The following is a 257268-nucleotide window of genomic DNA, read 5'->3' on the forward strand; positions in this document are numbered from 1 at the left end:
CATAAAATATACTGATTTTGAAGTTGCAGAGTTTGTGTTTTTGTGAGGGAGTTTGCAAGCATGAGCGTTTTGATAAGGTTTATCATTGTAATTTTTTCTTTTTCTTTTTTGTTTTCTTTAGAGATAAAAAGGCAGCTATGCTTGTAAGAGTTACACACAAAGGAATAGAAAGTTGAGGAAAATTGAAAGAGCCATGATGATTTTGCTTTTGGTGTGGTTGGCAATGGGCCATAACATTAATATCGGATATACTATTAAATGCACAAATTTTGAATTGTGATCGTAGAATAAATAATATACTATTCATTTCATTTGAAATCGAGAGAATCTTATTCTTTATATTTAAGGGGTCAAATTAAACTGAAAAATGCTAGGAGTATTTACAAACCTTTACAAAGAGAAGCTTACAAACTGAAGTGGAGCTCATGTGGCATTTTATCATTTAAAAAATTTAGACACATAGGATTCCATGTAAGATTGATGTTTTATCAAATTAAAAAACCATTGATGTCCCAGCAATCCCGACTCAGACCCAGACCCCGACCATCGTCGACGTCTTGGTCGAGAAACCGTCGTCGCTTAACTCTTAGACGGCAGTTTTTGCGATTTTGGAAGGCCTTTGGGAAGACTCGGAAACACTATCTAGCAAGTGCTTGGGATTTTCCGTCATGAATCTTAACTTTTCTCACACTTTCTCAGCTTCCAAACAGGAAACAAGTGGGTTTCTCTAGTTTCCCGACCCAGATCCAGTCTCCACTGGCTCCCGACCCAGCTCTGTCGCAGCAAGGTTTCTGGTGAGAGGGGAGAGCGGCTAGCGAGGAGCTCCATTCCCAACGGTTTCTCGATCCAAACCCACGCACACCGGCGTCTGGCCGGATCTCTCAAACCCACGTCGGTGTGCATGAGTTTCTAATCCACGCCGGTATCTATCGCCGTGTCTGTCGGTGGTCGAAGAGATCCATGTTGCCGTGTCCGTCGGTGGTTGGAGAGTCTTCCCAAAGGCCTTTGTTGCCGTGTCCGTCGGTGGTGGTCAGAGAGACTTCAGGTGTCGAGTTTGAGAGATGCCATCTCTGTCGGGGGTTCAGGTTTGAGAGATGGGGACTTATTAGATTAGGTTTTAATTTGTAAATGCATTTTTTTTTAATTAATAAAATGTCACATAGATGCTATGTTAGTTTGTAAGCTTCTTTTTGTAAGACTTTGTAAGTACCCTAGCATTTCTCAATTAAACTAGCACTTAAACAGTTGGGGGCAAGCAAATTTAGGGTCAGTTTAGATGAGCCTAAAGTCCCACAGAAAAAAAGTAATTAAAGAAACAAAAACACGTACAGATCAGTGATGGGTGAAAAGGGTTCCTTCTTTAGCTTCAGTGCTCCATAACACTTAAAAATGATTTATTGATATTCTTCCAATTGATTTAAGTAAGTGCTCGATCATCAGCTCTCAACATTGAAATATAGCCAACTTGTAGTCGGCAAAGGTAGGGCCAGGATCTTTTACATTAATTTTGGTCTCAAAGGTTACTTTCTCAGCCACTTCATACAGCAACCTGCGATTCTGCTTCCCACTACTCAATTTCTCTCAATTTTTTTTTTGGTTCCAACTACCCTTTCAATAGTTCTCCTCTCTGTAACCGCCCAGCTACTTCACTATGTTCGAGAAATTCCCTTTAAAAAAAAATATTAAAACAACACACTCGTGTATATGTTATTTAATTTTTAGCATATATATATATATATATATATATATATATATATACACATGATCTTATGCATTTGTTTTTGGGCTAGGTTAAGCTCCCCATTGACAACCTCTACAGTAAGCTGAGAAGAACATAAATATAACTTATTCAGTGATTAGTCCTAAGAACTTTGGAAATTAGAATAATAACAGATGAGTAATGGATCAAACAAAAGGCAAAAATTAATGATTGTTTGCCATAGTTGATATGGACGATTAAGGAGCAACGACGACAAGGGGTGGACAGAAAATCATTAAACTAGTCGAAGAAATTAAGCCCTTTCAATATATAGTTTGCCTGCTGGTGAAAAATATTATATGTTAATGCCATAGCTAGAGCAGCTAACCTTCCTTGATGGTTAGAACCCGCGACATATATGCATGCACCGGAGCGGCTCGGCTGGTGGAGCATTTGAGAAAATCGAGACTGAGCAGAACCAATTGAAATAGTGTTTTTTTATGACCAGTACTGGACGAATACAATGGCTATAATGGTACCAACTGTCCTGCACCAAGTTACACTGTCCAATATCTGATCATAATAATAAGATAAATTGCATAGTCCAAGACGAGAATGCCAAAAAGTTGTTGATTTAATAAAGATAAGGCACAAAACTACAGATAGATAGGGAGAAATAGAATCACATGCAGTATATCGAGTAACAATATTACAATTATAAACAATTATTAAGTAGAGATTATAGGTTTGATCAGCCTATTCTCTTTTCCGGCAATTATTTTACTTATCAAAGAAAAAAGTCAGAACAAAAGTTGTTATTTCCAACACATGATATAAAAGCGGTGAAATAAAAATCTCTAAACCAAAGCCCCTAAAGCCAAAAGCTAATGTAGATAAAGAAATGAAGAAATCTAAATTTAGCTATATATGAAATTAATTATGTAGCCAAAAGTTAGAGTTTTACGTCCAAACACATGCAAGAAAATAATTTTTAGGTATAAAATGAAGAAATCTACATTTAGATTGAAAGTATATAAAGAAAAAAATGTTATAAATCACCGTATAGCCAATTAATCTGTGCGCATATATATATTTATACATATATGATTTCATCAAAAAAATTAAATATATATACATATATGGCAATCGGTTGGATTTGTTGGGAACACTTGGTCACAATATGATCGAAGGAAAGCCTTTTCCTACAACGTCGCTCCATAAGAGTATTGAATTGAAAACATCGATCAGTTTGTGAAGGCAACCAAAAAAGTAGTTGAGAGGGTCAATATCCTTCGTCTCAAAATGTTGTATTAGAAACTGTACAGGAAGAGCCTATATATAAAGGCCAATAAGATAGATAGTATTAGATACATACACCAATAACCAATGTACGTAGGACAATAGACGTACAATATATAACCTAACAATCAGAAAACGTTCCGAGTTAATGGCAACAATCAGGACCCCCAATAGTGCAAGTTTTGAGGTTGATTTGGGCAAGTTGAGGCAGAAATAAATTGTGTATTAATTGTTAACTAGCTAGTTCTCATAGCTACCTAGATCATGTACATTTTCATCTGGTATCCATATGCTATGCGTTCGTGCAGTTTGCAGTATGATTACGTGTCGGCTTCTGATTGGTTGCCGTGAAGAATTAGTTCTCTTTCTTTTGGGTTGGGTTGTTTCCTCCTTTTTGGTATGCGACCTTTGGAAACCTGCAAAATAGCAAGGAAACACCGGGAGTTGGCCGGCGATCCTCCTCTGATGCTTAAGTTAGGCCAGTAGTAGGAGAGACCAAAAATAGATAAGGAAAAATATCTTTTTGATACCTAATGACATGCATGCTATTTATTTATAGGTCCCTTGGAGTGGCTGAAGGGTATGGAGGCTCCGGATTTTAAAGGATTCCGATTGCTTCAATATGGCATGAACAGTACGTACTTAGGTACATGCATGTTAAATAGTAATCATCATGATGGGTAGGTATGAATGACATATGGTGGTTTGGTAAGTCGTGCAGCAACTCCGGATATCTAGAGATCTAGTTCATTTCACCGGACGTTGACTCGATTTGACGTTGTTATGCATTTGCTTTGTTAGGATCTACCAGCCCGACCGTTGTCTGAGCAATATGTCCAAGTAGACCATCCGACCGGGTGTAGGCCTTGGTGGATGTCCAAGCAGTTTGTATTCGAGCTAACTATTCATGTATGTCTGAGTCACGAGTTCTCTCAAGTCGGGTAATGATAATTCCCCAACACTATCCATGCATATCATGCAAGGGCAATTAAGTTACCTACTTAACCTCTAAACCATTTGAAAAACAAACCACTTTGTATACAATCATAGTGGATGGCCCTCAACGCCAAAATGGAAGTCATATCAAATATAATGCCCCATAAGGCCATAAAACAAATCAATTAATCATTAGATTATAAGGAGGTCAAATGTGTAAAAACTTCATAAATCTTCTCAATCTTTTTGTCGGGTCAAACCAACTTTGAAGAGCAACTTGTAAACATTAGAAAAAGAAATTGAAACAAATCTATGTTTCTTGATACGAGAATTAAAACCATATATATGCAGATCGATCTGGAGTATATTTTTACCCCCAAAACGCGTATGAATTAATCATAAGTTTATTTAATTAGTTATTGAAAAAATCAGAAATTCATGAAAAGAGAAAACATGGAATTCTTAATTAACATGTTTCCAAGATAATAATACAATAAAGAAATAAATCAATTTAATTCAATATGAGAGAGAGAGAACAACTCCCCGTTGAGTCCAGATATGACAGATCGACCTCACCACATATATAACATGGTATTTGACTTGGATACCATCTCTTCTTTTCCAAAAAGGAAGATTTTGTCCTTTAACACGCAACCTAATCATTTTCTTTATGCTCCTTTCCCCTGTCCCCCTTTGATTATTAGGGGAAAAAAAAAAAAAAAAAGGTTATTTTCTTACGCGTTGGTATTTATAAAGCAAATTAGGGGTCTACACGTGTGGAAAGAATCTGTGCGTTGTACATTTTTATTTTTTTTTATACATACAAGTGTCCGTTGTACATTATTATATGTAACGACATACAAGTCATCATTACTCTACTTTTTTTTGGGTATTGAATTCATTATTCTTCTTGTGCATGTCTTATAAATTAGAACAAATTAATATTGCGGTTTCAATATATAATATCAATTTCTTGCTCTCTTTGTAAATAAGAATATTTAAAGCAAAGATCAGAGATTTTTTTATTATTATTATTTTTTATTTATTTATTAAAGCAAGGGTATTGTTAGAACAGATTCTAGTATGGTAGTTGATGAACGAAAGAGGCTTCCTCCAATATCCTGTAAAAGAGAAAAACTTCGTCGGGGGAAATCCGACAATCCCACTCCGATGCTTTTGTCAGTATTATCTCAAGTGTATATTACTCTTAATCACAGTGAGCAATCTAAAAATATATCTGTCGAGTTGTGAGGTATTTATAAATGGAGTATCGAGAGCGGTCCGACTTTTCCATTGGACCACGTGTTCGATCCGGAGTGCTTGTCGACTACTCAGATCGTGGGATTGAGGTGTACTCTCTACGATCGTTGCCAAGTCGGTCTTTAACCGACTTGAGATCATGGAGTCGTGGTTCGAACTCCGCGATCATTGCGTAGTCAACCCTCAACCGGCTTTAGATCGTGGGGCACCTCCCTTTTATGCGGATCATGGGACTGAGGTATATTCTCCACGATTGTTGCCAAGTCGGTCTTTAACCGACTTGAGATCGTGGAGTCGTGGGACTTCCTTCATGGTCGTCATAAGGTCGGCTTTTAACCCTCCTTGATCTGTATGTAGTGACGGCAAATTACCGAATCTGTTGGATATGACAGTCTTGGCAAGTCTTAATGGGCCATGATCCTGGCCCATTGGACAGAATCAGACTTATTCCTTAACAGGTATACATTGGCAGAGTCCGGGAGGGTGGTCAGGGGGAATTGCTCATCCTAGCTAGCTCCAAAAAAAAAAAAATTATTTCATATAAATAAAAAGCCTTTGCCCCTCTAATTCAAAATAATGTCGAACTCTCTTTGTTCAAAAAATAATAATAATGTCTCTCCCACTTAAATTAATTATTTCCCGTTTATTTAGTTGCCTACTTTCCAAAGCATGCATACAAAAATTACTAAGGAAAACTACATTTACTTCCTTTAACTGCCTCATATTTGCAATGTCTTCTTAATGTTTCAAATTTTACCATGTCTTCTTTCCATATCCCCCCTCCAATATTCTATTGGGGTTATAATGTTTGATCTCCCTCTATTAGAATTTTCCGTTACATTCTAACAAAAAGGTCGTCAAGTGCCATTTTTTAACCTTGATTAACTATTATACCACCAAAAAAAGTACAAAAATACACCTATACATACCTTAATCTTAAAAATCCATAATTAAAATAAATAAAATAAAAAAGCTAATTACTTATGACCCACGGCCAGAGTTGTTAGGTAGTTCTTTTGTTTTTCTTTTTTGTTTTTCTTTTTTTTCTTTTTAGTTTTTTTTTTCTGAATTTTTCTCTTATTAAGGGTACCTTTGTCATTTTGGGTAGTTGAAATGATCATTACATACCCATGTCCTGTAGCATTCAAGGTTTATACTATCTACAATGCATCTCCTTCTAACATAACATATTGCAGCCTCAATTTTCGATTGAACACCGCTACCTTCAGTGATGCAGCATGGTGCAAAGGGTCACAAAATTCACATACACAAAACTCACAATTCTTCCCAAAACCCAAAACAAAATCAAGGATTTAAGGCAAAATAGAAGAAAACACAACCTTTGAGTGTTTCTTATTGAAAATTAAAGAAAATATAACATAAGCTACTACGTACCCAAATTGTCTTAAGTGAGTTTATATAGAGAAAAAAAAAAAATCAAAACCCTACTTGGAAAGCAAAATAAAATGAAACTGCCAAGTCGCATTGAACGGAACCTTGCGCTGAAACTCTACGGCCGAATGAGCTTCAATTGTCTATCTACCGAACGTCTCGAGTTGTTGTAAATTATAGCACTCAATCAAATGGGTATCAACCGTCCATCAACCGAGCTTGTAATACCTCACCAAAACACGTGGCAAAAAAGAAGAAAGAATAATTCATTAATAACCAAAACAATAACCCAAGGAAGTTTTAATATTGTAATAGCCCAAGCTTTGGGGTAAGGAAGCAAAACACAATCTCAATTCTCGTGATTTGTTCATATTTTAGAGTTTTATTTTGTGTTTATATATGTGTTGACCTTAGATGACATGGAAAAGGTTAAAATTAAGTTCTTTTGAGAAAAACCTAAGCTTTTTGTATGAAAGTTTGAGACATTGTTGGTTAGCTTTCGTTTTGAAGCTAGATCAATACATGAATGTACAAGATTGGCCTTACAAGACACCTTTGGGACATTTTAAGAGGGGAAAATGTGAAGGAAAGAAGAAATAAAGCTATAATGTTTAAGGCTTGTGTTAAAGTTGATATCTTTAAGGCCTAAATGGTGTTAGCTAGGGTGAGTAAGATGTTACCTTTGAGCTTTATACCACCCAAGAGCCGAGTAGGAAAGGAAAAATGAGAGTTTGTTAGGACAAAAACTTGAAACTCGCATTTTGTGTTGAAATCGTCTAAACGATGTCAAAACCATGCCATCTGAATGGTTTTAGGGCAGAATGTAATAATTAGCGTTTTAAATGTAGAATAAGGTTTGTAACTTGGAACCTTGACTGATATTAAAGTGTATTGCAAGCTAAAGAGGAAGGATCTTAGCAAGGAGCTTGTGTTTGGAGATTTGCACTCAAGGTAAGTAATCGCTTATGAGAATTTTTAAATGTTTAACTTATAATATATGAAAATACTATATTTATAAATATGCATTTTAAGCAAACACGAAACCTTTGATTTGCATGTCGTGAACCCTTCGATTTTTACAGCAATATTATTAATCAAATTGCATGATTTGTCGTCATGATTTACTTTGTGAAAATAATGTATATTGAAAATGGAATGTTAATTTGAAGGTATGACATGGCCTACATATTTAAGACATACAACTATTGTGAACTTTAAGGTTATAAACATAAACTTTAATTCTAATTGGGGAAACTTCACCCCTCCCCCCGCAGGAACGACTTTTACCGTTTTTGCAATAATCCTTAAAAGTTCAAAAACTCTCAATTTAGTGTATTGCAATGTCACCCCTCTGGTTAGGATTTGTGGTTAAATAAGAAGGAGCATAGGTAAAATGTTCCTTATACCCCTGTATTTACATATTATTTAACTTTTAAATAATTAAAAATTCTAAAAAAAAAAAATGGAACCCGTGGCTTGACCGTGGATCAACTCGGCAACAAAATCTTATTTTCTTTTTCTCTAAACATGGGTATTTTGGCTTTCTCAAGTAGGATTTAACAAAAAATCATAACAAATAGATGACATTACTAATTTTTTAAAGTTGGACACATTATATTGAGATTTTTTGAATTTTGAAGGTGATTGTAAAGGCGATGAAAGTTCAGGAGGGTTAAGTGAAGTTTTTCTATTCTAATTCAACGATCTGAATTTAGTATTATATTCTAACCTTCACATTGGCAAATGTTGCTCTATGCATGAATTTTTAAAATGATTTTATTAATAAACTAGTAAATATAAGCATTAAAAAACAAATGCTTCACACATGTTGGATTATCTTCATTATAACCTCTCTATGACAGCAAGTTATTATATTTTTTATGAATCAATTGCAACTTAGATGTTAATATATCTTATGAAATTTCATAAAATTATCTTCATTTAATTACTAGTACACCTTAAGATGCTGCTACTATTAGGTCATTTCGATGTTCTTTATTTTTAAATGGCATAATAAAATTCAATCTTAATTAATATTGATCACGAAAATAAATGTACAGATTATTGTAATATATTATCTCCATAAATGACCTATATGCCATATATACGCATAGGTTAGAAGACACCTTATAATTTTATTCTTCAGAAGTTCTTGAAAAACGCTTGAGCAAAGATGGCTAAAAGTAAGCTAGCCTAAATTCTCTATATTATTTCCACTGTGTTTTATTGTTTTAGCATAATAATATTGTCCATATTGTACGAGTGACATTATTTATGCTTACAATTATGGCATACGATAATTTCTAGTACTTCTACAATTAGGTCCTTGAGCAAAAAATATTTTCAACAAGCCTTCAGCAAGAAAAATATTTCCAGAAGATGTCAAAATTATTTACAAAAAAGGACCGAGAAGTGATTCCTAAAAGATACCAAAAACAAAATAATAAAACATACCTCTGAACTTTGGTTGTTCGAATAACTTGAACAAAAACACACAGTCACAACTCACTTTTAGAGATGATTGTTTTAGCCTATGCTTCTTGATTAGTTTTCATATAGGTTTGGCCAAGCATCCCTTCTTAATATTATCAGTTTCTTTATTGCATTCATTGCATCAAATAAAATAGTTTCAATCACCCACTATTGGAATCCAAAAGACAATGAATTATTTTTTTTTACCTATCACCAACAATATAATAGTTATTTCAAGACTATTTAATTCCACATTTTTTTATTTTCTATATATATATATTCTTAATAAAATAGTCATTCAGTGTACTAAACATAACCTTAGTCATATGCTTTATGCAAGACAGCATATTAGTTGATGAGAAATGATAAAGATGAAGAATAAAAGGTGAATGAATTTGAGAAAATTGCTTTTTCCTTTTTCTATATCTAATCATATTAGTTGTTTGACAACATGATCAGGAAGCATTAGTAGTTACAATTAGTTGAGCATGATATTAAAGGACAAATTAATGAGTTTATACAAAGGTGAAGGAAAATTTCACCATATGATCAAGGTGCCAACTTCTAATCCTTCGATTCAAGTCTTTAGGGAAGCTCCATTCAAAGATCAACCACAAGTGGTGTACACAGCCGCATCACAAAACAAAAGCATGAGTTGATTCAAGTCTAAAGGGGCCCATGGCCCACACCAGCCCCTCTCTAGCTCCGTCACCGGATACTTATTTGGTTTTAGAGTCCTATTTAGAGTAGCATTAATTCTCTTTGTAACCGATCAATATTACTCTTATATTAAAAGGACAAACTATCAATAATAATACATGAGTTTGGTATATATAGTGCAGTTTACTGTCTTTAGGAGGAGGTCACGGCTTTTTCAAAGTAGTCATCGGAGGTCACAGCTCCCTCGAACGAGCCCATCTATTATTTTCATATGTTTTGTTACGGCCAGTAGGTTCACAACACACTCCAATCGGAATCACCATCTATGCTAATAATAGATGTAAGAAAACAAATTAACTGATTCAAGAACCATAGTCAAGACTCAAGCTTAGGAGTTAATTAGTATGGACTTTTCGCTTTGAATACTCTAAAAATGTCCATGTGAGTCCACTGCCATTATTTTTTTTTATTAAATCAGCTAGCCCTGGAATAAATATTAATTGTGTCGTGTTCAAAGCTTTCCGCACGCACGCACGCACGCAAACATATAAAAGATATTATCCTATATCATAATGATTAGATGTAAACCTTCTTATTCCGTCCTTTGCTCGCATGAGTGGATATCATGGTAGTGGACTTCTCTCTCTCTCTCTCTCCAAGTGGCATGGTGGTGTATATGTCCAAAAATTCTAAATGGAGTCCCTAGCTTCCTTAAAGAGCTTAGAGAGTCAAAATAATATAATAAACCCACCCTAGCTAGTACTGATCAACCTTATGCATTAATTTTTTAATCATCAAGTTTAAAAAACAAAAGAAAAAAGAATTAATTGCAATATAATATCAGATTATGCCCCACCATTAATTACTGATCTCGATCACCTCCGCCACCTTCTCCTCTCCACCACTCTCTTCGCCTCATAGTACATAGTGAAAACTACTTAATTGATTTTTCTATTTTTGATCTAATCAAGAAGTGCTAATTAATTAGTAATTTAAAGATCGTACTTGGCCAAAGACAGTGCCTTTCAATTCAATTCTTTAGAAAAAAGGGTGACTAGCTAGCTAGGTCGCTCCATTGGTTTTCATTTATAATATTAATCCATGTTTCCTATGTTCAATAGGGGTTCAATTAGTGGCTACAAAAATGATTATACTTTATGTTATGCCTCGTGTGCCCGGCCATTATATTATTTAACTAAATCAGAAGCTCCCTACCTCACAATTTTTTTAACAGTTAGTGATTTCATTTTATATCATGATCGAGTTAGGCTGCGGTTAATTAACATATATAATACCTCGGAAAAAAAGGGTACGGTTCATCATGTTATTCCTTATCGTTCTAATGTTTATGATGATGACCTTTATAGTGAAGGGATTTGTGTATATCCCAATGGTGGGTGCATCGTGCATGTGTAGCAATCTTATGCCATTGATAGGCTGCTATTAACATGTCCAAAAATAAATAAATTAAATTTCGCTCCTTGAAAGTTTCTAGTAAATATTTTTTAATTAATTTCACCATTTTTTTAATGGGTATAAGTTAGGTCCCAAGAAAAGAAAAGAGAGAGTCCAATTCAAAGACCTCCAACTCATGAGACATGGTTTTCAACCAATTCTTTTGTTTATTTATGAATAAACTCTAACCAATTCTACTTAGCTAATTCCCTTGGAAATTCATTGTTGATTTTACCATTTAAGTAAATTAACTTTTGAGGAGATATATATATATATTATGCATCGTGAATAGCAACCCGGCCTACATCGAAGCAGTAAACTTAGAAGTGGAAGCCATTTAATTGTGCTTAAAAAAAGAAAAATCATGGTCAATAATATTTGTCTGCCACCTTATAGTTGGTTCTAAGAGTACCTCTCTCGAGAATTTGCTTCGAAAAAAAATTTCCAAATAATTGACGCCTTTTGCAATTTGTACATGCTATTTAACATCATGGAACTGATCATACTTAGAAGTTGTATTACACAAAACTTAACTGTCCCTTCTTTCTTTCTTTTTTTTCTCCTTAACTATGAGATGGATTTTTCTTGTGCGTGAGTGTCAAGGAGGGCGCTTATTGAGAGATTCTCTCAATTTTACTTAAAATAGAGATAAGTCATTTTATAGTTAAGATTTTATTTTGTTGCATTTAACGGTGTACATGATGTCACGTCATTTATAAAATATCTATCACGTGGCATCATGTATACCGTTAAATGCAATAAAATAAAATTATAATCATGAAATGGCTCTAACATACTATTTGGGCTCCTCCCTAAATGCAAACTTTGTAATGATGTAGTTTAAATATAGGCTCGATCTGATTGCTAGCCAGCCGCGTAAAATTCCCTACTCTCTAACATCTTCAAAGTAAATTAAAATCGTGAACAATATCTTCTGGCACCTTCATGTTAAGAGAGGTCGATTGGCTCAACTATGCTACAAGTAACATCCAATTTAAGAGGAAACTTCATAGAAACTAGGGGAAAAAAAAAATCTCTTTTGTTTTTTGGCCTTAGTTGTCTTATTAACTAAACATCGAAGTAGTGGGAGGTGGGGGGGGGGGAGATTTCCGAAAACTAAAATAAAAGATACAGATGTGATGAATGGTTGATTAAACCCAAATACTTGATATCTTCTTTGACTGAGGCAATTAATAGAAGATTCTACCAAATCTCGCCGACCAATCTAGCTGCTAGACTCGCAAGATTTTATTATGAACAAGTCAAGATTACCTTGGATTAGGGCATGTTTTCGACAGATATTTATTTAGCTAGATAATCGTTGGCATATCTAATAAACTGGATCGAGTGGAAGAGAGACGATCTTAGAGGCATGCATGATGCGTGTGTTCCCATATCGATAGTATATCATTGATCAACTCTTTTTTCTGCAGTACGTTTCACTGGTAGTCATCAAAAGATGTATCTTTTTTACAAAGCCCTGCCTAGACAGTAGACTGATTTGTTTTCGAATAATGATAGTTGTACATCACTCCTACAACAAATGTAGGACACTCCTTCACATGGGATGGGCCTCACACTGTGAGGTCCATCCCATGTGAAGAGGTGTTGTACATTTGTTATACACTTGGTGTAGTGGAATCACTTTCCTTTGTTTTCTCTTTTCTTTTTGTTTCATTGGATACAGTCATACAGAAGAATTAAATCTGAGATTTGACCCAATCGGGCCCCTACACTACATACCACAGTGACAACCTGTTATTGTCAACAGGGCGGACATGCATCCACACCAACAAGCAAATATTCAAACAAACCCAACCCGATGGGATAAAGATTCACGTCTGAATCTTAATAATTTAAGCAAATAATGCAAAAGATATTATATGAGATTCATCTACTTAAATAGGTGGCAAAAGATATTATATGAGATTCATCTATCTAAATAGGTGGCTGGATAGTTAGGAATGTACACGTGGATATCATTGCGGTCATTTGCGATATTCTCATCCGCATTTGCAAAATGTAAATTTCACTTTTAGATATCTGTATTCACATCATTTATTTTACAATCCCACATCCACACAATTATGAAGTGCGGTTATTATCTGTTATTCGCAAATAAGTAATGGGCATATTTTAAACGCTTTTAAAAATAATTTTAACATATTTTTAGTCTTTTTGTGCTTGTTTTGAAAATATAATGCAACACCAAAAATATGTAGAATCGAGAAAAAAATGGGATCGATGATGGATATGACCTCAAAATATTAATGGTAGTCAATGCTCGCAAGAAACACCCTTATATTTTTTTATCCATGATTCAATGAGTATAACAATCAAGTCAGAAAACACACACACACACACACACACACACACACACACACACACACACACACACACACACACACACACACACACACACACACACACACACACACACACACACATATATATATATATATATACTCGTATCCTAAAACTGTTAAGTTCATCTATAAAATAAAGACAAAAATTTTATTTGTTCACACACACACACACACACACACACACACACACACACACACACACACACACACACACACACACACACACACACACACACACACACACACACACACACACACACACACACACACACACACACACACACACACACACACACACACACACACACATATATATATATATACTCGTATCCTAAAACTGTTAAGTTCATCTATAAAATAAAGACAAAAATTTTATTTGTTTCTGTCTATATCTTAAATTCATAAAATAAAGCCCCCATCACAGCTATGCACCTAGCTACTCGATCGCCTAGCGGGCAGGTTAGGTTTATACAAGGGCCGCCCAACCCCAGACAGAATGCAGGCTAGTGTCAGCCTGATGATGAAACGCATTAATTAGTAACTTTACTCAATAAAAATGACAGCCTTTCTTATACTTATTCGTCAACTGGGTTCTATAAAGTTGATTTGCATATATAGGAGCTGAGTGCATGGTGACCTCTTAGAGCAATGAGCACAGTTTCCATTTGACATTCAGATTGAATTAATGGCAACGTTTTCAAATCCTTGAGTCAAAATCATCGATTAACTACTTTGAACTGTGTATTTCATGTATTTCCATATTGCCTACGTACGAACATATATATATGGGAGCACTTCCCATGCAGTCTTTTTCATAGTCTAATTTTCTACTTTGCATGACCTAATTCTCTATTAAGCCCACTCAATGGCTTGTTATGTTATCTGAAACATTTTATTGACCTTTACAACGGTTAAATCCATTTTTATTGATGAGACAATTACATCATTTACATGTCAACATATAAAGACTTTTTTTTTCTTTTTTTTTTTTTAAATGAGTGAGTTTGGTGATCAATCGATCAATTTTTATTTTCTTTTTTCTTTTTTCTATGGAATTAGGAGGGAGTACTTGGGGGAAACTCTAAGCGAATAAGGTGGACATGTCCGAGTGAAAAATTGAATAACGAAAACAATACTTGGTCAGGAGGAAAAAAAAAATGAATAAAGAAGACATTTGAAAAAGTGAACAAATATCTCTTTTTTCTTTTTTTTAAGGGGGTCGGCAATCCGTTTAGAATCAAGACTAATCTTTTAAAAGTAGGGAACCATCAACCAAACCAATATAGAACTAGGAAATATATATTAAAGTAATTAAAAGATAGAATAGGAGAAGCAAAAGCAATAAGAACAGATAGAGATTTGAGATGGTTTGGTCTTAGAGATCTAGTTCCACCATTACTAATGCCCACTACGACTACATTTAGTTTATATTGAATTGTACATAATTAATGTGTTACAAAATGGTCTATTTTTAAGGTAGAATGGGTGTGAGGTGTGCTAAGGTAAGAAAAATTCTAAAGATTATGATTTGTTAGAGACATATTTGGTATAGTCGGCAAGTCTGCTGGACATGTCATTTGAGTATCTTTACTGGACACCGGTGACTGGTCCCTTTTTTTTTGGGTGGCGGGGGCAAGTAGTAGCTTTTCTTTCTTCTTCTTCTTTTTTTTTTTTTTTTTTTTTTTTTTTTTTTTTTTTTTTTAATCTGAGTTGACTCGGTAGGTTGGCTTGTTGAGACTCAACTATATATGTTGACACACTTTTAAGTCGGCAAGTTGACTCACTATTAACTAGTGGGTTGACTCATCAAAGTTAACTAGCTAAGAGAATGACTTAGCCAATCGGTTTATTCGACTGTCAACATGAAGCAAACAGCAATTGATGGCAGCAAGTGGTAGTGGCAAAAGTGACAATGACGGTACCACCTTTGGTGATGTCACTAGTGACAACAGTGACAATGGAAATAACAACGAAGACAGTGGTCAATGATAACGGTGACGGTAGTAAGGATGGTGTTAACTAGGAGAATGATTCAGCCGGTCGGTTTATTCGACCGTCAACATGAAGCAAACAGCAAATGATGGTGGCATGTGGTAGTGGCAAAAGTGACAATAACAGTACCGCTAACGGTGATGTCACCAGTGACAATGGAAATAACAACGAAGACAGTGGTCGATGATAGCAGTAAGGGTAATAAGGATGGTAAGATGGCCAAAAATGATGACCAGAGGCAATCAGAGATGGTGGGCGGCTAGGCCAACGAAGGGCTGATGAACTGAGCCGACAATGGGTGGCTAAGTTGGGCCAATATGGGCCATTGATCATATTGGGCAATCCAAGAATCTGATGAGTGCGTGTGTAGTGCATGAGACGTATGGCACATGCAAAATGTATGATGACAGGTGCATGCAGGCACGTGAGGCTCAGGACTGTCTGAGAAACCTAGTTCTTCACCCTACAAGTCTGGTAATAGATAGTTCCGATAGCACTGGGGCTTAAAAGTGCCTCCAATTCATTAATAATAATTCGGAAACTCAGGAAGAACCCGATCTAACTAAGACAATATTCATTGCCTTCTATGCCTGTTTTTGGAATTAATTAACTTGGCAAAAAGGCTAGTCACAATGGCGTGTGATAGAAGGCATGAACGGCATGTGAAACACGTGGAAAGTTAAGATAAATATTCTAGAAGCGTATGAGGGTGCATGTAGTATCAAAATAGCTTTTCTCGGGGCACAATGTAGATCGAGGCTTGTAGAACATGTACGTATCGTTTCGGTACCAAAACATGAGCAAGACGTACGATTTGTGAGAAAAATTGTGCAACAACTACTTCCAAACACCCTAGTGGACAATGCAACAGAAAAATAGCACTGATACCATGTTAAAATGTTATCTAAAACAAAAGACAATAGGAAAAGCAGAAGCAATGAGAGAGATATTTGAGGTAGTTCGGTATTAGAAGTCTACGTCGACCTTGATTGCAAAGGGGCGCCCAATAAGGCCGGCTACATTTTGTTTATATTCTATAAGATAAAATGGGCGGGTAAGGTGTGCGAATTAAGAAAAGTAATTAAGGAAAATCGGAAAAAAAAAAAAAAAAAAAAAAAAAAAAAAAAAAAGGTTTGCTATTGGTAGAAAATTCTTAAGATTCTAACAGTCGAAACCCCTAAAAGAGTGGAACAAATAGACCTTTGACTAACATAAGAAAGCCTTGGTCGCAACAAAGAGTCAATTTTTTTCATTAGGTGCTTAGACAATCTCGGTTGCATGGTGTAGTTGGAGCACTCAAAATTTGAAGTGGTTAATCAAGAGGGGTGCTGCTCCCTGTGGTGATGTAAGGGTCACGTATGTCACTGAAATGACAGATCGACCATAACCCCGTACGGCAATTCCGTTTATGGATAAAATGGAAAGTGCTCCTCCCGGAAGCCCATGGAATGAATTGATAAACTGTGGATCGGACGATGACGATTGAGGCAAACAACAAAAATCTTCAACAGGGCTCACCACCAGCCATTTCCCTTGGATATGGCCAAGTGGAAGGAGCACTTCCCCGGCCATGAGCAATGGCGATCGATCTCTTTTGTGGCTTCATCATGGGTTTTGAGCACTAGTATTTTTATCTATCCATTTGGGTATTGCATGTTAAATTAAAATGGTCTCAATTTCTCAACGGGCCTTGTCACGACACTCTGACTCTAGCTACTTCTGCACCACTCAACAAAGGTCAACCACGGATCCGCAAAGTGCTCTCCCATGCTCGCCATGGTTCTTCAAAGTTCCATAATGGCCGCAACTTGTCGACAAAAGCTTTTTGCATTTGGCTTACACACCGTCAACATCGATCGAGCTGGCCGAGTTTTCGATTCACAGTAGCTACTGGCTACGTACGTCAATTTACGTTTGGACGTTCAGCCAAAAGACTCAAATGCAAGCGGAAAAAAAACTTCAAAAGAAAAAAGAGGCTACTTATCCTTTAAAGCTCTCGATCAAAGAATTTTAGGACCTTGATGAAAGCCGACAAAACATCTTATTTGAATGTGAGAAATGGACGGAAAGTTTTTGAGAGGTGATATGATCATTTCCCACCCCAAAACACAACTCTTGATCACCTTGCACATGTGGTAAGGCGGTCTCGGTCTCCTAGCTAGCTTTAGTGTTTTTTTTTTCTAAAAATTTAAAAAAAAAAAAAAAAAAAAAAATGTAAAAGTAAAAGTTGCCACTTGGACAAAGATGATTGATCATGAGTTGTGTTTTGGAGTGGCAATGTATTATATCTCTTTCAATCAAGAGTAATTTTCAAGTAGATTTGGATAACAAGTAATTTGAGCAAGCAGATAAGGCCTTTATTAGTGGTTTTCTAGCTGGAAACCATGGGTGTTCTCATATTTGGATTTGCTACGGGGGAGCTTTATCCATGCCGAAAGTAGTGTTGAACCCGTGATTATCTCCAAAAGAATCATGTTTGCTAGTGTTGAACCTAGAGTTGAAAGTTTGATCTAGATTCTTTTCAAACTGAAAAATAATCTCCCTTAAGTACGTGTGAAATCAACAACCAAGATTATCAGCAAGTGCAGCCTTTCTTTTTCAAAGGGAAACCGGGTTTTGCTCGGATTCAAGCTTTAGAATTGTTGGATTGTTCTATCCAACTGTTATTGTCAATCAACTTTAGTTTTGGGCTTGGGCTTGGGCTTGGGCTTCAAAGTTGGAACATAAAATAGTTGCAGTAGACTAAGGTGCGTAAGCCCTAAATATGCATATTTGTGATTACTGGAGATTTCAGTAAACTCATCAACGAGCAAATTTTAAAGATCTAAACTCAGACGACAATATTTGAATTGTCTATACAGTAATCGGGAGAGAAAAACAATAAGTAATCTTATACCGCACAAAGATGCTCCTTACAACTCCCTCAGAGCACAGCAGAGCAGAAATTTCTATCTTTTAGTTCACACCTAAACAACCTCATGACAGTCACGTGATAACTGAACCTCTAAGCATTTTGTCAGTATGCTAATTTGAACACAAGAAGTAATTATGGTACAAAATTGCCCAAATCAGAGTTAGTACTGGTAGCCTTGCTGTGCACTGATGTTGTGGTAGGTCCCTTGCGGTACACTAATGTTGGGGTACGATCCTTGCTGACCAATCAATTGGTAGGGGCTTTGCTGATAGGAGCCTTGATAGCTTTGCTGAGCATTCACGTTCTGGTACGAGCCTTGCTGAGCATTTACGTTCTGGTACGAGTTTTGCTGAGAAGAAGCCGGGAAGGATGGAAGGATACTCTGTGATGCACTAAAATGCTCGGAAGAACCCCGGATGTCGACCACGCATTCAGAGCCACCAGATTGAGAGTCTTGGAGCTTCATTCTTGCTCCCCCAACCTGAACAGAAAATAAATTTCTCATACACAAGTTCTGAGTTTGATATTGTACTGCCTTAATCAAGTTGAAAATGCAGATGCATGACTAGTAGATGATTCAAAAATTTTAAGAGTAATGCTATATACCACATTTTTATCCCACAGTGCTGACGTAGCAGCCCCAACCAACCCTTTGATTATTTATTTTTTTAACAAAGGTTGATTCAAGGGTTAATTAAAACTGTCACGCCAGCATTGTGAGATAATTGCGATAAAAATGTAGTTTCTAGTGTTACTCAAATTTTAAAATATAAGGCAAATGTGGGCATTCCCCAAAGGGTAAAATATTCGGTTTTCATTTCTACAGCTATTGAAATTACGGACTGACACATTTAAATGAAATGGAGCTAACATTATCGTTATTAAACGAAACACAAGACATATTGAAACAACAAGATCTTCAAGGACCATCTAAATTTAGTTTTTACTTTTGTTTGAAGTGCAATCCACAAAAGTAATTCCCAATCAAAGTTGTAGCCGTTCTACCAAATTTCTTCTCTTCTAGTAGGCCATAAGGTTGCAGTAACATACCTCACCAACATTGGAAATGTTCCTCCCTCCTGAACCAATAACAGAACTAACTGCATTGTTTGGAATCTTAACATCCAAAGCACTATTGACATTGGGGTATCTGGAACAAAAAAATAACCACCATCTCAATCACGGTAATTAATTGTGAAGTTTACAAGAATAAGGATTTGAATGGCACACTACCCAGTAGCAGCTGCCGTAACTGGATAGCTCTGGGGTTCATATTCATGTCCATCAACCTTCAAGAGCATCAACTTGAATTTAGTTATCATGGCAGGGAAATTAACACAGTAGTACCTTAATCTGTAATCAAATAAGAAGGGGAAATTTGCTCGAGTTGGAAACACGCAGTGGAACACAACAAATCAAATGTTGGTCCAACACAACAACTATTGCAACCATGTGCCTCAGAAAAGCTCTAACATTAGAAATCAATTAGATGTTTTCTAGAATGTCTATGAATCAATAAGATCATTAATGTTGATTTATTATAGGCCCAAGGATGCCATATCAATAATGCACCCAAGGGTGACAATCAAACTGAATGAACCATTATACCTGGTAAACCGGAAACTTTAAACATGGGACTGGCACCAACTTATATGAGCTTCCACAAACCCATTTAACTATTATCAATCAGGGGACATTTGGCACACATTAAAACATGCTCAACAATAGACGGGGTCAGAAGTGGTAGAAGTGGGAGCGGTGGCGGGGTCGGTAGGATGGCCCAGTGGCAAGAGCAAAAAGTTGTTACAACAGAATGCCAAAAGGAAGTGACCAACCTTTTGGAAGTAAGGAATTGCCTACGAGTGTTCTAAGTACAATACGACAATTTGATGAAGTATAAATTATACTCCATATCTAACCATTATGCCCCTACTTATTTTTTTTGATAAGTCATTATGCCCCTACTTATTTATAGGAGGATGCCTCCAGAGTAGGAGTATTATCCACAAATATTATATATAGATCAGAGTATCTTTATGTTATGATATTTATCTAAGTTACTATATTTTAATATTATGAGCTATTATTAAAATAGCTTATAATTTAATTTAAGAATATAAACACATCTTCATCGTACTTTTTATTACCTAATGCGTGTAAAAAAAACTATCACGCATCCTTCAATAAAAAGACATTAAAGGTTAAGACCCTTAATTTTATTTTAATCCATAAAAAATAAAAAAATTTAAAATCTTTGTTCTCATAGGTGTAGTTTATAACGAAAAGAAGTATTAAAAAAAAAAAAAAAGAATAGCAAGAAGAAAATATAAAAAATAAGACCCTTAATTTTATTTTAATCCATATAAATTAAAACATGTTAAAATCTTTTCTCCCATATGAGTAGTTTAAAATAAAAAATAAATAAAAAAAGAAGAAGAAAACCTGTATATTATGATTCCAAAACATTAATAAAAAAAAAAATTAGCAGGAGTCTCTAATATTATTTAACGCAATCAAATAAATCCTCACATCATGTTCAACGCTTAATATCTCTTTGGTGTTTCGAAAGTATTTATATTATTTTTATGTACAACAATCAAATAAATTTTTATCTTGTTTTGCTTTCAAAAGCATAAAAACACTTTCAAAAAATTACTCAAAATGGAGTAAATCACATAAATGAAAAAAAATAAATAAATAAGTCTTTATCTTAGTTTAATCCATATACATTAAAACATGTTTAAATCTTTGTTCCCATAGGTATTCATGGTTTAAAATGAAACATATAAAAAATTTTAAAAAAATAAAATAAAATAAAATAAAAGCAAGAATACATGGTTTAATCTAATTATCAAAGCATTAATACAAAATTATTAGGAATTTCTTAGTATGATACCTATTATATTTCAATACAAATAAAGTGCAAATAATTATGAACATTAGAAAAAAAAAATATATACAAAGAAAAGAAAACATTTTATTTTTATGAAAATTTATTCTCATAGGTATACATGGTTTATATGGATTCTAATTATAAAAATGGTGGTGGAAAGAGCAGGACGTTGAAGCTGGATAGCCCTAGTTTCTGGAAGGTTCTTCTCGGGGTCCTCAGGTTAGAGCTCCTCAGATCAGACTTGGACCGGGTTGCTTCGTCTGTGGCCCAGCTCTTTAGGCTAGGACAGAATCCCAAACGCTCCTCAGGTGTTAAATGTACTCGGGTTGGGTTTAAACCCATTTGGAAGAATAAGAGAGGGTCAATTTCGATGGGACGTGGCTTCACTTCCGCAGGTGTGGAGTCCGGGTTCGGATATGGGTTCGGATTCAATTTCAGGTATTTGTTCAAATATGGTTTCGGATCCGGGTTCAGTTCCTGGCTCCGATTCTACTCATTTTCCTCTTCTGGTCTCTCCTATGGCTTCCTCAGAGGCTGGTTGGAAGCAATTTTATGATAATCTGTCGGTGATTATTCCCCAGGTTCATGACCCTGTGGATTTAGGGCGTGGGTCGGAGACTTCTGCCTTGGGTCCTCAAGTTTCCCTTGCGATGGGCTCGCCAGAAGGGAGGATTCTTCCTTCCTCATCCTTGGAAGAACCCACGTCCAAGCCTCTGAATCAGCACAAGCGTAAAGGGAGGAAGCCGAAGTCAGTGGTGGGTCAAGGAAAGCTCGAAGATGTGGGTTTTCTCAGGCGAGGGTTTCTAGAGTCGAGCTCGTCCTCTCTTCCACAGGTAGATCGTGGTTTCTCAGGCGGGGGTTGTTCTAGTCGAGCTCGCCCTCTCAATTATGCGGGTGGTCTCTAGGCAATCTCTCCTTGGGAGTTGACTTTGGTTTGCTCTTCGATTTTCGGGGATAAGGGGGATAAAACTGCGGCTTTCCTCTCCTCTGCCCCTGATGAGGATCATAGGTAGTGGGATAAGATTGAGGATTGTGAGCTTTAGGGGCTGTTCCTTGTCGGGTCGGTGGTGACGCTATTGCTTCTTGTATACTCTGTGTGTACTAGAGGCGCATTACACTGTTTTTTAATAAATTGCAATTACTTATCAAAAAAAAAAAATTATAAAAATGCATAGAACACAAAGATACAAAAAAGCAACAAAGTTTTTGATTAAATAGAAACCTCATATTGAATCAACGCCAAATTCAACCTCCACAAAACAAAACAAAAAAGAAAAAAAAAAGGGGGGAGAAAGGAAAGGAAAGGAAAGAAAGCAATGTTCTTAAAAAAAACAAAACAAAATAAAATTATGTACTTCAACACTCTGTTATTCTCTTAAATGTCGCTGCTAGATGCTCCTAATTTCACAATTCAAGATCTTTCAAACTCCAAAGAGGGGTAGAAATAACCAATCTAAAAGACTAATATGACTTTTGAGCTTACTTGTACAATTTCTTTCATTATTTAGTTATACGTTGAGGCATTACTAATATGTCTAATTCTTTTAGAATTAATGCATGCAATACCTATATGATCAATTATTGGTAGTTAATGCAATATGTTCTTAATTTTAAATTGTCTCCCTATAGTTTTGGAAAGTAGTAAATTCTGAAATCATAATATTGTTCATTAAAATTTTGAACTTAATGAAATCCTATATAAGGATTTTTGAAGTAAAATTTTGGAAGAAAAAAAAAATCTCACCACATAAAATTAATGCATGCAACACCTATTTGGTTGAATATAGGATATGTAATATGCTTTTAATTTTAATTTTTTAAAAAAAATCTCACCACTTAATGCGGTTATAATGACACTTAATGCTATAATGCAAAAAAGTCATTATTTTGAAATCATGACAAAACCGGTTCAACTTTTAAAATTCACCGGTTTTTTACTTAAAACATTGGTTCAGTGTTAAAAAATTATAGGTTCACGCCACATGTCACAATTCTAGGCCAACTCTAAGTTGGAACTCGGCTTTTATATATATAATTTTTAAAAAAAAAAAATCTCACCACTTAATGCGGCTATAATGACACTTAATGCTATAATGCGAAAAAAAAAATCCTTATTTTGGTCTCATGAATTCACACCCATGATCTTTTCATTAAAGTACAATAAATTTATTACAATCATGACAAAACCAGTTCAGCCTTTAAAATTCACTGATTTTTTTACTTGAAAGACTGGTTCGGTGTTTAAAAATTATATGTTCACGCCACGTATCATAATTCCAGGCCAACTCTAAGTTGGAACTCGGCTTTTATGTATATATATGATATGATATGATATATGGTGACCAACACTAGCCTTTCTTTAAAATGAATATAAAAAGCAAATGAATTTAAAAATAACGACATTCACAGAGTAGAAGATAAAAAGGTACCTTTAGGGGATCATATCTACCAGAGCTACCAGCTCCCATTGGGCCAGATGGTGGGAACCCACCACCAGGCATGCTTCCTACAGAACCAAATCCCCGGGCAGGGCCAACAGGAGCACTTTCTGCTCCAGCATTTGCGTCCCGCAGAGTTCTCACTCTGAGCCTTGAGGCAATCTCTGCCAATGCATCTTTAGCAACACCAAAGTTTCCAGACACCTGAATTACCCAAAGCACACGGATAAGTGCGGATAATTGCATGACTCAAAAATTACAACAATCAGAAAACAGTAGCAACAATGGCATATTACAAAGAACATATTAAAAAATGCATGTTCTAACCCCATCACCTGCACAAGCTCTTCATCATCGGCTGCACACTTAGGCTTGTCATCTTTGGAGTAAACACGAATGTCTGCCTGGGTTCTCCTCCTCATCTCATTAATAACATGACCTCCTTGACCAAGAATGCAACCAACCTTACTTGACGGGACAAGAAGCCTAGTAATGATATTACCTTTTTCAGCGTGTTCACTAACTTTATTCTGAAGCTGAAGAATTGCTTCAATGGTTTCTGATCTTGGATTCCAGAGAGCCTGAAACAATGTAAGTACAATAATCCACCACTAGTATATTGGCAGCAATAAAACCTCATTGACACCCAATAGTCGATATACAACAGGATGTCCATATGAGTAATGCTTATGAACCATATGAAGAGGTGTAAGAGAGAGAGAGAGAGAGAGAGAGAGAGAGAGAGAGAGATAGAGAGATTGTTGACGTGCAACAGAAAAGGCAGACCTCAAAAGCAGACACCCGAATCACACGTTCATCCGACTCAGCTGATGCATCCTGAACGTGTATACTGGCTCCTGTCTCCTGCTGTAATTGTTTTACATTAGAACCTCCCTTGCCAATCACCCCACCAATTTTCCCAGCTGAGCACAAAATTTTCATAGAGAACTCAGCTGAAGCTTCAGCACCAGGTCCAGGAGGAACATCATTGAAACCCCCTGGTACAAATCTGGAATGCTGATTTCCATACCCCTCCATCCATGGCGTAGGCGGCATACCATGGGAACTAGGATTCCGATGGGACCAAATTGGATTTCCAGGTGGAAGCATACTAGGCATGGGAGCTCCAGGAGGATGAAATCCTTGGCCTCCAAAAGGCATAGCAAAATTCAGAGGAGATTTGTCCTTGCGTGGATTCTGATGCAACAGCGTTGATACTTCGTAAAGTGCTCTCTTTGCCACATCTGGTTTTCCAGATATCTGCAATATACCTTCCAAAATTACAAATTGTAGGGAGTTCCAAGAAAAATCAGAATTGTCCAAAACAAATTTCCAAATATGAGCATGTTCAGAAAGAAAAAAAATAAAAAGAAAAAATGGAGGCAAGAATAACACAAATTAAACATAGCTTTTCAAGACATGAACAAGGAAAAGCACAAAAATTAGTTAGTAGTATGAGATTAGCAAAGACAGCTGATAATTCTTATAACAGCGTCTATGCATCAAGAAGACAATTTTGTGGCAACAAACTTCACTTCACAATGTTTGGATATGTGCACATATCAATCATTTCAGAAGCACCAGCAATGACTTACAGAGACAAAATCATATAGTGAACCAATAAAGGGAAAACTTATTAGATAGATGCCAAGAAGATTCTATACTTCTCAAACCTTCATTTTTCAGGGCAATCCTCTATACATTATTGCCACTGAACCCAATCAGGCTTGACCAGAACTTACATAATGCTCAGAATTATTAATTGAAAACCTGCTTCGAAGTCACACTATGAAGTCATTAACATTTTATGCAAGTAATTCTGGGTCCCAAAAAAAATCCATGCCATATTTACCACATCGAACACTCAAAAAATCAGAATGGACAAAATCACACAAACTGAGGAGAACCAACCTCAATGTCACCACACCACATATTCAGTCACTGGAGATAAAACGTTCAAAAATCAACAACCCAATCAAGTAACATAGCCAACTCAGACTCCACTAAAACCTTCAAATCTTAGCTTGCAGGATGAAACAGCCTGAAACCATGATTCAACAGCCATTAAATGGATTGAGAAAAATTACCCACTTAAGACCCCAAGACTAAGACTTTGAGCCTCACCTAGTCAAGGAGGCCAAAGAAATCTAGTTAAGAAGTCATTTTGGCCGTGTTAAGCCCATATCTTTAGCCCTTAGAAGTTAGATTTAGTCTTTTGCAGTCTTGTTATGTAGGGCTAAGATTTGTTTAGTATGGGGATTTGGATTTGTCTTTAGTAGGGATTTTCAATACTGGAAAAGAATTTAGATTATCTTTCTCTTGATTGATGCATAATGGATAAAGATTTACAACATGAGCTTGTCTATTGTACAGTATTGTAACTCCTCTTCCTCTCTATTCTTCTGCATCTTCTTTCTTTATTTTCTGCACCTTGTCGAAATGTAACTACAAGCAGTTATAGGAATCCACTCCTTTACACTGTAAAAACCATATTATACGGAGCCCAATACTTTTCCTATCAAAGTCAAATCCTAGAGACAAAGGCCAAAACTACAAAAACCAGACTCTATTACTGGTCTTGTCGCTGTTGAGAGCACCGTTGACATACACGATTACTATTTGACTGGCTTTATGTCATCCCAAATCAAACTACAAACCTTAAATCCCCCGGTTATCCCAGCCTTTCCTCACCAAATTAACGCCTCAAACCCACTACCAAAAGCCTTATTCACTGCTGTCCAGAATTTCCAGCACCTTATTCCCATAGTTCTTGCATAATAACTTAATAAGACCTATGAAAGATTGCACAAGACTCACAATCATAATCCACCACCTTTCTCACAAGATACACCACTTAGGCTCGATAATACAAACCCACATGTCATGAAGGGATACTGCGTTAGTTTGACAGGTAAAAGATTATTTCTAGGTTAAGCATTCAGTTCAACCAATAGAAGAGAGATCAAACTAACAAAATAATGGCAAAACCAAAATTTGGGAATTACATGGCCCACCGCTCCCTCTTAACCCAAATAATAAGGAAAATGCAAGGTTGCACCACATGCACAAACACACATAGATAAAGACTAAAAGATGTTTCAAGATTTAAAAGCTATTTCAGAAAATAATGCAGTCAATCTATCATTTTACTAGATGCCAAAACCTAGAAGCAAATTCACCTATTAAGGAGGGGAGGGGTGATTAGTTCACAAAAAACAGCATATAATGAAATCGTGTAATACTTAATAAAGAAATTGTGAATGATTTAAAAGTTCTGAAAAGAATGGGTGATGTATTCTGACGCCACCAGAAATATCCTATACATTCTACTCATTGATGATATAAGATAGCATGGGACAACAATAGGAAACAGAAAAACTAGATTGAATTTTAGAGAGAGAGAGAGATGATCAACATAAAGGCACTGATACTTCCACCAATTCATATTTCTAAAGTTTGCCACTTCACTTGTTCACTGTCAATGAACAGCAGTAGTGAGAAGAAGTCAGTCCACCCACCTCTTTTTCTGCACGCCTGGCCTCATCCTTTGCATCTGCCACCATTTCATAGGCATGCTTGAATTTTCCAGGTGCATACACAGTTGATCATACATCTTTTAAACTCAAACTCAGCCCAAAAAACACAATGCTTCGGAAAATATATATATATATATAACACAGCACATCACTCAGCTCAATATGGATCATGGTGTCTTGCATCTTTGAAGACGCTAACAAACTTTCCAGTCAGCTACTCATGATAAGCATGGGAATAAACAAGAACGAGCATCAAGAAGAGGACCTGCATTCCACTATACTGATTCACAGGATGGAACTCAAGTTACACATCCATCGTAGTTCGAAATTGATAGAAAGCAAAACACTGTCAAAAGCCAACGGTCTCCATGAAATTCAAATCATGTTAACCTTATCCACTTAAGCATTGAGTGAACTTCCTACATGAAAGGACCATATCAAACTCAACTAATCATTTTTGTCTTAGATATTGGTATCATTCAATCCACAGCCTTTCCACTTTCAGCTCTCACATTCATCATACAATAATCCTATTTAGTCCACTTGTATCGATATTTTACAATAGGCTAAAATACATTTTGGTCCTTTTAAGTTTAGTTTTGGGTCAATTCAGTCCTTGAAGTTTCAGTTTGTTGTCAGTTTAGTCTTTCCATCCAAAACTGTCAAGCTTGCTCTCGATGAATATCACATAACATGTACATGAGCATAAAATGACATAACTTTAGGGAAATTTTCCATGAGAAAAAATAAAATCAAATTAAAATTAAAAAAGGCCATGTCGCATTTGTTTGGCAATATTAGCAACTCAAAAAACAAATGTTTACTTTTTATTTGTTGTTTTTATTAGGAAGAAAAAAAAAATGTAACTCTATCTCTCTGCCCCCACCATCTCCGCCACTCCACCACGAGAGCCAAATCCACCACTATTGTGAGGTCACCACTATCTACCCTTCTCTCTTTCTCCTCCCACTACTCACCTCCATTCTCTCTAGACCATCTACACCACTCCACCACTATCACAAGACCTCCACCACCTACCTTTCTCTCTTCTTCCTACTCCCCCCACCAATTCAACTTCAAGTCTCCACCAACCAACCCAACTATCTCCTCGCAAATTTAAATTTTTAAGAATTGAATCATTGTTCTTTCACATCTCTAAATGCATGTACTTGTTACAACGGATATTGAAAATTTGAAAATGAAGCCCTTGCAAAATGGAGAATTCCTAAAAACCCTATTGATCCTCAAAGTAGGTGGTCGTGGTGGAGTTAGGGCTCTTGCGGATATGGACAAATTCATTAACAGCTCGCGGTTTTTCCTGAAAGTTCTATTCATTTCATTCTTTCTCACGGGATTTTATTTTTTTACTAAAATGATGTCATATAAGCTCACATGCATGTCACTTGACATTGAACAAGTTGCTGCTGCATTTGGATGGAAGGGCTACATTGACATCAAATCAAAACTTCAAGGACCAAATTGACAGTAAACCTTTAACTTAAGAGGGACAAAAATGTACTTTAGTCTTAAAAGTAAAATTGGCAAAATCCTAAAAACATGCTAGCGAGATATTTTCCTGAGTTATTAAAGTCGCCAGACATCTAGGGAAGTGACCATTACATGGACAAACAAAGGTTAGAACACATCTTTGCAGGAATACTCCCATGTTTTGTCTCAATGATCAAAACATAAACTTAAAACTAAAAGTAAATATATTTCACTTAGCACTGTGGGTTCCAGATACAGAAGAAAATTTCTTAAACCAGGATTCCTTTGACCTATCAGCAATTTTTCCTAGCAGCAAAGTTCACACTATGATTACTACACAAAGGAACGTCACTGCTCTGCCAATAGCCAGCTCAGTCCATCTTGAAAAGTAATGATATCTTATACTGCTTTACAGAACCAAAAATAGACATACCTATGGACATCTTTGTACTCAAAACAGAAGACTTCAACCAAGTCTCATAATACAGCTTGGTAAGGATAAGTTCCAAATCAAACCTGATCATTATCCTTCTTATTCCAGACCCAGAACCGAATCAATACAATTTCCAATCACATGAAAAGGTTAGTGCATACATACACGTGTCTGTGTATTACCTACGAGACAAAAGAAACATGGGAAGTCCCAAGGAGTCATTTTTTTTTTGATAAATAATGTCATATCATTGAAAAAGCGCAGAAAGGCACAACTCCAATACATAGGAAGCATACAAGAGTTCCCCTAAAATGAGGAAACAAAAGAGCATAAATTTAAAAACTCTGCAAAAGTAACACGACTCGGGCGATGATGAGCCGATATCCATAAAAATAAAGTGTTAAGCACATTTCGACACAACTCCAACACCGATGTTTCGACATCTTCAAATTGCCGAGCATTCCTCTCACACCAATGACCCAACATTACACATAAAGGAACCTGCCTCCTAATCATCTTAACTTGACCACATCCCAACGAATTGCCGCAGCTAGTCAACAAATCCAGCACCTGTACGGCATAACCCACTCCACCACAAACAAAATAATAAAGTAGCTCCATAGATCTTGTGCAATATCACAATGAAGTAAAAGGTGGTCAATGAATTCCCCACTCTTCTTGCACATTTAGCACCACTCAACCACCACTATATTTCACCTACGCAGATTATTGTGCGTCAAAAATTTTCCTAAGGTTGTTGTCCACACAAAAAACGACACCCTCGACAAAGCCCTAACACACAATACTTTTCCAAGGAAATGAAGAACCTTCCTGGCTAGCTAAGACTTTATAGAATGACTTCACTTCAAAGTGTCCCCTCTTGGAAATGCTCCAAACTAACCTGTCCTCCGCTCCATGTCGAATCGGATAATAAGACAACCGCGCATAAAAAGAAAGGACCATCTCCACCTCCCAATCTTGTACTAGGCGTGTAAAGACAACATTCCATTGTACAACTCCATCTTGAACATACAAATTATCTACCACCCATGCATCTATATATCGAGCAATGCTGAACAAAGCTGGATAACATAGCTTCAACGGACTATCTTCATACCAAGGAGTCATATTTGCACACCAGATGCAAAGAACTCATGCTTCTAAAGCTAGAAAAAAGCTAGAACAAACACGTAAATGGTTCTTGTCATTCCTAATAAACATTAAGGGGCACCCCGAGAGTCACATCTATATCTTTAGCTTTTGGAGAACATACGGCAAGGGCAAGAAGGAAACAAACTCATGTCTCAACTGAAACTGGGAAAAAAAAAAAAAAAAAAAAGAGAGAGGAGTGAAACCTAGGCATATATTAGCATCAAGTCAATCCCCATTGACAACCAATCATGCCAAGAGCTTGCTAAGCCTGATATGTAACTTGCATACCCACACCCTATAACTCATAGTCCAATAATACAATGCAGAGAAAATGACTATTGAGGGTACATTATGGAAGTTTGAAACCCTAAGCAAGGCTCCAGTAGGTTCATCTGACTCCCAATATCAAAAGGTCGTTTCTAATTAGGTAACCATTTCCTAAATGATGAGAGAATCAGCATGCACATAACGCCACATTTCTCCCACAGCTGCTGATAAGTGGTATTACCGTGCAACAATGATAAATAATATGGAATCGAAAAAAGAGAGAGAGAGAGAGAGAGAGAGAGAGAGAGCAAGAGAAAATCAAGACACAGATTTACGTAATTCGGCAATGTGCCTACATCCATAAGAGTGCGGCTATTTCAATAATGATTTAGGATTACAACATAACAAATTTATAACAAAACCCTACTGTACGAACAGATATGGAAAACCCCAAAATGCATTCTACCCTATTGTCTCGATGCTCCGCCAACTGGCCACTATACTAATACTCTCGTATTACTTTATATGCCTGAGAGAATATGAGCCACTTGTTCCAACAATAAGAGTCTACAACATATATAAGGCATAAAAACTTGGCGCATCAACTTGACATCACATTCATGTATCAAGACTAAAGGTAAAGGTTTTCATTCTCTTTCCCACCAAATTCATTCCATATGTCTCATTTTCGTTCATCATTAGTATTAACTCAAGTAATAAAGGTCATTAAATGCAGCATATACAGTGCTACAATGCCTGCTGTATTAAGACAAGCACCTCAAATGCAAAACTTATAACAGAAAACAAGATCTGACCATCAAGCCAAACCACCCCATCAAGTTAAAAAATTTAAAAATTTAAAAAAAAAAAGGGAGGGAAAAAGCATTTTTACTTGTTGACCCAACTAAGCCTGAATTAAGGCCATTACCCAGTATTGATCCCACCAAAGTGGAGTCCTTGGAGAGAAGATCTGGATCCAATTGTATCCTTCAACTGAGTCTTTATTCGAATCCATTTAAAAATAAAAAATAAAAAAAGAAAGAAAAGCATGCTTACTATGTCAACTTCTTGTCCAGAAGATTCATTTCACATGCTAAAAGGAGCAAAATATAGAAACCTTACCTGCACCAATTCATCAGTGCCCATAGCACATGCAGGAAGATGATCTGCAGGAAGAACACGAATATTTGCACCTGTCTCGCTCCGCAATCTTTGAATAACATCTCCACCTTTGCCAAGAAGACATCCTACCATGTAATTTGGAACTAAAAGCCGTGCAGTGACAACATTGTTATCATTATCATCATCAAATGTCATGCCACCAAAGAGATCTTCCTCAATAATCCTGTCATGAACTTTTGAGAGAGCATCCTGGGCAGCACAGTAAGGCTCCATGGGCTCCATTTCATTCTCCCCAGCTGAATCTTCATCATCATTTTGTTTCCTTGAAATTTTGTTAGGAGAACTATAGATAATAATTACTCTCTCATCTGAGCCAGGAACAGAGTCGGCAACCGTAATCTTCGCCTGTGTCTCTTCTCTCAGGGCTTTGACTATGCTGCCACCTTTTCCAATGACACCGCCAATTTTTCTAGAAGGGCAGAGTATACGATAGACGGTATCAACAGCTTGAGAATCCCCTGAAAACTGTTCACGGCTTAAATTATTCCATCTTCCTTTCTTATTGCCTCCTTTCTTCTTAAATTGGAAGCTGGGGCGTTTCTTGAAAAAATTCTGCGTGTTCCCATCCATCCGGCTGAGAGAATTGATACTAAAATACAATCGATTTGAACAAGATCAAACCTAAAAAACCACCAAAAAGTTATCATGGTTGTTAGGCAATAATAACCCAAAAAAAAAAAAAAAAAAAAGGCATCGAATACCATTTTTATCTAGTACAACGAGTACCACTCCAATCTCCATAACGACCATACTAACCACTAAACAGAATGATCCAAGTAACAAGAAGCCAGTTTTAATTTAGTTTTATTTAAATTTAAGATTCAAGGATACTTCTGTAATTTTAAGATTTCTGGACATGGGATACATTTGATCCACTAGGTCTTATTTTTAGTTTTGTTAGGTTATGATGCTTTTATTTGCGGGTTTCATTAACCATTTTGTTTGGGAATCACATCAAGTCTAAATCCTACCAATGTTAGGTATTAATCGACTATTTAATATGGACATAATATGTTCTATTCGATGGAGAAATATATTTTGCTAAATTTCAAACCTATACCCTTTCTCCCATGTATTACCACCCAAAAACTCGAACATCAAAACGCTGTTCTCATATTATTGTTCAGATCGCCAGAACAGCCTCCAAATTTGGCCCTTTCTCACCATCCTTCAGCAACAAATCCTTACCCTTTTGAATTCCAAATTCCCTAGACTTTACCTACCTCTTTTCCACCACACATCCTAACCCTAACCATCACAAAAGTCCAAAACGCACTGCTGCCACAAAATCATCATTGCTACTGCACTAGGGGCGCTGTTGTGTAGAATATGGTGCTTTCATACCTTTTGTGGTGTCTATGAAGGGGAAGGAACAACATAAGTTTTGAAAATCGTGAAAGGACTTTAGAGTAGATTAAGCCTTTATTTTTCAGTACCCAAAAGCTACTTTTGTTTCTCCTTTAGTAATTAGTTATCATGATTTCCTGTTTCTTTTTGTTCCTACTACCTAGGTGGTTTATCTTATATACTTATTGTGTACATGGAGGAGCCTTACACTTCTAATGATATCTCGATTATTTCACAAAAAAAAACTTCCACAAAACAAAAAAATGATGAAACAAAAGGTAGGAAGAGAAAAGAATTGCAATTTTAGAAACTGAAGTCCACACAAATAGCCAACTTCCAAGAAGTCTATTTTCAGTTCTTAAATAACCACATAAATAAAGTCACAAATCAAGATTTCCGGTGGAAGGTTTCTAACTTGCTAGGTTCTCTTTGTATAAGTTTCTATCGACTTTTTCTTTACTAAAAGCAAGACAATATCTCTCTCATGACCTTCATAATTTTTGTAGTTTGTTTTTATGCTTTGAAGCAGTTTCTAGTCTGAAGATTGATCTAACTAAATCAGAGTTAGTCCCGGTTGGCAATGTTATGAACGTTGAAGGTTTGGCTAGCATTTTGGGCTGCAGGGTGTCTTTCTTTCCATGAATTATCTAGGTCTACCCTTGGGAGCTATGTTTAAAGCCAAGTCTATTTGAGATGACATCATTGAGAAGGTAGAGCTTCGTTTGGCTGGATAGAAGAGATTGTACTTTTTTTTATATAAGTGGATGGAAGAGGATGTACTTATCTAAGGATGGGAGAGTTACCTTGATTAAAAGCACTTTAACTAATCTACCTACCTATTTCATGTCCCTTCTCCCCCTTCTTTTTGGTGTAGCCAATTGCCTAGAGAAGTTGCAGCATGATTTTTTGGGGAGTGGTATGGGTGAAGAGCTCAAATTTCACTTGGTCAACTGGACTAAAGCATGCCACTCTGATAGCGGAAGGAGGGTCAGGGGTTAAGAATTTCCTTACCTTCAACCAGGTTCTTATGGGGAAGTGGTTGTGGTGCTATACTCATGAGAGAAAAGATTTATGCAGGGTGGTTGTGGATTCAAAATATGGCAATGCTTGGGGTGGGTGGTGTTCTAGTGTGGTTCATGGGCTGCCTGGGATGGAGCTCCGAAAGAATATTAGAAGAGGTTGAGGTGAGCTTACTATAAGGTTCTTGTTCCCATGATATCACTCCTTTCCCTGGAGGAGTATTTGGCAGAATAAAGATCCCTTGAGAGGACTATGAGAGCACCTTAGTGGAATTAAATGATTTATTCTTTAAGACTCTCTTTCTTTAGGTTGCTGCCTCAGATTTGTATTTTTTTCAATTTTCATGATTTTTTAGCTCTCCTCTCCACTACTTGCTAAGTTTCTCTATTGTATACTTTCTATGTACTTGGGCTGCACCTTTGTGCTTTTTAATGACTTTACGATTACTTATTAAAAAATAATAATAATAACTTTACCACAAATGTACAAGAAACACTAATGTGCAACAGAAGTTGGAAAATTCATCAATTGTAAACCAAAATAGACAAAGTTACATGGTTGCAGAAAAGAGAACTGTGTACGAATAAAAGTACCTTCTTCAATTTAGGCTACAAATTCTACCAATCCCGAATCATAGTTAGACACTCCACCACAGTTCATTGAATTGTTTCGTGAATACTTCAAGCCCGTCTCCTAGGGTTTTGTTTAGTCTCTGAACGGAATCCTATTCAAACACAACCGAAAAAACATAACAATTCAACAGAAAATCACACAAGCATTGGCCCCTACTTTATCATTCTTAATGACATGCACCATCATACAGCTGGAACTTCCCAATTCAAAGGCAAAATCAAGCCCTAGAAATCACAGCGCTTCTAATACATACTAAGTAAGCAATGCTTGTAGTTTATTGGTACTGATTACTTGTTACCAACCTCGTTTAAATACGACTTATACCTTTTCTCAGAAGAAAAAATTCATATACGCACAGTCGCATTCAAGGATTAAAATGCAAATTGAAGAATGCGTATAGAAGCTCGATTGAGCTCAATTTTTTAAGTTTTTTTGGAGAAAATTTCGGGAAAACTTTCGAAAAAATCAATTTATATAATGCGAACAATTAGGTCTAGGTTTTCGGAGAAAAATTCAATTTCTGCCACAAGAAAGTTACACATAGAAGAAACAAATCAGTAAAAACCATAAATTAGGGTTTCGGTGAGCGTTGTAGAGAGCGAGAGAAGTGTACTCACCAGAGAGAGAGAGAGACGTATTTGAATATACTGAGAGAAGATTGCGAGAGAGGAAACAGCAAGAGAGTTGAAATCAGTGCCGCTAGCCGGGTCCAGTGGCATAGAGAGAGAGAGAGAGAGAGAGAGAAATGGTTGCTTATAGGGCTGAATTTTGATGTTCTTTGTGGAAAAGGAAATGGGCTTGACCCGTTTAGATGGTTTTCTGAAAGCGTTATGGATCATAAGAGGCCTCTGTTGTAATGGGCCTAATAGGCCTCTGATGTAGTTCAAAGAAACTTTTCTCTACGAGTGCAACTTCTGTCCGGTCAGGGCAACAAATAAGGGCATTATGCCCACCAATAAGAAGTTGACACATCACTTTAGAACAAAAAATACAAGTGTTGGCAAAATACTAGATCCAATCCCTTCCTTTCATTCTTTTAGCATGAAAAAAAAATAACAAGACAAAAAAATCTACTAGCCATCGCCCACCCCAAACACCGCCGCCACCGCTGTTTCCGCCGCTCCTCCATCGCCGGCTCCACCTCTCCACCACCGGTAAGTTCAACCTCTCTCTCTCTCTCTCTCTCTCATGGCATGGGTCTCTCTCTCATGGAGTTTTGGAAGTAGTCACTGGAAATTGTCGCTGACAACCCCCGACTCCAAGAGAACTGGGGCATTTTGGTTGTTTTTCGCTCCACCACCGCTCTATTTGGACCCTTTGCTTCCACTGTCCTCAAACTCAACACACCAAATGTCTTCTTTTCTCTTTTCTTTTTTCGGACCCTTTTTGAGTTCCAAAACTCGCCGGTCGGAAATGATCTAGAGGTGGCTGACTAGATCTGGAAATTTTCGGTGGTTTTACAGTGGTTGTTGTGAATTTTTCCGGCGAATTTTGAGTTTTGAAATTATTTTCCCACACTTTTTTGAGTAACCAAACATAAGAAATAAAACACTAAAGCTAGAGGATGTTGTCGGAGAGAGAGAGGTTGAACTTACTAGTGAAGGAGTGGCGAAAATGGTGGTGGTTCCCAGTGTTGGGCAGTGGCGGCAGCGTGGTGACGGTGGCTGAGAATTTTTTGTTGTTTTTTTTTTTAAAAAAAAAGACTAAAAGAGTAAAAAAAGGGATTCATCCAGTGTTTTGCTTAAATTTACTTTTTTTGTTTGATACTGATGTGTGAATCTCTCATTGGATGGTAAAAACCTATTGATTTTTGCCAATGCCTGATTGCAGTTATCTCTTTTCTCTATTCTTTCTCTATTTTTTTAAAAAACAATTATGACTCAAACATAATTTCAATATGTCTCTACTTTTTTTTTCTCAATATCCGTAATTTTGAAAAAGTTTAAAAAAATACAAAACAAAAAATCACACACTCAAACATCTCCTAATTTCCAAAAAATAAAAGGAATAGAAAATGGTTCAAATGGTAAATTTTTTGGTGTGGTAGAAGAAATAAGGGACCAATTTCGATTTACAACTTTTCCTATCACGTATTAAAGTATTAATTAAATGATTAAATTTATCTTTTCCTATCAACTTAAGCATTTAAGACCAATGGTGATTTAACATTATATCAGAGCAAAAGCCCTAAGTTTGAATTATGTCCCTTTCATTTACCTCTCATTTCAATTAAATATTCCACGTGATGTGTCTCTCCTATTAAATGAGAGTTTGAACCCACAAAGTATATTAAAGTATTAATTAACTGATTAAATTTACATATTTCTATCATCTTAAACTATTAGGACAAATAGTGATTTAACACCACGATACTAAAAAAAAAAAAAGGTTCATGTTTTCTGCTTGAATGATATAATGTAAATCTCCAACTAATGTTCTAGGTAGTCTTAGTAAACCTAATGCCACGTGCCACTCCTCCATTTTTGTCCGCCTCTGCACTACTTCCCGATGCTTTCCATCGCAGCATGTGTCCCTCGGACCCCCGCGCTACCCCCGCCTATGTGGGCTATATTTGCTGCCACCCCTTTTGGTCTCAAGCTGTAGTTTCTCAACTCTCTCCTTTAAGTGTGAAAATGCGGTTGTAGTTAGTGGTTATTGGCTAAAACACTAACCGCAACTGCCTAGCGGTTATCAAAAATCTGCAAACCGCCTAGACTGGCAATCAGTTTTATGTCTTCTTCTTTTTTGACCTTTTTGCTGTTGGTGTCCAATGCCGATCGCCGATCATACAACAAATATTCAGATCGTCAACCACAAAGATTCAAGTCTAAGACCTAAAATAACAAATCAAGGTACAAATATTCAAATCTAAGAAGCAATAAAAGAAAACATGTTATAGGAGCCCAGATCTCACAGAAGACGGTGTTGATGGGGTTCATGGCAACCTCGTTCGTGGTCACTGGCTGCATCGCCAAACGCTACATATTGGACCATTAGTGAAGGCGACATAGGATGGCTTCGTTTTGTCACCCTGGTCATTGGCAATGATCTCGTCAACGATACGATCGTGTTGCACAGAGAGAGATGAGAGCAGGTTGAGAGAGCAAGAGTCAAGAGAGAGGGGAGGGTGTGCGGTGTCGTCCAAACAAGAGAGAGGGGATGATGAGAGCAAACTAATGCCTTTTTTCTTTTCTTTTTGTTTTAAAACCCTATACATCCAAACGATTAACACCAAAATGACATTGTTATATATATATATGTATATATATATAAATAAAGGCGGTTAGCGTACTAATAGCCTTTGTAAAAACCATTAGCCACCTCCGTAGGGCTGTTTGCAGTTAGCGATTTTTACGGTTATGCGGTTAGCGGTTATATATGGTTAGTGATTTTAACGGATTTGTAATTATACGGTTAGCGATTATAAGAGGACGATTATTTCACCCTTACTCTCCTTCACAGCCTTTCCATAGACGGTGCCCACTTTTTGTATATGGAAACTGTCAAACACAAATTTGATGTCCCCTAAACGTAAATCTCAAGCTAGGCACCTTCCTCGTCGGACATCTAGTTGAGCTCCTCTTTAGTGGCTTCGATCCAATTGTCCTCAATCTTATCTTCTCTGCTATGGTTTGCAATAAGAACCTTTCCAAGACGTCCATCTTTTGGATTATTTAAAAATGCAGCTGGTTCGGGAGGCCTCCTCCTTGGCCTGTGTGCTAATTAAGAAGATATTGGGTCAAGTCATATATTTCGCCCATTCCAAGATTTGTTTTTATTTGTCAAAGTATTGTTCTGAATATATTATGGTCTTTGTTAGGTCCCTTACCCCTGCTTTTGTATTTGTTCTTTTATTAACGCAATTTGCTGAACAAAAAAAAAAGGGCAATGTAAATGACATTCATTATTGCTACCCACTTCAACTTTATTGCTCATTTACTACTGTAGAAATCCAAACATCTCAGAAATGGATTACAGGGAGGTTCACATTAAACAAAGAAAATTGATGCTTTATTTGTTTAGACGTAAAATAGTTTTTAAAAAATAATTTTAAATTTTTTTGATTTTTGGTGAGAGCAAAAATGATTTTTGTTTGACAAAAAATACTTTGTAAATTTTGAAAAATAATTTACGCTTTTTAAAACCATAAATCATTTTTTTCAGATGGCAGAAACATTCGACCATCTTTTAAATGATACAGTCGACCTTCACGTTCAAGCAGTAGACCACAACCCTAATCTGGCCGGTGCCGAAATCTGACAACATCCAATCACTGTTGCTGGATTCCAGCGACTGAAATCTGGTCACCTTCACCGGAATCCGATCAACCTAGATTCTAACAGCAAGATCCGGCCAGTTGGCCAGATCCTACTAGCCGAGACCCGACCGTTCTGGCCAGATTCCAGCACAAATGACAAGATTATGGGCACTTTGGCCGAAATTCGGCCAACTCAGATTCCGACGAAACTGTCTGAATTCTAGCCTTTATCCCGAATTCTAGCAATAGTAGCCGAAATCCTGTTGGGCAGTGACGGAATCTTGTCACCGGCAATTTTTATATTATTTTACATTAATATTTATATGTTGTAAATAAAAATTGGTTTTTATAAGTAATAAGTTAATATAATCGAATGAAAATATAAAAAATATTTGTGATTTTTCGTACGCACCAAACACTAAAAAACGGTTTCAACGAAAAATATTTTCTTAAAAAAAAATGACTTTCTTAAAATTATTTTAGGTTAAAACAAACTAACATAAATTCTTTTGCATAGTTTTGAAGTTCATTAATAAAAAAGAGTTTGACGATAACGAGGGTAGTTGAAATTATTGTGGAATTAATGTTTTCATTGAAGGCAAGTCAAACTCCATTTAATATATGGTCTAAAAATATGAAATTTGAACAGATTAATTACTTTTTTTTTTACAGTAACAATTTAATTTCTTTCATTTGAGCTTCTCTTTTCTTGTTCTTTTCTCAATGGAACAACTTCTCATTAAAAATAGATGACTATTACAGTCTAAAGACCAAAAAGTCTCTAAAAGCAGCAGAAGAAATAAATGAAGGCAATTCCTCAACCTAAACATGAGATAAACATTTTGAGGAAGCCTTTCTAGCTAGAATATGGCCCACTTCATTAGCTTCCCTACAACAATGGCTCCAATTACAAACTAAAAAACAAGAAGCTTTCTTTTTAATAGCATCTACAAAGTGTCCAATTCTATCAAGAGAGAAATCTGAATTGAAAAATGTTAGATTTACAACACCAATACAACAATTGTACAACAATCCCTCACATGAGAGTGGGTCTCAGTATGTGAGACTCACTCTCATGTGAGGGATTGTTGTACAATTGTTGTATTGGTGTTGTACAAGAATCAAATCCCATCTGAATTACATAAACATTTGATGACTTGCAAAGAGTCACCCTCACATTCAATGTTCACAAAACCCATTTCACAGCAAAAATCCACAGCAAGTAAAGCAGCCATTGATTCTGCACATAAAGGGTCCACACTAACCTTAGCGGCCCTGCATTTAGCACCAAGAACAGAGCCTTCCTCGTCTCTAATCACACAACCCAAGCCAACTCAGCCAGATTTTGAATTCAAAGATGCATCCCAATTAACTTTCACAAAGCCAACACTTGAAATTTTTCAAAATTTACAAATATTTGTCTCTTCGGCATTTGGAGTTGTTAACAAAGACTCCTTTAAATTATACATTTCCTACTTATTTGAACATGGAAGATGTTGGTTCAAGCTCCATAGTTACTAGCTAGCTAGGCTCAATCACTTCATAAATCAATCATGGACAACTCTAAGCTCGATTAACACCTGTGACTGATGTAATATCATTACTTCAACAAGGAAAAAAGAAAAGGCCTTACATTAAAAAAAAAAAAACAAGAAAAAAGAAAGAGTAATTACTTACCATATTATTCTTCTTATATGGGAAGTAATTGAGATTATCTTTTTAAATGTAAGACCTTTTTCTTTTTCTTTTTTCTGTCTAATCTAAGGACATTCTTTTATTCATTATAAAGCACATGCATTGGATTGGTATTTAATGCGACAAGAATTACAGTTTAGCACCAGTAATGAGATTAATTAAGCTTTTCTGAGTTAGATGAGCTCCATTTTAAGTGCATCTCCTAATAAAAAATGAGTTTCTAATTTCTCATAATTATTTTACCGTAGAAATAGTAGAGTACCAAGCATTTTCCATCAGGACTCAGGACAACACTCACATTAATAAATCCCGCACGAAAAAGAGGAAAAACGTGTAGTCGTCGCCAAATTTAACGCCCAGAACCGACAGCCCATGTACGAACAAAAAGTCTTTCTATGCATGCGCAGACGGTCCAAGTTTGTAGTGAGGCCTAGTGGGTGTGGGACACCTTTTCCAACACTACTTTCGCCAAAACCGTGTACTACGTACGTTTTAAAGAAGGAAAAAGAAAAACCAAGTCCGACGCAACAGGCAAGGCATAGGCATATCACTGTTTGAGATTTGGTCACAATCAATATCGTAAAAGCTCAGGAAAGATTTATCAAAGATTTTTTCTGCTTTTTCTTTTCTCCCTCTGTTAATTTACCACCTTCTATATTTGCAAGTTGCAACCACATTTGTACACCTCGTCACAAAGGGTAAAGAAGGAAAGACAACCAAAAAACAAAAAAAAAAGTACAGTCAAAAAAAGTAAAACCACAAGAAAAAAAAAAAAAGCAAGGGTCATGATCTCTTCTATGAAATTGACAAGAGCCGATCTGAGCCGTCAAAACTGGACTTGACTTTTTTTAAAAGTTTTGTTTACTTGCGCTTCACTCTAAAGCCGGATGATTAAAATTTAAAGCCCCAGCTCCATCTTACACGCGCCGCGGAACTCAGCCGAGCCACCACCGACATAAGCCTCGACCCTTCTCTTCTTCACGGGAACCACGTGACAGGCACGTGACACCGGCTCCATTCCCAGTGTTAGCTCCAGAGCTACCTCGCTGTCCTGACCCTGATGCTCATCGGGCTTACGCACGGACTCCGGCTCGGCCCGGAACAAGACTGAAGCCTCAGCCGTCTCCACGGAGATCATGCTCTCGGTCTCTTTGCTCTCGCCCTCCACATTAGGCGCAAGCTCCGACTGGTGGCTCAGGGACGACTCGTGGCTTGTCGATCGGTTCATCTCGTCCGTACAGCACCCATCCTCGTACCTGGGCTTCACGTCCCGAGCCGCGCCGTGTCCGGCTTTGCTGGCTCTCGGCTTGATCACGGAACGCTTGAATCGGCACCGAGTTCTGATCCGGTGGGGCTCGTTGGACGCGGCCGAGTTCTCGTCCTTGGACACGTGGCGAATGTCGTAGGCCTTCAGGGGCGGCCCATGGTCGTTCGCCGCGGCTTCCGACGTTATCGGCGTGATCGGTGCGCCCTTTAGCACGGCTTCCACGGCGGATTGGCAGAGCTGCCAGCTGCCGGACCACAACAACCCGACCGACCCATAAATCGGGTTCACTATCCTTCCACATGCCTCGTATAGCAAAGACCTAAAAATCGCTGTACCCACCAAAAAAAAAACGTTAATCACCATTTTCAGAAGATAAATCCTGTTTGGTTCATGCAAAAAAAAAAAAAACCTCCCCCCCCCATCCCCCAAAAAGTTCTTGACCACCTGAACTTAATGCTCACGTTAAATCTGAACCATTTTGATCAAGTTTTAATTTTATTTTTTTTTCAAATCGTATTAAAAAAAGGGTATGGAAGGCTAACCAGGGCGGAGGTGTTCAGGGCCGGCGTTGATGAGATTCATGAGGCCAGCGCGGCCGTAGAACTTGGCAAGGAAAACAGTAGCGTTGGCTTGGGACTCGGAGCTCTTGATCCACTGCAAACAAGGCCTGATACTGCAATTCTCACTGCACCCTTTGCGCAGCACTCGGCATCCATTACAGCTCATACGCATTTTCACTACAAACTGAACGAAGCAAAACACCGAAACAGAGAAGAAGAAGAGAGAGAGAGAAGGCTTGGGATTGTATGGTTTTTGTAGGTTGGAGGAGGAGAATAAGAAAGGTTGTGTGGGGTATTTAAGTGAAGAGGTTGTGGGGTTCGCCCAAGGAAGGTTTTCAAGTACTGGGGTACGCAGTTGTTTTTACTTTCCTACAACACTGGTTTCCACGTTCAAGGGGGATTGGGCATTGCACCCCCTTTTAAGCATTTAAAAAACCAAAAAACCAAAACATGGAAATCCTAGCATCACTCTCACGCACAGCGCGTTTGCCCAACCCCCAATCAACGTTTACGTAACAGTGTTCCCATTGGGGCGTAACCGCGTGTGGGGGTAAAGGTAAACAACAAAACTTTATGCGAACCACTCTTGGCATTCTTGGTCCCAAAATTAACCTTGTTCGGATTCATATATTACGGCCTCTGTGTACGATAGAGGAAGCAAAGGTGTGAGGGCAAGACGGTAGTTATGGTCTGAAGGAGACGAGCCCCATGGGGCAGGTGAGTCGGACAGTGGGAAGATGTGGTGGAGGATGGCATGCAAGTAGGTACAAAAATTAATAAAGGAAAACAGCGGCGCGTGGCGGACACGTAGAGGAGTCAGGGTGCGGTCGAATCGCCACATATCGTGGGAGCCTACCCCACCTGGAGCTCCCGGTTTTTCTAAGATTTTACAAAAACAAAATAAAAAACAATAATCGAAACTTGGAAAAGGGCTCCTGGTTTTCGGGAAGTCGTATTTAGGTCTAAAACTGCTTAGGGAAAAACCGGTGACCGGTTTCCGGTTTTGCTTCGGGACTATGGGCGCACTAGAAGACCCATTAGCCAACGGTTTTGCTCTCTCTCTCTCTGTCTCTCCAATTTCATGCTTATCTTATAAGACAGGATGTCAAACTAAGATTAGCTTATGTGGGGTTAATAAACATGACCCACGTGAAAACAATTTTTCAAATGGGAATTTTTCCTTTTTTTAAAAGAGAACATTTTACGGCGACTGGCTACTCAATCATTAATCGTGGCCTGGGAAATGTATATTTGTTTTTTTTTGTTCGTTGGACAGTATTTGCTTTTCTTTATTGTTTTAATTGTTTTTTTTTTTTCCTGTATTTGTTCTTTCTCAGTCGATTCTGCTCTACCGTCTCATTTATATATTAGACAAATATATATATATATATATATATTACATTAATCAATTTTATTTCTCATATTTACCAAACGAGTGAATTTTGACAAATACAAACATAGCTTGATGGCGAAAGATGTATCGTGTATATTACGTCTAAATTTGCAATATGATCATACCAATAAATTATTAGAGTATGTTTGCTGCATAATAAATATACACACTTTATATAACAAAGTTGATGTGAAAAGAAATAAATAAATGAAAAAAAGAAAATTTACATCAGCTTTGTTGTACAAAGTATGTACATTTGTGATATGAACCAATTAATACAAAACACAGAAATTAATAAATTGGCTGTTTTGAGTGAGCCAGAAACTTCCAAAACACAGTAAACTGTATTTACTTAACAAAATTCAACATAATATTATTCCATAGTTTGTTTCTTTAAATATACAATTAGGATAGCAAACTCACGTAGAAGTGTAACTCTGTTCTAGATAGAGTTTCACTACTTATATCACATTCCTTTAGCTAGATAATCCTACTGCTATTCAAAGAGAATTTTAAATGAAAACAACTTCTACTACTCGTCTTCTCTCACTATAAGAGATAAGACTCTTATTCAACTATTACTCCTATGAGATATATCTGCAATTTAGATATATCTCTTACTTAGATATAAATGTAATCCTTACAAATTATGATTACATCATTCCCTCCTACTAACCTTTTTCTTGTCCTCAAGAAACAATTACGAAAACTAAAGTACTGAAAATAAAAACTAATTAACACTTCAAAAAATATAACTTAATAAAAAAAATTAAAAGTAGGGCACGCATGTGCTTCACCTTTTAACCCATTGACTAATTGGGCCCTTTCATAAAAGTCGAACTCGTTTTGTTTGTACCCCTTTTTTTTTTCTTCGTTTGAGCCAAACAAAAACGCCTATACTTGTTTCTTTCGCATCTCTGTAACAGGTATCCAAAGCAGCAGGGCTGATGACGGTGCTTGGTGCGGTGAGTTATGGATCGGCGGTTGCAATGGCCGATGTGAGGTGATGGCAGTCAGACTGAACTGCGACGACGACTAGGAGCAATTTTGGTGGTGCGGTTTGATAACAGCGGAAGAACGGTGGTGGAGATTCCGATCTAGCATTGCTAGCATCGTTGAGGAGAGACGACGTTGCTGGAACCAATGATGTTTCGATCTACGGCTGCTCAACGGTGGTTTGGTGCGACGCCGGCATGGATGAATTTTTGTTGCTTCAACAACTCTTTTCTTCCTCTTGACAATGACAACCTGTGAGATAGGTGTTATGAGCAATGATTGGCTTGCTGGAGCAGGGCTTGGTGTATAAAAACTTTCAATGTTTCTCATATGCTCCTCCATTTTTTTGTTGGATTTTTCCTTCCACACGATAAATTCTGACTGCATCTTTTCTATCTTTGCTCGTTCATATTTATTCCATCAAAATTTGAAAGAATTTTCTCCTTCGTATTCGTGATTTCTTCCACGTGAATTTTCACCATTTGATGTTTTGGCAAGCATCTCGTAGATTTCTGTCATGCGATCTTGCATAGTTTGTCGACTCTTACGGAATTCCTCATGGTTATTCGATAAGCTCTTTATTGATTGTTCCATGTTTTACAGTCTTTGATCCATCTCTTCTTGTTGTCTCTCTTTTGTTACTGAATGTGTTGCTGGACGGGTTGTAATGAAAAATCCCGAATTGCCCAAAAACAAATTAGCCAAAAAAAATCCAAAATCAAAGTAAATATTCAAAATTTTAATATAATAGCATAACAAATACATAATAATATAAACTAATAGCAAAATAAATTAAGCATAATTAATAGGGTATAAGAAAAATGAGTACCTCACCTTTCAGGAAATCAATGTTATCTCGAGGGATTTATTGAAAACAAGCCAAATACAATCAGGTGTTAGTTGAATGTTGCAAAATAATAAAAACAAAATATAAAATGAAATAAGAAATGAAATAAAACAATAAAAGGGGAGTTGTCTAATTTTTTTTTAAAAAAAAAAAAATTGAAAGAGTTGCATTTTAATTAGTACCGCAGTTGAAAAAGGCACACCTAGTTTTCACTTTGCCAAATAAATTCCGGAACAGGATCCTCTCCATTTACTTATAAAGGAGGGGCATAGTTGTCTTTTTACATTTGTATGGAGTGTAAAAAGACAACTATGCCCCTACTTTATAAGTAAATGAAGAAAAATGGAGGGGATCCAAATTCCTAAATTCCAGTACAACTACAATAAATTTCACACTTACCTCTTAACTTCATCACACTAATTAATTGAAGTATTACTATCTTAATATGAGCATAACCTATTCCAAATAGAATAGCCTAAAACAAAGAATATAAATTGATTATTGAAGTCATTGGCACCTATCGATAGACAAACTATAAAATAAACGTCTTTTTTATTTGTTTTATTTATTTTTCTCTATTCCTAAATTTTTTTTATATTTTATATTTTTTATTTAATACAGATTTAAGGGCGGTACGATATTTTCACAACTACAAGCACTCTTTTGTATATTTTTTACCGGGTAAGATTAAGATAGATTCGAGAGTTGTGTTGCGCGGGCTTTGCTTGGTATGTAGTTAACAGTAGGAGTGTACAAGCGAGACAGTTATTAATGGCTAATAACCAGTATCCACTAACCTGATATTCAAAAATAACCTCAACCAGATAACTGTCTAGGTCGGTTGCGGTTACCGATTATAGGATATTAAAAAACCGGTTATAGCTCCCCCCATTGAAACTTTACTTCTGTTTCCTTCCACAAGGGCTATAGAGTGGAAGATGGAGCTTTGTGTCGTTTTTTATGGACATGGGAACAAGGACGGAGGGAGGGGGGGTGGCAGGGGCCATGCCCCCCCCCCAAATTTCCTAAAAAAAAAAATTTAAAGGTGAGAAAAAAAAAATCTAAAAAATTAAAAAATTTAAGGTAAAAAAGAAAATTTAGCTTACTTGGCCTCTACCCAAAAAAAATTTTCGGCTATTAGCCCCTGCCTATAAGAACTTCTGACTCCGTCCTTAAATGGGAAGAGCAAGCTAGTAAACAACCGTCGGTCATTGCTCATACTAAGCTAGAAAAAGGCTCTGGCCCAGATTAATCCAGTAGATGATGACGGTAACTTCCAAAATCATGTTGCGTCGGTGCCTTCAAGGTGATGGATAAGGGGACAAAGCTTCGAGAAGAATGAATGGTGAATCAAATTATACAAGTCCACTAATATTTAATATTTAGTATTGAATATTGGATGGCATGATACTAGTAGTTTAAAAAAAAAAATTAACAATGTATGAAAACCGGTTAATCTGTTTATAACAGGATAACTGGCAGTTACGATTATTTAAAAGCAAATAACCGGATACTCCAGTTGAGATTGCAGTTATGAAGAAATAATCGTAACCGCAATCAGTTGAACACCTCTAACCAAAAGTGATATTTTTTTTTTAATTTTTTAGTTATCGTGTGGGAGGGGTGAAAACTTTTCGAAAATTTCATATTGTTGGGCCCTAGTAAGGCCATTATATATATATTACAAAACTTTCTAACCAAGAGTGGTATTTTTTTTTTTTTAAAGTTATCGTGTGGCAGGAGTGAAAACTTTTCTAAAATTTCATATTGTCGGGCCCTAGTAAGGCCATTACATGTATATATATATTAAAACACTAGTAGCAGTAACCTTATATTAGTTCTCTTTCCAATATTTAGAGAAAATTTCATAAAAAATATCAAAAAAACCTCCCACAGCAGATGCCTTATATTTAGATGAGGGGGTTGGAAATGAATAGTAATTTTCTATGTATATATGTCCACTATTCATTCTCTATGTATTATTTTAATATAAAAAAAAGTATATTTAATTGATATATGAAAGAGAGAAAAAGTAGGAAAGATAAAAAATAAATAAATAAATAAAAAAAGGGTAAAAAAATAATATTTAATTGATATAGGAAAATGTAAGGGAATTTATTGTGAGATATTTTTTTTTTATAGAAAAACAAAAACTAGTTTTGTTTCCTAAATATAAAAAAAATGATTGAAAATCTGCTATTAGTGCTCAACCCCTGTCTATAGAGATAAGTAAATCTTCTCTCTATTTTATTTTAATTTATAGTCAACATTTTTAAATGATGGACCGACATATTCATGATATGATATTATATATATCATTACATACAACAACATAAAATATTAATTATAAAATAATTATTTTACATCTCAAATGAAATGAGAGGATTCTATTCCTCAAGAAAGGTCAAACACAAGCATAATGACTCATGAGCCATTATCCCAATCAAGTAAATCCTTTGATTTTGGCTCCGTCTCCCTGGAAGTTCGAATTAATTTCAAATACATAACACCCTAAGGTTATGTACTCTTGAATGATGATTTCTACGGCACATCAAGAATCTCTTGTATGATGGATTGACAAAAACCAAATATTCATAAACAATTTGGGTTCGGTTTAGAATATTGTATTTTTATTCTTTTATTTAATAAATAAATTAAACTCAAATATAATAATACATTCTTGAACCAACTTAATATCTTTTTTTTTTTTTTCTTTTCTCTTTTTATAATAAATCTTCAATTTCATTAATTAAATAAGAGAACCTTGCTTAGTAAGGACAGTAGAGGGGATGTAGGACTGGTGTCCCCAATCCAAATTTGATCCAACATGAACTTTATGCTCCGTTTGTTTCGACGTAAAATGGTTTCAGGGAAGTCATTTTTCTAGAAAATATTTTTCGCCGAAAGCATTTTTCGGTGTTTGGCGCGTACAGAAAATCACAAATATTTTTCATATTTTTATTCAATCATATTAACCTATAAAAATTAATTTTTGTTCAAAACATATAAATATTAATATAAAAATCATCGATGACGAGATTCGGTCACTGACAGACAAGATTCTGACTATTTTTACCTGTTTCCGACTAATATAGCCAGAATTTGAGATAAAGGCCGGAATCCGGACAGTTTCGTCGGAATCTGGGATTAGTTTTGCCGGAATCCGGCACAAAGGGCCGGATCTGGCCAGATCCGTCAGGCCAGCCGGCCGTTCTGGCCAGATCCGTCAGGCCAGCCGGCCGTTCTGGCCAGATCCGGCCTGTCGGCCGGGATCCAGGCTCTCTGGCCAGTTTCGTCAGAATTTGGTTGACCGGATTCTGGCGAAGGTGGCCGGATTCCGTCGCCAGATTCCGGCGACATTAACAGAATGTTGTCGGATTCCGATACTGGCAATATTTCGATGGTGGTCGGCTGCTTAAACGTGAAAGTTGACTGTGCTGTTTAAAATAGATCGACCGTGTCTGGTGTCTTCGGAAAACGATTTTTGAAATTTACTAAGCATTTTTTGTCAAACAGAAATCATTTTCCGGTTAACTATTATTTTCGCCCCTACCAAACACCGGAAAATGCCGAAATCATTTTTCAGAAATTATTTTACGCCGAAACAAACGGAGCATTAAAGTAGACTTTGCTAAACCATGAGCTGACCGGTTCGCATCTCTTCGAATGTGAAGCACCTCAACAGATTGGAAACCTTCCAACAGGGTCCTGGTATCTTCAAGAACCTGACCGAAGGAGCTCCAACATGGTGACTCAAACCTGAGAGCTGAAACAACCACTGAATAGTCCCCTTCTAGTACTAGCTTTGAATAACCCATCTCTCTACAGAGATTGACTACCCTCCAAGCCCCCAAAGCCTCCGTTGTTGAAGGATCAATAATTGAAAGGAATGATCGTCCCCAGAGCCGCCACCACCTGCCCACCACAATCCCGCACCACCACACCAACCCCCATTTGTTTAGACTCCTCTGCCAAAGCATTATCCTAGTTACACTTGAGCCAATCGGGGGAGAGGTAAGACTGCACCTCAACAAATTTATTGCATGTTCTTGATTTATTATTAATGAAGTCATTCTATTCCATAATATAATTTTATGTATGACCCCAATATAAATATAAGGTGATGAATTTCTTGTAATAAATATAATTAACTTAAATAATATAATCTTAATATAATTAAGTAACTTATTAATAAATAGTATGAATCTCTAAAACGGCACGAAAATTTAGTTACGGTATTTATTCTATGTTATGTGGTTAAAGTAAATTTATCATAAAGCTCGTAAACGACTTCAAGCATGTTTAAAAAGTAAATGAATTAAATTTAAACATTTAATTTAGTTTATTATAAGATTAAACTTGATTTGTACCCATTACGAAATTATGCAATCTCTTGTATGGTAGGTAAGAGTAAAAGAAAGAAAAATGAAATACTTATAAAGTGAGTTATAATGTCCATTTTTTTTTTTAATAAATTATTGTCCCCACCAATAATGATATGCAAATGAATACCCTCATATTTACTATTGTAGCAAGAGACGGAGACTCTAAATTTTAATGTGCATTGAACTGTAGTCACTTTTATATTGAGTTGAATAGCCGTTATTAAAACTGCTAATCAAAACATCATAAACAACTATTTTAACAGACACTTAATTCTAACCATCAGATCAAATAATTATTAATGATTATTTAATAATAACCATTAGATCATAATTATTTAATCTCAACCATTAGATCAAAGTTGATTTGATCTTGCATATTACTTTAGTGATGGTCCAGTAAATCCAACCACTGAATCTACCTACGAAGCATCTTACAATCTAGATCAAACTACCAGATCAAATGATCCTTGGCCGTGCAAAAAATTGGTTATGATTAGATAACTTCGAAGCTTTGTACTAAATGCGCCACTAATGCCCTACAACTCATTATCATGCGCTTCGCGCCATACTAGAGTATACACATAAGTGCATACACCCAAACATTATTCTAAATGCTTGAAGTGTGTTGAGTCAGATCAAACTACCAGATCAAATGATCCTTGGCCGTGCAAAAAATTGGTTATGATTAGATAACTTCGAAGCTTTGTACTAAATGCGCCACTAGTGCCCTACAACTCATTATCATGCGCTTCGCGCCATACTAGAGTATACACATAAGTGCATACACCCAAACATTATTCTAAATGCTTGAAGTGTGTTGAGTCTTATAAATGCCAATTACATTTTATTTTTATGTGAAACTCTCTCATTAATACTTTTTAATACCTTCTATTTAAAACACTCTTAATACATGTTAATTTCACTACCAAAAATGGTTGATTCTAGTCGATTTTTTCTAGATGGTTTTGAAAACCGTCTAGAATTATAGTTTTACAGTCGGTTTTATAAATCTGTTTGTAAAGTTACAAGTGGTTTGGTTAAAACCGTCAGAAAATTAATTTTCAGATAAATTTTGAGACGGTTTTCTTTGAAACCGTCAGTAACATTTTTTTTTTGTTTCTTTCTTTTTAAAACAAAAGCCATTGATCTCTCTCTCTCTCTCTCTTCGGCCAACATTTAAAGACGGGAGACGGGATCGGGATGACAAGATCTCGCGACTGTAGAGAGTGGGTTTTCGGCTAAATCTGTCAAACCTACGCCGGTGTACGTGCGTGAGTTTGACAAATCCGGCCGGATCCAGCTGAAACCCATGCTCGGCCGGATCCTTTTTTTTTTTTGGGTAAGTGAAATTCTTAGGTTTAATTTACATTTTGTGTTTTGTTTTGTGTTTGGATTGTGATGATTCACGGCCGGAATAAGGGGTTGTGAAAATTTTTGGGTTTAATTTGTGAAGGATTTGTGAAATTTTTTGGTTTTGTGCAAAAGCTATGCTCAATGTGGGAACACTATCTTCGTCGTTGACCCGGCGACACCGTTGACGAAAATGAATCGAGATAGAAAAAAAAAATTATGGAAAAGAAATAAATAATTAAAAAAATATATTAATTAAATTAAGATATATATATATATATATATATATATATATATATATATATATATATATATATCGAAACAGGGAAACAATAAAAAAGAAAAAAATAAAGAAATTATTAATTCTGGACGATTTGCCCAAACCGTCCATAACTCAGATTAGCGACCAATTTTTTTGGATGGTCAAACCGTCTGGAATAAACCGTTTGAACTTTTTTTTTGAGACGATTTTCTATAATTTCTGGATGGTTTCAAATGGTCCAAAATTCTAAATTTTTTAATAGTGTTTTGATAATACTTTAACATTGTAAACGGTCCTTTTGTTTTTGGAAGAAATACCGTGAAATAATATCAGTTTACCAAAAAAAATAAAAATAAAAAATCAGTTTACCCATGCGCCGAAAAAATAAACGGAAGTGCACAGCACGAGAGTGACGCAACAAATGACGCGCGATTATTTTCCCACAATTAAATTCCCGTAAATATTTGATGGATGGGGTAAGATTTTTATTTTTATTTTTTTTATATTTATTTATTCTAATTAATTTTAAGAAAAAGTTACATGGATGGGGTAAGAATTTGAATGAAAGGGAATGAGTCACCCATTTTCCTCAAAATGTCATTTATTCACTAAAGTGTATATGTCCTCGTTGTCCTAGTACTAGGAACACAGTACAGTTAGGCTTGATTTAATTGTTCACATATATAATTATTCATATCTTGACTAAAGTGGCTGTTAATTATTCACATCTTGACTGAAGTGGTTGTCCTTTCCTTTACCGACTAATATCTTTTGTTTCAAAATGATAGTTTAATCGATTCGATTGGGGATCACGTTTTATGAAGCGGATGTTACTAGTTTGAATTCTTTCTCCTCCTCTTGCGTGGACATGTAAAAAAAAAAAAAAATACTGATTATTATCTTTTAAAATTATTTGTCTGCATTTTAAAAAAAATTAATTAGATGAGTGTGAGAGACCAACATTCCCAACAAGCTTTTCATTTCAAAGTTTTCACAAAATTTTGATGAATATCTAAAAAAAAAAAATTATTTAAGCAAACTCTCTATAATTTCTTTATTTTGTCTCTTGTCAGAATTCTACCTCAAATTTGGCTTACAAATTTCATGAGTTATTCCACTGTTTTTTAGATAATTGCACTACTGGTACTTGTGGTTGACTTAAATTACAAATCAATCATTATGGTATCAACATGAATCCAGAGATTCTTGTGATCGGCTTAATTTACAAATCGATCCCTGGAGTTAAATTTCATTAAAAAATTTGACAGATTTCGTTAAACATCACGTAAGCGTCACGTCAAAGGCCAATAAGATGGCGACACGTGTTCATATTAATAAAAAAATATATTAAAAAATAAATAAATAAAACTTATTTTTTTAAAAAAAAAATTAAAATGAAAAAAAAAAAAAAAAAAAAGAAACAAAGGGTGGCTGCTGGTTCTGGCCACCCCTTTGCCTTTTTTTTTTAAAAAAAAATAATATTTTTTTTTAAAAAAAAGATTTATATTTTTATATATTTTAATATATATATATATATATATATATATATATATATATATATATATATATATATATATATATATATATATATATATATTAATTAAAATAAACACGTATCACCATCTTATTGGTTGAGGTGACGTTTACATGGTATTTAACAAAATCTGTCAAAAATTTTAACAGAATTTGACTCAAGGAATCGATTTGTAAATTAAGCCAACCATAATAAGGATCTCTGAATTCATGTTGATACCATAGACAGTAATTTGTAATTTAGGCCAACTACAGGGACCAGTGGTGCAATTATCAATTTTTTTATTATCATTTTTTGAATTCCTCTCTCATTTCACTTCACTTTTCATTTTTCCTCTGTCCTCATTTGTTAGAAGTGGTTGCTTAAAACCAATAAAAAAAAATTAATATTTAATTAAAATAGAGAAATATTTGAATAGTTTGGTATAGGAAATTTGTTAAAAATAGTAGTTAAAATAGCAAAAATAAATTTTTTAGTTAAGATTTGATAAAAGTTTGAAGAGCTTGTTGAGGATGCTCTTATGAGACTCACCATGTATACCAAATAAAAATTGAGACACCAAACCACTTATTCGGTCATGTGAGTTTTATAAATAGTATATCACAAATACCTATTCAAATTCTTTTAAATTCAAATAAATTATAAATAATTATAGAAGATAATAGTCCATCATTTACCACCTGCAAATCGAGTTTGGCATTACCTTTCTTTTCTTTCTTTTTGAAGTGACGAACCTAGAAATTAACTAACCTCCAGTAACGTGGAGGACAATCGTCCATTGAAGAACCATGTGGACCTCGGTTTGGTGCAATGGTGGCATCAAATGTGATTTCAGTCGCTCTCAAGCATTCCATGTCTCTTTCTAAAGTCTTTGCTAATTTATGTTTGGTTTCAATTTCAAAGTAAGACAAATGCTATATATAATTTTACTTTCATATTTTTCAAGTGTATATTTTTGACATGGTACTGAAAATTACCATTAGTTAGATATGAGGGGTTATCTCTCACTGCTTGAATGGTTCGGTATGAAAAGTTATTTCTCACGGTTAGTTTAAATAATTTTTTTTAAGATATTTGACTACCCTTGTCTTAGATCTAATCTACTTGCAGCAGATATGCTCTTTAACTATTTTTATACATGGATTAGTAGAAGATGAAAGTCATAAATAACACTTTATTGTAAGAATTTTGTTTATATAACCTCATAACATGTGATGTAAGAGCTTTATACTCGTGATTTTTTATCAATGAAATACTCAAATTCTTTTGTTAAAAAAAGAAAAAAAGGAGCTTGCCTAATCTTATTTGCATCAATTGCTGATAGCTGTTTTAATTTCAACAAAACATAGTTTAAATGGGACTCCATATTTAATAATGTTGAGTCTTATGTTCTATTTGTTTTAGTGTAAAATGGTTTATGGAAAATGATTCCAATATTTTTCGGTGTTTGGTGGAGGCAAAAATAATAGTCAACTGTAAAATTATTTTCATTTGACAAAAAATGCTTAGTAAATTTTGAAAAATAATTTACGCCTTTTAAAAGAGTACGTAAATCATTTTTCCGAGGCGATAGACGCATTTGACCATCTTTTAAACGATGCAGTCGACCACCATTGTAATTTGTTCGGTGCTCGAATCCGAAAACGTTTGGTCATTGTAACCGAATTCCGGCCACCTTCATTGGAATCCGGTCAGCCCATATTCCAGCGACCAAAACTGTCAGATTCCAGCCAGCTAGCCGGGATCTAGCCAGAAACGGTCGGCTTCTAGCATAAATGGCCAGATTCCGGCCACCTTCGTTGGAATTCGACAAGAGTAGTCGGAATCCTGTCGGTCAGTGACAGAATCTCGCCACCAGCAATTTTTATATTATTTTACATTAATATTTCTATGTTGTGAATAAAAATTGATTTTTATAAATTAATATGATTGAATGAATATATAAAAAATATTTGTAATTTTTCATACGCGCCAAACATCGGATAATACTTTCGGCAAAAAATATTTTACGACGAAAACTATTTTACTCCGAAACAAAGAGAGTTAGTATTGAATTACAACAATATTTACATTTTTTTTTTTTTGAGAATTTTCCCATTCATAACGATGTAAAATATAAATAAATATTTGTACCAATAATGCGTGTGGCTGAATTATTATCTTAAGAGTATTTAACATTATAATAATAACAATAATAATAAATTTAATAATAATGAAAAGAGATTAACGTGGGGAAAGTTGAGATTCTGGGAGTGGATGAGGATGAGAAAAAAAGGTGGTGATGTTCCCATGCAGAAGCATACAAAAGTCATGCATTAGGCAAAGGGCAGCGCGTGGCATTTACACCCAGGGATGTCAGAATGCCATTTTATTATTCAAGTGCCACATATCACGGAAATGCCACCTCTTCCAAAAGCTCCTGGTTTTTGGGAAGTCGTATTACAGGAATACCGCTTTTGGGGAAAACCAGGTATTGGCTTATAACAGCCCAACCAGCCAGCCAGCTAGACTATTACCATGCGTAGCCCCCTAATTTCAGAAAGCTGCTTTCTTTTAAACAATTTTATCCACTTTCTCTTGCCAGTAATTTCGACCCACATTTTTAATTTCATTTAAAAAGTTTTTTTTTTTTTTCAGAATTCTCTTAAATTATTTATTCAAATTTGAAAGAATTCAAATAAATAATTATGAGAAATTACTTATAAAACCCATTTAACCGGATAAGTAATTGGACAACCTAATTTTTATTTGGTCAGTCAGGTAAGTCCCATAAATAATTTGAAAGGAAGTAAGCACACCATTGAGAATAATTATACTCAAAGTCGAATTAAGGTATAAGTCATAATCTATATCCAATCAGGACTCTCTAAAAATTCTGTTAATAGTCCTACTCTAAGTTGAATTGGGATAAAACTCCCGATCCAACTCTAATTCTCAAGTGTCCAAGATTAAAGTCATACTACAAAAAGAATAAGGAAAGAATCACACTCCAGGTTTGGTAAGGAATTTGAGTCTAAATCAGACTTAGATAAAGCACACTTATATCAAGAAGGAGTAAGAATCCTAATTCAGATTAAACTCTAACTTTGCCTATAAATAGGCTCATACCTCATGTATAAATGAAACGGATTATTGTATGTATCGAGCATACTTTTATCTCATAAGTTAATTTAGGCATCGGAGCGTACTTTTCTTTATTTTAGTTGTTTTTACAATGAACGTAAAGAACATCAAAAAGCGTGTTATTTATCCCATATTGAAAACTATCCCAATGTACACCAAGAATATCCTAGACCAACGAAATAATTTTCAAATTTATAATCAGATTATTGTGCTAAAAGGCAATAATTATTGTCAGAGAGTCTCCCATGATCATGGGATGTTGATACTGCTAACAAAAGCTACCAAGGCTTCTCTAGACATTGGCTCCTTACTAACAAAAATGATGAAACTACAAAAAAAAATAAAAATAAAAAACCGTACGAAAAGGATGTCGGGTATTGTAGGTCGAAATTGATAAAATAAAAAAAGTAGATAAAAAATAATAATAACAAAGTGAAATTATTTTACGCTGCTTAAATGAAGTTTGACCAAAATTTTTGTTGGTGCAAAACACCAAAAAATTAGTAAAACGTTTTCCGTCGAAACAAACGGAGCTTGAATTGTAACATTGTAAATTGTTAGTTTTACGCTGTATGGGCAAATTAGTTGTCCATATTGAGCAGGTGTATTGCAAAAGTACTTACAAGTACTAAGTTTATTGGACTTTATAAATGATTTAAGAAAATTACAATTCATTTTAAAGTGATAACTCAAATATAAGTAGAGCTTTTCCTGAAATCCGAATGAATTAAAATGGCAATTTGCGAAGGTTTGCATTAGTTGGTGAAGGAATATTTATATGGGGAATGCTGCAGACCTTATTATATTAAGCATCAAATGCTCATAATTGTATAAAATTAATATAATAAACCCAGATGCACAACTTGATATGGTTTGAAGTGTCGTTGTCATGATTACGTTTGATGAACTCTGATTTCCACGTCTTTCTTTTCCCCTATGAACTCAACGAAGGTTTGTGAATATCCCAATATATAAGTTGGTGATGGCACACGGCATACCTAACATCATCTGGATATTGTATTTATATATCATATATGCATACCTAACAAGAACTATTTGTTTAACTTCAACTTTTGCCTAATAAAATCAACAGCTAATTAAGCTTATACTTAATTATGGAAAATATGTTAATCTAGGAAATTGGGATATTCTGGCAACATGTTTTACAAACTCCTACTCAAAAATGTCCCCTTGCATGTATAAGAATCAGTAAATTAAATCACTGGAAAGTCTGTAATGTAATTTTCTTTTTTCTTTTTTCTTTTTTTAAAAAAATAAAAAAATAAAAAATGAAGAATATCTCTTTTGTGGATTGGGGTTAAGAGTATTCCCATCTGACTCCCTGTTTTAGGGTAATATCCCTAATTTGAGGAGTCAATTGCCCAAATGCATCTTTTTGACTCTCCAATCGGCTCCCTATTTTGATGAAAAATTTGGGCTAGTACCTAGGCAGCACCTTTCACTCCTCAAATCTTAAAATAAATAAAAAAAATAAAATAAAAGTTTTACATCTCTCCACACAAGTTTGACATTTTTCTCTCCTCACATAAATAAAGAAATTATTTAAATAGAATAGTAAAAATAGATCTCGAGTTTGGAGAGTTAGATGTAAGTGTTTTAAAAAAATAAATAGCTAAAATAAAAAAAATGAAATTTTTTTCCTATATATTGAGTAAATTTAGTGACCCAGATGAGAATGCTCTCAACAATTAACTAAAGCAATTATTATGAGAGATTTCATGTGGAATTCCGCTGCATTAACAGATAATTAAACAACTCAAAATTTATTTAAACAGTTGAGTATTAATTGCATGATGAACTCATAACTGCTTGTATTTGGCCGGTGGCCGTAACCTTTTTTTATACAATTTTTTTTTTTAAAAAAAAATAATAAATAAAACCCTCATTGTAATATTGTGTACCTAATATAATTAGTGGTAAGATATATATTTATTAATTACCGTACCGTGGCTATCTTCTGCACAACTTAATTAATTTTGGCGTCTAGCTTGTTTTAATTGATTAGGCTCAACTTGCATCATGCATGTGGACATAAACTAATGTTTTTTTCTCATGTGGCCAACTTGCGGAATCCAACGGGATTCTTCTAATTCTTGTTTTATTCTTATAATATATGTCCATTCCTAGGTTTTCTTTGTCTCAATCCCCACGGCTCCACCCACCAACATTAATAAATAAAATTACTATTTACTAGTATATAAAACAGAATGTACTGTTCCTGCCCCAATTTAAGTGCCCACTTTGCCAAATATAGAGCAAAATTTACACCAAGTTGCCACCTCATCTGTTCTTCCGATAAATAGCGACAACAAAAGTATCCAAAACAAGATTCTGCCAAAAATTAAAGCATTAATTGGTAGAATATATCTAAAATATTTTGGATACTTTTTTATTATTATTATTATTATTATTATTGGCTTGATAACATAATCTAAAATATATGCTCAGATCTATTTACACTTTTTTTTCTTTTCTTTTCTTTTCTTTTTTTTTTTAAAAAAATATATATATTCTGCATGCCAATTGCCATGAGAGTTTCTTTTCTTTGGCCCTATCTAAGGTATTAAGATATTGCCACCGCACGATTTTTTTTTTCTAAAAAAGCAAGGGTTTCTTGATCTGGATTAGTAATTTTTATAATTATTTGTTTGAATTTGAGAAAATTCGAATATGTGATTAATTGTAAAAGACCACTTATGATGCCCAATTGACTGAATAAATAGTTAATTTTTAAGGCGACTAAAGGAAATGTAATCCTTTAGAGGAATTGGGGTTTAGATGAAATTTTAGTTTTATTTTGTTGTGTTTTTTTTCCGTTGTTTTCATCTTGTTGATCTCTTTAGGTAGGTTGTTAATTGTCTTTGAAAAATGATACTTACACATCACAAGCATAACAATTACACTCACACAGACACATTGGAGTGGGGCCCAATATGTGAGCCCTCGTTTTCATCTTGTTGATCTCTTTAGGTAGGTTGTTAATTGTCTTTGAGAAATGATACTTACACATCACAAGCATAACAATTACACTCACACAAGACACATTGGAGTGGGGCCCAATATGTGGGTCCTACCCCAATGTATCTTGTGTGAGTGTAATTGTTATGTACAAGAAGTGTAAGTATCATTTTCCATTGTCTTTTGCTTTATCTTTGTTAAGGTTTCTTTGTAATTAAATACTTTGTTGGTAATGAAAGTTACTCATTTATCAAAAGAAAAATACATCCTTGATCCGAGATCACGGCCCAATTTTCACTACGACCGCATTTGATCAAGCCGAGCTCACATCCCAACTTCACACACTCCACCCAATCCTATCCAGCAAAAAGAAAAGTTTGAACTTTTTTTTTTTTTTCTCAAGAAAAATTTTCTTTTGTGTGAAAGACAAATTTGAATGTATTGAGATTTTGAGTTTTGATTGGTTTTTTCCTCCCAATTTGTGTATTCCATTTTTAGTTAGTAAATTTTTATGTAATCGTCTCCGCCCGTGAACATTCAGTCCACTAAAAAACCCTGCATATATTATAATATTTTTGTGTGCGATTGTTTTATCTTATTTATCATAATTATCGTCTATTACACAACAATTTTTTTTTGTTCGGCATAATTATATGATACTCAATGTTTTCTAAATATTATTAAAAAAAAAAACGTTTACTAAATTTGGAATTAATACCACTACCCTCGTACACATAAAATAATATCGGGGGTGATAGTGGGAGGTGCATATAAATATTCAAATTGTGAATATATATATATATTTGGACTAGAGTCGGTCCATTGTCCATCTTGCATACTTTTGGCCTTTACTGTTTCTTTTTTAATTTTTTTTTTTTTTTTTATAAGTTTCTTTTTTAAAATTACTTTCGTACTTTCTGAGCAAAAAGTTGGCGTTGTTTTGGTTGACCGACTTGCAGAATCAAATTATTAAATTACAACTTCCTTTATACGCTTTTTTTAAAAAAAAAAAAAAATTTCCAATACGTTTCTTCTTTTTTTTAATTAATACGTTTCGGTCTTTGGTTCATTCCCCCTGGATATTACTTTTGAGGTAAATCAAATAACTAATTGGACCCAAGTGGCCTGCTGCTATCTCTCAGAATCTAACAAGCGCGGCGCCAATGGTTTATATCTTCAAAACAGACTTAACCGACCAGTATTTGTCCTATTATTCTTAATTAATATTCTTTTATTTCTTAGTCGCCCTCCAATAGTCAAATCCTACTGGCCGTTATGGAATTAAATAAAAAAAAAAAAAAAAAAAAAAAAAAAAAAAACTATCTCCGTTTGGTAGTCCTAATAAATAAGTATAATTCATAATTTTTTTTATTTTTTATTTTTATAAGTACATCCCGAAAAGCCAAAAAAATTAAGGAACAAAGAAAAATGCAGAAGATTTCTTTCCTAAACAGAGTGGAAAGGAAATCGGAAAACATGAACGGATGAGAATGCAGCTAGAGATAAATCTAGTTGCGGCCCAATTTGTCACATGATGGGCACAAAAGTTTGCATTTCGATTGATATGACTAGCTGACCAGCTAGTTGTAGATAGAATGGTGGAGATGAAATCCGAGATAATAGAGGAAATGCGCCAATCCTGCATAATAAAGGGATTATTAATAACTAGAGTAACCATAAGAGAATCACCTTAAAAAATCACAGAATGAAGCTTTAGGGACAAAGACAGTTGAGCTACAAGTAGAGTCGCAGAGGCTTCACCATAAATAGCCAAACAAGAGGGGACTAATTTGGGCAAAACATTGAAGAATAGCCCCAGTTGAATCACGACAGACAGCCGATTGGGCTGAAAACTGCTCCCTAATAGCAATATCAAAGTTAATCTTGAAAGTAGAAGCAATGAGCTTACTCCAAATTGGAGATAAAAGAGAAACCTTGGAGTTCCAAGCCATGTTATGTTCAGTGGAGATGCGATTAATTTTGGCAGAAATAAACAGAGCATCTGAGACCAGATTTTCATGATGCGCTTTATTCCTAGCATACCAAATTTGATCACAGGCAACTGCTACAAAAATTTGGAAAAAGTGAGTATCAGTAGCAAGGATACCAATAGCCTGTGGATGGAGAATAACCTGTAACCAATCAACCATAGAGGCGATACGCAAAGCCTGAATATCCAGAGGCCATAAAAAGTTCCTCCAGATCACCCGAGCTATAGGACATGAGAAAAAAAGGTGAATTAGGGAATATGTGGAAGAAGAACACAGGGAACAAGTAGCATCAGAGAAAGAGGAAAGGATTGCCAAAGAGATACGCTTCTTTGTGGGGATAATATTCTATACCATTTTCCAAATAAAAAGACGAAGCTTGTGGTTAAGTTTTAACTTCCAGAGAAGCTTCCAACAAGACTTCTATAAAGGGAAAATAATAGGTGGCTTTTGAAAAGACAAAAAATGGTGAGCCGACTTTGTAGAAAATACACCCGAAGAAGAAGGAGTCCAAAAAAGAGCCAGAAGACGATTGAAACTTAATATTCAAAATCTCTGAGACAGTAGACGGATTAAACAGAAATTTCAATAAAGGCAAATCCCAATTCCCTATGACAGAAGAAAGAAGATTTGAGACTGTCAGAGGGAAATTTGCTATTAAATTGTCAGCCCTTGGAACAAGTCTAAAATCAAGTAACGTAGGAACCCATGGAGAAAACCACACTAATAGAGAACTAGAGGGATGAGGAATAAAACAAGAACCTGATCGCAGGAAAGGCACAATAGATTTGATACCATTCCAAATAAAAGAACCAGTATGCAGGGGACTAGTAAGAAAATTCCCAAATTTGAAATATTTAGTCTTGAACAAAGAAACCCAGAGACAGTTATAAATCGAAAGAAGCTTCCAACCCAACTTTGAGATAAGAGAGATATTGATATCCTTCGTAAGGCGAAAGCCCAAACAACCCTGATCTTGAGGCAAACAAAGAGAATTTCAGGATACCAAAGATAAATTATGGGATTTGTCCCTCGGAAAACCCCACCAGAAATTTTTAAAGGGCATATCCAGTTTGTGACAAAAATTATCAGGAAGCAAGAAAGAGCTCATAGCATAGGAAGGAATAGAAGAGGCCACCACCTTAATAAGAACAGATTTTCTAGCCTGTGAAAGCGTCTTAGAACGCCAACCCTCAATACGCCCTTGAACTTTTTCCAAAATGTCACTAAACGCATTATTCTTTGAGCGACCTATAAGCAAAGGAAGACCCAAATGTTTTGCTGAAATGGGAGTGTTAACATAGGGAAGAAATTCCTTAATTCCTGATATAGAAGAAACCTCTGTATTTATATTGAACAGAATGTTAGATTTATCAATATTGACAGATTGTCTCGACCATAGGCAGTACTTATCCAGACATGTCTTAACCACATAAGCTTTTGAAGAAGTAGCCGAAGTAAAAACAACCAAGTCATCAGCAAAGAGAATATGATTAAGGGCTAAGCAATTCCGAGAAATACGGAAGCCCCAAAGACTATGATGTAGCAAACGGGATAAAGCCTCGGTACCAATAATAAACAGAAAATGGGAGAGAGGATCACCTTGACGCAAACCCTTAGATGGTCGAAAATTGCCAAAAGGGCTACCATTCAACAAAACCGAAAATGAAGTTGTAGAAATACAGAGACGAATCCAATTTATCCATTTAGCCTGAAAACCCAATTTTCTGAATAATAGATAAAAGGAAATTCCATTCCATTCGATCAAAGGCTTTTTCCATATCAATGTTTATAGCCATAAGCCCACCCCTGCCCCTCTTAGATTTAAGAGTATGAAGCATTTTATGCGCCAAAATAGAATTGTCCTGAATATGTCGACCTGGAACGAAGGCTGTCTGAAATGGGGCAAAACAATTGTTATGATCCGATGTTTCAGCAACACTTGAATTTGTTGAGTTTTTTTGTTTTGAGATGATGTGTCAATATGTTATTGGTGAGCAAAAAACTCTTGTTTTATGGTAGAGTTTGAATTATAGAGTTAGGGATGGGAATGAGGGGAAGATTGAAACAAGGATTGGAATAATTAACGTTAACATGGTGAGGTTTTTCCCCATTTGATGGCTATTTTTTAGGGATTAGGATCTACTACAATGTTAAAGAAATTGTGGATTTTAAAATTATGTGAATTCAGATCCTCACTTGCATTAAACGGCTTAAAAAGAAAAAAGAAAAAAGAAAAAGTTATTTATTAAAAATGTAGCATGTTTTTGAGGGAGCCAAAAAATTTTATTTCCAACAAATTTTTTCTTCATTTTTGAAGGGATGTACCTTCTTCAATAAATCAAAAGATAGTTTTTTGCTCAAAAATTTTATACTATAGAAAGCGCAAGAACCTAATAAAAACATAATTCTCATTGCTAATATGACACATTTTTAATAGGTAGCATTTTTCACATAATTTGAGAATCTATAATCTTTAAAAAATTGGAGGAGATCCTTATCATTTTTTAGTACCTCAACATAAACTTTGGGGATAATTGCACTGTTGGTCCCTGTAGTATGCCATAATTATTTTTCACTCCCTATGGTTTAAAAAGTGCATGGGAGGTCCCTATGATATGCAATAATTACAAATCAATCCCTACAGTCAAATTCCGTTAAAAATTTTAACAGATTCCGTCACGTCAGCGCCACGTGTCGCCATCTTATTAGCAACATGTGGCGCTGACATGTCCATTTTATTTACAGTCAAATTCCGTTAAAAATTTTAACAGATTCCGTCACGTCAGCGCCACGTGTCGCCATCTTATTGGCAACATGTGGCGCTGACATGTCCATTTTAATAAAATAATATAAATTTATTAAAAAATAAATAAAAATACTTATTTTTTTAAAAAAATTAAAATTAAAATTCAAAAAAAACAAAAACAAAAACAAAAAAAGGCAAAAGGTGGCAAGGGGGTGGCTGGGCCACCCCCGGCGACGTCTGGGGGTGGCTTTGCCAGTTTTCTTTTTCTTTTTTTTTTTCTTCTTTTTTTTTTTTTTTAAAAAAAATAATAATAAATTTATATTTTTTATGAAGATGGACACGTGTTGCCATCTTAATGGCGACATGTGACGCTGACGTGTAGGGCTAACAGATTCCGTAAAAAATGGTGGACGGAAAATTGACAGGGAGTAAAATGTAATTATTGCATATCACAGGGACCTCCCATGCACTTTTTAAACCATAGGGAGTGAAAGATAATTATGGCATACCACAGGGACCAACGGTGCAATTATCCCTAAACTTTGTTACCTAATTTTTAGGGAATGGAGATTCTAACAATTTTGTTGTCCTGATTTTTTTATTACTATTCAAATAAAAAAAATAACTAATGTAACTTTTTGCTAAATTTTTTTAAATCTTTTTCTATTTTATATCATATCAATCATTTCTTAATATCATTCAAACAAAAATTCCACTAAAAACCATTTACCAAAACCATGCCTCACAGCTGTCGCTTGTCAAGTTTCTCATCACAGACATTTTTCCAAGTTTCAACTTGCTGGACTTGTTTGGTAAGGGAGGGAGAATTGTGGATAGTAATAAGAAATGATAGATTTGATATAAAGTAAAAATAATTATTAATGTGATATAAAGTTAGAATCTTTTCATGTTTATTATTTTTAGAAAAAGTGAAAAAGAAGAGAGAAAATTTTCTCACCCTTACCAAACAAACCCACTAAATTTCATAAATATCAGCAGTGTCTATACATGTCAATGTCAAAATCCGATGATCCATTAGAGTAAAAATGACAGGTTTCAGTTAGTACACGAGCATATACAGCTAGCCCAACAAGATACATAGGAATCTTAAGTCTTAATCACCTCCTTAATAAATGGAAAATATAATAATCAAACCAATTTGCTCAATTATTGAAGTTCAACACTAACTATTTTAGAGCATTTTGATCATATTTGCTACATCGATTCCATTTACTTGAAGTCAAATCTTATATGACAGGGGGGATGTGCTTCTAATTTGGGGTGAATTTTGTGATTTCTTTATTTCTTTGTTCTAATTTGATTCTCATTAACCAAACAATCACCTTAAAATAATTACACTTAACATATATAGGGGTATAAATTATTAAATTCCATACACAATTCATGGTTCCCACGAAATATAAAAAACTTGTTGTCACTTCATGCTGTCTTATATTGTTGATTAAGATCTATCATCTATCATCTATCACAATATTCTTATTCTATTACACCAAGTATATAAATACAGAAGAAGGTTCTGTTTATTCAGCGAACACTTATTCAAATAGATAACCTCCTTTTATGCACAGTAATAAGACAAGAGTATTACACTCATATCTATCCTATTGGCCTAACTTAACCAAAACAACATCAACCAATAATGGAGGACTTGTGGCTAATATCTTATATTCTTATATGTCTGAGGATCAATTTGAACCCTATCGTCCAAAATGGACCCTACTACTACTGCACTTTTCTTTTTCTTTTTTTTTTAATCTTTTTATACTGTTTTATGGGATTTTTCCCCCTAAGCAGACTCTTTATGGGACGTGATGATGGGTTCGTAAGAAGTTCTGAAACGCAAAGGACACGTGCCCGACGAGGAAGAAAAGGTGTAAGATGTGCCATCCATGCAAGAGGTCCAAGAAAACATGAAGAATGAGAGGACAGCGCGTGGCGGCTAAGTTCGGATGTCAGAGTGCGGCCCAATCGCCACATTTCGTGGAAAGAAAAGAAAAAAAAAACCTTGAAGCTTGACCTTCCCAGTTCCCACTGCAGCTCCTGGTTTTTGGGAAGTCCTTTTTCCAATACCGCTTTCGAAACAAAAGCCGGTCACCTGTTTCTGGATTTGGTTCGGTTCTACGGGCGCTCACTGCCCAGTGGTCTATGTTCTTCATTTTTTTAATTTTTAATTTTTTATTCCGTGAATGGTAATCTCATTGTTTGTTTGCTCGTAATCCAACTAAAGTAAAGTCTGTTTGTTAGCTCATTGTTTATGATGTGTTTTCACATCAATTTATCATATTTATTTTAAATAATAATTAAATAAATTAAATAAAATACAATACGGTCAATTGGTATAAAATTAGTTTTCAAAATAAAAAATATTGTAGTTATCTCAATAATAAAATCAGTACATATCTTCAACCCAGTCAAAAAAATAAAATAAAATATATATATATACATATCTTTCACTATCATAATGTAAAGGTTATAAATTTTGTTGTCCTGCACATGCACCTATAATTATTGAGGCGAAAATGTAAAATTTATTGAGAAACTTAAAACGTTAATATAGATATACAGTGTCTCTTCTCCATCAGGTCTTTAGTTCAAAATCTCTCAGTGCTACATCATTTTTGGGGCTAACCACTCGGATGAAGTCTGCAATTCAACGTCCTGATTCCGAGTAGTCATGGATTTGGGATCGAAGATTAGTCTGGAGTTGTCTATGTACCTCTGCACGCGGAATGGGCTCCACCGAAAGAGGTTTGGACCCGCGGTATCGTCTACCAAAAATAGGCACCCTGGGATACTCTGATAAAAGAAAAAAAAGATATACAGTGTTTCTACCAAAATAAATAAAATAGAGAAGGTGGATTTCCGGAAGATAAATGCTTTTATCTATTATCTTATCTTCCAATTTTAAAAAGAGAAACGTGACTTTATACTCTCTTGAACGTCCTTCTTCTATTATTTTTTGCTGATGTGGTATTGTCAATTCATGATTGGATTTTTTTCTTTCATTTCTAGTAAGATTGATCTAAAGATAAATTGAAAATATTAAGTTAGCAAAAAGGATAAGATAATACCACGTATTATATCTCTTTTAAAAACCAACAATTAGGTCTATATGGCCCACAAATCCGAAATCCAAATTCCATTATACCAAGTCCGTGTATAATAATAAGTGGATTGTTTCTCACAGAAACCAACTTGATGTATTTGATGAGCATTTTTATACGGCCCCAATCTATCCCATAAGCTTCAAATATGTAATGGGCTTAAATCTTGTGGGCTTGAGCAACACTGTGGTCCTATTTAAACTGAGAAGGGCCCAAGCAAAAAATTTGGAGGTGTAGGGTTTTTCGATGGACCCATCTCCGGCCTCCTTAGAGCCATAGTCTCTTCATACTTCATACTTCATACTTAAACCACCATTTGTCCATTTCAAGTCCTAAGCCTTAACCATTTCTTTTACTCCTTACACTCATCCCTTTTTCCCACCAATTCATCCTTTAAAACTTTTGTCCTACAAAAATTACCAAGTTGAACGCATTACCCTTATCCCATTAAATCATTGGGTACTTTTATTTCTCTCTCTTACCTTAATCACCCTTCAACTCTTAATTTATCTCATAAAGTTTCATCATTGATCTCACCATTTTCATAATCCAAAACGTGTTTAAGGCCCGTTTGTTTTGTCGAAAAATGTTTTCAAATTTGGTCACTTTCCGCTGCTTATTTGCAACTTTGAAAGTGGTTCGAAAAATATTTTTCGGCATTTGGGTTGTATGAAAAATCGTCAAATATTTCTTATATTTTCATATAATATGAGGAGCTGCGAGTAACAAAGAGACGTCAAATAGGAGTTACGGAAGAAGAGAATGTGTAAGAATCAAAAGGCCATCAGGCAGATTGAGATCCAATGCAAATATTGCCTGCTCATATTACTTGCAATTTGGGCATGTAATTGTGATCGAATAGCCCCAAAATTTTCCCCAAATTTTTTTTTTTCACAAAAAAAAAAAAATTAAAATTTTACCCCCTAATTTTTTTTTTTTTTTTTTTCGATTTGGTCCCTCTATATTTACAAGCCTGGGTCCGCCACTGCATAAACCATTTAACGCTTCATGAATGTTATTTTCCTTTATCAAATAAAAATATTTTTAGGCTGATCAATATTTTACGCATCACCAAAATACTCAAAACTAAGAAAACATATTTTTAAAAAATATTTTACGCGGAAATAAAACATAAGAACAAAGGTGATTGTTTGAGTACACAGCTGATATAGCCATATAGGTGGTTGTTTCATGATACGGTTGTTTTATTTTGGGTTTGCTGTAGTCTCATGCGTAATAGCTATTTGTGTACAAATAATGCAGAGGCCCTGTGACATGTGAAATGAATGAGTAATTCTAGCAGTAAATTACTCAAATCTAAGAGCTGAATTTTACTGTTTTCAAAAGGGTAACTTAATCGATTGGAGACTATGTTTCAAGAAGCAAAAATCACTAAAAAAAGTTAATTTTTATTACCACAGCATCTAATTGTATAACAATTGTATAGGACAATGCAAGGAGGAAGCTACATGGTAGCCCATGCCATCATGTTTTTCCCAATATTCCAAATAATTTTGAAAGAGAACGCAAGGAAAAGGCTGGCCAGAAGTAATCTTAAACCGCCATCACTCATTCATGTCCCGCTCGGATGAGATAAGATTATGAAGCTGAATGCAACCACGTGGCACTGCCATTGTGGTGAGTAAAGATAAGGCTCTCTTCAAAACCTTTCTCCCTCGTGTGGCTAATATGGCGTAGTGCCATCATTTTTATGATCCAACGGTCATGTTTTGCTTGAGATCAAGGCCATCTATCATTGACCACATAATCTGAAATACCCAACTCTACAGTCCACACCTTTATATATATACGAAGAGGGAGCAGGAGGTCTTCAGTTCTAGCTAGCGAGGAATTTTACTGATAAGGAGAAAGAAATGGCATCTTCGATGATTTCATCGCCCACCATCGCCGCCGTTAGCCGTGCCACCCCGGCTCAAGCCAGCATGGTTGCACCTTTCACCGGCCTCAAGTCCACCTCAGCTTTCCCGGTCACCCAGAAGAGCAACAGCGACATTACCTCGCTTGTAAGCAATGGTGGAAGAGTGCAATGCATGAAGGTAAGTAGTTAATTGGGAAACATTATCAAATTAAGTTAATTTCCATGTCATACGTATGCATGTCAGTGAAAAAGTCCTTTTACTTTTTGCAAGAGTTAATTTCTCCGGATTTTTGCTCAATAAAATGATACATATACCTATAAAATTCTAATAAAATGGTATTTAAAAATGTTTATATATATAATTAATTAGATTAAATTTTATTTTGTTGGTGCAGGTGTGGCCTCCACTTGGATTGAAGAAGTTTGAGACTCTTTCCTACCTTCCACCCCTCAATGCCCAGCAGTTGGCCAAGGAAGTAGACTACCTTCTTCGCAAGGGTCTGATTCCTTGCTTGGAATTCGAGCTGGAGGTCATTTTATAAGCTTCCTCTATCATTTTCTTATACCATATTAAATTAGAAAAATGCTACCTTATATATTTTTTTATCATTCTTCTATCATTTTTTTTTACTGATGTGGCATTGTTTATTTAAATTACTTTTTTATTTTTTTTATTAAAATTTATCTAAAGGTAAATTGGCAATGACAAAAAAAGAATGTACACATAGCACATCTCATTAAATTAACATTGCTATTATAACACTTTCTTTTACATGTGAGGTTAGGCGGTTTACACTTTCTTAATAAGTGAGCCGTCTAACATGTGAAATGTTTTATTGAAATGAAAGGTAAATGACGAAAATAAATAATGTTTGTGGATGCATGCAGCACGGGTTTGTGTACCGTGAGAACAACAGATCACCAGGATACTATGATGGGCGGTACTGGACCATGTGGAAGCTGCCAATGTTTGGGTGCAATGACTCGTCCCAGGTGTTGAAGGAGCTTGAGGAGGCCAAGAAGGCTTACCCCAATTCCTTCATCCGAATCATTGGATTCGACAACAAGCGTCAAGTGCAAATCATCAGTTTCATTGCCTACAAGCCTGCTGGCGTCTAATTTACTTAATTAATCTCTATATTTGTCCGCCGATTTAGGGGGTCGGTTTGTTTAAATTGCATGTACTGTTAGTTTGGCTTTCGAAGGACCCTTTTGTTTTTTAATTTCTCTTTCATTTGCGAGACAATTTGCTTTGTTTTGGATTTATGTTTTCCGGATTCCCGAAGGAATGGCTGAGATCCAATTAATAAAAGGGTGGTTTCTTGCCAATTTCCATAATCGTTTTTCTATTAATGCATGCAGCTACCTGCTTTTTAAAGTTTTCACTTCAATTTCATAGCCAATCGCATATATCAATCCTTTCAGTTGAATCCCCAAATTCGTTTAATTTGGAAGTGACTCGATCGAAGCAAGAATCACTCCAGGCAAATGCATCCAGTCTTGTTAATTAAGACTTCCTTTTAACTTTTCAATTAGAAGCTAGCATGATCAACAAGTTAATTAAGCTTCTAAACTCCGCCCGGTTAAATTTGTAAGAGTAATGTTATATAAACTACATTTTTATTCTACTACAATGCTAACGTAGTGGCTAGTTATATAGCTAGTTTCCAATCAACTCTGGGATCTGTCATTATTATTTTTTTTTGAAAAAAAAAACACAAATTTAAGAATTAGTTAACAATGTCGCATCAGTAAAAATTCAAATTAAGCTTAAGGCTTAGCTTTGTTAATTAAGATAGAGAAAGACAATTTATGAGCCACAGGTGAGCTTGTCATGGTAATTGATTGCTTGTAGTAGCTAGGGTGCCCCGTATAGCTGGACTCTCGACAGCTACACTTGTGGACATGACTTGTATGAGATAAAGCTTAGAGATAAGAAGTGGATGTTCTTTCTTGACCGTTGTCAGTATACATCAATATCGTAAATTTGAATAAGACACTGTGGAATCCACAGATCGAACCATATATACCCACAACAATAACACAGATATTATTCTAAAAAATAATAATAAAAATATTCGAAGTAAATTAGAATTGTAATTTGCAACTGCATGTAGCTTATATTTATACATGATTTCCATGCCACGTACGTACATGACAATTAAGCGAAAAATTGAAAGAAAAAAAAAATGCTTAGGCAACTATATGCATCGGCAGCATCGTTTTCTATCCATTTGAATTTGTGGGTTTTTATTTAACCTTTTGGAAGTGCATGCAGTAGGCGTATTTTCAGCTTGATATATTCTAAGAAAACATTTTGGCTGCATTGTTTTATATATATTTGGATTGCCCTTTTAGAGACTACGACATATATTTTTTATTTTCTAAATGATGTTTTATGTTTTAAAAAAAATTAATATGAAATGCATGCAGTTTAAGCTACGTACTAATAATTCTTTTCCTCAAATATTTGGAAAAATAGCTTTAAGGGCATGTTGGTTTTGCGTTAAAGAAACCTAAAAAGTACTTTTGATAACTAAAAAGGTAGGCCGGTCATCGTCATCAACGAGAGGTGTCTATGCGAAACTTTTCTCTTTCTCCCTCTAAAAATTAAAGCTATGTGATTATATGTTCTCTTTCTTCTGTCCTGAGTAAGCAGTTTTCTCTATGGGTTCGGTGTCTGGTTTTTATTATTGGATTGGTTAATGCTAGCTAGGTAGGCTAGCTAGCTAGCTAGCAAGGTTAATTTTATTATAATATAAATTAAATGATTAAATTCATCGCTTTCCATTAATTTAAACTTTTAAAATAAGTTGTAATTTAACATGGTATTAATTTTCTCTATATAACCTAATTAACATGCATGTTCTATTTATGAAAACAAGAATTTATTTTCTCGACGTCTATTTTACTTTTTCCTCCAATATTATTTAACAAACATTGAGTTCATGTATGGCTAATTTTTTATTTTTTTTAATGCTTTTTTCGCTTCTATTTTTCATGGGGGAGAGAGGATAGAGACATGGTCACATGGGGGTTAGCCGTTAGGTGAGTAAGCTTTGTAACGTTCATATTCAGAAAGTGAAGAAAGCAAGAGCTAACGAACAAAATTCAATATCAAATGAAGCAGTCGAAATCCATCAGAAAAGGACAAATGAAACGATAAAAGCAACAAAATTCTCAAAACTCTGGAAAAATACGTAGGCCTCATAAATCTTCTTTGATATATAGTAAGGACAAAGCTGGAATGATATATCTGCTCAGTCTGCGAGCCAAAATTTGCCCATACGTACTCTTTTTTTTTTTTTCCTAATATTTGAAATTGGGCAAGGGCTAGGGAGGGAAATTTGCCCATACTCTGAAAGCTTCTAGCTACCCTCAATTTGTTTCTTCCTAGAAACCTTATCAATATATATTGTGACCACATGGAATATTAGAATCCTAGTGAAAAATCCTAATGTTTTATTTAATCTTAATATTAATGAATAAAAAACATCGTTCTTGCTGCAATTAATGTGATTTGATTTTTGCTTCTTCTTCTTCTTCGTTGTTATTTTTCTTACACAGGTGCTGTGAATTCTAACATTGATCGAACTTCTTATATACATAAGGTAGTCTAAAGACATAATAAAAGTTCATCGATTTTCTAATAAATTATCTACCTGTAACGTACAGTAGTAGGCGTTTCCCTTGCAAAAAGTGGTTTTACTTAAGCTGCTGTTGGTTTGTGCATTCTTCCAGCCCAATCATCTCCATCCTACAATGCTCATCTTATTATGGTCATACCATCTATTTGGGTCCAGGTCTGATTCTTGGCTTGAAATCTTCCTGATCGACCACCTTCTAACCTAAGGAGATAACAAGATCGAACTGGATTAGAGGTTACAGTATGTGCTAATTATGATTTGCATAAAGTATATATAGGAGATTAACTACGGCTAATTAAGAAGAATATATAGGATCTTGGACTTAAAGTTTTGTGAATAATCATGTATAAACCAAGCTTGGTTAAACTGAACTTGGCCAAACTTATTGAATATGTAAGAACAGAGTGAGAGAACAGAGCGAGAGAAGTTTGGGAGAAAATGATTCTCTGATTTGTATTGAGTAAGTAAAATGATCTGTACATTACTTGCAGTATATATATACTGACTTACAATAACAAAATATCTGTTCTACAAAACAGAATTAAAAACTAATTACAAACTAATTGCCAACTATGCTAACTAACTATCTTCATTTATACGCACGTGTTTCTTGTGTTAATCTGAGTATTCTCCTCATGTTAATACTCCCCCTCAAGATGAGGAGTAAATGTTATAAAGACTCATCTTGGACACCAAAGAATGGAACAAAGAATATCCAAGAGCCTTGGTAAATAAATCTGCCAGCTGATATGTAGATGAAACGTGAAAGGTGCGAATGATACCCAATTGGAGTTTTTCACGAACCACATGACAATCTATGTCAATGTGTTTTGTACATTCGTGAAAAATCGGGTTTGTTGCTATATGCAAGGCAGCTTGACTGTCACAATACAGTAAGGCAACCTTAGGAGAAACAAGAAGATACTGGAGTAAAGTCCGAAGCCAAACTATCTCACAACATGTGGAAGCCATCGCTCGATACTCAGCTTCAGCAGAGGATCTGGAGACAGTCAATTGCTTCTTAGATTTCCAAGATATCAAAGAATTATCAAGGAAGACACAAAAACCAGTGATGGATCGTCTGGTGTCAACACAAGCGGCCCAATCTGAGTCACAAAAGGCTTTCAGCTGGAGAGAACACACTACAAGAAATTCGCTCATTAGCGTCGACCCTTAGTGGACGCTAAAAGTCCAAAAGTCGACGCTAATACTCATTAGCGTCGACTTTTGGACGCTAATAAGTCGACGTTGAAAGACCGACCCTGATGCTCATCTGCCGATCATCAGTGTCGACATAAGGGTCGACGTTGATGATCGTTTATTAGCGTCGACAAATGTCGACACTAATGGTATTTTCAGTCGACGCTAAAACTTATACCGCATTTATCAGAAGTCAACGCTGATAATAGACTATTAGCGTCAACAACTATGTCGACGCTAATAGTCTATCATCAGCGTCGACCACTGTGGACGCTAATAACCTAAAAAAAATATTTTTAATACCCCATTCGCGTCAACAAAGTCGACGCTAATAACCTAATTTTTTTAAAAAAAAAAATAAATAAATTGCCTATTAGGGTCGACTCAGTCGACACTAATAACATAAAAAAAATTAAAAAAAAAATTAAATTAAATATCCTATTAGTGTCGACTTAGTCGACGCTAATGCTCTATAAAATAAAATAAAAAAATATTTTTTTAAGAGGCTATTAGCGTCAACATGGTCGACACTAATACTCTAAAAAAAATTAAAAAATATATATATATATTAAGAGGCCATTAGCGTTGAAATAGTAGGCATAAACTAATATAGCCAAATACATTAACAAATAGTAGGCACTCATCTTTCTAACATAGCATTACTTCATAAACATGGAAAACAACAAAATGATTCGTCATAAAAATAAAGACGATCAACTTGGAAATGAATAAGAAATGCCAATGGAACTTGCACATATGGAGGTAGCTTAATGAGATAGACAAGAAACAGGGCATCGGCTACTAAGCTTCTTCGAACCTGCAGTTTATGACATTCAAATCCTCTATCTGCCCCAGGGACATATGATCATGCAGATTTTGTGATGGAATTAAATGATAGGATCATATTTACTTTGTAATGGAGGTCACATCTCGAACCCAATAACAAATTGTAGAGTTATTTGGACAAAATTAAATTTATATATTTTTTCCTTTCCAATTGGCTAGGCAGGTTCAAACTTTATTTATTAAAACCTAAGAAGTCCTAGGAGGAAAGGACAGAAGATGTGGTATAAGAACAAAATTATTAAATTCACCTAGAAGTTAAATAAAGCATTTATAATGATTCTGAAAGGCACTAACTTGATTGACATAATGAATAAACTTGTCCAATTGCGGGAACCATGTATGTGCATATTGGTACTTGAAATCTGTTCCCATGGTCCACATGATATGATTTGTGCAAGTAATGTTAGCCTGAAAAGACAAAACTAAGAAGTATTTCAGTAAGTTGTAACAAACTTGGACTCTCTCTTGCACAAAAATAGTGGAAAAAATTCTTCTACTGAGATTGCTATCCAACTTCATAATTATGCAATGGCACAAAGGAAAATAATTCAAAGAGTCTCATACAATGAATTGCTCCTTCATATTCCAATTCCCATATTCATATCAAGAATCAAGACCTTAGTTTTGTAAATAGCTGCATTTAAGAGAATCTAATGCACATAGAAAAAATTGGAATGTGTAAATAACTCGTGCCATCACTAAGCAACTTTGTTTATATTAGAAGAGTTTCGTCCTAAACAAAAATATACGAGTACAACAATACTCAAAAACTCTTCAATTTTTTTTTCTGCTTGGGATTACTGAAGTACAGATCTTTCTAGCCAGAATTATTCAACTTTATATTTGAATCTGAGTGAAAGTTAAACTCCTGAGTCTAGAGCCTCGTACTTGGGATTTCATTTCTCAGCTGGAGCCTAAAGTTGGACTAGTAGAACATATGCCTAATGAAAGAGTCTCTGGTGATTTGATTAGTATAATACATGATGGAAAAAAGAATGACACTGAAAGTGACGCTAACTTCAAAACTAAAAGGGACAAGGCATGTAGACCCATAGACAAGATTGATTCGTTTTTTATCAATAGACAAATAATGACAATTTCAACAATTTAGACAAATAATTGTTGTAGATCCTTATTCTCACTAATTTATAATTTCAACAGGCCAAGAAACCTGTAAACTAAAACAAAGCTCAATATAACTACAGCTTTTAGCTCCAAAAACATCTGTATTACCTGAAAAACATTATCCCGACCGACTTACATTGTACAAAACAGACCAAACAACGAAAGTGTCCAAATCTCAGAATCTGATCCACACAAACACATATTAAACATCATTAAAAATCCAGAAATTCCATAAAAGTTTGTCACATCCTAAAACCTCAGAACTGGGAATGAGAATATTATCAACTGTACATGCCAATTCTCAATTTAGGATAACAAAAACTAATTATAAAAGCCAGATATGTTATGTTACGTACCTATGTTAGACGTGGCAAGCGTGTGCAGGAAGCAAAAGAAGACCTAGCTAGGGTTCAAGGAGAGACTACAAGTGGCAGCTGAGGGCTAGGAATGGAAAGAATAGAAAGGAAATCCCACTAGAATAGGGCTATTGCTAAATAAGGAAGTTCTTTTGTAGAAAGAATTCCTAGAAATAAGGGATTTGGTGTAATTCAGTATTTTATATTCTGCCTTGTAATCTCTATATATAGGGATCCAGAATTATAATAAAATAAGCAGAAATTTATCAACAAAACAACTCTTAGAGTTGCTTGGGAGGCAAGGGTACCTCGAATACCCCATATCTTGTTCTATTCAGCCACCATAGGTAAACTCAGGAAGGAATACCTTGCTGCCTTACCTCTCCATAAACCACTCACCCGATCCCAAACACAAGACTGTAACAACTTGGTATCAGAGCCAAGTTTCGACATGGCCGAAAAGGATTTGAAGGCGCTCGAAGAACGGATAGCTAAGCGGATAACCAAACAGATGGAAGAGATGTTTGGCGCACTCTCCCTGCAGTTTCAGCAATTCCGTGCAGATGACGTAGCTAATCACGCAAGCTCGTCGAAGAATCAGTCAGGCAAAGGTGGCCGGTCTGATTCTGGGAACCCTTTCCCTAAGGTTGCCAAGTTAAACTTTCCAAAGTTTGATGGTTCTGAAGACCCAACCAGTTGGGTGTGCCGGGCTGAACAATTCTTTGAGTTCCAGGGGACTGCCGAGGAGGACAAGGTGGCGTTGGCAGCTTACCATCTGGAAGGTGAGGCACAATTGTGGTACCAGCTTTTTAAGGAGGGTGAGGAGCACGTCTCGTGGGAAGCTATGAAAGAAGGGCTGCATGTGCGATACGGCGCCACACAGTTTGATGATTTCTTTGGTGATCTTACCAAGCTGCGCCAGACGGAACGGTGCGAGAATACCAGGGACAGTACGAGCGGTTGCTGAGCAGGGCTGGCCGCCTTTCGGTAGCACAGCAGGTTGGCGGATTTATAAGTGGGCTAAAGGAGAACATAAGGCCGGAAGTTCAAGCTTCTCGACCCCCCACTCTCACGGCGGCAGTGGGATTGGCAAGGCTGTATGAGGCCAGGCTGTTGGCACAACGACGACCCACTAATTTCTACGACCCTCGGAGGACCATGGGCCAGGCAAATATACCGCCTTTACCATCCGCAAGCCTTACGCGGAACCGGTCACCGGTGATTAAGAAGTTGAGTTCGGCAGAATTGAAGGAACGAAGGGACAAAGGTCTCTGTTTTAACTGCGATGACAAGTTCTCCCCGGGGCACAAGTGTAAGAAGCTGTTCCTGATCGAAGGTATTTATGAAGAAGACATCGAACGCCCGAGTGAAGACGAGACACGAGAAACTTGGGAAGACGACGAGCTTGAGATTCCGGAAATATCCCTCCATGCAATTTCAGGCGTGCAAACTCCGCAGACGATGCGCATCGCGGGAACCATCCGAAAGACTCGGGTAATTTTACTGGCAGACATAGGAAGCACTCACAACTTTCTGAACACTGAATTGGCAGAGCAATTGGGGTTGGAACCAGACAAGCAGACGACCTTCAAAGTTTTGGTGGCTAACGGAGAAAGACTTTCCAGCAAGGGGAAGTGTTCCGTAGTACCGGTTTGGTTGGGAGGTACCTTATTTACGCTGGAGTTTTTCCTTATTGATTTAAAGGGATACGACTCAGTCTTAGGGGCGCACTGGTTGAAGATGCTAGGACCCATCTTGTGGGATTTTTCGTCCCTTTACATGAGTTTCCGATGGCAAGGGAAGAAAATCACGCTGGTTGGCTTGGAGGCACCCCGGAACAGGATGCTGGAAGGCCCAGAGATGCAGAAGGAACTGAGACGTAACGGTGAGGGTGTTCTCCTTCAGCTTTTCGCAGTGCAGTTGGGGGTTGAGCAGTGCTGCCCCGGTATAGACAGACTGGACCTTCAGTGCCTCCTACAAAGGTTCCAAGATATTTTTGCTGAGCCCCAGGGTCTGCCTCCTATGCGATCTCACGACCACAAGATTCCCTTGATGCAGGGCTCTTCCCCGGTCAATGTCAGACCCTACAGGTACCCCTATTACCAAAAGAACGAGATTGAAAAAATAGTGCTGGATTTACTCAACAGTGGAGTCGTCCGAGCAAGTACCAGTCCTTATTCCTCCCCAGTATTATTGGTCAAGAAGCATGACGGTTCGTGGAGGTTATGTGTGGATTATCGCGCCCTCAATCGAATCACGATCAAAGATAAGTATCCAATTCCAGTAATTGATGAATTGTTGGATGAATTGCATGGTGCACAATACTTTTCAAAGCTGGACCTCCGCTCCGGGTACCATCAAATTCGAATGAAAGAGCAGGATGTAGAGAAGACAGCCTTTCGGACGCATCACGGGCACTTCGAATTTTTGGTTATGCCCTTTGGCCTCACCAATGCCCCGTCCACCTTTCAATCCTTGATGAACGACATCTTCCGAGATTATTTACGTAAGTTCGTTCTCATTTTCTTTGATGACATACTCATTTACAGCAGGTCTTGGGAGGATCATTTATACCACTTAACTTGTGTCTTCGACATTTTGAGGACTAACCACTTGTTCGTTAGAATGGACAAATGTAGTTTCGGCCAACAGCGGGCGAATTACTTAGGCCATTTTATTGAGTAGAATGACGTCGCCGTGGATCCTGCCAAAATCCAAGCTATGCTGGCTTGGCCGAGACCCTCCAACATCAAGTCTCTTCGGGGCTTCCTTGGACTAACTGGCTACTACCGAAAGTTCATCCAACATTATGGTACTATTGCCCGACCTCTCACTCAACTTTTAAAAAAAGACGTTTTCGGGTGGAATGCGGAAGCCAGCGACTCATTTGATAATCTTAAGGAAGCTATGACAAAGGCACCGGTATTGGCCTTGCCCGATTTTTCTAAAACATTTGTGATCGAATGCGACGCGTCTGACTGCGGCATCGGGGCTGTTTTGATGCAGGATCGCCGCCCCATTGCTTACTTCAGCCAGGCCCTTCATGGCCGTAACCTCAACCTTTCAACCTATGAAAGGGAGATGCTTGCACTTGTCACTTCTATTCAACGATGGCGCCCCTATCTCTTGGGCCAACGATTTGTGGTGCGGACTGACCACCGCAGCCTCAAGTACTTGTGGGACCAAACTATCGCCACCGAGGCCCAACAAAAGTGGCTCATCAAACTCATGGGGTATGATTTCACGATTGAATTCAAGAAGGGGCACGACAACCGCGCGGCTGATGCTCTTTCTCGCCCATTGGAAGGGACCCTCATGGCTCTCTCGGTACCTATCCCTCACTGGATCGAACCTGTCCAGCATGAGGTTCAGCATGATCCGGATCTCCAAGCTCTGGCAGCACGTATTCAACAAAATGAAGCTGTGGGACCTTGGCATTTGCAGGCCGGGCTCATCTACTTCAAAGACCGGGTCTACCTCAAGGCTAATTCTCCCATTACAGCGGCCATCATTGCAGAATTCCACAACAGCACGCATGAAGGGTATCACAAAGGTCTGCATCGTCTCCGGTCTGTTTTCTACTGGCCTAAAATGAAGCAGCAACTCTGCACCTTCATCAGAAATTGTGATATTTGCCAGCGTCACAAAGCTGAAACCACCAAACCAGCCGGGTTGTTGCAACCCCTTCCCGTTCCCGAACATATTTGGTCAGCCATCTCCATGGATTTCGTTGACGGTCTTCCGAAGTCCTATGGCCGCACTACTATTTTTGTGGTTGTCGACCGTTTTTCCAAGTATGGCCACTTCACTCCTCTTAAGCACCCGTATACAGCGCCGCAGGTAGCTCAAACCTTCTTTGAGGTTATCTTTCGTTTGCATGGAATCCCCACTTCCATCGTATGTGATCGGGACCCCGTCTTCACGGGAATTTTTTGGCGGGAGCTCTTCCGCCTTCATTGCACAAAATTCAACTTTAGCTCTGCGTATCACCCACAAACGGATGGCCAAACCGAGGTCGTCAACCGCACTATCGAGATGTATTTGCGGTGTTTCACTAGCTCTTCTCCCCGGCATTGGGCCAAGTGGCTGCCCTGGGTTGAGTACTGTTACAACACAAGTTTCCACTCCGCTACTGAGCGTACTCCCTTTGAGATTGTTTATGGTCGACCTCCTCCTCCTCTCTTACCGTACGTCCCCGGGACTACTCGATCCGCTGCTGTAGAAGAAGCCCTGCTTAGCCGCAATCAAGTCTTGCTGGAGGTTCGCCAGCACCTTTTAGGCGCCCAAAATCGCATGAAGCAGGTTTATGACAAGTCCCATGTTGAGCGCATTTTTTCAGAGGGGGACTGGGTGTACTTACGACTTCAGGGGTACAGGCAGCAGTCATTTCACAAGAGAAGTAATCTGAAGCTTTCTCCTAAGTTCTATGGCCCTTACCGAGTTGTCAAGCGAATTGGTCCGGTAGCATACCAGCTGGCTCTTCCCCCTCAAGCCACGATTCATGATGTTTTCCATGTTTCTGTTTTGAAGAAATGGATCGGCAATGGGGTCCCAATTCAAGACCATCTTCCCACTCTACACGAGGACAGCTGGCTCGTTCCTCAAGCTATCCTCGATCAACGTTGTCGCCTGGGTACTACAGAAATCCTAGTGCATTGGCAGGGACTCTCCCCTGCTAAGGCCACGTGGGAGCCTCTTTCGGATTTTGAGCTCAGTTTCCCTTCCTTTGCCCTTGCGGACAAAGGCAATTTTAAGAATGGGGGAGTGTTACGTACCTATGTTAGACGTGGCAAGCGTGTGCAGGAAGCAAAAGAAGACCTAGCTAGGGTTCAAGGAGAGACTACAAGTGGCGGCTGAGGGCTAGGAATGGAAAGAATAGAAAGGAAATCCCACTAGAATAGGGCTATTGCTAAATAAGGAAGTTCTTTTGTAGAAAGAATTCCTAGAAATAAGGGATTTGGTGTAATTCAGTATTTTATATTCTGCCTTGTAATCTCTATATATAGGGATCCAGAATTATAATAAAATAAGCAGAAATTTATCAACAAAACAACTCTTAGAGTTGCTTGGGAGGCAAGGGTACCTCGAATACCCCATATCTTGTTCTATTCAGCCACCATAGGTAAACTCAGGAAGGAATACCTTGCTGCCTTACCTCTCCATAAACCACTCACCCGATCCCAAACACAAGACCGTAACATGTTATTTAGAAGTTTATAAGTCATAAAAGTACTGCAGAAGAATTGTTACTATAATGCAATTTATCAATTAACAATTTCCATTATTTTGTGGAAAACATCCTCAGAGCATAAGGTTCATTCCTAGGGAAGTTACAAATATATTCTCTTCTATACAGAAAGGAATAAATGCAAAATAAAAATTGAAGACCTATAATTTCAGCCACTCAAGTTAATATATATATATATATATATATACACACACACTAATGTGGCAACAAAAGCTTCTAAAAGCTAAAACAAATTGTCCATGGAAAGAAATGGGGGGAAAACAATAAGAGAATAAAACCCCTAACTTCTAAAACATCATGGCTAGAATAAGATCACTCCTAAGTCAGTTTTTTTTTTTTTGAACCTTCCTAAGTCAGTTAATTAGCCACCAATGAACTCAAAGGAACTAATAGAAACTGTTTACATGCTTTTTAACAATCCTCACAAGCCGACCTGAATCTCTTATTCTTTAATTAGCTCACATCAAGATTCTTGTTACTTGAGACTGAGGTGTATAATCCAAACAATTTGAAACTTATTTGAAGAGGATTAAGCCAATATATCAAAAATCCTGGTCAAAAAGGCAAACTCATATAGTATATAAGTATGGAGACAGCACAATAGAATAGATAAAAAAAAAAGACACCTGGGCATTACTTTCTTCCATTAATATCTCCTTAGCCTTATCACACAGCACCCTTACCTACACCAATATAACAAGTTAACAATATTAATTGAAGTTAGATTATTGAAGGAAAGAAATGCATTTGCTAGAAGAAAAATTCAGACCACAATAATAAGGTGGTCTAATTCCCAGAAAACAAAAGGAGAATAATTTAGCAAAATTACATATACAAATGTTGCAGACATCACACTGTCGCACTAGAATCGAATGGTAGCTAAAGTTTAAAAAGAAAAAAGTAGACAAATAATACAAATTTTCTCATTATTGCATTTCAGGTCATGTCAAAAGAAGATACTGAAACCTTAAATTTGTGCAAGAGCATGATGGAGAGAGGGGAATGGCCACCCCTCGTGGTTGTCTTTGATCTTCATGAAGGGTAAGTATAGATAACTAAGTGTATATATCTACTTTTCCTTCCTTAACTAAATTGTTACTCCTTTGTGTAGCAATCTTTTGTTTGGTTTAACAGGTTCACTGTTGAGGCAGACAGGTTTATAAAGGATTTAACAATAAAGGACGGAAAAGTCCTCTCCTCCCCTGTGTTTCACGTCCAACTGCAGACTCCTTTTCTTTTCAGACCAAAAATGGTTCCTAAACCCCTCTTTCTTGCCACCATTCCCCTTTCTCTCGTAGTTCTCTTTGGTTTTCTCTTCAAGTCTCCCTCTATTTAGGTCTCCTTTTTTTTAATCATCCGACCTTTTAATTTTTCCCTCTAAAAAAAAAAAATTCCAGTCAGTAGCAGCTAGCCATCTAATTTCAACAAAACTCAACCTTTAATCTTCAAACGACCACACAACAGAGCAACCCACAAAGAGAAACTCGACCCACCACCACTTTCGGCCAAGAGGAACCAATATCAACAAGAAAACCCAAACAAAATCCTCTCAACCCATTCAGTCATCTCTAACCGAATCCAAAACAAACCAAAAAACCATCAAATAAAAAAAGGGGATGAATAAGGAGAATAAAATTCAATTCTTGTGCTTTTCATTGTTTAGGACCCAAGACAAAAAACATTCACCACCTCCAACAAGAATGAAATTGTATTCTAGAATGCCCAGCTGAAAAATTAAATCCTTACCCAAAAAATTAAATTTTCCATACAAAATTTGTTACCGGTGCAGCTCAAGTGCAAATCTCAGACAAATGAGTTGGCTGGAGGCTGCCGGAGAAGCAGGCGCCAGAGCTGGAAACGACGCTGGAGGTCGGTGGTGAGCAGTAGTACGACTGTTGATCGAGGGGAAAAGAGAGAGCGTGAGAGAGAGACATGAGAGTAGACTAGAGAGAGAGAGCGTGAGAGAGAGATTTCTGAAAATGCCAAAGAAAACCAAGCATCTGAAAAATGATAAAAATTTCATCTGAAAAAATTCCATAGTGCCAAGAAATCCCGCCTAATTTTTTTTGTCAAAATGATGTATTTTTTATTAGTCGACGCTGATACTCTTACTATCAGCGTCAACTATTATAAGTTGACGCTGATACGCATACTATCAGCGTCGACTACTATTAGTCGACGCTAATAGTAAATAAAACTTATTAATTTATGCAATTTAAAATTTGTTTAAATCAAAAATATATATATTAATATATATATTTAATAATAAAATCTTATTAAAATTTTCAAAAAATAAAACTTATAAAAAAATCATATTGAATAGATATAATTGCATCACTAATCCTTGGGGTTAACTTAAATTATAAATCACTCAATGTAGTACAAAAAGTTCATGGAGGGTCTATGTGCTAAACTATAATTACGAATCACTCACTGGATTCGTTTTTCATCCACAAAGTTAACAGTTTCCATTAGTTTAAATTTGTCACGTCATACCTAATAGGAAATCGATACGTGGTCACCCCAGGCCTAAGGTGAGGATCAATCAGATTGATCTTATTATTATTGATCAGACTAATGCACAAGGATACTATTTTTTTTTTTTTTTTAAAAAAAAAAAGGGTAAATATATAATAAGTCCCTAGGTTTGCGCAAAAATCCTAAAAGACCCCTCACTGTTTTTTTTTTTTCCAACATTCAATCCTTTAGTTTTTTGCGAATTTGAAATAGGTCCTTCCGCTAGTGCTGCCCATTTTTCTCCCTTCCGTTAGTGCCACGTCAACATTTTCGCCACCTCATCTTAAAATATTATTTTTTTATTATATTATATTATTTTTAATTAAAATTTAAATATTTTTAATTTTTTTTTTTTTAAAAAAAAAAAAAGAAAAAAAGAAAGAAAGATGGGGGTTGGCGGCAGCCACCCCCCAAGGACCAAGGGTAGATTATTCGATCGATCTTGATTGACCAATAGAATCGATAGATCATCCGATCAATCTATAGGATCGATAGATCATCCAATCGATTTTGATAGACCAATAGGATCGATAGATCATCCTATTGATCTTCATAGACCAATAGGATCAATGGATCATCTGATCGATCATGATTGATCCATAGGATCGATAGATCATCCGATCGATCTTGATAGACCAATAGGATCGATAGATCATCTGATCGATCTTAAGAGACCTATGGGATCGATAAATCATCCAAGATCGATCAATCCTATAGGTCTATCAAGATCGATCGGATGATCTATCAATCCTATGGATCAATCGCGATCGATCAATAGGATCGATAGATAATTCGATCGATAGATCATCCGATCGATCTTGATAGACCAATAGGATTGATAGATCATCCGATCGATCAATAGGACCGATAGATCATCCGATCAATCATGATCGATCAATAGGACCGATAGATCATCAGATCGATCGATCGTGATCAATCAATAGGATTGATAGATCATTTGATTGATATTGATTAGACCAATAGGATCGATAGATCATCCAATCAATCGATAAGACCGATAGATCATCCGATCGATCCTAATCAATCAATAGGATCAATAGATCATAGGATCGATAGATCATCCGATCGATCTTGATAGACCAATAGGATCGATAGATCATCTGATCAATCGTGATCAATCGATAGATCATCTGATTGATCTTGAGAGACCTATAGGAACGATAAATCATCCAAGATCGATCGATCCTATAGGTCTATCAAGATCGATCGGATGATCTATCGATCCTATGGATCAATCGGGATCGATCAATAGGATCGATAGATCATCTGATCGATCTTGAGAGACCTATGGGATCGATAAATCATCCAAGATCGATCGATCCTATAGGTCTATCAAGATCGATCGGATGATCTATCAATCCTATGGATCAATCGCGATCAATCAATAGGATCGATAGATAATTCGATCGATAGATCATCCGATCGATCTTGATAGACCAATAGGATTGATAGATCATCCGATCGATCAATAGGACCGATAGATCATCCGATCAATCATGATCGATCAATAGGACCGATAGATCATCCGATCGATCGATCGTGATCAATCAATAGGATTGATAGATCATTTGATTGATATTGATAGACCAATAAGATCGATAGATCATCCAATCGATCGATAAGACCGATAGATCATCCGATCGATCCTAATCAATCAATAGGATCAATAGATCATCCGATCGATCTTGATAGACCAATAGGATCGATAGATCATTTGATCAATCGTGATCAATCGATAGATCATCTGATTGATCTTGAGAGACCTATAGGATCGATAAATCATCCAAGATCGATCGATCCTATAGGTCTATCAAGATCGATCGATCTGGATGATCTATCGATCCTATGGATCAATCGGGATCGATCAATAGGATCGATAGATCATCTGATCGATCTTGATAGACCAATTCGATCTTGATAGACCTATATGATTGATAGATCATCCGATCGATCTTGATAGACCTATAAGATTGATAGATTATCCGATCAATCGTGATAGATCAATAGATCGATCGATCACGATCGATAGATAATCCGATCGATCGTGATCGATCAATAGAATTGATAGATCATTCGATCGATCTTGATAGACCAATAGGATTGATAGATCATCCAATCGATCGATAAGACCGATAGATCATCCGATTGATCCTAATCAATCAATAGGATCAATAGATCATATGATCGATCTTGATAAACCAATAGAATAGATAGATCATTTGATCGATCGTGATAGAGTTCGACTGATCAGACTTCACACAATGAAGGTTTGATCGATTAATATGATTGATAAACCATTTGATCGACCATAGTGCATTAATTATGAAAACAATTGATAAACCATCTGATCGATTAATATGTTTTCTGTCCACGAAGTTAACAGTTTCCGTTAGTTTGTCACGTTATACCTAATAGGAAATCGACACGTGACCACCACAAGCCTAGGGTGAGGATCAATCAGATTAATCTTATTATTATCGATCAAACTAATGCACAAGGATACATTTTTTATTTTTATTTTTAAAAAAAAGGTAAATGTATAATAAGTCCCTAGGTTTGCACGAAAATCCTAAAAGACCCCTCACTTTTTTTTTTTTTTTTTTTTTTTTCCAACATTAAATCCTCTAGTTTTTCGTGAATTTGAAATAGGTCCCTCCACTAGTTTTCCATCCATTTTTCTCCCCTCCGTTAGTGCCACGTCAGCATTTTTTGCCACATTATCTTAAAATATTATTATTTTTATGATATTATCTTATTTTTAATTAAAAATTATTATTATTATTATTATTATTATTATTATTATTATTATTATATATATATTTTTAAAAAAAAAGAAAGATTGCCGCCAACCCCCTTAGGGAGAGGGGTGGCCAACGAGCCACACCCAGGGCTTGGGGGTGGCCGCGCGGCCACCCCCCAAGGGCCAGGGGTAGCCACACGGCCACCCCCGACCACTAGGGGTGGTCTTTGGGCCACCCAAAGGGCTTTGGGATGGCTTTCGGGCCACCCCTATACCCATTCTGGGGTGGCCGCAATGGGTCGGGGGTAGCCGTGCGGCCACTAGGGGTGGCCTTTGGGCTACCCTTATACTCATTTGGGGGTGGCTTGCAGGCCACCCCCAACCCCATCTTTACTTCTTTTTTTTTTTAAAAAAAATAATAATAATAATAATAATTGAATTTTAATTAAAAATAATATAATATAATAAAAAAATAATATTTTAAGATGAGGTGGTGAAAATGCTGAAGTGGCACTAACGGAGGGGAGAAAAATGGACGGAAAACTAGCGGAGTGACTATTTCAAATTCGAGAAAAACTAAAGAATTGAATGTTGGATAAAAAAAAAAAAAAAATTAGGTATCTTTTAGGATTTTCGCGCAAACCCATGGACTTATTATACATCTACCAAAAAAAAAAAAAAATACTAATAACATGAAAGTCATTAATTTCTTGTAGAGTATTTTTTTTTTTTTTTTTGCCACCCCTTCCTTATTTTTAATTTTTAATTTTCTTTTTTTTTTTTTGTATATATGTATATATATTTCTTATTTTTCTCATTTTTATGTTTTTTTATAAGACATATGATCACGTGGCAGGTTTTGTTTGGTTTGACATGAAGTTCCGTTTATTATACAAAATAAAACCTAGCTATAAAAAAATAAAGTCGTTAAAACCCAAAGATTGAAATGGCATTTTACCCAAAAATTTAAAATTAAAAAAATAGAAAAACTTTACTAATAATATAAAAGAAGTATTTTTTTCTATAGGTTTCAATTTTTTTTCTTTCAAAAAAAAAAAAGATTAATAGGTTTATATGATTTTTTTTTTTGTTATACGGGATTATTAGTGTCGACCTAAAGTGGATGCTGATAAGATGTTATCAGCGTCAACACCCAGGAGTGGACACTAATAATCTATTATTAGTGTCGACTTTTAGGTCGACGCTGATACTTTTCAATTTAATAAATTTATACATGGTCATTAGTGTCGACTTTCAGTCGATGCTAATGCTTTTCAATTTTTTCAAAAAAAAATAAAATATTTTTTTAAACTTAATCATTAGCGTCGACCTATAGTGGATGCTGATAACCTATTATCAGCGTCCACTTTTTGGTTGACGCTAATGCTTTACAATTTTTTCAAAAAAAAATTAATTTTTTATATAGGATCATTAGCGTCGACCCCAGAGTCGACGCTAATGATCTATTATCAGCATCGACACATTTAAGTCGACGCTGATAATAGGTTATCAGCGTCTACATTTAGTGTCGACGCTGATAGTTATTTATTAGCGTCGACGAAAGTGGACGCTAATATTGAAATGTTGTTGCTATTTCTCAACCCGCGCGAGGTAAAATTTCCCGCCAGGTTATTAGCAACGACACATTAGCGTCGACACCAAAGTTGACGCTAATAGTGCATTTTTTTGAACAATTAGCATAGACTAAGGGGTCGACGCTAATAGTGTTAATAATTGACACTAATAGTCAATTATTAGTGTCAACTGCCAAAGTTGACGCTAATAGTCGACTATTAGCGTCGACTTTTAGTGGACGCTAATAATGTCGCCCCTAATGGGTGAATTTCTTGTAGTGACAATCTGCTTAAAAAAATAAGCCTTGTCCTGGAGAGGCTTTAATATAACGAAGCACTCGGTTTGCAGCTTCCAAATGACTGGTCCTTGGCTGGTCCATAAACTGACTAAGGACTTGGACTGCAAAAGAGATGTCAAGACGAGTGATAGTGAGATAAAGAAGTCGACCCACAAGCCTTCTATAAGAAGTTGGATCTTCTAAGAGAGAACTAGATGTCTCAGTGAATTTGACATTAGGTTCCATTGGGAATTAAGCTGGTTTAGAGGCTAATAAACCAGTGTCTTCAAGTATCTCCAAGGCATACTTGCGTTGGTTGAGAGAAATACCATCCTTATTCCGAGCAATCTCCAGCCCAAGGAAGAATTTCAAAGTACCAAGATCTTTCAATTTAAACTTGTCATTAAGAACAACAATAAGCTGAGAAACAGCCACTGAATCATTACTAGCAATTACTGTATCATCAACATAAACTAGTAATGCTATGAAAGAGGAACCTTGAGTTCTTGTGAACAATGTGTAATCAGCCTTAGACTGAATAAATTGGAATTCAAGTAATGTAGAAGAGAATTTAGCAAACCATTGTCTTGATGCTTGCTTAAGGCTATAGAGTGATTTATTGAGTCTGCAAACTTGTGACTCTCCCTTGCCACTGAATCCGGGAGGCATGGTCATGTAGACCTCTTCATGAAGATCATCATGAAGAAAAGCGTTGTTCACATCAAGCTGATGAAGGTGCTAGTTTCGGACTGCTGCAACAGCAAGTAACATGCGGACTGTGGTAAGCTTGGCAACTGGAGAAAAAGTCTCATAGTAGTCAAGCCCTTCACATTGATTGCAACCCTTGGCTACCAACCCTGCTTTATGTCTTTCTATAGTCCCATCAGATTTTAACTTCACTTTATAAACCTACTTGCAGCCAATAGCCTTCTTGGAAGGAGGAAGATCAACAATAGACCAAGTGTTATTCAACTCAAGAGCCTTGATCTCATTGTGCATAGCCTCACGCCATTTAGCATGCTTGACAGCTTGATGGTAGTACTTTGGTTCAACAATAGAGGAAACCGAAAGACTAAACATTTTGTGATTAGAAGATAAATTCTGATATGAAAGGAAAACAAAAATGTCATAGGGAATACCTGAAGATGAAGATGATTGTGGAAATGATGAAGAGGAAGCAGCAAGATTACAATGATAGTCTTGCAAGTAACCAGGTTTTTGTTTGACCCTTAAGGATTTCGATGAGAATGGTCAGGAATAGGAACTAAAGGAGGGGAAGGAGAAGAAACATGAATGATAGAATTGTGAGAGGAAGATATAGGAGTTGCAAAATTATGAGTAGAAGTAGATGAAATATATGAAGAAGAATATGGAACAACATCCTGAGTAGGTAAAGGAACAACAAGTGTATTGGAGGTTTGAGTGGAAGCTTGCTGATATGGGGATGAAGAGCAAAAGGAAAAATGGTTTCATGAAATTTTACATCCCTTGAAACAAAAACAAATTTAGATTGAAGGTCATAGAGTTTATAACCTTTAACACCAGTTGGATATCCTAAAGAAATACAGGGTTTAGCTCATACATCAAATTTGTGACGATTTCGTGAAAGAGTATTGACATAACAAAGACAACCGAAAACTCTCAAATGAGAATAAGCAGGTTGAACAGAAAATAAAACTCCATAAGGTGATTTGTTGGCTAAGATAGAAGTGGGGATTCTATTGATTAAGTGGACAGCAATTAGAACACAATCACCCCAAAAATGTAAATGGAGGTGAGACTGAAATCTAAGAGAACGGGCAACATTGAGAATATGCTGATGTTTACGCTCAACTACTGAGTTTTGCTGAGGTGTCTCAACACAGCTAAGCTAATGAAAAGTACCTTTGGATGCGTAAAAGTCAGCCATGTTAAACTCAACACCATTGTCTGACCTAAGACATTTGATTTTACTATTGAATTGTGTTTCAACCATAGTGAAAAAAAATTCTGGATATGGGTTCTGGTTTGGGATTTATGTTTCAACAAATGTATCCATGTGAAACGAGAATGATCATCAACAATGGTTAAAACATAAGATGAGCCACTAATAGATTTAGTGGGAAAAGGGCCCCAAAGATCACAGTGAATCAAATCAAAAGAATGCTGAGATATATGGTCACTATGAGGAAAAGACAATTTATGTTGTTTTGCCAATGGACAGATGCTACAAGACTTATTTGATTCATGAGTAAAATGAGGTATTATAGAAGAAAGAATCTTAAGAGGAATATTGGACAAATGACCTAATCTGTAGTGCCATATATTGTTAGCTACAGATTGGACAGAAAATTCAGAAGATACAACATTATTTGACAAAACAGAAGGTACAATAGTATTGAACAAAATAGAATATGAAAGCAATATAGTAGAGTTTATCAAAGCCTTATTGGAAGTTGAATGAAAGGGAAAAAAACTGAAACCGGATCTTGCAGCAAATAGTACAAGCCTCCTTCCTATTTACCCACTCCAATCGTCATTCATCTTGTAAGGTGCTGAATGAAACAAAAGTTAGACAAAAAAAATGAAACAACAATGCATCATTTTGATTAACTTACTAACAGAAATCAGATTGAATGAGAAAAAATGAATACACAAAACATCAGTTAAAATAAAAGATTCTGAAATCCGAACTATTCCAATGTGTGTAACTGATGCGAATTGACCATTAGATAACTTAATTGTCCTTGAAACAACAAAAAATATGGAGGTAAACAAAGAAACAGTGTAGATCATATGATCTGTGGCTCCAGTATCAATGATCCAGGGAGCATGAATAGAATTTGTAAGAGAAGTTTTCTGAAATAAGGAAGAACAAGATGCAAAAACAGAGTGTTTCGTATCTAAAGAAGAAACATGAGAGGTAATTGAAATCTTACCAGCCATGTGAGAAATGAGCTGATCTTGAGGAGAGGCAGAGGACACTTGATTGGCTGATGCAGTTTGAGTGATAGGTGGTTCCAAAGAAGCAGGCTTGAACATGTTCATGAGCTGTTGACATTGCTCATATGTGATTGGCAATTGAGAATGATTAGGTTCAATAGAAACCTGGTTTGCTACAGATGAAGCATTCTTGCCCTTGGTGAATTTGAAGCCTGGTGGAAATCCATGAAGCCTGTAGCACTTCTCCATGGTATGTCCAGAAATTCCACAATGGGAACAGGTAGGACGATCCTTGCCCTTGTAGTTTGCCTTACTGTTGGTGCGAGGTTGAGAAGAAACAACAGTCTTCGTGAGTAAGGCAGTAGTATTGTGGTTAAAAGAACCACTGGAAATGGAAAGTCCCCGCTGTCTCTCTTCTTGAAGTACAAGAAAAAAGTCTTTGTTCATCGGCGGCAATGGATCCAATAAAAGAATCTGCCCTCGAATATGTGAAAAGTTCTCATTTAATCCCATCAGAAACTGATACACATATTGACGTTGATGCTTGGCTTGTAAAGCCTTCACAACACCACATGTGCAACAAGGAAGTGGTTCTTGATGATCAAGTTCATCCCACAATCCTTTTAGAGAAGTAAAATATGTACTTACAGAATCGTTCTCTTAAGAAAGAGAAGACATCTTCTGCTAGAGTTGAAAAACTCTCGGGCCATTGAGATGAGAAAACCGATCATGAAGATCCATCCACATGTTTGCAGTAGAGTCTATGTAGATGATGCTAGCTGCTATCTCCTTTGAAATAGAGTTTATCAACCATGAGAGCACCATGTTATTGCATCGACACCATACAAAACCGAGAGGATCAGATTCAGGAATATCTGACGGCTTAGGCAGAGAGCCATTGATGAAGCCGATTTTGTTCTTTGCTATTAAAGCCATTGTCATCGCTCTCTTCCATGAGCCATAATTGTCACCAATTAACTGCTGTGACACAAGTATAGCTCCAGGGATATCTCCGTGATGAAGAAAAAATGGATTTGAATAATCCATTTCTGGAAGATGAGATTGATTCTCAATTGAACTGCAATTCGCCATTGATGATTGTTTTGAAGAGAGAAAAAGCTTGAAAAAGTGTGAAAGAAGAAGAAGATAATGCGGAAGTTTAGAGACAATGCTCTGATACCATATTGAATATGTAAGAACAGAGTGAGAGAACAGAGCGAGAGAAGTTTGGGAGAAAATGATTCTCTAATTTGTATTAAGTAAAATGATCTGTACATTACTTGCAGTATATATATATTGACTTACAATAACAAAATATATGTTCTACAAAATAGAATTAAAAACTAATTACAAACTAATTGCCAACTACACTAACTAACTATCTTCATTTATACGAACGTGTTTCTTGTGCTAATCTGAGCATTCTCCTTATGTTAATAAAACTCGCTTCAAATTTAAACAAAGCTAACCTAATTTTCTATTCAAGTAAAAGCTTGTTCATGAAAATAGCTCATTCTGGATACATTTTTTTCTTACAAACCAGCCTCCAAAAGTAACATGGGCATGTGAGTCTTACATGTTTTTTAATAACTTAAATGATATATATCGCTTTTATATGCTAGTTTGTAAAAAAATTATGTCGCTCCTTATTGGAGATCAAATTAATGTTGGATATTTTTTCATTCCAAAAAAAGTAGTAAGTTTATCGTGATATAGAGCACTAAATTACGTATTTACGATACCAAAAGTTAATAATATCGATTACGGTTATTACTGACGACAAACTCAATATATCAGTCGAGAATTCCGACAATATAATCTCAAACGTTATGACGAGTTATTGCCAAAGTAGCATGATAAGATTTCTTGATATCAAATTATTTCCAAGACTGATGGAGGTAGTATTAATTTGTGAAACTATCAACGTACCTCTAGAAATGGCACAATATTGCCTTATACAATCATAGCAAGCATGTACAACAAAGTCCATTATACATGGTAATAAGCTGAATGTAAAAATGTTTGCTAGCTAGTTTTAACACCAATAGGCTAGGAATTATATATATTCTTATTGAACCAGACATATATATATATATATATAATCTACCTATGTACGTTGTATATATATATCCTAATAACCTTAATTAAAAGAAGTCTAGCACGCTTATTGAAACACAAACAATTAAGTGACAAACACTGTTGTAGATTAAACTTAACAACATATTGCTATAGTACGTTCCATGACTTAATTAATTAAGCTCCTAAATGAATGGCGTAACATTTTTTCGCAACCCATAACATGTTATGAATGGCAAACATTGAATTAGTGGGAAACGCATACATAGTAACAGCAAAACATGACTTTGAGGATTGGAAAAGCACAGTTTTTTTTTTTACTTTTTTCTAATTTCTTCATTAAATAGTACACTGACGCTAATTACATGCAGTCATCTCTCACACATACATACCCTACCATGCATATATACATACACCACATATATACACATACGCATATATACCAAACCTTCCAAACAAAAGAAAAACAAACTTCTCTCTCTCTCCCTCTTAAGCTTACACACACAAAAGCATATGAACACACGCATACTACTATATATCATATGCATGCATATATAATTTCTTCAAGGCTTCGGAACCTCTTTGATTTCCTTCAAATTCCAAATATCATCTTCCCAGGGAAGCTCTTCATGATCAACCCAATTATCAAAACACATTGTCTCCCAATAGGGATAGCACACGCCCTCCCACCATTTTTGCTTCTCCTCACAACTCCAAGCCCACTCACAGTCATCCCACACCATCGCCGGCAGACTCTCTTCCTGCTTCCCCGACACTCCTCCAGCAGCCTCTTCGTCCTCCTTTTCCTCAGCAAGAGCCTCTCCAATGGCTTGATCAGTGCCTCTTTTCTCCTCCTCCTCCTTCTTTTCGGTCACCTCCTCCTCCTCAATCACAACCACTTCTATCCTCTCTCTCTCCATCAATATCTCTCTGTACCTCCTTTCCTGCTCCGTCAACATTGCTGTCACCCTCCTTTCCTCCTCAATCAAAGCCTCTCTCAGCATTCTTCTCGTCATCACCCTGTCCATAAAAGCTGAGGTAAGAGGCCCGGCATTCACACTGTAACCGCTCTTTCGAGCTTTTGCGCACTTTCTCGCCATGCTTGAGCTCTCTTCTTCTCCTCCTCCTCCTTCTATGCCTCTCTTCCTTCCCCTGCCTTCATTCATAGAACTCACTTTAGCCGTCTTCATGCAGAGAGAGAGAGAGAGAGAGAGAGAGAGAGAGAGATCGAGAGCGGAGAGAGATTGAAGAGAGTGTAAGAGTAGAGTGTTCTTATATATATAGAAGCTTAATTTTCTAGCCTGGTAGCAGTGGAAAAGTTTATTTTCTCAGTTTCTAGAGCTCCTATAAACTTTTCGAGAGAAAATGTACGTTGCTCCGTGATAACATAGAATTATACACTTTGCCTAGTCAAGGAATGGCGTAGTAATACGAGATATCCGTGGAGGATATTTGGCGCAAAAGAATCGCGGGAAAAGTGGACGTGAGCGTTTCTGGTACAAATAGTATACGTGGCCATGCAAGTCAGCCACGAAGACTCGAGGGACATTAAAAAATGGGACCTACGAACCGACAGGAAATTTGTTTGGAAGTATGTTGGGGATTACTTGAGCTGATTTTTGCATGTGGGCACCACGTATACAGATACCGGCCCATATATGTGTGCCTAAACAACCTCTTAGGGTGTGTTTGGATACTTTTGTCAATGACTCTGCGGCCCGAGCTTTTGGGATTAAAGCTAGATTAAAGTCTCACAATTTCACAAAGGGCTTTGAAATTATGTAGCTATTTTGAGTTCAAATGGTGTACGTTTTATTCCTTTCTTTTTGGGTTATATTGAATGGTATTAATTCGAAGGAAATTTGCATTTTACCCACCCGTCTTCTTACAGCTCGACCCGACCAAATCTAGCTTGACGATTTATCCTGTCTGTCTGGTTGAGACTCTCCACGGAACCCATCTGCGCGCTTTATTTCATAGTTTGCTTTTTGCCCAATTTTGAAGGAAAATAGAAGAAAAGGATCATATATTCACATCTTGAAAAAGAATAAAAAAATTCTTTAATTTACTTCTCCATCTAGTTTTCTAAAAGCCTTGAAAGAGCTGCATGCATGCAACATGTTTAAAAAGGAAAATAAGGAAATTTTCCTATCAATTCACCAATATTTTTTACCATGTTATTCTTCTTTCAGTCCCTTCAATTAATGACATCTGCCCCTTTTCTCTTTTTTTTTTTTTAATGTGAAATGAGAAAAATGATCGTAGGACTTTAGGGGCATGCTGCTCTTCCGCAAATGATTAAAACCCTCTATGTATCAGATTAAAATTCTCTTAAATTATTTGCTTGAATATGAGAGAATTCAGACAGGTAATTGTAAGAGACCGCTTATGGAACTCACTTGATCAAATAAAAATTTGGCTATCTAATCATTTATCCGGTCAGGTGGATCTCATAATTGACCTCTCACAATCACGTGTCTAAAATCTTCTAAATTTGAATAAATAATTTAAGAGGATTTTTATCTATCTATACCCCCTATCCATAAAAATAAAAGAACTTGTCAGGACCGGATGAAGCTTAATTACAACGATGGACATAGATGGGCCCAAGACCAATAAAAGGAAGCCCTTTGAAGATCGATCCTCAGTAAGCCTTTTTGTCTAATGATCGAGTTCCTCATTCCCACACATAAACGACCAAGAAAAGGTCTTCGCACATCTGCGTTCACGCTTTGACCAAGAAAAAATAAATGAACAAACAAAACATGTTCTTATCTTTAAAGTTGGAATTATCATCCTAAATGTCATAATCACCTTCAAGTACAAATAACCACTACGCCTTTTTGTCCAACTATAATGTGTACTGTAATTGTATTGTAAACTTTGGGATTGAAATCCACGTCAATTAGCTATTCAAATTATTAGCAGTTAATGTGAGAAAGCCTATATGAGATTTATCTGTTCCAATAAGTGGCCGAACAATTTAAAATTTATTTGGTTAGGTGGTGAGTTCCGTATGAGCTCTTTTGCATTAGCAATTTGAACAGCTAATTGTTGTGAATCCTTATCTGCCATTGGCTCGAGAACTCGTATGCATTAGGAGTATACAAGCGCTCTTAGTAACCTGGCCAAATCCCTTTGGGAGCGAAAAATGGCGTATTTTCCAAATGGAAGGACATGGGGAAAGCTCATATAATACAGCAACCATGGAATTGGGTGGAAAGGACCAATAGAAATGCCTTTCTGGTATGGTGAGGAATTTGAGTTTCTTTAAGACTGACTTTAACATTGATATAGACAAATGTGTGTGTATGGTTTCTTCATTTCTTGTATATATAATTTCTCAAGTGGCCTTTCGAGGAATAGAGCAGGCAGCTGAAATATTTAATTCGTCTTTTCCTCCAAATTAATTTTTGGATTCTTGGAAACTTTCCACCACTATTGGGGTTGGCGTGACTTTGGGTGAGATGGCAATTTCCGAGTGAGAATTTGTCAAAGCACCAAGTATTTGATTTTGTCAAAGCACCAAGTATTTGATTATTCATACACCGCCTAAGCCTAATCCAATAATTTTTTTTTTTTTTTTTTATTTTTTTATAGGTCTAATCCAATAATTTAAACTACTCAGATTTCTCCTACAAATCCACTTGTCGTATATATAACATTACCCCGAGTCCCGACCCTTTACATAACATTCCTATTTCCTTGGGTAGATTTTTCTTTTTTCTTTTCTATTTAATTTCTATCAAATGATAGGAAATAAACATACACCAAAGACAACGGCTACCATAGGCCTAGAGGAATCAGTTGGCAGAAGAAAATTCCACCAACAACGGGCATCCATCGTATACAGACAGAAGGTGTGGTTTAGAACGTCGACAACAAAGGCAGAAAATAATTCTTTTTTCTTTTCTTTTTTTAATCTGGAAAAATATAAAAACCAGAGATGCAATAGGAACAGAAAAATTACACCAAATATATAACGGTATGAAAAGCTAACAAAAAAAGGCAAAAAACCATATATATTGAACAGAGAAACATAACAAGCACCGGAACATTAGCAATTATCAAAACAAATTTACAGGGTAGATTTTACCAAAATTAAATCACCATCCGCCTCTATACAGAAATTTTCCATGGTGATCACCTAAAAAATACACTCCCCCACCCCCCATCTTATATTACAAAATAGCCGTGTGCTCCACAACAATATTCAAACCTTTCTAAACAACACAAGGTTTGGTGTCTCTTACATGTTCAACCAAGCTACTTACAGAGATATTAGCAATAAGATGATCACCAACAAAAGATATGATATATACACTACTAACAGAAGGATCTTAATCCTCTCCAAAAATATTCGAACTTCCCTCTTCTTGTTAAGTCTGCTTTGTATGAATTCTGACATTTAGCTCCCTTCTATGTACACTTCCTGTGATGGATTTCTAAGCCACAGCAGGGATGCTGGAATTTTGGCGATCCCTGTTGAGGCAATCAAAACCTTCTACTCTAACTGCGGCCGGTTTCAGCCCAAACTTCATTCTAGTACAACCTCCTTTGCGTGAAGATGACGATGGAGATGAAACGCCGGATGGAGATGGTATTGACAATGGCGAAATAGGAATCAACTTTTCATCTCCAAATCGAGCATCTTGGATTAAAGGGTTGGCAGATCTGCTCGGAGGAGACCCACAAAAATATGGTGGTGATGAGGCAAACTGGGTTGCAGATAGTTCTCCCACATGACCCTCCTGTAGAAACCAAGATATCAGTCACAATCAAAAGACCAGATCAGAGCAAATGCCTAGCATTATAGAATTAACTAACCTAAACATCCCATCTAAAAGAAGAATTAATTGCAACGGACTAGCAAGTAAACAAGCAAAAGATCAGCTGATGACAGCTTAAGATGAAATTTTCTTTGAACCTAAACCATTATCCATGAAACATTTCTCAATAGAAAATAATTGCTGCCACATACTACTTACAGTAAGGTATTAGGTATATATCGAGAGAACTGAACCCTTATAATATTTGGCATAGTTTTTCACAAATTATTTTCCAAAACAAACCAGAATCGATCCAGAAAATTGAACCCTTAAAAATGATTTTGCAAATTTTTTTCTCACATGCTATTTTGGAAAAAAATTTGACTAAAATCAAGTTTCCATCAAACATGCATCCATCGGTTTAAAAAACCAGATCATTTATTCCAAAAAAAAAAAAAAAACACTTGCTGGCTTCATTTGCAAACAAAAAAATGTCCATACAAAAAAAAAATAAAAAAAAATCATACCCTTCTTCAATATATTTATCCTTTATGCATCTCAATTAAAAACCAAAACACAAAAATGAAACAACCAAATAAAAAGCTCAACTCACCTTCATAAGAATGATATCCAGTAGCTCTGCTCCAGCCTTCGAATCACAAAACTCACCGTGATGACTGTTACCCAAAACCAAAAATCCATCAAGTTAGAATCTTCAAACGCTTGTGATATTCAACACCCACAATCAAAGCAAATTGGTCTAAAAACTTACCTCATGTGCCATCTCAAGGGCCTCACTTGAGTGTTAGCCAAAACCCCGACACGACGAGGCTTTGGGCAAACAACAGGGCCCTTCAGATCAGAGATCGAGACGGAGCTCCTCATCTCTTCGCCGCCGGCCACAAAGGCGTTCTGCTGAAAATTACAGTGATTCATCTTCCGAAACGGATCACAGCAGAACGCCTATGGTTAGCACTGTGAAACAAAAAGATTCAGCCGATTATTCACGCGAGATTTACATAGCTCAGAAAAAGGGCAAACTTTCATTCTTTTGTATCTAAATCCATTTGCTTACAACCGAATGAGGAATACAAATAACAAAAAATTCAAATCTCGGTATTTAAGGGTTAATTGAGCTTCGAACTTTAATTTTTGCCAACGAAAACAAGACATAACACATGAAAACCAAGAATTCTGATTTTGCTTTCGTTTTTTCTCGATTTCAGCTCATTTTCTCAGCAACCAAACACAGCTACAAGATTCGCATACGCTACTAGTAGATCTGAGAATCAGACCTCGAAGAAAGTTATGATTCATGCAAAAAGAAACGAAATTCCTCAACATCTAAAACTCTTTTCAGCGTGTATTATCGGCACCGCTTCAGATTGATTTGCAGTGGAATACAACAGCAAAATGGAAATTTCGACCACAGCCAAAGAAAACATCAGATCCGTTACCAAAACAGGATGCTAGGTTTTGTGAATAATTGTTAAAAATTGGAGGGAAAAAACAAAAGAAAAGGCCAGATCTGCGAAGAAGACAACTTTACTACTTGTAGAAAGAGAAAGAACTGATTCACAAACACACCTAAACACAGAGAGAGAGAGAGAGAGAGAGAGAGAGAGAGAGAGAGAGAGAGTACCTAAGAAAAGGGAACGCTCCGAGAGAAGAAAGCAAAGGAGGTCGGAACCACGAGGGAGAAGAATGAAAGATTGGAGCTGAGATTAATTTATAGGGGCTGAAACGATGGTATCATGGTACAATGGTAGGTGGTTGAATCAGAATTTTATCGCGTTCGCCGAAAAGTAAAAGAGTATTTTTCGTTTTGAATTAAAAAATAATAATAAAAAAAATAAAAAATAAAATGATTCTCTTCGGACCTAGGTGGGTAAGTTGTAGCCCTCGCTTACTTTTCAACGACGTTCCTACTACAATAAATTGACAAAGGCTCCGACGTAAAATTTTGTTTGGAAAATATTTTTTTTTTTAAATAATAATAATAATAATAATAATAAATGATATTTGGTACCATCGAAAATGTCCTTTTAGAACAAATGTTTAAGCATATGGAGTAAAAAGGGTATATAAGATCCCATATATTGCAGGTAAAATCTCTTTTATTAAGTTGGGTGACGCAAAACTCACAGATTTATATATTTTTCTTATAGTATATACCATATCGTTATTTTACTATATAACGTTGTGCTGTTAATGCATCTTTAAATCAGTCATTGTTAATAAAAAAATAAAAATTTAATTGATAATGTCACTTTTGTATAATAAAATAGTAATTTAGTATATAGCGTTACGCTTACTCTTCTTCTTATATTTCATAGTTTGAAGTTAAATATATGGATTTGATCTCATTCTTACTCTACTATTTGGGTTTTATTTTGGATAGCATTGGTCATAGTAAGTGTTACACTCGTACTTTACATGAAAGTCTTTGGTATTTTGACTTTGCATAGATTAGGGCATTTGAATTTATATAAATTTTTGCAATCTAGTTTGAGTTATGATTATCTATAAAACCCTATCATTGCTTATTGAAAATCATTGCGGAGTTTTATTCAATCTTGTATGAGTATAAAACGATCGACACTCTCGAAGTAGCTAGAAAAATCAATTTTGTCCTAATTTTCTTTTATGTTGAATATAATTTTCTTCGGCCTGGGATCTTCTGGTTGTCTCTTTATTTTGTAGGTACATCGCTTTCAATACAGAAAGCCTCATAAAATCTTGACGCCTTGAAGGTGATGGATACCCCCCCTCCCCTCTGAAGGGTCCTCATAAACTATCTTGGTGATGGCTACCCCATTAACACTGTCAAGTATCCGACCTAGAAAATGCTATAAATAAATATCATACAAATATTTTATAAGTATTTTATAAAACTGATATGATATTGTCTAATAGCGATTGTATATTTTATTTTTTAGCAATGGCCGGCTGATTCAAAAATTACTAGCTAGGCATCACCCATTGACTATTATAAACTAAAAGATTCAATACACATAATGTTTACGAAATTGTTTTTTCATTTCATCTTATTAAATTCGTAGAGTTGAAAAACAAATATAAGAAATTGCTATAAATTCTGCAACTACAGCAGCTATTTATATACCCCTAATCTAGAGGATTTTTAATCTATTTCTTTCCAATCAAGTCATTTTTAGGGGTTGTAAGTTTTTTTTTTTTTTTTTTCAATCAAGTCCAATTAGGGGAAGGAAAATGAATATTTTCTATAGTTTTTGGGTTCGAAACCTAATTGTACGGAAAAATTAGTGGCAAAGCGTTATTTCCATTGGGATATGGATGATCAGGAGCCTTTAATTCCCTGTTGAATGAAGAGGAGTTTTTAACTTCCTAATTAGTTTGAAATTAAACCAGCACCGCACACAGGGAAACTATTTTTCCTTTTAAAGACTATTTAATGCTAATCAACTTTTTATAAGAGTAACTAATTAAATTACAGAGTATTACTAACAAAAGGTTATTATATAATCCATATGTAGAGCTCTATATGGGAATGGAGTTGTTTATAAATCTATAATCACCACTAAATATTTTAATCCTTCTGTTTACTTATGATAATAGACTCTTTTTTTTAGCAATTTATGGTTAGAAGTGAAGAATGACAATGCAGGGGCAACGACGAGGGGTTAGGCGTGGAAGAAAACGCTCGTTTTAATGACGGGTTAAGTGCAATTTTGTTTCGGACAATGTGGCGAGGTTGACTTGATTTGGCAATATTTAATGATTGCAGGACAAGAGTAATTGTATAGACCACCTACCTTCCCTTTCTCATTTTCCAATCTTACGTGGCATGGTTCCTACTGCCAATGTTATTGGACGAATTGACTTTTTTTATTTATTTTTTACACTTGAAAAATTGTCCAAAACCAAAATATAGACCGAATGATTGATTTTAAACTATAAGAAAATACAATGGCTAATTTTATCACTTTTAAATATTCAAAGACTAATTTGATACACATTAAAAAGCACATGGACCATTTTTGCATTTAATCCTTTAATTAATTGATTATGCATATAAAGTTTATTCTCGTTAACTTAAAAAATAAAAAAAAGAAGTGACAGGCAATCAGGCATTGTTGTTTGCTGACTAGGCTGTGCTTGAACACAGAAAAGAAACCCCACAAAAACGAGGTAAAAAAACAAAATAATTTCTCAGCAAATGGGTATTTAAGGTTTACAACAAATATATATTAAAAAAAGAAAAAAAAAAAAAAGAAAAGAAAAAAAAAAAAAAAAGAGAGAAATGAAACAAAAAGTTTGCCTAGGAAAAAGGAATGAGTAATTGACTTTGACCAAAAACGTAAGCCCAACCAGACACTGTCCCCGGGTTCAAGCTGGCTTCCATGAACACACTCACTCGCTCTCTCTCACTTTGACTTTTCAACAAAATTATGATAATACAATCAAGTAGAAAATGATTATTTTCCAGGACTTATTTCCACGCGCGCCAATTACGGATCTGCAAAAGAAAGACAACTGGAAGAGTAGGTCCCGCCAAGTAGGCATCTTAGATACAATAATGTCTTGTCGAGCACAAATTTCGGAGTGACATCACGGCACGTTCCCTCTACTTAGGCCTTGTTTGAAATTCCCATTCCCCTTCCCTCCCCTTCCCTTCACTTCTCCAAAAAAATATCAATTTCAAAATATTCTTACTTTTTTCACTTTTTATATCACATTAACACTTTTTTTATTACTTTTTAAATAAAAAACTCACTACAATACAAATTTTTCTCACTTTTTCATATAAATTATTTCAACTTTATATCATCAATCATATTTTTTAATCATTAAAAAAAAATTCCAAAGGAAAGGGAAAGGGAAAGGGGATTTCAAACGGGGCCTTAAGCTAAATAAGCTCTGGAATCCAACTTGCTTCACGGCAGTAAAGTTTGCACGTGGATCATGTTCGGGACCCGCCAACGAAAAGTTGCTGAGTCACTACTGAGTGTGCTGTCCGGCGAATACTTTGTACAATTTGGGACAACCAATGCAGAAGTATCTCAATATTTTTAGGCAAGACTTCCGCTCGTTTATTTTTGGCAATTATCCTAATTAAAATTATTAAAAATAAGGTTTTGCTAATACCACCCTAAACGAACTTCAACCAAATATCAATTTGGTATCTGGGTCTGTAATTTGAATAATTAACGGGTTATGTACCCTTTTGTCTCTTGTGATTTTAAATTTTTTGTTTTTTTGTTCTTTGTGCTTTTTTATTTTTTATTTTTTATTTTTTGTTTAAATAATAATTGCACTGTTAATTTTTAGAATTGACCATAATTATTTTTCACTCCCTATTATTCAAAAAATTTATGAGAGGTCCTCGTAATAAACAATAATTATAAATCAGTCTCTGAACATATTTTGAATTCAAAAGGTAACAGATTCTGTTAGCCAGTCATGTCACACTTAATAGGAAGTCAACACGTGTTCATTACAATAAAAAAAATATAAAATCTAATAAAATAAAAATATTTGTTTTAAAAAATATATATAAAAATAAAATAAAAATACAAATAGGTGGTTGCCGGCCTTGGGGCCGGGGTGGCCTTCGGGCTACTCCTAAAATCTTTTTGGGGTGGCCTGGCCACTCCCAAAAGCAGTCACCTCTTTGTTTTATTTTTAATTTTTAATTTTTTTTTTATAAACAAATATTTATATTTTTATTGTAATGAACACGTGTCAGTTTCCTATTGGGTGTAACGTAGCTGACTAACGGAATCTGTTAACCTAGTAGATGAAAAATTAGTCCTAGGAGTTATTCGTAATTATTGTTTACCACAAGGACCTTTCGTGAATTTTTTGAACTACAGGGAGTGAAAAATAATTATAGCCAATCCTAGGGACCAACAGTGCAATTATCTTTTTTTTTTTTTTTTTCTCTTTTTTTTTTTTTTTTTCACAAATGGTACTTGAGCTATTGAAAAAGACAGAGATAATACTTTCGTCCAAAACTAATGAATTTCCACGTCATCGATAAGTAACACACTTAAAATTGCGACACCTGATGCTAGATGTCATGTAAGTCGCCATACCAGCACTGACGTGGCTGCCACATATATATTTAAAAAAAAAAAAAAAAAAAAAATTAAGGCTATTTTTTTTTTAATAAAAAAAAAAATCATACATTTGGGCAAGATGGCTACCCCCATTTTCGGCCACCCACATGGGCCATGGGGGTGATTCAGCCACCCCCAAAGGCCAAAACCTCATAATTTTATTTTATTTTTCACTTTAGCCGCCCACCCCCAAGGCTCTTAGGGGTGGTTTCGGCCACCCCAAAAGCCAAAACTTCCTAATTTTATTTTATTTTTCACTCTGGCCCTTGGGGGTGGCTCTCCTAAGGGTGGTTTCGGCCAGCCCCAACTTGACTTGCCTAAAGGGACAGTTTTTTATTTTTAAAGCCTTAAATTTTAAGAAATATATATGTGGCAACCACGTCAGCGATGATGTGGCAACTTACGTGGCATTTGGGGACATGTGTAGCAATTTTAAGTATGTTACGTGTCGATGACGTGGAGATCCGTTAGTTTTAGACGGATGTACCATCTTCGTCTTTTCTAATAGTCTAGGTATCATTTATAATAAAAAATGAAATATACAAGAAAAAAAAAAAATTTAAACGACGTTGGGCTGTAACGTATTTAACCCTAATTTAATATATATATATATATATAAACTTACAAATTCTAGTGTTTTGGGGAGTGGGGAGTGGGTTTGGCCGCATGCTGGGACGGTAAGTCTGATCTTTTTGTTTATATTCAAAGTAGTTTTGGAAGCAAAGGAACAAGCCATTTGGATTTGGGTGACTTCTAAAGGTGAGTCCTATACTTGTAAAGATACCTGCGATTCTTTTCGGTCCAAGAAGTCCTTAATTGGTGGACTGGTGTCACCTTTGTTTGGTTTCACCTTGTTATTCTTAGACAAACTTTCTTTATCAGCTGGCATGCTTTTAAGAACATAGTCTTTCGATCTACTTAATTATGATCGATTGTTATGTTGGGGTCATACCGGTGATAAGAGTACGTAATTGTGTTTTCTGCCATCATTGCATTGAGACTTTGAGAGCATAAATCATATTCTCTTTGAGTGTGGCTTGCTTCAGCAGTACGTCGTGCATGTTTAGAGATCTCTTATGGGAAAATGTTGTATTGCCAATCCTTTGATTGTGTGGAATGAAATCATGATGGATTTTAGTTTGAAGAGTTTCTTTTGGTTTGGAGGTTAGAGTACGTGGTGAGTTTAAACTGATATTCCTGATGTATGATTTATCACATTTCTTTTTCTTTTTTCTTTTTTTTTTTGTACAGTTTATTGAGTAACTGTACTTTTAACTGATATTCCTATTTTGGGATCAAAGCACTACAAAACTTAATTATATCCTTCTCAACTGTATGTTGTATGATCACATTTCTTTTCCTTTTTTTTTCCTTAATTTCTTTCTTTCATAATTTTTTTAGTATAATTTTTCTTGTAATTAATTATACTCCAATTATATCATTCACTGATTCACATGCATGATAAACATCTACCATTTTACCTGTATCTATCTCCTGGGTAATAAATTGGACAAAAATTAGTTAGGTTGGTTAATATCATGATCGCTGTTTTAGAATAGCTAGTTTGAACTTATTACGTAGCAATTTATTGTTTGAAACACATTAATTTCTACCTTATTTGCGCCCACGCTTTGCGAAAAGACAACAAGAACTTAAGTAAATATGGTCATCTGATTGAAAAAAATTTAAGAGATCTTAATTTGTCCTCCATCAATGAAAGGTCACTCATACCAGACGTTTTGCTAATAAGGTTACTGCGCATAACTTTGCGAAGGAAGCACTTTATCTTGGTGAGGACCGGGTAGTTCTTAAGGATATTCTCCCTTGTATTGTTGATGTTATGTCTGCTTAGTGTTGTGCATGGACTATCTCGATCTAAAGCATCGCCTTCTAGAGTAATTTGGTTGTTTATCTATGTTAAGAGAGATTTGATGTTACTAATTTGTTTCAATTTTATCAAGAGAGATTAGAATTATTCTATCAATTTTTGTTTTCCAAATTAAAGCTTTGGTTGGTTATAGTTCTTTACCATTCAAAAATTAGTTGAATTTGTTTAAATAGCCGAGTATGACTAAAGGTTAAGTTAATAAGAAATAATAAATTTAATAAGTAGGTGAATTTCCAATCGAAAATAAATGAATATAAAAAGAAATTAATGCATGTAAAATTGATCGATTGATAATTCTAAAAAATAATATAATCAATATGAAGTGACATCTGCGTGGAAGTTCATTAATGGTCAATTATAATCTCAATGTGAACTGTTCTTGGAGATAAGGTTGGAATATATATGTTTGGGAAAACGACTGCGCATTATCAAACAAGCTTGAGAGCGACCAAATTGGCATCCAATGAAGTTGCCAATTGGCAAAGGTTTTCCACGTGGACTAGGCCCCTGCCCTGGCGCGCGGCCGCCGGCCGGCCAACATCAGCCATCTCCACCACATAAATTGCATGCATTTATTCTTGTCATCAACGATGGTGACCTTATAAGAATTTTGACCAAAACAAAATGGACGGTGAAACACTTATATATATATATATGACGTTCGATCAGATTTGATGTAAGATCGATGACGTACGGTCCCATGCAGGCAATTTGATCATGTGGTCCTGCTTGGATTCTGAATGTCATTAAGAAAAGGATGGCATTGCGAAATTGATGTTAAATAGAAAGCAGAAAATAGTTTACTTGGAATGGTCAGGTCAGCCGGCCAATGGTGGACATTGGACAACGTGTGAAACCATCGAACACAAAGCTCTTTTAAAATACGTAACCAGTCTAGCCACCCTCGGCAAGAAAAATCACTTTCAACCAAAATAGCGTACCAAGAGGCAAGAGTTTTCTCGGCCTACTTTTAAAATATTAAAAAATTAACTTAAAAATCATTCTTCTAACTCTCTTTTTGGACGGTGTCCTAATTAGCCTAGCCATGCAGACGATCCTGGCTCTCTTTCTCTTTCTCTCTCTTAAAAGAAAAGCAAAAAATATGGGTGGGACAATCCGACAAAGACCCAGTACAACCAATACAGTGCAATAAAAACCTAAGATTTATTGGGAATGAGCTAAATGAATGGTCCGTCCCATTAGATTCTTAACTCATCAACCAAGAAAATGACGCTTTAAACAGCAGTTTGAAGGGACAGGAAAGAGGAAGATTTGCTTGAAACAACACCTACTGCAGCGACATGTAAATTTGATAACCACGTGAGGGTGTCTGGTCGGGCTCTTCCCCCCTCCACCGACGGCATTCACCAAGATCAATTAGTCACCCACAGGAAGGAGTCTCGCTAATTAAAGGAGAAGAGATAGAGGCCAACAACCATAAATGATCAAATCCTACAGAATTATGGGAAGTCGTATAATGAAAAGTTCCTAAAGAAAATTTAAGAGAAAATATACTTAATTTTATTGAATTTAAACCACATTTTTATTTAGGCTATCATATTTATCTCATAAAAAAGAAAAAAATGCATCTCAAGGTGTAACTTCTGTTATTAAATTCAAGAGTACAAATATATAAACATTTTGTTGATGAACACTCAAATATGAGAAAAAACAATACCAATCATTTCCTTAATAATATTCTATTTTGTAATAAAAATTATATGTGGGTGGTCCTGCATTAGTTATTGCTTCACTAATTGATGCATACAATCTAACATATTAATTACTATAATTACGTGTGTGTTAAGTAAAGTAACCAATACTCTCTTTGGTCAGAAGAAGAGTTTGTAGCCAAAAAATGATGATACCCATGCTCAACATCATAGGAATGCCTTTTCCTTTGCCCCCAAATACCGACTCTCTGTTCTCTCTCGATTGTACCTTTGATCGAAATACCTAATAATTTTGTTATTTGAATTACAAATAATCCTAACAGTAAATGTGAAAGAATTTTTACAAAACTCATTTGTTTGGATAAGTATCGAGTAGTCTGTCCACTTATTGAGATAAATAAATCTTAACGGCTAACAATTCAATAATAGAAATGACTTGTATTTTTAGTAGCCTCACTAAATTTTACTAGTCAAAATAACTAAAAATTAATTTTCTCTATTTTAGACATCAACTATTTTAAAGCATTCTCAGCAGACTCATAATTTTAGCTATCCACTATCACTATTCTATTTAAATAATATATATATATATATTAGATTTGTTTATTCTTTTTCTATAATCTTTTTTGAATGTTCATTTATTTATTTTTTCTAATGGTCATATTTTTAAATTTTTTTTTTCCTAATGATTATATTTATGAATACGAAAATGTACTCTTATATTAGAATTTTAGAACATTTCTATTTGAAAACTAAGAAAACATAGCCACCCAACTAATTAAAACGACCTAAGACCTTAAAAATCATAAGATTAAAAAATATATTCAAGTTTTACATCAATTTTCTCATCAAGCCATTACTCAGCCATCAGTATTATAAGGGAGAGGACCGAAGTTGTGAGTGAACAGTACTCACTATTTGGTTTTAATAATGAGACTGCTTATGTACCTTTTTTTTTTTTTTTTTTTTTGTGTGTATTTTTGCCAAATTAATTCACTAAGATAATTTTTTAATTTTGGTGAGTACGTTAAAAATGCACTAAAAAAAAACAGAACCGGGTGGGGATCCAAATTAATGACGCATCAACCTACGCAGCCAAGTACCGACGCATGATTATAGAAGAAACAAAAACGCTTATGTTTATTGCTATTTAAATTCCCAAAAGGTGAAAGCATCTCCCACTGAGATCGCATCTCCAACGCATTTGGTTGGCCAAGTCGGATCTCGATTTCCTTTACCAAGTTGGACAAACAAAAACCATCATGAATTCCACATGGCTTTGAATTTGAAACCCACAAACGCAAAGCTCTACAGGGGCCACCTTCTGGACGGTAGTACATTTTCACAAACACTTGGTTTCACTGTTTCTGGGTTTTCTTTTTTGATGTTTATAAGACGTAGTCTTGGAATGGTGTAGAATTTGGGGGTAGGGTTTGGCTTCAGTGGAGGAAGGAAAGGAGGAGAGAGGTGATGGCACCGGTTGTGAGGAGCTTCCCTGGGGTTGACGAGGAGTTGCAGAGGATTTTGGAGGCTAATATGGACGAAGTGCCCGCCAGAAGGCGCGCACGCGAGTCTTTCAAGGAAATTCAGCTCGGGATTGACCACATACTGTTCAAGGTACTGCCTTTTAATTATTATTATTTTATTTTTTATTTTTTTTTGCATTGGTTTATTGCATGGATGAATCAAACTTTGCAAATTATGTTAGTCATTCGTGTGTATGTTAGTTTATTGTGTCATGAATCGAACAGTTCAAGCTGACTTAGTTTTTATATATATATATATATATATATATATATATATATATATATATATATATTGGGGAAATACAATTCACTTATTCGTATGTTGGTCGAGTTCGAATTGACAAGCTATAGTTGTAAAAGTTGCTCTTTTTATGTGATATCTTCTGAAAGTTGAGTTCCACGTTGAATGGATGGATTATGAAGGCGTGTATCAGTAGTCCACATTAGTTGTGTACTAGACGATATTGGATTATATAAGTGGCTTTATGGTGCTCAAATTGTAATTTTAACTAGTCATTTTGGGTATAACGTAGATGTGGCTGGTGCTTCCCTGAATTGTGTCATTTTACCCAACTGAAGTTCACTTATATTTATTTTTGGTTCATAAGTTAATCGTGTATTCGGATTGTAAAGGGGGGGTTGATATATTGTCTTTTTTTTTTTTTTTAATAAAAAAAAGGATTTGATGTCGCCTGCAAACTACATCTAATGATGGTCCAGTGGAGTTGAACTTAGGACCTTCTGTTTTTTTATTTGTATACTAATTTCTTATGAGTTTTATTGGTTTCTTGCATAATTGAGTCAAATTTCTGTATTATGTGTATAACTATGTATATATTTGTTGGGGTGAGTATACTTCTTTCTATTGTTGTCCTTTTGTTTGAGAAGTAAATAATGGATGTGTGTAAAGGATGAAATTTTAATGGTTGTGTGTAGAGGTGGAAAGATTGGTTTGGTTTGCATTGGACTAACATGTTTCTTGTTCTGGGGAGGTTGATTGAAATCAGAATCAGAATTTGGTAATTGAAATTGTGTTGTTCATGGTAGAATTGATTATTTCCTAAGCTGTATAATTTATCAACCTTAATGACCACTTAGTGATGATAGCTAAAAGGGAATTTAATATTAAGACTATTGAGTAGAATGCTTTTCAGTGGCAATGGGTGGAGTTTGTAATCATTTGGTACTTAAAAAGCTATCAATTTTCTTATTGCTTCACTCTTCCTAGTCTGTATGAATGCACAGACAACAAACTTCGCCCATTTTTTGTGTCCATAATACTTTAAAAATACGTCACTTTACTCAAACAACTAGTTGTGAGAGACCATTCTTCCTTTGAGATTATATGTGTAGTGGGAAATTGGCTGATAAACTTACATTTAGTGCAATGTTGATTCTCATTCAAATGTTTACCGAGTAATATTGATTACTTCATTTACTGTGTTGCAGACGCCTTGTGATGGACTTAAAATGAAGGAGGTAAGAACTCTAGACTTAAGTTTGTTTATCTATGAAATTTCACTTACTTTTTTCAAATTTAATTCTTGGGTAGGCTTTGTATGTATAAAATGGTGTTGCTTAAGGCGTCATAATTTGGATGTTTTGCTTTACTTATGGTATCTGAAGTGAACTATCAGAGTCACTGCAACTCAGAAGTTCACCTCTCCCTACTCCTCAGAGGCAAGCCTTTGTTGCTAGAATTTGCTTAAACAGTAAAGCTGCACCATGGTGATGTCAGAAGGTTCAGGTTTGTTGCAGGTTGAGAATGGGTAATGTGACCAAGAAACGGTTACTCTGTGCTTAAGAATCCAACTTCCAGTTGCAGAAAACATTTGCTTATGCAGCTGAAGAAGGGTTATTATATATGCAGAAAACTGCTCCTCTTTCTTAGGTTTACTCTCAATCGTTATTTGATAGTAAATGATCTCCAACATATATTTTGGCTTCAATTGCAATTAAGAGAAACAGTTTGACCCCCTACTTATCCTTAAATCGGGGAGTTCTCTTTCCTGTAATAACTGGGTTTTGCACCTTCATTCTAGTTTATTACTTTTAGTGATAAAACTTAGTTCTTGTGAAAATATCTTTTTTGTTTGTTCAACTATTTTTTAATTGCTAAGAAAGGTGCAAAATTGTTATTGTTGAATTCCTAATTGTCCAAAAAGCTTAAGTTGATAAGAAATGATAAATTTAATCATTTAATTTAACAGTTCCCCTCACGTGTGTAACTAAACAACACTTGGAATATTTTAATTGAAGTAGGGGTAAAATATGGAGTCAAATTCAAACCTAGGACTTTTGGTCTATAATACCATATTGACTCACCAATTGTCCTAAAAGCTTAAGCTAATAGGAAATGGTGAATCTAGTCATTTAATTAACATTGTAACAACTATAAACCAATTAATGACCATAGGCAACTTGAACTTAGCCAAAAAAAGGGCAACTAGAAACTGTTCACCTCTCTCTCTCTCTCTCTCTCTCTCTCTCTCTCTCCATTGTGTTTTATAGTTTGGCTATTTAATTCTACTTAGGTGGAAGTGACTGCTATCACCATTCTTTTCTATTAAAGATCATCTATTTGATATTCTTTGTACAGTCGTATGAAAAGAACTCTAGAGGATTGGAAATTTTTTCAAAAAGTTGGCTTCCGGACACCTCTCGCCCGAAAGCAATGGTGTGCTATTGTCATGGTTATGGAGATACTTGCACATTTTTCTTTGAAGGCATGGAGCTCTTCCTGCTTTGTTTTTTTGTTTTTCTTTCTTTCTTTCTGTGTTTTTTTTAAGTGACCACTATTAGATACTGTCCACTATTAGATAGCGTCAAGCACTGGTTGTAACCAATTTGTGGTAATGGAACTTAGTTATTCACTTGGTCATGGCATTGTTGACAGGAATTGCAAGAAAGTTGGCATCATCTGGATATGGAGTTTTTGCAATGGATTACCCAGGACTTGGTCTTTCAGAAGGTCTCCACTGCTATATTCCCAGCTTTGACAGGCTTGTTGATGATGTCATTGAGCACTACTCAAAAGTCAAAGGTAAGCTATAGTGTTTCATGTCATTTTTATTGGATCTTTTTGTAGCAATGGTTTTTATTTTTCTTTTCTTTTTATCTTGGAGAGAAAGGTATTAGGTTTCACTACGTGGAAAGCTGGTTAATTTCTGTGTCTGCTCAATGAGTCAGCTTTCATCTTGAGGTGTGAATTGCATTTTGGAATTGGGCTGAGAAATCGAGCACTTCTCAGTCCTGAGATATTTTTAAAGGTTGAAATCTGGAAAGTGCATTTTTTTCCTTTCAGTGCCATATCATCGTTTTTCTCCGCCTTTACCTATACCCTGTGGGCCCAGGTGTCATTCTTCATTGCAAACACAACATGCATGGCATTGCAACTCCCAGCAACATAGAGATGGGATCATGGCTATATGGATGTGACGTTATGAATTGTAGTGTAAATAGCAAGCACACGTATAGAAATACACACTCACACTTACACTTGATTGCTAATTTTTGTAAGAAACATTGATAGTAAAACAATCACCAAAGTATAACTTTCTGGACAAAAAATGCATAGCGCTCTTATGATCCTGCATTCTTTTGGATTGGTGAAGGCCATTTCTTTTAAGCTTTTGGGTGGAAAAAGTGTTGTGCTTTCAAGCTCTTTTTTTTTTTTTTTTTTTTTTTTTTTTTTTTTTTTTTTTTTTTTTTCTCTCTCTCTTATTAAACGGAATTATCCTCCAAATTAATCATAACTCTCCAATATCAGACCTCTGGCTTATCTTCTGTTGGACTGATCAATTATTTCATCCCTAAGGTTTGGTGGGAAGGGTTTGTTGCTTCATGAAATAGGGTGTTGAGATTTCAAAGCAATCAAGCTGCATGGGAAGAAAATCATCAGGGTTTACCTTTAGTTTCCAATCCCTTTAGATGTTAGTTCTAGTGACAAAACCGAATTCTTAATAGTGGTTCGGACAATGGCTATTCATGGCTGCAATTTTTCCATCTATTTTGTCTCTTTGCTGCAATTTTTTCTTTTTATGTCGTCTTTTGGCTGCTGTAGCTTCCTTTGCTCCTCAACCATGGTGGTACTTTAGAGAAGTCTGAAATACATTTTTGGTTTCATGAGATTAGGTGGAGGTCTGATTTTCAACCCACAAATTAAAAAAAATTCAGTTGTGTCACTGAAAAATTTAAAAGGTAGCAATGTTGTCATTCCCTTTATCAGCTGTGAATTCCATTTCAAATTATAAACTTACAACATCAGTCTTCTGTTAATCACATGTGCAATTCAATTCGTAATTGATAGACGGATTGAAAGCATTGTCAGGGACAAAATTGATTTTATGTTTTTTAAAAAATAAAATTTGTGGATGAAAATCAAACCTAGTCTGATTTCAGGAATCGAAAGTGTATTTCAAAATTAGAGATTGTTTTCTGTTTAGAGATCTTGATGATTAAAAATTCTTCATCTAGTCGAATGATTGAAGTTGTTGAACTTCCGAATTTTCTTTTTTAGAGTCTAAGTTTAGTCTTTTTAACTTTCAACCCAGTAGATCCCTTTCATATAAATATTTTTGGGGCTAGTTGCTCAAATCATATAGACCTCCAAAGAGTCTTAATGTTCTGTAAATAGCTTTGCTACTCTAGATTTCCTTTAGATTAAAAGCTCTTGCATGAACCTTAATTCTAGACTAATTATAGGTTAATGGTGGAAATATGTTTCAACATGGAAATATTCAAAATTTGTTTTCCCATGTGCACATAATGTGCTTCAAGAGAGGAATATTTGATTTAACTTGTATTCATGTTGTAAATTTGCTTCCTTTATATGGAATAATTCCTTCAACATTGGGGGCAAAATCTGAGCTTATCCTTGTAGCTTTCTTTGCTTATGAGTTCCTCCTTTCTTGAGGATAAAGAGGTCTAAGGATCTAGAAAGTGCCTTGTTAAGTGTTATTTGGTTAATATGGTATAGGAAAAACAATTGCATCTTAAAGTGAAAGTGTCTTCTACAGAAAGTCTGCAAGACATTGATTTGGCTCATTTGGAAGTGAAAGTATCATCTCCTGCAGTCACTGGGACCAAGATAATGATGACTTTCCATCTTGTACTAATATCTCTTTCTTTGAGTCTCAGAGATCTGGTAATCATGACATTTTGACTGAGAGGGGAGCTTCAACCTTCTTATCTTTTCTCAGGGAGAATACCTCTTTCATTTTATTTCTTTGATTCATGTTCCTGTACTTCTGTTCTATTTTATTTATTTTTTTGGCGACGGCCTTTTCCATTTTCCCAGAATTTTTTATTGCATACATAATGTAAAAGTCTCACTAAAATGATCTGTGTACGAGGTATCATGTTATTCATACCATTGGTTATACTAGTTTGTTCAAACTGATTTTATTTGATTAAGTTAAATGGCAGAGAACCCTGAGTTCCATACTCTCCCGAGCTTCCTCTTTGGTCAATCTCTGGGTGGAGCTGTAGCTCTGAAGGTGCACCTAAAACAACCTAATGCATGGGATGGTGCCATTCTTGTTGCGCCTATGTGCAAAGTACTCTCTCTGAACCTACATTAGAAACCCTGCTTAGATTGACCTGCTATTAACTGATATATATATATTTTTTTTATGTAGATTGCAGATAACATGGTCCCACCGTGGCTGCTTAAGCAAATCCTGATTGGTATGGCTAATTTTCTTCCAAAGCAGAAGTTAGTTCCACAAAAGGATTTGGCTGAGGCTGCATTTAGAGACCTGAAAAAGAGAGAGCTGGTTTGTCTCTTTACATAAATATTAAGAATTAAAAAGATAAGATGTTTAGTCTTGTAGACTAGTGATGTAGGAGGATTCAATTTTCTGTAATATTGGCATCCATTCTCTCTGCCTTTAATTGTTGTTTTGTACCAGTCCATCTGTTCTTATGTGTGACCGATTGGTTCTTGTCATTGTGCAATGGATCTTTTTAGCTAAAATGTTTCTAATATTTCTCTAAATGCAGACAGCTTATAACGTTATTGCTTACAAGGATAAACCACGCTTACGGACTGCAATGGAGATGCTCAAAACCACTCAAGAGATAGAACGTCGATTGGAAGAGGTATGCTAGTATTCAGACTTTCTCTTTTGTGACATTTATAAGATATTTGAATTAATCTAACCTCTGTTTCAACCTTCTTTTCAAGATTGGATCCTGATCAGTCTGTTTTGTGCGCCCTTTTTCCAATTATTTCCGAGTTCGAATGTTCACCTTTTCCCAATCTTTCTTTCTGCTTGCTTCAAATCTATGATTAGTCTTCTTTATGGACCTATCTGGCTAGTTGGAATCTATTATTGGTTAAAGCTGTTATATTAGTCGTGACCTCTCTGAAATTGCCTGGACTTTAATCCAGATTTAAGGAGATCAATGTCCAGAGAAAGGAGAAAACTTAGGGCTTGTTTGGCAACACTCTTTAGGATTAAAAAGAAAAAGCATTAACAAACAACTGAACACACAAAATATTCGCAAAACACTCGAAACAACTTTCACATTTAGTCACATCACAACCAAAAAGCAAAAAAAACACCCTCTAAAAAGCATTGCCAAATGAGCCCTAAATCTTTTATTTTACATTTATGAATGGTATACTTAACTAATTCAAAACATACAACTTAGTTAATTATGAAGAATTAGCAAAGTACAAGATACCGCCATGAATGAATGCAGATGTAATCTATAGTAAGTTAAGGATTGGAAGGGCATGAAAAGGGTCAATTAATAGGGAAAAAAGGAACAATTAATACTAGCTGTCAACCATTTTAGCATGATAGTCACTGCAGCACAGTAGGTGTGGAGTACTTGGGTTACATCTGGAACTGGGGATCAGAAAAGTCGGGATTTATTTGGACTTGTAAAAACCATTATACCTATTTTGATCTACCATGGTCTCAAAGGACCCGTCTATACATTCAGTTTCAAGTGTCCCAACATTTCTGCAATGTAACTTAAAATGCTATGAAAATGCAAGACAGTTCTGAAGTTTAAAAAGTAAGTTGGCAAATGGTCGACTGACTGAATCCTCGTTAAGAATCGAGCAACTGGCTGTTAGGAAATAAGTCCTATTTCCCAGGGCCGGTGAGATGCGAAAAAATTAAGAAGATAAGGAAAAAAATAAATCAACCACAGATGACACTAAGATTTAAGTGGTTCCCTCAAACTGAGGTACATCCACTGTAGGAGACGCAGAGAAAATTCACTATTAAAAATAGTTATAGGGAGAAAATCATTCAAAGCCCAAAGCCCCAATACACCTAGATTTCACTCACTTGTGTATTGCTGTACGACACATCAAGAAGAGAAAACCTCTCTTTCTTTTACTTTGTTCCGCACACCAAGAAGGATAAACTTTCCTTCTTTGCTTCTTTCTTTTTCTTTTGCTTTGAGATTCTTCAGATTTTCACACGTCACTTATGGCTGTGTACTACCTATTTATAGGAAAGACTTAAAGATATTTAGAAGATGCTTAGTAGTGAAGTAAAGCAACGTGTAACCCAAGTTGCTTCTTCAAAGTTATCTTTACAATTATGACTTTGGGTAAGTCATGATTAAGATGCCTTTAGGATAAGAGATATTTACATAACTTTTCAATGAAGTTAGCTCCTAAATATCTCCCCAAACAAATATCTTCTTCAGTAAATATCTTCTCCACAAATATATTCTCAAAGTTACTTATCCTATAAGTAAAGAACCTTACTTGCCCTATAAGTTACTTCATCATCTTATCTTATCCAACAAGATGCTTCACCAAGACTTGTTAAATGCAAGTCAATCTTAACAATCTCCCACTTGACTTGAATTTTATCAAGTCCCGAATTTTCTCAAGATGTCTCCTCCACCTGTCCTCACGCTTGAAGACCAATTGAAGCTGCGCACAACTTCAGTTTCTCAATAGTTACACTTTCCTAACAATTGATACCAGAGCCATTTTCTTGGTTAGAGCCAAGGTCTGGTTCGGGTGGGAGTGATGGCAATAGAAGAAGGGAGGATTGTAATCGAAAAATTCATTGGCACAGATTTTGGGTACTGGAAAGTGCAGATTGAAGATATTCTCTATGGGAAGGATCTCCATCAACCGCTTTTGGGAGAACAGCTTGACGACATGTACGATCACGACTGGGCCCTGCTTGATAGTAAGGCTCTGGTAGTTATCAGGTTGTCATTGTCAAAATTAGTGGCGCACAACGTTGTAAAGGATAAGACCACAACAAGTCTAATGGCGGCTTTGTCAAGCATGTACGAGAAGCCGTCGGCTAACAACAAGGTGCACCTAATGAAGAAACTGTTCAACCTGAAGATGGCGAAAGGGGCTTCGGTGGCGCAACATCTCAATGAATTCAACACCATCACGAATCAACTATCCTTGGTGGAAATTGATTTTGATGATGAGATTTGCGCATTGATCGTCTTGGCGTCTTTGCCAAATAGCTACGAAGCTGTGAGAATGGTTGTGAGTAACTCTGCAGGTAAGAGTAAACTAAGCTAGGAAGATGTCAGGGATTTGGTTCTTGGTGAGGAGGTTTGCAGGAAAGATGCTAGTGAAACCTCCGGTTCTGGTGCAGCTTTAAACCTTGAAGAAAGGGGCAGAGGTCAAGATAAAAACTCTAGGAATGGCAGATCTAAGTCCAGAAAGGACGAGCAAATCTAAGTTTGGGCGACAACTTGAGTTTTGGAACTGTGGCAAGACAGGCCACTACAAGAAGAATTGCAGAGAACAAAGGAAGAAGAAGACTGACGACGATTCTGCAAACGTCGTTGTAATAGAAGAAGTGTAGGATGCTCTACTTATCTCTATTGACAGTCCTCTTGATTCTTGGGTCTTGGACTTAGGAGCCTCTTTTCATACCACAGCGATCCGTGAAATTCTCGAAAATCATGTTGCTGGAGATTTTGGGAAGGTGTACCTGGTTGATGGATTGGCACTGGATATTGTGGGCATGGGTGATGTTCGCATAAGAGTCCACAGTGACTCGATATGGAAACTGCAGAAGGTCAGGCATGTCCCAGAGCTGAAGAAGAACCTGATCTCAGTGGGGTAACTTGATGATGAGGACTCTCCACCAACTTTCATGGCGGTAGGTGGAAGTTTAGCATTGGAGCCAGGATTTTGGCTCACGGATACAAAACAGGTACTCTCTATATGACTACAAACATTAGAGATGTGGCATTTGGGTATAGGTTTTGGGATGATCAAAACCGGAAAATCATTAGAAGTAGGAATGTTACTTTTAATGAAAATGCTGTGTATAAAAATGATTCTAGTGTAAAGTCAGCACGTATAGAAGTTGAGGCTAAAAAGCTTGAATTTATCAACCTAGATGGAATTCCTAAACGCGCAGCTGCTTGAAGAAGGAATTCAGAAAATAAAGACGGTCTAGAAGTTGATACAGCAGATCAACAAACTGAACAAGGTACACCGACAGTGGCTGTCAGTAGGTCTCTCAGAAATGTTATCCCTCCACAGCGTTATTCACCCTCTCTGTTTCATATTTTGTTGATTGATGGCGGTGAGCCAGAGACATTTGTTAAGTCTTTGCAGGTTGAAGATCCAATCAAGTGGGAGTTAGCAATGAAAGATGAGATGGACTCATTATCGACTAACCAGACCTGGGAGTTGACAGAGTTGCCAGCAGGTAAAAAGGCTTTGTACAACAAATGAGTGTTTAGAATAAAGGGTGAATATGATGGTAGTAAAAGCTACAAGGCAAGATTGGCAGTCAAATGGATTTTGCAATATCTGAGAGGAACTTTAGATATATCCTTTTGTTTCACAGGTGCAGATTTGACGCTGCAGAGTTATGTGGGTGCTGATCTAGCGAGTATTGTTGATAGCAGGAAAGGTACTACAGGGTTTGTAATTACCCTATGTGGTACAGCTGTCAATTGGGCTTCAAAGTTGCAGAAAAGTGTAACTATTGAGAAACTGAAGTTGTGCACAACTTCAGTTGGTCTTCAAGCGTGATGACAGGTGGAGGAGACATCTTGAGAAAATTCGGGACTTGATGAAATTCAAGTCAAGTGGAAGATTGTTAAGATTGACTTGTGTATTTAACAAGTCTTGGTGAAGCATCTTGTTGGATAAGATAAGATGATGAAGTAACTTATAGGATAAGTAAGGTTCTTTACTTATAGGATAAATAACTTTGAGAAGATATTTGTGGAGAAGATATTTACTGAAGAAGATATTTGTTTGGGGAGATATTTAGAAGCTAACTTCATTGAGAAGTTATGTAAATATCTCTTATCCTAAAGGCATCTTAATCATGACTTGCCCAAAGTCATAATTGTGAAGATAACTTTGAAGAAACAACTTGGGTTACACGTTGCTTTACTTCACTACTAAGCATCTTGTAAATACCTTCAAGTTCTTTCCTATAAATAGGTAGTACACAGCCATAAGTGACGTTTGAAAATCTGAAGAATCTCAAAGTTACTTATCCTATAAGTAAAGAACCTTACTTATCCTATAAATTACTTCATCATTTTATCTTAGAGCATCTCCGGCAGTTGAAGTTAAAATAGCTACTGAAAAAGTACCAATATCTATTTTAGCTACTCACTTTCTTAAAAACACTCCAACAATACTCTCTATTCTACTCTTCATTTTATTTAAATATTATTTTTCAATCTTTTTTTTATTTTATTCCGTTCTCTCTTCTGTCTCCATCTCCAACCCCCATTGCAATAGAGCCCACATGATGAAGACCCCAAATGAAAGAAAAGAAGAACCCACAACAGAACAAAAAACGACGACGTCTTCCTCTACACAAGCTACCAGCCACCATGACCAGGCCATAGTTCTTCTTGCTCAGACTGATCGACTACAAAACCTACCGGCCACCACCCCATTTTCCAAAATCGTTGCAAGAAAATCATGACCAAACAGAAAGAAAAAAAAAAACCATGTTCCTCCAAAAACTCCAACTCCCCTCCACCCAAACGGTGATCCCTGTAGCGGCCTCGGCAGCCGCCACCACCGTTCTCATCCAGTCCCTGACCCGCGACTACCTCCTGCGAGAGCTCCAGAGCTACGTCCTCCTAAAAATCTGATCCGCACCGTCGTTGCTGCCATTTTCGTTGATTTTGGAAGTTTGTTTTTGTTTGGTTGGAGGAAGGAGAGAGAGTGCTGGAGAGGGACAGAGTGAGGGAGAGGGAGAGGGAGAGGGGGGAGAAAATATTAATAAAAAAATTTGACTAGTGTGAACAGTGAATAGGCAACATTGCCTATTCACCGTTCACTGTTCACTGTTAGGAAAAAAAAGTTAAATAGCCTATTCTGCTGGAGAGAAAAAAAAGTGCAAAAATAGTTAAATTTGACTATTTTAGTTAAAATAGCAACTTTGTTGGAGATGCTCTTATCCAACAAGATGCTTCACCAAGACTTGTTAAATGCAAGTCAATCTTAACACTTACACAGGAGGATGAGTTACCAATAGGCTACACCTATATAACATAACTTATTCATGTAGTGCTATTGAGAGTATGCAATGCAAGATTCAATATGCTTTTTTGCTTTTTTTCTTTTTTTCTGTCAAGATCGTTGTCTTTGAATATGCTTCATGGGTATGTGCTACAGATCTGAGTCATGGGAAACAAACTACTTACTAGATTACGTGTTGGGAGCTATGGCTTTAGGTTATTTGAGAAAATAAGTTTTTTTACCTGGAAGTTTCAGTCAACTCTAGATTAGTTTTCTGAAAAGAGTATTTGGAATTGTAATTATATTAGATGACTCGTGACTCATAATTGCTGTAATTACAGGTCTCTCTGCCCTTACTGATCTTGCATGGAGAGGCTGATATTGTAACTGATCCATCTGTGAGCAAGGCCTTGTATGAGAAAGCAAGCAATTCAGACAAGAAGCTTAACCTTTATAAGGATGCCTATCATTCACTTCTTGATGGTGAGCCAGATGAAATGATAATTCTAGTGTTTAATGATATAATTTCTTGGCTTGATGAGCACAGTATAACAAATACTTCCAGCTGATCATTTGCCTCCCTCTTTTTCTCGTACAAAAGTTTTTGTTTTTGTTTTATTTATTTATTTAAAGAAGCTTTGGTTGTAATTGAATGTAGCAAAACTGTCTAGCGGGCATTGCATTTCTAGTATTATTAATTGTACCAATCAGACAGTTCAGATAAATTAGTCATTGGCAAAAATGAATGGATATAGTAGATGGTTGTTCCCGATTCTTTCTCAATCTCTGAAAAAAATCAGTCATTGGGAAATTAGTGGCGATTCTCTTAAGGTCTGTCTCAATCATTTCCTAGAACTAGGGTCTAGGAGGGGTGGACCAACAAGAGGCGGGTCATAATCCTTTTTATAAGACCAAAAGCACCTTAATTATTGGGTTAAAGACATTTGGTACACGTGGTATAAAAATTTTAGTTTTTGGTATTTCAGTTTTATTTTGATTTACAGATGGTACTTGGGTTTTAGGAAAAGACTGACTTAGTACCTCCATCTATTTTTCTTTTCTTTTTTTTCAATTTTTTTTTTTGTTTTTTAATATTTTTTGAATATTTTTTTTTTTAAATTTTGTAATTAGTTTTTATTTTTTATTTTTTTTTTATATTGTGCCATGTGTCAACTCTCATTGGTTGACATGTGACAGTCTGTTAAAATTTAGACGGAAAAATAGACAGAGGTACTAAGTCGGTCTTTTTTTAAAAACTCATGTATCATCTGTGAAGCGAAATAAAACTGAGGTACCAAAAAATAAAGTTTTTAAACCACATGTACTAAATATGTTTTTAACCCTAAATTATTTGTATTATTTCTGTCTCTATTTTCAGTATTATTTTAAATTTAAACATCCTATGAAGTATGTTAAGAGGACAATATTTATTAGCAGAAAGCCAAAGGGGGTTGGCGTTCATGGCTAGCTCGATGCAAGATCCATCTAAGATGGACAAGAGTTCACGGGAGGAAAGGAATGCCCAACTTACATTATGTGCTCCAAAAGGACGCTAACACCAACTCATCCAAAAAAAAAAACAAACAAATGAGATATAAAACCTTATCCGATTAAATTTGGCTATTGCACTTTCGCTTCTTCTTCTTCTTCTTTTCTTTTTTTTTTTTTTTTTTTTTTTCTGGGAAAAAAAGAAGAGTTTTTGAAAAGAGGAAAAATAGAGAAAATTGTAAAATTTACTTGAAAAGTGCATATATTTATTGAAAACAATGGTTTAATTTATTGAAAGGTAAAAACATGTTTCTAAAAGTAGAGAAATCAGTGAATTTGGTTTGTTTTACTTTTTAGGATCGGAACAAAAAAAATTTAGTAGATTTTTGTACAACTGCCACGTAATATATGACGTAGCAGTACAAATTAACCATTAAATCAATACTTATAAAAGAAAACCAATTTTTAATCAAATAATTAATTTTTACTGTCACGTGTATTACAGTTGTACAAAATCTCTTAAATAAACTTACTCATAAAAATAACATTATTATTCAATGATGACAACATTAAATTTGTAAAAGTAGCATGATTTACATTTTCATAAATGTTTCTGATTGATCTTGTATCCAGCTGACCAATAATTCCAGATACCAGATAAAGGAAAGATAGGTACAAGATGCTGACATGACCGATGCCTAACTATAGGAGGAGGGACACCCTCACTGTTCAGAGCTCAGCTGAGTAAGAGACAAACGTTAGTGCGAGTGGGACTTTTAGTGCTGCTCTACTGTACCAGACTTGGCTCTTATTAGCTAGTGCGCAATATCACCGTCTTTGCCTTTCTCTCTATCTAAGCTGCGTGTCTATACTGCATTCCTCCGAGTGGAAAGCTGTCCCCTTTACCGTCCTCCTGGACTCTGCATTTTCTATATAGTAATATACTGGCTCATGAAGAAGCTATTGGTGTTGTCTTCATTGTCAGCTATCTGGGTCTTGAAAACATGGGATTCTCTTCTCGCCTTTGCCACTCGCCAATCTCACTCAAGGTTTACTGTTTCTGCTTTTCAAGCATTGTTTTTCTTTTTCCTTCTGCCTTTGCCAGTTACAGTTTTGTGGCTTATGATTAACTCACTGGTGTTTGCTTGGCGTTCTTTGGACTTGTAGTTCAGTTTATCCATCTGGGTATTATGTCTTTTGTTATTATTATTATTGTTTTTTTTGAAGCATTGTAGTCGTTTTGGATGAATTTCTGATTGATTGGAAATGGGTATTTGGCATGGTATGGAATAGGAATAGTTTGTCCAAAAAGGTGAACTTTATTGTGCAATTTAATAATTTATATATCTTTCGCGATAAATGTTCTGCTAGATCTGAGATGGATGTTTTCCCCATATGATATCATAAAGTGATAGATTGTGCATATAGTTTTTGCTTCTCTTTGTAATGTCAAATGGGGTTCTGATCATAAAAATCAGCCACTGTACCATTGGATGTACTTCAAGTGTTTTCCACACATTTCTACTTCTTTTTGGCCTCTTGAATTCTGTATTTAATATCCATTTTCTTTGCTTGATTGAATTGGTTCATTGAGTTCTGCATACAATTTTGTAAGCAAATCCATAATTGAGAGTGGAGAAATTCAAAAGTGGCAGCCATCATCTTCTAAAATCTGAAATCGGGGCATTTTGCAAATACTTTAAATTGATACTATACCATCGGCTATGGTGAAAGCTCAACCTGTATATATTTTTTTATTGAGCATTATCATTAGCTTTTTTTTTTTTTTTTTGATAGGTGAGAAAAGATTTATTAAAAAAGCGTAAAGGCGCCCCTTAGTACACAGGAAGTATACACAAGAAACACCAAAAGCTAACCTGCAACAACTGACAGAAAACGGAAAAAGAATCCCAAAACCCAAGAAAGAAAGCCCAAAACAACCCACAAAAGAGCCCAACCAGACACGAGAAAAAACCCACAGACCCGAGAGAATACTCGCAACCCACCAAAGCACACAACCCTACAACATGCAGGCCTTTCCTTTACTACGCCTAGAGGAGACTGAGGCGTCGCCATAATTTATGGAGCTTTTGTTACTCTAAAGAGTTTTAGCATGATAAAACACGTAAACTAACCCTATATTTTCTTGATTTTCTCACTTTACTGACTTGGTGTATATTTCCTGAGCTTGCGGGCATCCCTTACAGTTAAGGTTCCAATTTTTTTTTTTCAGATTGACCTCTTGGGCCAGTCTATAGGACCTTGGCGGGATGTCAGAACGGGGTTTTCTCTACGAAGTAATGGCTCTGAACTTTGTGGCCAACGGGTTGCAAGAGTGGGAGTCGACTTACACTGTGAATGGAGTTTCATAGGAGGATCAAGAGTTATTTTTAAACCAAAACTTGCAAGATGTGTTCTTTATCAAAAAAGCTCTGGAGTATACGCTTCATGTAATCCATTTCTCCACTTTTACTACTTAATAGATTCTACTATAGGTGCTATTTTTCAAGTTGCATAACTGATTTTAATCCATCTTCTTCCATTATTTATTTGTTTTAGGAAAGTCTTGAGAGGGGTACATGAGATGAGAAATTAGGATGAAATGTTTGGAGAAAAAACCTCATACTCCATCATATTTTATGTGTCATCTATATATGTATGAAAACAAAATTGCTGAACATGTGATCAAGGTAAACACATGTATGCATATATACTATATAAGATGCATTTCACATAATACTGGAGAAAAAATTGAGCAAGACTAAAGAAAGCTGTAAATGAGTTTGGAACTGTCATTAGTTCCTTGAGAAAAATGATGTTCATTTAGCATTCTATGCATTCCAGATTTAAGATTTTATAGACTCTTGCAATGACATTTTAAAACACTACTATAAGCTAGTAAATTTGTATTCTTTTAAAGGCTCCAATTAGAGTATGCCTCTGATCAAGAAAGATAGATTTACCATTAGCTATTCTATGACATGATAGCCTTCAACATCAGGCTTTGTGGGCCTTACAGGGTAAATAGATTTAAGCTTGCACAGCTAAGTCCAAGGCATTGTGCTTGAAACTGGATTTATTCTGAACATCAAGGAGTATGCCCCTGAAGCTTTCTAAACATTGGTTAGATGTTGCTGAAAGTATTTCCACTGGTCTTCTGTCATTATAGTGCAATGGGATACCCGAGCTCATTATGAATTAATATTGATGGAAATCATTATTTCATTGAATTGATATATGCATTACGTGTCATCTGTTAAATTACTAGAAGGTGTAGCTTCCAGCTCATTTTTTCAAGGTCAAATTTTGGCACCAGGCCATGCAGGGAGCTATCTCTGCATAATTACACATTAGATAAACGAGTTGGATATTTCCCTATAATCAGAATTTGAAATACTGTTTTCTACTTTGGAAAGGTTTCCTGTGATCTTGGATACTTCTGGCTAAGTATTGACACACCTTCAGTATAAGGATTTGTATTGTTAAGCAAAGCTTTAAAATATAATCATGAACAAAATGTAGGAAGGGTTGACAACATGATGTACCGATGTATTTAAAAAATTACGGACGCTTGAATTATAAAATTATTACACCTTAGAACCATAGAATACATAACGATTAGAATACACACACACACATTTAGAGTGGAATATAACATATTACTTAGTGTGTCGTCACCATACCGTGTCCCACTTTTCCTAGAATGTGTGTTGCAGTGTTATTAATATTTCATAGCCAATAGGTGTTCTTGATAGAAGTTATTTGAATGACATGTAATCTAGGGAAGCTTGAACTAGTAGAGAAGATGGTTGATGGTGGTTTAGAAGTATATTGGGGTCCGTATGTAATGCTTTGCCTAAGTTCTTTGTACTTGAAGATATGTAGGTGCTTTCTGCTTTATTGTCTCCCCCCCCCCCCCCCCCCGGTGACAAATTCTTTCCTTACTATAAACAGCCACGGCTTTGTAATTTACCATCGGATTCCAAAAAGTATCATATTGAAGCTCAGCTGGGATTTTCAATCCTTAGGTGCCCTCCTCTGCAGAGATTTTTCTCCTGACCATTTATTCAATCTTCGTGGTTCGGAAGATCTTTTATTTTTTTCAATACATGCTCTAATTTATGCTGAAGGAACGAGTAATTCTATAGGCCACACTTTTTTCCTACTTTTATCTCGCTATGCTGATGTAACATTGCCAATCAGCCTTTGGATATTTTTTTGAACAATAGTTGACTGATAGTGCCACATCAGAAAAGTGGGATAAAAGTGTGGTATATAACATTCTCTGAAGGAATTCATATCAGATAATGGTGGCTGGAAGTAGATTAATCACAAAAAGTAATTAAAAGACCCCAGAAAAATAACCCTTTCCACCTTTGACCAAGTGATTTAGTATTCTCACTCCAGTCCTGTATGAGTTGGCAAAATCAGGTCCTATTAGGCTTCTTTAGCCTTCTTGAGAGGCGATATCCAGTTTGCAGCTCTCTAGTGTTGGTGTTTTGGGTTCATCTGTATACTTCTGAATGAATAGAGAATCCATCTAATTTCGTTTATTTTCTATTTTAGTTAATACATGGACTTCAAATTCATCTAAAATTAATACTCATTTAAAGGCCAGAGATGAACTGTAATGCCTCAAATATTCCAATGGCTTTTTACATGCTATTTTTGTGACCTTGAGAAGAAGCTCCCTTCGTTGATTTTGTCAGCGATGACTTTCTTGTTCCTATATGCTATATTGTCTACCTATCTAGTCTTTTATTCATTTTGCAGGGTTGTCAAGTTCTCAACTTGCTAGCAGTGTTTTTTCTTTGGGAACAGTAGCTGTTCTCCCATTTTATACCCTCATGGTTCTGGCTCCTAAAGCTGAGCTGGTATGTTTCTTATAAAAATTGAGATTGGTATTAATTGTCACGCTTCTCTTTCGGTTCTTCAGTTTCTATTTATCATGTAGATCATACAAATTTCTTCATGAATTTTGCATATAATTCCTGCACTGATGAATAGTTCCAGAAATGTAGATCAATGCTTTATTTTTCTGAAAATTGCACCAGTTGAATTTATTGATTCTTGTTAAATTGGGTGCTTATCCCTTCATTTAGACCTTACTTGAATATTAAATTATTTATTCATGAGTTTCTATTTTTGTCCTTTTCTTGGTAAAATCCCATATGTTCCACTAGGTTGTAAATCCATTTTATTTTCCTAATTATTTTAATCATGCATAATCCAGACTAAAAAATCTGTGGAAAGCAATATACCCTACATTGTTCTTGGACTTCTATATGCATATCTATTATACCTCTCTTGGACGCCTGAAACAATCAGCATGATTTTTGCAAGTAAATACTTGCTGCCAGAGGTGTGTACATTACTACACATTTGCATTCAACAAAATTTATTAAAAAGAAAAATTGAATAATTCTCATATTTTCTTTTCCTGTGCACTATGTGCAGCTGCCTAGCATCGCAAAGATGTTCTCAAGTGAGATGACTTTAGCTTCTGCATGGATTCACTTGTTGGTTGTAGATCTCTTTGCTGCAAGGTCTCTCTCTCTCTCTCTCTCTCTTTGTGGTTGTAGTTAGGGCTGACAATTTTTTACACAACCCGCGAACTTGACATAAACCAAACTCGAAATTAGAGAGTTAGGATTGAGGGGTCTGACTCGCTTAATTAAATGAGTCGGATTATGGTTGACTTAAATAGTTTTATATGCATGCTTCAACACAATTCGAACCCAACACTCGACTTGTATTTCTAAAATCCTGTTATTTATTAATTTATTTTTTTGATAAGTAGTTCTGACACTTTGTTGAATACAGGCAGGTTTATAATGATGGACAGGAAAACCAAATTGAGACGCGGCATTCAGTTTCTTTTTGCCTGCTTTTTTGTCCCATTGGAATCCTTACTCATGTCATCACCAAAGCAGTGAGCAAAAGTTCCAGAACTTCCTGACATGTCATGTTCATGATTCACTTTGCAGAAACAATCAAGCAATGGATTTATGAATTTGAAAATTTTCAAAACTCTAATTGGAATGAATATTGTTTCAACTTCATCAGATATTAATGAATGCTGAGTTTTTATTGTTTCCTTTTATCAAATATACATGATTTGGACTCAAATCATCACAATATGGATCTACATATAGTATTTCTTCCTTGAGTTGTATCCCAAACTTGTGATCAACCTTCTCCTTGACGGTAGCAATGAGGTCAAGCATGTCTTGGGAAGTTGAGCCACCAGAATTTATGAAGAAGTTGGCATGGATGTTGGACACCATAGCTCCTCCCACTCTAAAACCTTTTAATCCAGCTTTCTCAATCAACTCAGCGGCTGCAACTCCCAAATGGCATGGATTTTGGAACACTGACCCTGCACTTCTTTCCCCCATCGGTTGAGATACTCTCCTCCTGTAAAGTAGGCCACAGCCTTGAGCATCTTTCAAGTAAACAAAATTCTTGTAGGAAGCGTTTAAATTTTTGGGAAAATAATGTAGAGGTCTCCGGGTGTAATCTATTATCAAATCACTTCTTGTTAGGGAGCAACACCCCCCCCCCCCCCCCCCTTAATGGGAGGAGCCGACGCACCCACCCCCTCTGTCAGGGCCGCCCCGATATATTTTAGGGCTTAAGGCGAAAATTTTAACGAGACCTCCAAGGATTTTTTATTTTATTTTTTGCTATTCTATGTGGGAGTTATAGAGTCTTCTAATAGGAAAGAAAATGCACTGTATTTTCGTTGGTATTAATTGTTGTGCTTTTGAGCCTCTAACTATTTATTTTTTATTGAAGCTAAAGAGTCTCCAAAGAAGAGATATGCTTATTTTATTTTTTTCAAAACCGTTCGATTTTTTTTTTTTTTCCTCGCCAAAAAACTTATTTTTGGGGACCTTATTCCACTGAGAAAAAACCATTTTAGCTTATGATTAAGCCTTTTTTTTTTTTTTTTTTTTAAACAAACAAACTTGTTTTTGGAGCCTTATTTCACTTGGGAGTTTTAGACTGCTGCCTAATTTGCCTAGTGGATGAGCCGGCAGTGCCCTCTGTTGGTGGAGGTGGGGAAGGGTGGCGCGTGGCGGTTGGCTACGTGGCCATCCACCCATCTCTCCCTCTCATCTTTTTTCCTAATTTTTTATATTTGATTTAATTTGACAAAATGTTAAACTTCATAAACCTCAACAGCATTTTTTCCTAAAATTTTATAAAGACCACCTTTTAAGATACTCTTGTAGCCTTTTCTTTGATGATCCTGAGGGGTGCAGGCGGAATGTGACTGCAACAATGGCTGCCAAGTCTTCCATATATTGAAATGAGGATGACCGGTAGCCAAAGTTAAGATCGATTCTGCTAAGCGTCTGAAACCTTCCATCAGTTTTTACAATATCAATGCTATCAACAACATCAGCAGTCTCCTTCAAACATCAACAATATTGGGTCATCCATTTAGTCCTATCCTGAAACACTTTCAAAAAACCCCCCATTTCTTCAAAAACTAGTAAAAGAATTTACCTGCCCATTTGCTCCAGCATTCATATAAGCAGCTCCCCCAACAGTCCCAGGAATTCCTCCAGCAAATTCAACGCCTGTGAATCCTTCATTCGAACACTGCATGCCCAATTTATTAAATCGAAAGCCGCTTCCAACTCTGTAAATACCGGGTTCATTCGTCTCCAAGAACTCAATTCGGTTCAGAATAACACAGCCATCAAAACCCATGTCGTCAAAGAGACAATTTGAGCCTTTACCAATAACAATGAATCGTATGCAATGCTCATGACAGTATCTGCATTATATTAAGAAAAACCATACAGAATAAAGTGAAGCAGACAGAAACAAGATTCAGACAGAGCTATCAGATATATTTGCTGTGGGCTTTGAAGAAAGAAGAAAATAAGAGTGTACCTGACAGCAGAAACAAGTTGGGTTTGATTGTGAACTTGGACGAAATAATTGCAAGGGCCGCCAATGCCCCAAGTACTTAGATCCTTCAAGAGCTTCACGCCACGAATGAGCTTCAACCCATCCCACTTCTGGGTTTGCTCTTGTTTGCTGAAGCTGTTGCTGTGCCTGTGTTTGCACACAAAGGAGACCCAGTTCCTTGGAGAAGGAAGCGGCAGACGACAATCGTGAAAGACCTTAAGACAGGGACTGACATGGAAGGGTTTTCGAATTTCGGCCAAGTTCGAGACTTTGAGCTCAAACATTGAGAGCACTCACAGAGTCGCAATGGATGATGAATATCCACCTTTTAGCTAAAATAGCTATCGAAAACAGTAAAATGCCCCTCCAACGGAATATGTAAACCAAATGCAAATTAGATTTTGGTTGCATTTGTCTACAGTGACACTGTGCACCAATTTATTCTTTTTTTATTCTTTTCTATTTCTCCTTCTCTCTTTGCTTTTCTCTTTTCCAGTTTCTGAAGCTTCCGTGAAAGTTTTTGTTTCTCTCTTTCACTCATTGTTGTCTCTCTGCTGAAGCAAAGTCTTGATTGCTTGATTTCCTCGACGCCAGCTAGAATTAGAAAAAGGAAAGATAAGTAGTTTCGAAATAGGCAAGAGCACAGAAATGTGATTTGCTTGATTTTTGAAATGGGCAAGAGCATAGAAAGCACAATTGCTCCAGGCAAAATTGTAGATGCTAGAGGATTCTATGTGCAAGATCCTGGGCCTGCTATACAAAGCAAAATCATGCCCAACCATGCCTCCAAATTCAGGACAGATTCCATTGCTTCAGCTCAATTTTCATACCTAGATGAACAACCAACATATGTGGAGTTCCACGGAGATGTTCTGTGCAAAGTCCACTGACCCATGAACATGGGTTTTTCTTTCTATGAGGATGTCCTCCAGGCCGGAGCTTCGAATGAGGGGTGTATCGCGACAACGACGCACATCCCATTGTGGTAATTTGCTTGATTTTAGAAATGAGTAAGAGCGTTTGATTCCGTTTGATTTGTAAAATGGTTATGCATCTGATTTTCTTTTGAATAAAATTATTTATAAATTATTCTTTTAAGAAAAAAAATAATAAAAAAGAATAAAGAGTTAAGAATAGAATAATCAGATGTACTGTATTTTTTAAAACCCATTAGCTAAACTAGATAAAATGAGTTTTAATTAACTATTTTAGATTAAAATATATATAATCGGATGGAAATGCCCTTAAAGACAAAAATGATTTTAAATAGATTCTCGAAAGATGGTTGAAAAAGGATTTATGTCCACTACTTGAAATCTTTAATGCAGGGGGAAATTGTAAGACTTGGTTGAATTGAGTTGAGATTTCTTTTATATTGAAAAGAAATTATATGGATTAGGTGTCATTTGGAATTTCTTCTTTGTAAGCCTTCAGTGTGAAAATAAGTTCCCTCCAAGCCTTTGAAATATTAGAAAGAAAAGAGACGAACATGGATTGGTTGGATGTTTCAAAACCTTGGGAAAAAAAAAAAAAAAATTGATGCTTTTAATGGCTGAGTTCTTGGTCATGAAGTAAAATCGGTACATCTAACGACGTATATGATCTTACATTTATTATTTTTATACACTCTTAATGTTATTAATTTGGTCAGGAAAAAAAAAAAATCCAAGTTCAAATTCTTTCCATCTCTCTCAAGCTGCTTCATTCTTCTTCAATCAATCCCCTCATCAACTATTTTTTGTTTGATATTATACTGGAAGGTGATGCCATGCAAATAGTCACATCGATTTCTACATATCTTTTCAATTGAAGCAGATTTGGTCATTTTATCGAGAAAATCAAAGAAGAAGTGATGTTACTCTGGTCTTTTAGAGTGGTCCATATGAGGAGGGAAGCTAATTCAGCGGCACACACTCTAGCTAAAGCAGCTTCCGCTCAAATTAAAGACTCTATTTGGTTGGAAAAAGTCCCCTCTTTCATTTCTGATATTGTTTGTAGGGAGCTTGTTGTTCTTACTTTATTACCCTTTAGGGGTTTTTTTCTGGATTATTAATGGAAAGTGATTTTTACGGTTCAAAAAAAAAAATAATAATAATAACTTGCAACAAAAGATTGACAAAGACAGAAGGGCATTGACGTTGTATGTATTGAGAAACAGTTAGTTCGTATGCATATCAAGGAGTTGCTCCCAATCTATCTAAAACTTCTCCTGCCGTGCGAGCAGGAAATTACTTTCTATTGTGAAACCTGAGATTTTATTTTTCAATACTTTATGATAAATTGAGACTTCATTTTCCAAATCCAAGGAATATGAAAACAAACAACCAACAAATATGAAAAAGCCATGTATTATCCCTCGATTTTCCTGTAAATCAAAATCTTAGGTGACGTATTCATCAAGATAGGAGAGATCAAAGGAGAGACACTTCGGTGAGTAAACATTTCACATGCAAATTTCATGATACAGGCAGAGCTAAAATTAGTCCTCAAAATTTCAATTAAAACAGAATCTTCAAAGCTTAATCCCAATTATGTTCTCTCTCATCAAGGCACACAAACAATATTAATTTTCCATATCAGATACTGCACCAACTATCCAATGGAGTAACGGAATCATCAAGGGCACATTGGAAAGAAACACGACCTCTTCTTTTTTTATTTTTTTCAGGATGTCAGGAAAAAAATTAATAATTTTTGGAGACGACTGAGAAATAACAGAATTGCAATACTTCTCTACAGCAGGGCACATGAAAGGGCTAACATTACAAGAGAAGTCCATTGGTGAACAAGAAAGAAATGTTCAACAAATTGTGTACCTGGTGACTCACAATTAATTGTAAGAGAAAGGACTCTTCTCTGTCTCTGTCTCTCACCCCTCACAGATTGGTACAGGCCTATTCCTTCAGAAGGTAAGTGTAAATTTGACTATTTAAACTGTATGGACCAATATAAAGAAGCCATTGATAACATTCCCCAATCTCCCAAATGCCAAATCAACATCCGAACAACCAACAGTATGCTTGGGTGTGTCAGTTCACAGTGACTGATGCAAAGATATATTTGTTGATTCCTGCTAAGCACGATCTGGGTATAAAGAAGCAACATATCCGCAACACAACAAAATTGCTTTTGATATAAATGAACTCAAAAATTGACAACTGCACGAAAATATAGAGTGGTTAGATATGAGAAATTCATTAATTCCCTCTCCCAAACCAACACACTACTGCAGTCTACTTCTTTAACTTTTCACCCATTACATATGCACGCCCTAAGTTTCCCATATATCAAAATTCTAATGCACATTGTTGTCATAGGGCTCCCAGTGCATAGAGATTTTTTCTCTATTCAGTTTCAACTGATCTTACTGAGAATGTGTGTGATGTGTAATTCCTTGTTCCATTAGAATTCTGCATGATTAACTATTTTCAAACCCTTTCTTGAAAAGTTTCTATCTTGCCATTATTCGTGAAAATCAATTTTTTTTTTTTTACTAAAACTAGCTGCCTCCCACATTATTAATTTTCTCGTATACATATATCAAATGGACATTGCTGATAATCTTTTGGCCCCCAGCTATACATTCAAACTTAGAAGACTTTCATAATTACAGACTAACTTAACAATAAATAATCAATATAAATTACTGCATAAAAAGTCTGTATATGAATAAGGGGTTGCGCCCCTCTGCGATTTTTGAAATATATTTTACTTATAAGGAAAAAAAAAAAAAAAAAAATCATACTTCAAGTTGGAAGCGGAGACATTTGGATTTCATCGTCGAACACCCCATTTGATGGATTGGAATTTTGAACAGAATCTTTCCTTGTACGTTCCAAAGAAGTCGCCTCATATATCCCTACAAATTTAGTCACATTTCCCTATAAGGTATGTACAATTAATTATCAAAAAGAAAAAGGGGCAGAAATGAATAAATGCGCATGAAAACACTAAGTCACAGGTTGGCTATTTTTTTTTTTTTTTTTTGTAAGTACAACCTGGCTAAATTATTAACAAATTCATGCCAGATGCTAAGACCAGAACCGTGTTTTATGGGATTTTTTTTTTCCCTGAGAAAATACAAAAGCAGGAACAAAAATAAAAGAGTCAGAGGTTTGAGGTCATTGATTGGGTTCAATACCCAGGAGGTAGGGAAGAAATGGGAATTCCTCCATAGGAAAGAGTGAGATTAAGTGCAGTCGCATTGGCATTGCGATAGATTTTTCTAACTGACCAGGACGGGAATTTGTGAAGGATGGAGTTGATGTCTCTAATGAAAGGATGGGATCAATATTCCAATCCAGAGGAAACAGTGTATTTTGTGCGAGCCGCATTGCATAAAAGTTTTTCACTTTAATTTTCCCTTTCCAGTAACCTTGTTTAAACACACCTTTTCCCCCACTGTATCCATAAGAAACAAACTCTATAGCATAGAAAGGAAATATGAAGAAAGAATGGCTAGGCCTCTTTCCTCAGAGGCACCCAGTATGATAGATAAAATGGGGAAAAAAAAAAAAACACTCCAAACATACTTAGATAAAGCAGCATTTCCTCCTAAATAATAAACCTTTTGCTATTAGTCACACATTTAGCCCTCTTTCTTACCATGGGATTCAAATGGAAACTGAGGCCAACAATTTGATGGATCTTACTTCAAAGATGTAGATACCATCTTTAGGAGCCAAAAGTATGGGTTGAATGTTGAGTCTATGACCTAAGATGCTTCAATCTTCTTTAAATGAATCAGAGTTTTACACTACCATTTATTGATTATTTAAATTATCATCTCTTTGACATCATAGATTTAAATCCATGAGAACAATGTAGGTAAATTATCCAGCTTCAAGTTATCTGGATCACATGAACCTTGAGGAAATCAAATAACAACAATAGCTAACTTTTAGAAGCATTTTCAGTCTTTTAGTCCGATGATGTTGATAGACTACTGCTAGTTGATCCAAAACGTAATCAACAATATTGAAGCCATGATCCAACAAAGAAAGTTATAAAATAAAATAGGTGAAAAATCTTTTGGATTAAGAGATGAAGCTAAAGTTAGAGAGACTGAAGAGTATTACTAAGACTAAAAAGTGTAAAGTATCCCTTAATTGCTATGCAAAATGGTCCTATGACCAATTATGACTTTCTTAATTGCTTGAAAAGATTGTATTAGAAATTTGAGGCTACAACAGGTACATTGGTTCAAGTTTTCAACCTTCTCCAGATCAAGACACGTCTAAAATAAATATGCATACATTTAAATGTGAAATACTACGTGTTACTCGAGATGCATTTCAGCATAATTTATTGCACAAAATTGTATACCAAGACAATTACTGAAGACACACCTTTTTGCACCAATGAATTGTTCAGTTTAGTAAAAATTGCATGGAAATATGAAAAATAACTTTCTATACGTACCAAAGCCTAAAATTAAGCAGCAAATTAGGAAGCCTGGTAGAGAGAAGTCCATTTTGTACACAACCTCCAGGACGATGATACATCCTCCAGCTACCATTAAATGCCTCGGAGAAGAGAAAACCATGTGTAATCTACAAACATATGAGAGTTATACCAATCATTTTATGAGCCCCTTAAGTATACCCTAAAATCATGAGATATTTTCAAAATGAAAACATTTGCAATAGAAGAGCTTGTAGCAACATTTACGCAAAAACAGAATCAGGTTATACTTTATATTGTGTAGAGAGAACTGAAGATGAAACATAAAAATTAAAAGAAAAGATGCAAGAGAGACACAAAAAACCAGTCAACAGGTATGTCAAGCATAACTGGTAAGAGTTCACAGACAACAGAACCATCATAGACCTATGTGGAGTCATAATTGATTCTCTCAAAAGCAGTGATGCTCTTCAATCATGCCATCATATTAGTTCAAGCAAAACATCACCATGACAAAGGTTGGTGCAATGGTTGACAAACTTTCATGTCTTTTTCTTTCAAACATCATTAAGAGAATCAGGACTCTCTTATAAGTTTTTCCCAGCAAAGAAGTTTAATGTGAGTTTCATTTAGTTCGCTTGCACCCAAAAAATAATAATAATAATAATTAATTAAAAAAAAAAAAAAAACAAAAACAAAACAAATAGTAAGCTGCTAAGATAGGAAAACACAATCACTGCATTCAACAAGCTCAAAGCTTAGCTAGATCATAAGGTGCTTTTGCCATTTGTATCACCTCTGAAACCCAATTGATAGAGTTTATAGAAACTGAAACTTCAAGGTTACACTCTAGCTAAAGGTGAAGTCGCTAAGCAGCTACAAAAAACAAACCAAGCAATATTACCTCACTGTCTGCTAAGTATAATTTTCACTGGAAACTCGGTATACACATTAGAAGAAAAAAGCTTGTATAAACAAAACTGAGATTTTGGAAATTCTTGTCTTCCTTCGTAAGTATACCTAACATCCAGTTCATTCTGAATATAAGATAATCATCTAGGTAGCTGCATGCTTGTTAATGCGTGTTTGTGTCAGAGAGAATAAAACACAGGTTGTAAGAGAGATAAATAGAACAGCGAATGTTTATATGAAAACATGTTTTGCATTTGTCAATATCTCGCAACTAACCTTTTTGAACAATTCAAAGCAGTATGAAGGAAATGTTCATTGATTCAACCATCAAATTTATTTAAATATATGAAAACTGAAATTTATTATTCTTTTCTTTATCTCAACAAATTATATAGTTTAAAAGCTAGAGTTTGAAAACTTCTACTGGAGTTCACCAGTACTCTCCTTTAATTTCACACTTTTAATCATAGAATATAAGCACCATAGCAATAAAAGTGACTGAAAGAGAAATGATATAGTTAATACAAACTTGTAATCACGTTTTTTATCAGCATATTCTCTTCTACGTATTTGGATTGCTTTCACAAGAGAAAATCATATCTTGGCCTTTCCGTGACAGATCAAAAGGTAAAAGAAGAAAAACAAAATATCAATAATATTGTGCTTAGTATATGGCTAATGGCTTATAGGGACCCATCACTGTACAGTGTAACAACCAAGTCAAGAATCTGGCAGTCTGATGATGCTCTACTACTTTCTTCAGAGCTGGAAAACCCTATAAATTTATTTTCTTAATAAGTAATAAATCTCATTAGAAAGCTGAAAAACTCTATAAATTTCTGTCAGCAAAAGGAACAAAATGGATACAAACTATTTGATATTTACAATAAAACCCCACGGGATAGCTCATTGGGCTAGGAACCATGCCTCATGAAGCAAATGTCACTAGTTTGAATCTCCCCTTCCCCTCTCCCCTTGAGACCAATTATTTATTTAAAAAAAGAAAAAGAAAAAGATATTTACAATGAATAGCCTATTAAACGGTGAGAACATCAAATCTGATTCCCTAGAAAGCTTGAACAGTTACATTTTCAAGCATCTATATGTGCATATTCCTTTCCATGCGCCTCAACTCAACTCAACCAATCCTTAATCCCAACTAATTGGGACTGGCCACATGGATCCTTTTATGTGACTTGACCCTATATAAGGCCATGCCCCCATTTACCTCTCTAACAAGTATGTCTTTTCTTATAAATTCTATCCGTGTCTTTTTTGACTTCCTTTTGATGTTTTTGCTCCTTCCACATTAATATAATCACTCTTCTGCACTCGTTTGTTTGCATGAATTACAAACCCAAATTGTAAAGGACAGAGCAGCATTAAGGAGAGTACATGTAAGGTACCTTTCTTCTGCAATACTGTCGACATAGGATATCAAGATAACTCCGAAGAGAATAGTGCTCAAAAAAGCCCAAGTAGAGAATGGCAACTCCACACTGCTACCAGAAGGTGATCCCTAAGTGCTCAAAATAAAAAAGAGGGGGATGGGGATCACAAAAAAAAAAAAAAAAAAAAAAAAAAAAAAAAAAAACACAAATAAAAAAGAAAAGAAAAAGAAGCAACTAAATGTCAATCAAGAAACCTATGACTAAAAGCATGCTGTCAGACTTACTATGATCATGTCCCACATGGCCACAGGAAACAGAAAGCATGTTGCAGAAGCAATAGTAATAGCATGAAGCCGTCTTTTAAGTTGATTCTGACAGCAGAAAAATGGTTAGAATCTTATATTGTCATGGATATTAAGTAGCTTACATCAATTCCAAAAGGGGAAAAAATGTACTCGAAGTAAATGGGCCAACAGGGAATGCACAAGATAACCGCATTTAGCTGAAAATCAACACCTTGAGAGACACGCGCCGTGCAATCACCCTTCTCAATGCCGATAAGACTCCAGCGAAAATAGGAACTACCATTTCTGTCATACCCAACACTTGTTCTGTCTGAACCTCAGCATCAGGGCTATCTTTCAATGGTAATTCCAGGTTAAGCTCACAATAACAACAAAGTTGAAAATATGCTTATTATTCACAATAAACAAGGAGAGGACTGAAAGAAACGAGGAAAGTAAGCAAAAGAATACTAAAATACACACACAAAAATAAATAAATGAATCAATAAATAAATAAATAAATCAGCTAAACACAATTTCAGTTTGAGAAAAATTTGACGTAAAACAGGATATAGAATGGGGAATATGTCGCCATGGCCCACCCTTGAGCTAGTAAGTAGAAAGATGCCAACATTGCAATAAGGCCGCCTACCTGGTAAAAGATGAGGAAACATCCATCTGAGTATTTAAAAAAAAGATATCTATTGTTGTTCATTCTATATCTAAAGAAAAGATATCTATTATGCTCCAATCAAATTGTTCTCATTATGAGAAGTGAAGGCAAAGTTATCTCATTTTGATTCCTTATGTAAATATTTTACTTAAAACTAAAACTTGATTACAAAAGAAAGTCCAGCACTTCTACTAGTGTAATTCATTGACCAACATTATGGATGACTATACAGGCAAAACTCTTGCATCCATGTTAAAGTGACTAGTGACTCTTACGAGACTGATATCAATTTGAACTCAATCACAGGAGAAATATGTGCTCTAATATATTAATTTTTAACTGATACAAAGCACATCAGTCACAAAACCTAAAACCATGACATGAAGCATATTAGAGTAAGCTACCTTCTTCCAAATATGGCCCCTCCGCCCATATAATACTGCAGATAATACTCCAAGAACAGCACCAGAATACTCCGCCAATATAGCTCTAGCACATATACAACAAAATGAATGGTAACAACTAACAAATAGAGACCATGAACAAGAAAGAACATACATTATGAACAATCAAGGAAAAAGAAGGAACCAAGTGACAGTATTTTTTATTAAGTGATGTAAGAAGGTCAAAGATCAAGTGCCCCACAACAAATAGATTTTAGTAAAGGGGACCTACTTGAGGCCATGCCCACAGGAAAAAAACCCAAGCTTTACCCAACCCGTGCAAAGGGGGCGCTTTGCACGGTATCCAAGGGATCTAGTCGGGGCAAAGCCCCATATACCCCAGTTATCAAAAAAAGAAGTAAAGGGGACCTAGACTTTATCCAAAGGGGAGAGGAACAAAGTAGACATCATAAGCTCCTAATTTTAAGTTCAAGCCACTAGGATCTTTACCATGTAGAATGGTTTACAAATCCATCCAAGTTTCTTGAGTTCTGAACAAACACTTTGAAAAGAGAGATAGCAGATGATAAAACTTATAGCTTTTATGATGATGGATTTATAAGATGAAATTGCAACTTAGGTCACAGCTCAAGCAATCTTAGAACATTCGATTTTTTTTCGTAAATAGCTGCTTATTCAGGACATTGCAAGAGTCCTCAATATAATAAGGTATTGACTTGCCAAACTTAATTACCTACCACCTATCTTAGGCCATAAATTTGCAACAGTAAATAAGTGGCCCAAAGAGAAAATGATTGCTGCCTAGAGAATCATCTACAAATGCATATTAATGAGATGGCAGCTTGAGCACTTAGCTTGAACCTAAAGCACCTATAAAGTGGTATGAGCCAACATATGAAGCATTGAGGGATCCAGAGCAAAAGGATACAGAAAGAGAGCAATCCCAGTAAATTATGAAAGGGCTATAGATACATACACAATACATGCAGACATGCATGCCTCAGCATCACAAACAACAGTAAGTGATTTATTTATTTTTATTTTTTAACATATATTTAAAATTCCAAAATTTTACCTTGTAACTTATAATATTTAATTCCATGTCTAAAACATTGCCGAGAAACAACAGTATGTGATTTATTTGTTTTTAACACATTTAAATTCCAAAAATATTCCCTGTGACTTAATACTTTTTATGAATCATTCATTACACATCCAAATATTCACCAAGATTCACACCAAAGGCAAGGTATTGTTATTTAGGAAAGAAGATACAAGGAAAGAATGCTTTACCAATTCATAACAAAGTGCAACTCATAACAATAATCAATTCCAATTAAAGTTTCATATACAACAATACAAGCATCCCAAAGTGTTCATTACATGTCCAAATGGGGACACATTCATAGTGCATGGGACACCTGTACAAGAAATGTTAGGGAAGAGTCAACACAATGATTGACTCAAGTTTTACAATGATACAAGCCTCCCAAAGTGTTTATCATGTGTTCAACTGCGGACACATTGGGAGTGCATGAGACATATGTCCCAGAAGTTTTAGGGAAAAGTCAAATAGCTTTTCAAAAAAGTTACCATGTTTCTTTTGGCACTTAGTAGCCCACAAGTAAGCACCTAAGAACCAATCAAAGAATTTCATTATATCCCTTAAGTACCACATGCACTGAAATCGTGAACAAAATTACATGATCAGATGAGGTGGATGATCTTTGCAGAGCTAGTCGAACATTATTCTCAAACAACTTACTATTTAACAGGGTAGCTATCCAGAACTATAAGATAATCCTCACAATTACAATGGCCACGCTTGGTAACATATTCTTGAAGTGTTTTCTGATTTGAGAGACAAAACAGAAAACACCACTCAACTATAATGATATGTCTAGTTGGAAATATCCCACCTTCTCAAACACAATGGTAGTTTTGTAATCATCTTACACATGTAACACCACTTAACCACAATGATACGACGTTTCCTTAGGTCGTCCATAGTGAGGATCTTCCCTAATGCAGCCGACCAAGTAAAGAAAGCTACTCTCAAGGGAGCCTTATTCCGCCAAAAACTCCTCCAGGAGTGTTATCATGGGGAACAAGAATCTTATAGTAAGATCTAACATCAAACGGCCCTCTCCTGAAAAGAATCCAACAAAGTTTGTCCTCAGAGATCCGTCTCACTCTAACGAAATACAACAAAGTAAAAGGGAGGTAAAGTGATCCATCTCTCAATCATGAGCTGCTTTGAGAAAATTAATATTCCACTGATGGGAGGGACTAGAAAGCTCCAAATGGTTTGCTACAACAATGTCCTTAAAACAGGCAATGCAAGTCCAGAAAAGAGGTCTCGAGGGTTTTAGCCCCACACCAAACATCATGCCAAAAATGAATTTTGGAGCCATCCCCCATCTCAAATCTAGTATAGCTAGACAATTCCCCCCAAACCCTCCTAATATTCTTCCAGAACCCCACCCCTTGCATCCCATGACTCTCATTAGAACACCACTCACCACACGCACTGTCATATTTAAAATCCACAACCACTCTCCATAAGGCCTCTCTCTCATGAACGTAGTGCCAACACTTTCCACAAGAGTGCCCGGTTGAACACAAGTAAATTCTGAACCCCAAACCCTCCTTTAGCTATCAAAGTACACACCTTATTGACCGTTTATTTCTCAATCAGAATAGGAGAATATTACAAGGAACATTGTAGTAAGGGGAGGAAGATACATCGTTTATTTCACCTCAATCTTATTATAATGCAAGGTCTCTTACATTATACAATAAATTGCAAAACATGACTCTTCAAGTGAAGAAAATCAGGGGAAAAAAAAAAGAAAGAAGAATTAAAAATGCAGTTGATAAGGAGAGTGGGCACTAGAAACACCCAGGTGTAAGTTGAAATCTTCATCAAGCACTAGAAAACCTACCTGACTGGTCCACATGATTTGAGTCCTTTTCCCCACATGATGAAGTATAAAGCTGTTATGCCACCATTTATTATAGAAGGCACCACCTGGAAAGTGAATCACACTACATAAGGAATATACTAATCATATGAGTAAATTTCTTTGATGCCTTTATCATGTAGTTACAGTGATAGGGATGTTTTTACTTAACCTGTTGATTTGAGAGTGGCCTGCCCTTCCAAGGCTTTTGCAGTACTAAAAAAAGGATCGATGCTGGTATCAGACAACAGAACAAAAAAAGAATGACTGGAGCTCCCGTCTGAGTCAAATAGCGGTACATGGAGTAAACTGACCATATTCTCAAGAAGTTGCCAATAATATGGATTATCTGTAAAGGGGTTTGCCTACATGAACACAAAATCATTGATATAACAAGTTTTGATTATCAAGAAGAAGCTAAGAGAAACACATAAGAATATTGACAAAATTTTTCTCAAAAAGAAAAAGGAATGAAAGAAAGAGTAATTATGCTTTACTTTGACATATTAGTTTTCTAAATATTAAAGGTCACAGTCAAATTTACTCCATCACATATTCTCACCCAATGGTAAGTGGTAAAGGATATTCACGAAGAATGCATTAAAGGAAAGACCAGGATACATGTGAGGTAAAATGAAAAAGGAACAATTTATAAACACTTGCATAGCATATCAACTCCATTAGCATCTCAGCTACAAAAATTTTAATAAACCCGTAAACAAATTGCCTGGCAGGCCAACCCAGAAGACCAGTAACTAAACAGCATTAGTGCCTTAACCAAAGCTTGAATCCACATCGATCACCAATAAGGCAGCTTATTGCCAAAAGAACAGGAATTTGAAGTGGTCTCCACTCAACATCGCCCAACATAACAGTTTTAGTAAGCATTATTTATCTATCTATCCATACACATGTACTTATTTCGTTTATTTTGTTATTATTTACTTAAAACATTTATTTTATATTTGCAAAGCAGAAAACAACAATACAAGATTCAAAACCCCTCTATATCCTCTATAATTGTTTTCAATTTCCCAGCTTTCCAGGAAACCAAATAGAACTCTAAGAGTCAATTGAAGTGCTAAAAAAAATTCCCATTTCTAGGAAGAACATTAACAACAACAAATTCATGGCACTGTGCCAGGTTGCACTAGCCCAGATGGACAAAAAACCTCCAACTTCCTGGGAATGAGAAAGTGCAAAAAAACAACGGAAACTTAATCGAAGCTTAGAAGCATACTGAAACAAAAAACTTCAAGTTCAAATTTTCCTTTTCCTGAGATTTCTATGGTACCAAGCATAGGGGTTAGGGTATTGGGCATTACCTGAAATGGGAAGATCCCCGATCTTCAGAGACTTTCCTTGGAGACATCATTTTTGCTGGGACGCAATGCTATGCACAAGAATGGATCTTTCTGGCGCGTGGAATAATTATAAATGCCGAAAAATTAGACAAGCTTAACCACAGATTTTTTTTTTTGAATACTTAACCACAGATTAATGTGTTTCAGTTGAATCTCTCACAACTAATAACAAAGAGAAGAAAATCTCTCTCCAATTTTTTTTTCTTCCTTTTTTTCCTTTTTTCACGATCTAACGCAAAGTTCTATTACGGCCCGGCCCGACAAATCATACTGGGCCGAAAGCCCATAATAATCGGTTCTCCAGGCTTGGCCTGGCCTGCATATTTATTTATTTTTTTTTTACGCATGTAAAAAGACATGTACCGTTTGGGTGATAAAATTTTTTAATCAAAATATTATTCTAATTCACAATGTATATTACGAAGTTTGAATTTGTGAGATAAAATTTAAAAAAGTTGAATAAAATATAATTTATTTTTGAAAAAAATAGAATATTATTCTACATTTTATTCAAACCAAATACACCATAATATATATATATATATATATTTCTTACACATGTAGGACATGTATGTATATATATATATATATATATATATATATATATATATATATATATATATATTAAAAAAAACTTGTTAATGTTGTTGAAATTGTAGCCACATGAATAAAAGTAAGTAAGAGCATATTTGGGTAACACTTGTTTGTTATTATTTTTTAAAAACATGTTTGAGTGTTTTTTTTAATTAAAATTCTTCTCAAGTTTTATTTATTTATTTTTTTTTAATTTTGTCTCAGCTTCTCTAAATTATTTAAACATAATTTTAAAAAATAAATTTTTTTAATATTCATAATTTTAAATATAAAAAAAAAAAAAAAAAAAAAAAAAAGTTACACACTCAAACGATCCTAAATTTGTAAGAAACATAAGTAGAACTCGACTTGACCTGAAAAGTAATCAAAGACAACAATGTACGAATAGAAGGTTGCCAAATTATTCTGGATGTGACCGAATTACTCAGGTCGAAAGTTTGAAAAATGATGATATAATTATTGGAACCCCCACCCCTTTCTTGTATACTTGTTCTTTTATGATTGACGCAATAATAATAATAATAATGGTTTGATTGCTCATAAAATAAAATAAAAAATGATTTGATTGATATGATGCTTGGTGCCAAATACACAGCCTGATTACTCATAAAATAAAATAAAAGAAAAAATGATTTGATTGATATGATGCTTGGTGCCAAATATGCAGACTGATTACTCATAAAATAAAAATAAAAAATGATTTGATTGATCTGATGCTTCGTGCTAAATACGCCATAGAATGTTTTATAGCCTGCAATCATGCACCGAGTCTATAGTGCGAAAGTATTACTTTAAAGTAGGGACACACATTTCTTCCAAACTAGGTTAGAATAATTTTCTTCAACATAGTCTCCAAAAGAATTATTTATCTCTTAACATGGGAGAAATATTTTTTTTTTTAATGATTAATGCTAGAAACTACATTTTTATCTTACACATATCTCATAAAGTTAACGTGACAGTCATAACTAACCATTGGATCAATCATTTTTTTTTTTTAAAAAAAAAAAAAACACGTGCTTTTCACATGCAGAAAAAAATAGAATATTATTCTACATTTTATTCAAACCAAATACACCATATATATATATATATATATATATATATATATATATATATATATATATTTCTTACACATGTAGGAAATGTATGTATATATATATTTAAAAAAAAAAAAAAAACTTGTTAATGTTGTTGAAATTGTAGCCACATGAAATAAAAGTAAGTAAGAGCATATTTGGGTAACACTTGTTTGTTATTATTTTTTAAAAACATGTTTGAGTGTTTTTTTTTAATTAAAATTCTGCTCAAGTTTTATTTAATTTTTTTTTAATTTTGTCTCAGCTTCTCTAAATTATTTAAACATAATTTTTAAAAATAAATTTTTTTAATATTCATAATTTTAAATATAATAAAAAAAATTCTACACTCAAACGAGCCTAAATTTGTAAGAAACATAAGTAGAACTCGACTTGACCTGCAAAGTAATCAAAGACAACAATGTACGAATAGAAGGTTGCCAAATTATTCTGGATGTGATCGAATTACTAAGGTCGAAAGTTTGAAAAATGATGATATAATTATTGGAACCCTCACCCCTTTCTTGTATACTTGTTCTTTTATGATTGATGCAATAATAATAATAATGGTATGATTGTTCATAAAATAAAATAAAAAATGATTTGATTGATATGATGTTTGGTGCCAAATATGCAGCCTGATTACTCATAAAATAAAATAAAATAAATAATGATTTGATTGATCTGATGCTTCGTGCTAAATATGCCATAGAATGTTTTGTAGCCTGCAATCATGCACCGAGTCTATAGTGCGAAAGTATTACTTTAAAGTAGGGACACATTTCTTCCAAACTAGGTTAGAATAATTTTCTTCAACATAGTCTCCAAAAGAATTATTTATCTCTTAGCATGGGAGAAATAATTTTTTTTAATGATTAATGCTAGAAACTACATTTTTATCTTACACATATCTCATAAAGTTAACGTGATCGACAGTCATAACTAACCATTGGATCAATCATTGTTTTTTTTTTTTAAAAAAAAAAAAAAGAAAAAATTAAAGACTGGACTGGAGAAAATTCTTCAAATTTAGTTTGGAGAAAATTTATGTCCTTAATAAGTAATAGTTAGAATCTAATGGGCATTAAAAAAGAGTTTTATTTTGAGAAATACTAAAATACTACACTTTTATCTCACTGGATTGATATGGCAATGTCCATTAACCATAATCTTTTTTTTTTTTTTTTTAATAATGATTGATCCAAAGATTACTCGATAGTGCCGGACAAACAAGTAAAATGAGAATAAATTGGGAAGTAGTATCTAGTACATATTCATCAATGATTCAATGTCATTAAGCAATATTGGTGAAGCAAACCTTATGTGCATCATGCCTACATCACAAACCTAAAGCAATTACTATGTAGTACAGTACATTATACATAGGATTCATAGGAACCAACCTTTGCAGACATAAAAGATCAATGAATAGATTTATGTACACAAGGTGGCACACACATTTTCACAAGGAGTCACTTCTCTCTGTCCTTCTGAGTTTAGGACTCCTCGACGTATATGCGTCATTGTCAATAGAGGGACATGTACGCACACTCCAATAGGTATACTCACCTGCTCGCCTTACCTATGTGCCGCTCCGCTCCGCTCCAGCTTACATGGATTTTTTCTGAGGCTTAGTCCGCCGAGAGAATGGGCCAAGTCTTATTTATTGTTGTTTCTGCTTTTTAGAGTTTTGTGTTATATTTGTCGCCTTCTTGTAATTATTGTGTCGGTGAATGTAGCCCTTAGTAAAGAACCACGTAAATTTCTATGTTTGTGATTGCTTGCTCTTTTTTTCTTATTATTTGCTTCTCGATCACTTGATTATGAGAAATAAGATTTAGGAAAAACTCTACTTATAACTACTGATCTTTTATTAGATTTGAAAAAATGTACCCAAATTTTAAAATGTGTCAATTTATGGCATTCATTCTTCGACTTTTTTGTTCAATTTCAACCATCCGTTAGAATTTTTTGTTAAATCCTATCAAAATTCTCAAAATACCTCTGTGCTTAATTTTTAAAAAAATATACATATAAAAAATTTTCAAAGATTCAGATATGTGTATTGTTACAAACTCCGTTAAATTCTGACCATTTCCTTAAAAAAACTGGGGTATTTTGAAAATTTTGACAGGATTTAACGGAAAATTCTATCAGAAGGTTGAGATTGGAAAAAAAAATTGAAGTACGGTTACCTTAAATTGATATTTTTTTAAGTTTGAGTACCTTTTTTCAAAATTGATGAAAAATCAGTAGTTATAAGTGAAATTCTCCCTATAATTTATATATAGCTCGCACAAACATTTGGATAATAATTAATACTGACTGTGTTTCCATTTATTCAATCAGTTTAATGGAAATGTTGTTAATTAATTAGCACAATACCTACTCTCTTTCCCAGTGTGCATGCACTTAGGAAATGCCAAGTGAGATACAGTCGAAACAGAGTCAAAGAAAAGGATATCAAGCTGTAGATTGTAGAAGCTTTAAAGGTTATCATTAATTAGCCTTTTTCCATGGAAGAAACCCCAGAACCCACCATATTGTCCCATCCTCTTGTGGGCATAAATGCATAATATGGCCCCATTCAGACTAGCTGTCCTCCCTGAAACCCATGTCTTTAGATCATTGGATGCAATGCATCTAGCTAGCTAGACTGCTTTTAATATGTTGTTCCAAAAGCTGTACCATGCATATGAGTTATTTTCAATCACTTCACGTACGATTGAATTGGCAAAATCCATAAAATTCTTTTTATCCATTTACTTCTGGGACACCCTCTTGCTAATCCTATTATTGTTTGTATTCATTTGTCATCATTGTTGAGTGTCCGGTTGCCTCTCAGATGTAATCTGCATGTTTGCATCTGATGCATGGGATCATGGGAAGTCGTCATTGGTTCTTCAAAATAGTGCTGGAGGCCCAATAATTATTTGACAGAACCATATTTTTGGATTTTCAAAAGGAAATATATATATATAAATAAGCACATAACCCATCATGTAATTAATCAAATGTCAAGAAAAATATACAGTTTGTACGAAGTTTTTATTTAGTTCTTTTCCTTCTTCGTTTTTTATCTCTTATTTATAACATGATATCAAAGGCCTTGTTTGGTAAGAGAGAGAAAATTCTCTCTTCTCCTATTTACTTTTCTAAAAAACAATCGACTTTAAAATATTCTAATTTTGTATTATATCAATAATTTTTTATTACTATTTAAAAAAAAATTAATACAATACAAAATTTTTTCACTTTTTCATATAAATTTTTTTTATTTAATTTATATCACATCTATCACTTCTTACTACTACCCCCAACTCACACTCCCTTACCAAACAAGGCGAAAGTGTAGATACGATCTTTGAAGACCCGCTCCTCAGTTTCAAGATCGAGCATCATGTTCAACCTCTTATTATTTCTATTAGATAATAGTGAAAAACAATATTCAAAATCGAAACATGCAAAATATATTCATAATGGCATAAACATAATCATAACCAATATCATTTCATTTTATAATTTGCATGTCGTATTATCCACCTATAGCATTGGTTTTGTTAAGTGTATTGCCCCCACTTAACACTGAGTTTGCTAGTTGTATTCCTCATCTTAGCATTAGGTTTGTTAAGCGCATTACCCTCACTTAACGTACATTGGGTTTGTTAGTAGTATTCCCCCTCTTAGCATTGGGTTTGTTAAGCATATCGCCCTCACTTATAACTGAGTTTCCTAGTCATATTCCATCTCCTAACATTGGGTCGTTGAACGTATTCACCTTGCTCAACACCGGGTCATTATATAAAATAAAAAAAAAAAAAAAAAAAAAAAGGTTCTCATAAAACTTTATCATTTGTAAAACTGATATTTACATTTCATTTTTCATAAATCTTTATTCACTATAAAATTGGTCTTTCCATTTCATTTCTCACACTTCCTTTGAAAACTTTTCTTTAAATTCATATTTTTGTAAACCATGTAAGGCACAATGAAATATATGATAGCATATATGAACATACTTAAATTTCAAGGCTCAATATCACAAATAAATTATGCACATACCACATGGCATGTAAAATAGATTTAATAGTCAGTGAAAAAATTTTACTTATGACTTGTTAATCCTCCGGCTTATACCTTTTCGATACGTATTTGTATTTTATTTAGCATCCAAACAATCTCGTTTGGACCACCAACCAAGCTCTCCTAGTCTAAGCCCATATCACCACCTCGGCCGGACGTGATCCGAATGATACTTTAACCAAGGCCTACTGGCCAGAGTCTCATTCGAATTGCTTTCAGTGTCATTTGGATGAAATTTACTTCGAAAATTCACTCCAACTCATTAGCTAAGACTTCAAAATTAATCCTTTCACTCACACAACTTTTAGCAACCGAGTATGCACACTAGAATGCTAACTTTTACATAACAAAATGAGATAACTTCACAAAAGGGTATCGTACTATACTTCGTTTTGAGATAATGGTACTGAACTATCAAACTTCTCAAACTAGTGTATCAAAGTTTTCAAACGTCTCACTTAATGGTACTCTGTTAAGATTTGTTGTTAAATCCTGGCAAAATTTCTAAAATACCCCAGTGTTTATTTTTTAAAAAAAAATTATAAAAATTTTCAAAGATTCAGGCATTTTTTTTTTTTTTTGCAAATTCCGTTAAATTCTAACCAACATCTAAATTCTAGCATTTTTTTTTTCTAAAAAAAAAAATGAGGGGTATTTTTGGATTTTGGACAGGATTTAATAGCAAATCCTAACGGAGTACCCTTAAGTGAGACATTTGAAAATTTGGATACACTAGTTTAAGAGGTTGATAGTTCAGTACCCTTATCTCAAAACGACGTATAGTTCGATAACATTTTGTGAAGTTATCCCGAACAAAATCATCTTTATCTCCATCAACAACAACTCTTCCAACAACACAATCTTTTAGCAACACTAACAAAAACATAACAACACTAAAAATAGCTGATAACAACAATAACTACAAGAACTAATAATAAAAAATGAAGAATGAAAGGGTTAGAGAGTACACCTCTTGTAGCCTTTAATCTTTCCTTTAGCACCTCCCCACTCTAGAATCTCACTTTCTCACCAAAATACAAGCCTTTCCACTCTCATCTCTTGGTTTTCTTAGCCTCTCGACGTAAGGAAATGAAATATTGTAACTTTCTCACAACGGGTGGCTTTTAAATAGACAAAATCTCGGGTACTGTTCAAACTTGCTTGGACGAGCTATTAGTCTCGTTCGGATGAGCTCGAGTCAGAACCAATAAACGTGAGTCTTGTCAACCACGTCGCTTGTTCGAAAGGATCATCCCTCTTGTCCGAACATGCTTCATGCATATTCGTTTCTAAATCGTTACAGGCTGCCTCGTTCGATTAAATCCGCACGTGAGTGAATCTTGGTCATTGACGAGTTGCTCATCTGAAAGGATCATCCCTTTCGTTCGAACGTGATTCATGCAGACTCGTTTCTAAACTGTTACAGGCTGCCTTGTTTGGACAAAAGCAATTCTCGCCCAACCGAGGTGTTTTGTCCTAGCATTTTTAAGTTCTAAAGTCAAAATTTTGACTTCCAATTGACCTAAAACCCATTAGGTCATAAAACTGTATCATTTGTAAAACTGATCTTTACACTTCATTTCTCATAAATCTTTATTCGCTATAAATTTGGTCTTCTCACACTTCCTTTGAAAACGTTTCTTTAAATTCATATTTTTTTAAACCATGTAAAGCATAATGAAATATATGATAGCATATATTAACATACTTAAATTTCAAGGCTCAATATCACAAATAAATTATGCATATACCTCATGGCATGTAAAACAGATTTAATAGTCGGTGAGAAAGTTTTACTTATCACTTGTTAATCTTCCGACTTATACCTTTTCTGTACGTATTTGCATTATTTATAGCATCCAAACAATCTTGTTTGGACCACCAACCGAGCTCTCCTAGTCTAAGCCCATATCACCACCTTGGCCAAATGTGATCCAAATGATACTTTAGCTGAGGCCTACTGGCTAGAGTCTCATCCGGACAACTTTTAGTGTCATTTGGATGAAATTTACTTCGAAAATTCACTCCAATTCATTAGCTAATACATCAAAATTAATCATTTCACTCCACACAACTTTTAGCAACTGAGCATGCACACCAGAATGCTAACTTTTACGTAATAAAATGAGATAACTTCACAAAAGGGTATTAAATTATACGTCATTTTGAGATAAGAGTACTGAACTATCAAACTTCTCAAATTAGTGTATTCAAGTTTTCAAACGTTTCACTTATGGGTACTCCGTTAGGATTTGCTGTGAAATCCTGCCAAAATTCCTAAAATACCTTTGTGTTAATTTTTTTTAAAAAAAAAATTATGAAACTTTTCAAAGATTCAGACATGAGTATTTTTGCAAATTTCATTAAATTCTGACCAAAATTTAAATCCTAGCATTTTTTTTCCCCTAAAAAAATAAGGTCGATTTATTTTGGGATTTTTGGCATGATTTAACAGCAAATCCCTTAAGTGAGACGTTTGGAAACTTGGATACACTAGTTTGAGACGTTTGATAATTCAGTACCCTTATCTCAAAATGGCATATAGTTCGATACCCCTTTGTAAAGTTATCCCTAACAAAATCATCCTTATCTCCATCAACAACAACTCTTCCAACAACACAATCTTTTAGCAACCCTAACAAAAACATAACAACACTAAAAATTGCTGATAACAACAATAACTACAGGAACTAATAATAAAAAATGAAGAAGGAAAGGGTTAGAGAGTACACCTTTTGTAGCCCTTAATCTTTCCTTTAGCACCTCCCCACTCTAGAATCTCACTTTCTCACCAAAATACAAGCATTTCCACTCTCATCTCTTGGTTTTCTTAGCCTCTCGAGGTAAGGAAATGAAATAGTGTAACTTTCTCACAACTGGTGGCTTTTAAATAGACAAATCTCGAGTACTGTTTAAACTCGTTTAGACGAGTTATTGGTCTCGTTTGGACGAGATCGAGTCAGAACCAATAAACATGAGTCTTGTCAACCACGTCGCTCGTCCGAAAAGATCATCCCTCCCGTCCAAACGTGATTCACGCAGATTCATTTCTAAATCGTTACAAGCTGCTGATGAGTGCCAAATGTTGTATATTTGAACCCCTTAATTTACATTAATTAGACCTTTTGGCTTTGTTATTTTTCTGATGTTTTGGCTAGTTTTGGTATTTTGCGTTTTTGCAGGACATTAAGAGAAAAATGGCAAATTTCAAGTGAAAATACATAGAAAGTTAGGAAATCCGAAATTGTTGGGATGTCGATCGATTGCATCTCAAGTCAATCGAGCGCATTTTGCTTGATATCGATCGATCGCATCTAAAATCGATTGATCGATTTTGTGCTGACCTGGATTCGTAGAAACCCTAGCTAACTCTATAAATACCATTCTTTTCTCATTTTTTTCGGGAGAGAGGCCACTTGGAGAGCGCCTTAGGCACCGTTTTTAGTAGTTTTTAGGGTTCTTGGGTGATTTTCACCTAGAACTTCCATATTTTGTAAGTTCCTTTGATTTTTAATGGATTATTCTTGTTTATTTATGCTTTCCTTAGTCATATATATCTAAACTCTTATCTAGGGTTGAGGATGAAGCCTCACTATTGAAGAGAAACTATGTTTTCATGCTTGTTTATGCTATTTGAGTTTATAGGCTTTTGATTTCTAATTGTTCTACTTTTATTCGATTTTTGAGATGATTTTTGAGCATCTCTTGTGATTTCCGGATACAAATGATGATTTGAGGTTGTCTCATTTAATTGATTGCTTGAGTTTTATTTATCAAAACGTTAAGTATTTATTGTGTTTCGTTCAACGGGTACATTTGATGATTTGGTGAAAAACCAGGTATCCATTGTGATTTGTTTTTTGAATGGGTACAATGGATGATTTGGGGAACACCTGGTATCTTTTGTGATTTGTATAAAGAACGGATTAATTGAATGATTCAAATAATTTTTGAAGCAAAGTAGAGCATATCTAAGATTTGTATGGTGAAAACTTCAAATCGGTATAGATGATCATGAAAATATGTTGCTATGATTTGGTGAGTGTGGATTCTTGAACCTTAGAACCCTATATTTTGTTTTATTGAGTTTCTGTTTTTATTTTGTTAAAAATCTATAAATTTGGAACTAGGTTAAATAGGATTAGTTTGAATATAAATTAATTTTCGCAACACAATTCCTTGTGGGATCGACCTCGCACTTGCAAAACGATACATTGCAAACGATTCGTACACTTACAAGTTAAATAAATTTGCACAACAACTGCCTTATTCGATCAAATTCGCATGTGAGTGAGTCTTGGTCATTGACGAGGTGCTCATCCGAAAGGATCATCCCTTCCGTCCGAACGTGATTCATGCAGACTCATTTCTAAATCGTTACAGGCTGCCTCATTCGAACAAAAGCAATGCTCGCCCAACCAAGGTGTTTTGTCCTAGCATTTTTAAGTCCTAAAGTCAAAATTTTGACTTCCAATTGACCTAAAACCCAATAATTAGGTCATACCTGTAAAAGTTAATGGGCCTAACCCACTCTCAAAAGACGCCTTAGGAAAGGGGGACACTTAACACGCCCCCTCACGTGTGACACTGTTGTCCAAACACGTGTATTGCATCAGAGCGGCAGTAGGAGGGAAGGCTCAATCCTCTCTTCAAGACGCCTTGAGAGAAGAGGGGTGTCTATAGCTTATAAATTCATCAGATCATGTATCTCTTGTGGGACACTTTAACACGCTCTCTCACTTATGACAACTTTGGACAAACACGTGTTCAAAATCGGGAGGGAAAGGCCCATCATCGTCCAAGGAACCTGCTCTGATAACATGTAAAAGTTCATTAAGCCTTACTATTCCACAAAAGGCACATTAAGGAAAGATGTTTACTCAAGACTTATAAAGCCTATAATACAAGCATACATTGGCAATGTGGGACTCTTAACACGCCTCCTCACGTGTGACACTATTGTCCAAACACGTATACAACGGGAGGGAAGGCCCAACACTGTCTAAGGCCGTGAAACTCTGATACCATGTTAAAGTCTATAAAGTCTATTAAGCCTTACTCTTACACAGAAGGTACCTAAGGAAAGGAGGACGCTTAACAATACCGTGTTTAGCTTACCCTCATTCGCAACGTGGTTTCATTTTATTTTCTTGAAAGTTTTTAAATTCCAATATTTCTTATTTTATTTATGAACCTATAAATAAAAAAAGGGTGTCTTCATCACATACACACACTTTTCCGGTCCCTACCAGTATTATGCTTTTTTGGTTTCTTATTTTTAATTACTAACCTAAGCATCTAAGGTGGTTTCAATTCGCTAGCTGGTACCTCCGGCAAGCCTCCACGACCCTTTGCCTTTACCGGAGGCTTCTTCCTCCAAGTATTTGGCGTGGAGTCACTGTATCAACAGTATATAATACATGATTATCAAATATTATATAAATTAATATCGATCTGGCCGGGAGTTCTTTTCTCCCTTGCACGCCAAGAGAAATCATGAACAGATTAACTAGGTATAATAGGCTCACTAGTAGCTTGTTGAACATATAATGGATTGCAAATCATAGAAGTGCCACACACTTTTGTCGACAAACTCATATGATTTACAAGCAACATATATCAGGTCCCTCAAAACCAATTTGTCCTTAAGTACTGCTCTTGCTGACAAGGAAACATTGATATATAGGATGCTACAAACCACAATTTTCTTTTAGATTGTCAAAGGTATTCAACCCTTAAAATTTACAAAGTGAGAAGAAGTGATTACAGAGACTCGATCGGTCCTACATGAAGTAATGCAAATATATTGTAGCATGTTTGCTAGTAATTGGAAAGAGACTTGGTTTTGTGGGAGATAGCTAGGGGTAGGGAGCATATTCACGTGGCTTGCAGCAACTTCCGGAAGTAAGGGCCAAAAAATCAGTCACAGTGGCCATGCTGTGTGGAAGCGAGTATGCTCTCCATATTGTTCCCTCCCCCAGTACTCCACGCCGTGTGCCTGGTGTGAGCTTGTCCCCTGCAGAGTTAGACATTAAACATCACTCATCTTAAAGGTATTTAGTAGGGTTGGGTGACCATTTGTGTTCGCGTGTCAACATACAATTTAGCTAATCGTGTCGAGTTCAGGTTGACCCTAACGGGTTGTCGGGTCAACCCAAATTCGACGCACCAACCCGTTTTGACAGCGGTCAATGTCAACCTTAACCAACTCATTTAATTAAACGAGTTAGATCTATAAACTCTAACCCGCTAATTTTATGTTGGGCTTGTGTAGGGTCAGGTTGTACCGATGCATGTGAATAAGACTATATATATCAATTATAACCCGATCTATTTAATTAAACAGGTCAAACTCTTCATCTCTAACCTAATAATTTCATGTTGCATTCATATTAAATTCGTAGATCAGATAAAAAAATTGTCAAACTTAGTATTTAGGTTGTCAAAGTAGCCTATATATAGATGCTCCAGTTGAAAGCCTCTTGACTGTTTGATCTTATACTGCATTTCCCGACTGCAATTCAGGATGCGTTTGAGATTGCGATATCGTAGACAAAAAGTGCAATTTTAAGCCAAATCGCAGAAAATAAATCGTTTGGGAATTGCATTTTTACAAAATTACAATTTGAAAACGCATAAAATCTGCTTTTTCAAATCGCAATCGATGTGTTTTTTTGAGAAAGAAAAATTTTAGAGGCTAACATACGATTTTAAAGGTCCAACTGCGATTTTGCAAAATACTTAATTGCATATTTTAAAATCGCTATTTTTAAATGATACTTTTTGAAATCGCAAACCCATACAGACCAATATATTATGAAAATTCCACGTTGGTTGGATATAGTCTTGGTTGCTTTATGTACTTTTTGAGTCGTTTCCACCTACTAGTACGTTTTTTTATTTTTTATTTATCAGAACCAGGTTTTTTTTTTTTTTTTTTTTTTAATGTTTTTCTTGAAACAAATTAAGCTCGTCAACCTTATTTCAACTATTAGTAATTAGAAATTACTAGTTTTCAGTAATTGTTTGATGAAGTACCTTTGCTTTTGCAGTTTCATATGTACAGGAGACCAGGTCATAAGAAGAACATGCAGCTGCAAGCTCCGTGGAAAGAAACTGAATTTCAGGGGGAAAAAAAGAGAAAAAAAGAACCTTTTAATTGCTAGTCTTTAGATTTTAAGATAACACAATTACACCTCGCTTTCTTTCTATCCAGCTTACCTCAACCTGATTCTTGAGTGAATGCACATAGTTGATAATTTCATCCAACATCACCGCCATTCCCATTGCCTGTGAATTTCCAGGCCATGTTATAGAACGTATATACACAGCATACAAAAAACAAAAAGAATTCTACCTTGTGGCATCCAGGAACAAGGTCTTGCAAGCATCTCAACTTGTAATTGATTTTCTGCCTTCTCACCTGATCCCAATAACAATGGATAATAATCAATATGTATTGATTTTGCATACATTAATTCGACTAATAACATGCAAATATATGTACCCTTTCTGCTAAACTGTGACTATCAGTAGCTTGGCCTCTTTTTGCTCTAACATGAATGACTTCCTCTTGTTTGTCCTGTTCTTTCTCATTGCTCCTTTTCTTTCCTTTCTCTAAGCTCTGCAAATATCAAACCATAAATTATAAACTCATGAACTATTCCATAGAATGACAAAGTGTTCAAAGTTTATTAGAAAGGGCAGTAAATCATATAAAAAAAAAATGAAACGCACATTCTTTTTAGCAGAATTACTATTGTCTTTCAACTCTCTAGAAGCTGTTGAAGGAATGCTCTCTGAGCTGCTTGTTGATAGTTCCATTACTTTTCTCTTCTTGCTCTCGTGGAAAACATGTCTTGTTGAAGTGATGGTATGGACAGTTGGCAATTCATTTAAGCAGTTGGAATATGAAGTACCTGGAAGATCATGAGCCAATAAGCCTGCAGCATGATTTTCAGATTGTTGGTAGCCCAAGAAATTATCCACTGTGGAATCTGTAAAATTGAAGTTCCCCATCATGCTTGCATTTGGCTGAATGAACTGGTTTATCATTTCTGAGAAAGGTATGGAGGGTTTAAAACATTGCAAATCTTTTTCAAACTCAGCCATGGCTGCTCAAGCTTTAGAATTCTGAGAGACCTGATCAATGGTGTTTAGATTATAGAGGATTCCAGTGTGCATTTTATAGATAAACGTTTTTGTGCCAAAATGTCTAATTTGGGTCTGGCTTATTACCATGTGGGTATCAGTGTAATTAAGTTTTCCTTTACACTTAAGGAAGTAAGAGAGAGAGAAAAAAAGCACATGGGAGCTCAAGTGGCAGCTTCATTTTCTGAGGTTGATATCCTCTGGTAGGGTCCCTGCAAGGGATATACATGCATCCTTCCAGTAATGAGAGCCAATATACATTTTTGGAGTTAGTTTGATATGTGTGAATATATGATAAAGTGGTTTTTCTTAATCTAACATCTTTAATTCCTCTCTTTTTTTTTTTCCCCAACTTTTTTCCAAAAGAAAACGATAAAGTTTGGAAAAGTAAGGAGGAAGATAAGAGAACAGCCATGGCTATTCTTAGGGTCCTTTTTTATTTTTATTATTATTATTATTTCATCTTTCTTTTCTTTTTTTCTTTTTCTGGTCTGGCTAGGGTGTTTTGGACTGATTTTGATCAGTGAACACTAACGAATTGCTATTCATAAGTTTGAAGGAAAAGAAAAATTCAAGTTGTTTGTAGGAGCATTGGAGTTGAGTTTCTTTGCTGACAATTATGGACCTCCTACAAGACATTCGTATCAGAACAGAGGCATGATATTGACTGAGGACTAGCACTCTTGAAGAAGTAAACAGAGAACTTAATAGCTTGTCTATAATACTCCATTTTTCATAGATAAGGAAACCTTGTTGATGCTCTGTTAGCATTAAATCCTGTGTCACATCTCACCTAACCTCACTCGTTGGCTGACACATGGCATAACTAGCTCGGTTGATCGAGATAATCAAAATCAATCTCAGCCGTTCGTTTTCCCCCGCAAACCCAATCTGACACATGGCACTAACATCTGGGTCAATCAAGCCTATGTCTCGGTCAATCGATGCCTGTGCAGGAAACCTAAATTTTCATGTTTTATCCCCATTTTTGGATCCTTTCCACCTAACTCTTACGGGCCCTATCGTGCTCTATATCATCTTGGGAAAATATTTGGTACCCTTAACATTTCTCTTTTATTTTTATGTCAACGACAATTCTCGTATTTTTTAGAATTTGAAGTCCATCTGCACACATGCTTATCAAAAACCAGAGATTCTGTTGAATAAGACTAGGGAAACAGGGTTGTAGATGTTAACCATAATGATAACACTAATGCTGTTGCACATGATTTGGATGATGCTGCTGATAAAACCAGGGCTGTTGTACAAGATTTGGATGATGCTGATACACAGGATCTGTAGACTGTCTCCCAATAGTTGGGACTTGAGACAGAAGGGCATGGCTGGCAAAAGTAAGCTGAAAGATAATGTAAGTTTGATATAAAATGTGTTCCCTGACCATGAATGACAAACCAAGAAGATATGCATATTCAACATTATTAATGAAGCCGGCCAAGATGAAGATAGTCAGATTTATTGATACAAATGATTCAAGATTAGGAGTAGCAAGCAATTATATATAGATGCTTTGTTTTCAATGGAGGCTTTTCTGCCATAGAAAGGATTATTATTATCAGCTGAATTAAAGACATGAGCTGATCATAACTATTGCCTAATTGAAAATATGGTTTTGATCATTCAGGCACAGCTATTAGTTCACACAATATTAAATTCAAACTCCTTAAACAGTCATTTGTTCACATATCATCTGCAAATTGAGCCATTTAGCCCTCTGTCTCACAAAAAGGGACCCATGATCATCTGTTTTAAACAGTAATACCTTCTTACCTGTAACAAATGTAGTATACATGCATAGAAGTGAAGTTATTTTATTGAATATACTTTCGCACCCTTACACTTCGCATACTGGGGTGGAACTAAAATTTCGAAACGTGCTATACATCATTTCCCGGTTCTTCTCCCATCTTCACACTTTTCAAAATCACCATTGAATCTATAGAGTCCATGTGTGAGATCTACGTGAGCCCTACATATCTAATGACGATTTTGAAAAGTGGGAGAATAGGAGATGAACCCGACGAAGAAATGAATCATTTATAGACAAGAATTGGCTTATAGTGGTAGGTGAGATTTCATGATTTAGGTACACAAGGAAAGTTAATTAAGTGGGATTGTGGCTTGATCTGGTGTTTCCTTAATTGGTGATGAATTGATTTGCGGCTGATTATGCTGCTGGTTCTTCAACGTGAAAGGATTCAAAGGAAGAAGCTAGAGCACTTTTATAATTGATAGTCAAATAACTCACATGTAAGAAATCTAATACTTCCATATGTTCAGTTTCTTGTTTGTCCCCCCCTTGATTGAACCAGTTTCAATAACCCTGCTCACACGGTTATCTTGTTGATCAGTTTCAATATGTTAGTGGCCATATGGCTCACTATACTTCCACAACAATAAATGATAATTATGCTAAATTCGGGTTCGTAAGATATTACTAATATTTTTTAAAAAAAGAGTTACGTCACTTAAACTTCTATATTAACAACAATAAACTTGAAGAAGTGTCGCCCGACAACTACAATAGATGCATGATCTAAAGACTTAGAAATAGACGCCTTAGCTAACGTGTAATCCGTTTCGTTTGCATTCCTTTTCGCATGTCTCAAACCATGACTAAAAACTGTTAAAAGAACAATTTTTGCATCATTCACCAAATGCTCATATATGAATGATTTCCAGCGTATCCTCGTCCAATATATACTTGCCCCCCTTCAATTTATCATTTAATTTGTAATATTTCTTCAATCTTTTAATTTGATTAAAGTACCCTATCAATCTACTATTCGAATTAGAGTATTCCTCTTCTACCCAAAATGACAAACATATCATGCATAAAAAAAAATGAAAAAAAAAAAAAAAAAAAAAAAAAAACCAGAATAGCCTAAGTGATGCCTCTTTTTTTTTTCTGTTTTTTTTTTTTTTTTTAATCTTGTGCAGCTATTAACTTTTCAAATATACTATGCATCCCACTCAATATATATTTTCTTTTTCTCTATTTCATTTAAATATAAATAAAATTTTCCTATAATTTAAATAATTTTTTTTTTTCTCTTTCTTTTTCGGCCGCTCTCACTAAGTCGGCAAATCCTCCTGCTGCTTTTTCTTGACCGTTCTACATGATTCTTTGTCGATTTCTCTTGATTTTTCAAGGATTTTCTTCGTCGATAGCAATGGTTCTCTTCAGTGGAGTTTCTGGTAGAGTGAAGGAATAAAACAATGAGGGCTGTTGAATATAAACGCCCCATAATTAATTTGGAATTGCTATAGTCCTAGCTACTGTTGAATTTAATGGACGGTGATTTTTATGGGTCTGTTAAAACTTTAGCTTAAAAAGTGGTTAAACTGTTGAATTTAAGGACAGGCACATTTACTGCAGTTTCCAAGAAGCAAAGAAGTCAAAACAAGATAAAACCAAAGCAAAGCTGGGACTGTGAGTGGGGAATGTGTGTAGTAGCTAAATTTCACGGCACTGGCTGCTCTTCTCTCACTCCACACCAAATCCCTTCCTCAACCAAAACTTTGCTTCCCAAAAATGACCACAAAGCCCCGGGCTGTCCTCAACAGAGCTCGGAAAATGCGGGTACCCTACGAGCTCAAGCAGGGGCAGACCCGTATTTTTCATCAGCTCCCTTCTGGTCTGAACATGGAGGTCATTGTGCAGAGGAGTGTTGTAGACAAGGACCCAGATGAGAGAATAGAGAGAAACAGTGAAAACCCACCTTTGGTATTTGTCCATGGAAGCTACCATGCTGCTTGGTGTTGGGCTGAACACTGGCTTCCCTTCTTTTCAGGTTGTGGGTTTGATTGCTATGCTATAAGCTTGCTGGCTCAGGTGGGTTCTCTCTCTCTCCCTCCCTGCATTTTTCTCCATTCTTGAAGCTCTGTTTTTATAAATTTGTGGCAATATATAGTATATACTTTTTTCTTTTTCTTTTTTTGAGAATGCCTATGTCTAAGATGATGGTGCTAGCTCTATCTTATTTCTTGGCGTTCAATTGGTTTGAGTTTCTGTGGCGCTGTGCAGTAAATTGGTAGTGGTTCGTTACTCAAGCTGTCTCTTTTTTTGAAAAAAAATAAAAATAAATAAATTTACCCACAATCTTTATGTTAAAATTAGTAAATGAGAAATAATCTATGGGCATGTGTTAAGGAATTTGATGACCCATAGTTGTTTTTTCCTTTCTCCACTTTGAGAAAATGTGGAAAGAGAAAGGAATTATATGTTTCTGAAGGAATTTGATGACCCATATTCTAAAATTCTAGAAGTTTGAATTTTAGAAATTTCATCAGTAGTCTTAGCAAGCACAGTTCTGAACCTTCTCAACCTATTTGTTTCTAAAGGATAAATGGCGCTAGTTCTTTATATCATGTTCTCAATCAACCTAATTTTGTTTCCCCTTTTTTACCTTTTAAGGTAGTCTTAGAACAGATTTATAGAAGGGGTCAATCCCAAATCAATTAGTTGTTTCTCTCTGGAGACCATCAACCCATGATGTCTGAAAATATTTGACCACAGTTGACAAGAACAAGGAGAGATTGAACTTATTGGAAATCTTATGCTGTCCGTGCTGGAGTTAAGCATCGTAAATTTTAATTTATTTCTGGTCCTAAAGTACTATTTTATCAGGGAGACCACACTGATTCTTTTACCTCTATAGTAAGTGCAATAATTACCTGCTGTAACTCCAAGTCTGATCCTTGTGGATGGCTATATACCTATCACTGTATTTTACTTTGCATTTTAGTTCATTATCTCATACATCATGATCATCAAAATGATCAGTTCAGGTGCAATTTGTTGGGTCTGGCATTTAGATCCTCTTGCACCAATGATATCTATGTGTAGCTATATGGAAATCTAAAGTTCCTTCTAATGACCATCTGTTTTTCAAGGTGATTATGTCATTAATGGCACCAATGCAAAACTCTAAAACCTGTATCTTTTTCTTTTGGCCTGACTCTGGAACCTTTATCAAACTACTGGAGTTACTATAATTGTTTGTATGCAAATGTGGGGCTGATTTGGTATTTCTTATTCTTCATGGTCAGGGTGAAAGTGATGCACCTGCTGGTTCTGTTGCTGGCACTCTGCAGGTATTTAGCTCTCCATTGGAAAATGGCTCCTTCAAAATGATAATTTTGATGGTGATCATTCTTTGTTTTGTATGTTCCATGGTTTGCATACTGGATACTATTTTCTTATTTTTCTTTTCTTTTTTCATCGTAAATTCTGCAGTAGACACATGCAGGTGATGTTGCTGAATTCATCAGGAATGAAGTATTGTCACCACCATTGTTGGTTGGACATTCATTTGGAGGGCTTATTCTTCAGTATTACATTGCAAATATGAAGAATAACCAGGCTTCAGGTAATCTTTTAATTGATTCACATTTTTTTGATGAAGGTGAAGCAATACTCTTGATGGATGAGTCAAGAAACAATAAAGTTTATAGAATTAGAAAGTGCATTTTAGATCTAACTCAACTCAAACCCTAGTAATGGGTTTTCTTTCTTGTTGTAGGCTGTTTTGGTTGTTCCTGTGTACACTTCCTGTATACTTAAGGGCGCCTTACACTTTTTTAATAAAACCTTTATTACTTATAAAAAAAAAAAAAAAAAAAAAAATCTGCTTGAAAATATTTAACTGAAATAAAGCCACAAACAATTTACAAATATTAACTGCAATGATAATTACAGTTGTAGTGTCAGTTATTATTATTGATGATCAATGGTTATGTTGATGCTTTGGTTTCACCCACAGTCACTACAAGAAAGCAAAGTTTAGCAGCAGTCAAAATCAATATTAAAACCTTTGAAAACCTCTGGTAGAAGTTTTATCAGTGATTGGAGAAACCGCCTCTAAAAATCTCATGATTGCTGCAATTGATTTGTTGCTATAGGTCTATAACAGCAGTTTAGGTGACCACTGGGAATTTTTTTTCCCTAGTAGTGGTTGGCTATTGTGGCGATTTAAACCACTGCTATGGAGTTTTTGGATATATCATATAATAACTTATTTCTCAACTTTGAGCCCTATCTACCTAATCATTTGATCGACTTGAGGATCTATTATCATCCAAAAAATAAATCGATCAAGTTTTTTTTTTAAAAAAATAAAAGCAATATTTTTTTTAACAATGTAATCATTGATTGCAGAATTAAAAACAGAATGCATCATGATCCACGCCAATGACCCACACAGGCACCCCTGGTGTTGATGTCACAAGATCAATTTCACTAAATGGAGTAACCCTAATGTGACGTTTGGTTGGGGGTAATTTTTTAGGATTCCTGGGAATCCTAAAAATTACCCGGTTTGGTTGCATTTAAGTAAAGGGAATCTAAATGCCCATGGGTATCTGGATTCCCCCAACTGCCTTTTGCTAGGAATGTGAATTTTCCCTCGCCTTGGGGAAGTTTTTCTTCTTCTTATAAATGAACAAAAATGCCCATATATATATATATTTTTTAAAATAAGCGCACTAAACATCCTCATACTCCTTAGGTTTTCTCAATCCTCGTACTCCCTAGGCTTTTGATAAGCTTTTGAATGTAGGACTTATTAGGCCAGAAACAATCAAAGTAGGAGAATTACTTACAGCCGATACACATAAGTCAGATTATTTTTTTCACTTGTCCTTATGCCTTATGACTGTAAATATGACTATATGATTCAAATTCTCACAGATGCAAGGTGACTCCATTATATATGTAATAGGGGGCATTGGTCTCTATTGATTTACATTCCTCACTTTTTTCCTTTCTTTATGCTGACTGGGCTTTATTCTAGGAATGGAAACTTTTTACCCCGAGCTTACAGGAGCTGCTCTTATCTGCTCTGTACCTCCTTCGGGTAATAGGTGAATTCTTCTACTGTCTCATGTTTATGATATTTTACTTTTCTTTTAATTGAACCAAGCTAGGACTGAATTACTTCAATTATCTTTTTCAGTGGGTTAGTGTGGCGGTATCTCTTTTCCAAGCCTATTGCTGCTTTTAAGGTACCTACTTTCAGTCTTTTGAGAAAAACAATATGGGTGCATCCTTTTCTTATTTATGCTCACAAAAAATTGTTTTGATTATCTTAGCTATACATCTAGAAGACACTGGTGGTTACACTTTTGCCTTAGGACTTCATAGAGTCGCATGTCTTAATTCATTATCTTGAAGAATGGAGGCCTAATTATATGTGCAGAATGGTCCAAGCAAAATTTACATTGCTTATGTTTTTAGTAAATCCATTAAATACTTCTAATACCGTGCTTGATCTTGCAGAAAATATGAGAACCTTCTCAATCAGTGTCTTCAGTTTACTTTTATGCGAGTTCTTACAGTAAAAATGAAAATCAGTTGTCATTGACTTGGACACAATCTATATGAACTTGAGCAGGTAACACGCAGCTTAGCTGCAAAAGCTTTCCAAACTTCTCTTCCTCTTTGTAAGGAGACTTTTTTCTCTGCAACAATGGAGGATCATTTGGTTCTACGGTTAGTTTTTGACCACTTCTCTTCAACTCCATAGGCAGTTTGTTTAAATTTGCATTGAACAAGATACTTTATAATTTTAATCTTGAACCTTAGTTTGTGTATTGACATGTATATATTGCCTTGATAAACTGTTTTTGCATTGGAAAGTTGAGTGATGGCTTGTACCTTGAGTCAATGTCTACCAAACTCGTGCTACCAGAGCTAATAGGTGAACCCTACTTGCAATTTTCTAAAAGAATGTATATTCATGCAAAGAACCTCACTGGTAAGGTAAGATTTTTTTAAAAAAAAATAAAAATAAAAAGAAAATTGAAAGTTGGTTGTTTTATGATATGGCTTGAAATGATTGGTGGGTGCATAGAGTATCATGCACGACACCCACACTATAGTATAACCCGTTGTTGATCTGTGTGACAAAGCTAGCCCTATGTAGCCCATTGTTGAAAGGGTTTATACTGATACGAAGCACTATTAGATGACTTTTGGTTTAGTGTTGAGGACTTTCTTCTGCCCTACTTATTTGTCGTGACAAGGAACTAAGAGATATAGAAATTGTTATTGGTGTGTGTCGTTGAGTTTGGAAATTGAATTTAGAGTGTATTTGGGATTTGAATTTTACAAGAATTTGTGATTCTATTGCACCCATGATCTAAGGAAGCTTTAGACATATCTGTACTATATCCCAAAAAGAGTAGTCGTAGTCACAAGTGTACCTTTTGAGAATCACTTATAAAGCCTATTTCCACCTAATAAACAACTAATGTGGGATTAAACACACTGGGTAAGTGGATTGTGAAGGCATGTATGTCCTAAGTCCCATATTAATTGTGTACTATGTGGAATATGACTTTATAAGTGATTTCAGGGAGCTTCAATTGCAACCATGACTAATCATTTTGGGTTATAATGTAGATGCGGCAAGCACTTTTCTGAATCATGACAATTTTAGTCTGGTCACTTTGTTAGTCAAATTTTTTCCTTGTCATCTCCTGTGGATGTAAGCTTAAGGCCACTACATAAATCTGTGTCTCCCTTAATATTAGTGTTTCTAATTTTCAGTTTCAATTTAGCATAAATCCACATATCTAACAAGTCAGTATGGTTCAATGGCCAGATTTCGGCCATCAAGTTGGCCATAAGAATTTGTAGAAAACCGGCTGATCGGTTCGGTGTTCATCCCGAATTTTGAGATATGAGCTGGTACTCTTATTGATTACTCTTGCTTGAGAGTATATGATCGTCTTGCTTGCACTGACATGAATGATGGTAAACTTAAGCTGAGACAAAGAAATACATATTCCTGGGCTACGCATCCCATTGAAAGGTTGTTGGTTTTGGTGTATAAATTTAGTTTCCCCATAATTGTTTATCAATAGAGATGTTATATTTGATTGGTGTATTATTTGTTACCATGCAAAAGAGTATTAAGACAATCAAAAACCATGATTTTAATTAGGTAGAGCTTCAGGTTGAAGCTTCAGACAAAGAGCAAGATAGCGCTACAATTCAACCCATTCATGATGAAGTGCAAGATTCTATTGAGCTAGCTATCTATATTTAAAACAATTATATTGACCAATACTAAAATACTAAATAACGTTGGTACCCATTAACTAATAATTGGAATTCAACTAGAACAAATAAACTACTTGACTTGGTCTAATTTCTTACACGATATATGTGGCTACTGTTGGGGGTCTATTGATCATACACATGAACCAGAAACATTTGTACTATAGTCTGGTTCTCATGGAGAAAGGTTGTTTTATTTTATTTGGCATTCCTTGTAGCCTTTGAATTTTGAGTAATTTTTTTTTTACAGATCATTATACTGTTTTTTCAATGGTGGAACTTAATCTTCAACTTTTGTTTTCTGCAGTTACCAGGAGCTAATGAGAGAAAGTTCAAGGATGCCATTGTTTGATCTGAGGAAGCTGAATGCATCACTTCCAGTTCCTTCGGTGCCAAAAGGTTCTATTGAGGTTCTTGTGTTGGGTGCAAGTGATGACTTCATTGTGGTAAACCAAAGTTTTAACACTTAAATACATACCCACCTGCATTTCTTTTTTCCTGTCTCTCTCTCTCTCTCTCTCTCTAATGCTGTGACAGGATCTGCTATTGCTGATTTTACATAACATCCTCCAATCCACTTCTTCAATAATGCCTGTTTATTAACTCATCCACTTAGATTCTCCTTTTTAGTTCATTTGCTTTGGACCTTCTTGGCTACTTTGATTGAGTCGAAATATTTTGTAGGATGCTGAAGGTCTCAATGAAACAGGCCGGTTTTATGGTGTGTCACCAGTCAGTGTTGAAGGGGTTGCTCATGACATGATGTTGGATTGTTCATGGGAGAAAGGTGCAAAAGTTATCCTATCATGGTTAACTGCTTTAAAAAAATAGGACCTTAAATTTTCTAAGAAAAAGGCACACATTTTGCCCAAAATATGATATCTGGCTTGCTTCCCTAAGTAGCTCATGTCAAGAGCCGCGCTAGTGCAGGATTAAACTGTGTTATATCTTTCAAGTATTTCAATCTTTCAGGTATTTGTCCCTTTTGTTCTAGAATTCTATGGCTAGAATGCCTTCATTCATCACTGTCAGAATCCCGCCCCACTTTGAGCAGAGTAACATTTGTTACAGCTACGTGCTTCATTCATTCGGCGGCCGTGGGACAACCTACTCTATTGATAAATTTGTCCATTGCTGAATGTCGGCTTAAGTCTCTTAAGAGATGAGATTAACCCATACATGGGTGTAAAGATGATGATGACGGCTGCCCCATATCAGCACATGCAGTGGCCCATGCTTCTCCTTTCCTGATTGTACCTCTCCAACATTATCTTATTTATTATAGAAAAAAGAAAAAGAAAAAGAAGAAACACAAACACAACCATAATTGCTTCACAAAAATAATTGGTCACCGAGAAAATAGATTAGTTGATAGAAAATTATTCCAATTGGAAAATGATACTTACACATCGTTCTCACAACAACTGCACTCACACAAGACACATTGGGGTGGGGCTTACACACTGGACTCCACCTCAATGTGTCTTGTGTGAGTGTAGTTGTTGTGCACAAAAAGTGTAAATATCATTTCTCTATTGTTAATTGACACATAATATAGTTGATGACTGTCCCTTGTCATTGTAAAATTATAGTTTTATCTCCAAATAAAAAACAAAAGATTAAAAAATTTTTTTTTTAAAAAAATGAACCTCATAGCCACTCCACTAAAAATGCCCTTCATAGCCACTCGGCCCAATCCACTCATAGAAGGGCGACCTCTCCCCTCACAGAAGGCTTGTTAGTTGCCAGTTGCCACTCATATCGTAGAGGGTCACCCTCAGCAGGCAGCAACCTCTCTTTTTTCTTCTTCTTCTGTATATATATATTTTAACTTTCAACTTTTTATTTGAGGTAAAATGGCAATTTTATAATGGCAACAACTGTGAGTCATTGAGTATATTATAAGTATATAAGCATATAACTAGCATATAGTGATAAGAATCTTATATTTGTTGTAACACACCAAAATAAATTGAGAAGTAAAGATGAAGAAACAAAACTACTAAAATAGGCGTGAGGATTTAAGTGGTTCGGCTTTGACTTAACCTACGTCCACTGGAGAAGATAGATCAAGATCTTTTACTATGAAAATAAGGGAGATAGAAATAATGGCTCATACCCAAAGATCCAAGTACACTCAAAACAACACTTGATAGTGTTTTTACAAAGAGAATTCTTTCACTCTCTCAAATGGCTCACTTTAGCTTTAGATCTTCTTTCTCTCAATAATCTCTAGTTCTCTTAAAATATGATGATACACAAATGAGCTCTCAATCCTTTATGTAGGTAAGCTCCACCAACCCTTCTTAAATGTCCATGAGTCTCTCAATTACCCATGTGCAATTAAAAAGCCTAACTCTTAATCATGATCCTCTTAACTACCCATGTGCAATTAAAAAGCTCAACTCTTAATCATAATCCTCTCAACTACCCATGTGCAATTAAGATGTCTAACTTTCAATCATGAGCCTATCAACTACTCATGTACAATTAAGATGTCTAACTCTTCAACCATAAAATAGCAAAACTAATTGATGGGTGACAACTGTCACACACACACACACACACACACACACACATATATATATATAAAGGAGCTAAAAAATCGTGCTGAATTTATAGGATTATAATTTTGTATTCATGAACGATTAATATATTAAATGAATCGAGATTATCGAAGCGCGATTTTCCGATGGACTTATTCATTTGCAATCTTAAATAAATTCTCGTGTCCACCTTTCGTAAAAATTTTAACTGTCTGCTATGTCATAAACAATTAAAAGATGGCATGTGCCTCATTTTAATAAAAAATGGATATATATATATATATATAAATATAAATAAAAAGGATCCGGCATCTATTAGGTAAAGACGACGTCGTAACTTCCAACCACGTTTCACGCCGTTTATTCAAGCTCTCCAATTCCCATTATTTCTGTTTTCTCTCATTTCCATCATCTCTCTCACCGCTTCCAATTCAATTCTGAAAGAATTGGGTTCAGAATGAAATTGGAAGCAGTGAAGAGATACTAGGAGAACAGAGGAGACGAGAACGAATCCCCAATCGATGGACTGCCTCTCAGATACTTCGAACGCTTCATCATGCAAGGCCGTCTCATTAGCTCCTTTAAAGTCCCCACTCGTTTACTGGTTTGTTGCTTCTTCTTCTTCTTCTTTTTCCTCTTTTTCAGAACCATTTCTCTCTCTCTCTCTCTCTATATATATATATATAGAGTTTCCTTTGTATGAGAAAACAACCATCGTTTTGAGCAACAGGCAATGCCCAGGCAAAAACAAAATAAAGGAAACAGGAAATGGAATTTCTAGACTCTTATTGCTGGGGTCTCTCTGAATTTAAGTAACCCAATTCTTTTTGTGAAACATCAATCAAAATTTGACCTTTTGGTTTTGTTTCTGAATCTGAAATTTAACTCTAACCCACTCGTTTTATATACTGGATGAACCATGATAAATAAGTGAAGAAAATCTTGAGATATCTTTTTTTTTTTTTTTTCTTTACATGAAAAAAACTACAGACAAAAAATGAATATTAAAATTTCAACAAATTAAGGTTGGGCACCTCAACAAGAAAAACTTAAGAAATCAAGTACGCGGAAGCAATGCGTGATGATGCGATCTTTTTGATTTCTGGCACATATGCCAAAAACCTGGGCCATCAGTAAAGGTAGTCAAAAGTGTAGAAAGAGTCTATAGAATCCAAACATAGCTATAGGAGAAACAGAGAAAATGCAAAAAACATAAAGCCCATAAATACAAAAGTTGAAAAACAATCACAACTCAGCAGTGGTTGATTGGGAGTCGTCGGTGCCGACACTAGTCGATCTCTCTCTGATTGATATTGCCGCAAACAACCATGTTGCGCCAACAGCAAGGGTGGGGAAGACAAGGGAAGTGGGCGGAGCTATCATGCACTGGGGAGTGGGAAGCACTCTCTAGCGTGTGCAAACCACTCACCGTGGTGGGGAGGTCTAGAAGGAGAGTGGTTGACTTCAACAGAGACAAAGAGGGGTGGAGAGCACAATGAAAAGGCGCGTGTTGTGCCAAATCTGGAGCAACAGTATAGATATGGGTTCGAAAACTTAGATTCAAAAACCAAACTAAATCGGGCGGATGACTCATGACTCATGACTCATGAGAGTAGCGTTGTGGAGATGAAAACCAAAAAAAGCAAATAAATTGCCTTTGAAGAGGTGGATAGGGCTAAAAAGAGTTCTAGCAGGATAAAAATCTCGTAAGAGATGTAAGCAGCGGAGAAGAGGAGGGAAAGAGGAGAGAAATGAAACAAAAAGGGGGGGGAGGGGGTAGGGTTCCCTCTAATGGTGGTGTGCTCAGAAAGGTTATTAGAGGGTTAGAGAGAAGGGAGACGTTCTCTCTTTGACTCGGTGTAAGCATTTGATATGAACAAAAATCATAATGAATCAAAATAAATTTGTCAACATGAAATTTTTCACAAATTTAAAATCATTCCTAGCATTTAATCATTAATCTACCAAGGACATCCAAAATAGTCTCAAGAACACATAATAAAAATGCTAAGCTTCACCCATAACCCTACTAAAATAAGCATCATCTCACTCTATTATGTTCTAATTCATACATTTTATACTTATTGTAGAATATTGTTTAAATATTAGCCAGAAGCTTAATGCAATGAATTATGTTTTTCACCCAGACTTTCGGTTGTTTTTTTTCTACGGGAAAGCTTAAAACAAACGGCGTGATACTCCATTTTGCTTAAACGTTTGGCTTGTCCTCTGCGATGTCGTTTTTAGTTAAATGAAGTTATATGAAATCTGGGCCGTTAGTTAACTTAGTTTTAATTAGCTACCGTCCAATACTAGGGCAATGCATTTTTGCTCGTCCTTATAAAAAGCCTAGTATTCCCCCTCTCGCCCTCCTCTGTCCACAAAGCTGAAGCATAGGGTTTTTCCCCTGAGCGGCAGAGCTTTATCGGCCTCGGCTTCATTTCACGGTACGTACCTAAAAGAACAAAAGGGTTGCCTTCTTTTCCGTTTTCTTCAACTGGGTCTTAAATAAATTCTTGTAATTTGGTCCTGAGTCTGAGATTCAAGCTCTTACCTTTTTCTATTTGAAAATGGTAGTGAGGTTCTGTTTGGCTCCCTGGAAAATTGAGGGAAAAGAACGAGAAACTAGCTAATATTGCTGAGTAACTTTATAGACTTGGTGTTACTCATATGAAAAAATAGTAACTGTATACACTTGGCGTTGTTATTGTTTTAATGGGTATCTGATGGATAAACGCAAGCATTTATTTCTAAGACCTGAATAAATCTTATTTTTGGTTTTTGATAAAGAAAAAAAAATGGAAGGAGTTGATAAATGGGTTTGCTTTATGTAAAAATCAAGTATATATACGCTAATATATGCTTGTTTAGTAATTTGGATTAATTGTTGCTCTTTCAATAAAGATTCTCGTGGGAGATGATATTTGAGTTCCGCCATTACCATTTAATCATGAATATCTTATTGTTAACGATATTACTTTACATTCTGATCATTTTTATGGTTGTTTATTTGACTTGTTTATGCACATGGAATGGACTGTAGTGCTTGGAAAATTGGTTTATCAAAGTAAATGCCAATGGGTGCCTGATGAATGAGTTGAGAAGCTCTTTGTATGAGTGTCTGTTTGTAAATCAAAATGAAATTAGCATGACTTTTTAAATAAACATAAGCAATTGGTTGCGAAAATGGGCTCATCATTTTCGATCCTGTTTTAATGAGCCGTTTTCATATTTTTAAAGGGAATTTTTTATATTTGGTTCCTGAGTGCAGTGAGGAAAAGAAATAAGAAGTTTATCTACGGTGTTTCTTGTTCCTAAACTAAAAAAGAAAGATAGAAAACCTCAAGCCAAAGAAATCCATTAGGTTGACTGGAGATTTTTATTTCTTTCAGGTCTTTTTAGATGGATTTCGAGACTTAAAAAGTCTTGTTCAGCTGTATTTATATACATATGGGTTGTTAGCTGCCACAGAAGCCTAAAGTTTATGGTGCTATGTTTGTAACTGCTCTATATTGAAGTTGAATGTTCATTGAGGATCAAAATTCTGTTAGGGTGCCCATTATGTGACTGGAGTATATAGTGCACCTTCTATTTTAATTTATCAATCAATCAAATTCACTCTTTTGAGTTGTTAGGTCACCATATCTATGAAGCATAGTTGAAACTTTTTTGGGGGCCCATTGTGAAATTATCTACCATCTTGTTAGGGAATGTTTCATGGGTGTTTCTTTTATTGGAAAAAGAAACTGTAGGCAATCTTTCACATTCTGAACAACAACCTAATATACTGACAAGGCTACTACAAATAACCCCATTTTGGAAGCTGTTGAAAGAACACTAGTGTGTTAGTAAGGACGTGATTACCTGTAAAGAACTATCTGAAGATGATAATCCCTGTTGAATTCTGAACAACAACCTAATATACTGACAAGGCTACTACAAATAACCCCATTTTGGAAGCCGTTGAAAGAACACTAGTGTGTTAGTAAGGACGTGATTACCTGTAAAGAACTATATGAAGATAATAATCCCTGTTGAACTGTTTGTTTTAAACTTATTAATGGTCCCTTTCCCTAGAATAGTGAAATTTAAATATCTTGCCCATTCATCAGGTCTGTCAAGATGTACACTTCAAGGAAGAAAATCCAGAAAGACAATGATGTTGAGCCCACTGAATTTGAGGATAACGTTGCACAGGTTAGATTCTGTGCCACTTAATTGCAGGCGATTCATATCTCTGCCAGTACAATATATTAAATTTTAATGCTTGGTGTATATGCAGTACCTATTTGATTTGGAGAACACCAATCAGGAGCTAAAAAGTGACTTGAAAGATCTCTATATCAATTCAGCAATGTACGCGTTCCGACGAGTTCTTTTATTTTCTAATGATTTATATATATTTTTTTACTAATTATGAGTACAACCTATTTAATTCCAGTCAGATGGATATTTCTGGAAATCGCAAGGCAGTGGTGATATATGTTCCCTATAGATTGCGGAAGTCCTTCCGCAAGATTCATCCTCGCCTTGTCAGGGAACTGGAGAAAAAATTCAGTGGCAAGGTAATGTGTTATTCTTTTTATTTCTATGCACTCTCAGTGATAATATGATTTGTTGTCAATGTCCGGACCTTGTTTGGCAAGTGATGCAGTGCGATGCTATAGTGTGTTTTTCTAGTAACTTTCTTTACAATGTAAAATAGTTGGGAAGTTATGTTGTTAAATATCACAATAGTTTTGAACATCACATGGTATGGTGTGGTATGCGAAGGTTGTTGGCAATTTGCTCTGGGAATCAACTTTTGAACTTTGAATTCCAGTTCATCGTAAATGTTGCTTGATGTGCCATATCTTTGTTGATAACACGTTGTTATTGAATTTTTTGTTGTACCAGTTGATCATTTGTTACTTTTGGCAGGATGTTGTTTTGCTTGCTACCCGCAGGATTGTACGACCACCAAAGAAAGGCTCTGCTGCTCAGAGACCACGCTCCCGAACACTAACAATTGTCCATGATGCTATGCTAGAGGATATAGTGCATCCTGCTGAGATTGTTGGCAAACGCACTAGATACCGGATTGATGGCTCCAAAATAATTAAGGTGATTGCCAAACATAGTGGTCTAGGGATTAAATGAAAATAAATGAAAACTGATTTATTTTATGTTACCATCAGCCATCATAATTATTGATATGTGATGTTCTTTTGTCAGGTTTTCTTGGACCCCAAGGAGCGGAACAACACGGAGTACAAGCTGGAAACCTTTTCTGGTGTCTACAGGAAGCTTACTGGGAAAGATGTAGCATTTGAATATCCTATTACCGAGGCTTGAAAGGGCTGCTATCATCGGCTTTTTGTGTTTTGGCATTGTTATTTCATTTTATAGTTACTAGAATTGTATTGAGTAGGATTCTGTTTTAAAAATTTTGGGCCATGGTATTTGGTTTGATGTCTTTTACATAAGACCAATGCTACTTGTGGTGAATCTCCTCTCGATGTGCGTAATTTCTGCATTGCCAAGGATGTAGAACTATCTTTTAAATTCAAGTTTGGTTATAGTTTTATCTGCTGTGATCAAATGGGGTGATAATAATGTAGTGCTCTTCAATGGTAGTCTTATTAATGCTACTTATCAAAAAAAAAAATGGTAGTCTTATTAATGCATTCATCTGTTTATTTTTGTGTTGCATGTGCCAGATAAATTCCTTCATTTAGGTTGCGTCTTAGCAAGCTCCTGCTATTATATATTTTGTTAAGTTGCTTGACTGGGTTCTACTCTGTTTTGCCTTGCTTTTAATTTGATTATAATTTTGGATTTTGAAATCATTAGGATTCCAAGCAGTATGGCTAGGCAGTTGGATCCTTATCGCCCAACGTTATCATCATGAATTGTAGGCTGTAGCATCCAGTATTTCTTGGTGGACCAAACAAGACCCAAAACTCAAAAATTGGTCACAAACAACAGGAAACAGAAGAAAAAGGGAGGTGCTATAACATTCTTCTCTAGTTCTTTTTTCTATCATTCTTTCTCCGATTGTTTATTCACCTTTAAATCAATTTTAATTAAAAAAAATTCAATGATAAATTGACCATGTCATGTCAACGAAAAATGAGGGAAGAAGTACGAGAATTCAAAGTAGAATTTTTGGTTTCTTTTCAAAATAAAAAACATTAACAAACAATCTAAAAATAAATCTTGAAAACATTTGTCATTTGGTTTCTTTTCAAAATAAAAAACATTAACAAACAATCTAACAATAAATCTTGAAAACACCAGGATAATTTTTACTTTTATGTCGAAGGAGAACACTTCTGAAACAAAAAATAAGAAAGAGTATTTCAAAACACATTAACAAACAAAGCTCATCTCTTATTTGTACTATTTTCTGTCGTTCTTGATTTGGGTTTTTTTTTTTTTTTTTTTTTTTTTTTTTTTAAGTTTTTGGGATATACTTTATGTATACTTGAGTTTTGTCCCTTACACTTTTAATGAATATCCTTTACTTGTATATAAAAAAATATTTGGTTGGACTCGCTCCATCGAGTTTGAAAATATAGACTATTTCTAAAACAAGAAATGATAGACAGGGGACGTTCGATCGTCCCCTATCCGTCATTTAATAATTAAAAATAAAAATAAAAAACTGCATGAAGGATAAATGAAAATATATATATATATATATATATATATATATATATATATATATATATATATATATATATTTTAATTATTAAATGACGGACATGGGACGGCCAAATGTCCCTATCTATCATTTCTCTTCTGAAACAAAAAGGATAAAAGTAAAACTAATACTCCCAATTTTTTTTATGTAAAAGTAAGGGATATGTTGTATACTGTATTTTGGATGTTTGTTTTAAAAATAGTATTCTAACGTGACATAAATGTGAAAGCCGTTTTAGTGTTTTTAAGGGTAATTTGTACTTAAATTATTTGTTAATATTTTCGTTTCAATAAAAAAAAAAAAAAAAAGACATAAAAGAAACGCGTTAAAAGACAGAGTTGACTTCAAAAACACGGCATAGGAGAGAAAAAGGCATACATGAGATTCTTTCTCTATTTCACAAGGACGACAAGTAATATATTATTGTCAAATTGGAAGAAAACCCAAGCCAATTTCCGTATCATCTTTTTCAACATTTCGTTCATTGGAATTCGGTTTGCTTGCTTAATTGCATTTCTTTCCATAATATGAGAATTATTGAGCAGTCAAATTGATCCAGATTTGCTAAGGTCATGGAAATTCCACAAACTGATAATGAGAAAGCCATTGGATTGGATTTATCATAAAATCGAGGCCAATATCAATGGTTGTGTTAATTATGTGAAACGCATGGAGGGTGCATGTGTTTCACCAAATATTTTCACACCAAAAATACAGCCAAAAAATATGAAATGGGTAAAGATTTGCCAAAAATACAGAAACAGATTTCAATGAAGAGTAACAAAGCCTGTAAGATCTTACTACCAAAATAACATGATTCTTATTCCTTTTATTTTTATTATAACTCATTGCTCATGCATACAAATACATGAGCTGATGTTACATGATAGACATTTAATTATAAACAACGATAGCATTAAGCATTGGAAGAGCTAAAAAATAAATTAGTTATTTACTTTGACCTAAGCAAAAATGCACTCTTGTATTGAAAAGCCCTGCTGTTCACTCCAGCCCTATACAATTGCAATTCTGATGCGCTTGTAATGCTAATCTCAGTGTTAGCAGGGGCAAAAACAACATCTCCTTCAGTAACTACATCACCTTTCAATGATCCTGCATGCATTACTCCCTCCCCACCCATGACCAAGAAAATGGAAGGGCCTGGGACTGCAGGAAAAACAGTTGATTCCCCACGGGGAAGGATACAGCGATCAACCTCGAATTCATCAAAAGGTGGCAGGTACCTTGTTACATATGAATTCACAGGAATTCCATGAAGAATGTCAGGCAAGCCCTGCAGCAGAGACAAATATTGTTTTTCATTCATGTATTTGTCGTACCATGCAGTCATGCAAGTTTTCTATCCAAGGGATTCTAGTCTCCTTCAGGTGAGTTGGAAAAGATTACAGTAACATCACGTCTTTCCTTGCACCAACAACAGTGAAGCTGCAATTAGTGCAACATAAATTCACTCTGTTTAAAAGGGGGACCGAGATATACATATCCACCGGCAGGTCTGTCAGAACATTAATTGATTCCATACTATACAATGACCAACATAAATTGCTTGATGAATTCCGTTTACAAGGTTGCAAAAGGAAATATCTAGTTCCAATAAAACAAATAGAACATCCAATCAAAACATGATCATACTTGAACAGATTCATTACCTGTCTGTATGTGAGCATGGAACAAAGAGTTTGGACATCTCGGTGCTTGGGAGTAAGGCCAGCACGCACAACATTGTCTGAAGTCGCCATGCATTCGATGCACTCACCAAATATATATGCATGGGGTTCATTTGCCCCAAGATACAATGCTTCACCAGGATTAAGCTTCACATAATTAAAAAAGAACGCTGATATGACACCAACATCACCTGGATATTGCTTTTCTAACCGCAACACCAGCAGTTCCTTGTCTGTTAATTGCCTCACCTGATGCAAAGGAAAAAGAAAGGTCTTACCAAGAACACGTGAGGAGAGGGAAAAAAAAAAAACAAAGAAAGTTACTCATCATTTCAAAAATTTGAACCACCCTGTCATCTTCCTATCAGTACATACATAAATTTGACACTATTGTAATATAGCTAGTTTACAGCACTAAATTATAACTTTTTTGCAGAAACCATCTTTTGATAAACCCACCTTTGCATTTCATGTTCTCTCTATGCTTGTTTCCCTCACAAATACCAAGTTGATCAGAGACCAAATGCCATCACATCTTGAGTGTTGAAAATTGAAGGTAAGTTAACAATTCAAGAGATATAAATGACAGATTGCTTTAATAATTGGCAGTTTGGCACACATGGTGGAGTACATAAAGTGTAGTTGATCCAACTGTGGGTTCACAAAAATGTATAACTATTGGGTGGTGTGCATATAGCTCAACTTTACACTGGCACAACTCTCTTTCTCTCCACCTTTACATATTGCAAGCCTATAATTTGAGATTTGAGATTTAATCAACTCTCTATTACCAGCATTTTCTTCATGGGCCACCAGTGACTGCAACTATAATTTCCAATAAGGAGACTAACTATGGCAACACCGTTTACGGTCATTTTTGGGTTGTAAGACATCAAACTTAACAGGTTTTTATTACATGGTAGTTTTCTTGTCATATGCAGCAGGAAAAGAGCATCTGCTCGGAGGCTAAGCATAACAATTAAATCACTCTACAGGATAAGAGCATAAAGAACTCAAAGAAAAATTCTACTTATAAAGCCAAAAAAGAGTGGAAAATTAGAAATGAGTGAAATTTCCAACTGACCTGACTTTCCATGTGTAGGCGACTTTTTATCTTGGATACTGCTTCTGTTATTGTCTCTTTGCTAGCCAACATGAGTTGGGTGAAAGCTGATCGCAGAACAGATTTTGCTTTTTCCTCCCCATCCTGCTCATCAAGATGCAAGATTTGGTTTGCATCTGCACTGCCAACTAGTTCTACTATCTCAGGAACATTAAGAAGCACACCCTTGAGTTCCTGGAAAGAAAATAGCAAGTTGCTCCGAGTAAATGATAATGACTTTAGGAATCATCAACATGTTTGCAAGCCCAGAATACAAGCAAGTTTTAGAAACCAAAATGGCAGGATTTCAGAAAAAAAATTGCAGACCCAGCAGCAGAGAGAGCAACCCGGGGGGCGGGGATCCTCGTACATGGTGAATAACCAAATTCCAATTGAAATTAAATCTTTAGGATAAATCAATGCAATTACGTACTCAATTGAAAAAAAGAATAGGAATGCCTTTAAAAAGTCTAGTTTGTTTGCAGTTGGAGTGAATAAAACTCCATCAGATCTGCTGCACAGACCCTGATAGTTAATGTGTTTTATCCTTCTCCTATCCAGGCTTCTTTGGAATTGCATGCCATGAAATGCAATAAACTATCACTAGTATGAGACAAATCGCACCAGCAAGAGCAAATGGGACACTGAAAAATAAATCATCTTGCAAGCTGGTTAATGGTTAGGGATTCATCTTGCAAGCTGAAGTGCCACGCAAGACACCCAAGGGTACTATAAAGGAGCCAATGGTTCTCCATGAATCTCAAAACAAAGAAATTTACAAAATTTGTCATGGTACCATGTAACGATGTTCTTCCAAATTACATCCTTTTAATTAGGGATTAGATGGCATCACCATAATCATGAATTAATCATCTAACAAGTGGAAGTAAAATTAGCGAAATGTACAAAAAAAAAATTGAAGGCAAGACTGAGGAAGATAATACAAATGGGGGCCAATCAGGATTTATAATTGAATAAAAAAAGGTAGTCTTATCCATTTTGAAAGTAACCCATTACACTATTACAGTCATTATGCCTTTATGACAACAAGTGGTGAGCCACACCAAATTCATAAATACTTTGTCCTATATCACAACTTGCTCTCATCATCCCATAATGCGACGCAGACAAACAAGGCTGAACAACGCATTTGCTTATCACACATATGTCAGATCATTCACAAGACTCAACTTAGTGCTTCGATCCACAATACCAGTAAAAAAAAAATATCTAGTAACAGATCCACATATGCAAAGCAACCTCGGAGTTCATAATACCTCAAGACTGATAAACCCACAAAGGGCCTCAAACTCCGTTATCGCCAAAGCCATCTCGGGCTTGTGATTCTCGTCCTTGTACATATCCGGCCGCGCCTTATGCATCGCCCTCGCCAACTCCTTATCGGGATGAGCCTGTATTGACAGCGCTTTTGCCACTGAAAGTACCTAAAGTCCCACCAAAGAATCAAAATCCCACAGCATGCACACAACTTTTCAATGAAAAACATAAATTCACATAAAACCAATGAATATTTAACATAAAAATCCCAAATTCCAGTAGAATCAGACCCAAAAGCCCAACCAGAAATTCACCAAAACAAAGCACAATGCATCAAACACAAATTTTCATACACACAAACTCGTACAAATGTACCTTGAACAAAAACGGGAGATCACAACCCCACTTGTCCAAAACCTTTTCACCAAGCGCATCAGGGTTCTCCGAGACCCAGGACTTCAAGCTCACATCCTCTGGCCCGACCGACACGGCATTGTCGACGCTGGTCTGTACCACGAAGGAGGGCCCGGACTCGTGGGTGCCCATCCACAGCTCCGCATAGGACTTGTCCTGCTGGATCTCGGACCCCGAGTTCCGAGCAAATAGGCGGGCGACCAGCGAGTGCTGACCCCGGCGGCCCCAGTCGTAGCACTGGACCGAGCACCGCAGCCTCTGGAGCTTCCTCTGCTCCCTCAACAACGAAGGTCGCGAATCCATTGGTGGAAGAGAACGCGTAAAAGGGTATATATATACACAACTAGCGGTAGAGGAGGTGTGGGAATTGGTGGCACTCGTATATGCTGGCCATTGGGAAAAAGTTTGAGCCTGGTTGCCGCTTTTTGAAGCACCACGAGAGAGGGAAATAGCTTGGCAGAGAGAAAGAAAGAGACCTCTGAGTAAAGACGAAGTTTCTTGACGAAGCGATAGGGAGATAGAGAGGGCCGCGTGGGGTCTCTTGTCTTTACCGTATTGGTGGCACGCTATTCTTATCTTTTCCTCTCCGAATCGAATCGGATTCACTTCGAGTTTTCGAAGAAATTAATCTCCGTCGAATGAACGGTGAAATATGGTGTTTCGTTACAATTTGGAGCGAGAAGAAGGGGGCAGAGAGCAAGCCACGACCCATGGCGAGGCGACAGAACGTGGGTTGGACCTAGACCGTTGGGAGTTGTGGATGGAATTTATTGCGGCGAGAAGTACGGCGACAAGAGAAGAGAACCTTTGAATTTGTCTTAGAGGAATGACAGCGACGATGAATGCGAGGTTCCGCCGTTACAATTAAAGAGGGATTGGGTTGGGCCGTTGGGTCGGTGGAGAATCTTGATGCGGTGATGCCTTGTTGCTTTGGGTGTGATGTGATCGTGCGGTGAATTAGTCGGTGGTCAATTGGTCTGATCTTAAGAAAATCTAGTGTCATTTTCTCTGGAAAAAAATAGTACACAATACTTTTAAGGGGATGTTGGGGTCATAATTATTTTTTTATTTTTAAAAAATATGTTTGGATTGTTTTTTAGAATTCAAATTTTACTCAGATTTTGTTTTTATTTTTATTTTTTAATTTTGTCTCAAATTTTCTAAACCATCAAAATATAATTTCGAAAAACAAGTTCTATCAATATTCATAATTTTAAATATAATGCAAAATAATAAAATATAATAATAATAATAATAATAAAATTCCATCCAAATGAGCCGTTATTACAAACTTGAAATGAACAAAATAAATGACTTTTGAAGCTAAGTGATATTTTTCGGTTTTTAGTGCGGTTGAAACCTAGGTACTATTGAGGATTGTTGCATCAAGCTTGGAGCTTTTCAACATCCACCCTGAGAAACTTAAGGGTGGTGCGACCACCCCTATAACTTTAGATTAGTGTAGCTGATCTCTTAAAAAGAGTGATCACCCACCCATGTATTAAAATATTGATTAAATGATTAAATTTATCTCTTCTTATAATATTAAACTTTTAAGACAAATTATGATTTAACATGGCATCAAAGCAGATGTCTTAAGTTTGAACCATGTCTTCTTTTGTTTGCCTTTCATTTCAATTAAATATTCTACGTGTTGGGTTTTACCTATTAAAGTAAGGAACAATATTAAAGTATTGATTAAATTTACCTCTTCCTACCAACTTAAGTATTTATGACAAGTGGTTATTAACACCATTTATTGCCCAGAAAAAATAATGGCTTTTTGAGAAAACAATTTGTAGAATTAGGGTATTTTAAAAATTTAAATAAAATGTGATTCAATTCCAATTAAAAATACTGAATGTATTCTTAATAATAATCATTCATATTCCTTGAGAAGGATCATTCTAGTGTACCACACCTAACCCTAAAATTCATATGAATGGAATGGAGCCAAGACAAATAAAACATAAATTGAGAATATTGTGGGTTATAGTTTATGCTCGTATATTTATTTATTTTATTTTTTTTGAAGAATTATGCTCGTATATTTGATCGCACAAGAAATTTCTTAAAAATTATTTTGAAAGGTCAACGTGATTCATAAGGTTGAGCATTATTTATTTATTTTTTATTTTTTTATCCCAAGCATGCGCGTCGATGCATCAAATCAAAGGTGATGGTCAAATACAAAAAATAACTAAAAAAATGTATATAAAAAACATTTACATATTATAAATAAAATGGTTTGTAAATTGTGGTCTTAAACATTTGATTTTGATTGATAACCTATGGTTTGACTTGTGAATAGTTTTCTCCCAAAATCATAAGATCGGAGAGCACACTTGTGTGGCGTCGGTGTACCTTTCGTGTCACGCACATCGGCACATGTATGAATTGTATGGTTACAAGTTGAAGCACACGCCCCTATCATGATAATTAATTGGCCAAATTGTTAATAATTTAAACAGTTATCGTAAGAGCGCTTGTATGAAATTTAACCGTCTACATAAATTTTAAGTTATTCGGTCAATCATTTGAATAATTAAATTTTATATAGATTTTTTCATTAAAACGGTCCAAATCGTTATATTTAGGCAGTTAATTGTCATGAATGTCAATCCAACTTCAACACAATAGCTAACTTGCTTTGAGTTCATACTAATACACTTTTGAAAACTACTTTTCCCTTCCCTTCCCTTACTTTCAATTCTCTAAAAAAAAACATCAATTTCAAAATATTCTTAACTTTTTTCACAGTTTATATCACATCAACACTTTTTTATTTTTTTTAAATAAAAAACTCACTACAATACAATTTTTTTTTTTTCACTTTTCCATATAAATTATTTCAACTTTATATTACATCAATTTTATTTTTCAATCATTCAAAAAAAAAAAAAAAACCCTAAAAGAAGAGGAGGGAAAAGTGATTTCCAAACAGGGTTACTATCACATTTAGATTAGACTTTTAGACATTATTTTTATAGGAAAGAGAACTACAATTTACAATAACTTTTTTATTTACGTGATATTGACCCAAAAAAAAAAATAAAAAAAATTAGCATATTTGTGGAAGTTTTGATAGTTTGGTCAATTTGTTTTTTGATGAATGAGTTAGGAAAATTGACCTAAAAGCGAAAAGTGAAAAATTGAGTTAGGCCAATTTTAACTCGTAAAAAGTTCAAAAAAAAAAAAAAAACGTAAAACCCAAAAAATAGGAAAAGGGAAAAATTAAGGGGCCTCTTTGCAAAAAGCCTAATCTTCACCAAAATAGGGTTTTAGTCCCCTTCTCGGCTTCTCAAAAGCTTGAAGTTGAAGCTCCAAATCCTCAGCGCCAATGGCGGAATCCATTTGCAGAGCACTTAGAGACGGTGCGCTCGAGGGGGAGCACGCACCGGCTCTCACAATCAATGACTGTATAGCCTCTCCCTTCGGATTCAACGTCTTCACCCACGTCCTCACCCAGCTCTCCTCCTACATTTTGGCGGGAAAATCCCAGTCACGGTCAGTTAGGGTTACAAAATATTGTATTCTGATCCTAAATTCTCAAATTCCCGCTCGTTAAATTTGTCAGTGGTCCATCTATTGCAGCGGTCTCGTGCTCGTCGCTCTCTCTCGGAGCCCGTCGTTTTATGTGGATTTGCTGAAGCAGAGAGGGTTTGATGTCGCTTCGTCCCAAAAATGGTGAATCATCTTACCAACTCATTGTTATTATTATCACGATTATGATTATGATTATTATTATTATTATTGTTATCACAAACACTTTATTATTTATATATGAACTTATCTGAAATTATTGTTACTGAGCACAGTTGAATTGGCAGTAATTGGTAAAATTATTATTATTATTATCTTTAAATTATGTTGTTATGATTGATGAGTGGGGACTTTTGAATCCAAATATTGGTACAGGATTCAGATATTGGATTGTTATACGGATCCACTTGGTTGGAAGGATAGGCTTGTGGAGTCTGGAAACATTGCGCATCTTTACCACGAAGCTTCTTCCGGAGCTAGTTTGTGTAAGAATGTGAAGGATATGGACAAGTTGTTCTCCTCAATTATTGAGCTGGGGAAAGGTATGGTTGTACTCTTTACTATTGGAGTGTCCCTGTGCGTTTGCATAATCGTTTCAGTAGGTGTATCTTTTCATTTGATATGTCTGTTTCTTAGTGGGTTCATTGTAATATTAGGGTGTATTTTGTTGGCCCCTTGGCGGTGTAAGGGGGTGATTGTCCGATTGTGTTGGAGTAGGTTTAGGTTTGAATGTTATTAGTTAAAAGGGCGTCCTTTTTTTTTTTTTTTTTTTGTTATTGTTTTTTCTTTTTAATATTGATTTGTGGATGGTACTAATCAGAAAAAAAGAAAATTGATTTTTGGTTGCAGGATTAGTTGGACAAGGCAAAGTTCGTTTTTGTGTTGCCATCGATCTGGTAATTTTGGATCCCACTATTGTGAATATTAGTACATGCAAATCGAATGGCTGATGCAATTACAGTGAGGTTTAGGTGAAGTTCTAACCAGCCTGCTGGATTTAGTGTGCATGTACTTTGCCATTTTTCTATGTTTTGTGCTTATCTATAGCATCTAGAATTTTGAATTGTAATATGAATTCTGTGTGAGAAGCATATCTATCTGGGTGTTGCGGGGAAACTTCCTGTTGAGTACAAAACATGCACCAAAACAAGAAATTTGGATTCTAAAATGAATCCATTTGAGGAATCCTGTCCTTTTCTGAGTTGGAGCATGGAAACTTCCTCTCAAGTGCTACTTGTGTGCCATCAAACATCATGAGGAATTTGCCAAGGAAAGTAAATGCGTTGGGGGATAGTATGCCTTGTTTTATGCAAAAACTTGATGGGTTTGTGCTCTTCCTTTGTTGGATATGCAGAAATGGCTGGTATGTGTGCTTCCAGTGCGTTGTCTGGTTCAGCTGGTAGGAATTTTGACATATTTTAACCTCTTTAGAAGTTAATTGGTGCCTCATTCTAGACAAGCAGGGGTGCATGGATGGCTTGTGAAATCAATCTATTGATTGATTTTCATCAGCTATCCTTCCCAAGATTATGATTCATTATCTTAATGGGGAATATCACAGTACAGTAAAAGGAATTCTAGGACCTGGAAGAAATTTGGATATTATTTTAGTGTGAAATGAAGGTTTGTACTTAAGCTGTCATAGTGTTTGAAACACTTGATCGATAAGATATGTACCTCATATAATAGGGGGCTAACTCACTTTCAGGTGGAGGAAAATACACAAAATTACTGAGTAAAAATGTATATAATCTAAATATTCTCTACTGTAATAATTTTAAATTTAAATATGTTTGTACTATCCGACATTGCCACTTCAAATGCAATATAAATGTAATTTATGAGGTCGGTTAGAGAGTTTGTTTGGGAGTGTGATTTTGCAGGCAAAAAGTGAGATTTTAAACCAAATTACAAAAATATTCTTGGGGAGTATGTTTTTAAAAAATTGCAGTTTGAAATCGTAAAAAAAATTGCATTTTTAAATCACAGGTAAGGGGGTGCGTTTCTAAAAACACACTATTTTAAAAGTTAAACTGCTATTTTAAAGGCAAAATTGCGATTTTACTAAATGCTTAACTGTGTTATTAAAGTTGTGTTTTTAAATAGCACGTTTTGAAGCTGCAAACCCAAGCGGACCCATAATATATGGTTATTGATTTTAAATAAAAAATAATAATAGTCACTTATTGTTATGATTCCGTATTGGGTTAGAGTTCGAATTTATTGCCATGACTATCTTAACGTAATATTTCCTTCTAGATATTTTTTCAATTCTTTTGTTGAAAAGTGCGTTAATTTATACTTATACTACGAATACAAGTACTCCAAATTGGCCTTTTTTGCTAAAATTTTAGTAATAATTTAAAACATATTGCAATAGAACAATTATGTCTTAACTGCAGAGATATGTACTCAACTTGTACAAGTCCCCCATACATTGCCAATACTTTTCCTAGGAAAAAGAGGGAATTTTGGTTTTTTTTTTTTTTTTTTTTTGTAGTTGCACGATTGAGGGAATTTAATACAAGAGCTACTTACATGTTTCAACTAAATGTTTTGTTCTACTTTGATAATTTTGCAGGGAAGGAAAATTTACTTTGTAAATGCATCTATGTGAAAAATGTTCACCTTAAATTTAGGGAATTATCTTTGTGGTTTATTTGATTGTGTATTCTTTCTCTACATATATGTGTTTGTAATGAATTCTTCTCAATTTTACCAGGTAAGCGAAATCTTTAGACATGCATCTATATCATCAGTGGCAGGCCTTTTAAGCAACCTTCGTAGCAACGGTATATACATGTTTTATTTTGCTGTGATTGCTTACGATTTCCAGCTCTAGTAAAATCTAGTGATTTGTTGTAGCAGTAATTTATTGCATCTGCTGGAATAATTTTGTGCTGTTTTATTGTTCTCTTCCATATTGCAATTCATATCTTTCATTCAAAGATTTTGAGCTGCCTCCATCTTCTTGGCTGCAAAATTATATAATTTAATTGCTTTTTGGACTAATTTAATAAATATTTTTGGGGCTTAAAAACAAATTGTCAATCATGTTTACTAAAAGTCTTAGAAACCCATGGGGATTACTCTGGCCCAAAATTAGTAACAGACACCCTTCTGTTTAAAAAAAAAAAAACAAAAAAGTTCTATTTGATGCGCAAGGTCGGCGTTTGGATGATTGTTGTTTGAATATTATTTTATGGTTTCAGATCAAGTTTCGAGTATCTTTTGGTTGTCACATTCAGACCTTCATGAAGAGAGGGTCACTGCTGTTCTTGGGTATATTTCCTCCATGGTGGCCAGTGTAGAACCATTTAATCAGTCTGCAAATGGACAGAGATGCAATAGGGAGAACCTCTCTTTACTCGAACGTAATTATTGTAAAGGGAAGTTTCATGCCCGGTTCAAGCGCAGAAATGGACGTGTTCGAGTGATGGTGACCTCTATATCTCTCTCTCTTTGGGAGCTTCTTTACTTATTTCCAAAGTGCGAACTGACATAGTCTTAAATAATAACTTCCAGACTGAAGAATTTCGTATTGAGCAGTCAGTCATCAACTTTTCACCCCTTTCATCCGAAGATGAAATGATCAATAGAAGCCTTTTGCCAAAGGTCAGTTGTGTAGCTTTAACTTGATGAGATTTTAAATCTCTCTCTCTCTCTCTGGGTTGAGCCCCCCCAATTTTTCTTACTTTGTTATTCTGTGTTGTAGGGTTTGTATGGGAAGAAAATAGAGAAAGAGGAGGCTATGTTTTTTATGTAGCCTCTCTCACCTCATAATATATTTTGTAAAATTCAATACAATGACCAAAATACCCTTGTAACAAATTGCTGTCACCAACATCTTCTTTCAACCCTAACCAACTCTTCTAACATTGTGCAAGTTCTTAAAAATATGAAAATTAGCAATACATGATATTTCCTTCCCGAAGGAAAAAATACCCAAATAATTACATCTCCTGGACCTGTCACTACTTACCTGAGCACATCTCCTGGACCTGCCATAGTTTGAAGTTGGATTTTGATGTTGGGTTGAGATTTGTATCCGGTGGACTCAAATAGTTAACCACTATCATGGATCTGAGCTGAAGCAGTTCATAAAACCACTCAAATTTTTGCATACTCTACGGTTAACCAATTATTCTTGATCTTAAAATCTATAAAGACCAATGAAGAGAGTTTTTTTTTTGACTTTCCTTGTTTAAAGGAGTGTTTGATGCTTCTTTCAACAGGTGCAATTCAGTCTACAGTTGTCAGAGAAGGAACAAATTGATAGGGCTAAGGTTGTACTTCCTTTTGAACACCAAGGTATGGAACCAGGGATGCGTGTAGGTGTAGCATATATGTGTATGAGTTGTGTGTGTATGTACAATGTGTACAAGGTGTGTGCAAAACTCATTTTCCTATGCATATACCTATACGTGTACACCAAGACGTGCGTGTGCACACACGGATATGCATGTATGTATATGTGTATGTGTGTGCATTCTTTTTATAAAATGAAATGTTATCTTACACTTTAAAGATCAAAAGGTAGGGTTTTTACGATCTAATCTCTTTTCTTAGATCCTTTCCAAGATGTGCATATTTTTAAAGACGTCATGCTTGACTTCTGGTTCCTTTAGGAAACGGTAAACCCATAGAAATTTATGATGGTCGGAGATCTCTTGCGGATAGCAAGAATGAAGCAGCACCTGTTGCAGCCGGAGTATTGCAAACAAATGAGAACTCTAGCAAGGGTGAGATAATATATTTGCGTGATTCAGATGATGAGAGGCCAGATTCTGATGAGGACCCAGATGATGATTTGGATATATAATTGTGTTTGTCCCATTCATGATTTTGGAGTGCCACAGGTCCACATGTTGGTAAATTTCCATTCTCCGTGTTTCTTTTTTTCTTTCACAACTTTCAATCATAACTATTTAGGAAATGTTGTTTTGCTGTTGAAGATCCATACCAGTTAATTCTTTTTGCATTTTGAATCAGTGGGTAGTTTTTAAACTTGAATGCCCTTCTCCTCTCTTCTGGTCTAACTTGTCTTATTTATTTGTCAGTTGATGCATATGGCTGCCGGGTTGGTTGGACAATGCAATGACTGGGTACTATATATGCTCAATTAAGCCCTGCTGAACAGAGGGGAGAATGCCCTAGTTGATCTTGCCTGGAGGCTGTGATAATGATTAATGAGTGTAGTCTAAAATATGTCTGGAAGAGAAGCTCTAATTTGGTGGAGAAATGTAATGAAAGATACCCTGAGGAGTACAAATGGAATTCCATGGCATGTGCTTTGTTGTCCCTCTATTAATCACCATGGAATGAAATCAGAATCACGGTTTTTTTTTTTTTTGGTATTGAACCTCTTTGTGGCTAGATATTTTGTTCGGATTCAATTCTAAATTTTTCTCTTTTTATTTTTTATGATCTTATTGGTCACTTGTGGATAATATTATTATGACTGTTAGCTAGCTCAGTTGGTGAAAGCTCTTGTTGCATAAGGGATATGAAATCCAATGTCAGCTATACTTGGGATGAGGAGAGAGAAAGAAGAGAGCTACTTCCCATTATATATCTTGTAGGGCCGATTGATCACCCATTTTATATCATTTCAAGAAGGTTGACAACCCAACTAGGATAGGCCAAAGTTGATCGCTCATCCTATGACCTATATCATCTTGGGAAGGCCCGTAACGAGGCGGAAAATAATTCTTTCACAACTCACTTACACAACTCAAAACACATTGGTGAGCCTACATGCATGTCTCACCAATTGTCTTGGGTTGTGTAAGTGAGTTGTGCAACAAACACAGCTCTAACCATGCCAAGATTATCATGAACGGGAGAGTATATAGTCTTGTAAAAATAAGGACAAAATTGTCCTTTCATATTTTTTAAACAATTTTGTCCTTACTTTTACAAGGACGGGGTATGCTCTCTGGTTGGATTTGTATTTTGTCCTTAAACTATCAAAATTATATTTAACACCTCTTGTATTTTGGCTCATTTTAATTTGATTTTTCAAATTTGTAATATTAAGACCCGAGTTTTGAACTAATTTCAATTTAAGATTTCTGTTCATTTTTTCGTTAAATTAATAACAAAAGTATTATGAAAAAGATTGTACCATTAAGATTAAAATTATTTTTAAAAAGGAAAAAGATGCACTTTAGTTCCCTGTAGTTTGGAGTATGACAAATAGCTCCCTCTAATTTAAAAAGTGACTAATCACTATGTAGAGTAAGCAACAAAAAAAAAAAGAAACAAAGAAAAAAAAAAAGGTCCATATCGTCAGAAAAGTTAACAGAATATGTTAGCTTGACACGTCATCACTAATTTTATAGAGAAATGATCTCTACACTCATTTCTCACAACAGCCCCACAACAAATGATCTAGCTGGTAATATTTTATTGTTTTGTTTTGTTTTTTTTTTTTTTTTGTAAAAACATAATAAAATATTACCAGCCACATCAGCTTGTTGTGAGGCTGTTGTGAGAAACGAGTGTAGGGATCATTTCTCAATTTTATAATGACACACAGTGAGGGGAGTCAGAACTTTTATTCACAGGGCAAGATTAAAAATAAAATTAATAAAATAATTCAATTTAAAATGTATAAATATAACTTATAATTATATATTTCAGTTGTAAGTGATTGAGTTTAATCAAATTTTAAGCGAGATACTGCAGCTCTGATATTTTTCTTCAGAAGAAAAACCAAAGAAGGAAAAGCTTTGAGTTTGCTTGGTTTTCGCTCGGGGGGTGGGCTTCACGCCTTCCCTTCCGGGCGCTGGTGTCTCCCCTTAACCTTTATGGTTAGGGTGGTTTTTTTGTTCCTCCTTGACTTGTTTTCAGGGGTGGATGGTCCGTTTCTCTAAGCTTTAGGGCTGTTGGAGGTTTGTTTCTTCACGGTTGTTTTGAACCGGTGGAGATTTTTTTGGTTTGTTGGTTCTTTGTTTTTTTGTTGTTCTTTGGTGCAAGCAGAGGTTTCAGGTGCTGGGGTTTTCCGGTGAGCTCTGTGGGGAGGATGGCGTGTGTTGTGTGTTTTCGGGAGATTTGTTTGGATCGAAATTTTTCGATATAGATCTATGCTTCTCTCTCCATGATTGCACAACATCGACCTCACGTTTGGGTTCCCTGGCGTCCTCCGAGTCCTTCGACGTTCGGCGTGTTCTCCACTGCCCCCACCTCACCGGAGCGTGGCAATCACGCGCCAGAGACCTTCCTGGCTTGTGATGGCCACGCGCCACTCTCCCGACTTCCCTTCCCTCGTCGGACGGCGGTTCTCAGAAGATCGTTCTTTCACTTCATCGAGGCTCTGTTTGGGTTGTATTGGTTTTTGGTTTTCTTAGTTGCAATGGTTCGGCCATCTTCGTTTGTGGGGGTGTTTGTCCGTTGCTGTATTATTTAGTTAGATTTGCAAGCTACCTGTCAGATGCTTGGATTTTATTGGAGTTTTTCGCTTTTTAGCGTAGATCAGCCATCTTTTTTTAGTAGTGGTGTTTATTTGGTTGGGGTGGCTTCCAATGTATGATCTTGTAATCTTTTGGTGTTTTTTAGATAGTTTGCTTCCAAATCAAAACTTAATTCTGATTTTCTGTTTAGGAAATCTTGGTATTCTTTAACATTATAATGAGACCTTTGAGTCTTTGGTTTGTTTTAATGAAAGCAGTACCTTTTATCAAAAAAAGAAAAAAGAAAAAGTGATTGAGTTTAATCCAATTAGAGCCGGTATGAGAAATTTTGAAATTGAATTAGAGGATGGAATGGCTTGCGCGATCTTAGAACTCACTGTACACCATTAATAATTACCCCTTTTCCTCTTAACCAATAAATCAAAAAACGATCGGATCCCTTTTCTTTTTTCTCTTGGGCATTTATTAAGCCACCTCACTTTCTCCAATACACTCTTCGCCGGGTTAGATGCATGCTAAAACGAAATTTAACAAAAATCAAACAATAACAGTTCCCCATACATTCCAAATCTCATATGCCACCCAAAGTCGCTGTATGTTCCGATCCTCTTCTTCTTGCTATATATATATATATATATATATATATATATATATATATATATATATATATATATATATATATATATATATATATATTTCTTTTCTTACCTTATGTTGCAACGAAATAGGAGTACATGGTGCAATATAAGAATATTTTCGTTCCGTGTAATGCTATTTAGTAGATTTTTGTACAACTAAATAACGTGGCAGCAACATTAGTCATTGGATCAGCACTTGTAAAAAAAAAGTGTTGATTTAAGATTAATTTTTACTGTGACGTTATCCAATTGTATGACAGTTGTACAAGAGTCCAATAATTATAATTATTCTTTCATTCCACGTTAATGGGAAGTTAAAACATTCAAATTTATTCAAATTTACTATATTTTGATAAAAATAATTGTTTGCTTTGTTTACAGAGTATTCTATAATAGGACCTATCTTTATTGAGTCATTTTAAAATTAACGTGACTTTCAAAATCACTATTATATTAGATCAAAATTTAATAATCTTCGATCACAAATCAAATGATAATTTTAAAAGTTACATCGTTTTTAAAAATACACAAAATTAAAGAAACTTTTAGCATTATTCCGCACGAAAATGAAAGGCAAGACGACGCCTAGCTTATTGGATAGAACTGGGAAACAGGATCGATGAAGTGTCGAGTGGAACACTTCACTTCACTTCACCCAACTGGCCGGTTTAGATTTGTGTGGTATGCTGACCTTCCTGGGACTGCTTGTCTAGAATAGTGGGAGCTCGTTAGCAATTAATTCTTTACTACTTCTGTTTTATTGAAGTCCGATCCATCCTTCAAAAGTTAATTAAATAAAACATGTTTCAAGATTGAAAGGAAACCCTCTAAAACCGTGGGGGATAATAACGGTCTAGAATCTAGATGATAAATAGGAACTCTGCAATCATTGTGGCGCGGCGATATCACGAAAGTTACGTTTTGTACACTAAAATAATAATTTTTTAGGAATCGGAACAAGAGAAGCTGTAATAGAAATTATAGAATCACTATTTTTATTCATTTGTTGGTGACAAAATAGGATGACCAAATTTTCTAACCAGATTATAGTATCTAAAAAACCACATTTTTTTTTTTTTCTTGAAAAAGAAAACCATTTGTATTCGTCGTCTCATGGGTGCCTAATCACTCCTTTGGGGGTGGTCGATGACGACATAGAGCCGTTGGAGACGGTGGCAGACAGTACGTAGAAGGCCTTTAGAGACGGCAAAGGCCAATGATGGCGGAGGGCCGCCGAAGACTGTAGTGAATGCTGGCTTGTGATGGAGGAGGGCTATCAGAGAAGTGGACGGACGGTACGGTGGATGATAATGATGGACGGCCTATGGAGACGATGGCCAGTAACGGTAGAGAGCCGCCGGAGATGGTAGTCGGTGACGACAAAGGACTGCCGAATATGGTTAACTAATTATTAGCGGTAGTAGGTTCGGCTGGCGGTGGCCGGGCTGCATTGGGCTATGGCCGATGATTGGCTGGGCGCGCAGGGCAGTTGCCAGTGGTAGCATGGGTGGTGGCCAGCACGGCCTGGGCCATGAATGCAAGAGCTGTAAATAAACATCTTTTAACCAAAGTAGTACGTAGATCGAACTTACAATAAAAGAAGATCAAATCTTAAATACGATAAACTAAAAACTCCTGCCTTCACTTTCTGACCTATAAACCCAACTCGATGTAACAAGGAATTAATGAATGAATCGAATTGGCGTTAATGCTCTTATATTAGTTTCATGGGGTAGCCTTTACCTCTCGTCCACAATCCCTTGACGTGACTCATCAGTACACCATAGCAGAAGTACTGCAAAACCGGCCATTTCAAGGGGGAGACGCGCGCACACAGATATTCATACATATATACAGTTTTTACCTTGGAAGTTGAACTCTATAGAATTCTTTTCATGGCTAGCTATCTCTATGTGTTGTGAGGACATATATCATCAACACTAGTCTGGAGGGGTGTCCTGTTCATCTCCCACCTGTTCACCGATGGGTGTCAAGAAAATATTGCTTCAATTCTTTCATGGTGATCGAAGAGTAAGCCTTCAAAGTCCGACAAAAGCTTCCAGCACTCTCATGCTTGAATTTGATCTTAGCATGCATGGAATACTGGAAGCCTTTGAGGGTATTTTGGAAACTTCTCCATTCTTTCTTCAAAACTTGACCGATCGACTTCATCTTGCATATATGTAATATGTTGCCATACCCAGCTGCAAATTAAGCTTAAGCTTCATTGGATTTATATAGGGACGGTACTTGCCTTCTATTTGCTTAGGAAATTAAAGCTGCTCGAATATTACCGCGTTTAGTGTCACCATCAATTAAATATTCATTTTTAGGCACAAGTTAATGTTAATATATGAATTAAATAATTATATTTACTCTTTTATCAGCTTAATTAAGCTTTTAAAAAAAAATAATGATTTTAACATGATTTCAGAGTTGAGACACTGAGTTCAAACCTTTACTTTATAGTTTGTTCTCCATTTTCAATTAAAATAATCTAGCTAGTTGTCTAGTCTAATACACGAGGGAGATCGAGTGTTAAAATACTACTTAAACAATTAAATCAATTTATTATTTTTTTATTAGCTTAAAGTTTTAAGATAAGCGATAATTTAACTGTTGCAACCTTCTAAATCAAATAGTTGTCACAATCATGAATAAATATTGGAGCATATATATATATATAGGCCCAAAAAAAGATAAGACGACACTTAATTACTTCCATCCAACTACTACTCAATTTGCAATGCTTCTTTCCATTGGAATTTAAAAATTTGCAATATCTCCCACTATATACAGACGCTTTCACTTTACTGCCAACTCTCCCCCAACTTTCCTAGATGCCATTGATTACCCTAGAGATATCCCCATTTGGTGTTCGTACAGGCACAAACTAGTTGTCTTTGGATCGACTAATTCCCCATCCGAAGGGTCAGTGGAATCTATTTTACTTTTTCTTAGGATTAGAGGGAATGTCTAATAGTTTGTTCATGCACGTGAAGTCAAACCTTATTGTTTCTCATCTATCTATATCTTAATAGCTACCCTGTATAAAGATTTATTCCTTTGTGAAAAATAAGCCATGAATCCAGGAAAGAACAAGGTCACATGGAAAGCTACAAACAATTAATTAAGCACTTTGTTCTACAGGCCAGGTACTGATCATGCGCGCACCCAAACTTTCTCATGTCAGAAATTGAGAAACAGCATTAAGAGAGAGAAACTAGCTCTCAAGCTGTCTTATAATAATTTGCATTTCTGTTTGCGCACACGAACACGCAAGGATCATAGAGATAATCATTTTATGACTAAGATTTTATTTTGTTTCATCTGACGGTAGTGTATATAATGCCCACCTCATTTTTTTTTTAAATAACATGGCGACATATATAATTGTCACATGACATCATGTATACCGTTAGATGAAATGAAATAAAATCTTAACTATGAAATAACTCATTTGCATTACTTAGGATCCTATTCCCCACGAAAAAAAAAAAAAAAAACCATAATCCCATCTCATTCAGCCCATACAAGCTTTTCAGAAGCTAGACCTTGTAGTTTGATTTAGCAAGTGGGGAATAAATTAATTCCTCCCTCACTAACTTCTTTCAAGTGGTAGTAGCTAGTGTAAAGATGATATACACTATAATGTTTGAAAAGGGTCTTAAATCTGATCCGATTCTTTGGAAAGTCGAATTAATCTTCAATCTTTGATTTAATCTGATCGGCCGATTCTTTGGAAAGTTTAATCTTCGATCTTGCATGGTTTCTGGTTAGGGTTTCGAGAAGGAGAATTTGTACCAAGTTCAAATGAAAATGAGTGATGCTTGATCTATTATATATGGCTATATTATAAGTGATGTACGTTGATAATTGTAATAGGTGGGAGCTATCTATAAGTTGAATATATGTTTTGCGTGTCAAACTAATGAATAATTGAGTCATTTGCATGACATGACTACTCAATTCGTAACCAAATTTTAGCTAGAATTTAGTAATTTCTTGGCCTTGATATATATATATATATATATATATATATTTTGAAAAAATTGTATTGGTATAAAGTCAATTAATTCTAGAGGATCGATCCACTTGTATCTGCCACGAAATCTAAAGTCTTTGACGTACTGACCACGTTTGCATGCATGAGATGATCTCTTTGGGGTTTGGCTAATTATATGAGAACAGGCAAATTAAGGTAACATTTCAACTAGCTAGGTTCGGTCAAAAGTAATGAAATAAGTCCAGCTTTAAGGAGGATTAATAATTTTTTATAAGACTCAAGAATTCGACACGAAATTAACGGATTAGAGTTTTGTATATTCAGATCTGGTTTGACCCGAAATAATCCGTTTAATAAACGGGTCAATTCCGGTTCAACTCGCTTAATTCATGTGTGATCCACGTAACTTATGTTATTATTATTATTATTATTTTTTACAATTAAAAAACAAAAGCCTAAAATTCATAAAAAAATTATTACTGTTATTACTACTACTACTACTATTACTATTATTGCATTTAAATTCATATATAGGTTAAACGGATTAAAAGAGTCGTGTTTAGGTCAACCCAACACAACCTATTTATTAAATGGGTTATGCGGTCGTGTCGTATCACTTGTTTATTTAAATAAGTAATGTCAAACTTAAGCAAAATTTGACCCGTTAAACTAAATGGATGGTGTTTAGGTCGACCCATGAGTCAACCCGACACGCCAACACGAATTCCCCAGCCTTAGCTCTGATCAATCAATTATTTTGGAACAGCTAGAGAGGGTATTTTATTATCTTTTTTTAAAAAATAAAAAATAAAAAATTATAAGTTATGTATATCTTTTTTGGGATAATCTGCCGAGTTGTTCGAAATAAGTTCTTCTCTTTGTACTTGAGGATGTATTATATTCCAAGTGAGCATGACGAGTGGACTCCTGCATGGGTTCATGATCTAGACATGAACTTAATTACAATGAATTTTTATGTCAGGTTAATTAAGGAATCCAAGATTGTATAGATAGTTGTGCCTCCATTTAGAAAATCAGAAACGGGCATTGCATATTTATCAAAGGGATAATTGCACCGTTGGTCCCTGTAGTATACCATAATTATTTATCACTCCTTATGGTTTAAAAAGTTCATGGGAGGTCCTCGTGATATGCAATAATTACAAATCGATCCCTGGCGTCAAATTCTGTTAAATTTTTTAACAGATTCCGTCAAATGCCACGTCAGCGACACGTGTCGCCAATAAGATGGCGACACGTGTCCACCGTAATAAAAAAATATGAATTTTTTTTAAAAAAATAAAAATACTTATTTTTTTTAAAAAAAATTCAAAATTCAAAAAAAAAAAAAAACTGAAGGGGCCGGCCACCCCCAGTGGCCGGGGGTGGCGCGCGGCCACCCCCAGTGGCCTGGGGGTGGCCCGAAAGGCCACCCCTGGAAGATCCAGGGGTGGCCGCGCGCCACCCCAGAGTTGTCTGGGGGTGGCGCGCGGCCACCCCCAGTGGCCTGGGGTGGCCATCGGGCCACCCCTTGTGGCTTGGGGGTGGCCGCGCGCCACCCCTGCGGCCACTGGGGGTGGTGCGCGGCCACCCCCAGTGGCTGGGGGCGGCCAGGCCACCCCCAAAGGGGTGGCCGGCCCCTTCAGTTTTTTTTTTTTTTTAATTTTTTTTAAAAAAATAAGTATTTTTATTTTTTTTAAAAAAAATTATATTTTTTTTATTACGGTGGACACGTGTCGCCATCTTATTGGCGACACGTGTCGCTGACGTGGCATTTGACAGAATATGTTAAAAAATTTAACATAATTTGACGTCAGAGATCGATTTGTAATTATTGCATATCACAAGGACCTTCCATGAACTTTTTAAACCATAGGGAGTGAAAAATAATTATGGTATACCACAGGGACCAACGGTGCAATTATCCCTTTATCAAATTAACTAATTAAGGTCGAATTCTCGCACACAAAAATAAAAGGATCGATATATATTCTTGAATTCTCTCACACTTGAGGCATGGTAATCATTCAAAGGTCACTGAATTAAACTTATTCTCCACAGAATAAGTTAGCCTTATTTTAGCCTCACCTTTATGAATTTTTGTATCGTGAGTAGTAGTCATCTATGAAGGTGAGGAAATATTTATGGCCCCTAAAGCATGGGGCCGAAAATAACCCACGAATTTATCTATATGCATAATTAGATCCAACACATTTGAATGTCTTATGACATCTTTCTTATACTTGTTAGTTTGTTTATCCTTAATACAGTATATAAATGTCTTGAAATCGATTGATAAAGTCAAGGGTTTATTAATTTGTCAGATGTTACAAAGAATACACGTTTCTAAAATAAAACAATGGTAAGAACACCATATCTTTCAAATTTTCATCGGCCCACATTCTCATCCCACTATTTACTCCAATGTAGAGCTAATAATTTTTCATACAACTCGTAAACTTGATACAAACTTAACAAGAAATTAGCGGTTTAAGGTTGAGAAGTCTAACTTGTTTAATTAAATGGATCGAGTTAAGGTTGACCTATATAGTCTTATACCCATTTTTTTTCGACATGACCCGAGCCGACATGTGACATTTAGGGCTGCCATTTTTTTTTACAGGACCCGTAAACCCAACATAAACCCAACACGAAATTAATTAACGACTTAGGGTTGATGGGTATAACCTATTTAATTAAACGAGTAATGTTAGAGCTGATCTATATATTTTTATACACATGCCTCGATACGACCCAAACTCAGCACGCGAACATGAATTGACACCTTTAAATTTGATTTTTCTCTAAAGTTTTAACAAAACACAAAAAAACTTCCATTTAACAAACTCTCTATCAAAAATTAAATTTAATATTTGGCAGAATCTCACTTTAAATCTAAACAGCCCAAAAAATGAATGTTAAATTTTTTTTAATATTATTTTTTGCATTGAATGCTTTAAAAGGTTTGGTTTGAGTTGAATTTAATACATTGAAATTATTGAATGCTTTTAGTAGTTAACTTTATCAATAAAAAATAGTATTTATTTAAAGTAGATAAAAATTTAGAGAGTTTTTAATTTAATAACTGAAAAGTGACTATTGAGACAAGAGTTACAAGAACTCAAGACAATGTCAAAAGAGTTACAATCACTCAAGATATAAGAATTACAAGATGATAAATTAGATTTATTGTTGTTAATGTAGAAGTAGAATGGACTTGTAACCTTTATGTTATTTCTCTATAAAGAGAGTCTTGTATACAATCAAACGAATCAAGAAAAAATGTAGTCAAGAAAAAGCTTTGACGTGTGGATGTAGGCCATAGGCCAAATCACCTTAATTCTCTCTATCTCTCTTTCTTGTAATTCTCATCTCTTTCCTAAATTTTGTGATCTTACATGCTATCAGAGATATAGGCTAATGCCAGTATTCAATCATGTGCCAATTCTTTTTTATTATTATTTTTTTGGTTCACTCATTTTATTTTTTTTTGCATCTTATATCATAACTAAAATCAAAATGCCCACAAATATCTATCGTGTGCCAATTTTTTTTTTCCCTGGGTTTTCTCATCCTTCTACATTTTCTTATCTTGTGCCAGAGCTATTTCTCTTCTCACACCCACGTGAGTCTCTCATTGTCAAGATGACATGTCGTACTACCATTGTTTCCTCTACCAACAAATACTACACACCCAATTATCACTTGTTAAATAAGGAAGAAGAAAAAACCAAAAGAAAAAGAGAGCTCAAAGAGGTTTTGTGCCTATAGTTGGCCCAATTCCGACCATAGTAGCCGCTTCCGATCAAAGTTGTTGATGTCCAAATTCCAGCCATAGTAACTGATGCCGGCCAAAGTTGTCAATGTCCAAGTCTCGACTATAGTATCCGATGCCGGCCAAAGTTGCCGCATTCCAAGTTTCGGTCATAGAAACCGATGTTCCAATTCAGGCCATAGTAGATTTTTTTTTTTTTTCCTGGCCCTTTGATGTTCAAGGAATCAAGATCAAACCTCAACATCTGTGATCTACCGTTGGGTTTGTGGGGGGCGTATTGAGACAAGAGTTACAAGGACTCAAGAGACAAGGTCACAAGAGTTACAAGCACTCAAGAGACAAGAGTTACAAGATGATAAATTAGATTTATTATTGTTAATGTAAAAGTAGAAGAGACTTGTAACGTTTAGACTATTTCTCTATAAAGAGAGTTTTGTATACAATCAAACGAATCAATGAAAGATGTAGCCAAAAAAGACTTTGACGTGTGGATGTAGGCCATAGGCCGAACCACCTTAATTCTCTCTATCTCTCTTTCTTATAATTCTCATCTCTTTTCTAAATTATGTGATCTTACGGTAACTAGCTAATTAAATCAACAAAAATAAATTTTTAGAGTTAAATTTAGAAATTTTTTAAAGAGTATATTGTGAAAGACTCTTATCTCTTATCTCTTTTGTTTTGGTTCAAAATATGCATGCCACGTTACTCATGATTAATATAATGGCTCGAACTTGAGAAAGGAAAGCTATCCTCAGTGAATACCTACGTACGTCTTCTCTCACCTTTCTTTTCTGAAACCACTTCTCTCCCTTCTCTTTCATCTTTCTTTTTTCTAAAATAGCCTAATTAATTCTCAGCTTCCTTTTTTTTTTTTTGGCAACTTTATTTCATTTATGATCGATATGAGCTTCACCATAGATGAATGGCACTATTATCTACAATAAAAATATTAATTTCTTCATAAATTTTAATAAAAACCTGCGAACCGTCATTTGGATTCTTAGAAAATTAAAACATTTATCCAAGGGGAAAGTTACTTAAAATTTTATTTGAAAGAGAAAAGAGAGAATGTGGTTTCAGAAAATTAAGGAAAGCTGAGGTTAATGTTTCAAAAAATGAAAGATAACAGAAGTATAGGTTCAGTGACTGACTTTTCTTTCTTTTAGGTTGGTTTGATTTTAAGCCATTAAATTAATTATGAGTAATTTGACACATTTTGAACCATATATATGCATCGAAGCAAATATGAAGAAACATTGCAACAAGTTAGTGATGATATAAAAAAAAGAAATCCTACGAAGGAATTAATTAACTTTGATCAAATTTCAAACAAATCCTACGATTTCCATCATGCAAGACAATGACATTCTACAAAAAGTGAATTAGGTGAAACTAAAGTACGTAACTAAGCACTTGAATGGTACACAATTAAGGCAACCTGAAGGATAAATTAACGTCTTTAATTTAATTAAAAGTTGTAGTACTTTTGAGAAAAAGATAATCAAATGTTCGATATATATGATAAACTGAAAACTCCATGCCATTACTTCCTCACCTGAGTGCAAAACTGCGAATGCATGTGACAGAACCAAACGTACGTCCAAGTACGTAAACACTCAGTTTGCTTTTGATGGCAATCTATATATATATATTATATATGTTAATTAAGGATATTTATCCCCACTTTGTTCTCCAAAAAGAAAGATTGGAAAAATGTTTCTTAATTGAAATAACCAGTTCGAAACTAAAGGCGCAAGCTAGCAGGAGTAAGCCTTCAAGGTCCCTCAAATCTTCCAGCACTCTCATACTTGAAGTTGATCTTAGCATGGAATATTATTGGAAGCCTTTGAGGGAAGTTGGAAACTTCTCCTTTCAATCTTCCGAAGCTTCATCTTATTGCATGCCATGCCAAGCTACAAAGCTTCAATGGGTTTATATAGGCCAGGGACAAGCGGGTACCCTCCATCTGTTTGCTTAGGAAACCTGCTGGATCGAGTACAACATTCCATATCCCAATCATATCAATATTAATTTTCAGGCCTGGCGGCCGGCCTACATTACATTAATCTTAATTAATTATGAAATGTTAAAATATTCTCTATATTATAGGTTCGTCTTTATTTTATTTTCTTGTAGGTTTATTTTATTTTCTTTTAGTGTATTAAAGAAGAAGGGTACTTATCTTCAAAAGTAAAGAAAAACCTTTTAGGATGATTTTTTTTTTTTTTTTTTTAAGTGGCATGAATAACATGCCACCTTTTTAATAGGTTGTATATTTCAAGTACTCATTCGATGCAAGAAACGACATTAATTTACATAATTTGAGAATCTACAATTTTTTTAAAATTAAAGTGAATCCTGCATGATCCATATTTTAATAGTTAAGATGTAGTCCTAACGGTCTTTATCGGTGTCCTAAATCTCTCTCTCTTAATATAATATTCCATTATATATATATACACATGAAACAAATTAGTGTCTCAATCGCGAATTAATAATTACTGTTTATTTTCCAATAAGTAAGTTTGTTGATTTTTCTACACGTGAGGGCAGCCAAAAATATTTGGGGAATAAAGGATGTTGGTTATCTTGGATGGACTAATTTCCCAATATCCGAAGTGTCATTGGAATCTGTTGATACTTTGATAATTATTAGTGGGAATGTCTAATAGTTGAAGTCAATCTTTATTGTTTCTCAAGTATTTAAGCTAGGAATTAATCAAAAGGACCCAACAATATATGGATTAGGTGCTGTAAATTTTTTTACAGCACCTATGCTGTAGTAAATCTAAGGGTTTGGATTTGATTTCAAACCCTTGAAATCAAATCCAGAGGGTTTGAAATCAAATCCAAACCCTTAGATTTACTACAGCATAGGTGCTGTAAAAAAATTTACAGCACCTAAGCCATATATTTTAATGACCATGAATCCAGGAAAGAACAATGTCGTCACATGCATGGCCACAAAGAAGAATTTTGTTCTAAAGGTAATGCCCTAGATATGTCAATTCCATGCCAGGAATTGAGAAACAGTACTACTTGAGCTATCTTAATTACAATCCTATCACGCCCATTTAAAGCATCTTCAGCAGGAATATCCAAAATAATTATTAAAAAGTATAAATTTCTATTTTAGTTACTCAATTTTCTATACACGTACACTTCAACGAATTTTCTATCGATCTACCCACTTTTTCTTTAAATATTTTTGTGTGTGAAAGAGTGTGAAAGAAATTAAGAGGAGCGAGTGAAAGATGGAAAAGGGGAAAGATAAAATAGTAAAAGATTCTTTGGAGTGTGAATAGTGAATATGTAGAATTATCTATTTACTATTTACTATAGAATGAAAAATTATATTCTGCCTATTCTGCTGAAGAAGAAAAATTATTCATAATAATCAAATTTAACTTTTATGAACCATTTGATTATTCTATTGGAGATGCTCTAATCCATCACTGGGCAACTAGACAAGACCGCCGTGTATGCAAGATTTTAAGAAGCTAAACTCGAAGCTGCTTGTTTGACTTAGCAAGTGGGCATATATATCTCAAGGCCCACAAATTCCTTCCTCTCTAACTTTTTTTTTGGATAAGGTCATGCATATCCTCACTAACCTCTTTCAAGATTTGGAGTTGGAAAGATTATGTTACCATTGTATAATCTTTGAAAGGCTCTTAAATCTGATCCCATTTTATGGAAAGTAATTTTCAATCTTAGTTTATGGTTAAGAGTAGGGAGAATGAGAATTTGTAGAACAGTGAAAGTTCAAATGAAAATGATTAATGTTAGATTTACCATAACTTGATCAGTAATGCTACTTAATTACTAAACAAACACTCCACAAATATCCTATAAAGCTGACGTGATAAGGTTTAACCATTGTAATATCAGCTATTATCAAAAGAGTAATATTACACTTCACACTAATTCATCATAACACTCATGTTACACTGGCTGACATGACATGTTTTATACCACTTAAAATACGTAATATCAACCGGTATAACATAAGTGTGATAAATGTGTGTGAATAGTAGGATTTTCAGAATAATGTTACTCTTAACATCCATTTATCACACCCATATTATACTGAATAATGATTCAATGCCACCTAAATATACAACTTTTCACCACCTTGCCTATGTGGCAAGGTGGTCCCCCACTACTTTTTGAGTTTTTTTATTTTTTAAAAATAAATTAAAGTGGGGGACCACCTTGTCATACATAGACAAGGTGGTGAAAAATTGTATATTTAGGTGGTAGTGAATCATTACTCTATTATACTGGGTGGATCGACGTGTTTTAAATGGTTAGACTTTTATTTTCAACAATTCCCACCATTTTTAAATTCAACAGATATATTGGTCAAAAATAGAAATAGTCATACATAAATAGAATAGTTGATCCTTCACATAAAGATAACATTTCAATAAAGCAAAGCGTGAGGCTTTTGAACCAAAGATCATATCGATAGATTACCATATAACTGTGGCTCCTTTCTAGCTTTTACTTTTAGAAAATCAGAAATATATTCATTCTTTTACAGTCATCAAAGATTATTCTAAATAGACAAAATAATGGATTATCTTTGAAATTGCCACGTGCATTCTTTGATATTCGTGACAGACACTCCGTTGACCCTTGAGACATGCTAATCCATCCAAGGCATTAACTTTATTCTCCACACAATTTTGGATAAGAAAGGAACTTTATTTGTGGACATTGGGCATCAAGTTACATGACAAGTTTATATTCATGTGGCGAATCAAACCAGAAAGGGATGTACAAAAGTGCGGCAAATAAATGTGAATATTTTCCATCACTTTTGGACCTCAATTGAGTGACCAATACATGAGTACAAATTTTCCTACAATGAACTGTAATATATGTGAAAGTTAACCCTCAATAAGAAAGGGTGAAAAGAATAAAGCCATGGAAGCAAGAGTGGCAAGGCCACGCTCTCACTATCAAATGAATCATGAAGTGATGTCTATGAACAGTATACACAATCGTTTAAGAGTTACAAAAAAAAATTGGCGAGCACACTGCTGTTCTCTGCAATATCAAGAATAGTTTGAACCCAAGGTCTCTGAACCTGAAAAAATTAAAACAAAAATAAAAATGGCAATGTCCCGAAACAACTTTCCCCAGGAATAAGCAACATCAAATCTGATATAGTTTGCTTCCATTTCACATCAACACATCCCATTTATTGCACAAAGAAAGATTAATAAGGTTTGCTATATCACTTCATATCAGATATCCTTGCCTACCAGTTGAAGTGGCTCTACAGTTTTTATTTTCCCCATAATTCGAGACCATATTGGCCCCTTTTTTATTTTAATTTTGAATATACAAATGTATATATTAAAGTATTGATTCAATAAATTTTTTTACCGCTTCCTATAAGTTTAAGTTTTTGGGATAAGTTGTAATTTTACAGTATAAGAAACATAAAGGAAGAAAAAAAACAGATTACCATTGCCACATCAGGTTCTGAGGCCATTCAGCATCAGTCAGTGAGCCAAACATCTTATGAGAAAGCAAATGTCTAAGCTGAACATCCCACTACTGGGTGTGCAGTATGATATTTTAATACCTTATATTTTACTGTATAATCTTAATTTTTATGTTTTTCATCCTATTGGTAAGTTAGAGAAGCATCCAATGGGGACTTGAACCCACAACCTCTCTCTCCACCGTATTCTTTGGGGGAATTAAAAGTCATATAAATCAAAAGAAATTATTAAAGTCATATAAATCAAAACTCTTTGGCGTATAAATATTACATTAAATGATAGAACAGAAGATAGGAAAGTGGAAACATACTCTAACATACTTTACTAGAATATGCTATATAAATAATTAAAAATAATAATGATTATTTCAAAATCTGACAAGCCAGATGGTATTAGTTTTGAGTGAATTCTTCTCCTGGATAATTCCATTTCTGAAATTAATGCTACAAGTATAGCCATAATAAGACAGCAGCCATGCACAAGAATGATGTGCATCATATGTGGAAAAAAATTACCTTTTCCCCTTCCACAGATAGTTTATGCAGTTCAACAATATTGACTTTTGATTGTTAAGCTACGCCCACCATCTCACCCTCCACCTTATTTTCATGGGAAAATGAGCTCTACTAGAGCTAGAGTTCATTGGCTCAATAATGCTAATATAGTTTCCTTTCTTTCTCTTTTTTATTTTTTATTTTTTTTTTAATTTTTAATTTTTTTAATTATTATTATTATTATTATTATTATTATTATTATTATTATTATTATTATTATTATTATTATTATCATTATTATTTTGGGCCTGAAGAGAGAATTGCTGATCTAGTTTCAAGATGCTTTTCTTTCAGCATCAAGCTTTTCCAGATCTGAAACAATCTTGCTTAAAAGTATTTAGCAGGTTTCCATAACACATGATACTTCCTGAAGAAACCATGATTCAAATTAGTTAAGCAAAGGAAACTTATTCAACAGAGAAGAGAAATAATGAGTAGCTTTTAGACATTCCTTGAGAACTGATCAATACATCATGTTTCTAAATACCATTCAAATTAAGTCCACAAGCATTTTAAATTTCTCTACTCTATAATTTTCAAGTTCAACAGTTGAAAATTACTTTCATCTTTTTAATGTGATTAATTGCTGAAAGATTTAAGAGCATCTTATTTTGTATCCGTTGACTACATTCCAAATGATGGTTTTGTACCTTTAAATGCAATGCAAGTACATTTAATTAATTTGCATGAGACAATCATATGCACCTAAGCGTATACATATAAATATTTAAGAATCAAATTACATGCAGAAGCAGGTTGTACCTCAAGATAAGATAACAAGTCCAAGATACATGGATCCACAAAGAAATACAATTGATATCATTCCCCTGCAAGTAGAAATCATAAAAATAAGAAAGTGAGAACAAAACGTTAACAATTAATCATGAATGCATTTACAACCTAGACAATGATCCCTAACAGATACTGATTCATGCTTTATCCCCTTTTTATGCGTGGGTATTCATGCTCTTGTCATGCTATGAAGCTCACCAAATTACACCCCATGAAACCCCATTACAAGGGCAGGGGCAAACTTCTGCAAACTTCTCAGCATCGCTGGTGTGGACTCTTCGAGATATTAGATCATCATAAATATCTGTGTCAATAAGATTTAGGGTCTTAAAAAAAAATAAAAATAAAAAAAACTAAAAAGGAATTATATTAGATGTCATTTGAAATATGAATTCAAATAATAGCATTTGGGTTCGTAAAAAAGAGTCAATGAACATACCATAAACTGAAAACAAACTGTTCATCACACCTGCAGTTGGCCAAATTAAACATAAGCCACTCTTGTCCTCCACCCAAGAGATTAAATATTGATGTAGTATTTAAAAGCAAATTTATTTCTTAGAAAGTAAACATATGACAGGATAAGAGTATACCGATGAAGAGAATCACATAGCGAAGAATACGGACTTTTGTTGTTTCTTGCAGAATCCATATTATAGCGAGGAAAATAATGAAACCTGAGAGATTCAGTTGGTAAACATCAATAATTTGAGCATGAAAGCCTGTGGATATCATTGAATTAAAAATTCTTAGCAAGATCATGAAAGCACTCACCAATACAAAGTCCACGAAGTGTCCACTGGTTGAACAACAGTGACAGCGATTAATAGTACAGAAATTAAAATCTTTAGTGATCTATTTAAAGAAAATAAAAGTAGAAGAATGAACCAACAAACAATAGAATTTGTGTATGGCATAGTAAATATAACTAGAGATTGTATCTGCCTTTTATAACTCTTACATTTTTAGCAACAAAGAGCACAACCAACAGAGCAAGTGCAAAACAACCAGCGGCAATTCTTGCACTTAGGATATTTGTAGATGCGAGTATCAAGACCATTCCCCAAAATGATGAACCAAGATCTGGATGACAAAGAATATTCAAATCGTGGCTATCAGTAAGAAGCCGCTCGTATCAAATTGAAGATCACACAATTGAGAGCGGATATAACATAAGTTAAGAGGCAGAAGGGATCCATTAGGTTAATAGTAAAACATAATACTTCAGTCTTTATGGTGTTTCTTTAACTTTTAGAGCATGAAAACTCAGCACTGCAAGCACTTCCACAAATGGGTGATGTTCCCTTGCCATATGCCATGTTAGATGTTGATATAAGTGGAGGGTTGTTAAGTTTTGAAGTTTTTGTTACAGTACTTTAGTGTTACACCCAATCTCTTGCCAAAAGATATGGAATTTTAAAGGAAGAAAGAAGTTTTGGAGAAGGAGAACTCAGAAGACTTAGGAAAGGAGCTTTTTATTCAGGGAATATGTTTTAATGAGATATTGTTTGAAATTTTCCACGTGGGTTGGAATCTAATTTTATGCATAGTTTTGGGATATTTCTTGTACTTACAGGTTCTACAATAAATGGATATTAAGTGTGTTTTTGTCTGTCAAGGGTTGGAAAATAAACCTATATGAGGGCTCAAGTTATGGCTCTAAGGAAGGTCATGAATTTTGTGTTTAAAAATTATTTTTGAGTTTGTTTGCTCTGTTTCCAGCCCCATCTTCTCTTTCCTTTCATTGACATCTCTCTTCCTCCCTCCCTTTAGTCTTCTCTGACTATTTCTTTCTCTAAAATAACCATAGCCCTTTAAGTTACATCAGATGTAGTGAAAAACAATTGGACATGTCAAGCAGAATTCAAACATGTAAAGAAGTCCACATTTGAGTATAAAGTGGACAAAGTGAGATTCTCAATAAGGAACGGAGGCAGAGGAGGAGATACATATGTGTGCTTGCGTACTTATCACTCCAACACTTTGTTTCTTGTCCTATTAATTGCCTCATATAAGTGTCCATGCAGTATTGCATGAACAATAAGGATGCTTGCAATGAGAAATGAAATTTTCAGGGAGAAAAGCATATTACATCCAGCGGGCAAGATAATCCAATATACCCCACCACGGGTTTGTGTTACCCCACCCTCATTTGCGTGAACCTGCATCCCCTCCACCTGTACATTAAATTAAATCACCTTACATATCATTGACCATATACCAATGCAGAAAGCAAGGAATTAAATATCAAATGTAATGCAATAGTATCTAGAGTTTCAATAAAACGTGGCCTTAAAATCAGAGTCATTTGCATCTCAACTTGAACAGTCATCATGACAAGGCACTAATCAGTGTAAAATTTGAGCATAGATACTCAGAATCCCAAGTCAATGTTTTCAAAAACAGGCAGCATGAACTTCATGGATGAAAATATTCAACATTCAATCCAAAATAAGCCATCTTTACTGTAGAAATTTGGTGTCAGAAAACTTAAAAGTAGAGATGAGACAATGAGGACAAGAACAATAATATCTTGAACCCATCTTTACCGTAGAAAGAGAAATATGACATTACTTGCCAAAAATAAAAGGCAGTATGAAAGTTATGTTAATTATCTATAAATATGTTCGTTATCTATAATTTAGAACAGCTAATTACTTCATCCTAGGCAGATCTAAAAACCAATTTCGCCATTTGAATTGTGCTTAGACGATGACCAAGTAGAAATTATAATGGTTATCTACAATTTGTAGCCGTAGACAAATTTCAAGATATGTTATACTAGGAGTCAAAAGACTCTGATAAACTATACTCTTAGATCACTCCAAAGCCAAAGCTCAATGGTCAACTAACAATAATTTATGTACCAAATATATTTCTAAATCAATTCCGATTCAAACTCAAAAGTTGCATGTAAGATAATACATGATTTGCAGAGCAATATAATCCATGGTTATTATATATAATGTGTATTAAAATTTGAGAGAATAGATAATTTCTTATTTAAGAACACAAGGTTTCATTCGAGCTATCTGATCATGTCATCAAAGCACAAAAAGTTATACAAAGATCTTATTACCCGGCCACATGTAAGTATGCAAGCTACTGCATGACTGGCTTCATGCAGGAACACGGTGATGAGCTTAAAAGGTGTCAAAAATACTGTCCTCCATAACTACAACAATGGAAACAGAACTTCTCCATCAAAAGACTAGCTGAGAAAACAATGGACAGCTCATTCAAACTCAATGAGAATAATAAAAATATTGTCAATTGTTCCTGCAGGATAAATCTTATGCATATACCAATAGATTATATACAATCGAATCCATTGAACTGCGTTTCAAAATTAAACTCAAGTCATCTCAATGAATGCGCTTCTAACCTAATGGGAAAGTTACACAAATCAATCTTTGTCACCTTGCTCTATTTATTCCATGGCCCATATCTTTATTGGGGCATAGGGCATCATATCTCCTCCCCGCACCTCAAAGCAATATCTCACCTTTCCCCTACCCTGACATTGCCTTTGTCATCAAGCTCACACAGCTTTGAAGCACCACAAGTATCTATTACACATGACCAAACCCTCTCGGAAAACTTCTTCTCATCTTGCTCTTTTGGTTGATCCTGCTAACTTATAATAATGCTCATTTTGAGATTTTGTCAAGCGCTTTCCAGTTATGATTAACTATAAACAATACTAGTTCGATATCTCTAAAAAACTTATTCACATAAATTCTATTTGGTTTGTAGGGGAAAAGGATTGCTCCAGATAGCGTCATACGACAAAAACCTATTCAAAATTGAACACTACTACGTTATTTACCTAATAAAACAATAATTTGTTACCAATGATCTTCTAAATATTTAACCACAGCCCCATAATTTACTAAGTTAATTAGCAAATTCCCCAACAAACAAGCAAACCAACCGATTTTTTTTTTAAGAAAAAAAAATTACTTCATTATCATTAGGCCCAAAATCCACTTGCATCGACGGGGAATTCTATTTCAAATCTAGAAGGAAAAAAGCAGAAGTGAAAACTAACCTAAATGTTCTGTTTGGTTACCTACAAAATGTATAAGAATATCAGTATCCCGAGCCTCAAATTTTTTTCTAAATTGAGCCCAATGCAACTTTTAGGTCAGTTGACTAGAGCTGCTTATTCTTCAAAAAAAAAAAGCAAACATGAAAACCCAATTCCACTTTCCCCTTTCCTTTCTTGGGAACCAAACAAAGCCTAAACCAAGAAGAAAGAGTAAGACAAAAACGAAGCGTACCGCTAGGATTACAACGGTGAAGACACCGATAGTAACCAAGAACACGACCTGGTCGTGCTTGCAACAGCTCTTGAGCTCCCAATTCGGCATTATCTATCCCTCTTTATCTCTCTGGTTCAACTAAGCCAACGAAGCGATTTTCGGGCTAGATTCAGTAGAAGAGCTAGAAAAAAAGCTTTGGTTTTGGGGATGTTTGGGCTGTAAGAAAGTGAGAAAAGCTACGGAGAACACAAAACAAAAAGTGCCTATAAAGTGGTTGTTTTTAGTTGGACTTGGCTTCTTCCTCAGAACGTTCTGGGAATGCCATGGTCCAATTGCGCGTAAAGAACGAGTTTTTTCAATTTCTTCTTCTTTTTTTTTTTTTTAAAGGTTTTCTGTAGCTTAGTTGCTTGTTTGTGATTGGTTGATTTGCTTTGAAGACCTTTTTCCTACCATCCAACCAATGGGGGCTTTGTATTCTTTGGCTATACTTACCAATTCAAAAACACCCATGTCATTGACTAGTGCACACAACCTGAAGGCCTTGAAGATAAAATAGTAGAACAAAAAAGAAACGTGGATTAAAGATGAGTTTAAAAATAAGATTAATGAATTTACCAAACTTGAATTCTAAAATTGAAAAAGTAAAATGTTAGGAATAATCAATTCAGACCAACCCAATAAAAAAGATTACGAGCCTTTAGGCCCATAATTGGCCCATTAGTGAAACTTTAATTAGATATTACGTCATGCTGTCAAGTAAGAGACAATATCGTAATAGAGGTTTGCTGGTACCTCTCGGCCTATAAAATAAGCACTGATATTATTATACTAAAAATTCTTTACACAGAAATGTTGATTTAGGTATCAAAGGAAAGAACGCTGGCCAACTCCTGGCGTGTTCTCTTGACCTTGTCTGTTTTGCAACGATCATGAGACGTGAAGAACATCGTAGAACGTATTGTCCACAACATAATGAAAACTGTATCAAGATAAAACATCAGTGAATATAAATAAATAAAAAATTGCTAACTATATCTCATATGTATAGAATAACCTTTTTATTTTAATAAATGTAAATTGTAAAGTTCTTTTAAGAATGAATCTTCATTTGAAATAAGAAATAAGTGCGATTATATAATGAACTCTTAATAGTTTGACCACAGTTGTAATTGGATCCTAAAATTTCAATTACACGTATTTCAAAATCGTGGCAAATGGCAATGTATCTATTTTAATCGGTATTTCTTTACTCTAGAGTAATATAAAAGTGTGAAAGCCTCTTGCACAGTGCATTTTGTTTGACACATGCAGTTTTATGGTTTTGCCCTTTATATTTTTTCATTGTAGTTAAATCAGGCAGGGCTATTTATGTCTTTCGTTACATGAATTTACGGTTCTGCACTCTTTCTTTCTTCATTAGAATTAAATCAAGCAGGGTTATTTTTGTCTTTCAGTATTTTTCTGAGATTGTAACATTACTATGTTGCCCTTCTTTGCCTTTCGGTTGGCTAAGAAATCTACTGGATATTTTTGTCTTTCAATTAAAATTACCGATTTGCCCTTTGAGTTTGTAAAGAAACGAGTTTTCTTGGAAGGGCTTTTTTGGTGTTTGCCATACACCCTCTCAGCCTCTCTGCATTTTCTTCTTCAGTCACTGCGCAGACAGAGTACCGGAAAAAATCTACCTAAACAGATTTTGTTCGACGGAAGGAATGGGCGAGGCAGACAGTTCAGAAGAAAATCTACCTAAACGGGATTCGATCCACGGCAATTCTTTTCAATCCTATTCGGCCTCTCTCTTACTTCTTTGCCAAAGAGCTGGATTTTTGCCTGAAAATCTGGCGTGCCTTCGTATTCAACCCATTTCTTCGTATTCAGGTTCTCTCTGCAACTCCTCATTCCCTATTCGGTCATTCTATTATCCTCTAAGATCCCCTTGGTAAGTTCCCTTCCATTATCCTCCTCCTTCTAATGGATTCGATTTGATATTTCTTTTACACATTGTTGTTTGGATGATTCGAGGTTTAATAGGATTGTTAATTTAGGTGACTTCGTTGATTATTGTGATTATGAATTTTATTGTTTTTTTTTTTTTTTTCCCTAAATACTATTCCACCATTCTTTCTCTCTCAAAAAGAAACGCAAAGAGATGCTACCGAGGGCTGCTGTAAACGGTGTCGTTTGGATGGAAGAAGGAGGCGGAGGTGGGGAAGAAGAAGAAGATGCAGCGTCGTGGACCAGAACCAACAATGAAGGCGAGCCCAGCAAGGAAGAGGACATGGTTATTGGTGTTCCTCTCTCTCTTTTATCAATTTTTCAGGTTTGATAGATTTGGCATTGTTGAGGGTCTAATGACTTGATTCAATATGACAGTCGTTTGATTATTTTCTTGTAGATTATACTTGAATGTTGCTAAAAATAAAATAAAATTCATGTAGTTGTTGCGCGTATATATCAGAATCCAGGATTTCTTTGATGTTGGGTCTTTTAATTGTTTGTATTACAGTAAAAAAGGGAGGATTATCGAATCGTTCTCAAAGTCAAGAAGTCACAGTCCTCGGAGAAGGTTGTCTTTTTAGGGTACTTTTTGGTGCCTGCAGCATAATTATTTTGGCTTCTGTATTGTTTAAATCTCAATCTTGTAATGTGCTCATATGTTTTCTGATAGCTTTATTGTTTTTAGCAAAATCTTAATAGTGGTCAAATGTCATGTTGGGGGTAAAAAGACGGCGTTTTGTATCTGTATTCTGGACTTTTTATTGTTTTGAGATGCATAGTAAAATGAATATTAATGTGTAAAGAGCATGGACTGTTGCATTGTTGTATATTGGAGTCGCCAATTTAGCGGAATGATCATATCTCTTGGATAGATGATACTAAATGATCTTTCTACTATTTTTTTTGGTGTATCAAGCTTATCCAATGGATATAAAAATCTGTTAGCGTATAGTAAGTCGGGATGTGTAGAAGAACTGGGATTTGATGACCTTTTGTTGCCTTCTGCCAGGGAAAAGGCTGGGCTTAGATGCCATTGGTGTTTGCCTGATAGATGTGTCTTTTCCTGGAAATTACCCCTTATAGCCTGAGATGAATGTTGTAGATATGGGCTATTCGAAAATCTATATTGTCTTATTGAGCATATGAAATATGGATTTTACAGAGCTTAAAAACTCCAATCCTTTTTCTGTTTTAAAATCTGCCTCTCCATCCTTGTCATCACTCTATGCTGTTCATTAAAAATCATTTTTTCATACTTATCGTGTACTTGGGTTGCACTTTTTAATAAATTGCGTATTCTTATTAAAAAAAAAAAAAATCAGTTTTTCTTAGATTTTATACTCTCAAGCCATAAATAGCTCATCAAACCTACTAGATTCAATAGTATACACCTCAACCAATTACAGATGCTAATGCTGCGTTAGTTGTATTAGCCAAGTTTAATTTTTTGCTAGGTAATGATTTGTATGACTTGTATAGCTATTATTTGTATGTATCTGCTTATTTTAGTTTTTTATTGTTTAGATTATTTGACAACAAGTGGCTTCCTTTTATGGAGATATGCAACATCGTATTCATAGTTTTGAAATGATGTAAATTACAATTTATATTGGACCTTCAATTTTTCTTTTCCAAGGAAAGGTTTTCTGCAAAGGAGAAATCAGAAGTTAAAGAGTTAGATTATCGGTTTCTCTTCTTTACTGTAGCTTCATTGGGAAATGTCGGAAAAGCATCTTCTTTTTGGCTATGTAAACATAACTGAAAAGGATTTAATATTTCAATTACCATAACTGAAACATAGTTTGACCCATTCTATAATTTTTCATCTCATTCTAGATTGATCTATTTATTAGTTGTATTTCTCTTTCTATATTTTGTTTGTCATTTTTCCTTTTTAAGGTTATCTTATATATGGTTCTAATAAGCCATTCCATTTACATCACATAGAACGATGGTGAAGGCCGTGGTTGTTCATGGCAACAATGAGTGTGTTGTGGGTGCGTAAGTTCTTGTGGGTTTTCTTCTGTGGGCTAGCTGGGTTGTTCCTGTGTACTTAAATGCGCCTTACATTTTTTTTAATAAAGTTTTTCTTACTTAAAAAAAGGAAAAAAAAAAAAAGGTGAGGGTGTCAGTGGGACTACCCACTTTACCCAACAAGTTGATGGTAACTTGAAAAATCCTATCTGATTATTCAGGAAATGTCAATTGCTATGTTTCCTATTTAAAATAATTACTTTTGTTTCAAAATGTTCAGGCCCAACTACAGTAACTGGAAATATTTCTGGCCTTAAGCTGGGCTCCATGGGTTCCATGTCCATGCGCTTGGGGACATAAAAAATGGTTGCTTGTCAACTGGTACAGTCCAAAGATCGTAATGTTTGTTTCTTTATTTCTAAAGTATTCAGAGCAGAGTAAACCCCATTTTGTTCCAATTAAATTCCATTTTGTCTTTACTTTTTTGATCTATCTGCTTGCAAGACCGCATTTCAATCCTACTGGAAAAGAGCATGGTGCTCCTGAGGATGAGAGCTGTCATGCCGGTGATCTGGGAAATGTCACTGTTGGTGATGATGGTATGTGTTGTATATTTTCCTCTACAACTATAAAGTTGTTCTTTGTTGACTTTGCAATTGTTATATTTTATTATTTTTTTTTGGGGAAATTTTTTTTGCTGTTTTCTCAATTGATAAAAATGCTTGAGATAGGAATATATTTTTATACTTGTGGAGAACTAATACTCAGTATGCTCTTCTGATACAGGCACTGCCAGTTTCACAATAATTGACAAGTAGGTTTGCCTCATTTTTTATTTAATTTTAACTTATGTTTTATTTCTATCGTTCCTTTACTCATATATTCCTATATTTGTAGATTCTATTTTCTGGACCACATTCTATGATTGGAAGGGTTGTTGCTGTCCACTGGGATCCAGATGGCCTTGGCAAGGGTAATTTAACTCACTTTTGAGACTCTCATTTTAAGTGATTCTGTTATAGTTTTGGTTTCTTGATAACCATTGATGATTAGAGCCAGCTATCAATGGGTGAGAATACTCAAAATCAGAGTTCTTATATGTTTTAATCAATTATATTTTCCATGAGTAAACAAGAAGTAGAAATAGCTGCTTTTGCCATTGTTCTGGGTTTTTGGTGCTACTTCAAGCTAGAGCTCTAGATATTTTGCATGAATATTAAAACCTGAGATTTCGATATCCTCCGACAAGTGTATTAAAAGTTGAAATTATAGTCACTAAAGTTCTTGATTATACCAAAAATAAGGGCTGTATTGAGTAGGGATGCTTGTTAGTTGTTTCCAAAGGGGAGATAGTTGGTCACAACCTCTCCTTGATGATCTTACCTCTGATTTTATTTATTTCTAAGCTACACCTCAGAATTGTTTTCTAATATCAACATTTTGTAACTGAGGTTTTGCCATTTCCCAAAAGGTTTTGACCTTAATCTCCAAAAGTTGCATTTGCCATCCTTTTCTTTTTCTTTTCTTTTCTTTTCTTTCTTTCTTTCTTTCTTTTTTTTTTTGTTGATGAATGATAATAATTTTTATTGAAGAAAGAGGCGAAGAGTATACAAGAAAGCAAGAGCACCATTAGCCATCTTTCTGGAGCTGTACAAGTGAATTGGGCCGTGTATGTTAATCATCGATCATTAGTTTTGGTCATCTTGCTAGCCAGCCCTCTCTATATTTGATGATTACTTATGTAAATTTTGTCTGCTTTTGCTGGTTGAAAATAGTTTCCTTGTGAATATGCAATGGGTAATGATTTGCCTGGGATGTGAAAGATGGTGCCTTCATACCTTAGTTGGTAAGTGTTGTTGGAATGAAAGTGCGGTTTCTTATATAGTTGCCAACTGTTCTGTTGATGTAGTATTTACGAATGATTATGCCTTACATTTAACCTCTAGATATGTGGGCAATGAGGGCTATCATTCAACCTCATGGTATTAGGCACGTGTATTTTATTTTCTAAATATTGTATAGCCCTTTCATTTGTTAATTATTGTATATGGAGAGACTTACTTGGCAATCGATTATGTTGATTGATTTGATGAGGGATAAGTTTTACTTGGAAGCATATAAATATTTTCCAGATGCACTTTTTAAATTTTTTTTTTTCTAAGTAATCGCAAGCTCATTAAAAGCGCAAAGGCGCAACCATTTTCTTTATTCACTCTTTGTTTGATATTCTTTCTTTCCCTTCTTTTCCTTTTGTATTTTGTTCTGAATCTGTCAAAAGGTGCAATTTTTTTAATGATTTGAATCTTGTTTTGAAATTCGATGAATATCTAGGTAGAGACATGCTAATTGGATAGTCACTAAGTGGCAGTAAATTATGTCTTCTTTACTACTATTGCAATGAGGCAGATGAGATATACAAAATATGCTGTGTTCTCGGCATTCCAACCAAGGATTCATAGGCTGATGGACTTCATCTGGCAAGGGATATTAACTACCAGTTTCCTGAGGGTAGTTTAGTTTGTAAGCTTAGGTAACCATTTGTGATTGTATCCCTTATGTGATCAACTGGGTCTGTTGTTTACTTATTCCAGAAAGTAAAAACCTTAAATACTGTTTGTAATTAAACATTGCAGTTTGCGGGTGTTCATCTTTCTGTATTAATTCCCTCTGCAAGCAATGATGCAATCAGCCTTATTAAGCAATCATCCAAAATGAAGACACATAAATACATTTTTGAAAATTCAAACTCATGACAGAAAGCTTGTGCTAATTGTAGTTGCTAATAGTTTGGTTTAATTAAGTTAGTTGCATGCTTGGATTGTGGCATCCTTTTTGTAGTGTTTATGTATAGGTTATTAGGACTATTGAAACAAAAAGTTTTTTCTATGTTATTGTGATAATTTATATAGCATGCTTTTAAAATTTTTGCTATTCATGGCAACAAGATTTATTATAAACATTATAGCCTTTTGAAGTCCATGATGCATTATAATGAAGAAACTTTTATTTGGAATTACAATTTTCTGTGCCTATAAGTTGGTTGACATAAACACAATGAACTTAAATATCATACATGATTTCTAATACCTTTGATTTGAAGTAATAATGTGTTATCTAAATTAACTCTCATTTTCTTTCTGTATATCATATTTACTAAATTTTATAATTTTACTTTATTTGTTTAAAAAATTTAATATATACTTGTTCATTAATCTAGATATTAAGTCTATTCTACAATATATATATATATAAAATTATAATGTTAACAATTATAGTGATAAATAACACTCAGAACCAAACACGCAACTAGAACTAGTGTTACTCAAAAGTAATAAAAACTTACATAAGTTGCACTTGAGACTTAATAGGTAATTGGACATTAATATATAGATATTCTCTTCATGTGAATCATAGGCATTAGGTAGTGAAAAAGAAGAAGATAAAGTTATAGGAATATAAAATGAAAAGAAGAATAAAGAAAATAAGAACAATGATTTTATGTGATTCGGTTTATGACTTACGTTTATTAAATAAAGTTCAAAGGGCTATATATTGCTTTTTTTTTTTTTTTTTTTTTTTTTTTTTTTTTTTAACGAAATATCTGAGTATTTCATTGATCAAAAGATCACGAGCATAAAACTCTTACTTTACAAAACATAAAGTTTTGCAAAATCATAGCTATATGTTATAAGGTTACAAAGTTATGGATACAAACAAAAATCTTACAATAAAGTACTATATATGACTTTCATCTTTCACTAACTCATATACAAAAATAGTTAAAGAGTAAATCTACTCCGAACAGACTGAATCTAAGATAAAGTTAATCAAATATCCTAATAAAATTTATTTAAACCGGTCGTGAGAGATAACCCTTTACACTGAACTATCCAAGACGTAAGAGATAACCTCTCAACTCGAACTATCTAGGCTGTGAAAGATAACATTTTACACGTACCTAACCTTCATTCCATAGATGTTCTATTAAGGTAGATCTATGAAAAAGAAAACACTTATTCAAAGTAAAAACTCAACTAGTAAACAGCAGCAACGATCAAGGAGGATATAAACGGCACAACACAGGTAAGTGAATGGATGCATAGCGGATATACCAAAATTAATGATTTTGTCGGAGAACACCTACAAAAAAAAAAAAAAAAAAAAAAAAAAAAAAATTGAAATGGGAGGGGGAGGGTAAGAGGAGGGAGTAGATAAAAAAAGGGAGAGGAGGAAAGAGCAGCTAGATCTATTTTCTGAGATTTTTTTTTTTGGCTACATGTTGCTCTTATTTATTGATAATTTATAATACAAATGATCCCTATACAAAAAGGTATGGAAAATAAAATAAAATCAAAATAGAATATATTCAAAACTGATTTGATTATAATCAATTAAAATTAATGCCGAAAATCTCATAATATCAAATCTCATAACATATTCTAACATGTAGTACTTTGGTTAAAAATAAAATAAAAATAAAACAGCTCCTAGAAAAACTGAGTCGTGTGAAAGATATTAACAAATAAAAATAAGTTCATCATCAACATGCTTTTATTCTAAAGCTTTCTTATTATTAAGTTACTGATTGGCATTCATATGAAGTAGCTTTTGAGTGTCCAGATATATATAATTCATATGAACAACTTACATGGAGTGTGTCAATTAGCCTAACCGGTAAACGAGGCTAAATATTGGTTATTGTCGTTATTGTTATTTTTATTTATTTGAAAATTTATAAATTTTAAAATGATTTTAAATATTATGTCTTAAATAATTTTAACCTTAAAGTACATTATTTATTTATTTTTTAATTTTGGTATCAAATAGCATATAGATCGACTCTATAATTCAAAAATGTTATTAAAGAGGGTACCGATCGACTTAATCAGGTTGAAAAATTTCCACCCTCTGACTTCTAACCCGACAGATGTTGAAAGTCAAATTTACGTTTAGAGCCAACCCACATCCCCATGCAGGGGAGTCCCAAGCTAACACTAACAAGTAACAATGTTTGCTCGAAAGCTAGTGTTGTATTTATTTTCATTTTGGTGGATAAGTATAGTCATTTTATTATTAAATTCATAATAAATTAGGTTATTCTGTATACTTAAATAATAATTAACAAAGCTTCGAAGTTTTTGAGTCATAAAGACTTGAAAGTGAAAGTATTATTTTGTCTAGTCGCACACTAACAGTTATTCCATTGAAGTAAAACCTTTTACGTTCGGAGATGAAAAAAGCCCATTGCACAACTACTCACATTGATAGGACCTATAAATGTGTGAGATCCATATATGTGTAACTCACATGCATAAGTCTCATAAATGTAAGTAGTTCTGCGTAAATTGTGTCCAATCTTATTGTGTAGGGATCGGTCCTCTTTGGAGAAACGCGTTTTACCATTTAGCTTTAAAGTCAACATATTCAAGCTAGTCTAAAGTTTTCTAGTTTATCACTTTCCAGTCTTTCCTTATTATTATTTTCCCATCAATGAAGGGATGCCACTTATCTCTATTTTCCGTTGTTTCCTTCAAACAATCTCAAATAGCTCACCTATACTTCATTTCATCCATTACTTTGATCTTTGATCTTTGATCTCTTAGCCAGAAATGGATCCCTGGCTTTCCTTTCAGTCTACTTCTCTTGTTCTTGTGTTCGTTATATTCATGGTTTTCGTCAAGGTTCCTGTGTCTGTATGCTCCCATGATTCGTATTCAAGTTGTAGCAATCGGTACTTCCATTGCGGGCACATCACTGACGTGGGTTATCCATTCTGGGGTGATGGCCGACCAGAGGGCTGCGGCCATCCAGATTTAAAGCTCAATTGTTCGGAATATATCACTACCATCGAAATTAAGAAGGTGACATACCGCGTTTTGGATGCCGATCCTAGCACCCAAATCCTCAAAATTGTCAGGGAGGACTACTTGGTGGGTGGAATTTGTGCACCAGACTTCGTGAATACCACCCTCGATTCCGAGTTTTTTGATTATGGCCCTGGCTACGTTAACATTACGTTACTCTATGGTTGCCCTCCGCCCAGTATCCCATCACCATTATATTTCTCTTGCCCCAATGGTGGGTAAATAGCTCAAGAGTCAATTTACGGTTTTTGTTTTTGTGACTTATGAAAATGTTTATTCTTTTCTTTTCTTATCAAAAGTTTCCTTCGCGGGCAACTAAAAAAAAAAAAAAAAAAATCCCTTCATGGGCTTTACGATTATGTTGGCTACAGCCTACAGTTAAAGTTGAAATGAAATATCTTTCTTTTTTTTTTTTTAAATAATAATAATAAATAAAATAAAATAAAAAAGAGAGGTAAAAACATGATATGTAATGAGTTTGACTTTGCACATATTATATGAGTTAATAGATAATTAAGTATTAATAATCATCCTCCTGCCCCATCAATAATAAAAATAGACCCAAAAAGAATAACATAAAATAGCTTAATGTGAATGACCCTACCGACCTGTCTATATGTTAAAACGGTTTGAGTCATAAACAGATTAACCCGTTTATTAATGTGTCAAACGGGTCAGCCCACTTAATCTGCGGGTTAACCCGTCAATTTGTATCTTTAAAAAAAAACTCAGCCACTCCTTTAACAGAACCTAAACGTATTCTCTCTTTCATCTAACTCAACCATCCTTAAGCTTCTAAATGCAGCCGCTCTTAGTGACTCCCTCTCTCTCTCTCTCTCTCTCTCTCTCTCACGTCTAGGTTCTAACCCTATGCCGCTCTCCCTCTCTTTCTCGATCTTCTCAAATCCACGCAGACCACGCCTTTACCTATCCCACCAAGGTACTATCTCTCTCTCTCTCTCTCACGACCGTAAGCGAAATTTATGTGGTTGTGATTTTGGAGTTTAGTTTTGGTTGGATTTCTCTCTTGTTGGCCCAATTGTGGAAGCAATTGTTGGAAGATTATTGTGTTGATTTCCACTGTAATTCTTGTAAAATCACTCCCAAATGTATAGTCATTGATGATATCTTTCAATGACACAATATATCAATCTACTGCTAGTTTGAGTAGGATGGCCAATACAAAATTCGTGGACAAAATTATCAGATATGATATTTAGTCCCCAGCTAGCTTTAGGTTTTTTTCTTTTTTCTTTTCTAAAAAATAAAAAGAAATTAAAGTAAAAGTTGTCACATTAGTAAAAATGATTAAAAGTTATGTCTTGAAGTAACAATGTATCACATCTCGAGAATTATTGGGTTGAGGGTACTGTTAGTAAACCTCTCTCCACACCATTAAATAGCATTTGATACAAAAAGTTCATGGAAGATCGTGTTAAAAATTATCAGCCATATATGACATGTCGGGTTCGGCCAGGGGTTTCTCCCCAAAAAAAAAATAAATAAATAAATAAAATTTCCCTCCATTTTTTTTATTTTTTTTTTTAATTTGATCCCCCCAAATCCTAAATCCTAGCTCCGCCCCTGGGTTCGGGTCATATCAATACATAGGTATAAAACTATATAAATTAATCATAACCTACAAATTTCATGTCTAGTTTATAAATTGTGTTAAAAATTGTGAACCTTAAAGTTTGCCCCAAATAACCAGTGACCTGAAACTGTTTTTGGTAACTTTTGGTAAAGCAAATCGGTCAAACTAAGAAATAATTAACTGCTACAGCTGATTCACTAGAAAATACTTAGCTTTTTAATATATTAGGGGAGAATAATTAATAAGCTTAATTTCCTTTTCATTGAAGTAGCTCTTTGACTTCTTGGGTTCCAAGTGGGACCAAAAATAGACAACAAAATTAGGTGGGTCTCTAATAAATATATGGTTTCCATATATGATTCTATTTACTAAAATAAATATTAATAGAATATATGAGGAATTCATTGTATGAGTAGGAAAAATAATTACGATTCTGAATATTTACTTATGTATAAATCAAGTAGCAACCATTATAGTTTCATTAGTGAATCATTTTTCAATTATAGTATTCATCGAATGATAAATCACCACAAGTAAGGTAGATATACGATTTAATTAACAAAAGATTCATATTTAAAAAATTGTATATAAAATAATCTGAAAAGTGAAAACAAGACCGGATATAATTTAACCCTTATGAGCAAATCTAAAGTCTTTGTAGACAGAGCCAACCATTAGTTTCCAACCTAAAGCAAATGGAATTTTTATATATAAATCAGTTAATAAAAGAATTGAAAAGATTCTATCGTGTCGCTTAAGTTATAAAGGTGTGAGGTGATGTTAATATAAGAAAAATACAGTAAATAGGAAATTAGATAATATTAACAGTATTCTTCCTGAAATAATCACTAATATTATATTAGTTTTTCTTTAGGCTAGTCACTAATCATCTAGTAGGTTGCCTTTCTTTTTATACCTTCTTTTACGAATCCATATATATATATTAGTTGAATAATTGCTCGAGTAACTGTTTAAGTACATTGGATCGTGGAACAACCAAAAACTATTGTAGATCGATTAGTGTCTTAAGCAACCTTAGAACAGTAATTAATAGATATGTATGGAAACAGATCATGATCTTAACTAACAAACTATGTTTAGGATCATTAAAGTCCTAGTTATAGGAATAATTTTTTTTTTTTTGGGTATTGACTCATACATTGAGTAGGGATTAATTGCAGTGGTGGAACCCGTGTATGGGTGGGGGACGAATGTCCCTCCAAAAATTTTGAAATTTATCTTAAAAACATGTAAATTTATAAATTTGTCCTTCCAAAATAATTTTTTCGTCCCCTTTAAAAAATTTTCTTTATATTTTGACCCTTCTTTCATTTTAAAAGACAAAAAATATCCTTATTTTTACCGTTTCTTTCTAACCAAATATCCAAACTTGATTTTTTTTTTCCTTGAGACTTGAGCCCACGTCATATCACAAGCTAGTCAAGCATGCTGCTTGCACCTGCACCTACACGTCTCAATTAATGATCATACAATCGCCAAGTTGTTTGCTGCGTTGGCCTCAAGATTGTGCTCAAGGCTAATGCCGCATGCCTATGTGAGGCCTTCAAGAGTAGTGCTTCTCTCGGTGTCGTCTTGAATGTCACCAAGGCTAACTCCCTCCCGCTGCCTGCAAAGTCTCCGCACCCACTGCCGCTAACTGCGCATGCCATTCATTTTCACCATACCCCACTCTTCTATTTTTCTAATTTCCCCTTTGTTGCTGTTTGTAATGAAGGAAAATGTCATTTTAGTCAGGAAAGTTTCTGAGATCCAACTAATTATTCTCTCTTCTCCTGGAAAATTACTGTTATTAGTGATTTAGTTTCGTGGGTTTTTGTTTTGCAGAGCCTTTGACTCCTGCTGCTGCTCCTGGTATGTTTTGATCCTCATCTTGATTCGCACTATGTTTCTTATATATAAAGATAATTGATAATCTGTGTGGGTTTCGTATTGTTTAGTTTGTTTGATTTTAATCTAGAAGGTGAATTCTATCTCTAGTAAAAAACAAATACATAAAAAGGAATGGATAAGCACACTGTTTCAATTGCAATTATACATCATTATAAAGTAAATGTTTCCTTGTGAATTGTGATATACCATGCCTAATTATGATTTTAAAATAGACATATAACTTTTTCATACAATAATGACTTACAATTTAATATGGAATTAAATTTAAGGTTTTTATATTTTTTATTTTACATAAACATGTACAAACACACACAGAGAAAAACTACTGTACTTATATACTTATATACGTAGTTACGTCTTTATATAAGTTTGTCCCCCCTTACAAAAAATCCTAGTTCCGTCCCTAATTAATTGTATTCAGGAGCTTAAATATGAAATCTTATGTACCATCTCTTATGAAGATGAAAGTGTCATTAGGCAATTTAGGCTAAGAGGTTGTACCATCTCCTGCTAGTTTTCAGTACCCTAGAGATAACAAAATTTGATCACCATTACCCTAGAGATAACAAAATTTGATCACCATTTTTTTTATTGGTAAAGTATTGATTAAGTGATTAAATTTATTTCTTTCTATCTGCTTAAACTTTTAGGATAAATGGTGATTTAACATCTATTTTATATTGTGAGTAATTACCTTTTCCCCCATCAACTACAAGTCATTGTCAACATGCCCCCATGAACTGACATCGACCAAAAGAGAGCATCCAACTACCAACTTTACATACTTTGCCCCCCTCCGTCAGGGAATCCCGTTAACTTGGACGGAATATGTCATTTTTGGGCGTTAATTTTAGTTTAAAGACCAAAATGCCCTCCAACAGTTTAATAAAAAAATGTTAAAATTAATATATTTAAAAAAATTGAGGGCATTTATGTCATTTTTGAATTTGAGTTAGGGTATTTAAGTCTTTTCACGAATTAAACTGACGGAAGGGGGCAAAGTATGTAAAGTTGGTAGTTGGATACTCTCTTTTGGTCTAGGTGTCAGTTCATGGGGGCATGTTGACAATGGCTTGTAGTTGATGAGGGAAAAATGTAGTTACTCCTTTATATTGTTAATAAGGTAAAATGTATTAGGGAAAACTTCACGTAACTCCCTTAAATTGTCACAACTTTTACAATTACTCCATAAACTTCAAAAACTCTCAATTTAATGTATACATCTTTCAATTTTTTTTTTTCAATTTCACCACTCCGTTAAGATTTTCTATTAAATCCTTTAATATAGATATAATTATATAAAGACTTTCAAATATTCAGGTGTGTATATTTTTACAAATTCCGTTAAATTATTGCCAATGCTTAAATTTTTGTAATTTTTTTTTCTTAAAAAAATAAGGGTATTTGGAAAATTTTGACACCCCTCAGTTAGAATTTAAAAGAAAATCTTAACAGATTTGTGAAATTAAAAAATAAATACATAAAATTAAGAGTTATTAAAGTTTAAGCGAATAATTACAAATATAATAAAAATTCAAAAAAGTTAAATAAAGTTTCTTCGTTATTATACTTGGAAGAAAAAGTAGAGAAAATGGGGCTGCGTACAAGGCTACAAGCAACGAGGCCTGCGACTAGGAGGCCTGCAGTAGGTAATGTCCCCGACAATCATTTTTTCACGCTTTCATCTGTCATTTGTTAGGAATAAGCAGAATTCGTCAAAACTTAGGAGGCTCAGTCTTTAACATAAAGGGGTACTTGAGCGAATAAAAGGTGATGTTTTAAGGCTTCTTTTTGGTGGACTTTTTCAAGAGTGGTTAAGTTTCTAAAAACCTACAGGTATTTTATTTGTTTGGTGTGTTTGTCTTTTTATCAATTTTGTACTAGGGTTTAAATTTTTTTAAAGGGTTCTACTCCTTTGCAAATTCATCATCAGATTTGTGGGATCCTCACGGAGTTAGATGTGTATCCCACAAATCCAATGATAAATTTGTAAAAATTTGACGGGAGAGGATAGGAAAAAGGACGTGAAACCTATCTCTACTTCGAAATAGCAGCAGCTGTAACTCAAAAAAGCCTCTTACCTTTTCAATTAATTGGAAAATCCCAATTCTAAGATATTGAAAGAAATACCTTGACCAAAAGATGTCCAAATCAAAATGCAGGTCTCACCACGCCTTAGCGAAATTGGCAAGGTCAATTCGTTCATTCAAACAAATGTTATATGTATTAGAAATAATTGTGGTATAATTGTAGACACAATTTCCGTCCAGCTTTACTTACGTAGCAGTTTATTTTTGTTTTTTCTTTTAAAAAAATATATATATTTCTTGAGATAAATAGTAATTTAACACCAAACACACTATAGCAAAATTAAGGTCACACCGTTATACTACTCTTACCGTAAGCTTCTTATATATATGGTTATGGTATTATCAACTTTTCTTTGCCCTCCTTTTCCTTTCATATTCGAAGTCACAAATAATGGCATTTTACAATGGACAAACTATATCTATTTATATGTAGGTGGGAGTTAAATGAAATTGAATACTTTGCCTATCTAATTAAGCCTCACTAAATGTGGGGTGGGCGGGAGGGAAGTTACGGTATATATATATATTCTATTTAGTATACGAAATAGTCTATTTTTCAATAGGTGGATTTGTTTTAATTTAATTCCTTAGAATTTTAATTGGTAGAATTCGATGAACCGATTCTTGTCAGAGAAATGAAAATGCAATCTGTTCATATTTGAAGTGAAAATTAAAGATTCCTGTGTTTAGTCAAACAATAGCTTATCCCATTGAAGAAAATCGTACGTTCTTCATATGGAGAAACGCGTTTCGCCATTTAGCTTTCAAGTCAATACTTTCCAAGTCTTAGTCTTCTTCTCTATCACTTATTTTCCCATCAATTAAGCTATGTCACTTATCTCTATTTTCCGTTGTTTCCTTCAAACAATCTCAAATAGCTCACCTATATACTTCATTTCATCCATTACTTTGATCTTTGATCTTTGATCTCTTAGCCAGAAATGGATCCCTGGCTTTCCTTTCAGTCTACTTTTCTTGTTCTTGTGTTCGTTATATTCATGGTTTTCGTCGAGGTTCCGGTGTCTCTATGCTCCTATGATTGGTATTCAAGTTGTAGCAATCGGTTTGATTGCGGGCACATCACTGGCGTGGGTTATCCATTCTGGGGTGATCGCCGACCAGAGGGCTGCGGCCATCCAGATTTAGAGCTCAAGTGTTCGAGAAATATCACCACCATCGAAATTAAGAAGGTAACATACCGCGTTTTGGATGCCTATCCTAGCACCAAAATCCTCAAAATTGTCAGGAAGGACTACTTGGTGGGTGGAATTTGTTCAACAGACTTCGTGAATACCACCCTCGATTCCGAGTTTTTTGATTATAGCCCTGACTACGTTAACATTACGTTACTCTATGGTTGCCCTCCACCCAGTATCCCATCACCATTATATTTCTCTTGCCCCAGCCCTGATTCTTGTGCAAAAAGCGTGGTTGTTCCTGTACTTTTTGGAACTGATCATTATCAAGGTACTCCTAATTTGTCAACAATTGAAGAAACCATCAAAGGAGGATTTTATGTGAAGTGGAAGGAGGATGCAGCTTGTAGTGCCTGCACCGGGTCTAAGGGGGTTTGTGGTTATGACCCGAGTAAGAATCAACCTACTTGCTACTGCCCAAATCAACCAAATGGGTTACCATGTGGCGCCGGAGCCCCCCAAGCGCCAACAAGTGCATCAGGTATGTCCCTAATTTTCTAGTTCTAAGCCAGCGAGCTGAGCTGTAGTCAGTACTGATGAGTATATAACGCAGCTTGAGCAGTAAAGTCTTGGGCTATGAAGGCATAAGCCGGTAGGGGTGTAAATGAGCCGAGCTCGAGCGAGCCAGTGCCGAGCTCGAGCGAGCCAGAACCGAGCTCGAGCTCATTCATTACGAGCTCGAGCTCATTCATCACGAGCCCGAGCCGATCTCGAGCTTATTCATCACGAGCTCGAGCCGAGTTCGAGCGGTAATAATTAAGTCAAGTCGAGTCGAGCCGAGCTTATACGAGTTTAACATTTGTTCTTTTATTACCATTAATTCTACTTTCCATCAAAGTTAGAATTAATTAATAAGAATCATTAACTTCTCGTAGTTAATTAACCAACACTTTATTAAAGTGTATTAATTAACCATTAACCAACAATTAATAAAGGAGGATTAATTTACACATTAAGATCGAGTCTAATAAGTTGTCTTATGTGTCAGGTCATGTGGGACATTGAATTCTTACAAGAAGCACTTGTTATTAAAACATGTGATTCTCACATGTTAAGGGACACATGTTAATCTTATATGTGAGTTGTATTAAATTTCATACCTACTGGTTTGTAGGAAATTTATGTCATTTAATTATAAATAAAAAAAAATGTAACAATAGTCAATATAAATATTAAGTTAAAACATTAATAATTATAATAATTATATTTTCATATGGTTCTATATATCAAATGATAATAATACCTTTTTTTTTTTTTAAAGTCTAATGATAATTCTTAGATCATATGATTCATATCTAATGGTTATGTAGCACAAATGCATAATGTTATATCATATGATCTAAATTCTAATGATAACACCTAAATTATTATCATAATTAACACATTAGTAATTCCAATCGAACCAATCGACCAATCCTAATAACTTAATTTGGGATTATATGAATTACATTGTCATTATATATGAATAATATGATTAAGTTTAAAAAGTGTTATTATAATTCGTATAATTAATATGAATTCATACTTATGTATATAATCTATATACCTAATCATTGTATCTAAGACTCTAAGTATTATTAATAATTATTAGATACTTAAAATCTTACATCATACTTAATCAGTGTATCTAAGTATCTAAATACTTAATCATTTTATTTGTATGCTCATATGATCTTAGATTTTGAATCACGTGATGACGGTGATGTAATGATTCATAAGTATCTAATAATAATACTTATAAGTTATAACATTGAATATAGTGAATCAATAATTACATGTTATATGCTACAATGTTAATTATATTATTATATGATCATATAATCATATTATATTACATAAATAATATAATATGAATTATATGATTAAATATTTGAATTGTCATTATATCATATGATTATATGATTAACAATTAAGTATTAATATTATTCACTTTTACTATTTTATATACATATTGATACAACCAAATAATTATAATCAATTAATATTTATTGACTATTTTTATTTGTTACTTAATTCATGCTTATATATAGTATATTGTACAAATAAGTTATATATTAACAAATTAAAACTTATTTTTAACATATATATATATATATATATATATATATATATATATATATATATATATATATATATATATATATATATATATATATACGAGTCGAGCCTTAATAAACGAGTCGATCCTTATACGAGCGGGTTCACGAGCTTTAATCGAGTCGAGCCGAGTTTATACGAGTTTGCATTGTTTAATAATCGAGTTTGATTTTCGTGTTCACGAATAGCTCATTTAATAATCGATTCGAGCACGAGTCGAGTTTATTCGAGCCGATCCCGAGTAAGCTCACGAGTAGCTCAGCTCGTTTACACCCCTATAAGCCGGTAAAGACTAAAGATTACATATGTTGAGCTACCAATGAAGTAATAACCCTTAATGAGGCTAGAGCAAGGCCTAATTAAAAATCAATCAAATTATTGGTCGTGGCATAAAGACTTTTATGTCCACACTCCAATCACCTCCTCGAAGGAATGTGTTTCTAAAAGATATTTTTATATGGCTCTAGCTACAAGGTTATTTCTGTGCATTTCCTTTAGAGAAATGATATTTGACAACCTTACACTTTGCATTTTTTTTTTTAATTGTTATTATTATTATTAAAAAAAAAAAAAAAAAAAAAAAGATGGCAAAATCATGTCATTGGATTGAGATATGCTTTTGTGATTTTTTTAAGAAAAAACAAAAAGTGATCAATAATTGTGTTATGAGGTGACCATTTAGAGCTTAGTTGTCTCACAGGGAGACTCATTTGTGATTGGCTATTTAGAGTTTTCGAAGAGTCATTTGTTTATTGGCTCTCAATATGAAACATGATACGCATAAATCTTTTGTACATTTCATGTATATTTTTATTTTAAATTAATCATTTGATATGTAAAACTTACCTGTTGGTTTTACAAATTTAATGATTAATTTTTTTTAAAAAAAAATGTATAAAAAATATAAAAGTAAAATTTCTCATTGAGTCTAGATTTGACGGTTAGGTTTTGACTTTTTGGTGGGGCGTTGTGTTTGAATCTATACTGACCAATTCAAACACGCCATGTCATTGAGTAGTGAAGATAGTGAAGAGACCCAACCCACTCATCTTCAAAATTTAAAAGCCTTAATAAGGTAAAAGAGGGATCAAAAGGCAAACAAAAAGAACAGTGCGTTAAAGACGAGATTAAAAAAACATAAAAATAAAAATGATTATAATGAGCCGATCAATCTCTTTCTAACTGAAAAAGTAAAACATCACTGAATGGGAAATAAACAATTTTGCTAAGCATATCTCATATGTAATGAATAAAGTTCTTTTCATAATATTTCTTTTTGAATTTTCATTTTAAATAAGAACATTTATATTAAGAATTCTTGAAGTTTGACCTCAGTTGTTAATTAAATCCTAAAATTTTAATTGCACTTATTTTAAAATTGAGTAATGAAAATGAATCCCCATCTCTACATATTATATAATTTCGTTGTATTGGACTTGGTCACCTAATTGTGATTTGACCGTCGCTCGTTCCAATAGAAGCATCTCTTTGAAAACTCTCACCCCCAACCCCAACTTCCTCAAAGCCCACCACCTCCATTAATATCATGCAATTCATAAGTTCCATTCATTCTCTCTAAGACCCATTCATTTTCTTCTCCTTTTCTCTAGACTCTCTCTCTCTCTCTCTCAAGATGCAATATCCCAATCTCTTCCCGATAATCACTCTGTCCTTGGTGATAACAACCTTGTTCTTAATCCACTTCCCATCGTCTTCGTACGCAGATAATGAGGAATATCTAAACTGTAGCGCACCGTTTGATTGTGCGGGCATTCAAAACCTCAGTTATCCTTTCTGGGGATCAAATAGGCCAAACTATTGTGGTCACCCATCTTTTGAGTTGAACTGCAATACTGATGCCCCACTGATCAAAATCACGAACCTGAATTACAAAATCCTTGATGTCAATAACGTGTCGCGGATTCTCATAGTTGCTAGAGAGGATTACTGGAACACCGTTTGTCCTGCTACGATCATTAATACGACCATAAATTTCACCGTCTTTACTTATAATTCAGCTACTACCAACCTGACGCTCTACTATGATTGCCCTACTTCTTATTCTTCAAATCAGCCGGCCGATACTACTAAATTTGATTGCTCCATAAACGGTTCTGATGCTACCAATTACTATTCTAACAGTACCGTTGCAAACGAAATTGCTACCTTATCGGGGACGTGCAAATACAAAGTTAAAGTTCCAGTTTTGCAATCAGCAGCTGAAGCTGAGAGCAATTTAACTGAAGCTGCACTGATTCAAGCTATTAATGGCGGCTTCATGTTGGGGTGGGATGCAAATAACAGTTTGTGTGATAGATGTCTAGGGACCGGTGGACAGTGTGGGTATACCACAAGCACGAGCGAATTCACATGTTTTGGATCAGGTAACTATGTTGCTGTTTTTCTTGCTTCATTTCTTGTCTATTTGTTTAGATGTAGATTGGTATCTCGATCCTTTTGCTTGTTTCATTTTCCCTAAAGCGTGGCGCTTTAATGGAGAAAAAAGGCTCTGCGTATCAAAGCCTTAGGAGTATGGTAGGGTCAAAGGCTATGGATCCAATTAAGCCAGACTTGATTCCCTTATCATTTGTTAGAAAGAAAAGAAGCTAGATGTCCTTAGATACAGCCAAGCAGCTAGAGGTATGAACCCTGCATCACCTTAAGAATAAATTATGGGGTAATCTTAAACAAACTTTTCACCTTAGACAGAAATATCCTGTAGGCTTGAATTGGGATTGGCAAGCAATTTTGTCCATTTGGGTGTTGTTGATAAAATTTGGACACAAGGTGCTAACGTTTCTCCTATTATTGGTCTTTCAAATCCCTCCAAGTCCTTTTGACAAACACCGGATTCCATTCTAAACTTTCAAAGTAGTGTTTTCCCACCTCTTTTTCCTTCTTTTTTCGTGTTAGCAAAATATATGCCATGCTTGATGCTTCCAACAAACAGGCTGTTTTCAGATGTCTTTGTAGCCATACAAATTCGGACTAGAAACTGAAAAAAAAAAAGGCGAATTTCTTGCATCGTGTGTCATGCGGGGCACACTTTTTAACTTAGGCCTCGTTTGGTTCGCGAAATAGACCCATGAAATGGAATGACTATTCCTATGAAATAGTCATTCTTTTGTTTGGTAGGGATCTATTCCTTGGAATAGTTATTCCCATTGGAATACCTATTCCTTTACGAAGAGGAATACCTATTCCTCTAAAAAATGAGAGGAATAGCTATTCATTAGGGTAAAGTCAATATTTTCCAGAAAAACCATTTATTTTATATTTTATTTAAAAAAAAAACCAAACCCTTCAATGGGTGGCCGGCCAGCTAGTATATGGAGCCGGGGGTGGTGCAGCCAGAACACCTCGCGGTGGACTCCCGAGGCGTTCCGGGGGTGGTGCGACCACCCCCGGCGCTTTTGGGGGTGGTCGCGGCCACTCCCGGGTAACTATTTTGTTGCTTTACTTGCTTCATTTCTTGCCTATTTGTTTAGATGTAGATTGGTATCCTTTTGCTTGTTTCATTTTTCCTAATATGTGGCTGCTTTAATGGAGAAAAAAGGCTCTGCGTATCAAATCCTTAAATACAGCCAATTAAACCAGAGTTGATTCTCTTATCATTTGTTAGAAAGAAAAGAAGCTAAATGTCTTAAATACAGCCAAGCAGATGTATGAACCCTGCATCACCTTAAGAACAAATTATAGGATGACCTTAAAAAGGCTTTTCACCTTAGATAGAGACATCCTGCAGGCTTGAATTGGGATTGGCGATCAATTTTGTCCATTTGGGTGTCGTTGATAAAATTTGGACATAAGGTACTAACGTTTCTCCTATTATTGGTTTTTCAAGTCCATCCAAGTCCTTCTGACAAACACCGGATTCCATTCTAAACTTTCAAAGTTGTGTTTTCCCACCTCTTTTTCCATCTTTTTTTTCTTCGTGTTAGCCAAACATATGCCATGATTGATGCTTCCAACAAACAGGCTGCTCTCAGACGTCTTTGTAACCAAACAAAAGCCTCCCCCTATAATTCGGACTAGAAACCAAAAAAAAAAAGGCGAATTTCTTGCATCGCGTGTATCATGCGGGGCATACTTCTTTTTTTTTTTTTTTAGTCGTAGTATTCCCGCTGCAGACCAATGATCGGTAGTTACCGGCGGGGGCAGAAAAGACGATTATTTATGGTTTGTTAAAAAAAAACATGAAAGTTGATTTTCCTACAAGACAAGAAAATAAATATAGAACGAAAAAAAAAAAAACGAGAAGGGAAAACAGGGGAGACCAGAAGAGTGAGTCCATTGAGAGTAGTAATATAAAGAAGATACTTATACTAAATTTGAAAACAATGAATTTTAGTCTATTTTTATTTTCCGTTTCAGTTTTTTATTTTTGATTTTATTGATTCTATAACATTGGCCAAATTCTGTTACTAAAATATTTAGTTCAGTATATAATTAGAAAAAGAAATATTATTAAAAAAAGATAATGATTTTCAAATAACATTATTTACTTTATTTTTTAGAGTAAATGTATGATAAATCTCTGAGTAAGCGCGAGATTTGAATTCACTCCCTCATTTTTTAATTATAAAAATTAGGTGCATAAACTTTTGATTATCTGCAATAGACCCCTATATGAGTTTTCTGTTCAAGTTTTATTTAGACCGATAGTGCCACTTCAGCATTTTTACTTAATTATTGTTATTTTATTAAAAACTAAAATCTAAAACCTTAAAAAAAAAAAAAAAAAAAAAAAAAAAAAAAACCCACTGCTTCATCTTCTTCCTCAACCTCTTGACGCCAACCTCCATCGTGGTCTTTAGGTTTAGGGCAAGCAAAGACAGATAAGAATAGATTAGTCGTTGTTTGCTTTCTTCTAGGCTTGTACCTATGAGTGAGGAATTCTTGGGTCTATTAGTTGAGTAAGTCCTCTTAGCTTCTCTTCTTGACTGATCTTCCTGCCTAATTACAGAAAGCAGAGTCTTCCTGCCTAACTGTAAGCGGAGGATTGTTCCTGTCCTAGTGATTGGCCACTTCTTGGATGGAGCTTGATTTTTGTAGCTCAGCATTCCACTTGATACGGCTCTGAGATAATTTGAGCTATCTCAAATGAATCGGAAGAAGAGAAAAGGGTGTCGGTCTCGTCCTCTCTTCCCTCTTCCTCTTCCTCTTCGTCGCTACTATACCACCACCCACCAAAACTCATATCCTGAGAAGACAAGCTTAGGGAAAGAGTTCTATGTGCTTGTTCTTCATTTGGGTCGTCTTCTTTTTCTTCTTATTCTTGTTTCTCTCTGAAACTTACTTCTTCTGTTTGAACTGGTGGAAGGGATTAAAGGGCGAGATTGGAGACGAAGGAGGGCGTTTCGTCCGTCGGGGTTGGCGGAAGCGAAAGGCGAACATGGCTCTGAAACTTTTCTTCTTGTGAACAAATTTTTAGCTGGAATTATGCAGTTGTGGTTGATGGTTTCTGGGTTTGGAACGGTTTTGATCGGCAAATGGACCTCGATCCGCCATTCGAGGGAATCTTCAAGAGGTTGAAGAAGAAGATAAAGCTGTGGGGTTTTTTAGGTTTTTTTTTTTTTTTTTTTTTTTTTTTTTTTTTTTTTTTTTAAGATTTTAATTTATAATAAAATAACAGAAACATTATTTCAAACAAAAATACTATGTGGCCGACAAACTCACAAATGGATCTATTGTGAATAATTAAAAACTCAAGCATTTAATTTTTAAAATTAAAAAATGAGAAAATAAATTCAAATCAAACATTTATTCATGAATTTATCATATTTTTGGCCACATATGTATGTCTATAATTTATATCATTAACATGTCATTTGAAATGATAAATATTAATATAACAAAATATCAATTATTTTTAATTAAAAAATAATAGTTAATATTTGAAAAAAAAAATTATCCTAAAATTTTGAGAAAGATATATGGAGATAAAAAAAAAAAAAAAAATGAAAGAAAAAATCCAAAGGATAGTCAAGGGTTTCTACAATTCTACTTTCTAGACGGCCTCCAATTTCGAAAGCTAGTTCACACACAGTCCAAGTCAACCAAAGCCAACCTTGTTCAAAGCAGCCTATGCTGTCCTCGCCCACTCCCGCGACCGCCACCCTATGACGGTATTACCTCATCCAAGCCATCTCACTCCTCCAACCCCTCACTTCCACTCCTCTCCGATGCCCCCAATCGCCTTCCATCCGGCGATCTTCATCTCCGTCCTCCTCTTCTTTTCCATTGCTGTCACAACGACGTCGTTCCCGTCACCGCCCTCTCTTTCAAATGCACCCCGACCTTCGACTATGGGCCTTTTAAGAACCTCTCCTTCCCATTCACCAACACGACCCACCCGGCCAACTGTGGTATGCTCGAGTTCTGACTCTCCTGCGAAGACGACTCACCAAAGTTGACCATCGCGTCGCTAAGTTACCGAGTCCTCCGGCTCGACTAGGCCGCCAGAACCATGACCCTCGCCCGCTCCAACCTCTGGGACACCACGTGCCCATAGGAATACACCAATTCCACTATGGATTCCTTTGGGTTCATGTACGCTACTGACAATGAGGACCTCACCCTCTTCTACGGTTGCTCCTCGGGTCTAGCTCCTCGTGACGCCTCCTAATATGTTTTATTGTACCTTCCTTTGGAATGCGAACTGGAGCGACGCTTATTATCTGACCGGTCTGGTTCCTACCGATCCAATTCTGAGCCTTATTGAATGCAGCGTCGGTGTCAGCCTGAAAATCCTCATAACGGTGGCATCTGAGCTCAGAACTAATCAGTCCACGCTTGAGGAGGTTTTGATGGAGGGTTTCAAGGTAAATTATAGTGATGTGTACGGTGATATGTGTGCCAAGTGTCTGGTTTGGGGTGCGCAATGTGGGTTTCATTCGAAGTCGGGCGAACTCGTTTGCCTTTGTGGCAATCAGAAGTGTTCCGCGCCAGGTATTTGTCCTCTTGTTCTCGACAAAAATTGCGGTTTTGATTTGGAATGATCGTTGAGATGGAAATGAAAATTCACGTTTATATCTTTTCTTTGGAACGAAAATGTCTTTGTTATGTTTGGTTTGTCTGATAGCCTTTAAAAGTCTTTACATGCAGTATATATAGAACAAAATGTCTAGACCATTTTGCTTTTGTGATGAGTAATTTGCTTTTAATTAATTGTTTCATTCTCGAATTGTCACCTGCTTTCTTCCCCCCATTGACACCAGTTTGTTCCATAGCCTGGTTGGTTTCAAATCTAAGGAAAAGATCGATTTCAAAATGTAGTAAATTGGATTAGTTGTTGAGCTTAAATTAGGCCTTGACTATTTGTGTATGATGATTTGATTAAAGATGTACCTTTCGTGCTCATTTGATTTACATTTCTCCATCTTTTGACTGTTACAGGCAAGTCTAAGAGAAATACTGTACCCCTTGCACTAGGTAATGTTTTATGATGTTACAAGTTACAACCGTCCTGCATCTTTTAATTGAGTTGGGTATTATTATAGAGAATAAAATTTATAGAACTCTTGTTTCTGTCTTCAGGCATTGCCATAGGAGGAGGTATTGCAGTGGTGATCTCTTTCGTGATTATCTGTAGCATTAAGAGAGGATACTTTACAAGTAATTCAATGGTCTGGTGGAAAAGAGATGCAAAGGACAATCACTTTAAAACTGAGGAAATCATAAAGAGTTATGGATTGCTAGCCCCAAAGAGATATACTTATTCAGATGTGAAGAAATTGACCAACTCATTCAAAGAAAAGGTAGGACAAGGAGGATACGGTGTTGTATACAAAGGGAAGCTACCCGATGGGCGTATGGTGGCAGTAAAAATCCTGAGCGCGTCTAAAGGTAATGGAGAAGAATTTATCAACGAAGTGGCTAGCATTAGTAGAACATCCCATGTTAATATAGTCGCTCTTCTAGGTTTTTGTTACGAGAGGACTAAAAGTGCTCTAATATATGAATTCATGCCTTATGGATCTCTTGATAAGTTCATATATGATAAAGGACATCCAATTACAAATTGTCACTTGGACAGCAACACTATGTTCCAAATAGCGGTTGGCATTGCTCGAGGACTAGAATATTTGCACCGTGGATGTAACACAAGGATCCTACATTTTGACATAAAACCACACAATATACTTTTGGATGAGGATTTGCGCCCAAAAATCTCTGATTTTGGCCTTGCTAAACTATGCAAAACAAAAGAAAGTATTGTGTCAATGACGGGCATGAGAGGGACTGCAGGATATATTGCACCGGAAGTCTTTAGTCGGTACTTTGGTGGGGTTTCCCACAAGTCTGATGTCTACAGTTACGGAATGTTGGTTTTGGAAATGGTTGGAGCAAGAAAAGAAATTGATAGTGAACTCTCTCAAACCAGCAAAACGTACTTTCCACATGGGATTTATAACAAACTTGAACAGGGTGAGAGTTTTGTAACTTTGGGGGATATAACAGAAGAGGAAGAAGACACAATAAAAAAGATGATAATGGTGAGTTTATGGTGCATTCAAACAAATCCTTCAGATCGGCCATCAATAGGTAAAGTGATCGAGATGTTAGAAGGTAGCCTTCAATCCTTACAATTTCCACCAAAGCCTGTCATGCATTCACCTGTGAGGTCACCTCAAGATTCTTCCACAACTTCACAGTCACAGAATCCAACATTTTAAATGGTTACAATTGTATGGTAAGATTTAATAATTTTATATAAATAGGTTGTGATGAGCTGTCTACTCGAACAATGGTGCAAAAGTAATCTGTTTGGAATGGATGGAGTCAAGTTGAGGAAGGGCTAGAAGAGTTTTGTGAACTTGCTAATCTTGCTAGATTTTGAGCAGCACTGATTGGTCTATGCATAATCGTGTTTACATGAGTCGCTTGCTTTTTCTGTATCGGAAGCGTTCTTATTTTCTTTCTCCTCCAAACTATAATACTTCCTTCGAGTGAACTTAAACATCTTTAATCCCTTTTGTGTTTTGGTCATGTACTTGCCCACGAAGAAAAAAAGAACTTTGTCAACACATGGATGTGTTTTGAGCTCTTCATAATTTTTCCTACTTTTTCTAAGAATCACGTTTGAAAAAGTACTCTCTGTACATCACTTTTTTTTCTTCTCCTCTACTCCATTAAAATATTATTTCTAGTTTCTTATTTTTTTTTTCTTTTTTCTTTTTCTCTACCCCACCAATGACTTCACCATATGGTACCCACCTTGAATTTCCTCACCACCACCCCTAAGAACTCGACCACCATTTCCACACGCAACTTCACCAAATTCTGGACCATCTCCACAACTAAAAGCCCAAAGTTGCTGCATAATTTGATCATTGAGACCCAGACAACTATTACCATCAATGACCTCACCAAACAGCTGTGAAATCTCTTCCCCAACAGTCAGGACCATTACCATTCCCGCCCACCACCAAACCATCCTTGAACCCAATGCAAATTTTGGCTCAGTTGACTAGAGCTGCTTATTCTTAAAAAAAAAAAAAAAAAAAAAAAAAAAAAAAAAAAAGAAGCAAAAGAAAGAGTAAGAAAAAAGAGTACCGCGAGGGTTACAACGGTGAAGACACCGATAGTAACCAAGAACACGACCTGGTCATGCTTGCAACAGCTCTTGAGCTCCCAATTTGGCACTATCTATCCCTCTTATCTCTCTGCTTCAACTAAGCCAACGAAGCGATTTCCGGGCTTGATTCAGCAGAAGAGGTAGAAAAAAGCTTTGGTTTTGAGGATGTTTGGGTGGTAAGAAAGTGAGAAAAGCTATGGAGAACACAAAACAAAAAGTGCCTAGAAAGTGTTTGTTTTTGGTTGGACTTGGCTTCTTCCTCAGAACGTTCTGGGAATTCCATGGTCCAATTGCGCGTAAAGAGTGAGTTTTTTCGACTTTTTTTTTTTTTTTTTTTAAGGTTTTCTGTAACTTAGTTGCTCGTTTGTGATTGGTTGATTAGCTTTGGAAGACCTTTTTCCTATTGGCTCTAGAGCTGGCGGGTGGGGTTTTGACTACCGTCCAACCAATGGGGGCTTTGTATTCTTTGGCTATACTCACCAATTCAAAAATACCCATGTCATTTACTAGTGCCAGCATTTGAAGGCCTTGAAGATAAAATATTAGGTCAAAAAAGAAATGTGGATTAAAGATGAGTTTAAAAATAAGATTATGAATTACCAAACTCGAATTCTAAAACTGAAAAGTTAAAATGTTAGCAATAATTCAACTTAGACCAGCCCACTAAGAAAGATTATGGGCCTCCAGGCCCATAATTGGCCCACGATTGAAACTCTAATTAAATATTAGGTCATGCCGTCAAGTGAGAGACAGTATCCTAATACAAATTTGTCGGTATCTCTCAGCCTATAAAATAAGCACCTACACTAGGTATGAACAGAAGACTGAAATGATTATACTGGAAATTCTTTATACAGAAATGCTGACTTAGGCATCAAAGGGAGGGATGTCGGCCAACCCCCAGCGTGTTCTCTTGACTTTGTTTGATTTGCCACGATCGTGAGACGTGAAGAATATAGTAAAGTGTGTTATCCAGAACATACCAAAAAATTTATCAACATAAAACATCAGTGAATATAAAAAAATAAAAAATTGCTAACTATATCTCAAATGTATAGAATAACTATTTTTATTTTAATAATAAAGTTCTTTTAAGAATAAATCTTCATTTGAAATAAGAAATAAGTGCGACTAAATAATCAACTCTTAAAAGTTTGACATTAGTTGTAATTGGATCCTAAAATTTTAATTACACGTATTTCAAAATCGTGGCAATGTATATATTTTAACCGGTATTTGTTAGTCAAAAGTAATAAAAACTTGGAAAAACTACAATTTAACTCCTGATGTTTACACCAACTTGCAATCTTGGTATCAATGTTTAGATTGCTTCAATTGCATCCAAGAAAGTTGCAAAAATTTGCAATCCACCCAATTCAGTCTAATTGCTTCATCTGATGAGATGAAAATACACCCAGGTGCACGACATGTGCGTTTTTGAAACAAAATGAACTGAAATGCCCTTATTTAAAACGCTGCGTTTAGGTTGGTTCACTTCACTGTTGCGATCCGAGCCTTTAACACGTGCAGTTCATCCCTCTCTCTCGATCTCTCTTCTCCTCTTTGCTACGGTGAAGAAGCCAATGATGACTTTCACACTCAAAAACTTTCATCATTGATGGTGGGGCTTGTCCTTTGGGTGGGGGCGAGATCATATTGGTACGTGGGATATGCTCCTTCCTTATGCCAAGGCTGCCTATATCAATTCAATAAATAGATCGACAAGGCATTCACCTTTGAGATTGAGACTGGTTTCAAACATCGACATCCAATCGATCTAGTACGTGGGATATGTTTTTACCTCCGATATCTACCGCAGGTGCCAAAGAAGAATGTGAAGAAGCTTAAAAAAAAAAAGCAAAAAAGAACATAACCTCCAATACGATAAACAAAATAAAACTAAACAGAACATGTATTTTTTTTTTTTTTTGATGAATAAGTGAACTTTACTAACCAAAAAACAGAGTACAAACAAAAAGTCTTAACCGACCAAACAAAACAAAAACAAACAGAGAACAAAACTTTGTTAACAACTAGCCGCAAAGAGAATACAAATGTCAAACCAGTATGCTCCCATCTAAATTCCACATCTGACAAATCACCACGTTCTCCATGCTCTTAATAAATTTTCCTTTTCCTGATATTCTATTCAGAACCTCCCAGAATATCAATCTTAATATCTGTTCTTCCGTTTTGGGGTGGCCTTTAGCTTTTATCTCATTCCTTGTGCACCATATATGATACATAGTAGAGCTTAAGATCAATTTACACAGCACACCCTACAACTTCTTTGTTCTCCATTTTCTGCAAGCTTCCTCAAGCACACTTTGCTAGTCTAAAGGAGGATGTTGATAGAAGCATCGATTCATACAGATCTTCCAGATTCGAGAGCTAAAGCTACAGGAGAAGAAAAGATGTTCACGACTTTCCACTCCATTTCTGTAGAAAAAACATTGTGTGTCTCCTTGATAACCCCAAGTCACAAGCCTTTCTCCTGTTGTAAGCCTATTAAGCACCGCCAACCATAAAATAAAGGCTTGTTTAGGAATAGCTCAGGGAAACCATACAGCAGACAACCAATTAATTTCCGATTTCCTATTCCTCATAAATTCCCAAGTATCAGCACTCACATAAACCCATTTCCGAGATAAGGTCCAAATAGGTTTATCCACATTACCTAATGGCACATCCGGGAGTTTACTTTGAATTTCAACAAATTCTTCTGATCTAGCCAGTTTCCAACTCCATCTCCCATTTCGAATAACAGAATTCATCTTTGCCTCCAGAGTACTATGTGAGTCATAGATAATTCTAAACCCATATCTCTCATAAAGTGGCCCAAAAGGATGCCAATTGTCCAGCCACAAATGAATAAGCTTTCCATCTCCCACCTCAAACTTAATAAACTCCCTATCAGTGCTTCTCAAACTCAAAAGCTTCCTCCAACTCCCTGAACAATTCTAAGGGATACTTAGTTTCCAAAAACTCCTCCCTCTCAACAAATAACTCCAAACCCAAGCAACCCAAATGGAACCCGAGCAAGCAAACAAATTCCATATATGCCTTAGCATAGATGTCTGGTTCCATTCTTCTAAGCATTTCAACCCCAATCCTCCCTCCCTCTTAGGATAACAAACATTCCCCCAAGCTACTTTGGCTTTTGCTGAATTGCCCTCCTTACCATTCCATAAGAATTTGTTAAACTTTTTAGTCATGTCTTTTATAACCCTTTTAGGAAGGATGAACATGCATGTCTAGTAAACCTGAAGGCTAAATAGGACTGAAGTAAGAAGCTGAAGCTACCCAGCAAAAGACAAGTTTTTTGAAGTCCAAGAATCAATTCGTCTTGAAATCTTTTCTAGAAGCATTCTGCAATCCTCAGCAGAGAGTCTAGATGATATTAAAGGAACACCAAGGTACCTAACTGGAAGCACAACCTCCTTCATTTGTAACTCAACCAACAAAAGATCTTTTATCCTTGCAGAAATGCTTGAACAAAAGAGAGAGCTCTTAGATGGATTTGCTTTCAACCCTGAGATCCTTTCAAATTCCAACAAAGCTGCCTTCACAATGCTAATAAAAGGAATACTAGCATCACAGAATAGGAGCAAATCATCTGCAAAACACAAATGAGTTAATTTCAATCTAGAACATCTGGGATGAAAAAAGAAAATCCAGATCCAGCTCTAGTATAATTTTTCATGATTTTAGTGAACACCTCCATGGCTATGACAAAGAGATATGGAGAAATAGGATCCCCTTGCCTTAATCCTTTGGCTCCTTTAAAGAAACCCACCAAAGTCCCATTAATAGCAATAGAAAACTGTGGAGAAGTAATGCATTCTCTGATCCAGTTTGTAAATTTCACAGGGAAACCAAAACAAGCCAAGCAGTGTAAAATGAATTCCCAATTTACTGAATCATATACTTTCATGAGATCAATTTTCATAGTGCATCTAGGCTGCCCATCCTTCCTATGATAGTTCCTAACCAACTCCTAAGCAAGCAAAACATTTTAAGAAATATTCCTGCCAGGAATGAAGGCAGATTGGTTCAAACAAAACATATATATATATATATATATATATATATATATATATATATATATATATATATATATATATATATATATGGTTAGTTACTGTATATAAATCTTGAAATTAGTGTGAATTTATTGGCTTGATTCTAGTTTTTATTGTTTAGTGTTTAGTCTTTGTGCTATGTTTTGGGGGGTCTAAAACAGAGCATGCATGGTCTTTTTCTACTCTCGTGGGCCTCCAAAGCATGTCGGGACTTGTCATCCTTTGCGCCAGCATCGTCAAGAAGAAATGGGTCAACAACTCGGCCTTCATAGCCCTCTATGCCTTCACCAAAGCTTTTTCGCCAAAGTTTAGGAGGACCCTTTGCGTTGAAGTCTGTGGGGGGATGATAGCTGTGCTTTCTGTCGGAGTGGAATGGAAAGTAGACAACATTTGTTTTTCAATTGTAGCTACTGTTTGAGATTATGGAGGGAAGGCATGAACATATGCAATGTTCTTAATTCTCCAACTGGCTGGGAGGGGCTGGTTGAGTTGGAAAAGAGGGAATAAAAGAATAAGTCTATCAAGGCTAACATTTGTAGATTGGTGCTGAGTGCTACAATGTACAATATTTAGAGAAACCTCAATGAGCTTAAATATGGCAATCATCCCAAAACAGAGGAGCAACTTATGCAAAAAAATCTTCTGGGAAGTTCGTACTCGAGTCCTGGGAAAAGGTAGATTCAAGAAGATAACTGAGAATATGGATCTTTGTAGAAATTGGAGTATAAAGGAGGAGATCATTGTTTGATAGTGTTAGATTATGTCTTGCCCTTGCCTTCCAATAGTTTTGTCTGGTTTATTCTATAGAATCAGCTTGGCTCGATTTTTTTGCAGTTTTACTGTTCATGTGAGTTTTGGCTTTTGCTCATATGTAGTCTTTGTTGAGGAAGAAGATGACGCATGCACATTTGGAACGAGTTGGGAGTTTTTTTCATTTTACTAAAACAGTGTGTTTTGTGAAGAAATGAGGACATTTTCGGTAACTTAGAACTAAAAACGCGTGTGCCGCGCACGTGGGTGCATTTCCGTTTTATCAGACGGAGCAATTGGACGGAAGGGGGTGGATTGCAAATTTTTGCAACTTTCTTAGGTGTAATTGAAGCAATCTAAACATTGGTACAAGGATTACAAATTAGTGTAAACATCAGGAGGGTAAATTGTAGTTTTCCAAAAAACTTAGGTAAGTTGCACTTGAGACTTAATAGGTAATTGGACATTAAAATATATATATATATATAACCTTCATGGGAATCATAGGTATTAGGTAGTGAAAAAAAGGATAATGTTATAAATATAAAATGAAAAGCAAAATAAAGAAAATAAGAACAAGAATTTTACGTAATTCGGTCTATAATTTACGTTCACAAGATAAAGCCCAAAGTGCTACATGTTGCTCTTTTTTTAAAACGAAAGATCTGAGAATTTTATTGATAAAAAATTACAAGTATAAAGTTCTTACATTACAAAACATAAAGCTCTACAAAATCATAGCCACATGCTATGAGGTTACAAAGTCATGGATAGAAACAAAAATCTTACAATAAAGTGATATATATATATATAATGTACAAAAATAGTTAAAGAGCAAATTTATTCCGAGCAAACTAAATCTAAAGACAAGGATAGCCAAATATCCTAGAAAAATTTATTTAAACTGGTCGTGAGAAATAACTCATCACACTTAACTAACATTCATCTCATATATCGTTCATGATGGCAGATCTATGGAGAAGAAATCTCTTATTTAAAGCAAAATATTAACCAGCAAACAGCAGAAACGGTTATGGAGGATATGAACGGCACAACATTGAGGTAGGTGGACGAATGCATAGCGAAGATGCCAAAATTGCTGATCTGATCGGAGAACACCTAACAAAAAAAAAACAACAAAGTGGGAGGGTGAGGGTACGAACGGGGAGTAGAAAGAGAATGAGGGAGTAGATCCCAAATCTATTTTTTGAGAGTTTTTTTTTTTTTTTGGTAGATGTTGCTCTTATTTATTAATCAATTACAATACAAATGATCCATATTTATAAAGATGTAGATAAAATACAAAAAGGTATGGAAAATAAAATAAAATCAGAATTGAATATATTCAAATTTAATTTGAATATAATCAATTAAAATTAATGTCGAAATCAAATCTCATAATATCAAATCTCAAAATATATTCTAACATGCATGTAGTACTTTGGTTTAAAAAAAAAAATAAATAAATAAAAAAAAAAATCTGCGCCTAAAAAATCTGAGTCAAGTGAACAATACTAACAAATAAAAATAAGTTCATTATAAAGATGCTTTTATTTTAAAGCTTTCTTAATATTAAATTATTGATTGGCATTCATATGAAGTGGCTTTTGAGTGTCCGCATAGATATAATTCATTAGAACAACTTACATGGGGTGTGTCAATTAGCCAAACCGGTAAACGACGCTAAATAAGGGTTATTGTCGTTGTGTTGTCGTTATTGTTATTTATTTGAAAATTTAAAAATTTAAAAATGATTTTAATTATTATGTCTTACACAATTTCAACCTTAAAAAACTCTTTTTCTTTATCTTTTTCTTTTCTCTTTTTTTTTTTTTTTTTTTTTTTTTTTTTTTTTTTTTGTATCAAATAGCATATAAACTCTATAATTCAAAAATTTAATCGACTTAATCAGGTTGAAAAATTTTCACCCTCCGAATTCTAAATCAACGGATGTTGAAAGTCAAATTTACGTTTAAAGCCAACCCACATCCCCATGCAAGGGAGTCCCAAGCTAAGGCAACACTAACAAGTAGCAACGTCCGCTCGAAAGCTAGTGTTGTATTTATTTTCTTTTTGGTGGATTAGTATAGTCATTTTATTATTAAATTCATAATAAATTAGGTTATTCTGTATACTTAAATAATAATGATCAGCAAGAGTTTAACTGATTAATAGAGCTTCCAAGTTTTTGAGTCAATCATTGAAAGTGAAAGTATTATTTTGTCTAGTCGCACACTAGCATTTATCTCATTGAAGTAAAACCTCCTACATTCGGAGAAACGTGTTTCACCATTTAGCTTTCAAGTCAACACATTCCAAGCACTACAAAAAATTCAAAATTTCTGGACAGTGTCAAATTGTCTAGAAATGGCAAAAAATAGTTTGGAACAAAGTTCAAACGGAGAGGTCGGAAATAACATTCTCACACTAAGCCTTCTGCACATATCATTCACAAACCCACAATCTACACATCATGAACCTGCACATCAAGTATCCGGCCTACACATCAAACCCAAAAATTTTCACAACCCCTTCCTTCAACCGTGAATCATCACAATCCAAACCCATAACAAACACAATGTAAATCAAACCTAAGAATATCACTTACCCAAAATTTTAAAAATAAATAAACATAGGATCTGGCCGGATCTTTCCTTGTATTCCGGCCAGAGATCCGACCGAGGGTGGGTTTTGGTCGGATCTGTCAAACCCATACACACCGGTGTAGGTTTGATAGATCCACTCGGATTCAACCGAAAACCCACGGACACTAGCGTAGGTTTGACAGATTCGGCCGAATCTGGCTGAAAACCCACTCTCTCCAGTTGTGAGATCCCGTCATCCTGTTCCAGTCGTCCCGCTCCCATCTTCAGTCGCAGGTCGGAGAGAGAAGAAGAAGAAGAGAGAGAGAGAGAGAGAGAGAGAGAGAGAGAGAGAGATGGTTTTCTGTTTATCTATGTGCATAATTTTTAAACTTATAGAGATGGTTTTATTGAAACCCACGCGCACCGAGCCAATTTTTTTTATTTTTTATTTTATATTTTATATTTTATATTTTAAATAGAAAATAGAAAAAAAAAAAAAAAAAAAAACATAAAACAAACGGTTTCAATAAAACCATCCTAAAAAAATAAAAACATAATACAAACGGTTTCAAAAAAACCGTCTCAACATGAATTTCTAGACGGTTTGATTAAAACCATTTGTAAAACTATAATTCTAGACGGTTTTGAAAAAAACCGACTAGAATCAGCCATTTTTTTTGTAGTGAAGTCTGAAGTCTTCTACTTTATCACTTCCCTTATTACTATTTTCCCATCAACTAAGGGATGCCACTTATCTCTAATTTTTTAAAAAAATTATAAAAATTTCAGCATGCCTTAGCGAAATTTGCAAGGTCAATTCGTTCATTCACACAAATGTTATATGTATGAGAAATGATTTTTTTTTTTTTTTTCAAGGGATGAGAAATGATTGTTGTACAACCGAAGACATAATTCTTGTCCAACTTTACCTACATGGCATTTTTAATTTTTCAAAAAATGATAGAATTCTTGAGATAAACAGTAATTTAACACAAAACACACTATAAACAAAATTAAGGTCACATCGTTATACTACTTTTACCATAAGCGCGCTTCTTATATATGGTTATGGTATTATCAACTTTTCTTTGCCCTCCTCTTCCTTTCACATTCGAACTCACAAACAATATATGGCATTTTATAATGGATAAACTATATCTATTTATATGTAGGTGGGAGTTAAATGAAATTGAATACTTTGCCTATCTAATTAAGCTTCACTAGAACAGAGGTGGATCAGGATCCCCTCAAATTTCATTTGACAATTTGAGATCTCAAATTTTTAAATCTTAGCCCTTCTTTGAATCTAACAGCTCATATTGTGCCTTTTGTCAACATGAAATAAATGTTAAAATAATTCAAAATAAACTCACAAATATAGAGATGAAAATGCCCTTCAACATAAAAAAAATTTAAAAACAGCCGGATCCCCATCAAAACAATTATTCTCATTCTTTTTCTTCGCCAGCTCTGGCATGAGAGATGACGCAAATTCCTCTCCGCCGTTCAATCCATGCTAGCCATTTGCTCGCTGCCGGTATGTGGAATGAGACTTGTATTTGGTCTCAGACCATAGTTGCTCCTACGTGTGAGCGAAAAAACATACCTTACGTTGGCAATAGTACCCAGCATTGCATGTATGTGTGTGGTACCTATAATATATAATTGAAATTGAGATGAATGATAGAGATAAATTTCGAATTCAGAATTTGCGCTCATATATTATATTAAAATTTAAATTACTACTTATAGTAAAAATTTAATTAAATTGATAAACAAAATATGAATTTAATGATTTAATTTATATTCTAATAGTAGTACTACCTTGCCGGGTGCAGCCAATACTCGAAGACTCCGTGCGCAAACTCGCAAGCATCTCCCTTGTGGCATTTACTGTGCATGCAGAAGGCCGGGTAGGCGATGGCCGTGTAGTTGAATTTACAAGGGTCACGGCTCTCTTTTGACCCCAACACCTCTTCATAGAACACGGACTTGCCTTCCACACACCTCAAGCTGTCTTTGTTGTTACTCCTAATAATCATGAAAACTAAGTTAAATTTGTCTAACATGCTATCTTACAATCAAAAAGATTATAAACAGTTTAAAGTCAATTTAAAGTTGAAGAAGGAGCTCTATTCCAGGAAAATGATCAAAATATATAATATAGCTTCCAGGCCCATCCTTTTGCCAACTAACTCATACTACAACATACACCAAGACATTGAGAAGAAATGGTTAAAACAGTAAGCTACAATTAAAGTGATGCCATAATGAAGAGAATCAAACCATGTCACATTACAAAAACATGAACAATTATTTTTTGTTAAGTACAAAAACATGAGCCAGTATGGGGAAAAAAAAAAAAAAGAATTTGCAGTACACTAACAGTGACGTAGGACAAGATTTCCATCTTGTTCCCAAGATGCCCTTATTACCGAGAGTGTAAGACTTGACATCAAAATTATGGTCAAACGGGCTTATTCACAGGCAATTGTATCATTGGCATTGAGTAGAAATGAGGAAAGCTATTATCTGGCACTGGAAATACAAAAGGAAAAGGCTACCGGCCGGGTTGATGAAGAGGGAGAAACGACCAATGGGCATCAATGGAAAATTACCAGAGTAACTTTTAGTACCACTGATAATTAATTAATCGGTCTATAATGTGGCAATAAGATTAATTTGATTTAAGTAAGAAAGGAAATGGTCAACTACTCAAGAAGGAAAGAAGAGACCTTTGGCAAATTGTGATTTGGAAGATATTCTCTACTGAGTTGTCAACATCCATCAAGGGAAAGACCAAGAAGGAAAGAATAGACTATTGACAAATCTCTTGATTCATCTTTTAAAGAATTTTCATTTTTATATTTACGTTGTCGTCAAGCAATATTATAGTTATTATATTTTCCCTAATATGGTAATCCTTTGGCACCAATTTTTCATTAATTTAGAGATATTCTTTGGCACAAAGTATTTTCATAATATGTTTATTTGTATTTATTTCCAGTCGTAAGAGATTTTATTTCCTTTAGTAGCCATTAAGGCTTTATTATAAATAATAGATGTTTGTAATGGAAGAGGACAACCAAGTTTATTATCATTATTGGATTAGAGTATTCTGTTTATCCATTTCAACGTGTATATTGAATGTTTGTGTATTGATAATATAGCTTTTCGATCACGTTTATCCGCTTGCGCTATGTCAAACAGACATAAGACAAGTAGTTATATATAAAAGAACAAGAAGTGATCGAATATGAACAACCATTTCGAGTATAAAGTTTGTGGACTCTCCAAATTGCTTCAAAGAGCTATCTCTGCCCAATTACAGCTTAAAAAACCAGACTTATACACAAAATTCTTGAAGGAAAACTGATCAAATAGGTTGCACTCGAAGTGCCCAACCAATTAATTGAAAGTAGCATTTCCTGTATCAATTGAATTCAAAATTCACTTCCCATTGACTCACATCTTTTATATTCTTTCTTTAAATAATAATCAAGTCTTTTTGTGTTGTTTTAAAAATAATGTATTTTTTTAAATGATTATTTAATTTGTAATAAATTATTATGATATTTTATTCAAATAGTAAATTTAAAACAGTAGAATTGTCATTTCGTCTACGGAGATAAATAAGAGAAGAGGAAAAGATGAAAATTAAATATTTTTCCTAATAAACTGTCATTTATTAATTAGTATTTCTGTTATTAATTCATATGAAATATCAAGTACATACGTTGCAATTGTTACTGTGTGTTGGCTGATCCATTTTTTATTTTCTTTTTCTATCAAAAAAATCAAATATTAATAAATAATTTTTAATATAAAACACTAGAAAAAACTTAAAATATCTTTTACCTTTATATCAAATCAAAATACTATTTTTTACTAAAACAAAAATTAAAAAAAAAAAAAATCCTCCTAAAAAAATTATCAAATACACCCCCATATGAGCAGAAATAAGCTAAATGACAAAAGATATCCCCATCAATGGTCCACTGGGTTCACTGTCAATTGTCAAATGTCAATTCACTTGGACGCGGTGAACAATGTATATTTGAAGGGAAAGCTGGAGTGACTACCAGTGAGTCACGCTCAGCCATTTACTTGCATGAAGGAGGAGGCATTTGGTATGTAAAAAAATATAAGATTATGAATTATGAATAAGTAAAACATCAGTGAATATAAAAAAATAAAAAATTACTAACTATATCTCATACGAATAGAATAATTATTTTTTTGAATAAATGTTAAAAATAAAATTCTTTTAAGAATGAATCTTCATTTGAAATAAGAAATAAGTGCGATTACATAACGAACTCTTAAAGTTTGACCATAGTTGTAATTGAATCTTAAAATTTCAATTACACGTATTTCACAATCGTGGCAATGTAGATATTTTAATGGGTGTTTGTTAGATAAAATTAATAAAAACTTACAAAATTCCATGTTTGAGATTGTCTCGAGAAGTAAAATTTTTAAAGTCATAAAGATATTTTCTTAAAAAAAAAAAAAAAAAAAATAATTCTAAGCATTTTTTAAAGTGTGTTCGGGCATTTTTTTTTTTATTTTAAAGCAAAAAGTCAATTTTTTTTTTTTATCAAATGGATCAACTTTTTGTTAAGCACTACTTTTTTTTTATACTAAAAGTACTTTTTAAGTTCCATGTAAATTATAGGTATTAATAAGTAGTATTTGGATAAAAAAAAAAAAAAAAAAAAACTGCTCCTAGAACAACTGAGTCATGTGAAAAATCTTAACAAATAAAAATGTTCTTGGGGCTTTTTTTAAAATAAAATTTCTGATTGGCATTCATATGAAGTAGCTTTTGAGTGTCCACATAGATATGAGCTTACATGGAGTGTGCGTCAATTAGCCTGATTTGTAAACGAGGCTAAATAAGGGTCATCGTCGTTATTATTATTATCATAATTTATTTGAAAATTCATAAATTTTAAAATGATTTTAAAAATTATATGTCTTAAATAAATATTTCAACCTTAAAATTTTTTTTTTGGTATCAAATAGCATATATATTATATACTCTATAATTCAAAAATGTAATTAATTAAAGAAGGCATCGACTTGATCGGGTTGGAATTTCCGCCCTCCGACTTGTAATCCCGTTGAAGTAAAACGTCCTATATACATTCGGAGAAATGCGTTTAACCATTAATCTTTTGAGGTCAATACATTCCAAGTCATAAAGTCTTTCTTCTCTATCACTTCCCTTCTTATTATTTTCCCATCAAGGGAAGTCCCTTATCTCTACTGTCCGTTGTTTCCTTCAAACAATCTCAAATAGCTCACCTATACTTAATTCATTTCATCCATTTCTTTGATATCTCTTAGCCAGCTGAAATGGATTCCCGGCTTTCCTTTCAGTCTACTTTTCTTCTTCTTGTCTTCATTATTTTCTTGGTTTCCGTTGAGGTTCCGGTGTCTTTATGCTCCTATGATTGGTATCCAAGTTGTAACAATCGGTTTAACTGCGGGAACATCAATGACGTGGGTTATCCATTCAAGGGTGATGGCCGACGGGATGGCTGCGGCCATCCAGATTTAAAGCTCAATTGTTGGAAAAATATCACTAGCTACCACAGAAATTATGAGGGTGACATACCGCGTTTTGGCTGCCAACACAAGCACCAAAATCCTCAAAATTGTCAGGGAGGGCTACTTGGTGGGTGGAATTTGTTCACCAGCCTTCGTGGATACCACTCTCGATTCCGAGCTTTTTGATTATGGCGTTGGCTACGGTAGCATTACGTTATTCTATGGTTGCCCTTCAACCAATTTCCCCCCAGTATTCTCTTGCAACATTGGTGGGATCGCTAATAATAGTGGGTACAAAGCAGTTGGAGCTCAAGGCCCTGGACCTTGTGCAGTAAGCGTGGTTGTTCCTGTTCTTAGAACTCATTATAAAGATAATGGCAATTGGTCAATAATGGAAGACGCCATCAAAGAAGGATTCGATGAAGTGGAAGGAGGATAGTGCAGCTTGCAGTGCCTGCACCGGCTCTAAGGGAGTTTGTGGTTATGACTTGAGTACGAAGCAAACTACTTGGTACTCACCAGACGCCGGAGCCTCCCAAGCGCCTTCGAGTAAATCAGGTATGTCCCTAATTTTCGAGTTCAAGGCCAGCGATTGCCGAACAGTAGTCAATGGCCCATTTGCGCGTAAGAGTGGAGTCCTTTGAAGGTTTTCTGTAGCTAATTAGTTGTCTGATGTAGAGACTCATTGATGATTGGTGGGAAATTGGCAATGGAAGACCTTTGTCTATTGGCTCGATCTCTAGCATGTGATGTCCATACTAAATTAACATGGGCCTCACACATTAGAAGAACACATTACACTTTATTAAGTTGGAATGAAATTTCTGTCTTTTCATTAAACAATTAAAACGTCATATATATAATCATGTTACCCTTATTACGTGTGTGTAGTCATTGTTAGGTAGTGTGTTTGTTAAGAAGTATTATCTATTAGATTATTCAGTTCAGTAGTATTTTATTGCCTTTTTTTTTTTAGTTATTAAGTTCATTAATTATTTTATTAGTTTACTATTATTGTGTGGATAGAAGTATGTCTCATGTTTATCTTTTTATGTTGTTATTTGGACAGGATTAAGTTTGTCTCTCATATCTTTTTAGGAGCCTTTTGCAAGTTAAATTATTGAGTTACGAGTTAAATAAATATTCTATTTCATGTGAGATTTTTGTTTTTATTATATTTTGTTATTTTAAATATTGCTTTGTTATTGAATAAAATTAATCCATAAAAAAATTATCGAACTTTATATTTTAGAGTTGAAAACGCGTCTAATCGCTCAGAAAAAGTTAAAATTTTTTTTTCAAAAACCCTAACATATCAATCACTCCCGTTAAGTTCTCATCTCAGTTTCCGGGTAAACAGCGAGAAACCCGGTCGACGACTCGCGCGGGGCGACCTTTTGAACATCAAGATGTCGTGCACGAAACGGTTAGAAAAATTAAGCACATGTACTGTCGTTAAATTGGACTTGGTCAACGAATAGTGAATTGACCGTCAGTGCTAAAGTCGTTCCAAATAGAACTTAAAGCCATATCATCTTCACTTTCTCCTTTTTTCTAATCTCATCACTTGCAATCACTCTCTCTCTTTCTTTCAAGATGCAATATCCCAATCTCTTCCCTACCATCACTCTGTTCTTGGTGATAACAATCTTGTCCTTCATCCACCTCCCATCGTCTTCATACGCAGATAATGCGAAATACCTAAATTGCAGCGCACCGTTTAATTGTGCGGGCATGAAGGGTCTCAATTATCCTTTTTGGGGATCAAATAGGCCAAACTATTGTGGTCACCCAGCTTTTGAGTTAAGCTGCAGCGATGATGCCCCACATATCAAAATCAAGCACATGAATTACCGAATCCTTGATGTCAATAAGGTGTCGCGGACTCTCATGGTTGCTAGAGAGGATTACTGGAACAACATTTGTTCTCCGATCGCTAGTAATACGGCCATAAATTTCACCTTCTTTGATTATGATTCAGCTACTACGAACCTGACGCTCTACTATGGTTGCTCTGGTTCTTTTCCATCTCAGCCGCATACTAGGTTTAATTGCTCCTCCTCGAACAATTCTTTTGTTTCCGGTAGGAATAATTACTGTTTGGACAGTACCATTGCAAACTTGATTGGTAACTCATCGGCCTTGAAGTGCTTGTACAACGTTATAGTTCCAGTTCTGCAATCAGCAGTTCAAACTGAAAGCAATTTAACCGAAGCTGCACTGGCTAAAGCTATCGATGGCGGCTTCATGTTGAGGTGGGATGCAAATAACAGTTTGTGCGATGGATGTCAAGCCACCGGTGGGCAGTGTGGGTACAACACAAGGAAGAGCGAATTCACTTGTTTTGTATCAACAACAGGTACGTATTTAATTTGTTGTTTTTCTTACTCCATTTATTGTCTATTTGTATAGTGAAAGAGAAAGACAGGAGATATTTTTCGTTTCTATATATGGACAGCCTCCAATTTCAAACGGTCCAAGTCAACGAAAGCCAGCCTTCCCCATACCAGTGACCCCACTAATTGATCTCCGGCCACCAACCTATTCCCTTGTGTGACTCACTTGCGAGAACGACTCGCCTGAGTTGACTGACCATCACGTTCAGACCTCTGGAACGTGGACAGTGAATTCACCATTTTTAGCTATGCTATATATATATATATATGGACAACCACTAACCAGCCTAAACCAGGGTCCAGGACCTGACCTTCTAGTGTTGCTACTTGGCTCTTACTGTGAAGCCTTATAAGCAATTGCTACTCAATTGTAGCATCATTGGGATTTCGAGGGATCCTTATTTTGCTAAACCGATCGAGTTATAAATATTAGTAACCACTACAGCGCTGTCTTTATAATGGAAACGGTGAAAATGGGTCAAAAACTTAGTAGCGTATGGAATTTTGATTATATGTATGTTTTGGTGATGGAATTGAAGATTAATTTAACTCAACTCAATACACTAGTCATGACTTTGTAAAGGTATGGAGTATATAATAAATCTTACACTGATGTTAAATATATTATTAAATAGAATTGGAATATGTTAGATTTTGTGTTGGCAAATTCAGTATCATCACTAATGTACGCGGTTGTAAGTCTAAGTTAAAGTGTTAAGTTGGTTATGGAATTAGAATAAAAAATTGTGTTGAAATTTGTAACAATTGAATTAACTATTACTGAATTCTAGGGTTTTTAATTACAGAATTGTAAATGGAAATGGAATGAAATATAAAGAAATTGAAGAATTGATGTGAGAATGGAAGAATAATGGAAGCTCTGTAGAATTGATGAACGAAAATTACATTAAAATGGACAAATCGTGATGTTCCGTTTCCTAGAGCATTTCGAGGTGCTCAACCTCCATTTTTAAATTTACTTCTCAGATAATCCCTATAATTAGACTTCAGGGCCTTATATAGCCCCTAAGCACAACTAAACCGCAAGCCCATCAGCCCATTACTAAACCAAGCCCATCCAGCCCAGCCCATTAACACTAACACTAACACTAACGGTAATACAACCCACTAGCACTAAGAGCATTCCTAGTAGCCTCTTCAAAATAGCTAAAAAATGCAACAAAATATCTTAAATGCGGAAAATAAAAGAGACGATAATTGTTACAGAGTGGAAACTCTGTGAAGAGAAAAACCACTCTGGGGCAGCCAAATCCAGGATATCCACTATACCAAAGACAAAGCTAGTTACAAGACATTCGTACTCACATACCCTTATGTAGTAGTCATACCTTTAACTCTGATACGAAGCTCATCATGAACGCTTCCTAACCAAGTTTTCAACTTGAAGGAGTCTTCAACTTGAATGAGTCTTCAATGGAATCTTTTACCTTATGGCCGACCCCTAAGATAGACTTCACACGAACAAGGAGCACACAACGGCAATGGCTTGAGAATTAGCGAATCTTCAAATTTCTCTAAACACTCTCTCAAAGCTAAGAGAATTCAATACTGAATTCTGTACATAATACATGCCTAGAGCCCTCTTTATATATGCTTTACAAATCCTATTTTAACTCAAATTCGGAGTCTCTGCCACGCGCGTCCGAACGGTCAACTCTTTCCGTGTCCGAAAAGGAATTCCGAAACTTTCTCAAATTCTGGCGAGCCATCCAGACGCTACTCTCTTTCCATTTGGACGTTTCTATTGTCCGTCTGGATGTTCGAGTTGTAGCATTTTTCCTTAGCTTTCGAACGACACCAATTTCGTCTCAATCCGATACTTGAGCAGAGAGTTATGTTAAAAACATTGAGACATGTGCAAAAATCTTTCTGGAAACCTGAAAAGCATCCGAACGGTGTTGCCCTTTCGTCTAGACGGTTGCTGTTTCCTGATCCTTGTTTGAACATGAAATCCAATTTCTACTTGGGCTCGAAATGGCTTGACCTAGCGTCTGGACGGTTTAGCTCGGTCGTCCGAACAGCAGCAACGACGAAAGCTTCTAGACACTGCGGGGCATTCGGACACCTTCAAAGGCCTGTTCGAACCGTTGCATAGGAATCGGTTGATCTGACTTGGAAATGCATGGAATCTTCTGGACATCTTTTAGAAACTTGTGAGTAGTCATATGGCTTGAAATAAATACTGTCAATATAACATGAAGACTCTGAAAAGAACCGATCATCCTGTTTAAAAAGCAACCATTATATAAAGTGTTTTTGTCATCCAAAATGTTGCCAACATAAAATACTAACAATATTCACCAATTTTGATGAGTACTATTAACTCACTAACTCTCACCAATTTTGTTTCTTCTTTCTTTCTCAC

The 257268-nt window shown here is 35.3% G+C and overlaps 18 protein-coding genes and 1 long non-coding RNA gene across 32 annotated transcripts in view; 10 read left to right on the forward strand and 9 right to left on the reverse strand.

Moving 5' to 3' along the window:
• The window catches only part of LOC133860878 (cytokinin hydroxylase), a 3170-nt gene extending 2976 nt beyond the window's left edge, over positions 1-194 (forward strand). Inside the window, exon 5 of the mRNA XM_062296513.1 lies at positions 1-194. This exon is cut by the window's left edge and continues 415 nt beyond it. Coding sequence (XP_062152497.1) covers positions 1-5 — 5 coding nt within the window. The 3' untranslated portion in view covers positions 6-194.
• An 18162-nt stretch (positions 195-18356) lies between these two features.
• On the reverse strand, positions 18357-35598 carry LOC133859251 (KH domain-containing protein At4g18375-like). Of its 3 annotated transcripts, XM_062294586.1 has the most exons (9): positions 35452-35598; positions 34795-34925; positions 31775-32455; positions 24563-25036; positions 24112-24357; positions 23768-23980; positions 19679-19734; positions 19496-19595; positions 18357-18926 (listed from the first exon to the last, which is right to left on the reverse strand). In XM_062294586.1, exons 3-9 carry the CDS (start codon positions 32402-32404, stop codon positions 18606-18608), a joined length of 2040 nt encoding a protein of 679 aa, XP_062150570.1. In that variant the 5' UTR covers positions 32405-32455; positions 34795-34925; positions 35452-35598; the 3' UTR covers positions 18357-18605. The 3 variants fall into 3 exon arrangements, with proteins under 3 accessions (XP_062150570.1, XP_062150571.1, XP_062150572.1); XM_062294587.1 differs by lacking the exon at positions 34795-34925 and having other exon boundaries at positions 35452-35596; XM_062294588.1 differs by lacking the exons at positions 19496-19595; positions 19679-19734.
• A 5786-nt stretch (positions 35599-41384) lies between these two features.
• LOC133859252 (LOB domain-containing protein 41) lies at positions 41385-42989 on the reverse strand. Its single transcript, XM_062294589.1, has 2 exons — positions 42597-42989; positions 41385-42383 (listed from the first exon to the last, which is right to left on the reverse strand). The coding sequence occupies exons 1-2, from the start codon at positions 42784-42786 to the stop codon at positions 41686-41688; spliced, it is 888 nt and encodes a 295-aa protein (XP_062150573.1). The 5' UTR covers positions 42787-42989; the 3' UTR covers positions 41385-41685.
• Positions 42990-69168: 26179 nt separating this feature from the next.
• Positions 69169-70562, forward strand: LOC133859255 (ribulose bisphosphate carboxylase small subunit, chloroplastic). The gene is made up of 3 exons (XM_062294591.1): positions 69169-69402; positions 69620-69754; positions 70113-70562. The coding sequence occupies exons 1-3, from the start codon at positions 69220-69222 to the stop codon at positions 70341-70343; spliced, it is 549 nt and encodes a 182-aa protein (XP_062150575.1). The 5' UTR covers positions 69169-69219; the 3' UTR covers positions 70344-70562.
• Positions 70563-97814: 27252 nt separating this feature from the next.
• Positions 97815-100345, reverse strand: LOC133859260 (uncharacterized). Its single transcript, XM_062294594.1, has 4 exons — positions 100186-100345; positions 99316-99518; positions 99157-99220; positions 97815-98525 (listed from the first exon to the last, which is right to left on the reverse strand). Exons 2-4 carry the CDS (start codon positions 99477-99479, stop codon positions 98220-98222), a joined length of 534 nt encoding a protein of 177 aa, XP_062150578.1. The 5' UTR covers positions 99480-99518; positions 100186-100345; the 3' UTR covers positions 97815-98219.
• Positions 100346-109360: 9015 nt separating this feature from the next.
• On the forward strand, positions 109361-121958 carry LOC133859262 (caffeoylshikimate esterase). Its single transcript, XM_062294596.1, has 9 exons — positions 109361-109536; positions 109623-109822; positions 111181-111210; positions 112331-112457; positions 112628-112774; positions 115159-115289; positions 115371-115508; positions 115735-115833; positions 121531-121958. Exons 1-9 carry the CDS (start codon positions 109479-109481, stop codon positions 121756-121758), a joined length of 1158 nt encoding a protein of 385 aa, XP_062150580.1. The 5' UTR covers positions 109361-109478; the 3' UTR covers positions 121759-121958.
• A 1442-nt stretch (positions 121959-123400) lies between these two features.
• Positions 123401-128806, forward strand: LOC133859266 (protein ABA DEFICIENT 4, chloroplastic). Of its 2 annotated transcripts, XM_062294602.1 has the most exons (6): positions 123403-123726; positions 124911-125127; positions 127451-127551; positions 127911-128039; positions 128135-128223; positions 128501-128806. In XM_062294602.1, exons 1-6 carry the CDS (start codon positions 123682-123684, stop codon positions 128634-128636), a joined length of 717 nt encoding a protein of 238 aa, XP_062150586.1. In that variant the 5' UTR covers positions 123403-123681; the 3' UTR covers positions 128637-128806. The 2 variants fall into 2 exon arrangements, with proteins under 2 accessions (XP_062150587.1, XP_062150586.1); XM_062294603.1 differs by lacking the exon at positions 127911-128039 and having other exon boundaries at positions 123401-123726.
• LOC133859264 (uncharacterized) lies at positions 128691-131202 on the reverse strand. Its single transcript, XM_062294597.1, has 4 exons — positions 130586-131202; positions 130193-130466; positions 129896-130095; positions 128691-129094 (listed from the first exon to the last, which is right to left on the reverse strand). Exons 1-4 carry the CDS (start codon positions 130885-130887, stop codon positions 128740-128742), a joined length of 1131 nt encoding a protein of 376 aa, XP_062150581.1. The 5' UTR covers positions 130888-131202; the 3' UTR covers positions 128691-128739.
• Positions 131203-133230: 2028 nt separating this feature from the next.
• LOC133859265 (uncharacterized) lies at positions 133231-144183 on the reverse strand. 4 transcript variants are annotated; one of them, XM_062294599.1, is made up of 11 exons: positions 143959-144181; positions 142806-142998; positions 142616-142701; positions 139671-139755; positions 139167-139245; positions 138826-138956; positions 138594-138680; positions 138325-138437; positions 136025-136155; positions 134349-134462; positions 133231-133673 (listed from the first exon to the last, which is right to left on the reverse strand). In XM_062294599.1, the coding sequence occupies exons 1-10, from the start codon at positions 144006-144008 to the stop codon at positions 134350-134352; spliced, it is 1068 nt and encodes a 355-aa protein (XP_062150583.1). In that variant the 5' UTR covers positions 144009-144181; the 3' UTR covers positions 133231-133673; position 134349. The 4 variants fall into 4 exon arrangements, with proteins under 4 accessions (XP_062150583.1, XP_062150582.1, XP_062150585.1 ...); XM_062294598.1 differs by having other exon boundaries at positions 133231-133761; positions 143959-144180; XM_062294601.1 differs by lacking the exon at positions 139671-139755 and having other exon boundaries at positions 133231-133761; positions 139167-139241; positions 142612-142701; positions 143959-144182.
• Positions 144184-155411: 11228 nt separating this feature from the next.
• On the reverse strand, positions 155412-157969 carry LOC133861616 (transcription factor BEE 3-like). Its single transcript, XM_062297406.1, has 6 exons — positions 157491-157969; positions 157261-157377; positions 157111-157176; positions 156975-157043; positions 156792-156869; positions 155412-155769 (listed from the first exon to the last, which is right to left on the reverse strand). Exons 1-6 carry the CDS (start codon positions 157863-157865, stop codon positions 155677-155679), a joined length of 798 nt encoding a protein of 265 aa, XP_062153390.1. The 5' UTR covers positions 157866-157969; the 3' UTR covers positions 155412-155676.
• Positions 157970-161273: 3304 nt separating this feature from the next.
• Positions 161274-168011, forward strand: LOC133861110 (uncharacterized). The gene is made up of 8 exons (XM_062296819.1): positions 161274-161757; positions 162975-163019; positions 163165-163294; positions 164717-164786; positions 164879-164927; positions 165317-165414; positions 167294-167432; positions 167671-168011. The coding sequence occupies exons 1-8, from the start codon at positions 161458-161460 to the stop codon at positions 167815-167817; spliced, it is 978 nt and encodes a 325-aa protein (XP_062152803.1). The 5' UTR covers positions 161274-161457; the 3' UTR covers positions 167818-168011.
• A 3834-nt stretch (positions 168012-171845) lies between these two features.
• LOC133859270 (small ribosomal subunit protein eS7) lies at positions 171846-175098 on the forward strand. The gene is made up of 6 exons (XM_062294608.1): positions 171846-171979; positions 173645-173729; positions 173815-173888; positions 173974-174097; positions 174453-174635; positions 174747-175098. The coding sequence occupies exons 2-6, from the start codon at positions 173655-173657 to the stop codon at positions 174864-174866; spliced, it is 576 nt and encodes a 191-aa protein (XP_062150592.1). The 5' UTR covers positions 171846-171979; positions 173645-173654; the 3' UTR covers positions 174867-175098.
• A 1916-nt stretch (positions 175099-177014) lies between these two features.
• LOC133859269 (mannose-6-phosphate isomerase 1-like) lies at positions 177015-181466 on the reverse strand. 3 transcript variants are annotated; one of them, XM_062294605.1, is made up of 5 exons: positions 180661-181466; positions 180285-180452; positions 178990-179202; positions 177888-178154; positions 177015-177511 (listed from the first exon to the last, which is right to left on the reverse strand). In XM_062294605.1, the coding sequence occupies exons 1-5, from the start codon at positions 181000-181002 to the stop codon at positions 177170-177172; spliced, it is 1332 nt and encodes a 443-aa protein (XP_062150589.1). In that variant the 5' UTR covers positions 181003-181466; the 3' UTR covers positions 177015-177169. The 3 variants fall into 3 exon arrangements, with proteins under 3 accessions (XP_062150589.1, XP_062150590.1, XP_062150591.1); XM_062294606.1 differs by having other exon boundaries at positions 177369-177663; XM_062294607.1 differs by having other exon boundaries at positions 177369-177637; positions 180661-181462.
• Positions 181467-183979: 2513 nt separating this feature from the next.
• LOC133859271 (elongator complex protein 5) lies at positions 183980-189666 on the forward strand. Of its 2 annotated transcripts, XM_062294609.1 has the most exons (10): positions 183982-184206; positions 184294-184386; positions 184618-184784; positions 185092-185138; positions 186965-187034; positions 187455-187681; positions 187768-187857; positions 188478-188553; positions 188871-189113; positions 189303-189666. In XM_062294609.1, the coding sequence occupies exons 1-9, from the start codon at positions 184040-184042 to the stop codon at positions 189062-189064; spliced, it is 1131 nt and encodes a 376-aa protein (XP_062150593.1). In that variant the 5' UTR covers positions 183982-184039; the 3' UTR covers positions 189065-189113; positions 189303-189666. The 2 variants fall into 2 exon arrangements, with proteins under 2 accessions (XP_062150594.1, XP_062150593.1); XM_062294610.1 differs by lacking the exon at positions 189303-189666 and having other exon boundaries at positions 183980-184206; positions 188812-188947.
• A 15194-nt stretch (positions 189667-204860) lies between these two features.
• Positions 204861-211552, reverse strand: LOC133859272 (uncharacterized). The gene is made up of 10 exons (XM_062294611.1): positions 211228-211552; positions 210024-210119; positions 209037-209121; positions 207906-208027; positions 207719-207743; positions 207538-207621; positions 207384-207413; positions 207143-207248; positions 206915-206979; positions 204861-205174 (listed from the first exon to the last, which is right to left on the reverse strand). Exons 1-9 carry the CDS (start codon positions 211315-211317, stop codon positions 206916-206918), a joined length of 702 nt encoding a protein of 233 aa, XP_062150595.1. The 5' UTR covers positions 211318-211552; the 3' UTR covers positions 204861-205174; position 206915.
• A 1278-nt stretch (positions 211553-212830) lies between these two features.
• Positions 212831-217249, forward strand: LOC133859928 (uncharacterized). 4 transcript variants are annotated; one of them, XR_009898827.1, is made up of 9 exons: positions 212831-213148; positions 213347-213529; positions 213716-213775; positions 215155-215204; positions 215462-215562; positions 215686-215780; positions 215968-215995; positions 216079-216154; positions 216774-217249. It is a non-coding gene; the product is annotated as an uncharacterized LOC133859928 (long non-coding RNA). The 4 variants fall into 4 exon arrangements; XR_009898829.1 differs by lacking the exon at positions 215155-215204 and having other exon boundaries at positions 216774-216850; positions 216957-217249; XR_009898828.1 differs by lacking the exon at positions 215155-215204 and having other exon boundaries at positions 213716-213789.
• Positions 217250-227389: 10140 nt separating this feature from the next.
• Positions 227390-238960, forward strand: LOC133859273 (LEAF RUST 10 DISEASE-RESISTANCE LOCUS RECEPTOR-LIKE PROTEIN KINASE-like 2.4). Of its 2 annotated transcripts, none has more exons than XM_062294613.1 (3): positions 227390-228317; positions 237332-237367; positions 237473-238960. In XM_062294613.1, the coding sequence occupies exons 1-3, from the start codon at positions 227582-227584 to the stop codon at positions 238609-238611; spliced, it is 1911 nt and encodes a 636-aa protein (XP_062150597.1). In that variant the 5' UTR covers positions 227390-227581; the 3' UTR covers positions 238612-238960. The 2 variants fall into 2 exon arrangements, with proteins under 2 accessions (XP_062150597.1, XP_062150596.1); XM_062294612.1 differs by lacking the exon at positions 227390-228317 and adding an exon at positions 231414-232317.
• A 3105-nt stretch (positions 238961-242065) lies between these two features.
• Positions 242066-242728, reverse strand: LOC133860463 (uncharacterized). Its single transcript, XM_062296064.1, has 2 exons — positions 242548-242728; positions 242066-242463 (listed from the first exon to the last, which is right to left on the reverse strand). The coding sequence occupies exons 1-2, from the start codon at positions 242726-242728 to the stop codon at positions 242066-242068; spliced, it is 579 nt and encodes a 192-aa protein (XP_062152048.1).
• Positions 242729-253808: 11080 nt separating this feature from the next.
• On the forward strand, positions 253809-255161 carry LOC133860133 (LEAF RUST 10 DISEASE-RESISTANCE LOCUS RECEPTOR-LIKE PROTEIN KINASE-like 2.1). Its single transcript, XM_062295804.1, has one exon. It carries the CDS (start codon positions 254083-254085, stop codon positions 254896-254898), a length of 816 nt encoding a protein of 271 aa, XP_062151788.1. The 5' UTR covers positions 253809-254082; the 3' UTR covers positions 254899-255161.
• Positions 255162-257268: the final 2107 nt, after the last annotated feature.

The sequence above is a fragment of the Alnus glutinosa genome, chromosome 2 (assembly GCF_958979055.1).
Source record: "Alnus glutinosa chromosome 2, dhAlnGlut1.1, whole genome shotgun sequence".
NCBI lineage: Eukaryota > Viridiplantae > Streptophyta > Magnoliopsida > Fagales > Betulaceae > Alnus > Alnus glutinosa.

Excerpts from the sequence above, each read along its gene's own strand:
- LOC133859270 (XM_062294608.1), top strand. The coding sequence starts at position 173,655 with ATGTACACTTCAAGGAAGAAAATCCAGAAAGACAATGATGTTGAGCCC. Across the intron at positions 173,730-173,814 it reads TTGAGGATAACGTTGCACAG|TACCTATTTGATTTGGAGAA; the intron begins GTTAGATTCTGT and ends GTGTATATGCAG. Across the intron at positions 174,636-174,746 it reads ATGGCTCCAAAATAATTAAG|GTTTTCTTGGACCCCAAGGA; the intron begins GTGATTGCCAAA and ends TTCTTTTGTCAG.
- LOC133859271 (XM_062294609.1), top strand. The coding sequence starts at position 184,040 with ATGGCGGAATCCATTTGCAGAGCACTTAGAGACGGTGCGCTCGAGGGG. Across the intron at positions 184,387-184,617 it reads GTCGCTTCGTCCCAAAAATG|GATTCAGATATTGGATTGTT; the intron begins GTGAATCATCTT and ends ATATTGGTACAG. Across the intron at positions 187,035-187,454 it reads AAGCAACCTTCGTAGCAACG|ATCAAGTTTCGAGTATCTTT; the intron begins GTATATACATGT and ends TTATGGTTTCAG.
- LOC133861110 (XM_062296819.1), top strand. The coding sequence starts at position 161,458 with ATGACCACAAAGCCCCGGGCTGTCCTCAACAGAGCTCGGAAAATGCGG. Across the intron at positions 161,758-162,974 it reads CTATAAGCTTGCTGGCTCAG|GGTGAAAGTGATGCACCTGC; the intron begins GTGGGTTCTCTC and ends CTTCATGGTCAG. Across the intron at positions 163,020-163,164 it reads CTGTTGCTGGCACTCTGCAG|ACACATGCAGGTGATGTTGC; the intron begins GTATTTAGCTCT and ends ATTCTGCAGTAG.
- LOC133859260 (XM_062294594.1), bottom strand. The coding sequence starts at position 99,479 with ATGAATCACTGTAATTTTCAGCAGAACGCCTTTGTGGCCGGCGGCGAA. Across the intron at positions 99,221-99,315 it reads CCCTTGAGATGGCACATGAG|TCATCACGGTGAGTTTTGTG; the intron begins GTAAGTTTTTAG and ends TTTGGGTAACAG. Across the intron at positions 98,526-99,156 it reads TGGATATCATTCTTATGAAG|GAGGGTCATGTGGGAGAACT; the intron begins GTGAGTTGAGCT and ends TGGTTTCTACAG.
- LOC133859264 (XM_062294597.1), bottom strand. The coding sequence starts at position 130,887 with ATGTTTGAGCTCAAAGTCTCGAACTTGGCCGAAATTCGAAAACCCTTC. Across the intron at positions 130,096-130,192 it reads ATGCTGGAGCAAATGGGCAG|GAGACTGCTGATGTTGTTGA; the intron begins GTAAATTCTTTT and ends TGATGTTTGAAG. Across the intron at positions 129,095-129,895 it reads CTACAAGAGTATCTTAAAAG|GAGGAGAGTATCTCAACCGA; the intron begins GTGGTCTTTATA and ends CCTACTTTACAG.
- LOC133859262 (XM_062294596.1), top strand. The coding sequence starts at position 109,479 with ATGGCTTTGAATTTGAAACCCACAAACGCAAAGCTCTACAGGGGCCAC. Across the intron at positions 111,211-112,330 it reads ATGGACTTAAAATGAAGGAG|TCGTATGAAAAGAACTCTAG; the intron begins GTAAGAACTCTA and ends TTCTTTGTACAG. Across the intron at positions 115,834-121,530 it reads TAGAACGTCGATTGGAAGAG|GTCTCTCTGCCCTTACTGAT; the intron begins GTATGCTAGTAT and ends CTGTAATTACAG.
- LOC133859269 (XM_062294605.1), bottom strand. The coding sequence starts at position 181,002 with ATGGATTCGCGACCTTCGTTGTTGAGGGAGCAGAGGAAGCTCCAGAGG. Across the intron at positions 180,453-180,660 it reads ATCTCCCGTTTTTGTTCAAG|GTACTTTCAGTGGCAAAAGC; the intron begins GTACATTTGTAC and ends GTGGGACTTTAG. Across the intron at positions 178,155-178,989 it reads GCCTACACATGGAAAGTCAG|GTGAGGCAATTAACAGACAA; the intron begins GTCAGTTGGAAA and ends CCTTTGCATCAG.
- LOC133859265 (XM_062294599.1), bottom strand. The coding sequence starts at position 144,008 with ATGATGTCTCCAAGGAAAGTCTCTGAAGATCGGGGATCTTCCCATTTC. Across the intron at positions 142,702-142,805 it reads GGCCACTCTCAAATCAACAG|GTGGTGCCTTCTATAATAAA; the intron begins GTTAAGTAAAAA and ends TTCACTTTCCAG. Across the intron at positions 136,156-138,324 it reads GACAGTATTGCAGAAGAAAG|ATTACACATGGTTTTCTCTT; the intron begins GTACCTTACATG and ends ATATGTTTGTAG.
- LOC133860463 (XM_062296064.1), bottom strand. The coding sequence starts at position 242,728 with ATGACTAAAAAGTTTAACAAATTCTTATGGAATGGTAAGGAGGGCAAT. Across the intron at positions 242,464-242,547 it reads GAATTTGTTTGCTTGCTCGG|GGAGTTGGAGGAAGCTTTTG; the intron begins GTTCCATTTGGG and ends AGAATTGTTCAG.
- LOC133860133 (XM_062295804.1), top strand. The coding sequence starts at position 254,083 with ATGCAATATCCCAATCTCTTCCCTACCATCACTCTGTTCTTGGTGATA.
- LOC133859273 (XM_062294612.1), top strand. The coding sequence starts at position 231,567 with ATGCAATATCCCAATCTCTTCCCGATAATCACTCTGTCCTTGGTGATA. Across the intron at positions 232,318-237,331 it reads ATTCACATGTTTTGGATCAG|GCAAGTCTAAGAGAAATACT; the intron begins GTAACTATGTTG and ends TGACTGTTACAG. Across the intron at positions 237,368-237,472 it reads TACTGTACCCCTTGCACTAG|GCATTGCCATAGGAGGAGGT; the intron begins GTAATGTTTTAT and ends TTCTGTCTTCAG.
- LOC133859252 (XM_062294589.1), bottom strand. The coding sequence starts at position 42,786 with ATGCGTATGAGCTGTAATGGATGCCGAGTGCTGCGCAAAGGGTGCAGT. Across the intron at positions 42,384-42,596 it reads CCCTGAACACCTCCGCCCTG|CGATTTTTAGGTCTTTGCTA; the intron begins GTTAGCCTTCCA and ends TGGTGGGTACAG.
- LOC133859251 (XM_062294586.1), bottom strand. The coding sequence starts at position 32,404 with ATGGATGGGAACACGCAGAATTTTTTCAAGAAACGCCCCAGCTTCCAA. Across the intron at positions 25,037-31,774 it reads GCACTGATGAATTGGTGCAG|ATATCTGGAAAACCAGATGT; the intron begins GTAAGGTTTCTA and ends GGTATATTGCAG. Across the intron at positions 24,358-24,562 it reads TTCGGGTGTCTGCTTTTGAG|GCTCTCTGGAATCCAAGATC; the intron begins GTCTGCCTTTTC and ends ACATTGTTTCAG.
- LOC133861616 (XM_062297406.1), bottom strand. The coding sequence starts at position 157,865 with ATGGCTGAGTTTGAAAAAGATTTGCAATGTTTTAAACCCTCCATACCT. Across the intron at positions 157,177-157,260 it reads GTCACAGTTTAGCAGAAAGG|GTGAGAAGGCAGAAAATCAA; the intron begins GTACATATATTT and ends TATTGGGATCAG. Across the intron at positions 157,044-157,110 it reads TTGTTCCTGGATGCCACAAG|GCAATGGGAATGGCGGTGAT; the intron begins GTAGAATTCTTT and ends GGAAATTCACAG.
- LOC133859272 (XM_062294611.1), bottom strand. The coding sequence starts at position 211,317 with ATGCCGAATTGGGAGCTCAAGAGCTGTTGCAAGCACGACCAGGTCGTG. Across the intron at positions 208,028-209,036 it reads GATTATCTTGCCCGCTGGAT|ATCTTGGTTCATCATTTTGG; the intron begins GTAATATGCTTT and ends TTTGTCATCCAG. Across the intron at positions 207,622-207,718 it reads ACTTCGTGGACTTTGTATTG|GTTTCATTATTTTCCTCGCT; the intron begins GTGAGTGCTTTC and ends TGAATCTCTCAG.
- LOC133859255 (XM_062294591.1), top strand. The coding sequence starts at position 69,220 with ATGGCATCTTCGATGATTTCATCGCCCACCATCGCCGCCGTTAGCCGT. Across the intron at positions 69,403-69,619 it reads GAAGAGTGCAATGCATGAAG|GTGTGGCCTCCACTTGGATT; the intron begins GTAAGTAGTTAA and ends TTGTTGGTGCAG. Across the intron at positions 69,755-70,112 it reads GCTTGGAATTCGAGCTGGAG|CACGGGTTTGTGTACCGTGA; the intron begins GTCATTTTATAA and ends GGATGCATGCAG.
- LOC133859266 (XM_062294602.1), top strand. The coding sequence starts at position 123,682 with ATGGGATTCTCTTCTCGCCTTTGCCACTCGCCAATCTCACTCAAG. Across the intron at positions 127,552-127,910 it reads TGGCTCCTAAAGCTGAGCTG|ACTAAAAAATCTGTGGAAAG; the intron begins GTATGTTTCTTA and ends TGCATAATCCAG. Across the intron at positions 128,224-128,500 it reads GTAGATCTCTTTGCTGCAAG|GCAGGTTTATAATGATGGAC; the intron begins GTCTCTCTCTCT and ends TGTTGAATACAG.